This window comes from Acanthochromis polyacanthus, chromosome 6 (genome assembly GCF_021347895.1).
Source record: "Acanthochromis polyacanthus isolate Apoly-LR-REF ecotype Palm Island chromosome 6, KAUST_Apoly_ChrSc, whole genome shotgun sequence".
Classification (NCBI taxonomy): Eukaryota; Metazoa; Chordata; class Actinopteri; family Pomacentridae; genus Acanthochromis; species Acanthochromis polyacanthus.
In genome coordinates, this window is record NC_067118.1 from 36272243 (window position 1) to 36512745 (window position 240503).

A 240503-nucleotide genomic window follows, 5' to 3' on the forward strand; every position below is an offset into this window, starting at 1 on the left:
TCTCTGCAGCAAAGCCTCGCAACACAGGCGAGCTAATCTCCCAGGCTCCCCAATGAAAGCACTGATCAGCATGTGGAGGGCAAAGCCAAAAAATTAAAAAAAAAAGGGGGGGGGGGGGGGAGGATCGCGTAAAGGTACGGGCGACTTAGTGAAATAATGCGTCTGAGAGGATGACTTTTGCCACCATTTTGAAAAATCTAATCAACTGTGCGGGTGTCCAGCCAAAAACAATAATAATATAAATCCCTCCACAGGCCAGCTGTGGCCGGTGAGCGGCTCAGGTACACTCAGCCTCTTTAACTCGTCTAACAATTAAATGCACACTTCAGGTGTTTTGTTTTTCAGAATAGTAAAAAACAGCAGCGTGTTAAAATGCTTATGCAGATGTTACCGTCCCTCCTTTTTTTTCTGATCATACTTCAACATTCCTCTGACACACACAGAGGAAACGAGAACCGATAATTATCTGAGCAGCAAATGATGGGTTTGAATATTACTTACTTTGGAGGTGTTTTTGCGCAAATCTAGCAAAACAAAACTCCCTTCTGAGCGAAATGTTCTGCCTCTAAATCTAGCATTTGCGATATTCTAAAAGACAGCGTCGCCCAGTCTGAGTTTTCTGTCTTCAATATAATTAAATCACTTTTTAAAAGCTTGACGCATTTTATCCCAGCAGCCTTTTATCCTCGGGAAAAACGTTTTTAAAGCCAAATGGAATTTTAAACTTTATATGCATGCACTTGGAACTATAATTCACATTATCTTGGCGTTTTGCAACAAGCCATAATAGATACCAATATAATAATCAATGCAGCTATTGAACATGTCTGTGGAGTCGCTGTGCGCTGCGGCAGCCTATTGGTTCGCCACCTCATTGATTTCTTCAACAGAGTGAATACGTGCAGCCTAAACGTGCAACACTGTTTGGTCTGTTGTTTGGGATCCTGAATGGACCATAAAAGAGACAAGAACAAAGAGGAGGAAGTAGCTGGTGCTATAAAAGTTTCCCCTTCGTGGCCATATGTGACATCCGCGTCGCACAGATTTGGGGCAAAGAAAAGCGCAAAAGTTGCAGCCTGTAAAGTCCCAATATCGCCGCCCTGGGACTGTTTTCTTCTTCCTGTCTTTGATATTAAATAACGAATCAGTTAAGAGGAACAGCAAACATATGTTTCAGGAGAGGAGTCCTAAATTCTAATAAATAAATAAATAAAATTAATTTCTATCCTTCAGAATATTATAACGTCACGCAGAGGTGATTATGTTGCTAAAAGCTACATTTTGGAATTATTAAAACTTCAACTGCTGCATTAAATTTGAATTATATTATAAATGAAAGCCGAAATGTGATAGACTTGGTGTTTGGTGCGGTTACTTTCTTCATTTGTCAAGCTCACGATGTCAGAAACAGCATGTGCATCAGATTTGTGAAAGCTTTTTGTTTCATTACAACAATTCCTGTTGTCGTCAGCACGCAGTCGCTAGATGAGAATTTACTCCTCATAAGAAAGTACTTGAAATTATTACATTTTTTAACGGTGTTTTGAAAAATTAAAATACAATCTAATTACCTGGGTTTAAAAACACGGGATTTCGCCCCCTTTTTTTGTTGTTGCTGTTCACACGCACAAGAGAAACACGGCGCTCCATAAAGTTTAGGTGGTAAATAAAGGCTGAAGAGTGAAGGCAATGTGTGGACTGGAGAGACAGGAATGCAGCGGAGGTTTGTGTCAGTGTGCAGAATTAGAAAGGTCATTCTTTCCCCCGTGTTTTAGTGTTTTATTGCGGCCCGTGAGGCAAATCACATGCACGGCTTTTGATGCACGCAAGGGGAGAAGGAGCCGTTTGGTTTCCACGACTTGGAAAAGGACATTATGGCCACCCATGAGTGGAAAAACCAGGAAGATCTGAGAAGAGAATAATACATTATTTATAAAAGGCTGGCGAGAAGAAAGGAAATTAATAATTACGATTAATAATTTATTAATGGATGGTATATGCTCTTAATTTGTAGTAATCCATCGTGATGCGCAGTGAGAGTGCAACCTAACCTGTCACCATTATTATTATTATTATTATTATTATTATTATTATTATACTATGCAGTGTTGGGTTTAAATTTACGTCTCAGCTCTCATCCTGAAGGCCCAAACTTTCACAGCCTGCTCCCCTGTAACACAACAAGGGCCCATCCACGAACCCACAGCTTCTCTTCTGCTCGCTTGCATTCAATATCCAACAACACAACATTACTCAGTATTAGTTATATGGGGACCTTTAAAAAATATCTACATTATCAGCCATGATTAAAAACACAGCGAGGGGAGGCAAAGTCTGGTCAGCCCCTGATGCTTTTTCCTCTCCCCCGCTTTCTAACCTTACTAATAAGGAGTAATTCACATACTAACAATGTAAAGCCCTCTATAAGCACTTTACCATCGCTGGCAAGCCCAATTAATGTCCGGAAGTGTTCGACTTTATGCTCGTTAAGCACTCAGGAAGCTGTTGCCCAATGAGCGCATGTTGATCCACACATCATAAATTATGACCATTAGTAGGCAAAATTTTTTGCCCTGTCGGGATTTGTAAGTGAGGTTCTAAATGTGGTGATGCGGACAGATTCATGACTTCATGGAGTTTTATGCGAATCTATCTCTGGTTTTAAAAACACTGCAGGGCAAAACAATAGACTGTGGTTTTCCCCTCTTATTTTAAACCAAGATTTACCTAACAGCCCAAATGGCATATATTAAATGTTTTCTCTCTCTCTCTCTCTCTGCAGGCACAGTGTTGGGCAGCAGCGGACACGATCCATTGCAACAGCAATGTTTCATAAGGGAAAAGCAAACAACGTGCCTAACAGTAGGTTATAAGACTTTAAAGGCTTCCACAACGAGGCTTTGCCAATAATTGTATTTTACAAGATTGAAACGCGGGACTGCTGAGCTGCAGCAGGAGACAGACACATCAAACCCCCCTTTTGATTACATAAAACAAGATTTTTTTTTGTCTCTGCACAGACAATAATAAAACACACACAGGGGGGAGATTTCACCGAGAAGAGCTGTGATAAAAAACAAACGCTTTCAACTTCTAAATGCGCAGAAAGAAAGTACTACACACACACACACACACACACACACACACACACACACACACACACAGTCAGTGTTATTTAAGATGTCTTTGGATACTCCTACAATAGAAACTCTGTATATACTTTGTCTTACAGTGCTGGGCCAATTTCGTGTCCTGTCATTTATATTTTATTTTGTACATTCTTGGGTCCTTTTTGGTTTGGAGCCAAACTCGAGTTTCAATCTCCTCTCTGTGTTGCTGGGAACAGTTTGGAACTGATTTCAAAAGTGTTTTGGAGGGTCAAATGTTGAAAGGGAGAAAAAAAAAAGCTAATTGTGTTTGATGAAGCTGTGCAGCATTCCTGTAAAATCCCCTCATGATGTCTAATGCCTGATGTTATTGCTGCTGGTTTGGATGAAAATGTGCAAATAAAATGACGTCCAAACTTCCCCTAAATGTCGTCAGTGATTATGTCACAGAGCAATATATTACACACACACACATACAGAAGAATCACTGCATTTCAAAAGCGACAAAAGAGAAAGCTCTCTCGTTCCCTAAACGACAAAATCAGATACTCAGGAACACTCCTCGGTGTCAGCTCGGGCAGTGTATCAGCTGGGTCAGCTGACATCCGCAGTGAACCGCCGCCGAAAACCAGCAGCCATAAACAACAAGCCTCAACACCCACCCACTTCCACATGCAGCCCTGCTGGTCGCTAGGGGGCACTGCCGGCAGCTACCACAGTGTATATACTGCCTGTGTGTGTTTGCTGTGTCTGTGTGTGTTGAATATACGTGTGTGTGTGTGTGGCACATGCGTGAGTGAAATCGCTCATAGATGTTATTCAGGCTATTGGCACAAACACGTGACAACAAGTGTGGAAACAGGACACAATTAGAGCGCATCAGCTGCCTCTCAATGCAATCCGTCACCGGCCGGTCAGAAAGGGCCTGTGAGTGATGAGAAAGTTTACTATCACAAGGCAATTCATTACGCCAGATTGGCACAGCTACCTCTCATATGCTCGGCTAATGTGGGCCAAAGCGCTCAGTGCACACGCAGGTGCTCCAGAGAGGAAAGAATGACAAAGCGCTCCGGGCATCAGCACAAGCTTCCCAGGCTACAGGTCAGGTCACAACTACACAGAATCCTTCAACTTCTCCTCACCACACACACTCAACGCCGTGCATCACTCGTCACATCAGCTCAGCGGAGCACAACCAACACAGAAAGAGTGATAAAGAAGTGTCTTACCCCGGCAGATTGTCCACACTTTGTGGCGTCCAACGCAGCAGCCTGAGGGGGGGTGGAGGGGGTCACCGATGGCGAGAGGGAAATATCAACACAGCGCACATCTCCCGTGCTGCCTCGTCCTCTCTTTCCGTCGACAAGCAGCTCGTGGTGTCTGTTTGCCGGAGAAAGTCTTTTCTTGCAGGCTTGCTCGCTCTTTTTGCCTTCCCAGTCGCGGTTTTATTGCCTCCGGTGGGGGGAATAAACGCAGGCAGCGGCTGGTAGAGGCGGCGACTGTCCCGAAGATCCCTCTGTCAGGAAGTCGGAGATCGAGTGAATATCACAGAGGCAAAAATGAGCCTGCAGCATTTTCTCTTTTTTTCACATTAGAGTAAAGAAAAATAAAGACGTTTCTACGCCCCAGCAGAGTCTGCTGCTGATACAAGGGAAGGACCAGAGAATAGACAACAGCATAAAGTTCATGTTCATAGAGCGTGTGCCACGTGGCTCGCTGCAGCCAATCGCAGGGAGGATTCAGTCGTAAACTTTTATTACTCAGCTGTAAATTTCTCCCTTTAACAACCAGGAATGTTTGCACCCATCTTTTCCTTTCTTTTTTTCCGATTGCACTAAACTAAAAAAAACGGCCACACGACATTAAACGCAACGCTCAAATTCCCAATATGTCACAAAATCAGACATGCGTCAAAATATGACAGTTCCCCTGGTGGACAAGCACTGTGCCATGATGTACCCAAAAAGCCAAGGAGGAAAAAAGGGAAATAAGAGTGTGTGTGAGTCAGAAAGAGAGGGAGGGGAGACAGACAGAGAAAAGTGGAGGGAGAGACGTCTAATTAAGCTTCAATTAGGCTCAACTACACTTCCATATTAGGCCTTGTGTCTCACACGACAGTTAGCAGATGTCAAGCTTGGCAGCTCCACACATCCAGCATCAACTACAGGCTCCAGGTGCAATAATAACAATGAAAAAGACAGAATTTAACTAACTGCGAACCAATTTTAGTTTGTCCAGGTAAGGTGGCCTGCAGGGAGGGCACACACACATGAGCTACAAACCATATGACAAGCAGCATGCATACACTGTAAATTTGCTGCAAACTTCCAAAGACAGCTTTGAGTAACACAGACAAACAAAAAGGGGAAAATGACGCATTTGGAAAATACGTGCGTAAATTTTTCCATTTTACAAACAAGGAGAACATGAGGCGCTCACTGGGTTTATAAGACGATTTCTTCAGCTTCATAAAATACACCGTTTTGATATACACGTGTGACAAAACACGAGCAAGAGGCTTCAAGAAGGAGAGAACAACTGAGGACAAATCATTTAATCTGAGCCCAATGCGCAGGGTTTCGTCCCGTAAATCCCACCGGAGGAAAAGCTCTCGTCTTTCTTTAAAAGGAACCTGCCACATGCAGCCCGAGTGACCAATAAAATTACACTTCCACACACAAATAATCAAAGAAATTTGTGCTACATACTTGGATAAGCGGTGCATCCTATCCTCCACAGCGAGCCGCGGCGCACAGAGACAAAAGACGCAGGCCCATCTGAGCCGAGTCTTTACACCGCCAATAAAGTTTACAGCAGGTACACTAAACTTTATTGGTAATGTCAACCCTCTGGTAAAAGCACTCACACACACACATATAGGGACAATCCCGGGGTGCAGAATAGCCGTGACTTGGGGACACATCCGGAATTTTCTAAGGACTACACGCACTCGAATTGGGAAATAAACACCCAGAATGAAAAGGCTGCACTCTGAGGCAACATTGTTCATCCAGGAAAAAAATAAGACTCTCTTTGGGTGTGGAGAGTCATAAAATGCAGACATGCAAGTCTTGATCCTGTTTGCCTTTGTGGTGTGAGCTGAGATTCAGAAAAAAATACAAAAACAGCAGTGTGCAAATTAAAAAAAAAAATCAGATCAACCCTCGTTTTCAAAATCACTCCAAAAGCACATAAAAGGGATTTCGCTTTTATTCGTTGGGATGTACTATGTTAAACAATGTGTATTTTTATTGAATTTTTATATTTCTTGTATTTAAAATCATTTTACTGAACCAATTTAAATCCAACAATTAAAAAAACAATTAAATGAAGAACACAATGCAAGTTCGTTCGTTTTCCCCTATTAATAAAGAACTGGACTGTATGACCTTCATTTTGCAAGGCCTTCATTTTCCAGTGCCTTTCAAATAAATAAATGCAAAAAAAAATGTTGAAACAAAATTAAAATCTAGAAACTAAGCTATAGTTTGGGTGGCATAACATTCTCCCAGCAGTCTCCAAGGTGAAGTATTTGCATCTCATATATACATCGAATGGATCACTTGAGTTTATTAAAACAGTTATAACTGAACGGATAAAAAGCAGACAGAGCTTTGAATTATTTAGCTGCCCGACGCTGAAATGGCTACATAGAGACACTGCTGCTGCTATACTGTGTTATTACTACACATGCTGGAGGTAGATCCAATATTACAATAATTAAAGTTGTAAAATTAATCTAAATGAAACGTCTTTTTGGGGGCAAATGTCTGTGAAACTGACAACGAGGATTTTTAATATTATTTTGGAAAGGAGGAATCAGATTTCTAGAGACTAATACAATCGAATGAGAGCTAGTATTTTACCAACATGGATGCAGTTCTTGTGACATTGCAATATCTGTGCTACTTCAATGTTACTCGGATTTAACGCAGCAGCACCTGGGCTGAAGGAGTGGAGACAGAAGGTGTTAGCTGCACTTGGCCTCCTGTTCGCTTTGATTTCAACGCTCTGATGAGGTTCGCCCGGACACTAACTTTCACACAACACCTTGCATTGTGTGGACAGGATAAAGCCTCCCCCAAGCTTTGCCATTACTTACTCAGATTATTAACACAACGCGCGAGATGTTTGTTCATCTCATCTCAAGCAGCCATCACTCATCCCGAGATTCATTAAGAAAAGCTTCGAGTTCCTCCCTGAAGAGAGGAAGTTTCTTATTAAGAGGATGAATCAAACACGACTCAGGCTTTGGAGAGGACGCATGCTGTGAATGGGATTCGCAGCTTTTCCTTAAAAGGTAAAGGAGATACATCTGCAAACGCGTGCCTGGCGGTTTTTCGTCTAATCGAATAAGTTGGAAAAGTTTGAATTGGGTTAACTTTTTTTAGTCTGGAGATTATTCAGTATGCCTGCGCCATCTCCTCCCCTCCTGATGCAGCCAGTAAATGTATCGAGCGCATATGGGACGAAAATCAAAGCCTCATCAAAACGCCAACATTGTTGCATATTAAGCCATTTCCTCGCTGAATTGTTTTGATTATTTGCAGCAAATGACTTCTGGAAGTGCTGCGGGACGAGAACTGGGGGGTCATTTTGAGCTCTGAGTGTTACATCTGAAAATACAACTTGTTAAATAGAGAAGAAGAAAAAAAACTACAGTGGCGAAAGCGCAGCAGCAGAATGTGTTCGAGGCTCCATATTTCCACTTCACTTTTGCCTTGTTTTTTTATGTGTGTGAGGGGAGGGGTAATGTGTCCAATAACCGAGGCTGTAATATCAATAAAAAAGCAGAAATGATTGTGAGCCATCTTGTTTATTTGTGATTTTACATCAACAATGGCGGGGACACACAATTCCGTCTTTCACAGGAGAAACACCAGGAAACGAGCATATTGTTAACATCAATATATAACAAGACGTACATAAAGATTATATTCAGTGCAAAACAACTACGCTATATCACCAGCACATTAAAATAAAAACTCCCTTACTTTAAAATTGTTGTAATTGTAGCAGGTATTATCATACACAGTAAATGTGCGTTATAGGCAGTTTTAGTTGTTGGGGAAATAGCTTGCGATCAAGTCAGAGCGATGCCACAAGTGTGGAATATAAATTCTGCAAAGGCAAAGCTCTGAGTTTAGGTAGTGCCGTGGTACAATCTCAAAATTGTTTGCTTGGCTTTGAGCAAATTGTCTTCCCAAGACTCACAAATTGTCTTCAACAAGTGTATATTGTATACTGGGTAAATGCTACATACATAACTTAATAATATAAGGTCGATATAGAACACTTTTAAAATTAAAACCATATGAAATCTCTATATTCAGAAATCTCTATTGCAATTTCCCCAGGTTTAGGTAGCATCAAAGGATTTCAAACGATTGCATTTCCCTGGTAATCCTAGAAAAAGATGTCTGAGGAGCTAATGGCTATCTTTGTCTAGGCCATTCACATGAAAACGAGTAAAACAGTAACAGTAACAATTAGAATAATAAAACTTGTGGTTTATACATGGGCTGTGAGCCAATGTAACTGCTGCGATGATGTCTGAACACTCACTACTAAGTTACAGGCCTACATTTCGTTTACAATTTCGGAAAGGCTACTCTGAAATGATGTTCTTTTTTTAAAATGTAGGCTATAATCTATTTACAACACAGGTCGGCGTTGGTCGTGTTTTTGATCGTATTTGGCTACGCTTCTGATACAGTTATTATTAAAAGCAAATTGGAACAAAATAGCTAAGCCATTTTCCATCTAACATGCGTTTTAATTTACCCTCTTTTTATTTTTGCAGGGGTGGAGAGTTCTATGAAAGAAAGAAAAAAAACCGCTACAAGCGTGTGTAGCCTTCTACAGAAATCCAAATGCGCATCATGTTAGGATAAATCGAGAAGAAGGTGGATTTTTTTGTCTATTTATGACAGCAATATTGGTGGGATTCCTGTTCCCTCTTGGACAAAATGGAAGGGTGGTCATAAAGTTGACGCTCTCTGCCTTCTTGTGACTCTTCCTCTGTTTATGGGACCTCTCTTTTTTCAGCCATATAACCATAAAAAGGACCATAAAATCACTCCTTGGTCTCCTCTTTCTCTTCCGCTTCTTTCTCCTCTCCCTCTTCCACTTCACCGTCCTCGTTGCCCTCTTCCTCGGCCTCGGCTTCAGCCTCTCCTCTCTGACCCGGAAACTTGTCTTTGTTGTTCTCTTTTTTCCACTTCATCCTTCTGTTCTGAAACCAGATCTTCACCTGCCGCTCGGTGAGGCTCAGGGCGTGGGACACCTCGATCCTCCTCTTGCGCGTCAGGTAAGGGTTGAAGAGAAACTCCTTCTCGAGTTCAAGAGTTTGGTAGCGACTGTAGGTTTGTCTCCCATTCCGTCTGCCTGGGGCTTGAATGAAATAAAGCCAGAGGTTAGCTGGACTGACCAAGTTCTCCAGTAATAAAGAAATATTCATTCTGTTCCCACTCCCTTTACGCATTCAAAGTCACATTCACTCCAAAAGAACGGGGAATCCCTTTTATAAAGTGGCAACATCTGCACACATTCCAACCACACACACACACATCAATTTTTTGAATCATTTCTTTAAAAAAATAAACTTCTAATTAATTAGTGACAGTCATGTGTGTGACATTTACAAATCTGTCTGCAGGGCTGATCTGAGCTGTGGGATGCAACTTTGTTTTATTCCCCAAAGAGTTGGCTAAGTGAGAGGTCGTGTTTATATTTTTGAGATCAATCATTAATCCAAACAGAACGTGTTCTGAACTTATATTGATGCAAAATTCCTGCAGAGTAATTTTAGTTTAGATCTGAAGCACAGCAACTGAGAAGTGTGGCTTCAGTGTCTAGCAGCAGGGCCTGTACAAGCCTGGTTGTGATTTTCAGTCACACACTCACACACAGAAGAGGAAAATAAGCAGAGAGAGGGGGGAAAATGACAAGAAAAGGAGGAGAGATCAAGCTGAACTGCATCAACAGATGGGGACAGCATAATGATATATATCCCTCTGTGCAGATAAAAATGAAGCTTACACCTGTGTAGAGTTCATGTAGCCTGATAGCCTGGACACAATCACGCCATGAATGGAAGAGCTGATGTCCAAAGCCCTTATGATTATGTCTGTATAAGTGTGAGCCACACTGGGCCTGTGGGTCAAATTACCCACTAAACCTGGATTGTGAATAATCGGAGGATAATGTTGTGTTTCCCAGGCTAACCCTCCCTGTCACTCTGCATGCTGCTGCTGATGTTACTGCTGCTGTGTGTGGCGCCATCATACTTGAAAACTGTGACTTATTCATCACTCCCCCAAGTTTGTGAAATATTTTACGTGAACTATAATTGACTTCAAAGAGCTGGTGTCATGAGCCAGCAACTCGGCGTTTTGAAGGTACTTTTGAAAGACACCACTCAGCCCTGTATGGACATGTGCAGCAGAGTTAACATCAGCCTGCACTTCAGCTCGTATGTGCCCAATCATGTCCTCTCACTTATTTTGTTTTATACTTTTTAAACACATGCATATCGAGCACGCATGCACGGACGCACGCACACACACACACACACGATGTCGACGCACACACACACAGACGCGCGCCACACAGCAACACAGAAAGAATATAGGAAATAATTGTATGATTCTGACCGTGGGGTCTCATCCAGGGAAACATAAGACTGGGCGAGGAGTTTTGATTTAAGTGGCCTTGTCCTTCTCCGGGGTTAGAGCTGCTCGACGATTTACAGTCTGGGTATTGCGCTAGGCTTGCGTCTTGCTGGGTACCATAAAGCGTTTGCCTCGGAAGGGCTTCATATCCATAAAATTTCGTTGCGTCTCCGTGGCAAGCCAAAGCGCACGGGTTTTGCTGGTATCCGGGGTTGGAGATCCCCGTGGTCCCGTGGTGGAAAAAGTCCTGCACATGATGGGACGGGTGCTGAAAGCCCGGTGCGGCTGCTCCGGGTCCGTAAACCAGCGTGTGGCTGCGGGCAACGCTTTGTGGAAACCTGCAGTCGTAGTAAGTTGGCTCCAGTGATTCGCTGCCTTTGTATTTAGAAAAAAGAGGGTTAACAAAATAGGAGCTCATGTTTGGTTAGCATCAAGCAGTCGGGCTCTCTCTCGCAGCGGAATATCTCCTTTAGGATGATGGCAGCCTTTTGTTTAGGGTCCCAACTCGCACAGCGCACACAGGCAGACAAACCGGAACTAGGAGAAACGCTGCCCCTTTGGACAATCTACGGCAGCTCACTCTCTCTGAGCCGTTCCTCTCATCGGGTTTCTCTCGCAGTCGTGGGTGTTTTTTTTCTTCCTCGTCGCCCCCCAGGTTCTTTTTCTTTTTTTTTTGAAGCAGTCTCAAACCCGGCTCATGGCATGTGTGCTTTTGGATGTGCTAAGGTTAAAAAGCTGGCTTGCTCGACCGGCACAGTCACACAGACGCTGCTCTTTTCTTTCCTTTTCCTTTTTTTTTTGAATGCTTCCCACCCAACCACCCCCACCCTCCTCCTCCGACACCCCCACCCACCCCTTCATCTTTCCATGACCGGTCAGACGTGGGCCCTGTACGTATATATCCACCTTGAGAGGAAGCTTCACTAATCATACCCAACAATCTAAAGGGGCTGTAAATATGATCAATGTTATGTTTATCGGCCCCTAAAAAGACTTAGGTGATCAAAGGAGTTGTGGAATGATAAAAAATAGAAATGTATAGAGACTGTAGCATGGTGCGTTTTCACTGTGGATTTATAGTTGAGTTTTTTCACGAAGGTTATGAGGTGTTTAAAAAGCAGGGAGGATTTTTGTTCTCTCTTTATAAAGCTGTTGCCCTGTCAGTATAACCCCAAAGGTTATACGCGTTTCTGGAGAACAGTTGACCTTTCATTGGCTCTAGTAGGTCAGCGTTGCATTTGGGAGTTCCTGAAGACCAAAGTCTTGTAAAACAAGAGGGGAGTGGGGGAAAAACACAAAACTAACTGAAGCCATGACATGCCCTCCCAAACAAGAACGAGTTTAAGGCGAAAAACATCCTCCTCTTTGTAATCGAGTAAAAAACAAAATAAAAGAAAGCTCAACGCCACACGCTTGCGCCAGGCGCTATAAAACACCGACACACACAAATATAAACACGACCTATGAATACTAGGTGCCACTTACTGACCCCGTAAAACCGACGAGGATAAGCAGTAAATCTCCCCACGTGGAGGACTTCATAAAATTTAACATTTGATGTTTAGCTGCAATCAACGCGCGCACAATTCCCAGCTCAATACTTGTACGGGCTCTCTCTCTCTCTCTCCAAATATGCCAGTGTGGTTTTTGTGGGGTTACTGACGTTTTATACACATCATCGTAAAATATGAAAGGCGCACTGGGCGAATTTATAGACCTTTCACACTCTATAAATATGCATATTGCCAATCACTTATGGAGACTTTGAACTCCTGCTGGAGCAAACCGAAGGATACAAATAAGATGGTGGCTCTATTTATTAATCCAACCAATTATTATGATCATTGCTGCTATTATTATGAGTATTATTATCGTTGTTGTTAGTATAATTATCATATTTTTCATTCTTTGTTTCTCGTCCTGCCCATGTTGCCATTTATTGTGTTGCTATTTATTGTTATATTACTGACTGTAGTATTTGTTTACATTGTTTACAAACTGTTAACAAATAAAATCTTCACTAAAAATATGGTTTCTGGCTCTTTATTAATTATGGATTGTGTTGCTTTTTTGTTTTTCATCAATTACAGTATTTAAATGTTTTTTCTTTTAATTTAAAATCGTAAAATTGAAGCAAAGCAAAAGAAAAAAATATGCACACACATTTCACAGAATTATGCATTGTCCCATCCGCATGTAAATGGGATAATACATCATGCATCCAGTGTAAATGCAATTATTGTCTTTTTTGGTTGAAACTAAAACCTGTCTGGGATAAATTATTCCTTTTCTAAACGGGTAGACAATGTGCAGTATTTAAAATGAGCATCCCCTATAATGTATAAAAATACAATTAAGCCATAAATTCGCAGATAATTAAAGCGTTTTTTAAACAAAAAAACGTGACAAAATTAGACAGCAACATAATTAGGATTCTGGAAAACAAAAACATGACATAATACATCTTGTTTACGCGCACACGCTGCGCGCACACAACAAGAAGCAGCTCGCTGCATTCCGAAGAGCTGCTCTGTGGCCTATTACACAAAACGCGGTGGCTGACCGTATCTGTCATTTTGTCATCGATAGGTTACTCTTCGTTCTCCAGCCAAGCCACAGAGCAGTTAAAAAAAGCCCCTGGACGCAGAGACCGTGCTCAAAACGTGGACCAACAGCGTCATCTAGCGTTGAGATGAGTCCCTAAGCATGAATGAATCCACCAATCAGAAAAATACTGCGAGGTGGACAGACCAGGGTGTCCCCATTTGTCCAAAGCTTCTATGCGCGTATCCTGTCCTTTACATTTAAATAAAGCTGAGTTAAAGCAGCTATTCATCACCAAAATCCATAACCACGTGAGCTCGGTCTACTTTGTTTTACTGCGTGTTTGAAATAGTCGCTGTGCATCCTCGTTCCCTGTCATGGCTACTTTTATAGAAGCGATAAGAGCGTTCTGCAGCACTCACATTTATGCATAATAACTATTGACTTTTTCCTGTCTAATTGTAGGCTAATAGACCACTCATGTGATGAAGTGCAGGGGGGCTGCGGCAGGCCCATCAGGCAAAAGTAACCCCCCGACCAGTGCGCATGACTCTCCTTTGAACGAGTCCACCACCACCGTCCATTAAAACCATAAAGTAATTTAGCCCAGACGTCTAGCCAGTTAGTCGAGTTTGCTTTGTTCGTCTGCATTTGAGACAAACAGCCGAGCTCCAACAGGGGCTGTAAAACTGGCATTTTTTGTCCGTGCTGAGCGGAAATGCACTGGATTGGGGCTTTGAAATTACAGCATCCTGTCCGTATTGTTAGCCACCACAAAAAGGCAATTTAGGGCCTATCCCAGGAAACAAATGCGAGACATGGGAGATTGTCTTCTCGCTTGAAAACTCAGCTGTTCAAAATTTGTCCCCAGATTTAGTGACCGACTTGGCTAAAGTATGCAATTAAAAAAGTGCAAGATGAATGAGGAAGTTTTGAAGTATTAATATTGAAAAAGAGGCAGATTCTTCGAAATAGTGCGTAAAGTTTCGGGGCATGAACATATATAGGTCATCATTCATTCATTTTTGCTCTTATTAGAATGTTTTGTGAACATTTTAAATAAGCTATGTTGTTGTAGCTCCACAGAATTTTATCAGAAACAGCAGAAGGAATTCTAGTTTTTGAAGAAATGTGTTTTTATCTAAATAACCAACACGCGTCTGTCTGTGTTTATTCCATGTCTGTATTTCTTCTAAAATGCTTCAAAGGAAATTGAGATGACAGATTTAATTAAGACGCATGTTTGAAGCAATCCAAAGCAAAACTGAACCAAAGCTGTCCTGCTACAGCCTGAAATACGCTTTCCAACCTCCATCTTTCGTCATTATTTGCAGTGGAAAAGCGCATTTGGGCCTTAGCTGTACTTGGAGGAACGCTAAGCGGCCAAAACAGTCAGAACTGCAGGAGATTATATACCAAAAAAACAAAAACATCCATCTGTTTGCAACATGTAGCTTAGCCAATAGTGATTTGATGATTCAATCTCCCTGTGGTTTCTTTAAAGCCAGAGAAAAACTTTCCCCGATTATGAATAATATTCTGTTTTTGGGCCTCTCTGTGCAGCCATGTTGCTTCTTAACGCGCTTAATCGCAAACATGTTACCCCCAAAGTCACAATGAACACAGAATACAAGCACTTGTGATTATGGTTATATTTGCAGAGGTCTATATCTACACTCTACAATTAAACTCGTAGGCTACAGTCAAAAAAACAGAAACAAAAAAGGGCGCACAAATACAGCAACGACTATCACAAAAATACAAGACAGACGATCGCAGATGTTTCTGTACAAAATACTACACCTGCACGACAACGTACAAAGGAAATAAAACATGAAAGAAAACATTCACATCATAAATTATGGGTTTGTGAAATTCAAAAGAATTCAAGTATTCTCTTTCTTCGGACAGTTTCACGTATCCAAACTGCGTTTCTTTAATTTTCTCTTACAAAAAAACAAAAACAGAAAAGTATTTAGAAGTGAAAGCAGAATGGAATTATCTCCTTAGAAGTTTTTCTTTTTTCAACGCTGGACACATGAATGTGCTCTAGAAAATTATAATCAGCATCAGTCTCGAAGGTAAAGGTTAATACAAAAAAATCCAACAAAAAAGTGACAAATATGACGAGGAGAAGGGGGCTCTTCGTGAGTTTTGGTACATCTGTGCTGTCCATGTGACTAGTGGTTATTATGGTTTGTATTTTCTCAACTGCAGTCCACATTATTGTTCTTTGCTGTCGGTCTTTTCTTTGTTCATTTTCTTCATCTTCATTCGCCGATTCTGAAACCAGATTTTGACCTGCCTCTCGGTCAGATTCAGCACCCGAGCGACCTCGTATCGGCGGTCTCTTGTAAGGTACATATTGAACAAAAACTCCTTTTCCAGTTCGAGAGTCTGGTACTTTGTGTAAGGACACCGCTTCTTCCTCGTGGAGCGGGCGTGTATCCAATTTGCCACCGGGTTATCTGCAAATAATAATAAAAAAAAAAACAAGAAACCATTCTAATAATGAAGTCTGAATAACAAGAGGAAACGCTGTGGCATTTTCAGAACAGAAACAATGACAAATGACTCCCACATTAAGGTTTAACCCTTCAAATAAATATGCCTCTGGATTTACTGCAAGCCTCATAAGAATGTGCCACATCTAAACACAATCATACAGATGTTTGGAGTTCAACATTAAAGCTTAACTGACAGAAAACATTTTAAATAAGGATTCTCTAGACTTACACTTATCCAAGCCTCGACAGATTTGTTTCCTTGTCCCCTTAACTTGTGAGTAACACCGTCGTAAAATACTCAATGCGCTTATTCACTTTATTGGCCCATAAAATGGCCCGTGGTTCAAGCCTTTACAGGTCCGTGGTAAAAGTCGTCGAGTATGTCCCTACATTCCTCAAGTTGGCTGGAGGAGTCATGTGAATTTGTTTTGGACCCAGAGAGGGAAGCAAATTGACATGTGCAGGTTATATGCATATAATCTACTCAGTTATAATGTGGCCGAATTATGCATTTTACTACTTGGGGTCAAACTGAGCCAAAATGTGACTTTTTCATCACAGGATGGGCCTACATAAAAATATTAGACCTTAAAGTTACCTTACGTGGTTGAATGTGCCGTGTTTAATTAGCACGGGGTCAGATTAGTGACAAAAATGCACCATGTGGCATTTTACTGATGAATACTGACTCATATGCTGCTTTAAGTTGCTCACTTTCCAGGCAACACCTTGCGTGTTTTAACATGATGAAACATCCTTCCAAATTCAACGTCTTTCTGTCGGTTTGAGTCCATGTTTACAACCCCCGTCTGGTTTTATAGCCCCAATATTAGCCTAGCAGCATTTGTCTTTTATAGTTCCTAAAGCGTTCCACCTAGCAGAGGCGACTGGGAGCTGAGCTGAAAAAGGCATGGATGAAATCGCGTATAATCCCACTTTACGCACGGCGTTAAAATGCCTCTAAACGAAAGCAGTTTTACACAGACTTCACTTCCCACCCGCAAAAAAAAGGACCGTAGGGGAGCTTGAACTTACTCGGATCTAGCTCCGGCTTGTCGTCTTTATGCTTCCCTGAAGCCAGGAGATCCGACTCGGGAGAGGGGATATTCTGCTGCGTCTTGTCCCGCATGTCAGTGGATGAGCAGTACAGATAATCCGTGTAGGTCCGTCCGCTGGAGCCGAGGCACTCGCCGGCTCTGTGCTCCTGAAAGGCGTCGGGCTTCAGCCCATAGTGCCTGCTGTTCCCCGGATAGCCATGGAAAGGCACGGCGCCTGATATCGGCTCCAGCCATGACCGCATATACCTCGAGTCTGTGCCTAAGTGAGGTTGGTGACTGTATGGATGGTAAACCACTGATGACTGAGAGTGTACAGGGGCCCAGGAGGTGGAGAAGACGGGTGCCTTGGGTGCGAAGCTGCAGGAAGGATAGTCAGCACACTCCGGTACTAGGGACGTCGGACGAGGGCCGGCTGGGTGCGAACCGGGCGCCGAAAACCGAGTTGCAGCAAGGACATCCTCGTTTTCATGGTTAATCAAGGAGTCCACATAATAATTACTTATGGGACCCGTGGTCGACATGACGAAGCCTCCCCGACTCTTTTACATGCATCCGATTATTATATGGAGTGTATGTGTACTTTTTTATCTAGCCATAGAAACAATCAAGGCAGGTAATTATTTCTCAACGCTTCCCTGGCTGCTATTGGCTGCCTCCGCGACACGTGATTATATTTACCCCCACAAAATTGTACAGTGGATCAATGCGCCACTTATCCCGGGATACCAAAGCACATAAATCGGATTAACAAATGTGCTCTTTTACTCTTTTTTCTCGGACGTTTAGAGGTAACTTTAACAACAGCGTTTCTTGGTAAAGAAATTTTGCATCTCTGACGCGAGCAGTGGAGCTTTTCTCTGGTCGCACTACAGACCTGCGCACATTACGTCTGAAACCAAGGCACTATTTGATGGTGTAATCAATCTCTGTCAAGCAAAATCTACCGTAGACCCCATGCTATTGCGACGGATAGTATTACAGCATTCAAGTGTTTATTGAATAGTTGGCTCGTTTTATCTCTATCAAACCTGCAGCACATTTGATAAAGTGGGGCGTTTATAACTTCCTCAGGAATGCTGTTGATTTCTTAACAGAGAGACAGAAACCTTCTCGGTGCATTTATAGAGGCTACACAGTTGGCAGAGAGAAAATCTTAATAAGGGATGCAGGACGCGGCGATAATAAAGTTCGCACTGTTTTAACGAGGGCAAACCAAACATTTCCTAAATGGGATCTGCAGAGATAGGAGAGGAGGGGATTCAGATTCTTGACAAGCAGCCCACTACAGCGGGCTATATTCGGCTGGTGACCGTTCATGCTTTTATGCCCATCAATAAATTTTAACGAGGACCATTTGATTGTTCATAAACGTGTCGTTAATAAGACTGCATCCGAGTTCCTAGCTCGACATAAAAAAAAAAACCTTCACCATCGGGCTACATGTGAAACAATTCAAGGCAAAGGGACAGCAAAAGGGGGAAGCATGCAGAAGTAAAAGGGTTCGTTAAAGGGCAAACTCGATGAAAGCTTTAATAACCAGGATGATGTTACTGTTGTCTCCAGTCATGAGTTTGCTGTTTTGCCCTGCAATATACTTGAGCTGCTCGACAGTTAGTGAGCTGTGAAACAACTCTGAACTCTTCAGCAAGAGATGCAGCGACACAGCAAATAACACAATGCTACATACGGTGAAAAGAAGTAACCAAAGAAGCCACCAGCGTCACGCGGAACGCAATTAGGCATCCATACTGAACGAGCAATGCATTCGTGCACACTGGTTGAGGTGGAAAACAAAAGCTGATGAATTATTAAAGCCTACAACCTGCAGACGTTTTGAATCTGCATAATTTTTTTTGAGCTGGAGTGTTTATTTTTGGTGGACTTCATGCTATTTTGTGTGCGTATTTACGGTTCTGTGCGTAATTCCTGGTTAGAGGTTTAAAATGCTATTATTCAGTACTTTTATTCTGGGCTGGTAGCTTGCAAAAGAAGTTGGATTGTGAAAAAAGTTGAGTTATTGCCACCTTTAAGAGCAGAAATCTAAGTAAGGACGTGTTGAGCTGACAGTTGTTACGCGCAAAACTGAAATTGTAGCAGTGTAGCCGAACTAACCACATTTTATTGGGCTAGAAATGAGCTCTAAGTGGGCTAAAACTGAAAACCATAAATTCCAAAATAAGAAACGACGGTTTAAGCAAAGACAACAAAGGAAATATTACAGAAATAAGTCTCAATTTTGCACTGATGGGTACAAATGAGTGTAGTGCATGTGTAGGAAAATAACTAACGAGCCTTTGCCATCGCCAAATCACAATGATTAAAGTGGCACTATTTATCCGAGAATAAATTCAACTTTGGTCAAAATAAATTCTCAGACATGGACATTAGCTGACGTAATTCTCTATATCTGGGCTTGGTTGAGTAAAACTAAATGTAATCAGTATGCATTAGGTGGTGCCATGCTTGTCCTGGCTGCTGAGTTCAGATTCAACCATGAAATTTAAAAGGCCAGACGTCAGACCTTAACCCGGATAACGCCAAACGGTGTCCTGGTGTGTGCTGATGAATGCGCGAATCTGAGCCGAGTTAAATATTTCCCCACATGTTTACAGAGATAAATCAATTTACTGGATTTACCGTTATTCTAAATCAGCTCTCTTTAAAGTTGTTGTTTTCTGCAGGTGGAGGGTTTTACTGTCTGTTTATTCCACTGCCGCAAATAAAGCTCAAACAAAACGGTGCTCACCGGCCATTTATTACCATAACATATGGTCACATAACCCTATTATATATCCGGTATCGGTGTCAACAATAATCCAGTCAGATCATTTATACTGTTTTGGCTGTACGCGTGTGCAACTCTGTCCACATGTGCATGTCTGTGCGCGACAGACTGTGTGTGTGTGTGTGTCATTAATGAGAAGTAAATAAATTATTTTTACAATATCTTAGTCACTTGCTTATCTGCTTTAATGTGCTATAATAAAAAGATCACATCGCAAAAATAATCCTTTGTTATCGTTTCTTATTTTTGCAGTCTCTGTCATTTTTATCTATTCTTCTCTGACACAGTTCCAAACAGACTATTTGAGATGATATTGCCGAGAGGATCCTACTTTGTTACATGGTAAAACACATTTCACATAATGTATTTTAGTCCTTCTTTAATACTTCACCTAAAAACACGATCTGCGATGGCAAACAGAGTAAAAAAATGTGTTTGTGTTCGACCATAGATGCACGGATATCCCCAATCTACTAAAAATAATGCTGGAAATCAGTAAAGAAACACATTCAGGAGTTTAGACGGAGACAATTTATACCCAGCTACTGGTGTGACTTGTTTTTACATGCCTCTGTGTTTCTGCATGAAAAAGTGCATTTTAGCTCTGTTATCCAAAAATCACACATTTGTCTTCGAGGTTTATGCAACATATGACAACCCCAAACCACTGCGAAGGACTGAGCCTATGTTGTGCTCAAACTTAGCTGCAGCTCAGGGTTGTGGTGGATCGGCCTGAACCTCAGAAGCAAAAAAAAAGTAATTAATCAGTGGTGTTGATAACAGTAGCGCCAAACACTGATGCTATCTAGTTCAGTATGACGCAAACGACAGGCTAACAGCAGCACGGTGATGCGTGCTGATGTGGACAATGTGGGTTTTGTACTTGTGTGTAGCCAGCGCCAGTCAGACTGCAATTGAACAGGAAAGAGCAAAAACCTAACAGCGAGACAAATTTCAGCTGGAGCCTGATTTTTACCACCCAAGTGCACTGAGGCTTCATATTAATTTGACTTTACATGCGAACACAATGTGTTTTCACACTGGGAAAGGTGCTTCTCTTCTGCGTAAAAATGCAAATAAACAGACTGTTCAACAAAGGAGCTCTAGTTAAGAGCATGAATTCACACTCAAGTAACTAAAAGACTCCAGAATGGCAGAATGCTGAGTATACATGTATGAATGGCAGACTAGGAGACTGATAGACAGACTGCATGTGAATCCTTATCATCATAATATCAGAGCTCGGCGTGCTGGTTTAGATCAAATTATATTGTGCAGGGTTAAAAAAAATAACAATCCTCATTGACAAGAGTTGCTTGTGCTTACTTCAATCAGCATAACTAATATGTGCCATTGCTGGGGGGCTGAACAATAAACGAACGACGTGCGCAATGCCTTGTAACATGACTCTCTTCTTTTAGCACTGTGTGGTCACAAATTGCAGGCTTCTGCGTAATGCGAAATGACTGATGGAGATACGCTGTTTATTCTATTTATAAGGGTGACTGTCTAATTATAATCTTAGAGAAACAACAAATGATAACAGCAAATTTGCAAGTCATATTCCAAATTTCTCTCTCTTTCACACACACACACACACACACACACACACACGCACAGTTTAATTTCTCCAGACGAGCGGTTTAAAATATGCAACATTCTGAATCTCAGTACATGTGGACATTTCTCTGTATACATCACGAGTTTTCTTTAAAAGCCACATGTGCTGAACAGAAAGCACCGCAGATAAACAGCATGAACAGCTCAAAGTCCAAAAATGATCCGCATTGCTCATCCTGAATCAAAGAGTTCTCTGACCAATGATAAGCTGCATATTCCAGTGTCCTACAATCGAAAAATCAAACCAATCCGGCCTCTTAGTTCAGATTCTATTGAATTCAGTTTCCATCTCGCGTCAAATGCTCTTTTAATACAATCACTTCCTAAAATAGTAGTTTTCTGCATTAATTCTGTGAATTATTGCTGATCAATATCGATATTCTCATGGTGAGTAGAGGCCATGCCGCAATGATACGTTGCATTCCGGCAGTATAGGAAAGTCAAACGGTGAAGTAATTTGTGAGACAATAATAAATTAGTAATAATAATCAGGATCGCTTGAATTTAAAAGAAAAATAGTTTTAAATATGGCTTAATGTAAATATTAAAGCTTAGATTGAAAATCCAAATAATGACGGACAGCAGTCACTCCAAATTATGAATCGTCATTTAAAAAAAAACTCCAACAGAAGCCACATTTTGAGTTTCTTTCTGCAAACGTTTTACAAAATAAGGGAAAAAGTCTTCACATTTTCCATAAAAAGAAAGTTAATGTTCCTCGTCTTCTGTATTTATTCCTTAAGCTCTTAAAAAAAATCAACTCCGAGGTGATAATTTCTCCTGTATCTCACAAGAAAAACCTAATGTGAACCAAATAAAAAGACGAGGGGGAAAGGGAAAGCCGTTAGCTAGCATATTTGGTTCATGTCTGATCATGCCAGTGGCAGTAACACTTCTAGAGCTGTCCAAGGAAGTGGCTGTCTATAGCTTCAGTTTCCTGTGTGCCACTACAAAGTGAAATAAATGACTTTATGTGTATATGGTCTTAGGGTGATCTGTGCACTCTCGGGCTGTTTCCAGCGCTGTAAAGTCTTTGTCAGTGATGCATTCCAAGGGAGACACTCATCTCACTTTGAGTGACTGAATGAAAGTTGACTTTGGATTCCAGACTGTCTCTTCCAGTGGTACTGCTGCCAAAAGGAGGGGGCTGAGAAAACAAGGGGAGATAGTGACCAGCACAAACACTGGACTCCCCTGCAGAAAAGACGCTGAGTACAGCACAAAAATTAACTATTCCATAGATAATAGTTTTTCTGACATAAGACAATTCTTTAGCAAAAGAATTCTATTTGCCCCAATCAATCTTGCTTTATTTGAATATGTTTAAAGTAATAGCAAAGAAATTATTGACTGCGTAAGGAAAAAGATAAATAAAGTTATGGCCTAAACCTGTGATGGTGCATGCAAGAATGGTTTCTAATAACAATAAATGTGCTAGAAATAAATGCTCGTGAAAAGAAATTATTAAATACAAGAGGTATAAGACAAACATATAAAGCTAAAAGTAATTCGGTTGAAATCTACTGCAGATAAAAGCATTCTAATGTGCAAACTTTATTCGAAATGACAAAATGATTCCATCTTCTTGTCATTGATTTGCCGAGGAGAAAAACAAATCCGCTTCAAACTTTGCAATAAAACCACATGAAGAAAAGCTAAAGTGTGACATAAACGAGATAAATTCTTTAAGGCTCAAATAAATCGTGTTTGAGTGATTTTAAATTGGATTTTCAAAACTAAAACAGACCTCAATAACAAAATGTGGCTTCTAACGGAGTGATTTCTGTCACTGTCAGTGCAAGTTTTATTTTTTTGTTGAGGTTCTGGAAACACTCATCTTCAAAGTCAGAGTTATTTCAGATCGTGTAGCCAGTGGTGTGGGTTTTATTATCAGGCGTATTCCCATTGTAAAACTTTGCAGCAATTTGGAGATTGCACGGCATTTTGGAATAAAAGCTTTGCAGCAGTGGTGCATTAGCAGTCATTAGAAAAGATTGCTCAGATCAAATAATGGGAATGTCAATATGCATCCGTTTCCTGCCCCAGACCCAGATTCATGAGTCAGATGAATTCGCGAGACAAATAAGTGACATCTCTCTATCAAAGTCATGCGTATATCCAAGTCATCTCTCCATCTACCAATCCCATGATAACACAGCTGAAGGCACGAACTGAAACCCAAGCCCGGCAGGCCAGCCGATGACAGATGCAACAGCAAGGCAGCCTAAACTTTACCCCATGTTGTTTACAAACCCTATCTCCATGAGAGCCTCAGAAGGTTTTACAGCCCACCACAAATAACACAAAGAAAGAAACGTCTCTGTTCCAAGGTATTGCCAAGTCATGTCATTTACAATGCCATTTGCGGGACCTGGTGACTATTAGGGGGTAAATTAGGCGGAAATTGTGCCCTTGATGAAGACGAACTGACGTAATCAGCGGGTTTCTTGTTGCCGAGCCAGGGAAGCCAACCCCAACAACATGAAACTACCCCTAAAACCACCGCTTCAGCCTTCGCGCAAAAGGGCGATTAAAATCCATGAAAAGGAAAATGGCATGCAAAAGCCCAGTGGAGGATTACCACTACCCAGCTCAAAAGGAGGAAAAGGCGAGTACCAACACAAGAAACATACTGCCTGGCTCTGTAGGCCTGCAATCAAGCTACTTTGTTTAACCACTGCCTGTGCATCCTCACATTAGACACGCATGCCTTGACGTGTTTACTCAAAAATACCATGTCAGTCTAATTTTAGTAGCAATTTAAACCGCAGCATGACAGAATTTATTCAGCTGTTCAGCAAAGTTGCCTTAAAAAAATCTCAGTTTCACAGTAAATATGCAGAATGCAAAAATAACCAGCGATCAAGTTTAAATTCAAGTGAGAAATCGTAGGAATCAGCTGCAGAAGCACACTGATTAAAACACAACAACTTCATATAAACTATATCGACAGAAGCAGGCGTGTACCACGCGTGCCACATGAGCTGTCAAACACGCTGCCCTGACATCTGTGGCATGCTTTCCGGAATAGGAAATCAAAAATAATAAATATTGCGGTCCTACCTTCCTCTTGCATCCTGCAGACGCTCCCAGGTGCGCTTTGTTATCCACGTGTTGCCTTGTTGTTATTGTTCCTGCGGCCGCCGCGTTCCTCCTTTATCCTCCATCTTTCTTATCTCCTGCTCCCATGAAGCTCCATTATCCCGGGTGGAGGCAGGCTGCTCCTTCCAGCCCAGCGCGCCTCGCCTGGATCCTGCACATTGCAGTCTCTGCTGTGTGGATTAGCCCTCCTCCACACACACCTTTAAACGCATCTTTACTGCTGCAGCACATTATATTTGCAGATCATAAAATCCACCCCCAACGCTTTCCAGGGCGAACCTGACATTAGAATTTTATGACCTTGACTTACTGTGGTCACCTGGATAATATTTAAATCAACGTTATGGTCTCTCACTTCTATTAAAACTGCCATGATCTCCTTCTCTCATCCGCAGTCTCTCTCCCTCCCTCTCATTTTCACCACTATGTCAGGGGAAGGACAAAGTTGGTAATACCTTTCCATTTCCTCCCTCCTTTTTTATTGTTTTGGAATCGTTTGCCATGACATAGCTTAATATCATCTGTGCATGCACATTACACTGCACGAAAAAAAAAATGCCACAGCAACAGACACCAGGGAAGAAGCAAGTGGCAAAACATTCATTAGAGCTCAGCAAAGTGAAATTGCTCACATGCCACTTGTTATTTATAGACTACTTGAGAATTGCCTCCTCCTTTCCTTTGGTTCATGTCATATTATAACTCTAATTACATGGTAACACCTCACTGTTCTAGTGCTGCTGCAAGTGTTCACCCACAAGTCAAGTTTGGTCTGCAAGTTGCATCGTTTCTATAAGGAAGGCACGTTGTGTGTAGCTATGTGTGTCTGCTTGTGTACATATGGAGAGAAAATGTATAAATGATTGCTTTCATTACAAAAATGACACATGCACGCGTGTATCTCTCATGTCTATGCCTATGCATGTGGTAGTGTGTGCATGTATGCGTGCAAATGTATGTGTGAGTGTGCATGTGTGCGGAGAAATAAAAATCTCTTCAGGAGTAGTTGTAAACTGCACCGTGCTCCCTTTCTCGATTCTCCCTGCTCAGCTTCTTGAGCTTCATGCGTCTGTTTTGGAACCAGATCTTGACCTGTCTGTCGGTCAGGTTAATACTCCGGCTGATCTCCAGGCGGCGCTCCCGAGACAGATACATGTTGAACAAGAACTCCTTCTCCAGCTCCAGCGTCTGGTGCTTTGTGTAGGGGCACCGCTTCTTCCGTCCACTTTTGGCTTTTAACCAGTTCCCCGTTGTCTTTTCTGCGGATAAATCACCTACCGGAGAGAGATTTTAAAAAATAAAATAAAAAACAACACACACACAATAAGGAACTGCGGCCAAATCATCACGGCCATTTTTGCGCAGAGATCGTTTGCAGCATTACAACCTGCTTCCTACAGACTGGATGCTGCACCCAGAGAACAAATGCACATTCAACACCGTCCAAATGGGTTAAAGAATTAGTAGTTTCTAAGTTCAGCTTTACCTGCGTGTGGACTCTTCCTCCTTCTCTTGAACAAAATGAACAAACGCCGAGCATCGCATCTTTTTTTTTTTGCACCAACTCCTACTGCTGGCAAATTGCTTTTGTGCGATGTAGAACTATAATTGGATCAAATCAAAGTAGGGTGTGTAAGCACTTCTTTTGTCTATGCTGGACCTCAGACTCCCATAAAATTTTATTACCTTTGCACACCGGTGCCAAATGAATTTTTTGGAGGTTCATCTCAAAATAAGAGGGAAGTCTCTGCAGCATAATAACAGAGTTAGAAAAAAAGGAGACAAAGAAGGAAGACATCTCCACAGTAGCAGTAGGAGGGGGGAAAAATCACACTGCTGCACATTGAGTTAATTTCTTGATTAGTTTGCACACTCTGGGGAATAACACACACACACACACACACACACACACACACACACACACACACACACACACACACACACAGAGAGGTTACAGTATACAATAATTACCCTAATGTGAATACTCAGTGTGTGGCCCACATTTAATCATTACCAAAACATTTAATTCAGTAATATGAGATTAACAGGACACACACACACACACAAACGCGCACACACATGTAAACACAGGGTGTACACACACACACACACTGACCACACGCATCCTTTAATTAAATTAAAAATAAAATAAAAGAAGCCCATTGGTTATAATGTATGAAGCTGTTCGCTAAATCCATAAATAACATAATGAAATTCATTTTAAATAAAAGCTAAAGAAAAATACGCATAAACATTAACTGCATAGCTTCAATCAGTTTCTAAGGGGATCATATTAATACTAATAATTCTTGTGTTTATTATATGATCAACTGATGGTCATTTTTCCAGATAAATTCAGTTTTAGCATTTAATTCAACCGTGCATATTCGTGGTTTCGCTAAACGGCTGGGGGGGAAAAAGGCCAAATTCATTCGCATCAGCCAGCCACTGTCAATGAAAACAAATGTGGTCAAAAGTGGGTTTTCGCTTGAAATAATCACGCAGTAAAAAGTCAAGTGGTTATCCTGAATTGCGTCGACGCAGAAAAGTGTAAATTTATTGGAGAGCTTTCTCAGACTTAATATTGAGAAATGTCTCCTGGCGGCTGTAATAATGCGGGGCGCTGTGACCAGAGGTTTTCAACTAGAGCAGCAGCGGAGAATTTAATGTTGGCTCCACACCAGAATTTTGAAGCATAAAACGGTGCTGTTAAAAATGGTTAGGTCTCACGATGGAAATGACCCCAGGAAGAGAGAGAGAAAGCGAGCGAGAGAGAGAGAGAGAGTGTGTGTGTGTGTGTATAAACGTGTGTGAGAGAGCGTGTTTATTTCAATGATAACTGCCCATCTCACATTCTCACATTAATGGAAAGGTGTTAAATGCCACGGGCACCATAACCCCCGCTGGGCCAGGCTGTCAAATGCCCATACAGCCCATATGACTGCTATCAAACACAAGCCTGCATTACACCACTGTGACAAACGCAACGTGCGCAGGCTCGGCTTATGAATAATGCACGTGTGGGCTAATTTTCCTGAAACTGTCAAACAAATGGTGTGTGTGTGTGTGTGTGTGTGTGTGTGTGTGTGTGTGTGTGTGTGTGTGTACTGTATTTCTGCGCAGCATTATGTGTGCATGTGTGTTGAGGAGGGGGGTGAGGGGCGTATAATCTACCTTTTAATTCCCCGTCCGAGTTATCTGAACAGCTGTCACTCTTGGCCTTCTCTTCCCTCCTGCTCTGACTCTCATCTGCTTTTGAAACCTCCCTCGTTGTCTCCTGCGTCGATTTACTGCAACTTATTGTCGATTCTGCCGCTGCTTCAACAGATGTCGCCAAGTGGGTCAGAGAGAAGCCGGAGGGGAATTGCTGGTCGTCGTGCTGCGGCCTCTCTCCGTTGTACACCTGGAAACAGCCGCTGGATGAGGCGGCAGTTTGCTCAGACCGGCTGCTATTGTCCCCAAGCCGGATGTAAGTGGCTGACTCTGTTGTCTGCTTCCCCTTATTGCTGTCATCCTGATAGAGGCAACAAAACGCCTCCTCTTTGACGCTGCCCGCTGGAAACGAGCAGGGTTGTAAACACTGGGCAACAGGTTGTTCGTCCCTACTGGTTTTGGAGCCTGGGGTCCACGGAGCCAGCTGTGTTGACAGGTAGGACGCATCTTGGAAGCCGCTGAGCGGCAGAGCGCCCGGAGGAAGCTCGTCTCTTTTGGAGAGTGGAGACGGTCCAACCTTGCCATTGTTTCTCATCACTGAATATCCGTATTCTGCGGCTGAGTGGATGTACATTCCGGGGTTGCTGGAATAACCCTCACCCCTGAAGGAAGATGATCCTCCCATTAAGGAATCCATGAGGAAGTTACCGGGAGCTATGTTGTTCGGACATGACATTTTTTTCATGTGGCAACTCAGGAATGGTGTGTTCCACTGCTCTGAACTACGGGATTTCTCCAGGAGAACAAGGACAGTAGGATGCTGACATCTTTTGGAGGGGGGTGCAAAAATATCAGGAACATAATTATGGATGCTCGGAGACATGTCATGTGAGTTTCAGACCAATAGCGGCGTGGAAGTGGCCTTGATGCTCCAGACTGACGTGACGTCAGCGCGGTCAAGTTGGGAAACCTGGAGGCTTTTTGGTGGAGCAAGAGCGCCACCCAGCGACCGTCCACTGGTCACAGCAGCAGGCCACACCAGGAAGAACAAAGGACGGCTGCTGCTGCGGCAGGGATTTTTTTTTTTTTGGAGGGGCACTTACTACACGGTTTTCGAACATTTTAATTCCATTTCAGTTCAAAACTTTAAAATACTTGAGAGAAAATAAACTCAGTCGCCGTTGGACTCGTTTTACTCGCTGTGGAGATGAAGCCATCGAGGATTTGTCAATCGAGTGCATTTTGTGTCAGTTCATTTTATGTGTTTTCATCGGTTTGCTTTGTTGTTGCCACAGATTTCGCAGGTAAGCTGTGTGTAGGTGTGTTATTTCTTCAAGAAAACCACTGCAGAAAAGCCAGGACATGCTCATATCAGTGGTAAACTGAGGAAAAAATAGTCTCACTGATGTTGTGAAGTAGCCAAGGAAGTGCATGTTCGTTTTTGCATTTGATCTGTTAAACTTAGAGCTATAGGATATAATGCATTTGCAGAATTACAGTCACTTAAAGTTGATTTTAAATTTGCACCCTCAAATTTCGCATTTGCACTTATCTTTATATTACTGCCACTGCAAGATAACTGCACCAAAATTCAATTCGTTAAATAAAAACAAGTTTGCCACGTTATTTGACCAGTCAGATACTTCAACTAACTCATGAAACAACACTTGGCTATTTGACTGTCTCTTTTGATGAAATGTTTTAGAAAATGTAAACTAGTCGGTGGAATTTGTGCGCAAATGATGGCCTAAAATGATGATTATTATTGCGGTGTAAAATAAAAATAAAACCAGCACAATGGCTTTTCTTTTCTGTTTTTCATGCTAGCACAGAACATCTTACAGCCTAATAAATAATTCATACCTGAGCTATCGTTACACACACTCCTGCATTTATTTCCTGGTATTTCCTGTTGCTTTGCATGTGGTTTCAGTGTGCTATGTATTCAACATTAACAGTCTTACTGGCGTTTTTGCATTTTTGGTGTTAGCATTTTAAATGTCAGACTAAATGTGAGCCAGTGGTGTTTAAAAATAAGGCTCTCCCTTCCAAATGAATGTGAGTTTTGCACGTATTTCTACAGAAAGTTTGTAAAACGTTGACTGGCCTCATAATTTGTTCTCCATTCCAAATTATTTAAATGTTGAAAGATAATGGAAAGAGATTTACAAAATTATGTCAGAAGCAACAACGTAAACAAACACTGTTCTGCAGCTGAAAGCAGTCAGTGAAAAATGACTGCAAAATACTGACACCAGTGAGGATTAAAAACGTAATGAAGAAATTCGTAGCACACGAATTAAAATCTAAATTATAAAGTAGGAGAATCCCATTGTTGTAATTCCATTTCTACCACACAAAGTCAAATGTTGCTCATAAAGTGGATGTTTAAGTGAACTGTGCTCGGCAATACGGAGAAGTTAGTGTCGAACCCGTATTATTTATTTACTAGTCTTTGTGTTCGCTTGCCTTCGTTCGGCTATCAGTGAAGTGTTAGGCCTGGGATTTCTGTGTTGCGCTCTTGAACGTTCATTCAATCCAAATAAAATTGTAGTTCCGCGAAATAATACACACAGTGAGTACCCTGCTGCTGAAACTTCATAAGGTACTGATTCTCAATTCTTATTTACTTTTAAATCCACATTTGGCCCTGAGTCAGCCGTGTAACATATAATTAAATATAAACTAAGTCAAACACTGCAGAGTTTTCTTACAGAAAAAATATCGAATCCTAAAATATATATATATATATTTAATGCGTGCAAAATTTTTCGTTTCTGTAATTTCATAGTTTAAAGGAGCCACACAATTTTGAGTGAGGAGTGGATATCATTTAGTATTCCACAAAAGCATGTCGCATCAGTGCTTAAAACAATTGGAGCCTTGGGCAATTATAAAATACAAATACGGACTGTGATGGCGTGCGTAAATCCGATTTTAAATGTGTGTGTGTTTTTTTTAGAAAGCCTGAATACAGCAGTGCTTCTGCCCAGTGCATGCCAGCCTGTCTGTCTGCCTGCCTGGTTGTCTGTCTATCTGTGCAGTTCAGAATCATTTTCAAAGGCAAGGCCAACATTTTACATCAATGCTTGTTTACTGAAATGTCCCTGGGTGCATTTCGAGACGAACAGTGATGTTTCAGGAAGAGACAGACTTTGTTTGTCAGTGACACACTCAGCGTAAATGAAATAAATACCAGAACTAATTTGATCTGTGTTTTTCCTTCTGAAATCCCCAACATTCCTCTTAACTGAATAGAAAATGAGGATCCTCCTAGCTGCAGACTGTGGATGTTAGAGGAACAAACAGAAAACATGTTGCATTAATGCAACTCATTGGAAGATTTTTATTCCACGTGGAGCTAAATGTTCCAGATATTGGGTATTTTCAGACTCGATCATTCCTTTATGCACATGCTGCTTCATGTAGGGATGTATTAACCACACCTAATGCGGCTATCCCCTTTTTCACACACTCACATCCCAGAAAATTACAAAGAATACTTTATGACACACTCACACCTAGCCTGCAGGCTACCACCAAGTCAGCCTACAGCACACAACAAGAGTCATGCCCATAAAAGAAAATTAAACACGCACAACCCTGAAAGGAACACAAGGTAATCGCATCTAATAAATGCTAAAAAATTGACAAAAGATGCTGAGAACATTCCGGCCTGTTTTTTCCCCACCAGACAGACTTGGCACGTAATGATGTCTTATACCTGAAATGGTGAAGTGGAACAGAAGCTTTGTTGGAAAGCCACACATCTGACAGAATAACTTTCAGAATGCAGAATGTGTATTGAATGTCGCAGATAGGACAGAGGTGTGCAGACATACCAGTAATACTGTAATGTCTCACATCTAACGGCGTGAAAATGCGCGTTTTGACACCACAGGTTTGACTTAGAAAGATAAAATCTGCAAGAGTCACTGCTGCACACGACGACAGAAAAGTCTGGAGTGGTCGCCTGCATTCACACAGGAGTGAGAGCCGCAAAACAGAAAAACAACTTCGCTCCACAGTCCAAAGGGCAGGTCATTAAAGCACGTATAACACAGTCATCAGTTGCAGTTATACTGTAGGCAATATATGGAGCATCAACAAAAAGGCTATTCAGAAATGGAAGAATACTGTGTGCTTCAATAACAAAATGCTGATTGTTCAGGTCTATGCCTAACACGGAAACACGAGTTTAAGATATTCCAAGCTGTCCCTGCAGATTTCGTGCTGTGCTTCGGACGCCTGGAAAATGCGCAAAAAAGATGCTAACTTTTAAAATGAGGCTTGATTAACATTGTCTCTTTAGCGTGTGCTGTATTTTTGTGGGCATTAAACCTTCAAGAATTCCCTCACTGCTGGCTACACACACACACACACACCAACAGTTGACTGTGACTATATTTTACTACGGTCTTTACACTTGTCTAAACTACAACCAGCGCCGAACACTAAATTATCGTCCAATTGATTCCAAACCTGGAGGCTGTGCTCATAACGCGCACAGGTATGAGGTGTGGGGCGCCGCCGGACAGGCTGCATGGTAGCAGGTCTCCTGATTGGAGCCACTGCTGCGACACAACCAATTTGCTCCTGGCAGCCACTTTGAAATATCTTTCCAGTTGGATGTGAGCAGGGCTTCTGCTTTGTGTCCTATTTCATGCCGCTTGTCCACTCCGTGCGCAATTTACGGTGCCAGAATCATGTAAGTCTTTAATTAAAAAAACCAAAGTGATAACCGCCATCAAAGTGCAGCAGCATTCCATTGTTAGCACTGACCACCGCGCCGAATACGCACACTCGCTGGCATGGAGAAAACTTTCTATAAATTTTGGTGAGACTCGATAATAAATAAAAAATGACAACATCCACACCCGCCTTGCAGGAAAAAAATAGAAATGTAAATTAAAAGCGTTTTGAGAGTTAGCTGGTTGCAGCAAAACCAGCAGCTCGTTTTACAGCGACGAACTGTTTTACGGCCCCATAGAACCGGTTAGGTGCTGAGATATGAGTAGAAGATTTGTGGTATAAAACCACTCAACAGCCTATAACGCCTTGATTAGTATTTGTTTAAAAAATCAGTAATATCTCCACATTTGTTTCAAAATTAAAGATAAACGCAATAATGATTTATAAATTGTAACTGATTAATGGTTGCCTTTACTGCGCAACAAAATAGCAGGACATGCTGCAAAACAGAAATTTAAAAAAATAATGACAGCAAGTAAACCTTCGGGTTTTTTTTCAACATTTACCCAACAATTTTTTTAATTCTATGTTTTCTTTTAAGCTGTTGGTTTTATTGCAAAGAAACATGTTTTATAGTGTTATTTTCGTCTCATTTTTTATTTTAGTTTGGTTTATAATCTTATAACTGTCTAGTCAAACACACAATCTATTTGTTCACAGCTGAAATGTGACCCAAAATAAAAGAAAACCAACTGATAGTTGTACAGCACCAAGAGATTCTTTAAAAAAATATATATTGATAATTATGTAGCTGAACTAATTAATGCCCCTGGTGCATTTTAATGGCACCAGGCTATATCTTCTCCCTACCGGTTTCCCCTCATCTACATAAAACACACCGCCATTTTCCTTCCCAACAACACCCAAGTCCAACAAGCCAGACTGACTGAGACCATGGCAGGAACTGCATTCCAGCAGAGTGGACCGTCCTTCTGCCACACCAAGCGCACCAGCAAGGAGGATTTGTCATATACGACTAATAATAATACTACTGTGTTGTCACCGAGGCATCCATGTCAGGAATCGGGTTTTTAAGATCCTGTAGAGGAAACAAAACAGAGCAGAGGCCGGGAGACTCTTGGCCACCGTGTGGCTGATGGACAACATTTGCAGGAGGCTCTGCAGCGCTCTCTGTTAGTGACGTTGGGTGTTGGAGAAGCCTACAAATTACCCACGTCACCGTCCCAGGGCCAAGGTTGGTGGGTGTGGCGAGAGAGGGGCTCCTATAGCCTTGATCTCGGCGAGTGTGCATCGTCTTTCTTTTGTCAGAACGGCCCCCTGTCCTTTCTTCCTGATAACACACTAACATACGCAGATTAAGTCAGATTTCAGCTCATGCGGACAGTGACGTTTTCCCGGAGAAATGCGTGAAAAAGCTCCGATTACATGGATGCAGCCAGAGGGAATTCCCCCCTTCTTTTCTTTTCTTTTCTTTTCTGACATTTTACCATTTGAAGCTCTGATCTAAATCTTAACCATTATCCACCCCTCTCCAGCCTAACCAAAATTACGCCAAGCTGATCTCAAAGCTTTACATGTGAATGCAACAGCAGTGCAGTCTAAAGCAAAAAAAAAAAAAGAAGAAAACACAATCTGGCTCTTTGTAAAGTCAAGAATCAAAGAGTGGACTGGACTTCCACACCCACGCAGGTACAAACAGTCATGTTTACACTTCCACAGCCACCCATTACGACAAGCATCCTTCACAGCAACAGCCACACGCCAACACGTTTTCTTTTCTTCGAGAATACAAATCCGGGCCTACAGTTTATACCAACATGTTTTAAAACGTCTCATGCGTGAAAACGTATACATTTTACAAGGACAATAAAGTGTATTTACTGGGCGTGCTAAAGCTGGCAAAGTTACCTGCTGTAGTTTAATGCGAGGGGTCAAAGTTGGTCTCTGTACACATTCCATTTTCTGTTCCCACTCATTCTCATTGGCCCATTCCGCCGCTGCACACATTTCCGGGCTAAAGGGGCTCCTTGATTCCACTTTATTGCAGCGGGTTAAAGGTGAAGGCCTTGACATTATTGAAGTTCAAAGACTACATTTAATTATAAATTGTACTTAATGCACACGTGCAATCATCATGCACATATGTTGAGTGCACGGGAACACGTAGGAAATGCACATGCGCTCGCGTAAAAGCACACACACACACACACACACACACACACACACACACATATATGGGGGGGGGGGGGGGGAGGAAATGGCAATTATGATTTCCTTTCCCCTAGCTATCTGTTACAATTCCTAACACATGGCCCAATTAGTCAACAATTATTTATTCATAACTCATGTGTTGAAATAGGCTGGTTTGGGGTCAGTTTAAAAGGATTATGCTCTAATCTGTCAGGATTCAATTCTATAGACACACTATATATATATATATATATATATATATATATATATACATACATACACACGTATTTTTTATACAAATTTATATATAAAAATAATAGTTTAATTTCAATTTCTAATATATAAATATAAATACACAGATAAAGATAGATATTTCCTGTATATATTTTTGGTTTGCATTTATGCATACCACTGTCCAACTACATACAATGATGCTTATATATATGTATAGTCACACACACACACACACACACACACACACACTCTCTTTGGATATACTGGTGGTTTTCCAGCTTACTAGGAGAATGCTGGACCTGGAGGACATGACGGTTGCGCGCACCAGAGAGATGAGAGGTTGGGGGTCGCTTTGACGTTGCAGACTACACAGACCGAGTTCATGTCGAAACCTCTTGGCAAGATTTCTCTCCCTTCGGACATCCAGTCTTGCTTGTTTACTATTTACTGCGGAAGTGAACGCCATTTCCCCCCGAACAGACGGTGCAATTAAGAGAAAAAAATAGCCATTTAGTGCCTCTGTCTTTATGGCAGTGTCTAGACTACAAGAGTGGCGATTCCATTTAGTGGGCACTAAAAGAGGTTATCATTCCACTCTCTTTCTCCACATTTCTAAGATCTGGGCTCTATCTTCGTTTAAAACGTGCGTAAAAATTCAAACGTGATCTTTGGGAGTTGTGCAACCTTAAAATAGACGAGAAAAACAAAATAATGTGACAAGTGTAGGCCCGCAATAATGACTACTCTTTAGTTTTACAATCGCCGCCAAATTTACCATGGCAAATGTGTGTATGCTCATGTAGTGGCCTACTAACGTTATCTATGTAGGCCAACAGTTATAAGCTATACACACGTTTATGGGCAGCACCAAAAAGGCTACATGACTCAAACGAGCAAAGGGAAACAAGCAACAGTGCGCCTGTGAGAATAAATGCATGGTCAGAAATGGGAATTGTGATCATGGAAGCACAAAAAGCACAAAGTCGTTGAGTTTTGCCTATACGTTTCTGTTTATTTCATAGGTATTATGTTAATGATACACAGGCCGACAATCTGTTTCCCCACTCTGGAATTCCAAAGCACCAATGTTTGAAGCAAATAATTTAACGAGCTTTGGCGTTAAAGCTGCTAAAGTTGTATGGGCAGTGTACTGAAAAAAATAGCAGCAGGGGACAGGGGAAAGGAAATTCAACATACGCCTATTTACAGTCACGAATGCACATTGCATAGGCTAGCTCTGTACAGGAGGGTGGGGGTGGGGTGGGGGGGTAATACTTTCACAGATTGGACGTCACAGTTCTCAATGGAGAAAAAGAAAAATGCAGCCTGGAGATTTTCTGCAAGGTGTTCGTACTCTGGTCGAGAAATAATTAGATAATGATATGCTATATACAAAGACCAGCGGGGGGATAAGAGCTAAAAGTTGTCTGCGCAATAAGGATTCAAACTGTTTGTTACATTTGATATTTTAACAAATATGTCTATATGAACAGTAGAGTAAACACAATGGGCGAATCGTGATAAATAGAGGGACATATTCAAGAACAGCATATAAATGATTATTCTAACCATGTAGGCCTTTTTTGAGGACCAGCTAGAAATTCATCGCCGCCCGTAAAGGAGCAATAAGAAAATGGCGACTTTCTCCCATGCAGGCCTATTTCTTCCACTGTCCACTTTAACATTGCACTGTTGGTGATTCTGGGCTCCTTCAGAAAAAGACGCTGATGCCCACGATTACAATTCAATGAGATAAGAGGAGGCCTTTCAATGCCACCCGTCCAATGACTGACACTTTCGGCTCCTGCTCACAATAGTGGGTTTCCAGAGAAATACTGGAGGCGATCTCTGCTCAGCTTCTTCTCTTTCATTCTTCTATTCTGAAACCAAATTTTAACCTGGCGGTCGGTGAGGTTTAGCATTCGGGAAAGCTGAAGCCTTTTCTCTTTGTTGATGTAAACGTTAAAGAAGAATTCCCGCTCCAGCTCACGGATCTGAAACTTGGAATATGGACACCTCTTCTTCCTTGTTCGAGGAGCGCCTGAAGAAAGAATAAATACAATATAAAAATAAATGGAAATATCAGTGACGCCAAACGAAATGCCAATAATATAAACAGATATTTTAAATAAAAAAAGAGAGAGAACGGGAGTGCTGAGATGGCGAGAGGATTGCCTTTAAGAATTCAGTTTCAGTGGCATTAGTAATGATAACATTTCAGTCAACATTCATCAAGCGAAGTAGCTGAGGCTATCAGATAAACCAGTCATAAAGAGTGTTAAATATCCGAATCGCTTGGAGCAAATAATATCAACTTACAGCCTCTAAGTACGTGTTTATCTGTTATAAATATACAACAACAAAAGTATTTCACCGCATTATGTGCGACACATTCCTCTGGAGCTAAACTAACTATTTACACAATCTTCTGGCAGTGAGCTGTAATGCATTGCCCTTGTCTGCAATGGCCTACGAGCACCTCTGTGGCCCTATAACTTCTTATCAAACAGGTGACGGGGGAAATAGATTGTTTTATTGTGTTTTTTGTGTGGAACTGGGGCAAACACTGGTCTCAGTTAGCTTGTATCTGCAGCCTAGCTGAGCTGATACAGTGTACATGAAGCTGAACGACAATAATGACCTCTGTCCCTTTCAAATCAAGCACATTAGTATTGTTTTTCCACTTCATACTGGTTACTGCTGGCAATGTCAAAATAAGGCATGCGAGTGTTTACTAGGCATGCATGAAATAGGAATAAAACAAAGAACTCAAGCTTTTATTCAGCGGATTCTGGGGAAATAATTTAATTTGCAGAGCCATGCAGGAAGAGACAAAACAATCGATTGTGTGATACTGATTCATTTGGTGACTGCGAGTAAATGGAGCCAGCGGTTCTTTCCCATCTATAGATACACATTCCTAGATAGGTCTATGGATAGGTGGATAGATAGATGGAAAAGAACGCGTTTAACCGTAAAGTGTGTAATACTCTTTGCAGCATGTCTTTTGCGGGAGAAGCCAGTGCTAAAAGAAAATTCACAAGACGCCAAAAGCAATGTTCTGCCCAATTGGTTTTTACTCCCGACAGCCCAACGAGAAAATCCCTTAAAATGCCCAACGCAAGTTCATGATCAAAGTTAACATTTGTCACAATAGCTCTCTCTTAAAAATTTCACAGACTCTCACCATAGAGGCGTCTGTGTATAACATCCCCCTTTTTTCAAAGCGCTTTCCCATCGTAAAAATTCTTCTCGTTGCAAGAAAGAGCTTTGTAGGGTTATAATAAAATCCTTTGAATGCTTATAAAACTCCACATAAAATCTGACCGACAAAACACCGGGCTAGTCCCCTTAACCTTCCCCCATTTTACAGCTTCGGTATACCTACTCGAGTGGCTGCTCTTGCTGGCGTTGCCGTCCTTGGTTGTTGCGGAGGAAGAAGTGCATGAGCCTGAATTTGTATGTTCCTCCTCATCTTCTGGGTCTTTTTCCTGCTCCGACGCTCCGGGTACAGAGGCTGTGGGCTGCTGCTGTTGCTGCTGCTGCTGCTGGGAGTCGCTTTCCAGCTTCCCTCCCTCGCCCTTTTGTAAACAATTGTCTGACTGATTGTCCGTGCTGCTGCAGTACGCGGTCTCAAAAAAGCGGTCGAAGCCTTGCGGGAGGACGTTGTTTTTCCCCACGCCGGAGTAAAAACCTGTGGAGGGGTGATTGGAGCCCGGGTGGGTGTGATGGTGATGGTGGTGGCTGTACACGCTCTCGTTCTTCATAAGCATTTCTGTCATGGTGGATGGTGGAAGACAGTCCCTATGCACCAGATCCTCTCCCGAGTAGCACGATGCATAATTGCTTCTGTGGTGCCATTTACTGGCAGGCTCCAAGCCGTATGAAACTTCCCGTACCGGCTGCACTTGAGACAGATTTGTGGAATAAGGGTAGCTGATTTGCCGGGACGGGGCCTGTGGAAGGAACGAGGAGACGGCAGAAAACTCGGGCACGTAGTAGGTGCAGCTGGGGAGGTAGATGTTGGACGCGCAGCCCGTCCTGTCCCCAAACTCGGATGTCCGGTCTTTGCGCGTCTGAGAGCAGAAGTTGCCCAGATTCACCGAGTTAAACATCTTTCTCTCTCTCGTACTCCGTACTATAGATAGATGTTTTGGATACGAGCTGCAGCAGAAGGGAAAAATTTGGGAAGGCGAGATGACGCGCAATCCGTCTAAGTCGCCCCGGAGACACGTGATCGAAAGTAGATATTGTCATATATCAATTTGGAAGAGTTGGATGTGTAGGAGTGGTTGGCTTTAGGTAAGATCGAGGAGGTTCAAACGAATAATTTTCAAACACCACAGGCGCACTAAGAAAACCAGTAACACGCTCTCGTTTGCTGCCTTATGACAATTACAGAGATATGCTGTGTGTGTTTATGTTTATGGGCTGCTGCTAGGCTAGCTAAACAGCTACAGCTCCTTAAAAAGGCACAGCACAAACTGCAGAGTGCACTCACTCACATGCATTTTATAGTTTTATGGCGTTTCACAGGTAAGATTATTACTGTTATTTCTACTATTATTATAAATATTAATACTACTGTTAATACTGCGGTGGCTGGGCTGTTTCTCTCAAATTCAACTGTACTGCTACTAATGTTCACGTTTTAATAACAAAAAAGACAAATTATCATCAATGATGGTGAACACATGCTGCACAATAGAAAGTAGGTTACTATAAGGCAGCAATCGCAGAGAATGGAGACCAAATAAGACACGAGCCCGTTAAAATGCAATCCCATGAGCTCAGTCATCGCTTCACTATCCACAAAAAGTTGAACAAACAGAAAAAGAGACACAGTGTTCTCCCACAAATCGCTCACATGCTAAAGGTAAATTTCACACAGTGATTTGTGAAAGTGAAGGAGACGATTTGAGAAAGATTTTAGATTTCTATCCTCCTTTCTTTTTTGATTTTGAACAGTTGTTACACAAGTGTACTGCACGCATGATTAATAAACAGTGGTGTGAATGATGCGGGGTGATCTGTTTAAAAATCATGCAACATATTAACTCGTCATCCTTTTTTTCCATTTTTTCCTCTTTCTGTGCGTCTCTCACTAAATGAAAAACACTGCTGGTGAACGACTATAATTATGCTGTAAGGTGAAGCTGAACCCACTGTTAGGCAACGCAGAAAACGCAGCACGCATGTTGACTGAGCAAACTTGAGTAATCGAGCCACTCTCATTATTTCCTATGACTTTGGATCATGACAGAATCCGTGGAAGGACAGCTATGCAGCCCACGGTTCTGTTCCTGGAGTTCCTGCAGGAACACAATAACCACTGAAGCCCCTGGATCATGCATCCCTCTTTGGAGGGAAAATAAGCCTTAATTACACAAACACAAATTCAAAAACACATAATTAGCCCCCCTCAAATTCTTTGATTGCGTTTTATTCCTGTTTTGGGTTTGCAAGTGGCAACACCACCCAGGATATTTACCCTGAAAATATTAAGACTGACTTGCAGGGGTAAAGTGTGTCCTGTGGCTTTGCTGTAAATAAATTGTATTTTTCTGTAAGATTAAAAGCAGAGCCTCAATTAGTCGTCTTAGCAACGGTCTGCTGAGGGGACATGCAGACTGGGCCTATTGACCAAGCACTATGAATGTATCTGACATTTCCCCCTAAAATTAAATAAGTCCCAGCTGATGTTCCAAGCTGCTGTGATCATTTTATTTTCTACCACAATGTAGACATTTATCTGTGGGTGACAGACACAGACATGTTCCCCGGACTTTTAAAAATTGCAATAAAATGAGTGGTTTGCAGAAAAGATGCGCCTGCGTGTGATTTCCTGCGTCATTGTAAACTTTTAATTGTACTGCTGAGGCCCATATCCGAATCTTTATAGACTAACTGATACTATCACAAGGTGAAATTAATATGATAGCCCATTGTTTATGATTATAGTCTGCTTCCTAAACGTTGCAATAGACTCTCGAATTATTACCCAGTATTCTGAGAACGCAATCGTTCTCTTACACTCACTTGCGGGACACCTGTGTTGTTTAAAAATAATGGAAAACAAAAGTTAGTGTCTTTTGGTGATTCCCAACAGCAACTTCAGCAACAAAAACCAGAAGCAACATCATCAGACAGAGGCATTGGAAATGAGAGTCCATTGCAGGCCTATTTGTGAAAACGTGGCAATGGCATTAGCTTGTTTACTGCCCTTACAGACAAAAGGTTGTCTCACATGATGCATCCTGCATCCAAGTACAAAGAAAGCAGACAGCTGTCCAGACACAGCACTTGAATTTGACCACTAAAATCCTCTCTACGTCCACCATAAAACTCCGAATGGCTGTAGTAGCGCTAAATCCCTTTGTTCTATAGAAAACCATAAACGTTGAGAATGAGAGGAATTTGGATTTCAGCAACTAGATATTCTGAAACTTTAAAACCGACCTGAGCGACGGATTGTTACGCCGAACGCCCCAAACGCATTTTCTAAAATTTCACTTTGAGACACATTTGCAGACACATGAGCCACTCTTAATTAAATGAAAGTTTTAAGTTATGTGTTTTTGCTTGCACTTAAAGACATAATTTCACTGAAAATAATCAAAATAAGAGAGATTATGACATACCGCAAGAGGAGGCAATAAAGAGGTTTTTTGTGTCTTGCAGTGCGCAGCTGCCGATGTAATTTTTTGTAGATTAACAGTCGCAGCTATGGAAATATTTGTGTAAACATGCTGGCCTGTAGCCTGTATGGACACATGTTCGACACATGCTGCTGTACTACTGTTGTGCAGTTGCATAACAACAATAATAATTCGCACATCAACATGCCAGTGCCTATTTTAACAGTTTGAAATATTCAGTACACTATGTAATTTAGAGACAAAACGCAAGACTTGTATTGGAAGTTTTTTTTTAAAAAAAACTGAAAACCGGCCATGAATTGGTCTTGCCTGTTATAAAGTGTCTGAATTATGGATACATATGGATACTCTCGTGCCAACATTACTCTAAGTAATTAACTCTGGGGGGGGAAAAATAATAAAAAAAATTGGCAAGAAATAAAAACTACAAACTTTTCTTTCAGCAGGCAATAACAGACCCAAGGCAGACAGCCCAATAATGTCAATTCATTTCCTCTTCATAATCTTTTCAATGATGCGTATTAGCGCGGCATTAATAAATAATGTGAGTGTATGAATAAGCGATGCACTAATAAAATTCAAAAGGTAGGCCTGCTGATCAAGACAACAGAAAAAAGAAAACACTTCACTGCGCCCAAGAAGAACTGAGGCGTTTAAACCAATGGGAAATTGGACTCTTGGCTGCGTTTAAGCCGGAGTATTTGTTATTATGTGGCAAAATATGACCCGTCAACGTCCATCACTTGGCAATAACCGCTTTCTGAGTGTTTTAAAACTCTGGCTTTTCTCGCCTTCGTTGTGTCCAGACCATCAGTCAAAGAATACGGTTTACAGTGTGTTTGTTTGCCTGGACGAGCGACTCACAACCGAAATTCCGCTAGCAGTAGGACCCAGGAAAGTTTGATTAGGCTGCACCAAATGAGCAGGCAAAGCGTATGCACATTTTCCAGCGAAATTGTCTGCATTGGAGCTATCTGCCTGCTTCTAGTTCTGTATTATAGGGACGCATAGAAGGACACCAAGGACGGTATGTCCAGGGTCAAATATTCTAAGCAACAGTCAGTGTCGTTCTGACTGCTTCGCCATTCCTCGCATAAACATCACTGCTAAAGCACAAACTTTACGACTGTGTCTGAGGAATTTAAGCTGTGTATTGCTACCAAGCACCGTAATTACAATGGTTAACCTAAATGTCACCCTCTTGTAAAGGAAAAACTCTCAAAACTGGCGCACCTAAATATTACAGTGTTTTTGCCCGTTTGTCGATAAATCCCCTGTCAAATGATGCAGCAATCGCCACAGACACAAACACAACAACACACACTCACTCTCTCCCTCACACACACACACACACAATGGGCGTAGTTCACAAAGACACTGCTGCACAGTTAGCTGAAGTAAGGGCTAAATGTGGGAAGCCTGTGTAATCATATTACTGTCCCCTCATGGCCTAGATAAGTTTAATTGGATGTAAGTCGGGCAGTTAAACTTGGCTGTATGAGCTGCGAACAGTTTCAAGCAACACTAAAGAGCCTTGTTTAGTTTTTTTACTGAGATCTCAGTGAATGCACCTAGCGTTAAGCGTTTGTGGTGGCAACAATAGCTCACAAGATAAGGATGTGTGTTGCTGTTACATTTAGAGCAATCTCCAGAGTGTATTTCACTTTCAACCGCCAGGACATAAAGCTTTCACAACAATGTGTTAACTTTTTTTTATTAGAAGTATTAAATGATTTCACATCATAAGAAATCGGCCAGTATACCGACTTCTGGCTTCAGCCGCTGTGTGTTATTTAGGTGTCCTGCAAATACCTAAAAACCCTTCTAGCAGAGCAACAGTAAACACTGATATAAATATGTATATCTATTTTTGATCAAAATTCTGCATAAGTTAAATAAGTAAAGAACATTTCTGGGAGGAACACACTCCAAGCTACGGTGCGTCACATGTCCATGTTTAAAAAGTCGCATTAGGCACGGCCTTCATTAGATAACCATTACTTGAGGAAATATTCTTTTAAAATGCATTTCTTTATCTAAATCTGTGGAAGAATAGACTTAGTGTATGAAAACAAGCCAGCATTGACTAACTGTGGCAAACAGGCCGCTTTGGTTTTTGGAAATTAAGCACGAGTAAGAACAAAATGACGCACGGACTGTGAACCATTAGGCATTTGTTTGTTTTGAAATTAACTTGGAGGCAAAATATTAAATTAGTTTTATCATATTTCAACATAACTTGAGCATGTGCCCTAATATCGAACATTGTTCAGCATGTTATTTATTGGTTCATTTTTTTATTACATATCTGATTTAATCATGCTTGTTATGCGCTTGATTATTTCCATGCAGAGAAACAATCAGGTGACATTCTTAAGCGCTGTAATGTGCTGAACAATTATGTAAAGTGAGACAAAGCCGCACTGGTTAGCTGTTTAGGCATCAGGGGTCAATATGTATTATTTTTGTTTGTGCTGGCCTGGCAAAGGAGCGGTTCAGTGTGTGGGCCCAAAATAGAAGCAGACTCAGATATCGTTGAATTGCCTGCTTAAACACTTAGTGCTAATGTTTGCTTTGCCGTCTCTGCTCCAGCTTTTCTTCAGAGCACACACCTTTAAACACAGAGAAATTGCACACACGAATATTGATGTCCAAGCTATGCTGCATTTGCGCTGCGCAGATTCTGACCAAACCTGAGCAGGTGACACAGAATTTCCCTTCACGTATCAAACAGCTTTAAGCAGGTAGCACCGGTTGTGCAACTCTATGCCGCATATGACCTTCACTAGGTGTGTTACAAGTCGGTTTGGAAAAAGACACTCCTTCTCCAAAATATTAATCATTTGTGTATTTGGAAGACAGATCGGTGGATTTACTCCAAACACTGCAATTACACGGCAAATATTAAATATTACTGTGCAAATATATTACCCCTATGCCGTCACCTGATTTCCAAAAGACAGCATGGAAAGCAGCAGTTATGCGAAATGGAATAAAATAACAAATAAAAGCAGCTGCTGATTTGCTATCGCGACCTCATTCAGTTCTGAAATGTTTTTTTATTATTATTTTCTTCTCACCAGAGACAACTGGTCGAAGAGGAATTCGGCTGCTTTGAGGCTGCAATGAAACCTTCATACGACGCATTAAGGCTTGTTGTCCGTCCAGTGCAATTGAAAAACAAATTGATAAGAAGGCACGTTTCAGAAAAATGGAGCTCACGGAGAACCCATTTGAAATCATGTCAAAATCAATATATAACAGTTCTGAAAGAACTAAAACGATATGGATCTTTCACGTGAAGCATCCTACCTAATCTCTCTCTATCGCATTAACACTGTCCTTTAAAACACCCACATTCACTGGACTCCCACTACGGACACTCACGCACGTCTACACACTCTCCCCACGCACACACACTTTAGTAGGGATAACACTGCTTTCTATTTCTCTAGCCAGCTTTGTACCATAAACGGCAGAGGGGTGGCGGGGGACGCAGACCACATGCCACACAAGTTCTCTGCGAAGGGCACTGTGAAGCTCACTGACCTTTGGGGCGCGGAGACAGGCCGCCATAAACAGATTTAGCCAGTCTCAAAGTCAAAAGTGCTCAAGAGCAGTGAAAGACCTATTGTAAAAACCTGCTATGCGAAATATCCCGAGGTGGTCGGCAAGCTACCTTGTGAATTCTTTTTCAAAATCCCTCCTTTAATCCAGCATAAATTGAATTTGACTAAATTAGAATGCGGCAGGAAAAATAAGGGCAAACTAGTATTAGCGGGGATCATTTTTAGCTCCGGAGGAGAAGGGATGGCAGGTAAAGGCGTCGTGTTTTGTGGCTTGTTGGGGGTGAAAAACGCTTCCAGCACAACAAAAGGAGAGGCACAACAAAAGATAGAAATGCCTGAATAAAGAGGGTGCACACAAAAGTCATACATTACTTCAACTGATAAGTCTGGTTTGAAGTTCAAGTTAAAATTATACGTTCAGCTGGTCGTTGGGCGCAGTTCAAAGACCAGACTGCTGTTATTAAGCCGAAATGATACCAATAGATTCACCTCACCAGCCGACAAATACAAACCTGTTTCTGCTACCATTTAATCATGGCAACGGACACAACTTGCTGTACTTAAAATTGCTTTGATGCTCAAAATTCGCTCACTTAAAATGCATCTGAGTCAACAAATTTTGGAAATTCTCGCCGTGAAATGCAACTGACACGTCTGACTGGAGATATCATGAATCCTGTTTGGGTTTTTTAGTCTATTTTCTCACCACATTGTTTCACGCAGTTTACAAGCTCACAAGCACAGCTACCACTGGAGACAAAGTTTCCACAATTCTTGGTGTTTAATTCCGTTGCTGCATCATGGAAAGAGTTTCCTGAATCCTGCAGACAACGTTTCGAACACAGCTGACCTTGAAGATTTGTTTACGGATAACAGCAGAGGTAATGCAGCAAAGTAAAGGACCGCCGGGGTGCATTTTGCATACGTTATTATCCTCTAACCAATTTAACAAGGCAACACACAAACATAAGTTTATCTCCTTTCATGGTCAACAGCGCGTTTGATGGCCTGAAAAGATTGGAGCTGTTATGAATGATGTCCTGTCCATGATCAAATACAATAAACGCAATTTAAGATCTCCTATCATTTCATAGTGTAAGTTATTGTTATACTGCAACAAATATTTGGCACCCTTAACTGGTTACACTTTGCATCAGACTGATTCTATTTTGATGCGCCGTGAATGCTGTCCTCGGTGCGTAAAAGGGAACACATGAAAACATCACGCTTGCGTTTCTTTTAATATGCTGAGAAAATTATTCGGATTCTGATGCTATTATGTCATCATAAATCCATGCTAAAATTTTGGAAATCCGTGCCATGAAAATATTTTTTCAAAGCATGTTTTAATCAGATGCGTAAACGTGTTTGGAGAGCATTTTTCCAGAAACATAAAGCCGGCGTGTGTCACTCATTTATTTGCCATTTGTGTTGACGCAAACTGCATCTCGCAATCAATTTGAGAAGAACACACTGTGAGTAAACAAAGGCAATTTTGGAAACTAGCAATTACAGTTAAATTGTTTGTGACATCAGTAATTGGAGGCATTGTGCCCGATTGGGTGCAGGGCGTCCAGACGGCCCTCCATACTCACCGAGATCCTTACAATTAATATTTTCTATTCACACCTGTACACTCAGTACCAGCACAAAGCAAAAATAATTTAACGTCGCGGTGATGGATACACAAGTATGCTATTTGTTGTGTTTTCAGATATTGTCAGCCAAACCGAGAAAGGCTCTGACGTAAACATCCACAAACCAGAGGCTTCTGCAGAAACAGCAATGCAATTTAACGACTATAAAACAGAACAGTGTTCTGCAGCAAAGCTTTTATCAACCCCAGGCATATCTTGCCAGAAATACACTGAACTTTCTATCTCAAATGCTAAATCCTCAAACAAACACACAGCAAGAGGACTGGATTAATTAATATAGCCAGCGTCATCTTACATGCGTGTATGCATGTGCTGTGATCATGCCTAAGTCAGGAATGTCATTCAGTGGGTCGGTTGCAGGGATGGCTGTTCACAGTTCACTGAAAAGGCAACATCTGATCTCAACATTGAGACAGCACAGCGGCTTCCAGCGAACATGCTTCACCCAAGTGAGACTGGAAGCCGCTGAAGAGAAACGCACCAACGCTTGGTTAATTAGCTGATAGGAACATACTGCACAGCCCTGTATTGCTTTACACTTCACTGCCAGTAGGGAGAGCCTTGTGGATTTCATAAATGCTATATTCTAAAAGCTGCTGTGTAGTTTGTAACTCTGAATGACATGTGAGGAAGAGTGTTTATCTTGATATGCGTGCGTGTATTCATATAAACCGTGTTTTGATGTGTGAATGTCGCGCGTTTGGAGCTCTAATGCGAACCAGAGCAGAGGATGCACAGGGAACAGGCAGTCCAAAGGGTTCGCCTATATGGAGCACTGGGGTGTAACCCTATTACTGCTTTACAGAGCTATTGCGTGTTTAGCTGCGCCGTTATAGGCTTGTAGCATAACAGTGACATTGATTAGGTCGAACTTCAAGAGAAGCCACGGAGGCTGCATGGGTGGAACAAGCGAAAGGGGATCTTAACTTAAGACTAATGCTGTAGTGGTGAACTCTATAGAATAGTATTCAATCCAAGATGGGGCTGAGACTACGCACCTGGCCGCCATTTTGCACGGTGAGCTATCACAGCTACCTATTGCCTTTACCTTTGTATCTGTGGCGGCCATAATAAAACGAGGCCAGCCTGTGTGGGCTCCTTTTGCTTAGATTTCACAGCATGTACAATTATGTGCCAACAAAACACCCTCTCAAATGCTTCCAAATGCCTCATTAATGTTCAGATCTTTATTTCACTGTGGTGGACACATGTATTTCTAAAAAAAAAAGTGTTACAGGTCACGGCTGTTAAAGTAATCCCAGCAGTCAGCACTCACAAAGCCTTGTTTTGAAGACGCAACCCCTAATAACAGACTGAGGTAACACCAATAAACGTTTCAATATTCTGTTTATTGAAGACCTTACGCATATACATTCATATCATTATTACTTTTACAAGACAACGTAGCAGTCCTTATAAGCGCAAAGAAAGGAATGCAGTGGGGGGCGACATAAAAGAACGATAAACAACTACTACACTGAAAGAGGGCTTCTTTAAATGTCATGAATGGTAAAATAAAATAAAACAAAAATACATAGCATTTCTCATACCCATTCTTGGCAGTATATAGTTTTGGCCTACATCCCCAACTCTTCCAACCACAAATAGGATTATGGAATGCGATATTGTACAAGACGATCAATAAGAGAAAAGCACTATTACATAGCGATAAGGGCTCCTCAAACAGGATGCAAATACTAACATATGTAATTTCATTTTACAAAGTTATACACGAGTACAAGGTAGGGAAAGGGACAACACTGAGCACATTGCAAGGAGCAAGTACATTAAGTAGGCCTAATAGGCCCTCCGTCCTTCCGCCCTGATAATATTATTAATAATAATAATAATACATTCTTTCTAGACGTCTGTGTCAAACCGTTTTAGGCTGCTGACTTTTGATTTGTTCAAAAAAGAAAAAAAAGTATAAAAAGTCACCTACAGAAAAAGTGGCCCGCAGAACATGACTTATAGCTATTTCACATCAATAACATGCTGCAAACATTTCACTGCTAGCTTACTCATTATACATGACAGATAATGCACTGCATTTCCCCGAATTAAGGGGGCAGATATGTAGGCCTATACTTAAAATCTCTAAATTTCTACATGTTTATTTTTATCATGAGCACCAAGTTTCAGAAATGCTCTTTCAGGCCTAAAAAACTGACTGTCGCAACTGTGGCGGCTTCCTTCTTTAGTTGAGTAATACTTACAGACATAATACTGTAGCTATACTGTTGAGTCTTTCCATTAGAGATCCTTGTGATCTTTGTTTATTGTGGATTACACGATTCTTTTTTTTACCCCACTGTATGTGAAATTTTTAATAGCAGCTCAAAGCCGTTTTCAAACGGTGATCTCACTCAACGAAGAATGAAACCCACGCAGGAATCACTGGTTGTTGATAAGACAAGTTGAAAGGTAATAAAAGTAACACAAAATACCTTCAGAAACTTGTTTGCACATGGACCGAGTCATGGCAGTTAATTTTTCAATGCGCAGTCATAAAGATATCATATAGATTAGATTGCGGTTTGAGTCCTCCCTCTCCTCATGCTGACTCCAGACTTCCACGTTTCCTGCCCGTGACCGTGAACGTGCTCACAAACTTGGCGAAAACTATAAAAACGAGATAAAAATGATTCTCCTTTAACGCAACAAATAATGGATGTGGAAGTTAAAGCAACTGAGAGGAAGATTGATCTTATTGTTCTTTCAGTTCAGAACTTCCGAGAAAATGTTGCACAGATGCGCACCAGGCTTCTCTATCTGCTTTTTATTTTTTTAAAACCCTATTTAATCCCGCCTTATTTTTTCTGACTAAAGACAAATAACAAAAAGCCCGCTGTCACTATGCGTCACCCCCAAAAAAGATATTTTCTGGCAGACACATTTCGTGTGATCTACACATTCGGCGTACAATCTTTTGACAGATCAGAAAAATCAACCTACACAGAAAACACATTCTCACAGCTTTTTGTGCGATTATGCCAAACATGAAGGCTCGCTGACATACAGAGTGCACCTTTGGATGACAGAAAGTGGCTTGTTTTGGGCTTTTGCAGCCCGCACCTTTTGAGAAAAAAAATATCAGAAAATGGTGTAATAATCGCCTGCAATGTAAAAGATGGATATACGAGTGCATGCATTGAAAGAAGACCTAAGGGTGCGTAGAAGGCTTGGCTTTTACTGCCTATTGATTCACCTTCTGCCGCATCTCTAAAAGTAGGCCAAAGCTTGCTCCCTCAGCATGAGTCTCTTCTTCTTCATCCTGCGGTTCTGGAACCAGATCTTGACTTGTTGGTCGCTGAGGTTCAGGCGATCGGAGAGCTCCCTCCGCCGCTGCCTGGTGATGAACTCATTCAGCATGAATTCACCTTCTAGCTCAGCCAGCTGAAGTTTGGAATAAGGTTTGCGCTTCTTTCTGGTCCGAGTGTGCATCGGGTACCACGGGGCACCTGGAAGAGAGGGAGGAGGAGGAGGGGGGCACACGACGGATCAGACACCACAGTTGCAAAATCACGGTCACCTCCAAGGTTATGGTGAACCCACAGGGGCATCAGTGGTCCTTGGCAAGTTGGGGTAATTACATTACAAGACAAAGTTCAGTTAACATTCATTTAAACTACATACTGGGGAGTAATTCTAGCTAGATAAATATATTTTAAAAAACACTATAACAAAGAATCTCGCTTATCTCAAGATGAATGCGGGAGCAGAAATTTAGACATGATTTCAGTAAACCAGAAAACCTTCATGTATGTTGGAAAACACATTTAATGTTGGGTTTCTACTTTAGACTGAGACAACTGACGCCACTGGAAGCTGTCACTTCCTCCACAAACAGCCAGACTGGATTTATTTTGCTGTCTGACTGGACATGTCTGATCTCTAATCCAGTATCTGGACAATCGAGACTACTGCTGCACTCCAACTCTGGGCAAATTTTGACCAAACGTGTTATTCTTTTTTAATTTTTCAGCCACCTTTATGGAGACCACTGCTATACCGCGGTTTGTGTCACATGAAGTTTTATTGTTGCAGTTAAAGCTGCATTAACGTGATAATTAAGCCGTGCTTGCAAATACCCCTACTTATTTGCGAGTTTCAGAGCATATTAAATGACTCTTGAGTCCACAGCGACAGATATTAATTCTGTTTACGAGTCATTAAAAAGAAAACTCTCTGTTCGATGCAGTCAACCAAAGCGACTCACCTCTTTAAATCACTGCACTAATTTGTGTGCACAGAGTGCAACAATAGAGCAGAATCAACCGCTTATGTGTGAGAATAGCAGAAGCTAGAAATGCGCTGACACAATTTATTGTTTATTCAAAAGCTGTGGGCAGTAAGGTTTGCTGAGGTTATCTGTAACTGTACACTGCCACATGGAGCATGGAGTATTTTAGGGCAACCCCTAGCGGCGTTTCTACACCACGCAAGTCTCCTGCAGGCTAAAGGCTGCAAGTTGTGCATCAACATAACGAGCTCTAATGACGGTTTAATACCGCAAATGCACGCTGCATGCAGCTTTCTCAATGTGAATGTGCGTTTCTATTAACTGTGATTTTAAAATAAAAACAACAGCACCCACCTCCGCCTGCAGCTATGTTGCTTGAATGGCTTCCCGGTGACACCAGGGTCTGTGTGTCGCTGGATGAAGGCTTGCTGTTCTCGTTGAGCAGAGAGGAGCTGGAGTCGGACTCCATTGACTGACAGGATGGCGGGTCTTGCGTTAGCTGCTCGGTCCCATAATCATATTTGGAAAAGGTGCCACTGCTACCAATTCCACTGTGCATCCCGTGGTCAGATGTTAGGGATGATGTGTCTCTCGCCCTATCCTCTCGTTTGAGGCTGCTGCCACCTGAACAGGTCTCCCTGTTCCCGTTGCCGTTGTTGTAATAACATTTACCGTCTTCTGGTCTGGTAATTTCACACGACCGATTGAAGGAAGGGTTAATAGACACGGGGCTGCTAAAGTAGGATTGAGAATATCCATTGCACGGCTCCGAAGGATTCCACGGGAGGGAGCAAACATTGTCCCTTCTCGGGTAGGAGAGAGACGGTAGCCCCGCCAGTTGTCCCCCTGAGGCTCTAAAATTCGGAAAGTAAAATGTGTCTCCAGTGTGGATGTTTACCAAAGGTCCCACAAACCCTGGATTAAGGAGATTATGCTCGCCCATTTCCGCGGGCCCGACCAACAGCTTCTAGTTTATTGCAATCTGACATTTAACATAGTTAAACCTGGAGGGGCGCCTGATTGGTCCTCCTCTAACCACGTGTCCAGGCTAACTTCTGCTACACATGGTACCACCCACTTGGTCCATCTCAGACAAAACAAAACATTAACTTCTGTATTACAGAGGTTTATATGCTTTTTAAAAATACCATAAACCTTTTATTAAAAATGTAGAATCTTGTTTTTCTCCACTTGAGCCACGCTGAGTCGAAAAGGAGCCCCGGCTGCTTCTCCTTTTACACTCGTGGAACTGTCCATGGCCTCGTTTAATATCTTTATAAGCTGGCAAAAGTTTTTTTAAACGCTATTTCTTATGAAAACTATTTTTCTTGAAGCAGAAGGTGCACATGACACCTTGTTTTCTAGCAAATTATGGTTGAATTCCGTGTCATATAAAGCTGTGATGTTCCAGTTTTACAAGCTTGTTTTAAGAAAAGACTGATGCTCATTGCCGCACTCTACTCATATTTACAGTAACGGGGTCAGCAGGCTGAAGCCACTGGCTCTGTAAAAGAGGACGATATTCTACAAGGTTACTTTAAGAGGGTATATTTCACATAATATTCTCTAGTACACCTCACATGAACAACTTTAACAGATACCTCCAATAAACGTTCGCAGCCAAACTCTGGTGGGATTGTTATACCTCTCACAATTCTTTTATATGAATTTTACAAGATATCAGAGGGCACTTAACTGATTCAATCAGCCGAGAGTCTCCCTCTCTGCTTTATATCCCGCTAATTAGTTGATTTGTAGATGCAGCTCAGAAAAGACTGAGCAAATAAGTAACAGGGCATGATATCATGTGTTCTGACAAAAACCTCTGTTTTCAGACAAAATAAAAAACCTAAACTTTTTTAACATGCCAGATACAGATAGTTCGTTCCGCACGAAAACTTCACCACAGCATTCAGGTTCCACAAACAGCTGCTCCAATTATTTCTAGTGTTGCGTTTGGGCGTCAAGAAATCCTCTAACACATTCTGATCACTGACTTTCATTTCTCTACTGAAGACGCATTCAATTTACAAAAAACAGTCACCTTGAAACTTATACAATTGCCTTTTTAATATTCTATATAAATCAATCTAGTAACTTTTTTGCATTCACTTGAAATTCACATTTCACCACCACCGCACTAAAGAAGACCAAATCAATTTGTGGATGTCAAAAGTTTTCAAATACAAAAATGGAGATTATTCCAGGTCTAATATATGGTAGTTCAAAACGTCTAGCATCAATGACAAATAGTTGAACTAATAAAAGACACAGATTTAGAAAAAGAAAGAAAAAAAATCCCAAATATGACTAAGCAGGCACACACACACACACACACACACTGCCGTCAATCCACTCAAGTTCAGACGCACAGTCACGGTGAGTTGAACTTGATGTTGAACTCAAATACTCAATCAAAATATATATATTTTTTAAGTATAAGAAAGTACAATCAATAAATGCAAAATATATAACAGCATTATAAGGTGCGGCAGCCTGCAGTGCAGCTTACGGTCCTACTTCATAAAAATAATGACAGCATATTTGAAAATGCGCCGAGTTTACCAAACAACCTATCATCTTTCTTAGCACCAGTAAAAATAATTTCTAATAGTCAAATAAGTATCCAAACAGCTTTCAGCTGATAGCAGTATTATAAATTAAGGATTAAGAGAAATCTGCAGGGCTATAGAAGCTTGCACATGCGTGCTGAACGGCGCTAGTTGCTTGCTACAAATTGCCAATGAAGTGTTATGTGAGAACATTAGCATTCATTTAAACACTGGTTTGGGAACGATTTGCAAGTCAGCCGATATTTGATAGCTGTATCCGTCACTTGTGACCATGTATCCTGTCTATCCCAAAGGCACCAGGCCTTACTCTGGCTCTAAATAGAAAGAAAAATATCAAATGTTTAAACTGGAGAAGCTCTGAGGTATCCGTTGGGGTTTCAGTCTGTCCCTTGCACTCAATGCCTCTCATATCACTGCACATTCTTGCATCTAGTTAGTGAGTCTCGCAATGCAGCACAACATCAATCCAATATAATGTCTTAGGCCTCGGTCTTATGTGGAGCATTTGGGTGTGTTGCTATAATTTCACAGCGTCTGGTGTTATTGCAGCAACAGTTACCAATAGCAAAACATTGCAGTCTGATATTCACAACAAAATGGTCCGGTCGGCCATCCACAGGGAGTAATGTGCAGGCTGAAGTCGCCACTTTACCTCCGAGAAAGAGGCCTTGTGTTGCGCCTCCTTTCCTCGACTCTCCACGCCTCCGATCCGTTGCTCACACAAATCCGGATTTCACATTCAAACAACTGCTCGTCGGTTCAGCGCATCTTTAGCTCAGCGATGATGTCATATCTGAGCGTGATCAAATAGCCCACTGCTTTAGCAAAACGCAAATCTGCTGGTAAAGAAGAAGTTGATATACCGAGCAGATAGCACTGTCAAGGTCACTGTCTAGTACACCGTCTGCTCGATATTGAAATTAGCCTCTTGGAATCCACTGGTCCTGTCCAGACAGGGCAATAGCCTAAACAAAGGGCTTTTCTTCCCTTTTCTCGCTTTGATTCTCTGTAGGCAGGTTGCCACAGTTATAGCCTTGTGCAACCCCTTTAAAGCTTCCTTCAAGGGGAACCAACCACCAAGGGAAACCTAAAGAACCCACAAAGGTGGTAACGATTTAGTTGAAGGGTTTGGCTGATCTTTCTCATTTGTTTACAACAACAGACAATATTTATCTGCAACGCAAGTAACAACATCCACTCTGGAGGCGCTCAGAATAAAATATATATTCACTAACTTAACAGTTCATATCAATCTGGGAAATACAATAATTTAATGTTTGTTTTTGTATTTCAAAGTAAGCATAAAAAATCTAACAAAAACTAAATTCAAATAAGTGTTACACAAAAATATAAATTAAAGACGCAAATCAGCATTTATGGAAGGCGTCATTGTTTGGATACAATTATTTGAACTTGACCGTCACTTTGTATGAAGCTGTCGCTCAATAAACTGACATGATCCGTTTGTACAACAAGAAATTATCACATTTGACTGAATAATTAAAAATATATTTTTTTAAATCTTGCTGCACAACTTTCCTGTTTGTGCGTGCGTATATATATGTGTGTGTGTGTGTGTGTGTGTGTGTGTGTGTGTGTGTGTGTGTGTGTGTGTGTGTGTGTGTGTGTGTGTAGCATAACAGCAATCAACAAATTCGACTGCAACTGCTCCTCTACAAGACTGCTCACGATCAGTAAATGATGAATTGTCATCGCAGACTTGGCTCATGCCGCCAGTCAGATGGAATTCAGCTTTGAAACGATTCAGCAGAGCGCTACTGTACAAACAGCACAACTTCTAAATGTGTTCAATGCTTTCTCATAGACATACGTGAAGAGACGTCAACAAATAAATAAGTAGAAGCACTGATAGTCCAAAGAGTGACCGTCTTTGTTGTGTTACTGCCTACATTGCTGACATGTGATTTCCAGATGACCGGACACACTCCGACAGTGCAGCTAATAAATCACAAAACTATGCGCTGACTGCATTCATATAGAATTTAATGTAAACAATATTTCATTAACAAAAAAACAAAAACATAAACAAGGCAGTTCGGTTAATGCGTAGCTTTTGCGGTAATTTCTATATTTTCTGCAGCACCATTGACAGGCCTTCAACTTTTACTGTTATCAAAACTTTTCCATCAAAATGATGAAAAGTGTCAGCTCCATATTTCTGAAATATTAATAAAACCCATTAAAAAAATAAAAAGATCCACATGTAAGGTAAAATCAGAACAGTGCAAAAAAGGAGAAACAAGCCAGTGAGCTAAAATAAGCATAAATTAGAGACAGTTGCAGCACTTCCTGATATTTTCCTCTGGTCACCACCAGAGGTTATCAGCCCCCTTTCTCATGTCTCTGGCACACAGCGGCCTGCAGCCTCCACACACAACCCAAAGCGAGGCAACTTTTCCTGCATTTTTGAGATAAAATCAGTAGCTGAACAGTTTGTGAAGCATCTAGAGTCTTTTAGTTTGTTTCTTCTAATTTGAAAGCATCCTGTATTTTTTAAAGTGAGTTCATACTCTGTATTCTCCAGTATTCGTCATTTGAAATGTTAAACCGGACCGAACACTCTGTAATTATTCTATGGCAACTTATTACTAAAGTGAGGAAACTAATTACCTTTAGCAAACAGTGAATTGCAGTGCAGAATTTCTTCTACATTTGCGCATGGGATTATTTGCAGTTTGCGCATTTGGACATTTCTGTATTTGTCCACTCAAATATTTACTTTGAATTAAATAAAGGAGGAAAAAAGGGGGAAAAAAGAGTATGTGTATGTATGCGTTATGTTCTATTAATTTCAAAAGCAAAACGGCTCATTCAAAATTAACTTTCGATTAAACAAACGTGCAAAGTCTGCATTTTGGTGTAGATTAGTCAGATTATGTGTCTCGGACATTAAATCCACTGCTGCACAAGTTTGGCAAAATTATAACTTCTCTTAAAATAACAGAAAATATCAGGAGTTAAAATGCATGAAGAGAAAAATACAGAATTTTCTCCAAATGTTATAGCAGCGGCGCGCCCTTTACTTTGAACAAAGCTATATACCTTTTTCTTTTTTTTAAATGCACAACATCCATCCTGTTTCTCCAAGTTAGTTTTATCTGTCAAAATGCAAAGCGATTTTTTTAGAGCTAAAAAGCCATAAAACAAAGCGCACGCAGGCCTACCGCCGTAGTAGGAAGAAGACGCCATACCTTTAATCGTTATATTGTGGGCGACATCGTGCTATTATTTCCTCTCGCTGTGGAGACAGTGTGGCTGCTAGCTGCGGATTACTGGTGTTGGTGTGAGACGTCAAAAGTCCTACCTGTCCTTCGTGGTCAATAACACACACCTCATGATGAAACTATTGGTGGTTCCACAGGCTTGGGCCAGTACAAGTGCTTTAAGAGGAACTTCTGGAAAACACAAAAGAACAGAGCCCAAATGTTAATGCAAAGCTCTGAGAGGTGGTCAAGAAACGCAGGTCAGAGGATATCGCTACACTTCCCCTTTTTATGTATTTATGGCATGCCATTAAGCCTGGCTGTCTAGACAGGGAAATAACACCTTGTTTGCCTACAAACAAACCGCAAGCATTGGTGTCCAGCCCCCTATTTATTATTCACAATCTGCTGTGATGTCAAGGTCAAAGTGACTGCATAGTCATGGTCAAGGGTAAATTAGGAGACCCAGAACTTTCCACAAGGATTGAAAATGCAGGAACCAGACAAACAAAAACTTGAACTCTGACGGCTTGGGATTCTAGGCAACAACCCCAAAAGGTCTGCAGAAGGTGGAAAGAATGACACAACCCAGCCAATGAGTGGCGTATAGAGGAATTAAAGCAAGAACACAACGCGCACACAGGAACTGTAGGTTCAGCCACTAATGTTTCGGAAATAGCTACATCACTCTTGGCCAGTGTGGAGGTTTCATGCTTTCATTAGAACTAAAGAAAAGCACATGAGCAGTTTTGGCCTATAATTTATTAATTTTTAAATCCTCACAACTAATCTGCGTCAATGTTAATTCAAAATAAAAGCGAAAATTACACACGTGGAACGTGAAATAACTGCAACTTTAATTTCTCTCAGAATAGTCGTGTCTAAACGATTATTTCCACGCAGTATTTTGCTCCACTCATTTTCCTAAGTAGCCCAACATTGAGGCCTTTACATTTTACGACCAAAAAAAAAAAAAAACACCCTCCCGCATCTGTGCATACCTAAAGCTATACAAAACATATCCCTAATGTTTGTGAAATTCGTAAACAAAACTGTAGAGACCAGATGCGTAACGCCGCTTTGGACAGAATTCCGCATTAAGCGTGTGAGAGCATGTGTATCCTTACTATTAATATGAAGTTAGATGAGTGCAACATTGAGTGTTTATGCCAGCTGACCGCATTAAATACATCCTCAAATTTATTGCACAACTCACCTGTGCTCTTTGCATACTGAAATAGTTGCAGCAGTAAGCCAAATCCAAATTTGCGCAAGACTATGCAAGTGTTGTGTGTTGCAAAATCCTTTTACGGAAGCAGATACGTTGCCAATTTAATGCGTTCATGTAGCGTTATCAGAGAAGTAAAACGCAGCATGGATAAATGATTTAAATACACAGAGTGTCTGCTTGATGCACTCTTTAAGGCTGCGGTTTATTATGTTGCCATTAAAAGACCAACAACAACTAATTTGTACCTGCGGATTATGAAAAGGATTAAAAATAATATGGCGAGGTAACCCAGTAAATGTTTCTGTGAGAGTGGTGGCATAAATCCCTTGATTTGCCTTTGGGCTTGTTTTCAGTTAGTTTATGTATTAACTGACTTTCTGCCAAGAAACAGATAACAAATCTTTGGCATAAACGTTGAAAATTAAAATGGCGATGAAAGCTGGTGGAACAGACGAGAATTTCTCCACCCCGCCGACTGAGTTTCTCAAAACTTATCAATCTCGAATATCAGATCGTGCAAATTTTAATATATTAGTATTGGCTTTAAATGTGAATTAGTCTAAATATGATAATCATGGTTTTTGTTCTAAGTGAAAGTTTGCAAGAGGCATGCAGCTGCTCACTATTCATGCGTAATCGCCGTTTGTTGCCAACAAGATGACGCCAGTTTGCCTAATAATTCTTAATCAAACACTTCGCAGCATCAAATCTTCCCTCTTCCATCCGCTGCTGATGTTTTAGAGGCAAGACGACAGCGATGAGAGCTTTTTGCTGCTTAGGAACACCAGCGATGAAAAGAAATGCTGCAAGCAGGACGGTTGATTGATTGAATATTTGAGCATTTTCTTAATCATCATTTATTTATGAAACACGTTACCAGGACGCAATTCAACACCACAATACAGTTCACATACTGCACCAAAGTAGAAATTACAGGCTTCGTACAAGGCGTGTGATCAGCTCCAATGCTACACTAACAAAGACAAAAACAAAATAAAACGATTGTGCATTTATGTGTAATACTCACTGACTTTAATGGTTTACAATCATTCCAGTTGCATGACAGAATCCTTCACTGATAAAGGAAAACATACAGGTTTTGGGATATTCCAGTTTACAGTTCCGCCATACTAGATAATATGAATTAAATAATAAAGGCATTGCACTATACAGATTAACAACATAGCAGCCTTTGTTTTAGCCCAGGCTTAAGAGAACATGTCCCACAGAGGAACACAGCTTTTGAAATTCAGATGGAATCTTTTATTCCCCTTTTTAAATCAGTCTTTCTCCTGAAAGTCTCCTCTGTGAGTTTCCTGTTTAAGATGATTAAGTCTCAAGTTCAACGTGTCATCACGCCACGACTATTCTTGTCCATATGGCGATTATCTTTCTAAAAATGCCACCAAACGAACAGTCTCCTCCGTTTGATCTCCCCCGTTGCAAGTCTTAGAAATGTCAGTCTTTTTGAGATTTGGCTTGAAAAAGAAAATAAACGAAACAGGAAAACACGCAATACTTGTCTTTGAAATACAGATATCGTTTTAAATATTATATATTTATATATGTACATTCCTATAAAACAAACGTTTAGTGAATTTTCAATATTTTCACAGTTTTTTTAGAGCATTATCTCTAAATTGAAAACTGGGGGCTTGGTGCCATGGTCGTTGGAGTTGGCGATGGAGCTTAAATTAAAAACAAAAAAGAAAGAAAAAGAAAGAAACACTCAGCCAAAAATTGTCTTCAGCCAAGATTTTCTATGCAAGAGGTAAATATATGGCATGATGTTTTGGAAGGTATAAGTTGCAGTTTCAAGGAGGTCGCTTATCAAGTGGTGTGCATGTGATTGTTCTTGGATTTACTGACAAATTTCTTCTCTTTGACTCGTCGGTTTTGGAACCAGATGGTCACTTGACGCTCTGAGAGGTTGGTGGCGGCCGAGATGCGCCTTCTCTTGTCTTTGGTGATGAACTTGCTCGCTGCGTACTCTTTCTCCAGCTCCTTCAGCTGCAGCTTGGTGTAGGGGACGCGCTTTTTACGCCCACGACGATAACTGCTGACTTCAGGCTGCAGGGGCACCACATCTGCAGGAAAAATAGGAAATCAAGGAAAATATGAGTCTATGCGCAAACAATGCTTTACCTCACAAAACCAGCAGAGTCTATTTTTGAAGCAAACAGAGATGTCTAGTTTGAAATATTGACTTTACTGCACTGAAAAGAGAGACATATATTTAAGTAATATAATTATGCTTCTCTTCGCTCTGTGTGTGTCTGCGCGTGTGCGTGTTTGCGTGCGCGCGAGGAGGAGGGGGGAGGAGGGGAAGGTGGAGGCTACATAACAGATATTTAGTTGAAGTCAAGATCTCAGGTGTGCTGCACCTGACATGTGGGGGCGTCTGAGCGGGTTCACTAAATGCCACAACATGCATCCTTTGTTTCTGTCGATGAACTACCAAGTTACAGCCACACCGACTGCGCATTGTTTCTAGTGGTCAGTAGCCATTGTTTTCTCTTGGGCTGCATGTCAATACTTAATCTGCTATTTGATTATCTACAAGCCACTGTAACAAACACAGTTAAGGGTATCTTAGATAAATCTCTCGTTAAGGCGGGTAATTAAACTGCGGGGTAAGGCTGGGTTAAGTATGAACCACATTATGTCTCCATGTGCGTGCAATCCGCCAGTCTGTGAGAAAACACAAATCTATTTTTGACAACTAAACTGCAGCTGAAAGTTAAAGTTTTTAATAATAAATACGTTTTATGCACACTTCAAATAGAAGTTCAGAATTTAGAAAAAAACGTCAAATATCACTAGAATTAAGGCCTATTTTCCCACGTGTGGATTCCAAATCTTTATTTCTTTTATATTTAAAAGTTGCAGTGGTACCTTTTTTGTGCAAAGTTCTGGGATTACACCTTTTAGCCCAAAGTAGAGATGAGTTTAAGGCAGCCAAAATGAAACATGCCTGGACAAGTATGGCAATACCTTCAAACAAATAATGGCAAGCTGCGAGACAAGAAGCTTTTTAATTTTAGTTAGAGGTTTCTCCACATAGTTATGCTTATGGAATCTTAATTTAGGCCAGTTGATATTCAAACCACTTTATTCTTACATATTAAATATCCTGTTATAAGTAAACTGAGGGTTATTGAATGGAGTGTACCGTTTTTGCATTTTGCTGGTATTTTTAAGTGAAGCAGCTGTGCCTGTGTGAGAGGGCGTCAGTTTGTGTCTCAGACATGGACAGCGCGCACTTGTGTGTTTGGGCACGTGTGCGCGCCTATTTGACTACGTGCCCGTGCTTGCGTGGCTTGCTCTTGTGTATTTGCAATATAAAAAAGGAAGAGGGGAGGGATACCCATTGCAAATTAAAATAGCTACAGATTTCACAAAGATAATAAAGCATTGCGGCAAAAGAAGCAGTCCAGTAAACACTCTGTAAACTGCATACTGCTCGGGCTCCTGTGTCCATAATCAGATGTGATGCATGCTGTGTGACAGTAAGCAAAGTAAAAAAGGCGAGCCTGAATTATCACGTGAACTAAATTTGTGCTGGTGAACCATTTATGTGACATGATGCAAGTCTGCATGTAATGCTAATGTTAAAAATAAATACTGATGTGTGCAGAAGGCACACTGCAGGGCGCTGAGATTTATTGGCCCAATCCAAACACAGTAGGCTAGCTAAGTCACTATATTGTCATACAGGGGGCAAAGGTATTAGGTGGTGCTCATTTCTATTCTACGTGACAGAAACTGAGTTATATTCATGCAATCATATGACTGTGCAAAGCAAATGCTCAGAACATATATTAGTTTTTAAAGGGCCATGCAGCTGAAATAAGCTGCTTCAAGTCACGAATGTGACTTCTCTTTTTATGCACACCCTGCAGAAAATTAATGATGATGTGTTTAATGTCAAACTTAAGTATAGTTCTGCACAAGAGATCAGTAAAGTGCACGATAACTGACATTTGGATTGACAGTTGTGTTTATTCTACACATCTCTTCCCTGGTCCCTCTTAGGGAGCTGATGAAGGGACTTTTAGCACAATAAAATTAATAAAAAAATAAGCAATAACATATCTGCTGCTTAAGCATATCTGACTGCATTTAAATAAGCATCTTAAAGTGATGACACAGGCACTAAAAGCCTGCGCTGCTGGACTGATCTATGAACCAAAGTCTACTTAAAACGCCTCCAAAAATCATTAGAATTTGTACATACCTGGGAAAGGTGACTTCCAAAGATGAGATGACTGCGTTTGCTCTTTGGAGCAATACACCTGCCCATCCCAGCCATTGGAGAGAGCCCAGTGCTGGTAGCCCTCCATGGGGATCAAGGCGTCGTGCCGCGGTTCCGGGTGGGCACTGATACTGGGCACTACCGACACGTCCAGATATCCAGGAACAGCCTGATATGAGCTGGCGAAACTCGGGTAGAAAGCAAACTCTTTCGCCCTGGTAGACAGTTCTTCCGTGGGCAGCGCTGTGCTGGGCTCGGCATATTTCTCTGCGGGATGGTACGAGCAAGGCTTCTGCTGCAAGTTCACGTTGTGCGAATGAGATAATCTACAGCCATAATATGGGTTTCCAAAGGGATAGCCGTAACTCAAAGACGCGCTGGATGAAGTCTGAGGAGCGGGACACTGTCGGCCGGTGTCTGGAGAGGAAATATCCGAGTAGACGGAGCCCTGGTGGGTCGCTATGGTGCCAGAATGTCGTCCCAGCGCGGGGTGCGACATCAGGTCCCTGCAGTGGGTCGCAGGGCAATTACCGCTCAGTCCCTCCATTGTTTGGCTTTTATTCTGGTTGTTTTCATTCGGGCTTTTTTCATAAACGTACATCAAGGTGTCCGCCCAGCGTGGATGCAGAACCAGCGAAGTCGTCATATCACGGGCTGCCGATGCTTTTTAAAAGTCGACTACTCCAAGACGGACACCTCATTTCCAACTACATTTTACACCACGCGCATGCGCACACGAGGCCCCTGTGTGTCCACTTCATTAAGAATCTGGCACGTGATACGCTAACAAGTCCTACGAGATTGGGCTTGCGAGCAGGGGCAGAGCAGCCCTTTAAAGACCCACTGCCTCACATGCCACCGTTTTTTCCCGCAGAACACCGGCTCATATCATTGGCTTAAATCATCGAGACCCGCACCCTTAAAGGGGAGTTGGGATACTTGCAAGATTAGGGCAAACGAAAACAACCTGTGAAATTTAGCCGACTTTCGGACTGCCAGAGAATATACCAGCATATGATACATGTCACAGTTGGTAGGGTAAATAATAATAATAATAAAATAAGTACACATTTCTAATAATATTTTTGCAACGAATTTTCAGCTTGTGTCTTTACGCACTGATGCACAAAGTTTGGAAGCGACGTGATCCGACCGAGGTGTAAATGTAAATGTACAACAATCAGAAATAACATTTAATCTGGAATCACTGCAGTGTAAGCAATTTATTGTGTATCATGTAAGAATATTTTTAAGAAATATGGAGCTGTGCAAATAAATCTGCACCTGTAAACAGTCCAACCTTATCTGGACTGTTTGAAGTCCGCTTTTCCTTTAGATCCGTATCTTCCACTGGGTCACTGTGAACATGCTGACAGGTTCTGTGACCAAACCATGCTGTGGAGGAGCCTCTTGCTTTCCCAGTAGTTCAGATGTTAACTAATAATTTTGCCTTTCAAGGGTGGAAATTGTGGAACAAATTATAACTTTTTAGCACGACATGCTCAAGAGGCCTTTTAATTATCAAGTTAAAAGAAAAAAAACTAAAATCTGACAACAGCTTATGAGTGTGTGCGTGTGTGCATGTGTGTGGTTTAGGATTAGCAAAGTATGTGAATAAATGTCGTAGCACCTCAGCAGTAGCAGGCACAGGACGAGATGAAAGCTATTCCAGGTAAGACACCGTCATTCCAAATTCCATTTCAGCACACGGCAGCTTTAATTGGAGAACAAGCACCCACAATGAATGATAGCTTCCCCTTAACTTTAAATATAACTATTCCCGAATTATCTTTGGGCGAAGCGATATTTTCCTTTTGAATAATCAGGGTTACTCCCCAAATCTATTTAAGAAATATAATTTCCCACTACAAGAATCCTATTGTTTCTGTTTCTCTCATGTTCTGAGGCCTCTAGGCTAAGCAAAAAGGCTCGCTTTTAGCTGGACTGTCTAGAGGCTACAGATCTCATTTAATTGGACCCCGTGGTAGAAATGCGGAACTATTTCCCCCCTAGAAGTTTTCCTCTGCTATTGGACACACGTCCTCATTCAGATTCGAGCGACTGACTAAAGCTCCATTCAGAAACAAAAATGTATTTTTAGTTCGTCTTATCTTTGAGCTTTGCAGTCACAACAGTTGTGGAAATCCCCTAGCCTCTCTCTACCTCTCTCTCCTCTGCAGCCTTTAAAAACAACTTCTAGTATTTAAAACGTAACCGTATTTTCAAGTTTTAAAATATTAACGACGAGTTAGGCTCGGAATGTATTCACAAAGAAGGCTTATTTTGTGATGCCGATGCAGTGAGTCACTTATAAGGCACGCTACAAGCTGCCCATACGAAGGGCGCATAGTTTATCAGTATCTGTGCACTGCTGAGTTGCTTTAGGAATAATCAGGCCACGGTTGTGTATTTGCAAACAGCACTAAGGAAGCTGGTCCCCCATCGGTCCTCGGACAGAGGCTATAGTTCTTTTGTCTCAAGGAAATTACAACTGCGAAGGGCTCATCCAAGCAGCAGCTGCACGGAAGTCCAAGGTCAAGGTAAAAAAACGCAGACAAACAGGGTCGTAATCAGAGTCTAGACAGACAAGAATGAACTTCACACTAGAGTATGCATGCAAACTAGCTGTTATTTAGAGACCCTCACTCTAAAATATTTGCTGTGTGTGAGGAGGGGAGCAGAACTAGTAGTTGCTTGAGTTTTTATCTCACAGATCAGGAGTTTGATAGCTTTTGTGCTGCAGGAAAACCTACGGCAAATTCCAAACTAGCATTTTACCTGAGGAGATGACGTCTTTTTTTAATGTATGAATGAACGTAACTAAGTTTAGTGCAATTTGTTTTGTAGCTGCCCAACTTGCACACTATCTATAAAAACATGCATGTTCTGGAGATGCACGGATGATGCAGCGTTGGTCAAATAGGAGATAAAGTGCCACAGAGGTAACAGTTTAAAGTGCTGAACAGGCAAACAAATACAGAAGATTTGAATAAGTGACATTTTCTGCTGCAATAACCACAGCCCAAATCATAAGCTACACCGTTCAGTGGTTTACTCCAAATCTCAGCCTGAAAATACGATTTAATATTCTCATTATCATTGTTTCTGGAAAAGAAATGGGAATCGAGAAACAAAGTAAAATATTAAATATAGTGGAAACTGAAGACTTAATAAATTAAGTATCCCCATTTCCATTTTGCTTTTGAACGCACTAATACAATGATTACATAGCTATGGCGGGGAAAGTCATATAATTAGCTAAATATTAAATATGTAAGCGTCTGGCGCGTTTCTACAACAGGAAATTATATACCAAGTGTGCCAGCGACGATGTTTAACCAGGATGTAGCATCCGCCCTGCAAACAATGAATGATATTAAAATGTAAAACATATTAAACTTTAATACTTAGCTTTTAGAATTAATTATCTTTCATTAACAGTGGACTGGATGGAGACACACAGTTGGATTCTTAAATACATTTTTTACTTTTACGCACGTTAAAAGTTTCACATTGCGGGGAGATTTTTAGATTGAATAACATCTAAACTACACCATAGTGACACTTGGATATAAATAACTTAGCAACCAATAATACGGACATTATTTTCTTGTCCCATCCTAAACTTTGACTTCATGCGGCAGGGATGTTTTTTTGCTCACGCTGCGTATTTACCCGTTTATGTACATTAGCAAATCTCAGATTAAATTAATGGAACAGACCACAATGGAATTATTTAGCTGGGTTTGGATTTTTACTTAGCTACTGGAGTATATTCCATTTCCTAAAAGTCCACCAGCAATACATGAACGAAAGGAAAAACTGCATCAATAACATATAACCACATTAGAAATTAAAATGAAACACTGCGCGGTAAAATGCTAAAACTGTACCTACGTGGCTTTAGTAAAACAACACAAATTGTCATCACACTTCAAGATTTTACTTAAATATAAAAACCAGCTAATGTGTCAGTTTTAAGTATTTCAAATCAGTACTTAGAAGTACTCTGCGTGCTTTCCTGCACAAAGTTTGTGGGAGATCTTCACTGCACAAAAAAGCGTCTATTTTTACGCATATTTGGAAACGTAGCACATATTCAAAGCTAAGTTCAGTAATTTCCCTCCACTATGCTTTCACTTATTCCAGGACCTGTTAATAGAAATAACCATCAAAAGGCCTATCTTGACAAGCAGCCATGATGTGTTGCTGTAAATATTTTGACAAGCAGACATCATGTTCCTAAGACAGGCCCCTGTCAGACGGGGGAGAGCGTCTGTCTCATGCAGAGGTTTGTGGGGGAGGGGAAAGCATGCATCCCCACACGACTGCTGCCTACCTGGAGCTTCCGCACTCAACAACTGACTGCATATGCACATGACTGAGCCGATGAACGTTAAGCAAGCAGAATTTGCCTTTACAGCATGTGCAGCCAGCGCCATTTCGATTCTGCAGCACAACGCTCAATGCAACACCGTGGCAGCTTATTGTACTCTATAAGCTTTAGTTCCAAATATGTCATGCAAATAATGACAGCAACCAAAGCCGCCAAAGGAAACAGGTGAAATTTTCACATTGGTCACTTTTTTCGTCTTGATCTTGTGGAAAAGCCTCATTTCTGCAGTGCAGCCGCCCATAGTACTAACTTTGTGACTGAAATCTTTGAGTATTTTTTTATAGGTATCATTACTGCAATATATTGTCAAACATTATCTCACCGGTATTGGAAGAGATGCAAATCCGCGGGTATTAAAAATAAGTCTTTGAGGAGACGATGTAGCGATCCAAGAATGTGTTGACAGCTTGCAGGTAGAGTCTGCGCCATGCATCCTGAAATCAGGTTGCGTTTATGTTTACGAGTTTCCAGCCAGCTTCAGGCTTTGCAGAGATTGAACCATTTCATAATCAAAGTAAACCGACCGGTAATTCTGCACTGAACACTGGACTTTGAATGCCAGTCAAAATGAGCGAACGGATTCGCGTCCTGTAGCACAGGTCACAGTCCTGCTGCTGCCTTTTCACACATTTTACTAAACCAGACTTACTTTGGACGCGTCAAGTGTATGAACTAATTAAATGGACTAATATCCGACTGTGGTGCAAACATAAATATCACAGTAAATCAAGACTGATGGAAGCTGTGCGTCATGAGCTCTTGGTCGGGAGCGTTGCACACACTTTGCATGATAGCTTGTGGTAATGTAACATTTACATCTGCAAAATAGTGAATTTTCTAGTTCTGATGGTAATTTATATCATTTATTTTGTCAATGTGCTTATCCATTGACCCGCGTATGTATATATGTGTGTGTGAGGGAGTTTCTGTGTGTGTGCGTGTATAAAAGAAGGTGGGCTGTTGTTCAACAGGCAGGGGAGCAGAGCAGCCCACTGTCATGAAAACATTCCTACAAAAACGAAAATGGCATCTCATTTTGGTATTTTCTCATGCAGGCTGGGTTTAATTTAGGCTGCGATCAGAAATGTTCAGAACCGTCAAAGCCAAGACCAGTGAACTTCTATGCCAACGGCCAGGGCTCAAGAAGGCATGTGATTTTTGTCAAGAAAAAAAAAATCCAAAGCGTGGTTTAAAATATATAACTAGGGCAGTGATAAACAGTACGGACTGGCAACGCACTAAGTGGGAGAGGGATAATTAAACACAATCGTCCATATGCGTAAATAGATCACTGTGAGCATTTTTGTTTTCCGTTTCAACTCGCGCCAAGCTCCACAAACCCCCAGTGATCGCATTTCCTATATCTTGCCTGCATATGCATGAGCAGATCTCAAAATGCAGGTCCGACACTAACACACAACATTTGTGACGACTAGTGAACACACACTGCAGGGGGAAAGCCTCGCGGGTTTCAAAACGTAAATCCACTGCAAAACTGTAATCTGGTTTCAGGAGCTGGAAGCCATGTTAGCCAAGCAAACCGAAATTAGCTTAAGTATTCGTGAAACGACTTACAGTGAAAAGAGGACACAAAAGTGTCGAGTTTAGGCCATATGAGGTGTGGGGGGAAACAACCCCCCTTAGACGGACTTTACCCACCAACACCTTCTTATATGATTCCTATAGACTCTTCTTAATCTTGGAGAAGTTAGCATATGAGCAGCACTGCACATCTAAGCAGAGGCTGAAAAGAAACAGAATTGGGCGTTTAGAATCTGATATCTCTTCGTGTTGGTCGATGGCTTCTTTTGGATTACAATCACTAACAGGTTTGGGCATATTTTTTATCATTTACATTACTTATAGTATTATATCTGCTGTTGAGCAGAAGAGCATGGCAAGCACCATACATCTTAGGCATAATTTACTCTGGATTTGACTCGTTCAACATCTAGGGCAGGTAGAGAGGATGTCTGTGGCTAAACGGCAGAGCAAAGCAGGCCAGGCGGAGGCGCGCCCAGAGGACACAGGACAGGCTGGCAGAGCACCACAGCAGCCAGGCACAGTGGATTTACAAAATACATCACAGGCTTTGCAGCATTTATATTTAGGACACTTATCATTCTGCTGTTATACCAGCGATTCATCGGTCCACCCTGGCTGCAAAGGATTTTCTAAAATCAAATTTAATAATCTGATGTTTTGCGCGTCGTTTACGCAACACAAAAAATATTTTTAAAATTGTAGAAAAAGTCTTGAACTGCAATTAAATGGTCAGGAACACAACACCAGTTTACTGACGAGAATTTTAACCACAAACATTTGTAGAATTTGGAGCAATTTAGATGCCTGGCTACATAAGCATAACCACATAAAAAGATACAAACATCTGTGAGACTGATTTCTTAAGTTGAACAGGACAGTTTCTATACAATAGAGAGCAACTTTAGACACGAGATTCTTGCAGCTTATTAAGAACAAAGTTGGCAACTGCGGCGAATGAGATCATCACGTATTACCCACGGTCCCCAAATAAGCTCTGCTAATATAGACCAAATGTTTTTAATACAACGTTTTGACAGTATTTTATTATATATTTGTTTGGCTTATGATGCCAGGATATCACGAAATGTCCTTACAAATGTAGGCGCAACCTGTCTATCTTCTATCTTTATGTGTGCTGATGCTATCAGCCAAATGTCATTTAAAATGTGCTCAAATCTTTGGTTTACAGCTGTTTAAAATGGGCGCTGCGACCGTACATTCTGACTTGTCCTGCTGCAGTGCAGAGGATAAACGGGTGAGAATGCAGACAGAATAAATCCACACTTTGACGCGTCTCGTCGGAAGTCCAAGTTCAAGTTAAGAGAGGCGGTCGCTCCATCCGCCCAGACGGCAAAACAAAAGACACACACGTTCATCATTAATCATCTCTCAAAGAGTAAAGCCCTCATCGGCATATCTCTGGTTCACTGAAAGGGGTCCAAGCAAGTCGATAGTGTGTTTTAATCTCTTTGAAGATTACATTTGTTGTCAAAAACAGATCTTTGTGGAACTGTTTAGGTTTCCCTCAATCAACATATGTTGGAAAATATAAAGTTTTCAACGGTTTAATGTGTATGTTCCAGCTGATTATCACGCTGGTCAAACCGAACCACTTCAATAATGTGATGCTTTTTTAAGGTTATCATATTTTCAAACGGCAGCTTTAAGAAAACTGTGTCTGGCCTTTCAGCACCAGAGGAAAGAGCATCAAAATAATCTTCAAAGGTATCTTCATAAATATTGAGGCTTGCGTTATAGGCCAGTTTCTACACTACTTGGATTCGTGCTAATGTGCAGTACAGCCTGTAACACCATGCAGCCTGCACAGTGTTCAGATGGAAAATGTGTCACAATGCTGACAGAGGTCCGAGGACACACGCTATGAATGTTTGTGAGCTTAGGACGCCTCTGCATCGTCTGCTGACAAAATGTGCAGGCAATTGTGTTAAATAAAAACTGCTTCTAAAGGCAAACAAAAGGTCAGTGTATAAAAAAAGAGCATAAAATCACTGTTTTCTGAACAGTGGATCAGAGCATCGCAGACTGTATATTTCTTTAGAACAATATAAATACATTTTACACGACTAAGATGCGCATTTTCCTCAAAACCACACGACTTGTTGCATTAATTCAAGCTTTTCAGCTGTAATCTGCCATGCAGCTTTGTTATTATTACTACTATTATTGTTAACCTACTTTCTGTGTCATCGCAAAACTTTTAGAATGAACTACATTACTTTACTACACTGACATCGCTTTATGTGGATTATATTCTGCTGCGCAAAATGTCAACAATGATCCCAACTATTATCCGCATAGGCAAATGGTTTATTTACACAGCCCACCGTGTGAAGCCCACTTTGCTTTAAGACACCAAATAAAAAATCCGGGAAATTTACTGGAAGCGATTTTAAGGACAACAACTTCCTCATGCAGCGTGCAGCAGGTCAACAGCGACTGTGTGGAAGGTCTAAAATCAAACGGGTAGTCGGTTTGGAGGAGCTGCGGACTGGAAAATTATGTCAGCACCTGCTTGTTGTTGGTTAAGTCGTTGTGATGCAGGAAACGTTAAAGTGAAATGGTGCACAGGAAGCCACACTGAATCACACGAACAAGGCAAAAAAAAAAAAAAAAAAAAAGTAAAATGCACCTCATGTGGCAGGGCTGTTAATCCGAATTGTTTCTAAATAACGTATGTAGGAAACGTCCACGGCAGTCTGCTGCAGCACCGGGACCAGGCTTCATACAATCATGTTCATGACAGAAATCCGTCAAGCATTCGGAAAAAAATAACCACATTGGGATTAAAATATTAGACATTGTTATTGACCTTTTATGGTAAATGAAACACTATCTAATCCAGCAGATGCATGCGGCTGTGGGTATATGCTGCAATCTTGACTGAGGCAAAACGTGACGATTTTTAAAGATGGGATGTAAATAAATATATTTTAACTCAAGTCAGACTTTTAAAAACGTTTTGAAGTTCAGAAGTTGACGTTAACCACTGATTATGTGAATTCAGAGGGTTTAATTTTGACTTCAATAAGCACAAATCGGACATGAACATCAGTTTTTACGTGAGCTTAATATCTTCACGGATATAAAGGCTCATTTTAACTACTTTTCCTTGGGCTGAGCTATACTGTGGATCGGAGGCTTCATAGATTTAGATAATTCCAAAAAGACGAGTACTTTCATGCAATTTCGACGAGCTGCAGTGAAGCAACGCTGCTGAAAATGAGCACAGAGGCATTTGTGTGCATTACTGCACCTATCTGCTATCAATCATATGTGCCACTCATTGGCGCATACCTTGCAGCCTCTGCGTCATACCCTTGAGGTAAAATGAAGTCATTAAACTGTACATTTTTCCCCAATGTTGTCACGTGCTGTTCTCGTCAGTCATTACAATTCAACCACAACAAAGAGCAAATATTAATGATGATTAAAAAACGCATTTACGAGGGAGTTGGAGAGCGAGAAAAGCACAAAGAGTAAATCCAAAACTAGCAGGCATTTGGACAGTCTTTTCAGAGCTCAGAGACTATTTCTGATTAAAAAAATGCAAATGTAGGGAACGGCATTTCTTGCATAAAAACTTAAAAGTAGAATGACTTGTTATATAAAATAAACTGACTTCCTCCAGGTCTAAGCTGGATTCCCTCTGTCATGCGTACTGGGCAACAAATAAACATGGCTATCCTAGAGAATGAAGGGCTTAAGGCGTGAACTAATATCTCTGATTTAATTTAAAACTTCCTCCAGGTCACTAGCTTGATGTATTGTAACAGAAAAGAGGGTTGAAGGTGAAGCAGGCCAAACTAAAGTTGAATTACATCACTGATTTTGTGCTGTTGCCTGCTGTCTAGGCGACTCTGCACACTTCATCACAGCTCCTGCGGCTCTCCATGACTTTCCAGCAATCCCTGCATGGCCTAAACGGGCTGAGACGGACTGATGGGTTAACGACGCAAATTGATCCGCAGACCAAAAATCTGCGGCTCACTGGTTCCGGTGTATGGCATCGCATTATAAAGATGAGCAAGGGGAAGTTCAAGTTCAAAGTCCTGAGCTCAGACAGAGCTGGGTGTGCTCAGGAGAGGACACCCCTCACCTCTATCACCTAGCTCGTAAACCACAACAGTAGCCGTCTGCATAAGCAGGTTCAAATCAGATCCTACCGAAAAATAGATACATAAAACCTTTTATCTGAGCCGCAAGACAAAGGGAAGGAAACTGCGAGTCAGCCGATCGATCTTCCCACAGAGGACTAATGCTGAAAGTCCTGCCCATAACGCGATTTCTGTTAATATGTTAAAGAACTTGGCTGTGGATAAATAATGTTCTTTATCAACACTGTGCTACGTTCAATATTTAACCGAATGTTTTTTCTGTTTTAAAACTGAACGACAGCAGAAATCCTGTCTGCACTGTGTAATCATCATGAATCGGATCCAAATAAAACAAAAAAATATATATCGATTATCACACCTGATTCTATTTCAGATTTGATTTTCTTATAAATATTAGTCTAATCTATCGTCTTTGGCATCGTTTATCAGCAGAAACGGGTGTGAAACTGTCTCAACTGCAAGGTATCCGGCTAATTTTTTTTTTTTCGTTTCTAATATTCCTATTATGGACGCATTAAAATACGCGCACGATTAATGAAAGACAAATTGAGTAATAAGAATATATAAATAACTTACAGAAATCACATATAATTTAAAAATAATTTAACTCATATCCTCATTAGATTTAACTTCTAACTTCGTATCCAGGTCCCGCTTCCTTCCTATTTTGTTGTTTAAATTGATGATTTTAACAATCTGCATCTTTTTTTCGATGTGAATTTTTCCATAAATGACACGTAAACACAAACCAAATGCAGCCCGAGAAATTTACGCACTTTAATAAACATATTCGGAGGAGTAATTGGGTGAAGGAAAAACCACATTCTCACACTATTTCTTCCTGCGTGGGATTTTTATGGAGAAGCCAACAAACTCCAAAGAACTTCGGACGCCGAACTGTGCTACTGGATCACCAGAAAAGTGCGCCGGCCCTTCAGAGCTTTAATTAATTTTCGATTTAATTGGATAATTAACGAGTGAAGAGGCTGTAAAATAATCCGCATCGCTAAGACATTAAATGCGTGAAAGGGTTTTACATGTTGTTATATGGCAATTATTTGGAGACTAAGATACAGGGAACAAATTAACGCGCTACATCAGACCTTCAGACTAATTTTAACCTGTTGACTAATAATGTAGAGAAGAACGCAGTACAACTAATATATGCCACACTTAATATGGAAGGGAGAGAGGGAATGTGAAGAAAAATGAAATCGACTTTTAATCTTTTGGCCACATACAGTTCAAAAATATTTAACATATGAGATACTAATATTAATGTTTCATTCCCCAGCTACCTAACAATAGGCTGTAAGGTACAATGTTGCAGGAAAAGTGTATTTAATAACAAATGAAAGAAGGTTTTGATGCTTTCAACCTATTTTTAAAGTATCACAAATGTTCCAGATGACTGCAAATGTTTTATTCAGGAAGTTCTTTGTTGTAAAAATACACCTATAGAAAGGAAAAAACTGCAAAATGTTCAGATAGATGTATTAATACACATCAAACTCATCTAATATTTTAGTATCTAAGGTAATTTCCATCAAAGAATATGCAGAATTTATTGCAAATGATGTAAAATTTATCTTCGGGACTTTAATAAAGGTTTCAGATTTTCAACACTGAACATATAGACACTGTACAGAAGCTTAAGCCGGGAAGCAGATAAAATGTTCTAATAAATCATCTAATTTTTCACAGTGCATCCTGGTGGTCCACCAAACATCCCTGCATAACTCCGATGTGTAAATGCTTCTCTTAAGCCTGCTTTGACTGGTGTGGAATCCTGGAAAGATCCCAGCGCCGAAAAAATTTGTTCATGACCTTGCACAAGGTCAGAGTAAACACAAAAAGACCATTGAGTTTGGTTGAATTTGGCCAAGAATCTGCAGAAGTCATTTCCAAGTGCCAGCAGAGATGTACAGTATTGGAAGCAATTTAATGTTTATCCATCCAAGCTTTCCACATAATCTGCCAGCTGCATTCCGAAAAACTGCAGATTGAACTGACTGAAAGGCGCTGGCTTTAAAAGCTAAAGACATTGATCGGGTGGTCGGCTTTAAGCTGGAGCCACATGTGACCTGCAGGCTGTGAGCATCACTGTTTTGAATCAATCACTGCTGTTGTACCGCACATTTGTTTTCAATACAGTTCTTCAAGCAGTCACAATCATTCTATACCTAAAACTGTAGACTGAAAACAGGATTTAGTAGAAGTTGATAATTTCGTAGCATAAAGAATCCCTTTGTGGCAGCCCTGATCTAGTGTCCTGTGTCTATTTTTGCAGTTTTAAAACACTTCTCACCAAACTGAAGATGCTATTTATGGACAAGACTGACAGTACTACAAAACTACTCCTTTTCTTTAATGGAAGTCATCATAATTTAATAATGCAGTAGCATAATAATAGCAGAATAACATTTTCAGTGTGAACATTAAGCAGATGTATGTAAAAATAAAATGCAAATTTAATTGAATTATGATATGATGAAATGCAAAATTCTATTGCTACACAACTGATTATCCTGTTTTGCTTTCAGTCTCTGAAACTCCAGCATTTGGTGCACGTATTATTTCACATCTACCATCAATGTAGGATAACAACAAAAAAACAATCTGACTGAAGATTCAATAGAGTCCTGTGCAGATTTTAATGTTTTGTTTTTGTTTTAGATAGGACGAAAATACTGTGTTTTGTTGCAGATCTAACATCTTTATTTTGTTGATGTATGAAAGATAGAAATCTGATACGGCCCAAGAAAACAATTGGAAGCTTTCTACAATATGTTAAAATGTTTCAGCTTTTTCAGATACAGTGCACCGTTGTGAAATGTCTCTGAAAAACTGTAATGTCTACATGTCTGCAGCTTAAATATCTAAACAATTAGTGCCTTAATTAGTTAGGATTTATTTTACAAATGATGGAATAACAACAATTAGCAAGTATAAAAAAAAGTAAAATATATTGTTTCCTATTTTTTCTGTTGCTGAAAATTTATAACTGGATAATATATAAGTACATGATTGTGATTGTAGATAAGGTATTTGAAAGAACACCTGCATTGTTTATGAAAATAAACTTTGATATTTTACCCAAAGACCTGTGTTTCATTGAACTACAATGCTATATCCACTATTTCTCTTACTGAAATACAGAAATAATAATCTGATATTTGCCTTTTGCCTATAGGCATGGTGGAATGACCAAAAAAAGGACATCAAATTAGACTTCATTAGTTGATAATTAAATCTTCGGGATAGCTGCACAAACATTACAGACAGCACATTTTGAGCACTATATTTACAGAGACATCACAAGAGATTCCCACAGATTCTCACAGTCACAGGACTACCTTCTCACACATGCACACTGACTTGACTGAGCAGTTTGAGGAACACTGATGGGCACTCTGGGTGGACCGTTTATGTACATTTCAGCACATCCTGTCAATGGGGCAAGGAAAGTTGTTATTTGCTCGTTCTCATACTGCATGAGTGTATAATAAAAGAGTCCCCAGGCGTTCCAAACCTCTGGTGGCATGAAAGGGAAAGTCCCGACGAATACTTTCAATAAGATAAGATCACATTTTTGGAGATATTCAGTACCATTTCCTGTCAAGCTGTCCTTGTGACAAGTTCATACATCTTAGAACGAAGCCATGTGTCCTCAAAAGCACTTCTCTGCTTTGGCTTTCTTCTTCATCTCTTTTTTCTGCATTTAGAAAAGCAGTGAAACTACAACATGCTGTATATTTACGTCCTGTAGCCCACAGCATTCACAGTTTAAGTTATACTGACACAGTTATCATGTACACAGTGTACACAACCTGCACATTTTCTGTAAATATGTATAAGCTTGAGGCATTCTGTAGACCAAATAAATGCAATTACGTATGTCATCTTGTTTGTATCACTTTAATGTGAGAATGACTAATAAAGGAAATGCATTCCAGTGAAGAATTCAGTTTATTTTTCATTCTTATCTATGTATACTGACATTTTGGTGCTTACAGTTAAACTAGAATCTATCTCTGCTTACCAAATGTGTCTCATACTGCTCTTTTTCTCTACAAGATTTAAGCACGACCTACTTTTCATTCTTACAATATTACTTCGTGTGTTTTACTGTTCTGTCAAATGCCTACCTCCTGCACTATTCTGACACATTATTTTTCTTTTCTATATCCACCATTTACTTATCTATTATTATTCTAATTAATGTGTATGACGGTAAATCAATATTTGGCTTAAAAAAAAAATCATGTGCAGTGTCAAAGTCTACTTCACTAAACAATTCACATCAAACTCTGAAGTACTTTAAGTCCAGCTGAGTCAGCCTCGCCGACAACAACTTCCAAGCGGCTACAGCAGGTTTTACATACATTTTATGGCTTGAAGACAAATAAATCCTGACCGGTTTTTCTCCCCCTCCTCACCTTACCTCGCAGCCATTACTTCTAGGCTTTTGTTTCGTGCTCCGTAAGACGCAGAAGTGAAAACGAGCTTGGAAGCCTGCCCTCTCTGTCACTGATGTCCTGGGGTGTGAGTTTGAACAGCGGTTTTACGAAAAGTAAAGTTTAAGATACTTCTGCTTAAGCTGTAAATTAGGTAATAAAGTATATTGTCCATGTAGGATTTTAGCTTTGTACCTACACAGAAAACTGAGAATGTTGTACATATATCGAACTATCCAAAACTGAATCAATCTTGGAAGTCGGTCTCCAATCAACTAACAGAAAAGAAACTTTCCATCCAGACTAAAGCAAATTCACAATTAATTTTCAACTACAGGAAAGAAATACCCAAAAGAATAAGAAAGAACATCAACAAAGGGATAGAAACTCAAAAAATACTGTTTTTAAGTGACCGTTTTCTTTATATTTAGTTACACTAAGAGCAATGGAGCCTGTATTTCTAATCAGCACAGAGAAAAACATAAATCAGATTTACTAGCAATATCTGTATTCTTTAAAAGACCGGCATTGGATAGAAAAATAACTGCATTTACTACCATATATACCACATAGGGTTTCCTTAAAGTTCTGAATATGTTTTAAAGATGATGTGGTTACCTGCTGGGTGTGGAGTGCAGCTATATGTAGGAGATCTTGGGGCTGTTCAAACACATGGCGTCCCAGCTGCCCGTTACTCAGCCGTGACTTCAACAGCAGCAGCTAAAAAACAGAATTAAAGTAAAGTTTAAGGAGAATGCATTTGTTTCCAGACACAATTGTTGACAGTGAAGCAAAAATATGAGGACAGAGCAAACAATGTAAACAAGGTAAAATAAAATACAAGGTACTGGGTTGGTTTGACAAAACAGATGCCACTGGAAGTAATGTAAAGCAGGGAGGAATACATAAAACAGCAGCACAATAAATACACATACAAATAAATAAAGGATGTGTGTACCAACAAGTAAACTGATATAATAGGATATTCTGTAAATCACCTAGTACACTCTACATAGAACATGGTTATCGACCCAAAGTTTGCTTATATTATTTACATGGCAGCAAATGTTGAACATCATGATCTTTGAAACTCATTTTATGTAGTGGACTACAGCACTGACTGTGCTGTGCTCATGCATTTCAATTGTGCCTCAACAGTAGGTGGTAACCATGAAGGCTAACATCATTACGGTTTAGCTCGGCAGCAGAGCGAGTGTCCCTGTCACAGAAAATGACTGACCCAACATTTAACTAGAAAACTTTCATTTTTAAAAGCTTTGCTACGTTTGGTCACCAACACTTTTGTGACTCCTCCAAAATGTATGAATTGCTGCGATTTGGATTATCGTGTCACTCCTGGTTTCTGCTGTGTTGTTGGAGCTGTATTAACAGCCTTTGCAAACTGGAACACTTTTACTGCGAGACAGCTGAATGGAGTGTCGTCTTGGCAACCGACTGCTGCTCATTTTTTTTGTCACACTGGCGACGTGGGTCAATGGAAGGCAATGTCAGGCGTTTGGTCAGTCTGCTGCTTCAGGATGAGGCTACTAACTATGCTGATCTTTTACTTTCCCTCGAGCAGGTCAATATGAGTGATTTCTAGAGAAATGGCTCCACATGTATGGTATATACACCGTACCATTTGAGATGGATATTCACGGTGCCCAGAGAACATCCCAGATTGACATAAAATCATGGAGTGACGTTCATAGTGGACCTCACACGATAGATCCTAATGACCTTGAAGATCATGAGATGTGCCATCGACCACGACAATGAGATTTAATTTGAATTTACAGTGAATTTTCTGCAGTTCCGAAGAATAGATTCACACTTAACCCCTTGATGCCCGAATATATGTACAATTAAATAAAATAATTTTTTTGTGTGTTTTTGCTTTCCAGTCGATGCTAAAGTAAGTGGAGATTGTTAATTTATCTATTACACATAGATATATAATAACAGACATATAATAATTAGGTCCTACGAGAAACTAGTGCTTGCAAAAGGTTCTGAGGTACGTATTGAATATGCACAAACCAGCATTGGGGGAATGGATACGCTATCTCGACTGCAGTCTGAATGAAAGCGGTATGCTTCAAATTTGCCACAATGGGCGTCAAGGGGTTAAAGCCCCACAAAGAAAGAGTAGCTGGTAGGCTTGCCAATTCAGTGTTTTCCTAACTATCACCTTTATTTCCAATTTTGAAGTCTCATCTGTGTGCCAGTTGCATCCTGGATATCATACAAATTTGTCACCGAAGTATTATATACTATTTTTCTGTTTAATTCCAACATCAGTCCCATAACAATAAAAAAAAATCGTTTTTTTAATCACATTTGTAGACATACTTCCATTTATGGCACATTGGAACTGCCTTCCTGCCTCCAAAGCCACTGTATATGCAACTGTGGTAAATGTGTGGAATGATTCACCCTCACGACCTCAAAGCACAGCGTTGCTATTCAGTGACAAGAAGGCTAGTTGTAGATATTTTGTGCATCTATTGAAAATATATTCAGCTACAAAGTTGGTCTACATAGCCATGCAGCGAAGAATCTGACAGAAGAAAACATGTAAAGATGAGGCAAAGAATAATTACATAGTTATCTTAACCTTTACAGTGTAGGATACAGAGTCCAAAAGGCCAAAATTTAGAGTAGAATTGAAATGTTTACTTGACTAATCTATCAATCGTTTAACAAAATCAATCAGTGACTATTTTGATATGCTTAAAAATGTTGAATTTCTCAAATGTTCAATACAACACATTTTATAAGAAACAGGATTCAAGATTAAAGAGTTATTTGTCACATGCTTATACGGTATATGCAGTGAAATACAAAGGTACAGTTAGAAAAGTTAGAATTAGATTTGATATTAGACAAAAATACAGAGAAAAATGGTGAATTAATCAATTGTTTGCCATTTTTACTTTCAGAAATAAATTAGTTTTGGTAATGAGTATCCTCATAAATCCTACACAGTAAGGACAATATATGTATTTTTAGGAACTAATCTGAGATGCTCAGAATTTTGTCTTCATGCATTTGACACAGACAAGGTGGAAGTCAAAATGTCAACAAGTCCTTACAACAGCCTCACCAAAAGCTCATTTTCACAACTATGCTGCCTGAAATGATCAAAGCAAACAGCCTTTTGTATCTAATTCTACAGGAAAGGCACAGGCCCTACTGTTGAAGTAATACTTTGTAATGGTATTAGGAGACCAATAAAAGTGTCAGAGTCCTGTAAACAGGCAATCAGAGAATGAGCCATGGTCTGTTGCTCTCACAGGCATCCATCACTAAGTAATGAATGTGAAGTCTGAAAAAAACTGCAGCTGATGTGATGAGATTGGTCTACATTGTTTGGTATTACTGAACAGCAACGCTAAAATGTATTTATTTTGTGGAGTAAATGTGCCCACAAATCCAGTGATTCTGAAAGAGACAAATGTACAAAGTCCTGTCATGAAATTCAGAAAAGAAATCATAATTTTGGAATTTCAGTTTGGATATGAAATGACAAGGAAAACATCACATTAATGAAAGCACAGTTATACTTCTTGGGAACCTTCAATTAAAAAGAATCACCACATGCGTTTCAAAATCTTCCAGAACCACCATGTTTTACAAGGAATTTTTTGGACATTTATGCCTGTGTTTGGTACTGAAGTGGGAGGTGACAAGAGGAATGTCATGAAATGATTAAACCAGGGATGCTACAATATCAATATGTAGTATTAAACCACGAAGATGAGCCCAGCAATGATTATAATAAGAATTCTGTGTAGATGGGGATATTTCATCATCACTGTCATTAGTCGAAACAATTACACAAGTTTTCTTTACAGTAACAGAGACAGCAGGGTCTGTCTTTTGCTCAGTCCATCATTCTGGTCCAGGCTAAAGTATCTCAACCATTATTGAATACATTTGCATGAACATTTTTTTATGAAATTCACTACTCAGTGTTCACCTTTGCATTTTATGTGAAATATCTTGACACCCACTGGATGGATCGCAACAGAATTTGTAACAAATATTTATGTTCAGATGGATAAATTCTTATCACTCTGATTACTGTTGGTCCCTCTGTAGTCCCTCTGTAGTTCTATTTTGTTTTAAATAGAATATCTCATGTGCCATCTTCTATTGAAATTTATGGTGCCCTGCAAACAAACTGTAATAATCGAGATTCTCATGTTGGTAAACCAAAGTATTTTGTGTACTACTGTTAGAAAAATGTGGTTAGTTAGACTGATAAGAATCTGAAGTTGCGCAAACAGCTGCTGAGTCAGACTGCCTGATATCACGCAGTCATGAAATCATCACATGATGAGCAGGACTGAGCAGGAATCGAGAGCATTCGTGACAAAGTGTCCAACTGTGGTATAACTTGCATAAAAATCCGTACTTCAGAATCTAATATTCAGACAACCCTGTACCTCTGTGTGAGGCTTGTCTCCTTGCTGCATGAATTAAATTCACTGTGCTTTGACTTTGGTGACTCTGTGTGTCTTTCAGAAAATTTCTCTGACAATTACCAAATACAAGCAATAGGATTCCCATCAACCTCAACTGTAGTTTGCATTCAGTGCTAATCCTCACACATGAAGCTAAGACAGTTAGCGTTAAAGTCTGCCTTGTTCTTGTGACAGTGTTAGCATGCTCCTGTGGGCACTTTGCCCAAACAGCATCACAGAAACACTACTATGGCTGTAGACTGAGCCTTTTCAATGAACACGTCGACATGTGACCATTTTATTGGGCACAAGAGATTCTAACAATTAGGTGCTTTACTATTATTTGGCAGCAGTTCCATTTTTATTTATATGAAGGATTTCTGTGCTTCCTGCTCCTCTGATTCAGTGTCCAGAGCGGCGTACTTCCTTTGCCTCCCTGAGTTTGCACAGACAGGGCTGGTCTCAGTTACTGCAGACACAGCACCCCTTGCAGAAATTGTAGACCCTGCACAATATCTATAATTCTACATAAAGAGGTAACATAGCAACATCCTCAAAATTACATGTCTCAGAATTTTTTAAAAAAATCAAAACTACTGTAATGTAGAAAAGCAGTGCATTTAAGCAATACTTCAACTCTCTTACAGTATGCTTCCTTGGGTCATCACTCTTCACTGACTGAAAAGGGCATTGCAACAATAAAGGATGCGCAAATAGTGCACTGTGTATGCTTTTCTTTTATTCTGCTGTGTTAATTTCTGCAATCTCTTGCTTTTCAAATGTTAACTACTCAGATCTGTTGATTTTTTCTGAAATTAGCCCAAATTATCTGGCAAACTATTTCTGTAAGGCTATAATTGTCACAATATCTTCAATGTTATGATGGTGGTAACAAACAACTAACACACCCACAGGGGAGGATCTGAGTGAATGTAAATGCACATATACATCAAGGAATCTACAACTACGTAGAGTCTAGACTATGAACAAGTTTTATATACATGCAGATGAAAGATAAAGGGAACATACATGTAGTACAGCTGTATAGTAATGAGTATGTTTTAGTCAGGAGTCTAGCAGCACAAGAAAACTGTTTTCACAAGGAAACACTTTTCAAGAAAATGTAGGTTCTTAATGAACCTTGATGGAAGACCGCTGGAAAAAAAAATCACTGACATAACATTAAAACACAGCTTGTGATTTTGAGAGGAAAAAAAATATGTTCTTCTCGTCACTGTTTTTGACGTGTGATGCAAAACTTAAACCGTCTAATGCTGCTTTTATACAGAACTTGTGCGTTTCATGGAGCTTGCCATATAAGACATGAATAGTAAACCGAATGCTTGGGGTGCAAGAGGTAACATGTACGTCACTGGAACGCTACTTTTAGGGAACAGCAACATGGACTTGACTGTTGGTGTCTTGCAGCCACAAAGGGTAACTATTTAGTAAGCAAACGAGTTGGTAGCATAATGTAGTGAATGCAAATGTATAAGAAAGAAAGACATTTGGGAAAATGAACATTTTTCTTATCCATTATTAAGTAATGAAGAATGAACTTCAATGTCTTGGGCCGTTTCTGAAAATGTCAGCAAGTGTGTCAAAACTTGTGAACTTGGCAGCGTCTGAAAATTTCCACTTACGAGGTCTTGAATACTTTCGGAGGGTGGTCTTCATATAGACATATGGTTGCGTTTACCATTTACACAATGAACATGGTAAACACTACCCCATTTGAAGGCCCATTAAGACAGCACTTAATCTCACAACTGACGTAAGAGAACATTTTGGGAACCAGAGATTCAAAACTGTGGTTACGGCATCTTTTTTGGCTGTGGGATAAAGCACAAATAAGTTCTTTCTTGCGTTATTGAGTTTTGAAAATTAATAAATGTTATTAGCTGACCACAGCCTAGGAATAAGTTTAAGAAATGTATTTCATGGTGCTGTACAACTATGTAAAACTGAAAATCAAATACATTATTTGTTAGTTTTCTGGCATCTTGTTTATGAAAAAAAGGTTTGATATAATTGCTCAGGAGCTGTTTGCCAAAACCAGGTTTCAGCAGAGGTCTAACAATGGCATATAGAAAGGAAGAATCCCATTCTCACTGTATTTGTATGCATTTAGATTTTCTGGAACACTATGGCAGAGACATATTTAAATAAATCTGTCATGTTTGCAGCTCTGTAAGGGTGAATTTAGGCAAAAAAAATGATTTGAGCTGTATTTTAATGACAGCATGCTTGAGCAGTAAGCTTAGGCACATGAACATTTGTTAACCATCACCAAGCAAAATACAAATGAAGCTGACTGGAAGTGCAGCTGTTTTCCTATAAACCAAACAACTGATCCATTGATTGCGCTACAAGAAATTACAAGTGATAATCAAAGTGACTACACTTAATCCGTGACAAATGTAAAATATGTTCACTTTGGATTAAAGCAGTCAACCAACAAAAGATCAACTAACATTACCATCTCTAGAAGCATGCCACTTGCATGGCTTACAGTCTAGACGGGACTGTCCCAAGATCACATATGAGCAATACTCTGTGTAAAAGTCAGTCTTAAATGCATAGATCCAGATAAAATTATACAGTTGAATGCTTTCGATTGTATAGGGGATGGCTTTAATTTTTCGACTAGATGCATTTAATAAGCTTCACAGAGTCAATTTAGTTAAATATTTTGACATTTTAGGAAAAAGTGACGTGTGTCAAGTCGAAAACTGCATCCCATGGCAAATTCTTAAAACATATTTGGACAAACATTTGAACCTTTTAGGAAGAGACCAAATAAAGAAAGGTTGCAGACTCAGACAAATTACACATAAAACTGACATTCTATAGTTATTAACATATGCTATCACATTAAACCCAGCTAAGTCGCATGGGAGAGCAAAGTACATTATCACATGTTCAAAACCATAAAATTTGAATCATGGATTCATTTTCGGGTGCCTTTGATTAGAACCTCCTTATGGGGGTGACAGGTGTATCGTCTCTTATCAAAAACGTGAAGGTAAGTTAAACATGGACGCCTGAGAGACTGGGAAAGAATTGAAGAAAATCTTTAAAGTATTTGGAAAAAAATCATTTCACTGTAAGGAAAATTATCCACAAATGACTGCCCATTTATCTAGGACTTGCTGCTCCAGCAGATTCAGCCCATGAAGAGAGCAACTGGAGTAAAAACGTCTCCAAGAACCCCAAAATTTAATCACCCCATCTGCAGGTAATTCTTCTAACCGCTGGTGTCAAAGTGCACCTCTGTAATCAGAAAAAGATGGCACAAATTGGACCTGCATGGGAGGCATGCCAGGAAATAACCTTTGCTGTCCAAAAAGAACATTAGTGCCAAACAGTTTGCCAATGAAAATATAGGCAAACACCAGGCCTTCTGGAATAATGTGCTCTGGAAAGACACATCAAAAATAGAGCTGTTTGGCCACAGTAACAGTAGACGTGTTTGGTGCAGACCAAAAACAGCTTTTCAGGAGAAGAACCTCATACCAACTGTGAAGCATGGTGGTGGAAATGTTATGGTTTGAGGTTGCTTTGCTGCCTCAGGGACTGGGCACCGGGCTCAAAGCAAGGAAAATTTCTGTGCCTGAAATGTGTCCGGGTGTCAGGAGAAAAAATGCAGAGACGGGGAGCTCACAGAATGACGAAAACGAACATGTTTATCATGGAAACTTTGAAAAAAAAAAGACACAAATTAAAGATATTAAATATGTATTAAAGGCCTGCAAACTTCAGAGTACAGAAAAAAAATTGACAAAACTCAAATCTAAATTGGGCTGCACAGTGGAGTAGTGGTTAGCACTTTCACCTTGCAGCAAGAAGATCCCCGGTTCAAATCCCGGCCTGGGATCTTTCTGCATGGAGTTTACATGTTCTCCCTGTGCATGCGTGGGTTTTCTCCGGGCACTCCGGCTTCCTCCCACAGTCCAAAAATATGCTGAGGTTAATTCATTACTCTAAATTTCCCGTAGGTGTGAATGCGAGTGTGATTGATTGTCTGTATATGTAGCCCTGTGACAGACTGGCGACCTGTCCAGGGTGTCCCCTGCCTTCGCCCGAGTCAGCTGGGAGAGGCTCCAGCACCCCCCGCGACACTAGTGAGGATAAAGCGGTGTATAGAGAATGGATGGATGGGCAAATCTAAATTTAGACAGGAAGGTAAGGTGATATTCTTCCTCAAAAGACAAATGCATGTATGGTATTTTAAGGCTGAATGTGACACTTATGCTAACTTCAAAGGTCCGACTAATGAAAAGAGCACAGAAATTATAATCTGGTAACAGCAGTCATAGTCCTAGCGAAACATTCAAAGCCATAAAGAATATACACTATGCCTATGTTTCAACCTTTCCTTGCATTCAGCATATGTGTTGTAATGGACCTACTGTTGTCAAACGATAGTCATATTAGACTAAAATATCACAATGACAATAAAAAAAACAAAAAAAACTATCCACTGAAGTGGTATGTCAAAGTGGAACAGTAGTTGACAAATTCAATGGAAAACCCAAACCCTTTCTCCCTACACTGAGGGGATCTGGTTTCTTGGTTATGCTGTGTAGGGAATTTTTCTGGCATGGATTAAGTCGAATTGTCCCTTTAGAGGGAAGAGTGTGTTTCTTATACAATCTCTTAATTAATAAAAAGAGGTTCTTAGCAACCACAAGGAACCCATGATAGAACATCTCCATCCTGATGGGAGCCGCCTCTTCCACTGCCCCCAACTATCGGGCACGAATGGTTGGATGAGTATGAAAACTATGTGAAAGTTACTCCAATCTCAACCCAGCTGGACACCAATAGGAGATTCTGGGCCGACACATTAGACAGTTGTCTAGACCACCATCTTCAAAGCAGCAAGTGACGGAATATATTTTGGAAAAAAAAATAGCTGTATCCCCCGAGTAAAGTTCCAGAGACTTGAAGAATCAATGCTAAGGCAGCACACAGTGGTCCAACACCTCAACGAGACATTCCATTTTGGTTTTTCCTTAAATTTGTCACCCATCAGTACATGCTCTTGCAACACTAGTTAAAAAATTGATGGAAAATTTTCCGTACATATATACACTGTAAAAAGAATACCGTGAAATGTATTTAAAATACATTTCGAAATGTATTTAAAATACATTTTAGTGTCTACATGCAAGGAAACTATTCCATCAATAGATAATTATAATGATCTATTTTCTAACTTAAAACAGCCCAAATTCTGTGACAGTGCTGGAGAACTTTAAACTCTGGACAGCTTTTACTCACTGTTTCAATTAACTCTGCATCAGATCAAAGAATAGCATGTGAGGTTAGCCACCTGTCCAAAAGCTGAATTTGAACTACAAGTGAACCTTTCAATAGAAAAATGATCCTCTGGACACTGGGAAATCCACCAAGGAATGTCTCAAAAAAAGAAATGAAGGGTTATGGAATGGCCTTGTTCAGAAAAAAAAAGGACAAACTTATCCCATTGAATGTTGTGGGAGGTTTTGAAATGGGCAGTACATGCAAGGAAACCCTCAAATATTTGGCAGCTGGCAGAATTTTGCATGGAAGGATGGTTAAAAAAAAAAAACAGCTTTCAAAGACTGGTAGACAGTTATGCAAAGCTCATACAAGAGGTTATTTCTGCTAAAGGTGACAATACATGCTTCTGAGGCCAGACGTGCTTACTTTTTTCCACAGAAAATTATTATGTTTATTGATATTTTTGTCAGTTATATTGTTTCTTTCTTGAAATGTTGTTTAAAAAAACACCATTATCTGTAAGCAACGTTTCAAAGAGAACCAAATATTTGCTTTTCCAAAAATTTTTGCTTTACCAAATATATGTCAAGGAGCTAAAAATTAAATTGTAGATGGGAAATTAACATTTGTCTGTCCAGTTAACATATAGCTGGACCAACTGGGCTTGTGACTTGAGCATAAAGATGTTGGTTACTTATTTATGCTATGTTTGTTAAGTGGCTAATGTTTCCGGCTACATTATGCACAGCATTCAAAGAAACATGTATGGATATTGATTTTATTGGTTCATAATCGCTAAGTCAGAAAAAAAATCCAAAATGTCAAACTATCTCACTATTTAATTATTGAGTCTCTGTGTGTATGTCTGCTCCTTATTTTCTCCAGTTTATTCAGTTTGTTTCATACTTGGCTCGTGTATCGCTGGGGAACCCAGGAAGTGCAATTGTGAAGTTATTTGGATGTTTTCAGTGACACTGTCAACAGACTTTCATCATCCTGGGGTTTTGACATCACATTCAAAAAAGTTTACAAACTGCAGCTCATTCTAAACCCAAAACACATGCAAAGGTATTACTGCCTCACGTGATGTTGTTTTGGTGGTGATTAAAAGCAGTGTTTGATTATTTAGCAAGGGCTGATTCTGCTAGCGGGCTGCACAGTGGCCTTGCAGCAAGAAGATCCCCGGTTCAAATCCCGGCCTGAGCCTGGGATCTTTCTGCATGGAGTTTGCATGTTCTCCCTGTGCATGCGTGGTTTTTCTCCGGGTACTCCGGCTTCCTCCCACAGTCCAAAAATATGCTGAGGTGAACTGATTACTCTAAATTGTCCGTAGGTGTGAATGCGAGAGTGATTGTTCGTCTGTGTATGTAGCCCTGCGACAGACTGGCGACCTGTCCAGGGTGTCCCCTGCCTTCGCCTGAGTCAGCTGGGATAGACTCCAGCACCCCCCGCGACCCTAATGAGGATAAAGCGGTGTATAGAGGATGGATGGATGATTCTGTTAGCATTAGCTCTGTTCCTCATGCTCACAGCACAGAGTGTACCCTCATAAGCATCCTCTTCTCAAAAGGTAGCATTACTTGTGGATGTGTGCATCCGTGTGTGTGTGTGTGTGTGCTCAGCCACAACAACACAATAATAAAAACCGCAGAATAACAAAAAAATTAGCCCGTACATATATTGATATCAATGCAAATTATGTCATATCTGGATTGCAGTTTAATTACAGCTAAATTGTGACAACCTGAATCTGTTATCTATTTGCTAACACACACATTTCCCGCTGCAATACATGACTTCAATCACTCACTCAATCTGCCAGTCACAATCAGCCCATTCCGAATAATCATGTTCAAAACAGGTACTCCACTAGTTCATTTACTTACGAACATAATTACACACTTGTGCATTGTATTGTGAAGTTTAAGCTGTTTCTCTGACATTTTAGCTGTGGTCAGAATTGGGGTATCAGACAGTGCTATTTCTAGTCCAGGGGTGATATCACAAAAAGCAGTTTATCTTATGTACACATATTTACCTAAATTAACCTTTGAGATCATTGTCATTTCAATGAACATAGCTATATAGCAGCATGCCAATATACTGTATTATATAATATCACAGCTACACCACAAACAGCCCGATTAGATATGCCAGTTTGACACTTAAACAGCTTTTATGAAAGTGATTTCCCAAATCAACACGTGTAATTGTTCCATTTTTGTCATAATTTCATATATTACACTGCAGAATTAGCTACAGGACAGCTGCTATTAAACAATATTTTAATTTACAACCAATTTTTTGTAACATTTAACACAAATCATTTTAATAATTTCTTGAAAGTCTTCAGTAATTAAAAAAATTCATCCACAAAGAATTCAATCAAAAGCAATTTGGTCTCACTGTGAAGCAAACTGTAAAGTACATGTGCAGTGACGAGCAAATTAACTCAACTCGTTAAGCAACTGACTGTGATAATCACTTTGAGCAATCTTTCAAAAGAAGCATACCAAAATTATCTGAGCCGGAAGTTAAATCTGAATACTTTCTACAGACTTCTGTGGCGATAAACTCTGTATCTTTGGGTTTTGAATGGGTCTGTCTGACAAAAAAAAACAAATCCAAAGACATCACATGAGCTTTGGGAATTGGGGTTGGACATTGTTTGCAATTTTCTTACAATTTCTACCAAATAATAACTAAACGAGAAATCAACAACATAATAATCATGCCTATCAAAACACGTCACATTAATCAACAGCAAATATCACTGGAGTCCTAGTGCAGATCAAGTCATTCTGGGGTGCAAACCGACAGCTAGAAGTTCCACTTAAGAGCCAGTCTTTCTTGAGATCCTCAAACACAACAGTAGTGCCATTACATCAAAAGCTCGTATCCATCTAAGCAAGACTAAATTATATAGAAGCCAGTCAAGCTCTGACAGGTTTTCCCAACAAAGAAACCACACACCAGCCAAACACACACACAAAGCAAGAAGGCTATAAATGTGCATAAGAGCACTAACCTCAGCTGCAGCGAAAAGCATCAATCAACAGGATTGATTTCCATGGTTATATTGGTTTACAATACAGACATACAGAGATAAAGACGGAGACAAATAGATGCAGATACATGGACTGATTAAACTTCCCATTTTAAGCTTAACATGCTCAACACGCATTGCAACGCTTTTAAATTTCCATTTTGAATTTGTTAAAATACCAGGTTTTCTTAGTTTGACAAGTGTAAAGCAATTGTAGAAGCAGACAGTCATGAAAACTGCATAGTAACAACTCAATAGCTGCTTCTAATACAGATACGATCTAAAATATACACTGTGGCAAAATATATATAAAAATACAAAACTGAAATGCATACACATACAGCTGATGAAACATATTCTGAAGCACTGGCAGGTGAAATTATTGGCTGACAGGCAGTTAAAAGCTAAGTTAGTGAGGAAAACATACTTTTATAAAATATATATGCAAACATTTTTCAGCATGGTGCATTGACTGTCAGATGCTTTGCACTAGTCTTGCAGAGTGAAATGTGTACTGAAAAGCTGCATATCTTCACTTTAACTGCAGAGATTAATGATAAAGGATGAATTTGTACCTGGAGAAGTCTCTTAACAACATTAGTGTTTGGCTGACATAACACGGAATATGTGTTTTAATGCATGTTCCTGTTTAAAATGAGGTGCAACAAAAATGATTATACAAAGTTTAGACTCTGAATTTTGGCTACATTATGAGTATTTATAGTTATTTCATGAGCCATAGCTTTTTAGTTTTTTTTTCATCGCATCGTAACTCAAAAATAAAGGTCTTCTTTACTAGACCTTTTACAATCAATAAAGTGGTTTTTTAATCTTGTTTAACAGTCACTTACTGTCAGTTTTTGTATAAAGAACTCAGGCTATAAATTTAGGAATCAAATTTACTCCAACCTCTTGTTTTAACTTTAGGTGGGAGATTGTCTGTTTATTTATGATTGGAAACTGCAAAAGCTGTGAATCAAAATCACTTTCTGTGGTGCATCGTTCTCCACTGCGACTGCTGTACCTCTAGAGAGTTAACCACTAACGGTCATTTGACAAGGTCTTTAATTCTCTTCATCTAAGCAGTTTTTCCTAGACTCAAGTGGGTTTTCCATGTCTGCATGAGCACACACCCATGTCTGGAGCCTTAATATGTCCCTGTGAATAATTACACAAGTACATGCATATACCATTGTCATAAAATCCTTGCAAAAGGAAAAAAGTATTATTTTTAATCGGACCTCAAAAGCCTTTGCTTTGTAGCAAAGAAAGGTGGAGTACAGCATGGCTTTGTGGACTTATTTGGTCATGTGGGTGGAGTTCAAATTGCAAAGCTGAAAAGGATCTAGCTTTTCTTGTCCACTTCTGATCAAATGGAGAAAATATGCCTCTGCAAAACATGGCTCCACTAAGACCTGTCCTGCTCTCTCCTACGATTTTTCCATATTAATTATTCAGAAATGTTTCGTTCCCTTTTTTGACACCTGAGAAGGAGTTCAGTCTTACATTCCATGATGTCAAAGATGGATACTACGTAATTAGACTTCATATGTTTCCAGTTACACATGCTGATTTCACCCTTTTTCACAACCGCCTTCTAACTCCATGACTCCACCACCACTACTAACCACTGCAGAGCAACATGGAAGCCATTAGGTGGCCTCTGAATGAAAAGAAATGTCACTCTTTATTTTCTGACTACAGACTGAATGTCAATGCCGAAATATTGCAAAGTGTCACAGCGCTTTCAAGTTTCCACAAAAATTGTGAGTACATTTAAAATCAGTCATTAACCTCTGCGGGAAGAGTAGATTTTGTGGATCCCATGAGCATGTATGTAATTTAGAGGCACTATTTGAAAATTTATTAGCTGTTCAGTCACTTCTGATGGATTTAAGCGATATGCAACCTCAAGCAAATATTTATCTCTCAGTAGCTATTAGTGCTTTGTGTGTATTGGAGATTCTGCTTGTCTTAATCATTTTTCCTCATGTCAGGCTTTGCTTAGGTACTGACATCTGGGCATTTATAGTGCTGGCAAGTAATGGCTGCTGGCTGAGGTTTAGCATACTTCAAGCCATACCTTAGAGGGCTAAGCAGGGGTTTGTTCAAATGGATAGATATTCCAGCTCTAATTTGAGCTAAATCCTGACGCAAGGTAACAGTATCCCAGTTTGGAGTGAGCTGTAAGAAGCAACAGCAATATACTCATTGTGAAGAGATCATTTGTTGTAACAGAAGCTGTACAACTGAATACAACATATTTCAAATTAACACCATCTATTTAAGCTCATACTGACATTTCATCAGAGAGTTGGTGATTATTGGTGACAATCCAGACAAGACCTTAACTTTATGTAGTTTACTTTATGCTGCCAGTTGCTCGTAGAATGAATAAGTCACAAACAGCCACTTTACTCTTTTCTTCAACATGTCGTCAATCACTAGGCCATCTCCACAAGTGTATATTATAACGATGAACGTCTTCATGGCAAGACATAACATTTGACTGTAAATGTGTCTTGGCCAACACACAAATAAATTAGATTGCCAGTCAAAGACCACATGCAAGTAATTATGAACTCTTTTTTGTGTTTTTTAACAAGAAACTGAGGGAGGCAGGGAGAGATAAAGACGTAGACACGACGAGGAGGAGGGATTTAATTCTTTGGTGTAGTTTTACTTACCACTTAATGCAATGTCCTGAACATGCACTCATAGACAAAAGAAAACCAAGTTAAGATACAATGATGCTCCCTGTAGCCCTTCACAAACTATTTAGCAGCAATCCACAACTAACCAACATTCATTATTTTATACACACACCAACAGTCTTCCAAATCTTACTAGACCTCAATGAGAACACTTTATTCTTCTGGTTAATCGCTGGCAGTGAGACTGCTGTGGTCATGAAATGCAGCCAAACATGTCAGAGATGCACCAGAAGGAATAAAAGCAGAACACACTCGCTCCATTTTACACATTTACTTCTGTCGCATTTTGATTTCCATGTACAACAAATAACCAGTCAAACATCAGTGACGATACTAACTCAGTTTTGAGCCTTTGGTTGCTTATTAAGTTGTCCTTGGTTCTAAGAAACAAAAGACTTAAGGGTCAGCAATAAATCAATGTAGACCTTGTTTCCCGTGGGCTATTCAGCCACTTGGGGTGTAAAACGCTCAAAGGCAATGAGCACTTGAAAGTCTGGAGCTGCGGACAGATTCTGCCCAGCAATTATCCTGTCTGTGTGCCTCCTAAACACTACATACCAGATATGTTTGGGCCTCTTCAGCTTCAGTCCCAGTTATGGAGACACAGATGCTAATGACACCATGTCTTTTTGAGCTGCAGAGACAGAGGGCCTCTGGCCATCACTTTTAAAACACATGCCACACAGCCTGCACCACCCACACCACACAGACCTGTTACTGATGACCTCTCCTCTTCACTCACTCAGGGTGGCTGCCATTGGCAACAAAGCAGTAAATACAACGTGTCAAGGTAACATAACTTACTCATAACTGCTCATCAGTTTCTGCACTTGTCTTGTTAGTGAGGATGAATATCCTATAAAGATGTGTTCATACTCTTGACATCCCTTGGAAGAGTTGTACTATCTAAGGCCCCATCCAAACGAAGACAAAACGAGGTCTAAACGCATGAGTTTCTTGCCGAATCTGCGTATCATCCACACGAACACGGCGTTTTGGGGGTCTGTGAATGATCATTTTTGAAACCAGGTTCCAGAGTGGAAAGATTTTGAAACGCCATATAGGCAGCTCCATGTTTACTGGCTCGCCGCTACTTTTCAAATACGCTTGCGTCATAGTTTCGTATCTTGATTGACACGCATGCGCCACACATGGCAACGAAGCTAGTGACCCTACTATCCCTGTTGCAGCAAAATCTCCTGCTCAATCACCACCGAGTTAAACAATTATCGAGGACACATTACGGCACTTTATTTACTTCCCGGCTTGGTCTCTGTTTACAACTTTTGCCGCAAGTGCGCATGCCCACTGTTTTTTCTTCTGTTTGCGCGTGTTTCCGTCATATCGTTACAGCGCCCCTAGAGGTCTGGCATGTGTTTTACAGCGTTTCCATGCGTATCGAGTACATTCATGTAGACGTATACATTTTCTGAGACGCCTTCGTCTTTATGGCGATCGTTTTTGAAACTGTTAAGTGTTTTCTCTTCGTGTGGATGGGGCCTAAAACTGTTTCTTTTTTGGGATGCTGCCCAGTAAGGAGCAGACTGACAAGCACCTGTCACATGGATTGATGTGTCCAGCTGGTGAGCAAGAGGTGGGCTAAAAGACAGTAGTAGGGGCAGCACACATCAAGCCTCATGGCCAAGATGAGAGGGGTGTGGCTGAGGCCTGAGCAGAAGGTTTGAAGGTGATAGAAAGATGAGGTAAGATGGAGGGGTGGAAGGGAGGGAGGACTGGCTCACTGAAGGAGAAGGTGACAGGAAGAGATTCTACCTTAGATACCTTCAAGGTGACTCAGTATGACAGAACATTCCCAAGAGTTTACTACTGCAAAGAGGGATAGACAGAGAGGGAGAGACAGAGAATCTCAAGGTGCAAGAGCTCTTTGCAGATGTCCAAATACGCAGTAAATCACTCTGAGGACCTGAGGGCACTCAAATGCTTTTTGACTGAATCTGTCTCCCAGCCCAGCGGCTCCAGAATGACTAAAACATTAACAGGAGTCTTCAGGGTAGCGGCAGTAGCCCACCCATCCCCCACTAGCAACCGCACAATCCCAGGACTGTGCAAACATAAGGTCAAAACCAAAATGGCCTCCATTCAGATGTTGTCCAAATGCATGTTTTGCTTGAAACCAGGAGAATGCTCAACTGGAAGATAGATTTGTATGCAAACTATGTATTTAGCAGTGTGTCCCCCTTCCCATGAGTCATAAAGTTGCCCCTGGCATTTGAGTAGAGGGGTCTGTGTGTCGAGTTACAGGTGTTCTTTTTAACACGGCTGCTCAAAAAAAAAAAAAAAAAAAAAGAGAGAGACGGTTTATGACTTTTCTGCTATGGAGGGCCAAGGAAACAGCAGTGACACTGGGCTTAAGAAACAAGTTTAAACATATGATGTAATCACTGTTATAGCACAACAATAACCAAAGGTCTACACATTGTTCTATGCTACCATTCCTCTGCAATCAACATCTTTTCTGCAAATACGCACTGAACAAACTTACAAAACCGTTCATCACAGCAACAGTAAAAGCCCGAAGAGGGAGGAAACAAATTACTTGCAAATGAAAACAAATAGCAAAATTAATTTTATTCTGTTCTATTATAAACACAAAGATGCATTACAATAAATACAAACAATAATAAAAGTGATAGCTTATGAATCATTAGTGGCTTAGGAACACTACTTAATTTTCCTTTTGTTTTTTTTTTGGTTAAAAAACAAAACCATTCAGTTAATGTCCAGTAAGAAGTTTAGTGCTGCACCATTATTCAAAAGTGCAGTAACATTAATGTATCTATTCTTATTGCTCATAAATAGACCGAGTAGGAAAATGAGTAGTAGTGAAATGAATGAAATTCTTTCTGCAGTTTTATTAGTACAAAATTACAGCTCTACATTTTGAATTCAATGAACTATAGCTGGCAAGCTTACTTTGGAGAGTGAATAAATGTTCTTGTTATGTACGCTGTTTAAACTTTTTGAATGCTTTAACATGAATATGTTATAGTCTGAACATTGCTTTTTTATTGTGCTATAGATAATATCATCTTCACTCCATTCATCATTTTGTCTCCTCTGACCTCCAAATGGAAAATGACTGACATGATTTAATGCTAATGAAGGGAACATTAATTGGGAATATAAACCAGTGAGTGCTTATAATTACATCAGAGCTTCACAGAATTACATCCACAATTCAAAATGATTCAAATACATTTAGTAGTTATATTATGAACAATTATTCATCTGACATTATACAGATATGCTTAATTTGCAACTTGCTTTAAATATGGTCGGGCAAAGGAACAGAAACAGCAGCACTGCCACAAAAAGGGAGAAGTGTGGATCTGCAAAGGCAGAACTGCCTGTGGCTCTCTGCTGCCTTGATGTGTGTGCTCGTCTGCCCCCTGGCAGATGCAGCTGTCACTGCAGTAACACTTCATCAGGAAGGAAAACCACTCCCTATACCAGAACACCCCAGAAAATGTACTGTGCTTTACACATTCACCCTCCCATTTATGCCATACCACAGCTAACCCTAAGTAGATAAGAAATCCAAAAGTTTCATCACTTCTTCAAAATGTTTAAACACACTACTCAAAAGAAGAATATTCTGAATACAAACATATGATACATAATGGCAGTCAGAGCTTTGCAAAGGGGCAAAGTCTTAAGTGAAGACCAGCTGTTGGCAGCTTACATTGCTAAAGCTGCACGTTAAGACAAGCTGAAACACAGATTAATCTAAGTGACCCAAATTATACACTCAAAACACTAAATTAACCAACTCATTGTCAAGTCATCCAGCAGAGAACAGGTACACAGAATGAACAGTATAGACGGCATGAACAGAGAATTATATTCAGTCTTTGCTCGGAATCAATGAGCATTAATTGCACATGGGGGAAAATATGCCCACGACTACAGCCTTAAAGCAGCAACACCAATAGACATCAGTAGGTCACATTTCACGTGTCAAACGACAGACAAAGGTGAGGCAAAGTAGCTGCACGGTAAGGAACATATGATGGAGGACAACACTGCTCACAAACTTAATGCCTGGTTGTTTACAAATATTAATCAACACTCATAGCCTGGAGAAGCTTAGACACAGTTGAACAGTGCATCTTCGTGACATTCAATTTTACATAAAGTCTGCATGTTCACTGGTACACTAGCTGTAATGCAGTAAGGTTAGATGTGTTGTTAAACTACTCTCTGTCACAAACAGATGCTGTGTGACTGAACTGCAGAATAGCCCACCTAAACTGACACTATGAAATGGGTACTGCATTACAGTACCTGAGTCTAACTAAAGGTGGCAGCACAGCCCCTGACACTGGAATTGGATAACTGATCACCACCAGAGAGCATCATTAATGTCTGAACTTGAACCACCAGAACCACAGAGATCCTCTTGGTGGATGACCAGCAACTTTGGCGAATGAAGTCATTCATGAAAAATAACTTCATAAACTTAACAGAACTATGTGGTAAATCAGTAGTCTAATCTATGCATGTCACCATCTTGGGTTAGAAATACAGCATTGACATGTTCTCTCTTTAAGAAGTGCTTTGATAAATAGACACAGGGCATCAAATACTAGAGGGGCCAGTGCAGATGAACATGCATCACTGTATTCATTTCAGTGCTTAAAGTCTGCTCAGCGCACAATGACATCACTCAACCAGGACCACTGGAGCAGAACCAGAGCCTGTACGGCTATTCAAATTAATTAACAAATGACCTTAGATTAAAAGGGGGAGTCACTGATTAGACAATGAAGGCATGTATCAATTCAATATGCTAGGATTCTCTCATGTGTCTCTGTATCACTTCTCTGTGCTACAAGCCAACATTCTTTTACACTAACGCTTACAAGACACACAGCATAATTTATAAAACAGCCAAAGGGTTTTGCATAATTTACTTTTGTCTCAAACATTTCACTGAAGACCTGACTTGTATTAAAATGCCTTTGGTCATAAAAGCATCACTGGTTGCTTTTCCATTTCAGGAGGAAAATTCCCCAATAAAGTAGCAACCAGGAATCCTGTCACAGTGCTGTCCGATAAAGTGTGAAATAAGCTACAGCCAAGATGGTATTTTCTTTTATTTCAAGAACAGACTATATCTGAACCATCTCGGAGAGACAGGTCAATCTCAAGGTTTGCTAATATAGTCCAATGGACAGGGGATAAATCCCCGCCAGGCAACAAAAAGCAGATCAATAAAGAAAGCATGTAAACAAACCACGGTGTAAATGAAGCTGAGATGGATGGAGAGTGGGGCAGTGCGGGTGACCACAGTGCTTCAAATAAAGCACACTGCCAGGGACTGAAAGAGGAATAAAGGGCAGAAAGCCAGGGGGACCATCAGGGTGAGAGTGCAAATGAGGAGAGGAAGATGCACAGCCATGTAGAAGGGAAGGCAACAGAGAAAAAGCTAGAGAGCACGTGAGGTGATGGGGGAAGCGAGAAATTGAGGGAGAGAGAAAAAACGGTAGTGTAGAAGTGATTTATGGTAGTTGTATAATTTTCTACAATGCTGCCCCCCTTCGCTACAGCTCTCCTTACCTCCTCCATATCCCACCCTCCCAGTAGGGTGTGCTCCTCCTCACTGTCACACCGAGGAACAGTCCCTGGCCACAGCAGCCAGTGATTAAGATTCTGCAGTGATGCCACTGCAGCACTTCGCAAATGGAAGACTGGACATAATTTCCCTAAAATGCTGTTTTTTATCACCTATTTCCCCTTCATCAGCTTGCCGCACACGATTGATAGCTGATGGCACCTCTGACAACTTAACGTTTTTATGGCTAGATTTATGGGCTATCTGCTCCTCTCCTTTTACAGCTCAAACTCTGTAAAAATGCTTATTTCTCAGATAAGGAGAGGGAGGGTGTGTGTCTATGTGTATGGAATGGTATCACACCCAGCTAAATGTATGTATGAGAGAGAAGGGCCCAACTCACTGCATTGCAGTCAAGATCCGTGCTGGGCTTCCAGGACTTTATGGCTACTCTGAGACTGAAATTACCTCTGCATAGCATCATGGATTAAATAATATGTCTCACTTCTTAGATACTACAACAACTCTCCTCACCTCCTTAGAGCAAACAATTGCTGTCATCCTCTTTCTAGGAAATAATAAACACGAACACTAAAAGACAATACCATCTATGCAAACAATATGTGTATTCATAAAGAGACTCGTCTCTCTCCCAAATATAGGTCTATAATCGCTTCATTTATTGTTTTTTTAACAGGAGGCAAAACTGACACATAATGCTGTAAAACACCAACAATAAAACACGTTCGCAATCTACCACAAGAATCTCTAAAACACGTTCATCCATTTTTCTTTATAGAAAAGCTCATGTCCCGTTGGCATGTATTTGTATGCCAACTGATTATGTGAAAAAAACGTACCAATACAGTACGAGTGCAATTTATTAGTTTCGAGTTAAGACAATACCAGCTAATTGTAGTGAAGGTAATTTCAGTCAGCTTCAATGGCTGCCAACACATGAATATCTGCATACAAACTGCCTTGTTGAGCATTTGTGTGCATGTGTGTACACATGTGTGGGGCAAATAGGAGGTCTTAAGTGTATTAGGAGGCTGCTGGCCTTATTGGGCTGCGGTGCAAGTGTGACCACTGCAGGTTCTCCACCCTCCCGGTCAGATTTACAGCCAGTAAGGGCTCCCAGTTAGCCTTCTCCTCTCCTCACTGATGAGCCTGGCAGATCCCAGACGGACGCCCCAGGGGACTGGACTGTGACAACGAATGGGGGAGGGAAGCAACGAGAGAGAGATGTGAAGAAAAGGGAGGAGAGCCCGAGAGGGAGAGAGAACCAGTTTGATGAGATCAGTGATTCATAGACACCCAGGAGGACACACCCTGGAATGGGGTAATACCACACATGTTTTAACTGGGCTGGCCCATAATTCATTAGGGTTACCAAGGCTACATGGAGCACCTTAGGAGATAGGCCCCAGAAATCATCTCTGCATCTTGTTAGATGCAGCCCATAGTGGGGACATTAATATTCACAGTTGCAATGTGCTCGCCCTGACAGAAGAAGACCAATCTGTGGAGAAGAGAAAATACACATTTGACGTCTGCATATTCCCACATCAAGTCACATGTTGCTCTGCATTTTTTACCCTGCTTCCTTCTTTGTACTGTGTCTGCATCGAAAGGTGTCAGTGAAAATTTTTTGACATGAAATATGGAACTGGAAAAATACTATTTTAACGTGCTTAAATATAGCAGTCTTCCCATTCAATAAATCCAGCATCAGGCTAACCTTACCCAGAATTTCAAAAAAAATCTTTTAATGCTGCTAGTACCATTGAGCTTTATACTTAATTACAGGAGATAAATATGCTAATCGATGTGTACTAGGAGCTGCAAGCTGGCCCTCGCTGGCAATTCTGGCAAGAGAATTATACACTATCATTATTGTAAATTAAGATCTTACAATAAAACTGCATCGCATCACAGATCTCAAGACAAGTTAACTCCAGACAAATCCATCCACAGATAAATAGTGAATCTGGAAATATTGCATTGAAACAATGAGCTCAGTTTTAATTTAATAGATTACACAAATGATTTATACACTATCATGTGTCTAAGATTGTTCTTCTTTCACTGTAAATTTCTCTGCCGTACTCCTGCTTTTCTTACAAAAGAAATCTTGATCTTGGCAAAATTACTTGATTGGATATTCATTAAATATATGTACATACATGTATTCAAGTTAATGCATGCATTAAGTTGGGAAGCTTAATTACAGCAAGCAAAAATTACCTGTTCTTCACCTAAATTCTGAATGTGAGACTATGGCACTGTACTGTCACAACAACCATTGGAGACATTTTCCCATGAGGCACAGAACAGTTTCCAGTCCTCACTGGAGAGCTTAAATGTTCTAATTATTGCCTGTAACTGCTGTTGCTTTCTCTGTCAGGAGTTTTATAGGGGTTCAATGAACAGGTATGGTTTGCTTGTGGCTTTAGAGGGCGGACACAGCTCACATTGTTTCAATTAAAATCAGTGCATTTCTGGAACCAAGTGAGTCAGAGTCCTCATTTCTAGAAGATGATTATATTGAACGAGACCATTACACCCTTACGCAGCAGCTGGGAGGTCCTGTTTGACTGCAATACATTGTGGCTTATCACTTTATTTCCAAGCACAGCCCTGGTCTGTTGGCATACTGTGATCTTCTGGACATGTAAAGTACTGAGACAAGCACAGAACTACCAGATAGCACTACAACCTCAGAGGAGTCAAAACTCTTCATCATCTAAATACAATTTAATAGAAGGCTATTAATCATATAATGTAAAACATGGTTTCTTCTAAAAGGCCACAAAGTGGTTTATCTATTGAAAAATGGTCTCTTTCTGATTAAGCAATCACATTGCAAGCACAGGCTGTCCAGTTTTCATAAATCACTTCAAACATGCATGGCATTTGATTAGAACCCATTAGCAATGAGCAACAGCATGTGTGTATGAAGTGCATGTGGAGAGGCATGTGCCTCATCTCACATTTTCCATAGTCTGCTCTTTAGGATGTTCCTCATTAGTGTGAATATTAATGCAACCAGAAAGGGAGGAAGAGGGAAAGAAAAATGTAAAAGGAATTTGGAAGAGCTTTTTAAAGGGGCCATTTCATCAGAATCGTTATTTTTTTGCGGTTCTCTGAAGGCTCGTAACCGGCGGTCTATGAAGAGAGACATGCCGCAGTGGGGCTTAATTTAAAACCAGAAAGGTCACTGCACCAGGAAAGGTCCTCGGCTCAGCCAAAAATATAAAATGAGAAGGAGAAAAAGAAAGCAGTGGGGGAGGAGGAGTGGGCCAAGAAAGCAAGCAAAATGAAAGGAGATCAGAGGATGCCGATTGGGAGGGTGGGGGACCCAGGCAGGAGGAAACACATTCAAGTAATTTAGAAAGACAGTGTTATGGAAGGGAGTACAAAAATGGAAAAATACTGAGGAAAGAGGAAAACAGAGGAGGGTAATGAACTGAGCTGCATTTGAACTGGAACAGGTTTTTGTTTACTTTAATGGTGTTTTTGCAAGCAATTTGTTATAATGGTCTACAATTTGAGGAAAAAACACTGCATCCACACACAGTGAAGGATTGCCAATCTGTCCAACAATCTGTGTTGGCAGAAACACAACCCTCCCCAAGCCTTTACTGAATTAGGCTTCCTATGCTTGGGACTTGACCAGAGTGCTAATGGTCAGATGGGAAATTAGCTTTGCCATATGCAACTCAGCACAAAATAGGTACAACTTTAAAAACTCTATTTCTCTCCAGATCAGCCTGTCTACAAGAGATGACACTTTATTTGGCGGAGAAATGCTCGTCATATATTGGACTCGGCCTTGTTAGCCATAATAAACCACTCAAGCCACCCTCCCCCAACTCTACAGTGCATTCCACAAACTAACTTCCTCGTCTTCAATCACTTGTTTATCTATCAGCTCACTTTAATTGTCCACTGGGTTTTTCTGACTGCACCACATTACATAAAAGCACACAGGAGCCTCATGGCGGCAGCAGCACGACAGCCTCTGATGTAAAGCCCCACGGTTTGCACAGATAAGACGAGTTCAATTTTAATGTTGCTAGCACACCGAGACGCACCAGGCTCACTTGTAAAACAGAATGCCCCCTTCGCTTGTAAAGGCAGCAGCCCAAGAGGAGGAAAGAATGGGGGTTGGGCCCACTGAGGTGGGGCTGAATTAAAAGGAGGAGAGGTATTCCACTTGTCCAACTCCAGCAATCCATCCAATGGATCAATTTTTCTCTCAAATTCCCAATCCATTCCCCATCTCTTTTAAAAACTAATACCCAATTCCAATCACTGCTGCCATAAAGCATATCTTGTAAAAGGTCATAGTGTGACCTCTGAGTTCTCTAAATTGGATGCTGGTTGGCCCACTTTCCCTTGAAATACCGCACAGCTTGATATAAAAGTGCCCTGTACACAATCACATCACCAGTGGGGCCGGCATCCAGCCCATCAGTAGGTGTTCATTTTGATGTGAAGTGTCACAGCACAGAGATTTTAACAAGATATTGGTTGTCTTTGTTGAGGGAAACAGAAACCAGAACCCAAACATAAACTAGAGCATTGGGGCCCAAGAATTATTGTGGGATAGGTGTATCTGTGCGTGCATGTGTGCTTGCCATAGGCAGCATACCGGTATATAGTGAAGCATCTCTCTGCAGCCAGCCAAGGGAACTGATCAGATGGACGATCAAACACTAATCATTCCCTCACGGCCCATACCGAGTAAAGCTGTCATTAATTTTGCGGAATTACATCAAATCTGAGACATTCTTTATGTGGCCCACGGCCTGTAGACAGTTATACGACAGGGACTGCTGCGCTAAGCAGATGGGGCAGCTTGGCCGTGCATACTAAATACCACCGTCCCCCATTTCTCTATCTCCGCCCTCCCAACACTCTGCCCTCCTTCCAGGCACTCTGCTTCTGCTCCTTCTTTCTTTGTTTTCTACCCTTCTAATGCCTTTCCTTGACTATATGGTCATTCAGGTCCACTGATTACATCACTCACCCCACAGTAATGGACATTATTTCCCTCAAAAACCTCATATTGTCTGCAGAAAAAAATGGCACCGACTTGTATACTCAGAGTTTTATTCCTACATAAGACAACATTATGCATTGATTTAGTGTGATGAGAAATAAATTGTTTACCGACATAAATCTTTAATGTTTGTCTCTTGGATGCTGACAACTCTAACAGTTTACTTGCCTGCACAACAGAAGGTCATAATCCCATTTGAGGTTTCCTTGGCAACTGATTACTGCTGAAGGCAAGTTGCAATTTATGACTAGTGACACATACCTGCCATTCCCTTTGAATGAGACATGTGGTAAGCTATATTCAGACAAACCACCTCAGGTAATAAAACTGCAGTAGCACTCAGGGGCTATACCATTTTCTTATGTTGAGAGGAATTCCAAGCCAAGCTGCTAGAAATCAGCAGATGACAGGGATTAAATTTGTGTGGAGTAGTTCTACAACCGATAAATAAACAGCATGCTCAAGCTCTTGTGCCAGAGCAGTTGATCGCGCTTTTTTTTCTACCTAATGCTTCAAAGCGTAAATATTAGTCCGGCTCTTCCTCAAGAATAAAACGATAAATTCCGTTGGTGTGCGAATGTGCATGTGTGTGCAAGTTTTCAGGGTAGAGGTGGGATGTTATGACAGACAGAGGAGCCATAACAGCAGGCAGCTAGGTCAAGATCAAGCTGTTTCATGGACAATCCACTTTAAGTCCAGGTTCTATTAATGTGAAGCCTCACATTCCTACTGCACAACTACCTTCTAACTTCACACAACTGTGAAACTTGAAGGATAACCAAGAACTGCTGTAATGCTTTTCATTTTTTAAACAACAGCACCCACAAATGACTCCTCTATAAATGCTATGTAATATTTTTCTGTATACTTTTTTATATATTTCTAGGAGAAAAAAAACAAAGCCGAAGCAAGACTCCAATTTTGAATCTTGCTAATGATATATATTTGCAACAAATTTAAATGACGAAATAAAACGTTTTGTTTTTTACTCTTGTTTCCTAACATCCTAGCCTAAAACACAGATGTAAACAATGGCTACTGAATAAGCTAGTCATTGCAGTACAACCTATTTAATTATCCCACTGCGAGAGAGCCACTACTTTCATCACCACTTTGCTCACACAGGCTCAGCACACTATTAATCCACTTAAACACAATTTATAGGGTCTCAACATCGACTGTCCGTCGGCATAAAATTACATGAAGCATCCTTATAGTGTCGTCAACAGACTAAATTAGCCAAACTGGACTTACTAATTGAGGAGGAGTAAAGTACTGTGTGACTGGCTCGACTCATCAATGGGCAGAGATAAATTGCAGGCGATGGGGCAAAATGATAACATCAATAACTATTATAATAAAAGATGAGCCTTATTTAAGCTGAGGCATAACCTTAAATCTAAATGCTACCTTTAAGTTTCCAGTTTTGTCATTTGAGGTCTTGCCTTTCTGGGGCTGCAGGCAGATTGCTGTTTGTGCTGATGTACTGCAGTGGAGGTTTTTCACCTCCCTTCATTGTAATTTTTATTCTGATTTAAATACATTCATATTTCCATTTTTTATGACAAAGCACAATTTAATATGTATTTTGCTAAACTATTGATAATTGGGCATTTTGGCCAATTATTAGAAAAAAATGCATTTTACTGTAATCTCACTTAAAGTCATTATTGGACCCACATCCTGAGTTACTGCCATCTACCTACATAGCCAGTCACGTGCACGGCATTTTTGTTGTTATATCTGCAAAGTATAAATTCATGTCGGTTCAAATAAAGCAATGTTGAGTGGATGCTGGCCATAAGTCTAGTAATTCTTCAGTTTCAAATCCTTTTAAGCTTTATTAAAAAGTATGTTCCTTTTATCTTATATAGGGGGAAAAAAAGTTGACTGAGATTAGTTCATAAGACTGTGGGATAGTCTCAGGAAGCTAACCAGCATGCACTGTGTTCTGGAGGATTTAAGGATATGGTGTGCCTGTGATAACCTGAATGCAAAGCACTGGAGTTTCAAAATGGTACACTGCCATCTGCTGGCCAGCACCCTAGCATCATCTTAGTCTCGAATTTGTCCTCCACATTACATGGCACTGTGATCTGTGAAGTCTCTCTTGTAAAAATTGCCAAAATGGAGCACTTCCTAAAAGTAGGATTACTGGGTTATTTGGGAAATCTTTCTGACTAAAACCCATTCAAATCAGCAAAATGGACGGAGATCAAAAGCTTTACCTCAGCAAAGTTACATAAACAATAAAGTAAACTGGAAGAGCCTGAAAATTCAAACACTTCAAAATTAAATAGCATATTACTATCATGTAAACTGACAACCATTCACAGTGTGCAATCAGCTTTTCATAGGAAATAGCAAATAATGCACGTCTGTTATAACAAATACGATGCAAGCAGTTATGAGATTTGCTGCAACCCACATAATAACTGCAAATGAAAACATCATTTCCATTTTTCCACCGTTACACGTTGTCTTCCTCATCATAAACAAGAAACGCTCCTGTCTATTGGCGAACCAGGCGGACGACCAGTAGGTTTTTGTTCTGACAGGCAATCGATGCGAAAAACAACGGCGACCGATGAGCAGCATCATATTACCATCGGTGGACCTCAGCTGGTCAGCTTTGAGCCTGGGGATTGTAGTTTAAAGTGTGCTATTTCAGCGCAGTTTCAGCTACACGGTGAACAACAGCTCCCATAATGCCGCGGTGGAAGTGAGGCTGTCGTGGTTGTGTTTTGCTTTGGGTTTTTTTTTTTTTTTTGTTATTGTTTCGGGTTATTGGAGCAACTGAGCCCGAGGAGGAAAGCACGGCTGTCTCGGTCGAGTTTTTTCGTTGTTTTTCTTGCGGACTGTGAATCAAGTGAGTCGCATACAGACGGTTGGTTTAAAGAGGGGTGAGGGCTGTAAAGGTAAGCGAGACATCGGAGACGACCCGAGATAATGTGCGCAGATGTCTTCTGTAGTTAACAAAGCATTCACCGTGTCATCTGATTTGAACACGCATCACTTTAACTTACTGAACAATGATTATTAACGCGTACAGCCTCGAGTCTACATGCAGTGGCAGCAACTGCATGTTTGTCTTCTTAAACTTAGATCGACGTGAATGACACACAGTTTTCTCGACATGTGCTGCTGCTGGGCCTCAAGCCTCGTGTCGTGTAATATGAACCTTCGGAGAGCTACTGTATATTTTCGTCACTTCTACGTTTTTTTTTCGTCAGCATCTGCAAATTGTTCTGTAATATTTACACGACAATCATTATTCCCTCAGTTGTCAATTTAGGATGCCTTATTAAAATAGAAAACTCTAAACCTCTGCAATTAAGTTGGATTATGACTGTACCAGAGGAGATAAATATAAAGTATGGGAAAGTCACAGTTAATCCATAATTACAGCACATGTTCACTGTTTGCTATGTGATTTATTCCTCTTACTCTTAGCGGAGTTTCTCCCTGACATTCTCTTGTGCATCTTATATCATATAAGTGCTGATAATTATTTCTTTTCCCTGGGTGCTTCTTTGACAGGAGGAATTTCTGCCACAACATCCTGCATTTAACATAGTTTGGCACATATGACTTATACTAAAGCTAAAACCCACACAATGCTAAACGAATAAATATTTTGTAAGAAAGCAACAAGGTTAACAGCAGGCAGGGATTCCTAAATTCATGGCAAGTATCTGCTAGTGGAATTTGAGCTTCACACATGCTGGAGGCCCCAGACAGTTTGCACTGCACGCTTACACGTGACTATCTACAATAGCAAATGATTTCAAAGACGATTGAAATAGCCCTGGTGACAGGCATGTAATATGTCATGTTGCTCAAAGCCCACGCTGTCACTGAGGTTTAGTCCTGGTGTCCTCTCCTCAAGTATGCACTCAGTCAGGGTATCTTCTTACACTGAATAAATATTTACACACTTCTGGCTTGTTCTTGTTTGTTCACTAGCAGTCACCCCTTACCTGTTTCCCAATTAGCTCATCTAAATATGTATGTTTCTATCTTTAACTTGTGGTAAATGATCTATTAAAAAAAACAATTATCCATGCAAGTTTGCTGTTTTTTCTTGTAGGTGCAAAGTAGCCTGGCTTTGTTTTGTGTTGCCATGGACAAGGCTTGGCAGGTGGAGTTTAGAAATGTGGGCTGCAGTTACTTCCCTCAGAGCAGAGTTGACTGCCACTATACACTGAGCTCACAGCACAACTGGGCCAGCAGTGACTGGATCGGGCTCTTTAAGGTATTGCTACCCTGACAGCTGTCACCAAAAAAATAAATAAATAAAGAGAATATGCATCTAGAAGCATATTGACAGTCTATGTGTTTTCTTCCTCAGGTGGGATGGTCATCAGTGAAGGACTACCACACCTTTGTTTGGGCACTGGTCCCAGCTGACTATCAAGAAGGCACAGATGTCAACTGCTGTGTGCATTTCCAGGGTACTCATGCCAATACTTTCTAACAGCATTTATTTCCATAGTTACACAGAGTCAGTACAGTGCCTTGATCAGCATATAAAACCTTCAGGAGGAAATTGATGTTTCTGTCAAATGAACTGTGCAGTTGTATACAAAAGACCAGCGCCTCATGTACTGACTGGAGGAAATGTTTGTTATCTGCATCTTCCACAGACGTAAAAGAAAAAATGTCCTATGCAGAAGACAATTATCCCGCTTAGCTTGGTCTCTAACACAGACAGTCTCTGTCATGCCTTGAATTAATTTCTTTAGTAAACAGGAGGTTGAGTAATGAGGATGACAAAGACAATGGCTCCAAGCCTGCTCTGCTGACTGCTGCTGCTCACTGGAGAATACACTGTTCACTTTGTCCTGCATGTCACGGGCAGCTGATAAGCCTGATTCAGTGCAAGGGGCATGTGTGCAGGAGGTGTGGCATTGACCCCCGTAAAGTGATTTATCACTAACTTAAGCATACTGTCAATGTCATTCTTCATGGGAGGAAGAACATTGGAAGGGAAGTCTAAAGAAACTACTGATGGTTCCTTATCACCAGCGATGCAGTGATTTAAAAAGAAGGTTGCCTCTGCACAACCTGAGCCGGTGCTCAGAGTTGAAATACAGCTCATAAACTTTGCCATATGTCATTCTTCCTGTCTTTACTGTGCATTTGTGGTGAAACAGAAATTCCAAGTAAATCACTCTAAACATGAAGCTAGGGTCTGTGTGAGATAACGATAACATTAGGTTAGCTTACTTTATGGGCTGGATGAAGTCAGATGGTGGCTGGCTGGTCTCTGGTCACAGCACAGGAGGCAGGATGTTTAACCCCATCGGTCCCTGTATGCTTTTTATATAAGCAGATAAAAATGAAACAGAATCAAGACGTGAACATATAATTAAATTAGCAAGTAAACAGGTGGGCAGATACAAAATTATTCCAACAGTACAATTTTATCTAAAAAATGTTATCTTAGTAGCAGTAACAATGCTAGTAAAAGTTACACTTGTGAGACACAGAAAACATACAATGGCGTTGTAACCAGGATATTGACGTTTGCATACTAGCTACAAAAAAACCCAGTTTTGTTTCATGTCTGTGATTTTTTTTTAATTGAGTGAAATGAGTAGCCCCTGACTTGTTTGGCGTGTCTTTGTACAAACAGCAGAAGCGCCTGAAGCTACTTCAGTATGCTCCATGTATTTAACATGTGTATAAAGACAGCAGCTAATGAAATGTTTGTATTTAATGAGCAGTCACTTAGCCTAAGCTGGCGCTGACAATAACATTTGCTTCTATTAATTTTATATGTTAAACATGTTCAACAGACAGCAAACAAATGTATCCTGAAGGCTTTATTCCTTTAAGTATGACAGAAAAGGCGCCAAACCGTATTGGGAGTCATGTTCGAACTTCAGCAGCACCTGTAAAATGTTAGCAAGCTAGCTAGTTAAGTCTGGTACAGCATTGCTAGACGACGCGCCGCTAGTTCAGGTATTTTGTGGTCGTTAACAGAAAAATACGAAAACAGGAACTCACTTCAGACAAGGTGACCTTCTCGACAACGCGTCAGGGTGGTGGAAGATTATTTCAGGTCAGTGCAAAGCAAAGCAAACCCACGATTTATCCCAAAGTAGCGTGTGTTAACTCCACAGATGTAACTCCAACCATAGTAAATATTAAAATGGCGGGCGACGCCATTTAATTCCTTGCTCACCTGCGCAGATTGACCGTTGTGCTGCCTCTAGTGGCCGGAAGCTACATTGCAACACTTTTCACCAAACAACGTTACTGCAAGAGAACAATAAGCATTTTATCAACAGACTTTTTGGCTTGTCACGGTAGGGAAGCCACAGCTGGAATTAATAACAGCTCAATTTTATCAAACGCACCGCATGTATATTTCCTGACGGAGGTATCGCAATCAAAACAACGCGGGAAGTTTCGAGTGGTAGTAAAGTAGCGTTGGATTATGGGAGTTGTTGTTCTCTATTTACTATAAGGCAGTGTTTGACGTACCGAAGGCAGGCAGAGATTGTGTTCACAGACGACCTGGTGATGTGCTAAAGATGTGTTTGTGTTACGTTTAGCAACATATATTCACGTTTTGTTGGTTTATTCTCATAAAATAGTGGTAGTCATGCTAGCTAATGTAGTCCACCTACACAGTTACTGTAGCTAACCTTATGTGACAAAACACAATACTGTAATTTAACAAGTAGTCACCAGCTAGCAAAATAGTCGTGAGAAATTCTAACGATAAAAAAAAGGAAAAAAACAGAATAACTGAGTGGGTAGCTAGCTAGATTGCTGTGGATATGACCCACTGACAGGCGACCAAAAATAAAACGCACAGCTGTATTAATAAAATTAGGGTTTTAATATTGTTGTAAACATTTGGGACAGTGTAAGAACATATTCAAAAATACATAAATATAATTGTCATAGTCGTTTTAAATGTTACATATTATTATTTTTGGGTCCCAGTAAGGCATGACATGACAGTCAACCAGAAAGCACATAAGCAGGACCTGCCCTAAGTTTAATGTATCCATCATTAATATAATATTCTTGTAGCTTTTGTAATGTGGCAAAGCAAAATGTCTGGTCTGAAAAAGGTCTATGAAGTGAGTTTTCCCCCTAAATGTTGCTTTATTTATCACAGGAATTGAGTAAAATATAATTCAAAATAACTATTTCAGACTGATGCTTTGTAAATACCAGAACATTAATATTTATAGTAACCTGAAAGGTTCTTCCAAATTAAAAGGCAGTTCAGATAGTCTATCTAAAGTACTACATGACAAATTTTTTTCTCTGCTAATTAATCTTAGGGTGACATTATCTTTGTTTTACTTATTTTAGCCTCCTACCTGCCCAAGCCCAGCTCCCAGGAGTATGAGTTTGTATATATTGACGCTAAAGGGGAAGTGTGCTCCCGCAGCTCCAAATTCACTTTTTGTGCACCAAAGCCCCTTGAGGATCTGGTGACCCTTGAGGAAGAGACCCATGGAGAGGAGGAAGGCACAGACATGCTGCTGGTAGTACCCAGAGCTGAGCTGCTGCAGGTGAGCAGAGTAAATTAACTTGATGAAATATTACGCGTAGCATGTCTTCAGTTTTGCAAAATTAATGAATGCTGATAAAACTCATATGCTGGAAAATCAATACCGCTGTTTATTGCTGCCACACAGTGCACAATTACTATTATTCATTCACTGCTTGCTTCCTCCGGTCTCTCGTCAGAGTCGACTCCAGGAATGTCTGCGAGAGCGCGCTGAGCTGTTGCACGTGCAGGAGGTGGCAAATAAGCAAAGGGAGAAAGAGAAGGACGACTACAAGAGGGCGAGGGAGGCCTGGGACAGACGACGCAGAGAGTTGGAAAATGATATTGCCAGGCTGCAGGATGAGCTGCAGCAGAGTCTGGAGAAGATTGAGAAAATGGAGAGGAAGCAGAAGGTGGTGTATGGCGCTTAAGCAAATGATAGGCAAAATTTACCTTGTGCTATTTCCATACTTTACTCCGCACCTGTGCCTTTATTCTTAGATGACAGGTTTCTACTTAAACAATATCCTTCGATATAAAATTTTAAGTAACAGAAATTCAGGAAATTGTCTCAGTTATTATATTAAAATAGCTCTCAATAAAAATCCTAATAAAAATTCAAAATGCCTCTGCTCTGATAGGAGGAGCAGGCTTTAGGAGAATCACTAGCCCTGGAGAAAACTGTCTTATTGGATGCAAGGGAGGCCAGTGAAGTGCGGATCAAAGAGCTGGAGGATGACATCCAAACCCTGACACAGAGAGCAATGGAAAGAGAGACAGAATTGGAAAGGTTTGATGCTTTTATTCTCCCTTTTTCTTCTTTTAGTTATATGTATGTTCACGTGATTGTCCGTAACCAAATCTGTGAATGCAGGATGAAGGAACGAGCCAAGAGAGCCGGAGCTCTGAGAAAAGAAGAGGAGAATGAGAGAAAGAGCCTGCAGGTAATAACAATTCAAAACATGTCATGTAACATAATAAAACTTGTGTCTTGGTTGTTCTTGCCTTCCGTTTCTCTATTTCACTTATCCCATCTGGACCATTTAATCGCTTTGCATAGACCAAACTGGAACAGACTGAAGGTGAGCTCAAAAGCCTGTCCAAGGAGTTCCAGGGCCTGAGGAACTCCCTCGCCCAGAGAGATACCAGTGTCCTGCAGCTTCAGAATACCATCACCACCCTCACCCAGAAGCTCACCACTGCCCACAGGAAAGAGGTCAGACACTCCTTTGAAAGTCAGAGGGGAGTGGTTCCAAAGTACCATTGGAGATGAATCAGTTGATTCGACATGCACACTATAAACAAACATATGATGTACTAGTAAGCATCTCTTGTTTACCAAAGAATGCTTCAGAGAATACTGAGATACAAGAGTTAAAGATGAATTTTACTTACAAGAATACTAAGGAAACATTTATTATTTTGATATCAGAATTTTGAATTTGCCCTTTCTTCAATATGTTAAAAGTATTTGCACCCAACACCAGCATTATATGGGGAAAACATGTAATCTCAGTTATTTAGTGGAGTTTTTCTATATTATTCTTTATTTTGTGATTTTAGCTGATGTATGAGTATATTTCTTAATAAGTATGCTTTCAAGTGTAGTTTTAAATGAGCGTTTTGTGATGGCACACATTAAAACATTGCTATAATTGACTTAAAACATAACTTTGGCATTCTAAAGCCAGTACTTGTTATTTTCAGGCTTGGTAGATCACATCTAGTAACAGATACAGTGGCGGAAAAAAGTTTTCAGACACCCCATACATTCGCATGTACATTGCATTAAGAATCACTCTTAGGTGAACTCTTTAAGGGCAATTTCTTTTAGTACAGTCACAGCCACAATACCAAGCATATCCTTTAAAAAAGGCTTTATAAACCTAAAATTGATTGGCTCCATAAAAATAAGAAATTTTGAGTATTGGGTCATTTTGGTAAAGTTTAGTTTTGTTAATTTTTCTTGTAAACAATAAAGAAAACAAGTATGATTTTTATTTGTTTGTATCTAACTAATGCAGCCAAACCTTTTGAAACACAAAAAAGATTTTTCCACAAATATTTCATGATAATATTTGAGATGGTGTATTTAACCAACAAATGCTCTCTTGTTACTTTCTGGCCAGACGGAGAGCGAGGCGTCACTGAAGGAGATGCGAAGCCTGCGGGAGCGTCTGCACATGAGTGAGCGTGCAGCAGAGGGCTTAAAGATAGATCTAAGTGCCATGGTAGCCCAGAGGGATCACGGCCAGGCCGAACTGCATCAGGCCCGGCTGCAGGCTGCTCAGCTCACCCTTCAGCTGGCAGATTCCAGTCTGGCCCTGAGAGAGGGAAGAGCCCACTGGGCCCAGGAGCGGCAGAATATGCAGCGCAATGCTGAGGTACTGCACTGCTGTAGAACACAGAATCTGGATCATTTAGGAACTTTGGCATATTTCTACTGTGGTAGTGTTACATTTTTAAATATCCATTTCCACATGTTGCTGTTCAGATACCTGAGTGATGTTGTTAAATGTCATGAGTTTTAAAGACAGCCTCGAATGTCTCCTCAGATATTGTGCATTGCAGCTGTGATGTCAGTTTGAGATTTTACAGTTGGTTCAGCAACCTCACTGCCTGAAGTCAATATGTTATATGCAAAGTAAATATATGAAGTGTGTATTTCACCCTGACAGAAGGACCACGAGCGTTTGGAGAAACTCAATGCAGAGATGCAAAGGATGGAAGAGAGGCTGCAGGAGGAAAGGATGGAGAGAGTGAAGCTGGAGGTTGAGCTTGGAAGAGAAAAAGACTGCAACCGGGTGAGAAAAACGACATTATTTTATGTTTATGTGGCAGATGCTGTTATGTAAAGTCACAATAAGCGTGCTAAAATCTGATAGGGACAAGGAGCAATGTGATAATTACCCCGTTTACTCCCCAATTTGTCACAGGAGTCACACCATTTATGAAGTGGTTCTTATATTCTGTATCCTGCTGTTTTATGATATCTGGCTTGTAGGTTCAGCTGAGTGAAACCCGCAGGGAGCTCCAGGAGCTGAAAGCCAGCCTGAGGGTCGCCCAGAAAGAGAAGGAGCAGCTACTAGCAGAGAAACAGGTTAGAGACGGTGTTTGGTTATCTGCAGCCAAAAAACTTGCATCCTTGCTAACAGAAGGTTGTTCAAAACGAGGAACACTATAATGTTTTGTGAATATTTGTATTCATTCAACGCTGTAGAGAGTGACTTTGAGCCTGATTAATTTCAGTTGCTAAAGTCTCAAGGTTTAGCTTTAGAAGTAGTACAAGTTTAGTTACAATTTCCACTACTGTCAAGCTTGAGTGCACCCATTAAAAAAGTTTTGTTTTTTAAACCTTGGTATTAATAATAAATTCATATCCTAAAGCTTGCTAATATAACAGGAAGTATAGTGGCGTTGTGAATGCCCCAGGTGTTGGGAATCTTCTCTCTGCGTTGTCTTCTTGTTATTGTGCAATATAAATTGTTTATAGTGCAATATAAATTGGTGGATTTCAGTGCTGTTGCTGTTAAAGTGCTTGCAGAGTTTTTGTTGGCGAATCACCGTCACATTTGCCAGCTACAGGCAGAGCAGATTCAGAGTCAGTGTTTTTAAAATCAGTGTCCAGCTTAATTTTAACACGGGCCATATGGGAGCCTAGCAGCTGGTCCGCCATGCAAAATACCATGATAAATCCAACAATGATTATGTATATTATGTTTATGGCATAGTGATAATAATATTTATATAATAACGCATTTGTATATTTCCCTTGTAACCGTTTTATGTGGCTTTGGCTTGAAGAAGTTGCACATCATGAGGGCCGTAAGGGTGGCGGCTGCTGAAGCCGTGATCAGAGTCCCGCCCTGGTGCGTGATATGATGCCTGCATTTTCCACTACAGGAGTTGATGGAGTACATCTGTCAGCTGGAGCAGAAGATGGGAACAGTGGCCGGTGCCAAGTGGAACGCTGCCCCGATTGCATCTACAGGTGAATTGAGCCACACATCAATCTGCTGTATGCCCTGCAGATGTGAACAATAAAAATTGTAACTATCATCCAAGAGCAACACTAAATATTGTTGAGAACGGCCTGTGCAGTGGGTGACAAGAGCAATACTCGGAGGAAAAGCGACCATTTTTTCTTTGCCCATGTTTCTGTCTGGCAGGGCGCCCTGATAGCGTGTTATCTGACTCCGAGGATGAGAACCCAGAGGCTCTGCAGATCCTCCATCCACCAAGACCTCTGGGACACTACAGCCTATGTGAGCAGGGCCAGCCGGACTCCTTGCTGCTTTCCACCCCTCCTCCATCCCCCAGGGAGGTGGACAGGAGTGCGGTGGTCATCAACCAGCCAGCCCCGCTCTCTTTGCCACACCAGGCCGGCGCTGACACTCTGGCTCACAGCTCTGATTCGGTGAGACGCGCTATCTGAGCCATTCAGCCTCACCGTGTAATTATATGTGATGCTGAAAATGAGCTATGTCTTCATGCTGATAGCCATGCACACCAGTTAAACATGGGCACTGGATCGTTTGATATAGACATTATCTCCTGCAAGCAATTAGGCCGCTAGTCTGCAAGTTATTAGACTGTAATAGCTGCTGGACAGATATGTGTTAACTGTGTGTGTGTGTGTGTGCTTCACACTCTGGTATTAAGGAGGAGGAATCTGATCCACTTCAGTGTGGAAGGAACAGCTCTGGAGAGGAAACAGCACTTTTGTTGCCTGAGCACATGGACACTGCTCTCAGGTACAACCTCCCACTCACACCGCTAACACAAATAACTTCCATAGACGTGTGCACACATCCCAGAAGTGTTAAATAAACACACACAAGGAGGAAAAACAGAGCCATTACTCTCCTATTAGTCTTAAGTGTCAATGCTCCATAAAAGGTCCCACATATAATTGTTAATGTATGTATTTGCCGTGAATTATACTAGAATAATAAGTAAGTAAAAGTCACTTTGAGAAGTGGTTCCTTTCACCATTGTTGGGAAGTAATTATGAAGCCCATTTAAGTAAATGTTTTAATTTAATGTTACTTTACGCCCAAGTTCTGCAATATTTTAGAGGAAATATTACCAACCCTGTTGCCTTGTCGCCTCTTATCAAAAAGCAGCGTCTCTGCTGGAGCCTCTTGCCACATTTTAATTGTCAATTAGTTGTTACCAGATAAAGATATAAACAGAGTGAAACATATATTAAGTGTCCAATATACAAAAAAGCAATTATTAGAGAGACATCTAAAGCACGCAGACAGAATTGTATAGAACAAAGTTTTTTTCTTCCATTAATAGTGTCACAACCCCTCAGATTTATCTTATGACCATTTAGAGGCGACCTGACTCAAAGGTTGGGAATCACTGAGCTAAACTGCCCAACTTTACAGCAGTTAGAAGTCGCTCCACCTCGACCAGCTGCAACAGTAAAATGCTATTTATGCATTGATATATCAGTATTAACAATCTCGTAATTTATTAGTCATATTCTAAGATATTCTCTGCAGAAGCATCATTTGCCTATAACGCATACAGTACAGTATTCAAGAATTTTCAGTGCTGTTATCATACTTGTACCAGAGTGCATTTACACCATTATACTAGTACTTTTACTTTTATAAAAGATCCAAGTTCTTCGTCATCGCTGCCTTTCCCACTGATGTTGCATGAAAACAAGAAAGTATTTAATGTCACAGATGATATAACAGTTTCATAAACTGCGGGTGTTATAGCCTCTAAAATGCAGATATAACTACTTGCCAGCACTCAAAAATATATTGAAGGATATTCCCCTCAATAAAGGCTGAGGCATTACCAAACAAGTGGCGCTGAGAAGCTCACAGCAAACGGAGCACAGGTGAAGATATAACATTCAGAAATGGAGATTTGCATTACTGAATGCATATGAAATTGAATATTTCTCCGAGGCCAAAGAAGCAAGCAGATATCATCCTGTCATGCCGGCTGGTTTTAAACTCCAGCAACGTTGTCATATTTTATGCGCCCATGACTTGATTTGTGTGCACAGTCTTTCTCTGCAAAGTAATTAGAGAACAAAGCCTCCATATAAATGCAGTGAAGTAAAAAGTATCACAGTCCTACTGAAATGCAAAGAAGTCGAGGCATAAAGTATCTCAACATTGAAGTAGTGTATATTTGCGTGAATGTACTCAACTACTTTCCTTCTGTGGCCTCACACAGAAACCGTTTCACACGTGCACAGTGATTTCAAAGCTCGCTAATACACACAGACATATGCAGCCAATTATTTATGGTGACGGGGCGACTATGGCTCCGAGATGGAAGTTTTGAATATGTGGTCGTAAAAGAAGTTGAGTCAGGGTGAAGCGGGGGAGACTGTTTGAGACAGAGTTGGGGCATGGGAGGAGCGAGATGGGAGGACAAGGGGACAGACAAGTTGACAGCAAGCTGTAGCAATGATTTACCTGAGGGGTGTACCGCAGTCACGGGCCAATTTTCAGCATCATTAAGGCTCTCGCTCTCCCACTCACCCACTCCTTCACTTTAACCTCCTCTTCCAACCACACTGTGTGTTTCTTTCGCTTTTTAACACACACACTATCTCTCTCTCTGCCTTGTGTCTTCCTACAGTGATCTGGCCGACACCTCGCTATGGTAACCGGCGGTCATCTAGCCGCGGCCACAACAAGTGACAGAAAAAGGAGGACTTGGTCGGCGTTTTTCCACTTTACTTCCAGTAACAAGCACACATACAGCTCACTCACTACACAGACAGAAATGTTAATATGCAATTACGTCGTATCTGAGGTGAACCTTAGCTTTCCCCCTTCTAGACTGTTGTGTTAGCGCCCCGACTGTTTCGCCAGTGGTTGCAGGTCAACGCCGTGTTTATGACAGACATAAGACGGGTGCACGGTTGGAAGCGGCGGGCTTTTAGGCACGGGCTCCGGCGTTTGAGAGTTTGCAGGCTGTAGCAGAATGATTTCTGTTGAATCATTGCTATGTCGAGAGCTTTACGATGGATGTTATGTCGTTTTTATGGCATTTGTGATTAGGAGTCATGACAGGCACTGTAATTATGATGTTTTGTGCAGGCCCGGCTCCACTGGAAATCATGGCAAAACTGACTTCCAGCATTAAATTCTCCACAGCAGCTTTGAACACTTTTCATGGCGGCATAAAGTAATGATACGGCATCATGCTAAATTATATCGCAGTAGTGTAGGTCTATGACATCATATTTCTCCTCCATTTGCTCAGAACTAAGATTTGATGAGCGCTTTCTTGTACGCATTAGCAGTCGATTGTTGTCATGCAGACGCCGTTAAGGTGATTGAGTGATGCAGATGCTCTCTGAGATGGACAAGATTTTGAAATAGGAAGCTTATCGAACAGATTGTGCTTAACGCCACGCGCAACTTTCTGTTTCAGTAACTTCATATCACTTATTATAGAGTTAATGCTCGTAAGCTTTTCACTGTAGATCAGCTGCGGTTTTTATTTGTCAATGAACCCGGATTTTACATTTAATAATGATTGAAATTTACTCGCTGTTCGTTTGAAGATTTAGAATCTGTCTTTATTAAAGTTTATATTGTACAGAAAACTTCATTCACACTCATGCAGTTCTAAATTTGTGCCTCAAATAATGAAGTAAGAGTCAAAGAAAATCATCTTTATAGACGCTGACATCTCCATCGTGATGTTGGTACTTTCCCCTTAGCCCTATGGCGATAGACTGCCAGAATAGAAATTGCTGCCTACCTTTTAATCAATACTATATGCATTTTTCATGATTTTCTATTTATAATTAACATGCTGCAATTGAGCTATTTTCAGGTTTCATTTCAATTCTGTTTTCACACGACTCTTTGTACGATGTGTAACAAAAGTTTCCATGCTTGGCTCAGAAAAATTCAATAGAAACCTTGATGCTTGATTTTATCTGCTGTATTTGCACCCTATTTTTACTATAGAAGAGTTTTTAGAGTAAAAGTTGATATATGGATACTTCTGTCAGTTGTGTTCTCTCATCGTTATCCTAATCATTACCACGGTGTGTCGTGTTTACTCATATTTTATCTACTTGTCATGTTTTTGCTTTCAAATACTCACATGGACTCGACTAAGGTTTGATATTTGAGTTACATCGTGGCAAGTTATCGGTGCTAATGAAAGGGAACGATACCAGCATATTATGTTAGAGGTAGATGTAAGAAATATGCACAGGAATGGATTTGAATGTTTAAAAAGCTTCAGTGGGAACGGGATTATTAAAGTAGCCGTGAAAGGAGTAGATGTCTATCCCGCCTCTCGTTTACCTTGTGCCGCTCGGTATGCTGGTGTTACACTACATATACTCTCCATATATAGAAGGTTTTCAAGGAGCCTGGTGTTCTTCCCCAGAAGATAGCACACTAAATGTATTCTCCATAGTCCTTGTTTGTAGTTGTAATCTGACTTTATGTCTTAAGGAAGTTATTTTTTGTTTTTGCTGTTCCACTGAGAGCTCCCCGTACGCGTGCTCCTCGTCACGACGCCGTCTCTCACTGCAATAAAGCTCCAGTGCTTACAGTTTGTTTTGAAGTTTTGTGTGTGAAGGTTATCCCACATGTACGCCTTTCGTGTATTTTCTTACCTGTCATGTAACGGGTTTGGGCGGGGTTCTGCATAATAAAAAGGTTTATGTATCCATTATTGGATCTAATGTGTCTTTTTCTGGCCAAAGATTATAGCAATATTTTGGTCCTCACATGACATTTCACTGGTAATTAACTACGCCATTTCTTTTCACACGGCCATATAGGCCTATTTTCCCTTTTGGCTCATTGCCTGTTCCGTATACGTTTTCTCATTCTGGATTTTCTCTCCACTCACCTTTGACTCTCCCTCGTTCCCCCCTGAGGGCTGACCTCCTCCTCATCTCCATCCCTCTGCCTCCCCTCTCCTCCAGCGGTCTCCTGCTCTCTCTTTTAAGCTCTCCTGCTGCCCCTCTACCACACTCCCTCCATCTTAAGTCTGGGGTGACGATAGCTAATTATAAAATCAATGATGCCGGGCTGCCTAGTTTACAGCCCCCTCTAAAACCTTAACTGGGAAATCACTGTGGGATTGATGACTCCCTCACTCTTTATCTCTTTTAATTAGAAATGTAAAAGATATGAAGACCCAGAGGCCAGAACACATCTCCTAGTTTTTATGACCCCGACGCCTGCCTTCCCAGAGCTCGCTCCCCTTCCCCAAATGCCTCCCCCCCCCCTGCCTCCACCACCATTTCTACCTGGCCTTGTTTATTTCCTCAGCCTCCCTCCTGGCACACCCTCCATTCTCACTCTTGTCACAGATACCTTTACCCGTTTCTTCATCACTTTCTCCATTACCCTCTCTGTGAGATGGGCCCGTCTGCCTCTCTGCTCGCACAGGGGAAGGTGTTAAATTTATGGTCTTTGCACTTGAAAACGTTTCTCACCTTCCCCTCACCTCTCCTCTCTCCCCTTGACTGGCTTCCCAACCCTCTATGGATTCACGCTGTGTGTAACAAATGACGAACACGTCCTTTTTAGTCTGTTCTGACCCGAGCAGGATGCACACTGTAACTGATGTGGTATTTCACATTCTGACCCTGCTCCCAGCTTTGTGCACCCAGCATATGACATCCACACCTCTCTGGTTTGTATATAGCTTCAGGTGCACATAGAGAGACCCTCCATTTTTTTTTTTATCATGCATGCACCTCCACTCTGCCTTTATCACACCCTGAGCCTGGGCCTCTCCTCCCTAACTACTGCCAGGAGCATTTGGGTTCACTGAGCTTTATCTTCGTGATCATTCTGAGTGGAGCTGCAGCCTCTGCCGGTCCATTATCTCCCCTGTGTGTTGACCGAGGCTCCGCTGCAGTTTCAGAGCAAACTGACATGCAGCAGGGTTTAAATATTCAAATGAATTTCTTTGGTATGCCGCTCTCATGACCTACTTTTATGGATTCTTTACTATTTTTGTGAATAATTGATGTCCTGTGGCTGTAAGAATATTACTAGGGAGACTTTTTACCCTTTAAAAATTCATTGTACAGTTGTACCTTTAGGTGTCACATTTCCATCCCCCTTTTCTTTTTCTTTTTTCATTTCCAGGGAACGTGCCTTCGGATCTCAAGTAATTACTTAATCAAGCATCACTAATGTGTGAGGATGAGTATGTAGAAATCCAACCCCGGCTCCTTTAAATTCCCCCCCCCAAGCACACCCATACCCTCCCATGGGTTTCCATGGCAACACCTTCCAAGGGTTCAGTATATGAGGCAATTTGATTGTTCCTTGTAAAATAGTGTATAATGTATGGGCCTTATTTTAATTCCAGTCTGGCGTTATTGATCTGTCTTTAATGATAGTTAATTAAAGCAATCATATAATTGATAGAATCTCATCTCTGTTTATCACCCTCCTCTGATTCTCTCTCTCTTTGGCTCTCTATTAATAAAAATCAAGGAGAGGCATTAGTATCCCACACTGGTACGCTGAGAAAAGAGATGTTTACTGTCAGTAGCCCTTTATTGAGAGGATTCCTGTTCCTGTTCAGTCAGGAGGATTTGATCATGTCAGTGACAGTGATGTAGTTGAGATAGGCGTCGTAACCTTGGTGACCTGAGACAAATACATAACTCTTGATTTTTTGGTGATCTTTACGAGGCCAATCTGAAAAGGACATCTCAGGCCTTTCCTAATTTAATCATTTACTCGTTTCGAACGAAGTTTGCAAGACCGTGTTGAGGCTTTTTGATATATTCCGACAAACATGTTGACTTCTGGGTGAGTTTAAAGCCCCGGCATCCTGCCATATTTCACAGGCCATTAATAAGTTTTGGATCCAAGGGACGTTCTTCTACAAGATCAAATATCACATAAATCCACTCTAATCTGAGACCATGTTGGGCCACTTATTCACTGAAAGCATCACTTTCATTTCCCCTGGCAGACCGCTGAGGGTGTAGCTCATATCTAGAGCTGCAACTGATGATTTGTTTCATTATCATCCAATTTGCAGCGTTTTCTGGCTAATCTTTTAGCCTATGAAACATAAAAAGACGTGGAAAATGTTCTTACAGCAACTTTACACAGGCAAAGGTGACACCCTCATATGTCCCGTTTCATTTATAACAGATGGTTCATGATGTTAGTCCAAAAAAGCTTCTTATTTTATCCCTATATACTAAGCATTTTGTATCTTTTTTCATTTGTTGTGTCCTGCTGTGGCATCCTTGTCAGCTGCACTTCTGTTGTAGACCTTTCTAAAACACACCAAATAAATCACAAGTGATGTACTTACTTTTTAAATTTAACATCACTCCGAGACAAAACCACAAGAAAGAGTAATTCTGTGATAATTTTTTATGCTACCAGCTGCACTCCTCTAACCGCAAAGTGAACAAATCTTCGGAGGAGACCTTTATCTGATGTCCTTGTTCAGCAGGAGGCTGTGATTTATTTGCCTCTGCACCCACAGCTCTCCATGACCCAACAGACCCTGCCCTCATCCTCCATGCAGAGAACACTGCTGCATGCAGCACATCCTGCAGTCATGGTGCAAGAGCTCCCTCTACTGCAGCCTGGTGGTAAGAAACGTTATATAAAAGTATTCAGTAAGAGTGCGTTCTTAACCTTAGTGTTATCTTTGGGTCTAAAATGACCCGGCCACGATGTTTAATAGCACAGAAAATCCCCTAAACGACCTCTTTTCAGTTTTCCTGAAGTGAAATTCTTATTATTGTTGTAGGTTATGCATTTGTGGGTGAGAGCAATGATTCAAAAGATGTGAAGACTAGTTTTGTAGTTATCCATTCCATTGTACAGTGTGCAGAACACTGTTGTTTCCCTTCACAAGATGCATTTCAAGCTACATTCTACACATTTCTGGTACTTTCTTAGGTTATACAAGCTAAACAAGTAATGTTTACACCTATGCAGTACTTTTAGCAACAATAATAGTGATAATAAACCTCTACTTTAGTAAAGAAAATAACTATAACATGGGTGATGTAATAAAAACGAGTGGTGTCCACTGATGAAAAACAGTCTTCCTGCCCTCTGAAGAAGGAAAAACCCACATGTTCACAAAGTGTGATGCATGACAGGTTTTTCCTTCATGTAAAATAGATTTTTGGTTGAAAATTCAATGAAGTTGCTCTATTTTAGAGGCTCAGCGGATGTAGGATTCAGGATGTTAAGACAACTCGAAGGTCAGTCCTGTGGAATATAAGACAGCGTGAATTAGAAGATGCAATAAAAAGTGAAACAATCTCACAAAAGTAGTTTATTGTGCCTCTTATTGTTTATATGGCTTTTCTTTGTATGACAAGAGTTGACATAGACAGAGGGTAGACAACACCTTGGCCATGTTGAAAGGAACAAAAACATAAGAAAACATAATCTCAATGTTGTGCCTGCATCGCCGTCACCACATCATGACGGCCCAGCAGAGAGAGAAAGGATGAGGTCATCACACAAGAGTTTCTGTGTGACAGCACCATGCCGAGGACATCCACCCAATGACTGAAAAACCTGGTAAAGCACTCGCACACACACGCACGCACCACACATGCACACACACACACACACACACACACGCTTAACAAAAATGAGATCTGCCCATATTCAGAAGATGGGACCGCTCGGTGCTACAGAAAGAATGTTCATATTGCTTTAAAGAGAGACAGAAAAAACCTCTGTAGATCAGCCGTGTTTTCCCAGCTGATCGCCCGCTGTGACATTTTGGCAATAAAGAAATGATACATGAGAACACATAATCCTCTGCTCTTCTTCTTCCAAAAAAAAAAAAAAGAAGCGAGAATATACACAAGAAGACAAGATGATATAATGGCTTTTGGGATGAGAAGGCAGTTTGCCACATGGATGCCAGCGTGAGTTCAGGCAGGGAGGGTGGGTGAAGAAGATGACGATGAAGATGATGATGAAAGTCCGCCCCGCCCCTCTGGAGAGTCAGACTGGCATCCAGGCTGTTTCTCAGACTTGTCACCTTCTATGTACGCACAGAGGGGAGGGTTGAGAATCCACATGTAGTCAAGAATACACACAAATATTGCCTGTTTCTAGCGTGCCTGAAAAGCAGCTAGGGTTTGGTCCTTACTGAAAAGCCCTGAGTCTGATTCCAAAATGTCTTCCATAAGGATTCCTGCTTACGGCTTGCATATGCCTTTGAACGCTGATGCATACGATGCTACTGTGTGTGGATGTTTCTGTATGTGTCGAGTGTGTGTGTGTGTGTGTGTGTTCGTCTACTGACATCATCTGGGAGTGCTTTCAATATATGTTGACGTTGCCATCGGTTTCGTCACGCTAACGGAGATATACGCTCACCGACAGCAGCTCTGCTCTTAGCGGGGGGAGATGTGCCTTCTGTTGATAGAGGATCACAAAAGTGCTACATATATGGTCAAGTCTAAATCTCTGTCCTGGTCGGCACATCTGCTACCGATGAGCGTAGAGTCAAAGGAGTGTGTGTGTGTGTGTTTGCTTTTATGTGTGTACGCTGTGGGTGAGATAGAGGGTGTGTTTTTTTAGTGCAAGTGTGAGTGAGCACTCTTGCTGTGAGGATTGCTGGATTTGTAGCTGGAGTCCCTGCCAGTAGTCAAAACTCACACTCCAAAGATGACTTTTCCTAACTTTGGCACCAAGATGCTTACTTCCTGCAATTGACAGCATATGTTGGCTGCAACGACAGCAAAATAGAATAATGCCAATTCCCTGATAACAGAAACTGATTAAGTCACTGCAACAAAACAATAGTCCTCTGCGTTGATTATCATTGACATCCACAGTGAGCCAAAGTGCTCAAAGAAGCCCGAGCTAAGCATATGTAGCTGATAAGGAAGACCCAGCCAGTTCGGATTACCCTTCTTTCCTTCTGAATATCTTCTCAGGAAAGCTCTTCAAAGAAAAAAATGACAAAACTTGTCTAAAGGATTCATATATAAAACCAGAATAACAAATAAAAGACAAAATATAATGGTATACAGATATGTATGGACTTATTCATAAACTGAAAAAGAAAAAAAAAACCTGAAAACAATATTCAAAAGCAATAACCACAAACACAAAAGATTAACATACTCAATTTGGTTTTGCCCTGTACTCTTGTTTTCTTTTGAGAAATGTGCTTGTTGTAATCCGTTGGAATCAACTGCTCAGTTTCTGATGTCTGGTTGGCCGTTCCCCTGTTTACACATAAACAACAACAGTGGGGAAAAAACAAAGTAACATTTAGCTTTCTCAAAGAGGTTATGTTCTTTTTGTCACGTTAACTTCCCATGTGGCTACGCCAGGAGTTCATATGGTTTACTGTCATCTCTCCTTGACTTTATGTTTCTGCAGCTCGCTCGTCGTCGACCGTGTGGCCTGAGATAGAAGTGTCTGTACACTTAAGGCTCTGCTGTGTTCTGCTGAGGAGAACACAATGATGTGCAGCAAGGAGAGAGAGGAGAGGGGAGGAAAGGCCAGCATTTTCTTGAGGTGGAAGAGTGAATGAGGTTGTGTTGTGTGTCTGTATGTACCGGGCTTTGCAAAAGTTCTGTTACGCTCGGTTTCACGATCTTTAGAGACGTTTACATGTCAGAGTGACAAATTCCATTAAACAAACTGAAAGTTCTACCTTATAGGCAGGTGTCATTAATACAAGTTTGTTCTCCGGTGAAGTTGTATCAAGATGGAAGTCAAAAGAGTTGAGAAAGAATGGTGAAGATCTTTCAGGTTTTCACCATTCTTGAGCCTCTCTGCGACTCTGTGGATGGTCATCCGGCTGATGTTCAGCATGAAGGAGAGCAGATATCTCAACTCTTTTAACTTCCATCTTGATACAACTTCAAGGGAGAACAAATTTATATTAATGACACCTGCCTATAAGGTAGAACTTTCAGTTTGTTTAATGGAATTTTTCACTCCGACATGTAAACGTCTCTAAAGATCATGAAACCGAGTGTAACAGAACTTTTTCAAAGACCGGTATATAGGTGTGTGTAGAATCTGTATGTGCTTACGTGTGTCTATGTCTGAAATGCACTGTTCACTGCGCCCTCCCAACAAGGCCTTTCCTCGACCCATCTATGTTATCCAAAACCCCCCAGGGCTCCCCGTCACTGTCCGAGCCCCTGTCCCGCTCCTCGTCTCCCACGTCGTCGTCGTCGTCTTCGTCCTCCTCTTCCGGCGACGGCTCGCTGCCGTTCTCCGTGGCCCAGCTGTCGTCCTCGTCCTCGGCCTCCTGCTTCAGGACCAGGGCCGGTGGCGGCGGAGGAGGAGGCGGCGGCGGCGGAGGCGGCGGGCTATCGTTGGACTCTGTTTGGTCGTCGAAGGCCTCTGGGTTCTCGAGCATCTCCCTGATCAAAGGAGGCATTGGCCCTGGGATCTCCATCTTCAGAGTGATAGCTCTCTCTGCACCTGGAATCAGACAGCACAGTGTTAGTAGAGGGGATTTTTTTGTACTATAGTTGACATTTTTGCCGTTTTCAGGCCTAAAATCAACATGGCCACCTATAACCAAACACCACATGCATTTTTAGAGAAAGATTATTCTCAATAATACATATAAAATTGAAAGTTACTTATGAAGATATTGTATTAAACCTGCTGACGTGTGATAAATCCACACTCTACTCACACACTACTTTACATTAAATAACTAAGAAAGCCTTGGAGTCTTTCCAGTCTTGAGGTGTTTTTGTAATCGGTAACTTTACAAACACAGATACAGTTTGTTATTTTCCATATAAAATTTGACATATTCTCACAAAAGAAATATCTGTCATCATTATTTGAACATAATGAAAACAACACAATAAAAACCATTTCAGAATAAGCTCATTTTATTATTGTTTAGCTAATTAGAAGGTGGTTGTTATTAAATTTGGATGGTTATTTAGTTGACATTTTAGTGACATCCAGTCGTTTTTATTAATAAGTGATTTTTTCCAAAACAAATAATTATGGAATTTGTAAAGACATGATGCACATTGAAGATGAACATTAAAAACATTTTTTTAAATGTATGCAAGATGTATGCCATGAACTTCAAAAGTCCTTCAGTTATATATTGACCCAGATAATTATTTCTCAAACATGTTGCTTCAATAGAAATAAAGCACAGAAAGACATGTCTTACTCTTGCTACTTGTGCTTTGCAAATTGATGAGAGGGACGGTTACAAAATGTGAATTCATTCTAGCAAACTGCTCTCTGCATACTGACCCTTCGTACTGATGCCCCTGAGGTCGGTGATCTTCATCAGCATGCGTGGGAACATGTGGGGTTTGTTGGGGCGGCGGCGACGGGCGTAGATCTTCAGAGCCTCAAGGAGAGGCTCCTGCAGCTTATCCACTTTCTGAGGCTCTTCTAGATCCATGCGGTCTGATAAGGAATGCAGAGAAAACATATAAATCCCTGTTTTAACCACAAATACAAATCATCTGTTAATAGATATACAGTACATAAAGTGCTTAATTACTGTTTGAACTCATGCTTACATACAAATACTCAGATACTTTGTGTTATTAATCCTGTCAAAGCAGCCACACAGCTACTGAAAACCAGATCCACCGCAGCCACTTCCTCTTTACAACTGATTGAATCACTGCATATGAGAACGCTGCAGTACCTCCACAGATGAGGCAGATGGCGCTGAGGAGCCCGGTTTCTGTGTCGTCCATCTCCAGGGGTAGGAGCTGGCCAGCAAAGGCAAACACCAGATCTGTGAGCGGCCCGAAGCCCGCGTTGTGCATCTGAGTCCGGTTCAGAGTCAGGCCATCTGAGAAGGTCATAGTGTCCTGTTCTGGAGTGTAGCGTGTGCAGATTCTCAGCATCTAAGAAAAAAAGGATAAACTTTGTGAACACTGAGGAAAATAAGATGTAAAGGTGAAAACATCTGCAGTAGCTAAACAGATATCAGCTCGAGTTATCTTGCCGTTTGTGATTATTCTCTTTCTGAGCAACCTTTTAATGCACTACCGCTTCTGACCACCAGATGTCAGAATACCCTTATCTCAGCAGAAACGTTATTGCTTTTTTTCACTGATTTACAAGTGAGAGAAGAAGACAGAGGGCTAAGATGAAAACAATGGCTCCTCACCAGTATGTCCAGGCAGGCTGACTTCAGTAGAGTGATTTGGTCAGCGATAGTGAGGGTGGTGAAACCTGGCAGCCGCTTGGCAAATTCCACAATCTTGATGATGCATTTGGTGGAGAGCTCGCTGAACTTGTCCCAGAGCCCCAGATCCAGCTGGACACGGTGGTCTGAGCTGGAGTTCTGAACACACACACAAAAAAAACACCCCCACAGTTCAGCATGTTGCAACAGAGGAGGTGTGCAAACCCTGTTTGCATGAAGGGCGAGTGTGTACGAGCCTCGCAACGCATTTACATTTTACATCAATCAAGGCAAAAAAAATCCATTTACATGTTGCATCAATCATTCAGAGGCCACACAGATGGCTTAATGGGGAACTGAATTAGTTAAGCCACCACTATGTTGGGAAAGCTACGGTGAATTTACATCTTTGCATGCAATTGGGAAGCCCTCGGTGACGCAGTAGCTCAGAGAATGTCGCCACACACAGCAAGAGTGAACCGCAGCGTAGGATGTGAGTTTATGTGCGGGACTTACGGTGGTGTATTTGCCCAGTTGGCAAAGTGAAGGGAAGGTTTCTTGGTGAGCTTTGCTGACTTTATTGACCAATTCTTCGAGCTCTCCACTTAGCTCATAGCTCTCCGGAAGCACCACCTCCTCCTTCACGTCCTTCTTCTTCTTGTTTCTGTCATTGCGTACCGCTGCACGAAGAAAAGAAAAAACAAACATTCACCGCTACTCTGCACGAAATCCTCAACACCATCGACAGAAAGTTCATTTTCGCTCTCTCTGATGACTTTTTTTTGACTCATGTTTGGTGTCTTTCACCACTGCCAAGGACATTTTGCGTACAAGTGGAAACCAGAACTCAGTAGCAGCAGAAGCTGCTCTTAACAGTATTAACATATTTCCTTTAGCGCGGCACGGACACTGGCTATCTCCTTCTTATCACCCGCTCTCTTCCTCGTCGATCTCTCTATCCACTTGACCGGTGCACATGAGCCCGTCCACTCTCTGCCTCCTCTCCCTCCTCCTCCCATACTTTCCTTCCTCTCAGGATATCCAGTAATAGCAGAGGCACAATGTGATCCCGGTCTTAACACACATCCCACACAAACATTACACCCACATACATGTCCCACGGGCTCCGTGAAGGGCAAGAAACTGCCACTAACACACGGCCGTCCACGCACAAGGTCGAAATAAAGAAGGCGCAAAACCCGGTTCTTTTCCACGTCTGCAAACAAGTGTGAACACGATGGCCAGCGCCTTTGTCAAAACTCAAAATCTTGTTTTCTTCTGTGTTTATGAATGAAAGCAGTGTCTGTGCCGGCCAGAAGGGTGAGGTTTTTGTGGTGAAACAGGAAGTCAGATTCATTTTGTGAAGCGATTAGTCATATGATTGGTACAGTGCCTAGCCTCGCCCTGATCACCACCCCTGGCAGGCTCATCATCTGCTCCAGTCTCTCTGCTGCATAGTTTCCCGGAGTTTCTGGCTGAACATTAGGAGACGAATAAGAGAATCTGCAGCCTTATGCGGGAGTCTGTGGACACGTGGTCTTGGGTGTGGAAGAGAGCGAGTGTTCCGGTTTAAGCAGTGGGTTTCTTGGTTCAAGAGGGCTCACCTTCCTTGGACATGCCGACCTCGAAGCACTTCTGCAGCCTGCAGTACTGGCAGCGGTTGCGTGTGACCTTGTTAATCTGACAGTTCTTGTCTCGGTGGCAGGTGTACACCATGTTCTTCTGGATACTGCGACGGAAGAAACCCTGGAGCATCAGGAAGCAAGAGACAAAAGGGGAGAGGGCAAGAGAGAGAGTGTGTAATATAGTTATCAAATAAAGGATGTGACATTTAACCGTTTCTGTTCCCCATCTGCCCGTCGTTCATCCCCTTCTTCTGAATTGAATCCGAAATAGAAAATCAAATCTTCTGTTTCACCTGGGCTTTTCTTTTTCTGTCTTTAAAACAATATCACTAGGCCATGCCACAGATCCTCCACAAGGCTCTCTCCCTCTTCATAGGTAGGTTATTAATCATTCTTGCTCTTGCATTTTTACGGATCTATGTAACAAATCCAGACAAAGCCAAGCTCAAATGGCCCTGGCAGGTTCTTCTCACCTTGCAGCCCTCGCAGGAGCTGACCCCGTAGTGATACCCTGAGGACTTGTCCTGGCACACAAAGCAGGGCTTGTAGACACGCGGTGGGGGAGGTGGAGACGGAGAACTGGGTACCATCTCCTCTGAGCTGGTGCTTTGGGTCTCCACCGCTGTAGACAAGAAGAACACAGAAAGAAAAAGACAAGAGTGCATGAGCACATGATTTGTCACCCGTCAATGTTCTGCAGCTACTGTTCAGTCTAAAAATGCTACATGTCCACTTGTCTAAAGTTTGAATAGTTGACGGTGTTTAACTGCGTTCAGACATGATGTGACAGCTGACAGCAGCTCCTCTCACTTTTCCTTTTCATTCGTGAGGCCAAAAAAAGAGATTCTGAGCAGCAGTTACGTTCACTTGGTAAACATTTTGCCTGAAGCTGGATTGAGATGGATTATCGCATTTTTTAGCTTGTTTCTCTGTGGGACAACATTGATAAGATAAGAGGTAGAAAAAGAAATAGGGTATGAACTAAAGGTAAAGCTTTCTGTTTCCTGGCACCAACTATGACCACAAAGGGCAGGACTCAGGGCCTCAACTGGGAATATTATTGGTAAAGTAAAACAAGAGAAGAATGACTGTGTGACGGCAAAGACAAAACAGTTTTCTACAGCAGTAAGCAATAATGCCGCTGACTGACAGCTTCCCTGATAAGGATAGGTAACAGAGTGAGCTACTGAAGCCAGCAGTCAGAGCTGGCTCTTCCTCATTCCACAGACTGACAACAGCTCATGTAGGCATCCTGCATGCACAGAGTCAACACACAGGAAACGCACAGGCATGCAAAGCAGCTCCCCTTCTACCTTTCAGACTCGGACAAAGCTGTGACGTCACTGCCTTCTCGTGTCACATACTTGCCACGGTACATTACACTTCATTATTTTCAGAAAGTGGACCCCATATGGGCTCCTTTGGATGTTCAAGTGTGCGGCGTATGGATTCCATACTTCCCTTGAGAAACATAAGCCGCTGCACACATATAGGACCAGACCCTCATCACACATGCTAGCCTGCACAAACTCACGGACGCACATGTGCCCCCCGGCCCCTCGCACACACTCACAAACACTTTCACCCTTGGTCACCCTCTAACTTCAACCCCCAACTCGGCATCCCACCACCCCTTGACACACAAACCCTATTTTTCTCTTGTTTCCTGGCCCTAAATTCCTCAGTGCAGCCCTGCCAGGTTTTAACAGAGGTCTAGGCTCATAAGGCGGCCTATAAAGGCGGTCCCATGGCTGGACTGGAGGCCCCAGCCCGGCTGGCCTGCACTTTATTGGGACTCAGTCACCTTGGGCAGCTATTCACACCACCAGCTGTAGCTCCCAGCCCGTAAAAAAAGGCCAATCATAAAATAAAAAACAGGGAGGCTCTAAAATTCTAACTTTTACTGCCCCCATCTCCCCCTAGCACCTTCAATGGAAAGCACAGAGGGCTTGCCTAAACTTAACCTCCCATCCCCCTCCTCCCCTCTCTCACACCCAAGGCTGAGGCAAAAACCACCAGCTTGGCTTTTTACTAGAGAGGTGAGACTTCAAAAAGAAGAAAAAGGGGGCGTAAAAAGAGGAATTTCATAAAAAACAGAGGAAGGAGCGGGAGGGGGGCTTAGGGGCAGTTGGACACAGTTTCTCCTGAGGGCAAGTCTTGTTCAAGACCAAGTTGACCATTACCACCACTTCTGTTACAGCTGCTGAGACGGGCCTGCTGCTGCCTCATTAATGATAGTAACAGAAATATGTCAGACATTTTTCATTTGCGGCCTGCTGCTCAGACATCTGTTTTTCATATGTATTTTTATATTTGACTCTTCAGAATCTACATTCAAATTCCTCCTTTGAAAGCCTCGCTTTGCTGGAGGCAAAGATGTTTTCCATTAGTTTTAGAGCAAATCCCAAAGCCAAATGTGAAAATCAATCTAAAACCTTAAGTTTACGCCCCCTGAATGTTTCTACAGCAGATCTCATGTCTCCTTGGCCAGAATGCAACAAAGCAGCAGGGTCAGTGGGAGAGCAGAAACCCTCTGAACGTGCCATGAACCACTGCGTTTATGCAATAATAACAGCAGCAAATGAGGCTCCAGTCTGAGCGCTGACAACCCTTTAGAAAAGGACAAACCATATGCGGCGTCAAGTAACGACCACTGACTGACACCGTCTAATGGATAAAGAAAGCGAGTCAAGGGAGAGAAAGTCTGTCCTGGAGAAAACTCGGACAGCGGCGATAGAGAAAATACATCAGGCTCTGTCAACACACTGAAGCTGGTTCCTGCCAGAGAACATGACTCCTGAACCCGCCTCACAGACTTCGCTTCATTCAGCTCCACTCCATCCAAATCCCCTGCACCACTTACCCCAGGGCGCCACAGTGAGAGGGCCCATTCAGCCAGCCACCCTGAGCCCCTTTTCCCAGTCTCTTCAACTCAGCTCATCACTGTTTAGAAAACAAAGCCCTGTGAAATGAGAGGCCCTCCTTATCAGCGCTCCGAGGCCCGGGGCACCATTTGCATGACAATCCGCCGGCCGAGGCCTGTGAGCCGATGATGGACAGATGAGATGAGAGGAATGGGATAGGTGGGTGGCTGCTGTTGTTGAGGGGGAGGAGAAGAGGATAAGAGAGGCAAGAAGAAGGGGTAGTTACGTTATCAGTAGCCACTGTCCGCTTCCTGCTAAGTATCAGTTTACTCCCTAATCCCTTGTTTCAATACTCTCTGTGCACAAGTGGCCCAGCTGCAGTGACCAGACCTAATCCTCCGGTCACATACACACACATACTATTCACTGGCTACAAACTACACACGCACACACACACAACCAGCTGCCTCACCAGCATTACACTAAAATGCTTCAGCCTGAGTAGGATGTGCGGTACATCATTCTCCACAACCTCATTAGACATGAAATGTAACTGCACACGACAGAAATAGCCGTTTAGCTGAAGGTGACTTCAACTAGGTCAATTACATTAAATTCTAGGTCAAGTCAACCGGGCCAGTCGACGTCCCTTTAGGATCAACAGATACAATAGAAGAGGGGGGGAAAAAAAAAAAAAAAGAGTATAGGAGGAGATAATGGAGAAAAACAGGGGACTTTCTTGTAACACCGAAGCTGCCTGCGATTCACTCAACTGGAACGGGGAGTGTTTCTAATGTATGTGAGCAAAGGCATGACTATGCGGCTCCTGATTTGTGTTGCAACACACTGCTTTTAACTGAGCAGCATATGACATTCTGGCAATGTAACAAGTATTCTTTCACAATAGCCCTGCAGATTGTGTCTACGTGACTTGTTGGTGTGATTGAATCTTCAGTGGGGCCAGAAGTCTAGTCTTGGCATGTGAGAGCAAATCCATGGGCCGTTTCTGTCTTAGGACAGCGTAAATGTATGAGCAGCTGGCACAGAGACGGTCGTAGGTGTTTAGTTCTGTGTTTATGTCATTTGTGCAGTGCTGCGCTGTGCTCTATCTGCAGCGTGTATTTCACTTGCAAATGCAGGACTGTTTGTAACAGTGCGCCAGTAAACTCCAGTGTTTTCTGTTAAAATATCCTCCTGTGTTTTTGTGTGTGTGTGCAGCTCATTGTGTTCATGGTTTTTTTTCTTCTGTTTGTGTTAAACTGCAAGCACGGACATGCGGAGCCTTTGTCTCCATCTCTACCTTCATTAAACAGCCGACAAAGCTTGCGTGTTCTCTTCAAATACGCCGAGCAGTAAAAGAGTGTGAGACTCAGAGGCGGTGTGGGAGACAGGGGCACACAGTAGGGCTCACTGTGAAAAGAGGGGTGGGTACTGGGCAGACAGTCGTGGCAGAAGGACAGCAGATTGAGAGAGGATGGTGAACAGTGGGCTCGGAGAATTGCTGGCACACTAGGTGGGGCCTTCGAGGGTGCCTTTGGCCCTCTGCACCATGGCAGAGGCTACTGCGCCACAGGGTACTGAGTGACCAAAAGGTTTCTGTGAAGAAGTAGGATTCATGAAAAGAGGAAAAGAAAGTACCACACCCATGTCAGTGGTGCCAGTGTGCTTCACTCTCCTTCTCTCTGTTTCTCTGCCCACGTCTTCCTGCCATCATTTTGAGGCTTCTGCTGCAAGGTCCCACACAACAGGCCTGTTTCCTTCCTCTTTTCAGTACCAGTCCTTCCGGAGGATCTCCGTCATTGCTTTTGTAGCCACCTCTCTGTGTCCCTGCCGCTACACCTTCTTACACGTTCTCTCATCTCCCAAAGGCCAAATAATGCTGCTGCTCTGTTCAGGCTCCGTTGCACACTGTTGAGTCACCTGCGAGCTTTCAAGTGGGAGGTCCATCGAATCTCTATTGTGTGAGTTGCACAAGCGCTCACAATGGTATCTGCCTTCAACTGAGGAAGAAATAAAGAAAGAAATGGAGAAGTTAAAAACACTGCGAGGAAGGTGGGAGGAATTCCTGAGTGTGTTGACAAGGAGGGGGATGCTTTCATTAAAGGTGATGAGCAGCAGCGACGCCTTTCAACAGCTGTCAGAAAGCTCATTACCTGGGCTCCCACCGACTGACGGACACGCAGGCCTGTAAAGAGGCCCCGCTAAGCTGGCTTTTGAAACAAGGCCTATGAGAAAACAGGGTTGCCGACCAGGAGATGGCTCAGGTTTAAGCAGTGAAAACGCACAAAGTTGGCCAGACATTAAGACACACACACACACACACACACACACTCCTCCAGGAATTTACACCTTTCTGTCAGAACCAGCTGAATGTCACGAAACAGAGAGAGACACGAACACAGAAGCGAATGTTCATAATGCACACATACGATCATCTGACACATTTGTGGAGTAAAAACATTCTGGATTTTACTCATAGCTGCTGTTAACATTAATAACAAAACTCTGGAGAATGACACTGTGTGATATCGCACGCAATCTGCTGCCAAAACGCACACACGCACTTTTATCTGTAGTCCTCCCCCCACACACACACAAAAAAGTATACAAGTAGAGCAGAGCAGGAAAGGCAGCAGGTGGGATAAGCATGTATCCTCAGGGCACATTTTAAAAAGTGGAATTACCCTTGCAGTCTGGTGGTGCTCTCAGAACACCCTTTCTTCTTTACAGCACCTCATAAAGGGCCTTTTGATATTTTCTTGATGGAGTCAGCCAAGCCAACATTTGGCAGCAGGCACCCCCCCTCCCCTTTTTCCTGCACCACACAACCTTGTCAAGAAACACACAAGTTGGCTTCAAACAGACAAACTTGTCCACCGAGCGGCCTGTCCCCCGTGAACCCAGCAAATCAAGTTTCCTTCAAATGTCCTTGAGCAAAACCTGAGGAAGGAGGCACTAAAATGAGAGGAAAACTTGAAGGAAATGTAATTTCAATAAAAGGATTTCAGTTATTGGCCTTTTATGACTCGTGCAGGAAAAAGCAGACAGTCAAGTGCAGATCTGTGGAAAAAATGCGCCCCTCATCCCTGCGGTGAGCTCCAGCTGACTCTTCATCTGCCCACCAGAAGACGGCGAGGAACACAGCTCACCTCCAGTGACTGGAGCGTGAACCCAGACCTGGCAATCCGGCACAGGCCTGGGCCATTGATCATGTCAGGAAGACAGTACAACTCGCGGGCAGGTGAGGAAGCAGACAGAGAGTGGAGGCAGGCAGACAGGCGAGGTGAGGAGAGAAGAGAAGGGAGAGCAGTCATCGAGGGAAACCCTGAGTCTTTGATCCTCGGGTTGTTTCTCGTCCTCCCAGACTTCCTCTCACCATCTGTAGCCCTGGCTCTCACCTGTCTGTCTCTGGCAAGGCCACTAGCGCTCGTTCAATTGCTATTGCTTCCTCCCCACAACAATAGAAACCTACAAAAGTAGAAGTAGCCCAGCCGTGGCTGCAGCCCCGCTCTGTCAGAGGAAGTGAAGGGAAAGGAGGATAACGTAAACAACAACAGTAGTATTCACTCCAGCACACTGGGGAAGCACCGCAGACCAAAGCGTGCAAACGCAAACCTCTTATTGGAAGGAACAAGCACACCCACGAGTAGTAGCACAAAGTTGATTCCTATTCAACATGCAAATGCCCATGCCAAAGCGTTGGCACCAACTACACAAAGTTTCCTCTTGTTGTTTCTCTATGCCTTACAAATACTGCAGCTCAGCCACTGATGGAAAAACATGTAGTTAAAGCTGAAGTCTTTTCTGAGTCCAGATATGCATTTACAGCTATGTTTTCCTCCCTCTGGTTACTTGGACAGACTTTACTGGCATTAATCAGAGGGGCAAAAGCCAAAAGAGAGGCTGAGAATAAGATAGACTGATCAGCAGTGGCAGTACGCTAAGGAAATGACTGTGGCTTTCTGATGTCTCAGTGATTTGCAATCCATGTGTACATGGTGATTTTTGAAATAATGGCAGTCCCCTTAAGCTGGCAAAAACACTCTGAGAAACTTCTGCTTTGAGTAGTTCTGTGTAACAGTGATGCATATCAGAGTTTTTCACTTTTGCTTGGCAACCAACCGCCAACAGGTTGCCCAACTGTGTCTGGGCGGAGACAGTCAGAGCACTGACGAGATACTCAGATTGGAGCCATGCTGTGATTCATTTCCGTCGTTGACTGCCACGAAAGGTGTCACAAAAGGAAGTTTGACGCAAGATTTATAAATGAGGCAACAATGTCACATTTTGACATTTTGACTAGAGCCATTCAGGTGAACATGAATACGTCAAAGAGAAAATAAGCAATGCCCATTCAGTCTGTTCCTGTAATAGCAGTGTGCCCTGAATTCATGGAACATTCCTGAACAACGCATAAATCCTCCACAGCAGACCCCAACACATATGCTGGATTGTTTCCGGTCTAACCGTCTATCTGATTGGTTGGTTTTCTCCACATATTTTCTAGTGAATGAGGGACGTTCCTACAGCAAAGCAGAAACGGATAAATCCAGGGCTAATGACAGGATGGCTACAGCCAGCTCTCACTCAGTCACACTTAATGCTACGGTGAAGACGTGGACATATTATCTGCTGGTTTGTAGCCACTGAGGAGCATGTGCTTTTTTCTGTGTCCGTGCATGCCCGGTTGGGAGTGTTTGTCACGTGTGTCAGTGAGAATGCACTTCTTGTATCAGATTCAGAGCAAAACATTTACTGCTGAGGCCCACTGAAACTGTGAGTTTCTTTAGTAACCTGGTATTTGTTGTTTTCCTGCAGTAATACGATTTCCATGGAAGCGAGATTATGAAGAAACATATTTAAATAGATACAGTTTTGCAGGAGAAACCTCAGTTCACAGCCATGTTTAGACTTTGCCGGGTTTTTAGCTGAGATCTTAGATGCGCATTTCAAAGAGGCAGCAGAGGGAATGTGTTGCTGTGAAGGCAACGCAGTGGGATGAAAGGAAATATCATTACTAAAACTGTGCATCCTCCAAAATAAATAAAGTCAAAATCTGACTAAAACAGAAACAGAAACTAAAATAAATAAGCTAGCTTCCACAGCTGTACAGCCGACTATTAGGACACTGGTGCACAGAAAAAGGAAAAATTGTCACCTGAAAGCCTTTAAAAATACCACAGCAGGCTGGAAAGAAATCTGATTACTGACCAGCTGTGTGTGAAATTCTTAAGACATGAACATATTCTTCAGTTTTTGCTGCTAACTTCTCTCAATAACCCAGTTTCATGTGAACTTGTAAACATAAACACGCACTGATAGGGATCTGTGAAGTTCTCCGATGACATTCATCTTCTCCCCGTAAAAAGTCCCAAAGTGTCGGCTGAGCGCACAATTACAGGCAAGTCCGCTTACACACACCTGTTCCTACTCAGAAATGAAAAAATATGCACAACAGAGACGCACACGCTGAAATGGGCATGTAGGCACACAGGCAAATGGGCTAATGCAAGTATACACAAATGAACTCATGCGCCATTTTCCAAAACTTGGTCATGGCAGTTGCACATACGCACATGGGCAGAATTTGACTAATGTCCGAGGGAAAACAATGCCAACGGGCCTCCCTCCCCCTTCGTCTTCTCCCCCCTCTTCTACGGTGAATTCCTCTTCCATCACTCTCCACCCCTGAGCCCAGATAATAGCTGTACTACACCAGCCGCTCACCACTCCCTGCCAAACACTGTCGGCTGCGTAAACACGGCCCATTCACACACGCATAAGGGGGAGGACACGTCGGGATCGTCTGGGTTTCTGGTCCCGGCTTGGCTGTCCGAGGCCTTTGCTTCTCATAACAGTGAGGCCCTAGCAACACTCGAGCCAAGCTGTCAGTCAATAACACGCTGGTAAGAGAACTGCTCCCTTCCCATTAGGCTCACACATGGCTCCGCGGCTGACGTGCACATGCTCCTATGTATGGTATAAACAAACATACATGTGCAGGGGTATATAACATGCTCACCAGTGAAACAAACTCTCTCAGGTGCGTGCATTAGTACGGCACACACGCACGCACGCACACACACACACACACAGTTTGCCAATTGCCCACACCTTTGTGCAAGGGAAAATGTGTCTGGCAGGCAAAGAGCTGTTCTCAGTAAACAGCTACAATAGCAGCAGCCAGACACGGGTGTTAGGGTGGGCAGCCACAATACCTCTGTGGCCAGCAAACTATTGTGAAAGAACTTTCAAAACTCCACATTTTTATGCTCAGCTAGAGCTCAAACACCGGCGCAAAACTGTTGGCTCGGTTGCCTCATAGCAGCCACTTCTATCACGCTGTACTCCACAAATTGTTAGCTGAATAGGATTCCTCACAGTGTGTCAGAGCCTTGTGAAATACTGATAGAAAAATTCACTAACACGGACAAGAGAACACAAACAGCCAGTCTGAGGGGACAGATTCGGCCTCCGCACGGTGGTTGATGAGTTTTATTTACAGTGGTGTGACTGACGCTGCTCGGGGTCTATAAACTGCTATTAGAGCAGAGCTGGATTCCAACACAGGCCTGAGGAATCCAGCCTGGCACATTGTCCATCTCTGGATTTGACACAGCAGTCTAGGTGTTCAGCGCCAGCCAAAGAAGACACGAAAACACAACATACATCGGCCGAATAGGAGTTCGCACACTGACTCCACACACGCAAGCACAAGCTGACACTCTTGTATTTATGCATGAGCAAAACCATGCATGGAAGCTGACTTGTGGAAAAAAAACTTGAAGCAACTGCAAGGGCTGAATCTGTTTATTTATAGGCAGCAGTGACTAACTATTAATGGGTTCAGCTTTTAGTGCAGGCCTGAGACAGATCTGTGAACAAGGTGGTGTGATACTGCAACACAAGAAGACCTTATACTGAAAATGGCTTCATGCTATAAAAATGCTTTCCATGTTGTAACGTAATACTACACAGGAAATATGATATTAAAAAATATATATGGCTAGAATGAACTTTGACTAATATGTGTAACAATTATATTTAATGTTACAGATCCATATTCATATCTGTAAGTGCACAGTGAAGATATGAATAAAACAAAAAGCTGTCAGAGCTAGTATTATATACGCCACAGTAACACTTGAACCCTCTCTATTTAACATTTATAAACCCTTTGAAATATGTAATAAATAGCTTATAATGCACTATAATGTGGTTACAGATGCAGATATGACATTTGTATTTGTTTATAAGTGACTTAATGGCTCTCGACACTTTAATTTATTTTTTGGAATTACAGAACAAAAATACATCACTCTGCAACAGTGCATGCTACGGTTTACTTCCATTGGATTTTTCTACTTCAAACAGCTCATTTACTTGCACTCACATAATTGTTTTCAGAGGAAAGTGAAGGTTTTCTCCTCGGTCATATCAATTGAAACTCCATGACCTTGAACCAGCTTACGCTTTTAACTTCACCACATTGTTTTGACTATATCTTGAAGGATCAACAAGATTTATGCGTGTATGACAGCGGTGACAGTTTCTCATTAAAAGTGCAACCACGGTGCTCCAAGTCTCCTTCATTGTCTCTCACGCACACATACACTACGTCCTAACCAAGATACCACTATCTATTCCCAGTCCTGCCCCCTCAGGCATTCTAATCTTTTAATTGAATCTTTTGTAATTATAATGAAATAACTGCGGACTTCTATCAGGGAGAAAATGATCAGGCCAGAATGTGCCAGCGGTCACAGGAAGCTCTTATTTCTCTGCCACTGCTGCTGAGATCTATACCCCCATTTCAATTAGCTCCCCAATTCACATTTGAGCAGCACATTAAGGGAAAACAAAGAGGCGCGTGTGCCTATGGATGTGTGTGTGTGGCTGCACACATAGTGATAAATTGCTCGAGCAATCTGGCATGCCGGGCTGCTGTATGTATCGCTTGCGAAGCATCATAATTAATATCCAAACAGAGTTCAAAAAAAGATTGTGGTACTGAGTGTATTTTAGTGAGAAAAACACACTTTCCCTTCTTCTGACCCCGGAGAGCTGCAACACGTAATTGCCTCATTCTTCTAAGCAAATGAACATTGACAGAGAGGGGATTGGTCTGCATGGGCTCTCTCAAATGGCTTGCCTGGCAGTTGACTAATTCAGTTCTCATTGACGTATGACTAAATCAGTGTCCATTATCCTTATGTGTGGGGCAGCTCAGATGTAGTACCAGCTCTGTGGCATAAGGCACTTAAGAGCATTACACAAGCCGAGCTGGTTGAAAGGGTCTCCTTTTAAGCGAGCTGACAAGGCCACCACACATGCAGTAGATCTGACATTGGCCAGGCCGTAGCCTCTGACTAACCTCTGACATTGAGGTCTCCAACTGGTGAACAAAAAAACAGGAAAACTGACCACACACTTTTAAGTCCTCCGATTGTCCCTGGCTAACGGCCAACAGCACTGACACTTATCACCGCGTGAGATTTACTGCCAAGACAATAGGACATACTCATTTGGTGCAAGATTTAGGGCATCAAACACTCTCTATTGCATTTTCTGCAGGTTGTCAAAGAAATGGGAACAATATCTAATAATAAAGACCCATGTTTTTTTTTAAATGAACTTCAAAGTGCATCTATGCCAACCAGTCTAACTCTTTATTTCTAAAAAGGAAAAAGCAGTTTGACCACAGTAATTCATTGTTAAGCATTGTGTCAGGATCAGGTGACTCTCTCTACAAACACAGTTTGCATGTTGGTGTGCAGAGTGCATGCTTGTGTGAGTGTGACATTAGGAGGCAGACAGGTCCCTCTGTTGTGCAGCTGGGCTGGCTTAATGAGATATCAGACTCAAACATCAATTCATCAGCTTCATTGATGAGGACAATGAGGGGCAACTGCTTCAGTAAAGAGAGGCATTATGGCTCCTTGTGCAGGGATAGGGTGGCCTTGTTTACAAAGGTTATTGGGCACAGAGGGCTTGAAACAGTACACCACAGCAGCCTGCACTTTGCTCTGCTCTGCTAGACTCAGCTCTCTTACCCTCAGGGCAGCCTCTCCGGACATTTAATTTCTTTGATTTTTGTGGACCCAAAAAGAAAAATGTACCTCTGGAATCCAGGGGCTTAATTCTTAAATGTGTGCATGTGTGTGAATGGGTTAAAAGGAGAGGCCATAGAGGGCCTGATTGATTAAATAAACAAATCTCATCTTGTTATCATCAGGGCTCCCCTCGCTAAGCAGAGCAGGCTGGGCTGGCTGGAGTCCCCTCTGGCCTCAGCCTGCACTGACAGGGCATCTGTCTTCATTAAAGCCCAGCCAGTGTGCATGACGGCCACTGAAATGCTGGTGTCTTCACGATTAATGAAGACAGATGACCCTCCCCACCATCCACCCCCCGCCCCAAGAGGCAGTAAAAAGGAACAAAAAGCAGGAGGATGAACAAACAGACAAATACGAAAAATGTCCCAGCCACCTTCGAGCAGCTCCCAGCAAACAAGAACAGAGTTGAGCTGTTTATCTCATTCCTCCATCTCCTCTTATATTCTTGATTGTTTTTCCACTGTCATATCTGGCTTGGCTCCCTCCACACTTCTCCCACCAAACCATGCTCACACGCCCCCACTCCTTTTCCACTCTCACACACTCTCTCATGGCAGTAGCAGCCCCCTGGAAGTGTATGGAAATGGACCCCAGTTGTTGTTCGAGTCAAAGCCTTGTCTGATGTCAGAGGCAGAAGAGAAAAAATGAGGTGGACAGAGAAAAAGAGAGAAGAGATAGCCAGGCAGGATATCCCTCAGCTTTCTTAAAACTTTGTACGCATTCTTATTTATTCATCCGTTTATCCGCTAAATAATTCATCTACTCATTAATTCATGGCTGTTTGGCTCGAGAGGAATATCATTATCCATCTAGTATCCAGGAGCATAAACAAACCTCTGACCTGTGAAGATTGCAGGAGGCTGCACAAAACTTTAAACATCTGTGATATTAAGACGGGCCACATTTGTCATTAACCTCTCACGAGAAAAACAGCAAACTTCTGGTGTCAAAGCAACCCAATGAATGGACGATAAACTAAACAGAGTGTATCCAACACGTCAGAGTGTTTCTCTTCCTGTCACTCACCAAACCTTTTCCTCTTTCTAGAGTGCAGCACCTGGCAAGGTCAAACCTCAGGTGGTTCACATTGTCACTGAAACTTGACTCCATGGGCTCAGACTCATAAGTCAAACGTGGAAACGCACAGACAGGCAGACAGAAACACAGCAAAACACAGACAGTGCAAATGATATCATGGCAGGAGAGAGGAGGAGAGGAGAGGAGAGGAGAGGAGAGGAGAGGAGACTGTCTGTCCCAGTCTTTTCCTGTGCTGCCCCTGACAGCAGCCCCCTTGGCCGAGCCCTGAGGGGTAAACAAGCCAGCAACCAGAAAGAGAGGGAGTTCAGAGACAGAGAGAGAGAGAGAGAGAGAGGAGGGAGACATGATTGTGTCATACAAGAAATCCAAACAGGATGCCACTTACACTGAACACTGGCACTGCCCGTCCAGGCGAAGGGGTCCAGCCCAGCAAAGAAGGGGCTCGCCTTGCGCAGCATGCATGCACCGCGACTGGTGACATCATAGAGCTGGCGGGGGCCCATTCCCAGAGCCTCCATACAGTCGAACATGGTACCCCCCCACCCTCAGCAGAAATCACTACAAGCCCTCAGTCCTGCCTGCGTCCTGCCCTGCTTCCACCGCTCACGTCACTCTCTGAGGCAGTGACAACAACACACAGCAGCAACAGCTATCTGGATCTGCCACCCTCCCCTGCACTTATCTCTCGCTGTCACTCTCTCTGCTGTCCTTTCCTGCCGATGCCGGAGTTTCCCTCTTCTTCCCTCCCAGCTGGAATGCAGATCTGGTTCCTGCCTGGCTGAGCTGAGCTGAGCTGAGCTGAGCTGAGCGTGACTCTGACTCTCCACTCTCCCCCTGCCCTTGGGTGAGCTGCTCCCTGTCTGCTGTAACAGACCTAAATAACAGCCTCTCACAGCACTCGCTGAGCCCCAGACACGGCGGAGCGAACCAACTGCCTCGGCATGACGCTCTGAGAGGGGGTGGAGTGAAACGGAGAGAATGCCAGAGAGGGAGGGATATAGAAAGAGAGAGAGAGGAACCCGGGAGGGGGAGGGTGCCGTCCAGCAGAGCCTGCGCTGGAGGAAGAGCTGATCTGGATAGAGGACAAAACTTTTATTCCCATTCTTCCGTTTGATCCGCACTGTTTTTGTGTTTCATATTTCAGCACCAAAAGCAAACGAACACAGCCGTGCCTCGTTCCCCATCCACAGTCTCCCATTCAGGTCTGTCTTTTCATTGCACCTCCCCCAGTTCCCTGCAGTAAATATGAGCCCCCTTCCCCTCCCTTCCCTGAGCCCCCGTCTCTAATCATAACCATATTAAAGTCCAGCCACTGGCCCGGCTGTGTATGTGTGTGTCAGAAAGAGAGCCAGAGACCGGGAGAGAAAGAACATTGTGCTGTGGTTGAACCCAGAAACCAGATGCCAGGGTAAATCCCTCCCCTCCTCTCTGTCCGTTTGAGGGAACAGAGGATGGGCAGTTCTTTTCTGTCTCTCCCTCTGGAAGTGCTTTAACAGTGATGAATGAGGGCTGCCTTGCTCAATCCCCGCAGTGCATTTACACAGACAAATACCCCCAATATACAAACACACCATGTGCTTTACACACTTCTCACAGGTTCACTTGACCTTGTTTTTGATTTATATATCCGACGAAACCTCCGCAAAGAAACACAGAGATGCCGCGCAAGTTGTCGCTCTCGTGTAGCTTCAAGTTTAGCAGTGGTTTCATTAAATTCTGCCGGCTTCTTTAACGCCGGCTGCTCTGTGTATCGATAAAAAACAATTAAATTTAAAAGATAGCAGGGCCCTCACAGTGACAGTAAGTAAATCAAAGGAAATCAATAGGTGGTCTGCGGTCAATGAAAAAGCCTGTCACTGGTCCTAACTGTTGCTCAGCAGACGGATAGACTCTGGCTGGGCTAAAGCAAACAGCCCGATACAATGGGAGATATATGATAATAGAATGGCTTTAGTCTATGAGCCCTGCACATTCATCTCCCCCCTGTCAAACCAATACAAGTGGTACAGCCCAGCAGGCAAAAAAGACACCATTTCCTGTCAATCTGTGCTGCTGGCTACACTCTCCATAAACACACAGTGCCCTCCCCTCCCTCCTCCTCTGTCTAACACTTCACTCTTTTTCCTGTCTCATGAAAGAAACCATGCTTTCACGTTTGGGGCTATTTTGAAGGATTTTCATTACAATGTTTATTGACCTAAAAGCTATCCCTCTAGTTGAGACTTCTTGTTTATTTTCTTAAGCTGGCACAAACACACACATGCAGAGGCAAACACACATGTGGGATGAAAAGTCACACGCTCAATCTCACACACACACACACACATCTAATAGCTCTTTTGTGGCATCAACTGCTAAACAACATCAGTAGTTTTTATGCTTCTTCATACAGCTGTCAAGTCATAAAAAGAAAGCTTTATGGCAGCAAGAGTAGAACGCTGAGGCTGGATAACAAACTGTTATCTATTAGAGATACCGCTGCTAACAACAGTTTGTTGTTAAAAATTTATTCTTTTTCCTTTTTCTGCGTCTCCACCCATTTACACAATTCCAAAAAAAAAAAAAAAAAAAAAAAGAGAAGTACTCCTGGTCTGGATGCATTTCAGATTAAATCATCTCTGCCCAGAGTCGCATTTTTATGATCCATGAGCATTCTTCTCACACTCGTCTGTCGTCTCCTTCCTGTCTTTTTTTTTCTTCCTCACTACTAGTTTCATACGCATCCTGGAAACTAAAAACTGGCTAATCCCCCGGTGCTCAAATGTTCTATGTAACACTAGCGTTGTTTGCCAGGGCTGCGCTCCGGACTGGTGAGCTGAACACAATCAATTCATAATATCGTGCGCTCACATTTAAAGCGCTTTTGTTTTTGGAGATTTATGAGCCCTATCCGATTCCCCTGGTTTTGACATTTCTTTTTTACAGTGTTTGAGACTATAACTCAGACCACTAACCCCAGGTTCTCCGCTTATTGGCAAACGCTGCTGCGAGGCTGCGAGTCTTCCAAGGCTTCAGTGGGTTTGCAGTTTAGATATCCAATCTACACATACTCCATACTGCTGCTGACCCAGGCTGGTCCCTGCCTCCCCCCACCACCATCCCTCCCCTCTCTCCCCTCCCTCCTCCCCTTCCTTCCCCGGCCAGAGAGGTTGAACTCCAGAAGAAACCCCCACTGGGCCACTAACTTTCCCCCCAAACTTATCCTGCCCTCCCTCCTTCTCTGCCTCACTCTCTGGCTCACGAGTCTCTCCATTGCTCTACTTAATTCTTTTTCCCCCCTCTGTTTCTGCAAATACTCTCCCCATTTCATCAAGTTCCCTATGGCCATTTTTTCCCGACTGCGTGATTTGTTTTAGTTGACAAAGTTCTCGGCTTTTGTTTCTGGTTTTGGAAAGGTTTCATTTTCAGTGGCTGCCAACTCACTGGTCATTTTGTGTCGACTCCTGCTTTCAATCTTGTTTGATTCCAGTGATTAGAACAGATTCGAAGACATATTAAAAATGTCGTCATTTTTCCTTTTTGATGTGATTTTGTGATTATGACGCTTCGTGTTTCCATCCAGGGATGCTCAGTCAGCTGGACCCAGTTTGGTCATAGCCCCACGTGGACGAGAGCCCAAGAAAATTCCAGCTTTTACTACCGTCTGACACCCTGATGCCGATTACAGATAAGACATACACAACACATTGTTGCCACTTCCTCTGTATACAGTCATTCAGGTTCCACCACGCAGCGGTGTGTGAGGTAATAAAGACGAGGCTTTGCGCTGAACGCAGCCTGGTGATTCTGAAAGGAATGTAGAGCTTTTCCATTTCTGATGTGAGCATGTGTGCAGTGTGTGGACATGCTGAAACAGATTGCTGATGATAGAGACACTGAACACCAGTCCAGGATGGCCTCCCACTACAGCCAGATTCAGGTTACGCAGAACACACACACTCAAAAACACACTCACATCCCCTACAGCTTTTTGTTTGTTTGTTTAAACAAAGCAACTCAGTCGCAGAGCTAACAAGTAGGATCCCCAATATATTTTCAGTCCTTTTGCTCAAGAATAAAAGCAATTTCTCGTTTATGTAATGATGTGTTTTGTTCAGCAGTGAGAACAGAGCACAGTCCTTGCGTTCCTCTCATTACATCCATCAACTGCTCCATCAGCAGCAGGTTTTACACATGTTCAGCTCTGACAAGACATGTAATCTTATCCACTCATCTACCTCTCTCTCACAGTATATCTCTGGAAGATACCTGATGTGTCACTGAGGAGCGATGTGGGCAAACTGTGGCATGACTTCACAGCAGAGGCAATGTTCACCTTCGCTCATATGCCGGTCCCACCGAAACGTCTGACAGAGCTACTTTTCACAGCGCTATCACTTTTGGCCATCATTCAGCAAAGCCTTTTTCGCTCTCTGTCTCTTTTCTCTCCCCTCTATCTGCAGTGTCATGACATTTTGCTACCCGTGTTTTGTGGAGGGAAAAAAAAAAAGGCAGATCTTTTAGTTGTTTGGCCAAAAATACGAACCCCCGTCCTGCTCTCATAGGCCCGCCCTGGGCCTGTGTGCCCTCCCTCGCTATTGGAGGGCTCAACCCTCTTTTCTCGCCATTGCACACCGTTCGTTTCGCACGTGCCCACAAAGGACCGTCAGAAACCAGACCCCTCCCATTTTTAATAGTAGCCTCTTTATCTTAATCTGTCATCATATCAGAGCTGTAGTGCGCCCTGCGGCCTCTCTCTTACCATCAACTTGGGCTGACTTTTCGCGAGGAATGTAGACACACACGACCGTGCACTATCACCTAATACACACAAAGTTGCAGCAGGTTTCCAGCACTTAGGGCATATTGGCTTCCACTTGCAGAGAGGGATAATGAGAGGAAATCCAAGGTGAGGGCTGAGGAGAAAAATAAAGAGAGGAGAGAGTGAAAAGAGCAAAAGAACTCAAGAGCGCGTAAGCCAACAGGGTTTAGGTGGATATCATCAGAGGAGCAGATATTCAACTCACTATCATTTTCACAGAAAACTCCTCGACTGAGTGCACAGATTGTCAGGGAAAATGAAGCGGGACTTTGTCCATTTTCCCTACTCCTCTATTGAACTACGGCCAGCGCTGGTTGAAAAATAGAAAGGGCAATGTGAGGGGAACTGATATCCAAAAAGGAGAAGAGTGCCTTGGAGAGCTGTCATCTTGAGGCTAGGGGTCGCCTAGGGAGATGAAAGCAGGGATGTCAGACGATGCGGAGCTGTTTATTAAAGCAGAGGAGGCTCCAGTCTCACTGATAGATGAAGGACGCAGCCAAACAGCACCACACAGGCTGTCATCACACACAAGCACACACAAATGGTCCGGTTCTAGCATTGCTAATTTGCTATGTAGATCACAGTCACTGGAGCGGAGATGCCAGCGAGCAGATGGCTCTATAACAGGGTTTTTTTCCCCCTGATTTAGTGATGGCACTCATTGCATTCAACATTAGGGTAACACTAAACACTGCAAACATTGTTTTAATGTAATAACGGGATGATCCAACAATTGATGAAGCACAATCTTCCATGATTTAGAAACTGTTGCTGAACTGAGATTAAATTTGGCTACTGGATATAGTTTAGAAGATCCATCCAGGGGGTTTCTTTTACATCACTGTCAGCAATGATTTGAGACTGGGCTCCAACAATATGACAATCTTAATCTTATTCAGAGAGAAATACAATGAGAAAGTAGCGACAAAGCCTGAGATCAGTATCATCTTACTTTAACAATAGTCAAATCAGAATTGATGAGCATCAAAATGTTCCTCGTGCATCATTATCAAACTACAAATGTCTTCTTTGCAATGAAACTGCATACATCAATATGCTGTTGTCTAATTTATAATGAATAAATGAACATGTTCTTTCATATTTTTTTTCTTTTTTCTGAAACTCTTCAAAAACTTTATCTGTAAGGTTTCCCCCCTACTCCTGGCCCATTGCTCTGGTCCCTCCAATAAATCTTCAAGAAATCACTAAATGCCACCACCAGGATTGCCAGAGGTCAGAGAAGGATTGACTCGCTCTCAAGAGCAAACAGAAAAGCGAACACTCAGGTGTCAGGGCTTCCGCAGTTTCAAAAGAGAGGTGACTTCACAGTTTGTAAAGAGCACACAAGAAGGGCTAAAAAATATATAGATAAGAGGTTTGCTTTCTGTGTATGTAGGGGAACTTGCGTCTGCATACATACAGTAGATCACTTTCTCCTTCGTCTCCCTCCCTTCTCTCAAATATATAGTATACCCACATAAGCAAACATATGTGCACCCAGACAAATCCAAACTGACACCATCAACAACGTACCTACCTACCTCCATCCAGGCTGGGCTGAAACCCAGCACTTCAACCTTATGAAAATAAATAAAGCAGCACAATGTGCTGTTTGTGCTCTGCTTCGCCTCCAGTGGAGAAGGCTTCACTCTGCTAGTCGACATCCTTCCCTGCTGTCCCTCTCCTCCATTTAATGATTCGCCTTTTACATTCCCTCTCATACCACATTTCCCACCAAAATGGCTCCTTTACGCAACTCCCCGAGCTCCCTAAGCCAACATGACCTCCTTATGCGTGTGTGTGTGTGTTTAAGAATGCAATGAGTGTTTTTAATTATGTCACTCTGCATGGGGATATTTTTTTTTCTGCCGGAACATTTTGGTCCCTTTTTACAGTCTGCCTGACTAAATGTTTTGTGTGAGTTGTATGAGTGTTTGTGTCTAAGTGCGCCCACAGAGACAGATGCATATATGCTAGGCAGCCAGTATGCTAATGTTGGGGGAGTGTGTGTATAAATGTGTGTGTGTGTGTGGTGTACAAATGTCCAACACACTTTATACATGAACAGTTGTTCATCTTGTCTCCACCAGAGGCCCCACTGAGCAGACTCGGGCAGCTTTAACACAGGTTTCAACACGTTATTCATTCCATTCTATTAATACAATGCTTTTAATCTTATCCCAGTGTGATACAGCTCAAACACTCACAGCTGAGGCTCTCATGAGTTTTCTGTATATATATCACTCGGCATAACCCTACAAATTATGGTATGAATGGAAAGTCCGAGCCTAGCAAAGGACTTTAGATTTGGGGCCAGACCATGTGGGCTGAAGGAAATGACCTACTAGCTTTTCAAAACATCCCTGTGGCTGGCTTTGGGGCCAGAGCTCTGGCCCTGATTGGCGAAAGCTTAGAGAGGTGTTTCAGGGCTCAGTGACGATGTTATCACATAGTAAGTGGCCTTAATGGGCTTCCAACTGTTTGTTTGAAGGGCTCCCCTAATGACAGGGATCAACTGATAACAGCCTCTGCTATACACTGCACAGAGAGCTATCGGACCCTTTCACGGATGAGCAGATGCCGTTGTGCATTTACTCAGATGCGTGTAGCGAGGATGGGAGTCCTGCAGCATGACCATGTGGTCACATGACTTGAAAACTACGGTGAAGCGCTGAGGTTTTCTGGCTGCACTTCCTCCAAGTTTGTATTAAGGAGGAAGAAAAGCCTACTATTCCTACATGTGCAAACACAGTCGAACCACCTCACCCTCCTCACTGCTGTCTCTTCCCACCTCTGTGCAAAACAGGTATTTCCAAAGACACTCTGGTGCCAAAACAGAGTGCCGCCATGGGAGGTGAGCCGACAGGTCGGCACAGCACGCACACCCAATAAAAGTAGGTGTCACCCGGACTACCTTTGTAACAACAATTACACACACAGCTCTGAACATGGGCAAGAATGCAAACGCAAAGAAAGAAATATCCATAGTGCTACTCCCTTTATGTGGAAGGTATTTTCTCAGTCTGGCCTACAGACAGGCCTGACAACAATGAGCAGGACTGTTAAGCCAAGTCCTGGAGAAGGAGTAGAAGGAGAAGAAAAACAGGGCCTGGGGAATGTCCAAACCAAGGCCTTTTGTCTTCCCCACGAACATTTAAGAGAGCGGGGAATGAGACTGCTGTCAGCAAAATGACTTGTAACATTCCTTGTCAAGGGATACACCAATAGGATGTTTTAAAAGCTGATAAAAAAACACAGTTTTCCACTGAGCAGCCAAAATTTAGACTGACACTAAGATGTATCTTCGTACAAGAAAAGCAGCGCTACAGAGGTTTACAGTTTTAGAAACTTTAAAATTAGTCTATTCATTTATCCGCCAACAGATATGAAATGAATCACGATTTAGACAAAAGCATCAAAAGTAATTTGGTTCAAGCTTCTCCAATATAAGGAAACATGGCTTTTCACAGTCTTTTTTTTAATCATTGCAAAATGAACTTTTGCACTTCTGGACAAACAAAACAAGCACTGCATTTTCAATAATCAGTATCGGAGAAAATTATTTACACTGTATGAATCAATAGCTGCAGACCTTGATACAACCGCCTTCAAACAATTAACTGGGTGCAAAAATTTAGCTACTTTCATCACAGATAATTTCAATCAAAATCAATACATTAAATAACATCGAACCAACACGGATATGTAACTTTTCAGCTAATATCAGTTCATTTAGAGGTATTAAACGTGAACGTCAACCACCACACATAAAGCCAAGTTGAAGCTAATTGTCACGGTGATCCCGACTTAATCTTTGACCTCGGCCTTGTTTGAGCTCTGACAGCGAGCTTAAACCTTATAACAGTATTTAACCCTTGTGAACGATACTACTGCCAGCGCCGATGTGTCACTACGAGCGGTCATGTATGAGGCCTCGGTGCATGTGGTTGCCTGTGTCTGTTTGTGCTTTGATACTTGTTTTCGTTTTAACTCATGCCAGCATAAAAACCAAAAAGAATCCATCTGTCAGTGCGGTGGGATTTCAGTCTGCGTCAGGGGTATGTTTCTAGTTTTTAGATGAAAGAAGTGCTCTGTTAGTGTGTGTGTGTGTGTGTTTGTGAGAAAGGGAGAGAGAGAGAGAGGGATGAGTGTCTCTGATGGTGTGTTTGCCTGTGTGTTTTTCTTGCAGGGTGTGTTCTTGGATTCCACCACACCAAGACATTACCCCCAGGTGCTCTCTCTCGCTCTCTCTCTCTCTCTCTCTCTCTCTGTCTCTCGCTCTGGTTCTGTGAAAATACCTTGAGGATTAGGTGGGCAGCGGCAACGAGAAGGAAGAGGAGGGGGGTGAGGTAGTGATTGACGGCTGAAAAGCTGGAGAGGTGCTCAGGCATGCTGTGGTGGTGGTTTGGGGGGAGAGAAGGGGACACAGGCGGGGAAGGGGGGTTGACTCTCAAGCCTTGCACTCAGCTGTTGCCACCCACACCCATTATTACCCCTCCACCACCTACCACCCGCCACCACCTGCCACCCGATCAGATTTCAAATAACTCTTGCTTACCTTTACTTCATAACCTCAACAAAAGTCTTTCTCTATCTGCCTTTCTCTAGCATTGACGTTGTCACCGGCGAATTAATCAGCAGTGGTTTTACACAAGGATACTCCCTGACCTAGAATCCTGTTGTCGATTAGTGGTTTTGAGGCAAGCAGGTGTTTCGAACAATGAGCAACGTATATGGCGGCGGTGTGTGTCTGATCTGGCTAGTTTTTGCTTGACAGAAAAACACTCAGGATTGCCAACAATCTCCTCTTTGTGCTCTGTCCTCCATACATCATCCCAACTCAGTGCTTCAGAATACAACAGTGCCCCCTGTGGTCAGTTTTAAAACTACATGTTTGACACCGTTGTGATTTGAATCCTGCTTCCTTCTTGCCTTTCCTACTACAAATAAGTGTCTGAAACGCCAGACACTGAGTAGTGTCACTTTTCATTTATTTTCTTGATACTCAGTGCTCATCACCTCATCTGAAAGAACGTCGTTTTGTCTCTAATTGCGGACTTGTGGGTTGCCTGCCTCACAAAAGCACTGTGAGAGGTCCACATAAACACACACACACACACGAACCAGTGAAGCCAGAGCCAGAGTTTGTGGTCACAACCACACCATCTACAAGCACCGAGCATATAAGGAAACCACAGGCCCAGAGTAATCATCGCATTGATGAAAGTAGACTTTTTCCTCATGGTTTCTTTGGGGGATTTTTTCTTTCTACCGCTCATCCTATATCACAAACAGACCCTAAAGTTTTCCATTTCCACAAAATTACACATAATGAAGTGTAATTTAAGTAGCTGTATTTTCCTCTTTCCAGCACACGTCCAAATTGTTTAATGTGACTTGACTAAAATGAAGGTAATGGCCATATATGTAGTTAGAGCTGAGGGGGAAAATTACACAAGAGAGGGAAGACACGTCAAATACACACTAATGAAGATGACTTACAGAGAGCGGCCATCTCTTTTGGCAGGTCGGCACCAAATCTCCCAAACAGGCTGCTGTTGGCCAACAGGTCAAAGGGGGAGTGGCTTCTCATGGAGTTGAATGGGAAGGGGTAGACAGCAGGTGGGAAGCCGGTCATGTGACCCACCTGCTGTTCCCTGTTGGTAGCCATGGTAACAGAGCACCCAGGGGTCCGCAGCAGGCCTCTGGGTGAAGATGCCGGCTCTTGCAACACCTGGAAATCCTCTGCAAAGTTGAAATCCAGGTCCTTTCGACAAGTCTTAGGATGTGTTGAATGTATAAGCAGCAGTGGGGCCTCTGGTTTACTGAAGGACAGCCGGACTCCAATTCAGATGAGTAATCCAGTCCCTTTTCTGTGAGAGAGAGGACAAAAACATTTGTTATTTCTTACTAATAAATTCACCACACAAAACAAAGTGTTTCTGATCAGCACGAACATCATGATACAATCAGTGCTTTAGGCCGAGATCCGTTCCGGATTCGACAAACACAATTCACCTCACATCAACTCTGAGTCCTTTTGCACTCTGGGACAGAGAATAGTTTATCCACCGTTTTAATGTAAGAAGGATGTGTAAACTTCATACCAACAGGTATGAGAGAATGGGAGGAAAAGAGGAAGTAACAAAGGAATGGGACGGCGAAAACCATAACAGATAAAGACGTGAGAGAAAAAAGAATGAGTGAGCTGTGAGAGGAAAAGCCAGAAAAACTGGGACTGGGCGAGGGGAAAAGAAAATAAGAAAGAAGTTTGGAAAAAGTTATAACAGGGAAGAGCGGGAGGGAGAGAGGGAGGGAGGAGAAAAAAAAGAGAGAGGGAGAGAGAGAGAGCTCTTGTTCCTGCAGTTTTGAAGAGCTTCCAGACTTCTACAGTGATTCCAGGCTATGCCATATGATTTAAATCACCAGAACTCTACTATAAAGAGCTCCTCTGTTCCTGCTGCCAGCCTAGCACAGCAGCCTGCCTCTTTGCCTCTTTCCCCCAGGACCAGAGGCCCAGACACGGGGTCCAGAGCACGAAGAAGGGAGAGAGGAGGGGGTCGATGGGTAGGGAAAATGAGATCCACTGATTTCTAACTGCTGCTGTCACTTCCAACTATCTTCTCTTGAGGTCAGGCTCCCATCCCACAGAGTCATTTTGGCTCTAACCTCCTGCAGCCCGCTCATCACTTTGACTCCACACAGTAGGCATAGACAAGTCAGGCACAAGTGTGGACAAAGCTGCAGTTATGCCCCACTGTTGACTCTTAATAGAAGAAGGGAAAAAACTTTTTTGCAAAAAAATAAAAAGATTAGGCCTCCCATTTTCTTTTTCATGTTTTCTTTTTGCCTTTTGCTTCCTTAGTGTGATTTCATGAGTGGGTGGTGTGATCAGCTTGTTTTTTAAATGTGGCTTTGAAAAAGAGCAGAGCCAAGGAATTTGGAACTGCTGTGGCTTGTGAATCTGGGAGAAAAGACAGGGAAAAAATCTTGGTAATGAATTCGGTATAAACAAAGAAATGAGGGGGGGAGAAAAAGATCTAAGGCTGAACCGGTGAACTGCTGAACTGAGCGAAAAAGCGCAGAGGAACAGTGACAGGGTCTGGGCACTTGGGGGCACTAGGAGGTGGCGCCATGCCCAGGAAAAAGACGGAGCGCTTTCCAAGATGCACACATATGCACCACACACTCTGAAACACATACACATGCAATCAAGCACTCAAAAACTCCACACGTCACATGTGTGAGAACACACACACACACACACACACACACACACACACACACACACACACACACACACACACACACACACACACACACACACACACACACACACACACACACACACACACACACACACACACACCTCTCACCCCATGCCTTTTTCCAGGGCCCTGGCTCCCTCCCTGCCTCTCTTTCTGGCTCTTTCTCTTTCAACAGAGCCAGTTAATTACACCCTACTGCTGCAGGCAGCTTCAAACCACCACTAATTTAGAGTTCCATTACAGTAAACTGTTCCACATGTGCATCCAGGGCCCAGGCAGGCTCGGGTGGCCACGTTTCAGGAAGGAGCAGCCGCCGATAGGCACCCACCCCCATCCTGCCAACACAGCCATGCTGCCATCTTTCTTCTTCTTCTCTTTCTTGCTGCATTTCTCGCTTCATATCTTTACCTTTTCCAGTCATTTCCTTAGCAAAACCTCCTTGTATTTGTTCCCCCCGTCATTTCTGACCCTCCCCAAGTTTCCTCTCCATAATCACGTCCTTATACCCAACCCTCTCCCCCCACACCGCCTACCTCCACCCGCACCCCGTCTTTATCCTTCTACTGCTTATACAACTTGTACCATGACCCTGTGCAGCGGTTCCACTGTGTGGCTAACGCACAAAAACATCACTAAAGATTTCACAGTGGGCCTAATGGGAGAAGAGGTACAGACTGGAAAAACAAAACTGCCAGCGACACACAGGCTCATAATGTGCATGTGTGTGTGTGTGTGTGTGTGTGTTATGAGTATGTACTTGGCTAGCGTTTGGCCCGTTTGGATATCTGCTTCATGAACTCAAACTAGGCCTCATAAAGGTAGTACAACTCGTCTGGAAGTGCTGGGAGGGAAAAGGACGAAGAGAAAAAGGTAACTGTGTGAGAAAGAGAGCAATGATTACAGAGAATGCAACTGTACGCACATGACTATTGTATTCTTAAAAGGGGAAATAAAAGCATATTGACCCAAATATTTGGCATAAAATGAGTTTCAGTCTGAGTGTGGGATTTGCCCACAGTATAGTGCAGTTTCGCTGTCCTTTCAAGTATAGATTGTGAAACAAGAAAAGAAACTAAGCGACAGAAAGAAAGAAAGACACAAAGAAAAGAAGGACTAAAACACAGAGACACAGCCTTTTAAAATAGAACCCAGTAACTTTACGCTCCCCAAACACAATAATGAATTAATAAAAGAGTTGGCGCCAGTGTTTTTTAATGAGTCACATCAGCCCAGCAGCTTTTTACAGAGCCATTTATGTTTTATGTTGGGTCCTGTGGTAGGCTCACTTCGCCAGCCGTCTGGGGCTATAAGGGGATAAGGGGAATTTGGAGTGACCTCATCCCCTGTTAGCCAGGGCCAAATGGGCATGGAGGGCCTCCCCACTTCCCCTGAGCCTGGGGGGCACACAGGAGGCAGCAGGCGGCCAGGCAGGCAAGGCGCACCAGGGCCAGCGATGGGTGGGTTCACGGCTGCTGCTGGGACTTTCCATCATTGCCTAAGAGGTGCACTGTAGCAGTTTAAATTTACTTTGGTTGTTTCTGTAAATAGTCGAGTGTCAGACCTCACAGTAGCTCATCATGTTAAAGCAGACTCATTGGTTACACTCGAGGTAATCCATTGCTTTTATCAGGACAGGACAGCATGTAGCAAATGAAATGAACTCAATCAAGCTGGCAATTTGGAGACAGCGGTACAAGATGAGGCACGCTCCGAGACATCGGGATTCTCTTGTTTGCTGAGGAGTTTGGATTTCAACAAAAGGAAAAAAAAGATGGAGCCGAACGACAAATCAAGCAACAGTAAAAAAGACAGAGAGAGAGAGAGAGAGAGTGAGAGAGCTGTTCCCACAGATTGAATGTCTGTCAGACAAAGGGTATCAAATCCTCTGTGAGCAAAACAACAATTGTGCCTTAACCGTTGTGACAGAGTGAGGCCCCTCAGGCAATAAGAACTGCAGTCAAACATAACAAATAAATCACGGCATCTCAGGAAGCTCTGCACCACAAAACTGAGAAAAGCAGTTGTTTCTTTTTAGTCAGCAGAAGAAACCACAGGTGATTATTCGGCGCATATGAGCAGGATTCAGGGTGCCACAGCTTTCCTGGTTTTTACTGGTGGACGTTTCTTATTCCAGTCAAAGACAACACAGAAGGTACTGACTTGTAATTTCATATTTGTGTGAGCATTTGTCTTTGAAGTCAAATTTTCACAGCACACTAACTCATTTGACTACTATTTGTTTCATTTTTCTGAGAGCAAAATGGGTTCACAAGTTTTTGAACTTCCTCAACTCCCCACAAGGCCAGAAAATACAAATTTCTGCAAAGAATAAAAACATGTCAAACAGCCTGCGCAGAGCAGCAACTCAAAACTTTCACTGTAAGGAGTGATTGCAAATTCACAGGCTCAAGATAAATGAACTGTGCCATGTATGCTGGCGGGGAAAGCATCCTCTTGCTCTTTTTCCACCTCTGACTTGCCCACTCCTGTTCATTTTTTGACAGAAAATTGCACATGTCTTCCAGGCACTGTCTTCCAGTTGTCAACATTGCAAAATGATTTATGTTCAGTAACTTTGAAAAGGAAATGACACGAAGCGGAGAGGAATATGTTTCAGTTTTGGTTTGTGGATGAAATCATACCACCACAACAGTTAAACAATGATTTTATTGCCAATGTGTCCTAACTGAATTGACAGACTGGCTTCCTCCAACTGCTCGGCACAAAAAGTAAACATTTAGTGTCATTATTGCTGCTTAATATGCCCACACAGAGCCATCAGAAACTGTTTATGCACTCGGATAAATGAAAATGCTCTTAGTGAAACATGATCATAAGAGCATTATCTGATCCTGTCGCTGGCGTCAGCGGCATTTTGACTGTAAAAACAATATCCTCAACACTATTATCTGATGCAAAGCTGACAGCCTCCAGTCTTTCAACAAGTGGCTGGCTAATGGCTCTGAAAGAGACACCGAGTGACAGACGGTCCAGTGTTTCCAAACAGACCTGCATTCCTTCACCTAAAACTTGTTTGACATCTGCCTGCGCCTCATCGCACAAACACATATTTGGCTCCAGCAACAATGCAAAGAAGCACCTCTGTGTAATCATTTGTCACTTAAAGAAGTATTGTCTTTCAGGACTGCCGCTGGGGAGTGTCATTATGCAATGCCTTTCTTTCTACCTATAAATCGTTAAACATTAATACCTTTTCTTTTCTTCCCTGTAGCTTTTCTGTTTAAGTCTAATGTCACATAACAAGCTGTGCTGACTTGCAATGGCGGAGAGAGAGAGTTATGGAAAGAGTGAGAGCTCAGAGTGAGACATAAAACACTTTGTGACATGATGAAGTCATCCTGACAGCTTGCTGTTTCCATGATGTGGTAGAGCTCTTTGGAGTACTCAACATAGAGACTTCAGTACTTGGTCAAGCAAAACAAGAAAACACACCACGATGGGAAAAGAAAAAAGACAGACAGATTGTAAGAAACTTTGAAAAAACAGAGAAAGAGCCAGAGAGAGGCCCGGAATAAAGCAAAAGAAGAAAGTTCAAGTTGGCAGCAGTGTGAAAAGTACAGTTGTTGCTGCTAATACGTCTCATGCTGTTATTACTAAACCGTTGAGGATCCACACAGGCAACTATGACGGTGTCTCCCGTCCTCAACTCTGAGAGAAAACAATCCCTTCTCTGTATAAAGTAAAGCATAATGGATGGGTTTCAGAACCGCCGCCTATAGCCGCAGGAGTCAAAGCTACACTCAGACACAAGCAGGCCCAAACACACACACAAGCGAGCACAGCGGCGCAAAGCAACACACTTTCTCACAAGCTTCACTTTGTGGCAAAAGATCCTTTAATGAGGGCTTGGAAGAAGGCTGAAAATGTAAATCCTCACAATCAGAATGGCACACCTGCAAAAATAGACACAGGAAATGGTGCGCAGATAGTTTCCTTGGTAATTATAGTGTGGTAGCGCAGAGCCCCTCGATTCCCCTAAAACCACCTGTCTAACCCCTCCCCACCACTTGGACTTAATTGCTATAGAAATTCCAGACAAAGACAGGTATCAACAACTCCCTGATTTACCGCTCAGAGTCATGTCACAAAGAAGGACTGTTAACAGATTTTGCAATGCAGGAGTTCTCATTGTCAACTGTGGTTTCACTGATTCCCACTAAACCTAGGATTTATCCACACCTACACACAGCTTTGGCATGTTAAAACTCTGATGGATGGATCCAGATAAATGCATTAGTAATTATGTGGATATACACTGTTGTAATTATAATCTACATTTCTCTTGTTGTTGCTACGTCGTCCATGTGATCCACGCCAAACATGTCTACATTTAAGTTAAAAACAAATAAAAAGCTAGCATGGTTTCAATAGGATAACAGAGATTAACTAGTCTATACTTTTGTTCTTAAGTGGTTATTTATGTAAGCATAAAGTACATTTTCCCAGCAAGGAATGTTTATTTGTACTGATAGATGACATAGCATACGAACATTTATTAAAGAACTTTAAGGCAAGTCCTGATGCCTGATGTGTAAATAATAATAACCAAATAAGCGAATGTTTTAAGAGACAGCAAAGAATGAGCGCTTTCCACTCATAATCCATGGATTGAGTAATGGCACATACTCATCTGGCGCATGTAACAGCAAGCACAGATAATAACTGATTCCAAACTGTCAAGCAATATGCTGTGACTGTGCACCATGAAGGTAAAGCTGCTCTGTATGGACAGCTTGTCCTCGTGTAAAACCCATGGGTGGCTCATTGGAGGAGGAGAGCGGCGTGACATTTCTCTGCCTCAGAGATGAGCTCTGATTCTTCCACTCCAGATGTTATGGCTCTGTGTCAAACTGATAGACCAGATGACGGCGCAGGGCGGCATTGATATCACTGGTTTTCAAGCAGGCATCCCTTGCTGGGCCCTATGGCTGCTTTTTCAATTCACTTCAATCACTATCCTTCACACTTGTGTCAGGTCCACCAGGGGAAATAAGCGGCAGACAGCAGGTGCAAACCCAAAGCAGTCAAGCTGAAGTGCTTTACCTACTGACCAGTCACTACTGGGCCAATAAACCAAAACACTGTGAGGAAAAGCTACGCTCCGATACCAGGGCCTGATCTTTATCCGATATCCAAATCACACAGCGCCAAGTGCACTGTGTTACATGCTTGTAACAAGCGGAACCTGTTAACCTAGCACATATGCCAGCATCAATAAATAATCTTCAGTGACAGCCTTCCAGCTACGTGAGCACAACGAATAAACTTCAGAGTAAACTAGGAGCAGAGTTGCAGATACACCTCAGTCCACAGGAATCAGCCTTTGCTGTTTAAAACATGTAAAACAATGCTTCTTTTTTCCAAGTGTTCATATGTTGGCTATAAAAAAAAAACAGGTCAAGGACTGGTGACTCCTCTGGTGAATACACATTCATACACATCAAACACATGTGAGCATGTACACACACACACACACACACACACACACACACACACACATGCTAATAATAAAGAGCTCCACAGGCACTGGGTAACACTTGAAACACTCACTAATAAGCACATATGTGCACACAGGCACATGCAGGCACACACGGTCAAGAATGTTTTCACATAAACTCTGTGTCACTCGCACATTTATAAAGCACAAAGAAGCAAACATACTTAAACACTGCATGCAAACAAACACGTGTGTTAAGACGTTTTAGTGTTTACACATGAAAATCTGGTCGGATTTCGGAACACAATGATTGATTGTCTCAGAGCCACACAAGTGTCTTGCACACTGAGTCTCTGTCTTTAATTAAAACTGTTGAGCCATTCCCAAAAAAGTGCAGACTTTGTTTCTTCCTCTCTGGTAAGAGAGAGTGAATTAGGAAAGAAGGAAAACACACACTGACTAAAGTCCTTAATGCTAAGCACAAACTACTCACCAGCTCTCACTTTGATGATGCAGACAGACAGATGAAGTACTTGACAAAATGGTCTGATGAACAGAGCTAGCCAATGAAAAGAAGACGATGTGTGTACGTTCAACAGAGTCCTTCTAACAGCAAAGACAGAGTAGCAGTGAGCTTCTCTCTCTCTCACTCCCCCTCCTGCACTCTCCTCCTCCTCCCTCTCAGTCGCTACCTCTTAAAATCACTCTTTCACTCCCCAAATACAGGCACACACTCACTCTCTCACTCACTAAGAAATAATTATACTCTGATTCATAAAGCCTTCCTTTGTCACGTGACCCCAACACTTCAAATATACAGCACATTTTTTCACAAGCCACAAAATGCCTGGAGGGAAGAAAAAGGCCCAGAGAGCTTAAGTTTCTGTTTTTAATTCTCTCTCCCTTCTTTGTCTCTTGTGTGAATTATTTTTTTCTCTCCTTCGACTTCTTGGCTGTAGCGTCAGTTTATCTACAAACTGTTTGTGCATGTCGAAACGTAGAGCGATGTCGTGATCTTAGATCATTCATGTTTCATCAATAAGTTAAGTAGGTCAAGTTTAATAGGAGAGGATGTTTTAACTATCCTGAACAACACAGATCATCCACTTTGTATTGTTTTCATTTAACACAGACACTGTTTTAACAGCAAGCCAACAGCTTTATGCTTCCAAGAACTTCTAGGTTCACTGAGTCATTCGTCCCCAGTGTGATCAATTTATGGACTGATCGTAACGAACTTTTGCCCTGCCTGTCTGCTCAGTACTGGCACATATTGTGGGTGCTCTCTTTGTGTGACTCATATTTGTGTTGGGCACTGTGTTCGATGTTTCTGTGACGATCTTCCCAGAGCTGTGGTAATAAATCACAACTAGTATTAGCATTGCTAATGCTACTACAACTGACAGCACTTAATAAAAATGGCGAGTATCAGAGCATTTTTTTTAAACTTTACGAAAGTATTTCACACAAGAAAATTGATATATCTAAAACGTTTTGCATTTACTGAGGATAAAATGAAATCAAAACCAGAATTTGGCATTCACAGCTAACATTTTTTGGGATACGCAACATCTGTCAACATGCTGCCAAACATTATGCAGTAGAGAATTTGTTCTTGAAAGGGACGATTTAAAAAAAAAGAACAAAAAGAAGAAGAAGCAGGTATCTGTATCTAAATCACTTCAACTTCTAAATCGAAACTAGCAGTGGCACATGAGCAGGAGGGAAGTCCCGAGTGAGATGGCAGAGCTGTGCAGCAGCAGATGCAGCGACAGATCTGGGTGTGCCCCTGAACGTGCCCCTCTCTCCATATGAGATCATATGTTTCAGATCTGTGTTTATGTGTTTGTGGTTCTGGGTGTGTGCCCTGTTTTTCTGAATGTAATGTTTCTCAAGTTGTTTTGGTTATGAGGAGCACCTCAAACCTCAAAACTGGGAGGAGAAGGCACACCTCAACTGGCACCTCAGCAGGCACTTTTACCTCTTCAGATCAACGAAGCTTTCAGCAGGGGGAAAAAAAAACATGTACAGTGCATACAGTCAGTGTAAATACATGCATGCTTCTTAGCCACTTAAACAAGCAACATCTCGTCTAAACCAAACAAATGCGGCAAGAATCTTCAGCATAACCAACTTATACATGCACTACTTATTCTGAAACTTCATCTGAAATGATGCCCTTCGGGCTTATTGGCCATGCATCACTTCACATTCGCTCAAATCTCACAGTCTGAAGCAGAATTGACAAACAATGCAGCATGTGGATTTTGCCTTCCGAGCTACCTGTGCATTTACGGCGGGCTGCCTATTTTGTTAGTAAACCTCAGTGACTGGCCTAATACAGAGATAGATCTTATCCTCAAATACACTGACCCCAATATGTCTCCAGGATAAAGTCAAGCTATCTTAATAAGAGAAAAAAATCTCGGCCTTGCTCTCGTTATTCGTGTGTGCTTCTGATCTGTACTGCCACATATGTTCCGCAGTAGCCCACTGAACTGTTCCTTTTGGCATTTTTGATGTGGATTTGCCAGTACATAATCAGGGTGAATGAATGGATCAGTATTGAGAGGCGCTGTTGCCTTTTTGCAGAAACCCTATATTCAGGAAGCACAGATCTAAGCCATACTGCAAAAGACCCTTCAGCCGATCCTTATCTCGTTTACATTTGATTTATGTGTTGCTTATGAGGCCACTAAGGCTAATAGAAATCCCTTAACTGTTTACATAGCGGTACCAAATCAGCAGTTGTGTAATATAAAACAAGAAGGTAAACACAGCCATAGGAAGCTTCAAAAACTAACTCCGACAGTAAGAGTGATGAGAACAGTAAAGTGTGAATTTCAAATCAGTGTGAAGCCATCAGGCTGACTGAAACCATGCATTTGTGTCAGAATGTGCAGTCAACTGTATGAAGATAGTCGAGTGTGTGTCAGCGCACGGGGGCATGCTGTGGCCCTTATTAAATTATGACAGTGAGCTTGAGCAGAGGGTGCGTTTGAGCGTTGTGCGTGCACGTCTGCAGTTGTGACACGTGTGTGTGTGTGTGTGTGTGTGCTCGTGTCTGTGTGCATGGATGAGTGTGCGTAGGCAGTAGCAGTGAGAAGGTCAGAGGTTACTAGTGTTTGTGTTTCAGTGTCAGTGAAGTGTGCTCCAGGCAGAGATTTATGATCATTGTGTCTGGGAGGCTGCAGAGTGGGGGATAATGAAGACAGATCAGGGTGCTATCTCTCTCTCTGGGCACCACTGGAAACATGGCCTATGGCCCCCGCCATTCTCGTATCATTAACTTCAGCATGTGACATCATAACGCACTGCCCTGACATCAATCCTAACACAGTGTGCTCTCACAAAAAGTCAAACACACAGAGGCAATTCCTCACAGGAAGTCATCCGGCAAACACAGGCATTGTTCAGTGCATAGCTTTGCAGCTTCTTTGGGTGTGTTTATGAAGATATGAAATATTCATGGAAACATGGTACTCAGTCGTGTGTTTCCACTTTAGATTTGACATATTTGCATTCACAGAGCGACGTAGTTGAGGCCTGGGGCTCGCTGGCAGAGGAAAAGGAGCAAAGGCAGCAAAGGGAAGAGGAAAGGGGGGATGATGGAGGGAGCAAAGGAGGGAGGAAGTGAGGTTAGAGGGGTTAAAGGGAGATGGAGAGCGGGGGGAGGAAAGAGGGGTTGCGAGGCAAAGAGGGACCGGTGGTGGTACGGGGAATGTGAGAGAAAGAGGTGTGAAATAGAAAGAGGGAGGGAAAGAAAACTGCAGGGTGAGATGGAGAGGATGGGGGGGGTAGATGAGTCGATGGGATTGGCGGAGGGGAGGTGAGAAGGGGTGCAGGGAGCCGGTGCCGCTGGCGGCAGGTTTCAATCAGTAACAAGATGCCTATAATGAGATCACTATTTCCCCACATTCAGATTGATGTCATATGAAGTTTGGTGCCGCTCTGAGACAGGCAGGGGACGCAGGGCGAACGCACTTAAGAGTCATTTGCACACACACACACACACACACACACACACACACACACACACACACACACACACACACACACACACACACACACACACACACACACACACACACACACACACACACACACACACACACACACACACAAATGTACATTTGCTTGCACTTTCTTGGTTAGAGACTTATACACACATCCTGTGAAATGAAGGACCTCATTCATCCCGCCTGGCAAAGTGTGCTCATTTAGAGTCCAACTGCCTTGAAGTAAAAACATACACAGAGGAATACTATTCACAGGAAAATGAGTTACTCATGGCAAAGGAGAAATGTATGTGTTAAGGACCAAAAGGCATATACCACTATGTGCTCCTCTAACAAAAACAAATGAACACAAAGCTTGGAACAGAGAGTAGAGGGAGCCAAAAGCCCGTTTTACTGCCGAAGAAACTGAGGGGAGAAGAGAAGGGGGAGAAAGAGAAAACAAAAAGTGTGTGTGCGCTTTTTTGTGCATATTTTAGGGTGCATTCAGAGGTTGTCGACACAGCTGCCAGCGTGTGTGCCAGCACAAGAGCACTCTGCCTATTCCCCAACATGTGTGTCCAATGAAAGGTGAACGGCTCTCCTGTCTATACTTTCCTCAAAAATCAGCCATGATGTCACCATGAACCCATCTTGAACCCACCTCTGTCAAAAAGCATTACTCTAGCCCTCCCTCTCTCTGCCTCATTTTCTGTTCCACCTCTCCCTCCTTCACGCTCTGTTCCTGCCTCTCAAATTCTTCACTGAGCTCCCATTCTTTTTCTTTCCTCTTTTTCATATTTCCATATTCTTCAACATTTCCCCTCCTCCATCCACGTCTCCTCGTTTTTTCCCCCCCTCACTCGGTGAAAAACACAAACTTTTTTTTTCTTCTGGCAAGCGTGGCCTAATTGAATCACCAAAACGCACAGCCGTTTGCCAAAAATGCCAGGATGTTCTGATTATCGTAAACTTTGTTTAAGCTGTGGTTTTATGGGGAAAAAAAATGCTCAGCGTGCAGGAGGGAAAGGCCAGAAAAATAAAGGCAGGAAAAAAATGAGCGATAGGGGAGAATGCAAATGAAAGAGGGGGAGAGGGAAAGAGAGAACAGTGGGGAAGAGAGGGGTGGTGGGGGCAGCGAGAAGGCAGCCAGAGAGCCACATATGGAAGTGATTCTGTAATTACTGCAAATCTGTGAGCTCAAAAGGAAAGGTCTTCTTTTCCATGCCTCCTTCCCTGCACATAAAACTGCCCTTGTGAGAAAGCCGGGCACTAAATACTGCACGGGGAAAGTCAAAAAAGAAAGACATCATGTGCTTTAGCAGTTTGGGCATGTGGGGTTGGAGCACAAACATATACATTGTTCAGTGTGTTGAGTTCAAATGCAGATCTACTTTGCTATTTTTTAATGTAAGAGTGAAAAAAGAAAAAAGAAAAACCTCTGCTGATCATGAGGCTAATCCCACTCTGTCCACTACTGGAAAATTTTCTGCATTCTTTGCTCATTTTCTTTGCCTTCCTGAGCCTCATCAGGACAAACTGAGAGCTGGAATAAACTCCCTCATCAGACACACACCTTAGCTGGCATCACTCACATAAGGCACACATTCAAACTTAGGTGTGTGTGGGAGGGGGCCGCTGTGTGACAGACAGACAGACAGACAGTCAAACAGACAGACAGTGATGAAGACTGTCTTTTAAGCCCTAGGCCAAGCTCTGCAGGTGTGTATGTTGGCAGCAACTTCTGTTCTGCTCAGTCCCCAAACTGTCTGAGCAGCCTGTAATTATCTCATGCCCTGCCATAACGTGTTCTCATGATCAGTGCGTGAGTCTCACACACATAGCCTACAGTAAACACACGCCCGGAGTTGACGCAGTTTCAGCTCCGTTCGGGCTATTCTTAGACACATCCAATTAATCACGACAGGAGATGATTTATGCAAAGTGCACAGTCCTACCTTCTCCGCCTCGAGAACTTTGAGCTCCTCGCTCTTCAAGACGCAAAGCGCGTTCCCCTCTCTCAGAAGTTTGGGATCATGGGGAGTGGATGATGGCACGCAACCCGCAGTTTGCCGTGGAGAAGACCCAAACAAAGTCACGGAAGGGCTTCACGGGAGTCCACTTTGGCGTTCGCTCTGCTCCGGAGATCATTTCAGTCATTTGTCAGATTAGGTTTGTTGCCAATCGGTCACCGTGTCGCGGCAGCTCAGGGGCGTTGATGGGAGCGATCGTGTAGCCGCGGATTTCTGACGCTGTGACTCCCTCTAGTGGTGCATAGGAGGAGCGCAGCAGCCACATGGACACCGCAACAAAACAAGCCACTCCTCGAGAATAAATAGTCTTTCCTTGTTAAATGTGAGGAAAAGAAAGACAAAGTTAATCTACTAATAAAATGAGTAATAACACTAATAAAATTTCTGAAGTTTGTTTTTGATCAATTGTCAACATAGATAGATAGATAGATAGATAGATAGATAGATAGATAGATAGATAGATAGATAGATAGATAGATAGATAGATAGATAGATAGATAGATAGATAGATAGATAGATAGATAGATAGATAGATAGATAGATAGATAGATAGATAGATAGATAGATAGATAGATAGATAGATATTTTTTAATCCCAAGGGAAATTCAAGTGTTCAGCAGCTTACATACAACAACATAAATAACAAAAAGACAGGACAGGCAGGTTAGTAACATTCACATTAAAGGTTGCTATATACTCTGAAAAACTTGCTGTACAATACTATAAAAACACTTCTGATTTTAGAATCTATACAAATACTAAATGGAATTAAAAATCAGTATATAATTATTCCACATTTCATGGCACGGTGATTTAAAGTGGTTTAAAGTGAATATGAGTATCCATGCTTGTTCTTCTCACTGTCTTATTGGCTCCTTTTGTAAATAAATGTATGCTTTTTATCTATTTGTCTTATTCATATTTTGCACCGCAAGAGCTGTCTTTTAATTTTGTTGTACATTGTGTGTGTCATGACAATAAAAAAGCATTCTATTCTATTCTATAATATTACTGTGATATTGTCATAGTCATCATGGTTATGTTCCAATCATGATCAGCTTTTCAGTGGACTACTTAGATTACATTAAGCTTTACTGTCAGTGTCTTGCACAGAGTACTAGAACTAAAATAACAAAATGCAGTTTGACATTCACGCGGAAGTGCAAAGCAGCAGTAAAATGCATTACTTACAGTAAGCTATATACACTATGCTATGGTATCTAATTACTATATAGATCCAGTTTACTGGACAAAAATGATGGGAATAATCATGAGTTTTCATAATAATGCCTTAAAGCAATTTTTGTCATTGTCGTGTAACAATTAGGGTCGACTGACTTGCAACATTTCTTTTTTTCGTAAATATAGTTTTATCCCTCTTTTAAAATGTTCAGCTTGTCACTTGTTCATCGCCAAAACACCTGGCTTATAAAACTGATTCAGATTTTTAAAATGTTGGTACGAATTTAAAAACACCAGCTGATTAATACTAGAATTAACTACACTCAACAAAAATTTAAACGCAACACTTTTGTTTTTGCTCCCAATTTTTATGAGATAAACTCAAAAATCTGAAACTTGTTCCACATACACAATATCACCATTTCTCTCAAATATTGTTCACAAATCTGTCTAAATCTGTGATAGTGAGCACTTCTCCTTTGCTGAGACGATCCATCCCACCTCACAGGTGTGCCATATCAAGATGCTGATTAGACACCATGATTAGTGCACAGGTGTGCTAAGGCCACTCTGAAATGTGCAGTTTTATCACACAGCACAATGCCACAGATGTGGCAAGATTTGAGGGAGCGTGCTATTGGCATGCTGACAGCAGGAATGTCAACCAGAGCTGTTGCTGGTGTATTGAATGTTCATTTCTCTACCATAAGCCGTCTCCAAAGGCGTTTCAGAGAATTTGGCAGTACATCCAACCAGCCTCACAACCGCAGACCACGTGTAACCACACCAGCCCAGGACCTCCACATCCAGCATGTTCACCTCCAAGATGGTCTGAGACCAGCCACTCAGACAGCTGCTGAAACAATCGGTTTGTATAACCAAAGAATTTCTGCACAAACTGTCAGAAACCGTCTCAGGGAAGCTCATCTGCATGCTCGTCATCCTCATCGGGGTCTCCACCTGACTCCAGCTCGTCGAAGTAACCGACTTGAGTGGGCAAATGCTCACATTCCATGGCGTCTGGCGTTCTCTTCACGGATGAATCCCGGTTTACGCTGTTCAGGGCAGATGACAGACAGGGTGTGTGGCGTCGTGTGGGTGGGCAGTTTTCTGATGTCAATGTTGTGGATGGAGTGGCCCATGGTGGCGGTGGGTTTATGGTATGGGCAGATGTCTGTTATGGACGAAGAACATGTGCATTTTTTTGATGGCATTTTGAATGCACAGAGATAATGTGACGAGATCCTGAGGCCCATTGTTGTGCCATACATCCAAGAACATCACCTCATGTTACAGCAGGATAATGCACGGCCCCATGTTGCAAAGATCTGCACACAATTCTTGGAAGCTGAAAACATCACAGTTCTTGCATGGCCAGCATACTCACCGGACATGTCACCCATTGAGCATGTTTGGGATGCTCTGGATCGGCGTGTACGACAGACAGCATGTACCAGTTCCCGCCAATATCCAGCAACTTCGCACAGTCACTGAAGAGGAGTGGATACCGCCATCCCCCCAATTAAACAAAACTGTTCTTTTATTGTGAGCAGTCTAAGGCACACCTGTGTACTAATCATGGTGTCTAATCAGCATCTTGATATGGCACACCTGTGAGGTGGGATGGATCGTCTCAGCAAAGGAGAAGTGCTCACTATCACAGATTTAGACAGATTTGTGAACAATATTTGAGAGAAATTGTGATATTGTGTATGTGGAAAAAGTTTTAGATCTTTGAGTTCATCTCATAAAAAATGGGAGCAAAAACAAAAGTGTTGCGTTTATATTTTTGTTCATTTTTTCTAATTATCCTAAACATTTAGCATTCATACATTTTTGTTATGGTGAAGACTTCAAAGTGTTTTGGACATTATTTGTACAACTTAAACATGTTTTGGACACATGATTACAAAATTCAAAGTAGATTTTCAAAAAGCAGAACTGTTTGTCAGCAAAAAAAAAATGCAACCTTCAGGGGGGACATGCATTTGTGGTTATGTCCATGCACAGTGTAGTTTCAGTTTTGTTTTTTCATAGCTAGCTAGCTAGCTAGATAGATCACTATAAAGCTATCCATTGCAAGGGTCAGTATCTAATTGAGGGACTTTTGAAGTCCATGGGATATATCTTGCATGCATTTATTTTAAACGTTTTTTTTTTAAAATTTATGTTCATTATGATCGTGTCTTCACAAATCCCATAATTATGTTATAAAAACAATCACTTATTCATAAAAAAGTCAACTAAATAACCATCCTAATTTAATAACAACCACCTTCTAATTAGCTAAACAACAATAAAATGAGCTTATGCAGAAATTGTATTGATTGTGTTCTTTTTATGAGTTGAGTTAATCATGACAGATATTTCTTTTTAGGCAATATATCAAATTTTATATGGAAAATAACAAATTGTATCTGTGTCTGAGAAATCACTTTCAACTAAGTTCCCCGTTACAAAAACACCTCTCAAGGAAGTGAGTTAAATCCAGATCACATGACCTGCTCCACATGATGTCATTTCCTCCTTAGAAAAGACCGAAATACTCCAAGGCTTTCTGAGTTATTTAATATAAAGCAGTGTGAGAGTCAATTTGTCGCATGTCTACAGGTTTACTACAATATCTTTAGAAATAACTTTCAATTTTAATTTTATTAAATTGTATATCTAATATTTTAGAAGAATCTTTCTGTAAAAATACCATGTGGTGTTTGGTTATAGGCGGCCATGTTGATTTTAGGCCTGAAAACAGCAAAAATGTCAACTATGATACAAAAAGTCAGACAATTATATACTGACCCACAAGAGATTTCCTGGGTAACAAGCTCACTATATCGGTTTAGGACATGGTAAAATAAGGGATAAAATCCACAATTATTTTTTAAATACAACTCAATTCAAGTTAAAAATGCAAAGTTCAGATAGATAGATAGATAGATAGATCAATGTTATGTGTTCCCACAGGGGGGCGCTTTCCTCAAGCTGTGGATAGAGTCCTCTATGTTCTACAGTGAACAGTCTATTGCTGACAAAATGTTGCAACTTCTTGATGACAAATTTCAAATTTAGTACAAGTTCTTTTAAATATTGTGACACTTGATATCACCCCATACGTGCGTGCAATTTCATATATGTATATATATATTTTAAAATAACCACTCATGCACCGCTTTCTCTCTCTCAGGACTCGCAATTCAAACAGAGTGATTGCATGCAGCTCCTCCAGCAGCGTGCCGTTGGCGTGCCACAGGTCCAGTTGCGCATCTACATTTTCCTGTGGCACATGGGCCGTAAACTTGGCACTTGCACGATGTTTGGCATGTCACAGTGTTTACCATCCGTTTGCAGCACGGCTTGTCAAGTAGTCACGGTGAGCCACGCCTATTGTCCATGTGCTTCATCCTCCAATCTCTCCATCCCTCTGCACCACACGCTCCGTATTTTGCATAAAATGTGTATCAGTAGGGCAGCGCTCTCCCCGGCACATGCAGAGCGCACATGTAGCGTGGCTTTACTGAACACATACCACGGTCGAATAAGCGCATCAAACTCCCCTCAGCTCCAGATCCCCGCCAATGAAAATGCACAAAAGCGTGAAGGAGAGAGAGGGAGAGAGCGGACTGCGCGAGATACAAAGAGTGAGCCAAATCTCACACAAACAGACACAACACAAGTTGGGGCGAACGGAAAGGCGGTCACATTTCCTACTCACCTGCAAACGTGATTGATGTGGGTGTTTATATCAGTGGGTGTGTATGTCATGCCTGACAGTGTGTTCGCGGATATGCTGACTCCACTTTCTTGGAATTCATGAGAATCGCTTAATCTTCGCTCGTGCAACATCACGCGCGCTCGAGCTGAAGTCCAGCACCCAGAGCGCAGAAGGTATCCAGGTATCCTTGAGGAGACGAGTCTGTCTAACTCACCTCTGTCAGAGAAGAAGTGACACCTGCGCAACTACTCTACAGTTACAGTCTACCGGGCACAACTTTACGCGCTTTGGACACCTTTTCCATCCCATCACTGCTTCCCATTTCCATTTGGCGCTCTATGGAGCAGGTGCTTTGCGCAAAACAATTTCTTCTGGTCTGTCTTAAAAAGACTTTTGCTCCAGCATAGTGACATTCACAGACACCTGTCGTCAAGTTTCTTCAAAGTCTTCAACATCAACAAGAGAAATGGATAACAGCCCAGGCGGCGGTAAGAATAACTTTATGTTGATTATGACATAAGATTCAGAACTAATGAACGGGTCCTTTCATTCATGCTGCCAGCAATTAATCAATGGAGCAAATCAATTGAACTCTGTATGACTTTAATTCATTGTTTAGACATTATCAAGCTGTCATTTATTTTATTATATTAAAATTTTAACTTTTAATTATCGCAAAGCAGATTATTCTCCATTATTTTGAATGACTTTTAACGACTCTTTTAGTATTTCTGTCTATGTAAATAAATGGAAATTATGTCTGCATCATCATGTGTGTCTACAAGTGCCGAAATATCACTTTTCGCACTCAAGTTGTGGGCTGTGCACTCGTTTTCAGCCGTTTCTGACTGCATTGCTGTTACTCTTTATTCATCTGAGGTTGTTCCTGTGTTGCGTAAAACGCAACTTTTACGCAAAAGCTGTCCAGAAGTTGCTGTGCTGCGTTCATGTGCCAAAAGCGCTGCGTGTGCACCGCAGCTCCAGTGACAGTGAAGGGCTCACGGTTGTAGTGAGGCTGGCCACTTCCTGTTTCTGTCCATGAAAACAAACTCACGTGGAGCTACAGTACACAGGCTGTCAGTGTAATCATAATCTGTCAGCGCCCGGAGTTTAACTGCATACAAACACTCTGTCATGTCACGGGGGAGGATACAAAGTTGTGTGTAAAAAGGCGTGTTGGTGGCTATAATCAAGGCCATCTCTGAAGTGCCTGCACTATCAGAGTCGATAACTGCGAGACTTCTATCCGTTAAGTGGCATTAGACAGCGTTTTTTTTTTCGAGGTCAGCCAAAGGTGCACATGTTTCCTGTTTTCCTCTCCTAATTGACAGTGAATCATTTACAACGGAGACGGTCACGTTCCGGCACAGGTGATGGGCGCACTCAGCAGTTCAGAAAACACACTGAACCCACTCACCGTGTCATGGACTGTTTTACAGAACAAGAGGGCATGTGAAATGAATCACAGCAGATAACAGCTGTAGTATTAGTCAGTCCATAAAGATGAAGACTGAGAAACTTGGCTGTTTTTGAAGGTGTCTTATTGATGTCAGGAGGATAGTAAGTGCTTGTGCAGGTGGTGTTAGAAGGTGGAAGTTTTTAAGTGTATTATTTTAAAGGTATTTATTAAATGAATAGAAACAGATAGATAAATATAGATATATGTGTTTTTTTCCTCATCAGTCCAAATTTCAGTGAATTTACCGACTGAGCTTTAACATTCCACTAACGTCACTGGTATGCATGTGACTTTATTTCCTTTTCGAGTTTATTGTAGTGATCCAAGTCAAGCTCATAAACATCATACCCATATGCCCCTATTTCCCTCCACATAACACTAGGTTGTGGGTTATAACGTGGGCCAGGGGAGTTCACATATTAAGCCAAAATGCATAATATGCAGATATCTACTGTATGACCAGCATGTCAGTAAACGTACGGTAGGTCAGATCAAGGTCACCTTTAACAGTCTTTGTGGACCTAATTTTTTAGAAATAAACCAAAACTATCTGAAAACATGACATGCAAATGGTTGAAAATGCATTACACAATATTAGCCAGAATTGATATTTATATGAACTTGATCTCATGTCAAAGATCAGCTGTACTGTGGTGCTAGAGCCAAGCGTGACACAAATATTCCTCTTTGTCACCAACATTTGCCTTGCAGAAACAGCCTATATCTGCACTGCTACAGTAGGTCGCATTCAGTTGGCAGATCATAATCAAATGATAAACAACAGACAAACAAAGCTGCCTGACCAATTTGGCATTCCCTGCTGTCCACTGCATAACTTCATGCTCTGTAGCTGCTCTCACTAAAACTTCCTGACACTCCCCTGGTGGAGGTTTTCTGCATTATTCTCAGGATGTTTAAAACTACAGCCACCACAAAAATATTCAAACTGACAATTTTCGCCTATAATAAAACCGAAACTAAAAAAGTTATCCATAACGAGAGATCTGCTGGGTAATAAGCTCATGGTAAAATAAAGGATGAAAGCCACAATTATTTGTGTAAATACAACCAACTTCATGTGAAAACTGTTAAGTTCACACGATAGATAGATAGATAGATAGATAGATAGATAGATAGATAGATAGATAGATAGATAGATAGATAGATAGATAGAAAGCTATCTATTACAAGGGTCAATATCTAATTGAGGAACTTTAAAGTCAATGGCATATATCTTGCATATATTTTTATTAAAAGTAAAAAAACTAATGATTTTTATGTTCACAATGATCATGTCTTTACAAATTTCATAATTATTTAGTATGGACACAACCACTTATTAATAAAAATGATTGGATATCACTAAAATAAACTAAATAACCATCTGAATTTAATAACAACCACCTTCTGATCAGCTAAACAATAACAGAATGGATAGATAGATAGATAGATAGATAGATAGATAGATAGATAGATAGATAGATAGATAGATAGATAGATAGATAGATAGATAGATAGATAGATAGATAGGCAATGGAAAATGTATCATAAGAGTAGTCTTGCCTTACTTTTTTTTTGGAGAACAAGCAGGACACACCTAATAATAATGCTGACATTACTCACATAATGAATGGAAGCAGATTAGAGGGACAAATGACTTGTGTTACAGTTTAACTAGTTATTCCCTGTCAGTATTATTATTATTACTATCATTATTTTAAACGTTAAACTACAGTCCTAAAAATTGGCTCCTGAGCTTTGATGCACCACAATTAAGGCATTGAGTGTTAATGAGGTTTTACAATGAGAACAATTTATCCAAACCTCAAGGCTCCGGTCACACACTGACACATAGACTTCACCCCACTGGTTCTGAACTAGATGCAGCGGCTGGCTGACAGTGGGGGCACTGTTACTGTTACTGCTGCTGCTGCTGCTGCTGCTGCTGGTGGTGCACAGTCAGACCACCCCTCCGCATAACATGCTGCTCTATTTAATTTGGCTCTTTAATTGTAAGCCCCTGGCGGGCTGTAGGAGCTCTGGCTGCTGGCTGGAGAGCAGCTTCATGTCTTCCCAGCGAAAGCTCCATCAAAAAGCCTCCTCACGTGGCTTCCCTTGCAGAGCCGCGTGCACCGCGTGAGATAGCCGGGCCCTCCTCTCCTCCCTCCCGCCGCTCCGCTGCTCTCACGGAAGCTTCTGTGTTGATGCCGCCCGCGGTGATGGTGAGGGAGAGCTTGGTCAGTGGGTCAGCGATTCCATGCATTAACTTTCTCTCTCTCTAGTCACGTTTCCCCGCCTCATGCATCCGCAGCTTGCATTGAAAGGTTGTTTTTTTCCTCTCTCTCTCTAACTTGAATCACAGAGCTCGCAGTGTGTTAGAGGCTGACTCGATTTTTTTTGACTGTGCAACATCTGTCCCTGAATCATCGGTTCAGGGCACACATCCGCTTAGGGTGGCGTTTCAGCTGGAACGTGACTCTGCTGTTAACGTCTCCCCCCTTAAAGAAAAAAGAAAAAAAAAACCCACATTGAAACAGCAAGATCGGTAAATGGTAAAATCGCATCAATCCTAAAACGGATGTTTGTTTTTTTGCACAGCTACAAATCATATTCGGGTGTTTATGAAATATGCTGTGATAATCTGATGCAGCTCGCGTTAATTGCATGAGCCAGAGCTGCTGTGTGATGCGGCACCAGTTTGGAGAGATGCTGGAGGCACATAGACACAATTCCATCGAGTTCCTGCGATATTGACCTACTTACAGAGGGGCCTGAGGTAATGAAGTCTACTGCGAGCACCCGAGCAGCACGTTGGGAATGTTCAGTAGCTCCACATAATTTTCTGTTACAGCACAACAATGTTCTCAAGATAGCAGCAGCCCTATTTCTAATCTTTCAGCCCAAACATCTACAGTGTGCACCTGCTCTCCATGCCCCGCATTATAAGGTGAACAAGTGAAAGTGAGAGATAGAGGACAAGACAGAAACAGACTGGAGAGGCTGTCAGTGAAGGGCTCACGTTTCTCTGCCTGCCTCCTGTCTCAGGCAGATTAGTGCTTGCACGGGTAGGCTAAACTTAAGATGGGCAGTGAGGACTGATTGACTCCTCAATTAAAACTGTCTTTAGTGACCTAAATTGTGACTTGTGCATGCTGGACACACGGCAATCCTCTTTGCATGCGTGGGAAATCCCATAGAATACACGAGAAAAAAATAAGTTTGGTGTAGCTGTAATATCCTGCGTGTTCCAATGTTTGTGTAAAATGTTGTGGTGGTGTGATGCTAAGTTCTACCACAGGCGATTCTGAATGAGTGACAGATGTGTCAGTGTGGGTCTTTTTGGCTGAGGATGCAAAAGTTTTGAGAAAGTGCAAGGTGATGAACTAGTTTAGTAGTGCTGTGATTGGATGGATGAGGCAGCTCTCATGTGTGCGTGTATATATAGAAGTGTTATGACGTTGCCCACAATGAAGGTCAGAAAGAGCAAAAAGTTGCAATCCAAATATTTCAGCAGTAAGCCAGATAGAATAAAGAAGTACTTGACAATGTTTTCAAGGCTACCAATAATACCAGCAGCAATAAATCAGTAGAAATGCTGCCTATCACATGGCAGACTGATTGTTTGTTCCACTGGCACTTTGAACCCTGGATATATTTTCTGCAATGCACTTCCTGCAAAAGCTCCTCAAAAGCAGTGTGGATTACTAATTGACAGTGTTTACAGCACAGTGACTCTGAGGGTCATTCATAAACACTACTGTAGCCTACATGTGAGTCTTCAGGTGGACATGCAATGTGTTTGGGTGGAGTGGGGGTTGGGCATCCACTGTCTGCATGTAAGCTCAGGAAGAGGTGAGGCAGGCCTGCTGGATCTGTCTATGGCTCTGGCATGAGTCAACAAATCCACCAACACGTGCTGCTGGAGGGATTATCAAAACATTTGAGCTAAACAAATACCTTGTGCAGCAAAGGGCTACACAGCAGCACTGGGAAAGGTTTGCTGCACTTAGGCACGATTCCCACAAACTAGGCTGGGCTGGTCAAACCAGTGTGTCATGGCATGGATTTTGGATACTGGAGATTGCACGTGCAAGTCAATCATGAATCAAGCTTTGGACTTGACACATTTGTTTAGATTACTTTTAAGGATTGCACTTTGCATATAATTTGTCATTCTAAATGTCTCTCTGCCGGACTCGGCCGAGCAAGTTGACGCTTTTCTATTGCAAAAACGTGACTCGCATTCTTTAACTGCTGGTGGCGCATGAGCATGAGCGGCGCTGCAGACTCGGTGCCACCTCACGCTCGGGGAGCTTCCCAGTCGGCGAATGTTTATAAACACAGATCTGACTTCAGATTGTTGTATATTTCAACACGAGACTGCGGATTTGGTTCGGCCAGTAACCGTGTCAGGAGTCCATGCATGTGAGGCGGCGGTCAGGTGTCGTGCTGTTAGCTGGCGCTGGGCACGGTGCCAAGGGAGCGAGGCTATTATTGGAGCGGAGGAGGCAGCAGACCCCGCAGACACGTGAGGTCGTGTCTCAGCTCATCCACAACGCCTGACTAGGAGTGAGAGTGAGAGAGCGAGAGAGAGTGAGAGAGAGAGAGGCAAAACTTGAGAAACAACCGCAGCTGAACGACAAAACTCATTCCACATATTAAGCCCGTGAATACTGCATTAGCATGACGCAGGAATTATTTAGATTTTTTTTCTGAACGCAGCGCTTCGTTGGTGCTTCTAGTGGAAGCCTGCCTGCTTTGTTGCTGTGCTACCAGCAGTATTTTTAGCGCCCACTTTATCCGCTTGAGCGCACCATTACGCCTATTACACTCAGTCAGGATGAGGCAACGACGCTGCAAATTCTCAGAGCTGCTCTCTGCTGCCCAGAGGTTGTGCAACATTACATCACATCATGGCATCCAACGCTGGTGAGCAGCTCAACGGTTTCTAAGGAAATGTGGATGACCAACTTTAAATTTGCCATGCACATATTCCATGCAGCCAGCTCACATTAGGGTGTAAGTAGAGCATATAAATAAGTCACCTCCCGTCAACATGTGAATGAAACTGTATGCTTTACTTTGGGGCCTCATGTTAAATTTTAAACGCCTGACCATTCTGAGCTCAGAGATCTGATGTCCCTCCATTCTTTCCCAGCAGGTGGAGGAGTCATCCTGTATGCAGGTTCCTCTGGCAGTTCCAGCCCAAGCCCTGGAAGCCCCTCCAGTGGTTACCAGACACAGTCACCCTCCTCACACTCCCAGCCCTCATCTCCAGAGGAGGTTACCTTCACAGAGATTGGGGCACTGAAACAGCGAGCAGCTGGATGCAACACTCCTTCCTCCAAACTGGTGTTCCAGTTCCCAGAGGTCTACAATGGGCCCTCAGCAGCAGCTACTCCGCAGCATTCCTATGCGCACCCCATCGCAGGAAAGAGGCCATGCGGGTTCGCTGGGACTTTCACCAGTTAGTTTTTTTCTCATTGTTAATATGCAGAAATATTTACTCTTCCTGCTACTTTTTAGAAGCTCATCTAACTGTGTGTTGTTCCTTCTTCAGAAACAGGTGGAATGGTCCTGCTTTGCAAAGTCTGTGGGGACATCGCATCTGGTTTCCACTATGGGGTGCATGCATGTGAGGGTTGCAAGGTACGACAGCGATCAGTGAAAATATGTTTAATGTCTCAATAACGTGTTTATTCCGGTGCAACAGTTTCTTATGACATATATTTGTTTGTGCCAGGGGTTTTTCCGCCGCAGCATCCAGCAGAACATCAACTACAAGATGTGTGTGAAGAACGAGAACTGTCTGATCATGCGTATGAACCGCAACCGGTGCCAGCACTGCCGCTTCAAGAAATGCCTCTCTGTTGGCATGTCAAGAGATGGTGAGACATCCTGACATATTTTTTAATGAAAGCGGCCCTCGTGCAGCTCTGCCAGAATGCCACAGTGCTCTGATTAGCCAAAGCAGCAGGGGAAATGGGCAGCCTGAGAGCGGCCCGGTACTGATATGTAGGTCTGCTTGAAAAATGTGATGCGGGAAGTCTTTTCAGGTCATCATGCCAGTAGCTCAGTCACTCAGTCTATCAGAAGACCTGCACCTGCCTTGCCCTTCTTCTCTACCAATGATTACCATCTGGCTTCGCATCACTCTCTTAAGTTTCCCAGTGTCTTTCTGCTGCCCTTTGCAGCATCCTCCCATAATGCTGTTACCTCTGTGCTCTTGCTCAGTACAGCCCCTCCCCCTCCATGTACCCACCATGTTCCCTCAGCTCTCTTACATCTCCCCCTCAGACAGTGATTTATGAGAAGAGGAGCCTTGAAGTCCCCAAAGCTATCTATCATCTGGAAAACTGCAGCAAACACAAGAATTATTTTAGGAAATTGGAACAGGGTCAACTTGATTACCTTGTGTATGCCCACAGAACATCTCCCTGCAATTAATAAGGGACAGTGCAACAATTAAGCAAGGGATGCAGAAAACATTGCTGTGGCAGAATTTACCAGGCATGATGCTCCTGTCACCCACTTTTAGCTGTGATAGCTAAGCATTGATTGATCACCCATCATCACGGATTAAGAAAACAGTTGGGCTGACCTAGAAAAACAATACCGAATTGGGCCTATAGTGTACTCATACATCATGACCTACTTGGTGTAGTTTGCCTCTCCTCTTCCTCTCAGTATGGTTTCTGCTTATCTCCACCCTCCAGTACTCTGCATTGCCTAATCTAGTAAAGAGGTTAGTGTTATTTCTGCATGTGCTTGACACTTCTGGTGCACAGAGAAAATTGGGTTCCAAAATGCACCTTGGTAAGAGAACAGTCAGGCCGACCCTCTTAGAGGAGATTTTTGAGGCGTTAAGGACCACAACCTAAAAACCCCTTTTTGCTTTGTTTCAACCATTACGAAAACAGGAAAACCGCATGCAACTGCCTGCAGCCCGCAATAAATAGTACACCCTGATTTCACAGCAGGCAGCTGTGTGACTTTGGCTCTGCAGTACAGGCAAATATTTAAGTCAGTTGGCATGGTGGCACACTTTTCTTCCTCTAACCAGAGCATCATTTTTAGAGCAACAGCTCATTAGTCCGCATTTGCTTCTTTTTTAACCATGATGAAAAGGATTAATTTCATGCCGCATTATTGTCCGAATCCTCATCAAGGGACCCTGCAGGCAAAGAAAAGATTACTGTATATTTGGTGAACACATGAATACCTACTGTGCATATTACAGGGCGAAGTGAATCACCTCACTTGAACCTGTGCATTGCCATTATGCTTTTAAGCATATTTCTTAAGCTTAACATATAAAACCTTGCTTAAAAATATTATTACAGCATTATATTGACTGCTATACTGCAGTAGCGATAAGGTATTCTATACTTGCAAAGTCTTTGAAACCGTGCCAGTTCAACTTTCCTACCTTGTCTAACTCTTCCTGAAGCATCATTTCAGACATCACATTGACTTTCATAAATCTACAGATAGATAGATAGATAGATAGATAGATAGATAGATAGATAGATAGATAGATAGATAGATAGATAGATAGATAGATAGTTTATTAATCCAGATCGAAATTCAAAATGAACACCATTTGCCTAACCAACCATTTTCCCTAATTTTAAATTAAATCTTCACCTTAAAAATTAATGCTTTACATTAAGGCAGGCTGGTTCACACAGTGTGACTGCATAAAGTGATTTTTGTGACACACAGTAAAAGCAGTACAAGTACACACGCACTCTCGCTTTGCATGTCTCACAATCTCTCACGTCAGTTCTTTTCATGTTCTCACTACTGTCTCTTCAACTCATTTATGGACTTCAAGCCCACCTCTCTCATCCTTTCCGCTCTCACTATCTCAGTACCAGTGACATCACGCTCACGTTGCCCCACTGCCCTACTTACAAAAGGAGGGAGGGAGCAGTAGAGGAAGGAGACAGGGGTGGATAGAGGAGAGGATGAGGCAGATGGCAGCAGGGGGTCTATAAATAGTCTCTCCAGCTGATGGGTACTGTGAGAAGGGGGATGGGGATGTGGGTGAGGAGAGGGAAGTTTTCATCACCTAACTTCCATGATTCTCCTTGAAATCGCTCAACACTCTTTTCTGGTGCTTTTGATACCAGAAAATATAAGGAGGTGGAATAGGGTTACAGTCTAACCATGCATTGTGAATTTCTCTTTGGAGATTAATAAAGTATCTAATCTATCTATCTTGTCAATGAAAATTACAGTCCTGTATTTCCTAAATAGCACCACTGTTTCAGTAGAATAAACCTTCATCTTTATCTTCATTTGTCTTAATTGTTATTAGAGTGCTTTCGTCTATATGATTTGCATCTTGTATGTTTGTAGTTTTGCATATGTGAGAACACTCTACCAAAACAAACAAACAAACAAAAAAAACTGCACATAATATGCCCAGTGTAAATGTCAATGCTGTAACAAGAATGGGAAGCTCATCTTTTCCCTACTGCCTGTGTCTTCTCCAGCTGTGCGTTTTGGCCGCATCCCTAAAAGAGAGAAGCAGCGACTTCTAGATGAAATGCAGAGCTACATGAACAGCCTAAATGAGTCGGCTGCCATGGACATGGAGTCACCTTCAGTGAGGGAAAATCCCACCAGCACAGATGAAACCAACTCGAAAGAGGCCATTGGGGCCATTTCCAGAGCCTACCGCAACATCTTCACCAGCAACAGCAGCAACCAGGAGAAAGCACCCAAGAGGGCTAACATCCCCACCAACAACGACACATCGCCCTTTTCTCAGGATGGCAGTTTTGCTCCAGTCTCATCTCACCCCACCTCTGCCCAGAGTTATCAGTCTTGCCCTGTTGCCCCTGCCACTCTGTGCCCAGCTGCCTCTAATGAAAACCAACCTTCCTTTCAAAATGTGGACAACAATCGATATTCCTACTTAGTGTCAACAAATCAGAATCACAACCAGTCCAATGCTACACCTCAACGGGGCATCTCTGCCAATCCTAACGGTTTTCGCAATGCAGGAAGTGCCCACAATCAGCCCTCTTGCCCATGGAAATTAGCTTCAGGAGCTAAAGTGCTGGTAAGTGCAGAAGCTTATCAAGTTAAATCAAGACTTGTGTGTTATATCTTATTTGAGTGAAACTTAATGATTCGTTCTGTTTCTTATCTTTCTCAAAGGCCTGTCCTCTCAATGCATGTCCTGTATCAGGGGCAGAGCGCTCAAGTCAGGAGATATGGGAGTCTTTCTCTCAGTGTTTTACTCCTGCAGTCAAGGAAGTGGTAGAGTTTGCCAAGGGCATCCCAGGATTTCAAGAGCTTAGCCAGCAGGATCAGGTCATGCTGCTAAAATCAGGCACCTTCCAGGTAATGACACACTTCAGTAATTATTTATTTGTTTTTACTTCATGCATCCAAGTATATAATTGATTTAAGTATTTGTCTTTTTGCCATTTCTTCTTTATTTAGGTTCTGATGGTGAGGTTCTGCAGCTTGTTCAACGCTAAGGAGCGTACGGTGACCTTCCTGAATGGCCAAACTTACCCCCTGTCCACGCTGCGGGCCTTGGGCATGGGCTCTCTGCTGGATGCAATGTTTGAATTCAGTGAGAAGTTGGGCTCTCTGGGGCTAGAGCCTGATGAAATGGCCCTCTTCATGGCTGTGGTGCTGGTCTCTGCAGGTGAGAGAGTGACAGTTACAAATGCTACAGGGCAGTGATATGTAAATAAGCTAATGATGTACTGTGTCAACTACTCACACTGACATTCTTTTTGCTCCTCAGACCGTTCTGGCATCTCAGACATGTGGGCTGTAGAGCAGCTACAGGAGGGTCTGATCCGCGCCCTACGATCGCTGATCACTCGCCGTCGCCCAGATGACACCGCCCTCTTCCCTAAACTCCTCCTGCGCCTGCCAGACCTCCGCACCCTCAACAATCTGCACTCCGACAAACTGTTGGCCTTTCGCATCGACCCTTGAGCAGGCCGCTCATTCACAGAACACGCAGATGCAAACTGTTTTACACAAAACACACACACATATGGGCAGGACTTTCTTCAACATTGAGGAACAAGGAATTGTGCAATCTGAGGAGTGTTTCTGAAAAGGACAAATGAGGGCAGTGACCATATTTTTGACTCACTATTGGTCTTCATGCAATGTTTTCAGTAAAAAAAAAAAAACACATACACATACAAACTCATGTACACACATAACCCTCAACACCTCTTAAGAGACATTGTTCCTGTAAAAAAAAAAAAAAAAAATTAAAAATCATTGTGTAGAGTTACTATTACCATTTTGGACAAATCATTTGTGCACTTTGTCATAATATCCAGTGTACTTAAGAATAAAAGCCAGTTCACTTCTGTTTATTCCGGTAGTTGTACAGTATCAACAGACCATCACCCAGCAGCAACTGAAAGATGCATATTGTAGATTGAAACGGTTATTACTTAGGGACCATTGGTGACAAATGACTATGTGTCAGTTGGTTTTAAAAAGAAAGGGAACCTGTATATAATACATAGTGAAACCTGAAATAATAAGGCCATTGTGTGTCACTATTTCACAAACATACCATCTGCATTAGTACTGGAATGAGACCACTATTTGTATGTGTCACTTTGTACACAACAGGATGCATTCAGTCTCTTACTAATTTCTGACTTATCTTCCAGAAAACATGTGGCACATTGGGTTTAAATATACCACCTTCATAAGTCAATGGCATTATTATTATTTCACAAAAACATGTCTGTGTCACTGTATCGTATTACATCTGGATTGATGGAGAGAGAGAGAGCTCCATGCACATTGGTTTTTGTAGTTCCTTTGTTTGTTTTTTTGTTGCTGTAAATATTATGTTACTCAAATGTCTATGTATTGATTACTAAACTGATATGATGGTTTGGACATATGAGTTTGGTGTAAAGAAGATTGTATTGACCTTCTTGTATTGAGTGGGGGGGGTCTTGCCAAGGGGGCTTTGCACAGGAGAATGTGTAGTAGGGATTCTCAGACGGCTTAGACACACTTCCTGTTATTTGAAGATGTAACCGACCAGCATAATCCCTGAAATCACCAGCACTCACTCCATATGCACCCTTCCTCTGCCCCCAATGTTTGTCATACAAACACAAGAGATATTTTTGAGTGAGAGATCTAATTTGATTGGTCCTCTTACTGTTAGCTTGTTTGATTATGGCTGATTGAGCGTTGTACATTTTGTAAAATTTTCTTCCTAAATAGAGATTATACAATGATATAAAGTTCAAATTATGTATTATTCTGCTTCTGTGTCATTTTTTGCATATTCATATATTATGCAGTAAAGACAATATACACTGTCGTTATGTAATTCACTTTGCCTGCAGTTAGGATGTGCACATAAGCTCCTTCATGGCTAACAGACTGAGTTAGCATCCATCTTTAGCGCCTAAGACCTTCAGTAAAAAGCAAACTGGCTTCTATTTTTGGTTACTTGAGAGTGAAGAGACCTTCAATAAGCTATAAGAACCAAAAACAGAAATCCAGTTGCTTTTAACTCAAGCTTTTAGGACCACAATGACTGAGAACGTACTCAGACGTCCACCAAGTCCTTCACACAATGTGTAGTATAAATTATAAAGTACGTGTTTCAGTACACAATTACAAGAACACATACTTATAAAAAAGATAATTAATAGCTACGCAAATGAATACCAACCTTACACCTGGTCTGTCAATTTGCAACATGTGATGTCTGAAACTCCCCATTAAAACATCATAAAGTACAACAAGGTCGCCATCTTGCGGTGAAATAACGGAAGCCGGATCCCGGAAGCGGATAGGTTGTTTGCTAGTACACACTTGCTATGTCTTCCATCATTACTTAGTCGTTTCATGCCATCACTTTTCCCGTCGTATTATTAATATGGGACCGCTGTCAAACGTGACGGTAAGATACATCATTTAGTGTTATACAGTAGTGGAAAATAAGGGGGAGGCGAGAGGTTTGGTTTTTTTTTTACGATTCCCATCCTACTAGCAGGATAGCTTATAAGCTAGCGTTAGCAAAATAAGAGTAGCATGTCCGCTGTGAATTACCGACTTGTTTAATCGAACTAAACTGTCTTTAATCAATGTTTCAGTCATTGCCACAGGCAGAACTGACGGCATACTGCTATATTTAGGTGGCACCGTTGTTGTTGAGTTATCATGTTTATTGAGTTCTTCAATTATTGGCAATTATCTCGATAAACTACTAACTCCTGGATATCACGTAAACGCTCATCTGTCTGAATAATAGCCACATGTCCTCTTTCTGTCTCCACAGTTGCAAAGAAACAGAAAGAAAAGAGCTGGGAACGCACCAAGACTTCAGTTTTGACTTCCAGCGGGTGTAGTTTTGGCATCATGTTAGTGACAGCCTATCTTGCCATAATTTCCCTGCTTGCCCTGTGTGTTGGCCTGGAGCTCACAGCACGCCGCCTCACTCCGCCTCAGTCCACTCCCACAGCTGTAGCCAACCCTGCTTTCCGTCGCTTCCAGAACATATTCCTCCGGGCCTACCTGTTGGCTTTGTGGGCAGACTGGCTCCAGGGTCCTTACCTCTACAAACTTTACAGACACTACAGCTTCCTGGAATCCCAAATAGCCATCTTATATGTGTGCGGCCTGGCTGCCTGTGTTCTGTTTGCTCCTTTTTCAGGCTGGCTCCCGCAAGTGTTAGGCCGCAGACAGACATGTCTTCTCTTCTGCCTGTCTTACTCTGCTTGTTGTCTCACCAAGCTCTCCAGAGACTACTTTGTTTTGATTGTGGGACGTATCTTGGGGGGTCTGTCCACATCGCTGCTCGCCACCACGTTTGAATCCTGGTACGTGCACCGACATGTAGATGTCCACGATTTTCCCAAGGAGTGGATCCCCAGCACCTTCACCAAAGCTGCTACCTGGAACCATGGCCTTGCTGTGGGAGCAGGGCTGATGGCTAACTTGCTGGCTGAGTGGCTTCACCTGGGGCCAGTGGCTCCATTTCTGCTGGCTGTCCCCTGCCTGGCCTGCTGTGGCTGGGTGGTGCTAACAGACTGGGGCAAGGAGGAGGCTGAAGGAGGTCCAGAAAGGGACAAACAGACTCTGCTCCTTGGTACTCCAAATGGAGGTGTGGCCCCTTTATCTGCAAAAGTTAGATTCTCACGCAGCTGCCATGAAGGCCTACGCTGCTTGTTATCCGACAAGAGAGTAATGCTCTTGGGTGGAGTTCAGGCCCTTTTTGAAAGTGTTCTTTACATTTTTGTTTTCCTGTGGACTCCAGTACTCGACCCTCATGGACCTCCTTTAGGAATAGTCTTCTCTTGCCTGATGGCTGCCAGCATGGTTGGCTCCTTGCTATACCGCCTCGCCACCTCCACTCGCTACCATCTACAACCCGGCCATGTGCTCTGCGTTGCGGTACTGATGGCCTTCTTCTCATTTTTCATGTTAACCTTTTCCACTGCCCCAGGACAGCCAAGACCTCACGAGTCCTTCCTGGCCTTCCTGCTGCTGGAACTGGCCAGCGGCCTCTACTTCCCTGCAGTCAGCTTTCTGCAGGGCAGAGTGATCCCAGAGGAGAAGCGGGCCGGCGTGCTGGCCTGGTTCCGGTTGCCTCTGCACCTGCTGGCCTGCCTCGGGCTGCTGGCGCTCCACGGGGAGGTATCAGGAACAGGTGGAGGGGAGGGTGGTGGCGGCACCAGACACATGTTTGGAGGCTGTGCCTTAATGATGCTGGCAGCTCTGATGGCTGTCGTCAGTCTTTTCACCCTTGGCAGAAACGACACAGACCTGAAACTGGAGGGAAGCAGAGGAGAGGGGGAAATGTACTGAGGAGATGGGATACATGTGTGTTTCTGCTCGTCTGGTTTAAATTGTCTTATCTCAGTTTTGCCTGACTGAAGATGGGAACCTTGTGTTTGACTGTGGAGGTCTACATTTTGCCAAATGCGTCAGTAAGGAAAGTCAACAAGATGTTTTGGGGGATTAAAATTGCAGATTTTTTTTTTGTTTTGCTTTTGTGTCCACCATGTTACTTATTTGTTGTTGTTTTTTTAGTGAAAGACATTTCTAAGTCATGTTTGTACTGCCATGGCCATACCTTAATTTGTAATTGCTGGAAACTTGGTCAGCTGTGTCCAGACGTCCTCTATCATTCCAACAATTATTGCAGATTACATGGTATTGCCTCAGTGTGTCAACCTAAAGGGAGATGCCATGTTATGTTCAATCAATCAACTGTATTAATAGAACACTTTACAACAACATAAAAGAAGACCAAAGTGCTTTCCATCAGCATGACAAAAGAAAACAATGCAATTTGGTTAACAGGATGTAATTATTTTCAGAATTCTTATAAGAATCACTAATGTTGAAGCTCTGTCAAATGTTTAAACCAGACTCAAATGCACTTGAATTTACATTTACATGAATTCATATCCAAAGAAGTAAGGTCATGGCATGTAGATCTGAATCTGAATGTCACTTCTTAAAATGCTTTTTTCATGATAGGCTACTTTGATTATTTTGTGTAAGATATGTACATTAACCAGGGTCTGTGTGTGTTTTATTGAAAAGGGCAATCTACAGTAGATCATGTTTCCTTGGAATGCTTTTTTCTGCTTCATGTGCAAGATACTTTGTCTATATTTTCTTAACATGTCTCTGTTCTTAACACTTTTAAATAAAAGTGCACATGTTGTCCATAGTGGGTATTTACTAGTTCTTTCTGGTATAGGGATGGTAATTTTATTTTGCACTGTCTATGTTGTTTAATCCAAGCATTAAAGTCTCATTCTACAGTTAGTTTAAAATATAATGTGGATTTGAATGAAAATGAGTTTGAAAGTTATTCAGGATCATTTAAATGCAAGAGGTATACTTGAATGAATAGAAAACATCTTGACAATCGTTAAACCCCTGCTTAAAATCTAGAAATTTCACACATTTTTGCCCCTATATCCTCCCCTCCTCTCCTGGTTTTGCTGCAGACCAAATTTCCAGATTTCTCTCGACTTCTGTCCCTATAACGCATCATGCAGACATCCGTGCTCCCCGTTTTCCCCGATGCTGTGGTACAGTCCCAGCTTTTCTCTATGGTACAGCTTCACCTGGATGCTGCTAGAACATCCCTCCGTGGGTGAGGGAGGGGAGGGAGGAGATGTGAGCTGCGTTGTTTTGGGATTACATCACAGCATCGTCAGAGGGAGTCTGAGCGAGCAAGAAGAGCAGCATCAGTCCGAGGAGCTGCCTCACAGCTGTCAGTCCTCAGCCACACTACAAGAACTGCGTTATCAAAAGGAAGGAGACACCAGAAACCAGCTGACTGGTTGGATCCAGACCGAGACGACCCACTGCCGGACGACACACAGGCATCATGACGCAGGGCAAGGTAAGAGCTGCTGTAAAGTTAGGCCAAACACTGCTAATTAAGAATGTTAAAATGCAGTATTTGGGATTTATATGTGGGGCCTACATCCTTACATAACAGCATTACATCTGCGTGCCTACCCAATCATAGTCAAATGCTCAACAGAAGTATCTGGCTGTGAATGCCGCCACATTTAGTCGTGTTTATGAATTGCGACGCGCACTTGTGCAGTGGATTTGACTGGCTGTAATTTTGCGGCGAAACATTTTTAAAATCCCGCAGTATTCTTAAATATATCGAAGCCTTTAGGTGTTATTTTCATTCTGTTGTAGTTTCTCTTGTAGCTTGATATATTTCCTGAGCTGAAAAAGCAGGATATTGTTACCTGAGTTGATGCGTCACCGCTTGTTTTACGCGTTGCGTCACCATGACAACCGGTTTTATCACTGTAGCTCTGGTAAAACGAGATACGGCGACATACTTTAAGCCAACCAGTTTGCACCTCTCACATTTTCAAAGCTTTGAAGACGAAAATACTGAAATATATAAAAATAGTTTTCAGCGATACCTTCTGCTATTTGTTTATCATACTTTAGGGAAACTGACGCTGTGTGGCACCACTGTCCATATTGTATATTATCCATATTTGTATTATTCACTTCTGTTTGTTGTCACTGCTGATACACTTCTGGTTGGATGCAATCTGCATTTTTTTTTGTTTTTTGTTTTGCCTTGTATGACCATATAGTTGAATCTAAATTTAAAGTTTCAGTTCAAGTGAAAACACTGTCAGGTGAAGTGAAAGTGTCAGAGATGGTTAAGTGTGTGCATTTTGTGAGAATGTGAATTTTAGATTTGCACTGTATGCTGGTCTGAAAAGTCTGAAAGTAGGCTTAATGTTTTGAAGTGTAAAAATCTGGAAATCTGGAAATTTAAAGTTCAGGTTAAATGTGGAGGATTGTTTAAAATACTGATTTGCTCTTGCTTCAAATAAGAAATGATGTGATGAAGTAAAGATAACAAGCTGTTAATTTTTTTAATCTAATTTATTTCAAGCTGTCACTTGCAAACAAGGCCTCTAATGGCTCCTCCAGTGGACAGGCCTTGGCGCCACCAGCTCCTCCCACCTATGAGGAAGCCACTGCGGGTATGACCACTTTGTTCTTCCAAATTTAATCATAGTGATAGTCTGTTATTCTTAACAAATATTTTTGACGGTGTTTGTTGTGTATTGTGATGGTGTTGTCACCAGTAGGTCTTAACTGAGTGTGTCCTTCAGGTGTCAGTGCTCCGTGTTACAATGACGTTGAGATGCTCACAGAGTTCACCTGGGATGATCGCAACATCAGGAGGGTTTTCATCCGTAAGGTATCGAAAAGCTTTATCAGCAAGACAGTGATTGTAAATTACATTTTGATTTAAATATATTTTACCTCAACTGAAGACTGAAGATTGATAAACTTTAAAGGCCTCATTTTTCACTGTTTTCCACTTTAACTCGCCTTCTTTTAGGTTTATGCCATCTTGATGATCCAGCTTTTGGTCACTCTTGCTATTGTGGCTCTTTTCACATTCTGGTGAGAAATGTTTCTTCAACTTCCTCTTAAGCTGAACAATTTATTTCCTAAAAATAGTACAGGAGTGTGTATTTATTCAAGAATGTGTCTTTTAGTGACCCTGTGAAGGACTACATTCAAAGCAACCCTGGGTGGTACTGGGCCTCTTAGTAAGTATAGTTGGAAACATTTTTTTGGTTGACATCTCTTCTGTCTGAACATATATCTAACTCTTATTTCTGTTACAGTGTTGTATTCTTCGTCACTTATCTGACCCTGTCCTGCTGCTCTGCACCAAGGTAAGCTAGAAGTTTTCAAATTGAACTGCAACACATAAAAAATAATAAATCACCTCAAATATTGAAACTCCCAGCTTTCTTCTCCTGCAGGAGACAGTTTCCATGGAATCTGATTCTGCTTGCTGTCTTTGTAAGTACAAAGCTGACATGTGCCATGTTTTTAATAAATATTACACGCTTTGTGCATCGACTCCGTGTCTTTACAAGAAAAGCAGTGTTTAAAAAAAATAGATCAAGATTTAGAACTGCAAAAAGTACATTTATAGATAAACATTTTTTGCTGATGTGGACCTTTTACTCTGCAAATTATACCAGCTAAAAGTTTAAAGAGTCTAAAAACTAAGTTGTGACTATTTTATGAAAGCTAATGTTTTCCAGTCCAATATATCTGAACAAAATGCTAACATTTTTTCTTTACTGTCTCATGTACTGTTGCAGACGCTCTCCCTCTCCTACATGACAGGGATGTTGTCCAGGTACTGTTTTTATTTTGCTTACTGTTGCATGTAACTGTAAAGGTAACCTTTCTTAGATTGTCTTCTTAACCAGAACAGCTTTTGCATTCAAACAATAAGCCAACAGTGTGTTTTCTTTACAGTATGTGTGATGTTAGATTGACCTCACTTATATTACATATAAGAGAATAGAACAGTCCAGTCTGGTGATCAATTGCCCTTGTGTCCAGATGAAGTTTCCTCTTGAAACCCTGTAGACTTGTTTGTTCGTGCGGAGACCTTTCCAGCTGAAGTGCCAGTGAAACAATACAAGTTTATACAATTATGCTTCCTTTTTAAATAGCTTCTATAACACAAAGTCAGTGGTGATGTGTCTGGGCATCACAGCGGCAGTCTGTCTCCTGGTCACAGTCTTCAGCTTCCAAACTAAGGTGAGAAAAGTGTTTCCCCTCCTGTGCTTTTTATTCCATACATGTAGGATTTACAGTTAATATTATTTAAACATATCACCCTTTCAAGTACCCTTTTTGATTTAATGATGTTTGACTTCATGTGCTTCCTCCAGTTTGATGTGACTTCATGCCAAGGTGTGCTCTTTGTCTTCTGCATGGTGATGTTCATCTCTGGACTGGTGCTGGCTATCGTCCTCCCTTTTCAATACGTGAGTACGATCGACGAAAACAAGTAATAGCATCATTTGTGTTACAGGTTAAAGCAGAATGTGTAGGACTTCAAAGCTTTCGAGATTTAAAACAAAGATAGTAGTGGTCAGAAAGTTGAAACACGTCTACTTATTCAAGGATTTTCCTTAATGTTTACAATTGTCTACACAATCAAACAATACTGAAGACATCAAAATGGCAAAAACACATGGAATTATATATTTAAAAATGTGTAAAAGTCTAAACAAAGAACTTTTAAACAAATTGCTTCACGATGTCACATTGAATCCTCTGCAGCACAGGTTTAGGTTCTAATTTATGAAGCTGTCAGCTTGATGCCCTGACGCTTTCTCCCTTGATAATCCACATCAAACAAGATCTAAATAACCACTTGCTAAACTTGAATTGTTCACTTGAACTCACACATAACAAAAGTACTTTGTACAAATGATTCTCCTTTTTCAAATTTTCTAAACTAAGGGGAAAACCAGAGGTAAAACAACTGGGCGTCATGTCATAAAGTAATGATGAACTATCATTTCTCTTTACTTTCCAAGTTATCCCATTATATTTGATTACTACAGCAGCAGAATAAAGCTATTTGCTGTTTGTCAGTTCTATCTTGCCATATCACAACTGATCCCATTAAGAGACCAAGATATTTTCCCAAATTCTTTCAAACAAGGCATACCTATTAATTGAGAACCATTTCACGCGATGATCTGATGAAGCTGGTTAAGATGCTTTCAACAATTTGCAAAGCTGTCATCAGGATTCAGCACCTTATTGCTTACTACATAATTGCATGAGACATTTTCTTCAAAAAGGGCTGGACAGTGACTTGGTGGTTAGCACTGTTGCCTTGCAGCTAGAAAGTCCCCGGCCTGGGATCTTTCTGCCCAGAGTTTGCATGTTCTCCCTGTGCATGCATGGGTTTTCTCCGGGTACTCTGGCTTCTTCCACAGTCCAAGCTGAGGTTAAATGGTGACTCTAAATTGTCCGTAGGTGTGAATGTGAATGTGCTCTCTCTGTGTAGCCCTGTGATGTACTGGCAACCTGTCCAGGGTGTCCCCTGCCTTCACCCGAAGTCAGCTGGGATAGACTCCAGCCCCCCCACGACCCCAATGACAACAAAGTGGTGTATAGATAATGGATGGATAGATTTTATCCAAAAACTCCTGAATGTATAGGAGTACATCATATAAATGGAATTTGTAGTCTAACAAATATGTCACATGAGACTAACAGACAAAACTAAACTTTAGTTCATCTGTATTCCAGTTGATTTGCCATTGGAGGCGTTGGTGGTGATCTGCAGACTGGAATCCCATTTAACCAAGTTATTTTTTCATATTAGGTACCTTGGTTGGATGCCACATATGCTGCTTTGGGAGCTATACTGTTTACCATGGTAAGAACAGATTCCAAAGTACCTGATTATTGCTGTAAAGTAAAATAAAAGATGTCTCACTTGCTGTTTTATTATCTGTTGCAGTTTTTGGCATTTGACACCCAGCTCCTTATGGGAAACAAGCGGTACACTATGAGTCCAGAAGAATACGTCTTTGCCACTCTCAACATCTACTTGGATATCATCTATATCTTCTCCTTCTTTCTTCAAATCTTTGGAACAGAACGAGACTAAACCCCCCATTCAGACCGGCAGATGAGGGCTGACTTTATGCAGACATGAAAACAATCTTTTAAAACGTTGGTGATTGCGTGACAGTGTTTCCAATTATAGCAGCTTTTTTTTTTTGCCTGATACTGAATGAGGTGTTGAATACTGAATCTCATGTACTGCTATACATGCACATCGACATGTATCAATATTCACACCCAACATGTCTGTAATCCTTCCCTCCTCTCCAGCATGTTCGTAAACCCGTGACCCAAACTGTGGGTGAGATTACTAGCTTTACCAGCCAGAAACACTCCTTGACCTGTGATCTTTTGTCATTTAATGTAGATAAAACATACTGTGAATGTCCATGTGAAGCTGTATGGATGTCTCATATCCATGCTTGCATCAGTATCACAAATCTCATGCAAACAATAGATGTTAAGACTCTTTAGGAGGTATTTGATCTACAGTACATCCTGCATGATTCTTAAAAAAAAGTCCTGGTTATGTCCTTCCATCTTTGGATTGTTGCTGTGGCTGTTCATTTAGTGACTGAAAGCACAAGTATAACTTTAAAGTAGCTTAAAAGAATTACATATTTTCCTGTGTTTTCAGTCATGTCCATTGTTGTCTTAATACTGTGAATTACACAAAACTCATTCAACATGTTTAACCGTTTGGAGGCAGGTGACATGTTTTTCTGGGTATTGAATGACAATCTAAAGATGTTATCTATTTAATTTGGAATCTCTGCCTTCATTTATTAACTTATTAAATACTGTACAGTCAGTATGATGATTTATGATCACTTGAACTACGAAGCTTTCAAATATTGTATTCACATTATTGCAGTGTTTATTGTGAGTATGTAATTTGTCAGCCATATAAACCTGTAATCTTTGTGATTGTTTAGACTGATTTTTTTTTTTCATGACGGTATTTAGTTTGAGCATTCATCGATTGTTGGCATTATAATTTTTGGTCCTATTAATGTTTAAACTTGGTTTGAACTGGTTACAAATGTTGGATATAAACATAACAGTGCCATAACTGCATGGACTTTCTGTAACTTTTGATAAGGCCTGCATTTGTGGAGGGACTTGAATGCTGTATTTCATGACATCCGAAGTTTATTTTTTATGATAGAATGATATATTTCAGAAAGTGTGTGATATAAAGTAGAGAATATGATGTTTGAAATGATTTTTTTAAAATTCTGAAGTGGCCTTGGATTACCATTGTTTGGTTATACTAATGCGGTATATCATTTTAAGATCACCCTGTGTTCCATTGTAGAATTGGTGTTGCTGTATTAAAGGGTGAATGTGAATGAATGTGGTCACTGGTTCTCCCTGATTTAATAAATTTGCTTTAACACCTGTACATTAGCGTGAAATTTCCATAATAAGATGTTCAGGAGAAAATTGTCAAATTTCAGCACATTTCTCAAATTCACATTAGCCAGAAGTCCCCTGTAAGTTTGTCACAGTGTGCATATAGAAAAAATGACATTACAGCAAATTTGCAGCTGTATTGCCAAAGGTTAACTACAACCCTACCAGAAACCATTATTGCCAGAAATGCTATCTTGTGACAAACTTGTTACCAGAAGGTTACAAGATGTTTCACATTAGTGGAAAACTGTGGTGACAAACCACGTGTAAAAATGTTTGTTAGTGAATGCAATATTGGCTAATCCCCCACATGCATTTGTCACCTGATCAAATTAAATAGTGAAATTAACATCCTACATTATTATTAATTATGGAAATGCTCTAGATGAATTTAAAGTTAAAATTAAGACTTCATTTAAGTAAACAGAAAATCTATTGAATCCAGTATTCTTTATGGAACAGCATATTAGAAATACTAACATATTTAGTATTTCTACTATTCAATTTTTTTTGTTATTACAATAACAACAACAACAATAAAGTTAGTAACAATAAAAATAATTTCCATGAATCTCTAATTTTTATAGGGTACCGCGTAAAAGGGCTGTGATTGTAATCAAAGTCAATGCCGGCGGATGTGACGCGTTATTAAATACTTTCCCCCGTCTGCAATCAACCAGTAAATGGTGGAGACACTGGGATTTACAGCATCCAGTCATCCAATCAGAATGCGCGATACAAGAACGTCTGGTTCAGCCATGTTGTGGTTTTGAATGAGGAAGAAGCGGGAGATATTATTCTTCAACTAGTTTATTCTCAATTTATAGCAACGTTGAGAATTTACAAATGAGTTAGGGTGTAACTCAAAATGATAGCCGTTTTTCCGAACGCATTTGTTGCGACTTATCGCATTCCTGTTGGAATTTAAACACACTTTCATAAATTAGCCGTGTAGCTAACAACGTTAGCTAGGACGGTATTTAGCGTAATGTGCTAACCAAACAGCTAGCTAATTCTAAGCTAACTAGCTAACGGTTAGTGGTAATCTTGGAAAATTAAATTGATGTTTGCGAGGAGTTTTCGCCTTTGAAGCAGCCTCCGCTAACCTACATCACTCGAATGAAGCACGTTAGCTTAATTTGGTTTGACTATATTGACAGGCAGACTGAAAGCAGCTTTAGCGATTTATCTTTAAACCAGCGGCGTTTTTACTAAAACTTTTGAATCATGTTGAATAAAATCTACGAATGGATAGAAACGAGCTTTGCCAATCTTCGCAATGGTGTACCAGCTGCGGAGCACTCGCATGCACACGGGACTGCGGATGGTCAACTGAGGAGGAAAAGATCATTTGAATGGTACGAGCTGTGATGGTATTATTCCCTCTTGTAACCACATGCTACTGTGTTTAAAGATACATGGAATTAAACCGTCTTTCGTCATTTAATGAGCCAACGTAGCACCCGTTCCTGTGGGATTGACGTTAACTGAATCCTTGGTCATGTAGTGTTTATTTTCACTTTGACGAAATTGATGTCGTGTCTTTTTTTCCCTTAAGTTTGGAAGATGGCCATGAAATCGACCAAGATGGCTTAATGATAAAGAAATCACGAATGGGTAATTACAAAAGGACTCTCTTTATATTGTGTGAGTATGTGTGTGAATATAGTTACATTATTTAAACCCCTGTCTGTTGGATGTTTTCTGTAGGGGATCTTATTGACACTGTCAAGAGTGCAGCTGAAGGGGTTAAGAGTCACAGTTCCAGTGTGGCTACATGGATGAGGAACAATGTCAGCCCTACTTTGAGAAATATACTGCCTACCTCCCCTGGTCCACCACCTGGAGAGCCTCAGCCACAGCCCTCAACTTCAGCAGCAGTCTGGACCGGGAGGCCGGTAAGAAATTGTTTGTTTGAGGCTTCATTTGTAAACACTGTCCAAACACCTTTGACTTTAGTTTAAATTTGCTCTATGTGTCTTCGGTTTAAGGTTGTTGACCGGAATTCTTTGGGTGAGACGTTTGCTGCCCCCTCAACAACTTTGAAGTGGAAAACATCCAAAACAGGTAAGATTATTGCTTTAAAGCATTGCCAAAGCTTTTGCATTAACTCTCAGGTCCACGGGTTATTTTTCAGAAACCTTTGCAGAACTCGGCTTGATAGGAGCCTTGAAATACAGAAGTTGCTTAAGCCATATATTGAAATTGTGTTGCTGGTCCTCTTTTCAAATAATTTAATTAACAAAAACATGCATAAACAATAATGTTTCTTATCATTTATGAAACTATTACAGTCAGTTGTAGATGCTGGAAGTAAGAGATTAATTAATAATTCCATGTGGACTAATCAATTTCATATTTATGGTCCCTTATCTTGCACCCAGCCTACTATAACTGAACAAAGTGACACTTACGAACCACAAATTAGTCAGCATAGTAATCGCTGATTACAGTCATGTATCCATGTTTTGTTATGTTTTATGATTATAATGTAATTCTACACCACTCCACTGCATTGAAATTGAGTGCAGATGAAGATTCTGGACAGACTTCAGGCTTTATAGATTTTGAATTTTTTTTCAGTCCTTCCTTTATAGATTTGTTTTCACAACACTTGAATGGCAATGTTTTCCTGTTGAATGCATGCTTGTGAGATGTTATTGCTTCCCAAGTTGGTAATTTGGCTCTGAAAACTATTTGTGTTTACGGTAGTAGTGTTTTATCAGTTGAAGTAACTTTGTTAAATTGCATTATCAGGTGGAACAAGGGATGTCAAAGTACCAGAAACTTGAAAATTTTTGTGCTTTTTTGTTATTCTGTGATTTTAATGCCAGTTTTGATACCATAGCAAAAACAAACAAACAATGCAAGTATGTTTTTCAGCATCAAGTCTTTCATTTATGAAATCTTGGGGAGTTTTAAAATAAAAAAAATAAGACAACATTGTTATTTTAAACCACTTTAAAAAAACACATTTCTACTACAATACCTAGTTGCCTGATATATGAAAACAAATGCAAATAATTCCTAGGTGTAGTACATATATTAAAAACTACAGAACATAATGCTACCACATTTCAAGTTGTGAACATTGTGATGATAATTTAAACTAACAATTTGAACTTGAATTTCTCTTGGGATTAATAAAGTATCTATCTATCTATCTATCTATTGGAGCTCCCACTTTTAACTCTGTACAGATCTGTATGTCTGTCTTTTAGATGCTTAGAGAAGTCTGTGGTGTTTCCTCCTTTAAATGCTCTGTAACATTGTTTGCATTCTGGCGTTTGGTCATTTATAACTGGCCCCCAATTAGCGACTCAGACTAATCGGTCATCGTCACTGCCCTCAGGTACGGCTTTATTTGCACAGCTGCCACAATCCTCTGTTACAAGATTCAGTGATGCTGTGAGTTAAGCTTGTAAACCAGCTGTGTTGTCATCACATTACCATGACAGACTGCTATTTGACGAATAGCATTGCTTGAGTGCTTTTCTCATTTTAATGAAAGGAATGAATGAACTACACAGGATGTTGAATATTTCCATGTTGCTGCATGTCTGCCTGAAGGATGTGTTTGAGGGCTAAAGTTGCTTCGATCTGTGTAGGGGTTGATCTCTTGTAGAGAAGGTAATTCATGTACGGTTTTCTTTTTCTGCAATTCTAGAGTGGTTGCGTAATGAGAAGTCTGTTGTCGGATCAAAAGTCTGTAGGCGACAAGTGTGCATGAGTCCTACACATCGTGAGGTGCCAAAAACAAATGGACACTCGGTCAACTTGCCGCCCTCCGTCACCCCCAAACTTCACCCGTCTCCACGGCTAGGCAGGCCTCTAAACCTCCGACCATATGGAACTCCCAGGTATTCCTTCTGTCTTGTTTTTGCCTCCAGAAAACGGTCTGTGTCATTAGATGATTTTCTTTTTGCAGGTTTATCATAATGAGGTGTAAACTATTGTCAGCTGATGCTTTTTAATGACCAATCTGTGTCTGTAGTTTGTTCGGAGGAGTGGCCACAACAACCAGCTCCAGCACCAGCATGTATGAAAAGACCTTTCCCATTAAAGTGGTGCAGAGCCCAACCCACAGCACCTCATCAGCCCGCTTACCCAGGACCAGGCCCCGGTGCACAGCACAAGAGGTCAGACAACAGGAAATCGAGGCGTCATGCGATACCCTGATGATTTCCTTTCATCACTTGTTTCATTCATACAATGGTTCTGTGTTTCTCAGTCGGTCCGTGAGGAGGAGAAGGAAGTCTACAGGCAGCTTCTGACCATGGTCTCTGGTGGTCAGTCTTTCCTTCACAATGGCAGCTCACACACTATTGTGAGGTCACACAGAGATTTGTAAGTATAAACTAATCCAAGATAGTTTAACATGTTCAAGTTTTAATGAAATATGTAGTAGGGAACGAGAGGGCAATGCATAAGAACTGTCATAATTAAAGCATAGGTTAGTAGGGGGCCCCAGAAGCATAGAAGCTAGTTATTGTGTTAATTTATCATTCCGCATAGCCTGCAATGACATATTTAACAAGTTTTTACATGCATGAAGTCAACAGAATTTCAAGAAGTGCTGATATTTTCTGCCCATACAATATCAATAATACATAAACCACGGTCCAGCTGGTCACACAGCACAATTCAATTTACAGAACATCTAATTTGTGCCCCTCTTTACTACTATCAACCACTTTTGGGAACTTTTAGCATATGATGTCTGTGATCTCTGTGCTCTCCTGTGACTGTTTAACTAGCACCAGCTTCCTGACCACCAGCCGCAGACTGCTGCAGTTCTCTTCCCCAGCTGGGTCAGCAGCAGAAGGAGCTTCAGAGGGTCCAAGCAGCCCCTCCAGCCCCAGAGGGGTATCCAGCCAGTGCTCCAGCAACCTTCCCAGCCCACTGGGGACCTCCAGCAAGCCAGGGATCCAGACATGGTCTTTGGACACGGACCTCAGCTCAAGCAGAGCAGCCACTCTCACATCAGTTCCTTCTCCATCAGCTCTGCAGGATAACTCCTCTCAGGACACACAGTCATCAGGTCATATATCTGCATGTACACTTAATGGAATAGTACATTAGTAAATGTCTTCTGTGGTTGTAACCTCTTTGTCTTTTCTTGCAGCTCATGATGGTGACTCTGTAATTATTGTAAATGAACAAAAGGGCAAAAAGCAAGACAACTCCAGGTTAGTGTTTGATATCTGTCAGGTTTGCGTCTTTGTTCTTCACAGTGTTTTATAATAAGTGCTTTTTAATTCAGTTTATTATCATTCAAAACATAATTTGGTTAATGTTACAAGCAGAGACAGAAATCTAAACATTTCACGTTGTTACATGATTTAGTGATTTAAAAGTGTAGTTACAGTAGGACAATATATCTAAAAAATATTGTCACGATATAATGCTTCGTTTCAGTCCATTATACCATTTTTAATGGCTATCACTTTCATTAATGAAGACCAAGAGGGAACTAGGCTTTCTTTAAATTTAGCCACCTTGCTTTGAATTCAATCACTGTCTATCCACGATATTCAACCACTGTTTATCAGAGTACACAGGGACTCATTTTAAATGCTAAAACAACAATGAGAAGTAGACATAAAGTAATACATTCAAAGATAAGGAAAAGGGAATGTAGAGTCACAGCAGAGGTACTTTGACGCTCGCTGTAACTACACAATCACAGCAGTAGCTGCTTAGGTGAGCTAAAAATATAAAAGTAAAATGAGATGAGAATGTCACTGAGAAAAACTTGACAAGGTTTTTTGTTTTGTTTTGTTTTTGCTGATTAAACTACACTAAAACAAACAAAAAAATCAAATGGCTAAAGTTTGACTGAAACTAAAACAACTTTTCATCAAAAGACTAAAACTAATTTGGGATTAATTTAACACTGTTAATAATGGGAGTGATTGACCAGGACTGCAGTAGCCTGTGTGAGAGCCAGGGAGGGAGCGAGAGCTTTTGGAGCAGTTTTAAGCATTTAATTGCAATTATCAGACACCCTGTTGAACACATTTCTTATTACTGTTGATTAGGATTCTGTCACATATTGCTAAGTTTTGGTTTTTCCCCTCATCCTCGCTACTCTAGTATCCTAGCTCTCAGGACCTGTTGTTCTTTGGTGAAAGTAGCATTTTGGAAGCTTCTGTCGTGACAGGTTTACCGGACGGCAGCACAATGAGGGGACCCAGTTGATCATTGCATTCTGTTTTATCTGCATACTGAACAGCATGTTCTCTGTCTTTACAGTGTGCCATGTTTCCAAGCTGAGTTATGGATCAAAGAATTGTAAGTTCACTTTAAAGCATTTAGTTGATCTACTTTTCTCTTATATTATGTTTGAATAGAGAAAAGAAAAAATGTTTGTTTTTGTCACTGCAGGACTAGTTTGTATGACTCCCGGGCAAGAAAAAGACGAAGACAGATAGAGGAGCAGGAGGCGCTGGCTGCCCAGCTGCTGCGACAGGTGAGGGTGATTTTTAATCATGTTTATTATTTCTCTTATTATTTTTAGTTAATGTGTCGCACAATTTCTGGTTCTCAGCGCCTGTCTGAAGAGGGGCAACGTAGCCGAGATGTGGAGGTCAATGTTCGAGTTCCTTTGGAGAAAGAGGTTCCTTTGAGTCTTGTGATCGAAGAACCGAAACCTTCAGAAGAGAAGCCAGAATTCCCTGAACTCACAGAGGTATGATCATTGGACCTTCAGATTCTTGCAGCGTTTCCTGTGTGTTTATTTAGACAACCCACTGCAGTGTACTCACATAGAAGATTGTTTGCATTCCTTTTAAAAAGTAAAAATTCAATTGAAAGTAAAGGATCACTAAATGTTTGCCTAACGTGGTTTGATGGGCATTTGTTGATTTCATTGTGCCTCAGAGTCCCTTCATTAAGTTTTTAGATCAGACAGATAAAACATCCAAATTCAGAATGATGCAGAGTTACAAGTGCTGGCTAGATGTCTGTGTAGGTTCTCATTCATCCAGGTCATGGTTATCCACGACCAATACCAAAACTCATCTGACTACTCAACGATGGTCGTTGTGAATATCGGTGGGGGTCGTTGAAATGCGTCACTGAGCCCTTGTGTGCTAATTGTGGTCATTAGCATGAGTCTGCTGAGTAGTTCTTTTGGGGAGTTTTGAAAGGACCTGATTGTAAATTGGCGAAAGATGATGTTGCACATCATGGTGTCCTGAACACACCTCACAGAGGTTTAAAAGCTGAGGCAACATCAAACACCACCAGAACTGAAGAAGCCTCTTGGATTAGAGGTGAAACGTCTTCAAGGAACTTTCTTAAAGTCCAGTGGATTGTTTAAACTGCTTTGGATAAATGCTGGCTAGGGCTGCAGCTATTGATTAATTGACTTATCGTCTGTTTGTCTCATGCACGTTACAGCATCAAAAGTGAAAGTGAGCGTGCTGTGCAACAGCATTAACCGTCCTGGTGGAACACGGACAGACATCTGAGTTGTGTTGTGCAGATATACAGCGCAGGTGTCCGTCCGTGTTTCGCCTGGACGGTTATTTCTAGCTGCAGCCCTAGTGCTGGATATATCTTTTGTTTCTGCATGTTGTCTGACTGAGTTTTTGTTGTTTTTTTTTTTTAGTCAAATCCATGTTGAGTTTAAGGATGAAGTTATCATTTCATGTTTTTTCACATGTATGCTGTCATGCTCTTTCTGTTCAGGAAATGGAGACGGAGGTAAACAGGGTGCTGAGAGGCGGCAGTCCTCATGAAGTATTAAGTGAAGGATTTGGTCTCAGTCTCACACGTAAAGATCTGCAAACCCTCAGCAACCTCAACTGGCTCAATGATGAGGTCAGTACATGTTACACACAGATCTGTGAGAACAAATTGTCAGCAGGCATTAATATCGTACCACATGGACGTTCTTTTGATCATCCAAACATATTAAAAAAAGTGATTTTATTTTTATGTAACAACTATCAGACAGCTCTTCTGTTTTGCTGCTTTTCCAGTTAACTCAGAGTCTTTAAATCTCATTTCCCAGGTGATCAACTTTTACATGAACCTGCTGGTGGAGCGCAGCCAGGACCCCGACCTGCCATCAGTCAATACGTTCAACACCTTTTTCTATCCCAAGCTGCACAGCAGCGGCTACTCTGCTGTCCGCCGCTGGACCAAAAAGATGGACATATTTTCTAAAGACATCCTGTTGGTTCCTGTCCACTTGGGGGTGCACTGGTGCCTCTCTGTAAGTCCTAATGAGCAGAATAGTGAACCTTGAAGTGGCTGACTTGGAGTCATGTTGCATTTTTTTTAAAACATTGTTGTGCTCTTTTAATCAGGTGGTGGATTTCCGCAAAAAAGCCATCATGTACTTTGATTCTATGGGAGGAAACAATGATGAAGCATGCAAAACATTGTTGTAAGTTTGTCAGCTATATTTGTTTGTTCAATGGGAGAGATATATATTTGTTAGGCTAAATGTAACTCCTGCATGCTGATCTTTATTAGTCATCAAAGTATATAGAAAAAAACATGTTTTTGTTTCCTCAGTGAATACCTGCAACAGGAAAGTAAGGACAAGAAGGGCAAAGAACTGGATACCTCAGGCTGGACGCTGCACAGCAAAAAGCGCAATGTAAGTTGTCTGATTTCTGTGTTTCATTCTGAGTGGTCAAACTAAATGCATTCAGCATGAATTTCCATTAAAAGCCGACATTCGAGGTGGGAGGTAACGGCGCCTCCTTCCCTGCTCAGCTTGACCGTATTGTGTCAGGTTGTTGTGCATCATGGTTACCACTAGATGAATTGTAATCATGATACAGTGTGTTCAGTTACACCAGCAGGTAGTTCAGGGTTTCCACAGAGCATTAAAATCAGTAACAGTCATTGAATGGATTTTGCGAAAATGAAGGCCTTAAATGGCATTAAAAATCATTACGTTTGATTCTCAGCGGCATTAAAAACTCTGCCATTTTCAAGAACAACATTAGTCTATAATAATAATACATAGTTATAGGCTGTGATTTGTCAGATATGTGCATCTGCGTAAACATGCTGAACCGTTGCGATAATTGTACCGGCTGGTAGGATACAATCACCAAAAACTGCATGTTTGGAAAATGGCTAGCAGGCTGGACCAGGTGGAGGAGAGCTGAGAAAAGGGAAATGCAAATTCCAGCAAAAATGGCTAGAAAACGTATAATTCAGAGAATGACTGCAGCCTGTGGGTGGTCAGGGGTGGTTTCTGTATTCAGAAATAGTGAAATGTAAGGACCGTTTTCATATAAAAATCATCTGTTACAAAAAACAAACCCGTGTAATTTGTTGAGTTCACGGTCATGGCGTTAAAATTTTTACTGTAGAGCATTAAAATGGCATTAAAAATCATTTCCTTTGACTGGCTGATTTCTGCAGAAACCCCGTAGTTGTAATTCCATAACAAAGTTTTGTCTCAAGTCCTCATTAAGTTCCTGATAACTAACATTAATTTTCAAAGTAGTGATGGACAAAAACTCAGGCCCAAAAGTAGAGCTTTCAAAGTCTTGTTCTCGGTGTAGTATTGGGTAGGGTGACCATATTCTGTTTCTCTGAAAAGAGGACACACTTCCAGCTCGCGCGTGAAAAATTTTCAATCCCCCCCCCCATTTTTAGGGGTTTTCCATGGGTCAGGGGGCTTTCTGTGCTTCAAACTCAGTTAAACAGATATTCTGAATTCCCCAGAAAAGAACACTATACCTGGATATACAGAAAAATAGCCCAAAACACTCACAAACAGTTGCTTTATAAATAATATATTTATTAATTTAAAGCAATTCTCCTAAACAATATAATCAGTCACATACAAATATGGCATGCTCTAGTCTTTAATAGTTATTGACTCAAGTTGTGTAGGAACACATGTATTCAGATGTTTAACAAAATAAGAAATAATCATCTCTCTTAAGTCTGACACTTACACCTTATTTAGGAAAAGTGAGGTAGAGTACCAGTCTTCAAAATAACCTTCCAATTATCAATTATGTAAAAATAGAAATAATGCCTCAAAATATTAAACAAAAAGAAAAAAAGAGAGGTAGCCTATTCTTCAATGTTCAGTTAGCCCATTCTTCAAAATAATGTGTCTAATGGCAAATGAAAAAAATATAGAAATAATGCCTCAAGTGAACAGTCCTTTTTTTCCTTCTTTTTCCTTTTCTTATTAGCTACAGAGAAGTCCCAGCTTTTCAGACTGTACATTCTGCCTCCCATTTGACACGACCCGGACGAAAACAGGGGTACTTTTTTCGCATTTCATCAGTGAAATGACATTTGCGTTTCGGTATTTTCTTTCGGTTCGAGTGTTCTCTCGCAGTGTGCCTACCTGCCTGTCAGCCTGGCCTGCGAGGAGTGAGTGAGTGTGGAGCGCCTCTGTACTGCTTTGTGAATGATTAATACGTCATTCCGGGGTTCGGCTCAAATTCCGCCTCTCAGAGCGTGTTTTCAAAAGAACCATTCAACGTGAATGGTAACCGGCTCATTAATATTTATGTCCGTCGGATTACCAGCCAATCACGAAGCGCGTTCATCAGCCGGCTCATTAATATTTATGTACGGCTCATTAATATTTATGATAAGGGAAAGTGCCGTATCCGTAGGCCACGGGCTACGGGTACAGGTCCGTATCTGTAGACACTACCATGATGATAAATACACTGGTCTGTGACGCGCTCAAGCTAGGCAAGATCAAAAACCCGGACATTTGAAGGACTTTATAAACCCCGGCCAGACAGCCTCTCAAAAGAGGACATGTCCGGGCAAAAGAGGACGTATGGTCACCCTAGTATTGGGGCTCTGTTGTTTAGTGTTACTTGTGCTGCTGCAACACTTTTTTCTTTTTTTACACTTTCACATGAGCCAAAAAAAACTAGGTCAGACCAGTGATGTGCCTGAAATCTCAACAACATACTGCGGTGTAAAATCTGTTGACAAGACGATGCTTTTGGAATGTGAAGAACAAAATGTCTCCTGATCCTTCATGCTTGTACTGAAGCCTCACACTGCTGCTACAGAAGATGCTGCTAGGTGGACGGAGGAGCTCTGGACAGGAGTGTAACAGACTTTGTGTCAGTTGTGTTCATATAACAACAGGAAGCTGAAGTCATGATTGTGGTTAACATTCATTGAATTTGGCAGCTCCACTACTGCGTTCTCCCTTGTAATTGAATGTATCGCGTTTTTTTTTTTCTTCACCATTTCAGTCTGCATCTTCCTGCCTGCACCTACACTTTGATTTTGAGTCGGACTTCTCTATTTCCTCAGTTTTGTTTTTTTAAATAATCAACTACACACAGCTTTACATTTGGAAGGCACAATAACGGAATAGTTTGCATCAGGCGGGGAAAGACTGATAGAGAAGTAAAAGTACTGCTGGTGCTGGTTAGAGTCGCAGTAAAACAGTTTAAAGATCATCACACAATCACCCCTGCTTGTAAAGTTAACTAACACACTCTCATATTTGAACATTTAGGTTGCAGTCTGAACCGCTGGTGAATCGTTAATGATGTGCTGATTAATCAAGGGTTTACGTTGAGCCTTTAAACTTTTGTTCACATGTGCATTCCTCCTTTGCTCTCAGGAAATCCCACAGCAGATGAATGGTAGCGACTGTGGAATGTTCACATGCAAATATGCAGATTACATTACCAAAGACAAGCCAATCACATTTACACAGGTAATCCCAAAACATTCCCATCCACATAGCGGTCCTGAAGATGGCTTTAGAAACGCCTAACCTCTCTCCTCTTATTGACAGAAACACATGCCCTACTTCAGAAGGAGGATGGTTTGGGAGATTGTGAACCATAAGCTGTTGTGATGTCGGGGCGGCAGCTGTGAACTTGTACATTTGGCTCACAAGTCGTGACGACGGTCGAGCTACATTCACCAAGAGGATCCGCTGACGGTCGTCCGTGTTCTGGGAAAGACTTGCACACCAGCTCCGATCAGACGGATCAGAAACCACCAGGAGCACCAATCACTGCCTCCCTGTCTTCTCCGGTTCTTTCTTTGTTGGTGCCCTCATGGAGCATCAGAACAGCAGCTGGAACACTGCGCCTTTTGTATTTCCCCAGCCGGAACAGTTTTTTTTGAAATAACACTTGTACCGGCTTACAAATCATACTCTGAGATGCAATGTTTGTTGTACGTTTTTGTCGTTTACGCGAGCATCTTATGCTGCATTGTCGTACAGTTTGATGTCAGCAGAAGTGTTTGATACATTGGTAACGTGGCTTTACCACTGAAATACGATTACCCACAAGTGTGACATTTTGAGACTAAAACCTGTCTGTGGATGGGCATTTCTACTTTATTGTCTTAAGGTTGTTTTTTTTGTTTGTTCATGCAAAAAGGTCTGCAACCAGCCAGTAAACCTGATTAATCTGTACTAAGCTATTTTGTCTACAATATGACAGAACTGGGAGAAAAGTCCATCCCTATTCCCCCAACGGACTAGGGTCCAACTTATTGAGTTTATTTTAGTGTGAGGTTTCTGGAACCAGAAAATATTCCGTTATGAATTTGAACCCCCCAAAAATGATGATCAGAATAGTGGCTGGTTATTTTTCTGTTGAACCCCCGATGCAGTCCTCTGCAGCCTGATTGCACAACATGAACATTACACTCAAAACTGATTTATTTACATTTCATAAATATTATTAAAATGCACAAAGAATACAAGCGTGGCATTGCCTCAGAGTATGATTTCTGATGAAAATGGAATGTTTTACCTTGCCGCTGGCTTAAAGCGTAACAACAGTTGCACCCTAAAACAGCAGGGTAATGAAGAGTTGCCATTTCCTTATCTGTTAGTCTTGATAAGATTGTTAAAAAAAAGAAATGGTTAAAGTCTATTTTATGTATTTCAGAGTCTCTTTTTGTTCGACAGCAACTTTTGGGCATATTCAGTATATTTTGAACTTTGTACATAAGTAAAACATATACAGCCTACAGTGTAATATACTTTTCTTTTTTTAAACAAAACGTATTTCTTATCTATTTTATCTAGATCCAAGTCTGAGTTAGAAAGAAACTGTCATGTATTGTGACAGTTGTTTGTGTTTTACCTCAAAATCAGTTTGATATAAAATGGCCACGTTGGATAATTTGATAAACCCATAAAGAACCTGTGCGTCTCCGTGCGTCATCTCCTGTACGAGATAGAACATGCGAATGGTTTTCTTGTGTAATAAAAAGCACTTAAACCACAGTGGAAAAAAAAAAACATTTATTAAAAAATGGCAAGTTCAAAATCAGACCAAGTTTTATAGCTGTGGGGATTTTTTTTTTCTCTATGAAGGAAACAGAAGACCTGCATCATGGCACAAACGTTTGATGCACAAAAACGGAAGACTTCATGGACGTGGTTTGACATGAGATTGAATGACCTTCAGCTGAAACATTTCCAAACACTTCCAATCCATAATTAGCAGCAAAATGTATTTAAACTGAATAAACCACTGCTCAGTTTTTCACCAGTATTTTTGGATTAAAACAATGGAACAGTAGTGATTTAACCCTCCTGTTGTCCTTGTTTCCTTGTCTGAAAAAAATCACAAAATTCAGCAAAAAAAAAATCCCCAATTTTCTGAAAATATGGAAACCTTCAGGAAGAAAATTCCAATAATTCCTTAAAAGTTTCCTGTACAAGTTTAAAAAAAAAAAAAAAAGTCCCCCAAATGTGGCAAGAAAATTCTTGTAAATATTTTCAGAAAATGAGTAAAAATCTTCAAAAAATCCTAAAAATATCTAAAATGATTACATATACATCAGTAAAACTCCTCATATTTTGTTTAAGAACACTCACCAAAAAAATCAACCAAAATCCAGCAAAATTCGCTGGAATTTGGTCGATTTTTTTGTGAATGTTCTTCAGAAACATTTTAAACATTTCTTTTTTTCCACCAAAAAATGTTCGAAGATTTTCCACATTTTCAAACTTTAAAGCGAGTCAATTCTGACCCGCAGGACAACACGAGGGTTAAAGTTCAGACATTGCTTTGCTTCCATGTTCAGAGTAGCTTCATAAAAACATCTGCAGTACATGAAATCATTTCCAGTCAGAGGCCAAGCCCAACAAAAAAAACACTTCACAATCCCTTCCAGTGAAATCTAAGGCATTTCTGTGAAGTTTCATTTTCTACTAGAAATGAAAGTTTCATGGAAGAAAAGCAGGCCAGCAAACAGGACGAGGTGGGACACGAAGCCAAACCATGAAAAGTGAAACTGGATGGAAGAGAGAATCCCACCTAAAACAACCGGATGATGTCGATGGGAAATAAAAGTTGAGCAGCAAAGCCTGCCTTTATACACACAAACCAGACCTGCCATCATCATTTTTAGATTTTTTTTTAGAGTTCAAACATTTCCCAAGATAATATTAACAACCACATTTTGGTATGAAATAGTTCCCTTTTAACGTAGCAATTTCACCATCAAGTAATGAACCAAAGATGCATGTGTCAGAAAACAAACAAACAAAAAAAACAATCGATTTAAAATGAAAGATAAAAGCCACAAGAGCCAGAATGTATATCTGTGAGGTGATCCTTTGCCGTAACGTGAGGTGTCTTGTCTATCTGTAGTATTGCATTTGTAAGGATAATAAATTAATTGCATAGATCTTCAGACCTTGGGCGTGTTTTCCGAACATTGGACGGAAGAGTTAAAGGATGTGGACACAGTACCAGCTGTGAACAGCCATGAGACCTACTGTAGTTGGTTATTGCCTGTGAACCTTGTACACAAACTGAATCTACGTCGCTCTGGCAGGATGAGGTAAGTCGAGGTTTTTTCTTGAAAACATAAATTTCTCTCACGCTGATCCCAACTGTTTCGGGTACAGCTCTGTAACAATGCAACTGAACCGAGCATACATATTTCACCCACGAACAGGAGTTTACAAAGTGCCAACATTTGTGACACAGACGGAACTGAAATGTCTTTTAAAAAATATTAAAGCCTCTTTGACATCAACACTGAAACCAGAACAAGAAAAAAAAGTATGCAAACAAACAACACAAATAATCACTATTTCAAAAAAAAAAAAAAAACTTCTATTTCTCACTATTTGAAGCACACGACACACTATCAAAAATAAAATCAAAGCTTCTTTGAAAAATAGGATCAATCTTAAAAGTATTAAAATGGAATTTAAAAAAAAGAAACCTTTAAATAACAAATTTTAAAAAAAGAACATGAAGGTGAAAATCAGAAATGCAGAAGAAGATGCAAACACACAGCAATGGCCAGTATTAAAGCTTCTCTATGCCGGCCAGAACAATCCACCGAAATAGTGTTTCACCAGTTGATTTCCATGTCTACGAACTTCATACTTAAATAACTAATTTTTTTGCTTGGGGGACTTGGTGGAGAGTCAGCTTCCCCTTTTATAAAAGGGATACGAGAAACACCGGACAACACAGCGACGCATACATCGCTATGTCCAGAGCATTTGGTATCATGTGAAATAACTGAAGCTTCTCTTCATGGATAAAAAACAAAACCAAGAGAAAGCCTGAATAAATTTAAATCTCTTATTTACAGGCAGCTGTGTGTGAGATGTGATCCCTGTTAAGCAACTTTGGATTTCTTCATCTCAAAGTGAACCGACTTTCTGACAGTAAGATCTGGAATGCTTTAAATCCGTTTATGTTTTAAAGAGATCTGCCACTGATGACCGTCATCTGAAAATGTTCCTTGTCGAGTAATCTCCTGATTGTCTGAAGCTTTGTCGAGATTGCTGGAACTATAAATTATCTGAGAGTCAAGTGCCAATAAAAAGAAATGAGAGCACTGCAGGTAAGATTTCACACCTGATAAACTTGCCGCCCCCTCAAGAGAAGCTAATCCAAGTCAGCACCGTATCACTTTACAATATGAGTCATCAGCTTTTTGGAGGACTTCAGCTTTTTTTCTGTATTCAGATATTTGCACCAATCAATCAAAGTAGGACATGTGAAGGTAGATACACACCGAAGCAAGGAATTATGTACAAAAAGGCAGGTTCAAAGCCCGAAAGAATCAGACAAAAACAAAAAAAACAAAGAAGTAAAATCAGCATATCTTACAAAAAAAAAAAGGTCAAAACAAAACAGGACTTGAAATAAAACATGGTGTTGAAATGTTCTTTTCCTGGTTTCATTCTAGCTCCCCGGAGTAGTATTAGAAAAGAATATGAAAACCTTTTAAATGTGTAGTGTGTGAGACTTTTTTCTTGACTGTTATCAAAATAGACGCTCCTTGTTCTGCTCCTCCATTTCCCACTGCCTGCTCCCCTCCAGCTTCGCTTGTTTGGAGTAAAAGAGTTCTTTTTAAAATATGAGTTTATAGAAAATATCTTTTTTTGTTTCTTTTTGAGTGTGTCCTTTCTGCTGAACAGCTCCCGTTCCTCCCGAGCGCCTGGTGCCTTACGTGCAGAGTCGCTGTGCCGAGTTTCAGCACTTGGGCCCTTTGAGAGTCACTCCGGCTCCAGAGGAAGATCTGACAGGAGGTGACAAGAGCAGCCAATTAGACACAAGAGATACAGCACAGCCTCTTTTTGCAGTCACATCACAGCAAGAAGAAAAAAGAGTTTGGACTAAGATGTATCCACACAAAAAAAAGAGAGGAAAATAAAGAGACATGAGCAACGATCAGAACCCACCGCTTCACTTGTTATGCTGGTAGGAGTAGGTTGTGTGTTCTGTGGGTGTCTCTATGGCAACAGGTTGTTGGACGGCACTTTCCTGAGAGAAAGAAGCACGAAGAGTTATAGTCTGGCACAGCATTTTAGTGTTAAGCACCAAAACAGAGGTCATTACCTCAACCGAGATGTTGGTGGCAGGCACTTGGGTGTACTGGGGCATGTAGGTCCCCTGCATAGATGTGTTTGCAGGCATGTACTGCAGGAGAATGGAAATGATAAGTTAGCAAGACACGGCAGCTACAGAGGCGATAACACTGTCAACTAAACTGGCTTTGTGAAACAAAATTACAAAGGCAAGCTGCCACCCAAAATGCGGATGCCATGCAACCTTACGCTTTTGATTTACACATTCTGTCCAAATCAAAGTGCATTTCATCACCTAATAATTTGTTTAAAATTTGTTTCCTCTGTTTGCTCAAAAAAGTGAATCATTTTTGGTTTTCTGCTTTCAGGAATAGACATGTCGTTTATCGCAACAAAAAAGGCGTTCTGTGTATTAAAATACACCCAAACTCAGTCAAATGTGAATGCGCAACGTGAATTTCATGAACGAGCGCCAACAGGAAAGCAGATTTGGATGTGGAATAAGAATTTTCAAGAGGAAGGAATGAACTCCACTACTGACTTGATGTGTGCCGCGTCACATTGAACATTTGAACTTTGGAACACTATAAAATTACTATTCCACAGAATTTTTCATTTCAAATTTGTTGAGTAAAATATTTTATATTCATAATAAATCCTATTAAGCATCATTTCTTCAGACCATGTAGTCACTCCGATATGGACGTCTCAAATAACGTCCATTTTTGGAACACCCTGTATATTATCTCCACCCTGAGGACTTTGCATATCAGGATCTCCACCAGCACAAAATTGAGACCATTTCTTCTCTCGTTTCTATGGTATAGTTTCGTGAAAATCTATCCCAGACTGGCCAGCTTGGTAGACATGACATTCAGAGTATACACTAACCTTTAATGTTACTAACCTGTCTGTCTGTCATCTATATTAATCATGTTTGCTAATTTCAAAGCCCCCCCCCCCCTTGGGCTTTTCAATCCTGCTCGCGAAATAATTCTGTCAATATTAGAATTGATGCAATTACAGTAAAGACCACATTCATTTGGCCTTCCCCTGCAGTACCCGTAGCCTAGCCATGCTAGACCCAGGTCTGAAGACGCAAGGGTCTAGGAACTCTCGACAGGGAGGGAGGCGGGCTAAAAGGTTGTCTTTCAAATCACTCTGCAGCAATTGGGTAGGTATACAACCAATCACCGAAACAAATAGGCTGACGTAGTTCCAAGAGCGCAGGAAATCAGAAGATGCGGTAGTTCGGTGAAGCCTTATTTATACAGTCAATGGGTGAAGCTCAAGTATATTACAGACATGTTAACAGAAAGATTATTCAGAGTCGGTGCTAATGGAGCTCAACCACTGTTGTCGTTTTTGTTGTCGACCCTGGCAGAGAATCAAATTTGTTGCTGTGGGTTGTCTAGCGCGGCTAGGCTAGTTGTTTCTGGTTGTTTCTGTCAGAATCGTCGCGCCTCTGTCGTCACTTAGTTACGCCCGCCTTCTGACTCTACACTTCATGGTGATTCGTGGGCCAGTTTTAGGAGCATCCAACCTCGAGGCTTACCGAGGGTAACTAGACCCACCCTGGCAGAGAATTAAATTCGTTGCCGTGGGTTGTCTAGCGTGGCTAGGCTACAGTACCCGACATTTCTGTTGACACCACTAGATGGCGCGCTCCAGACACAAATGATCTTTGTTGGTTTATTTTCTCTTCTTCAACTTTGCAGCATCATTGAGCCCTGACGTAACAATGAGTGGATCAAAGAAAAGAAAAGTCGACAGTGAGTGTTTCAGAAGGAGTGGACTACTAAATATTTTTTCGCCGAAGTCCGTTCAAAGGCTGTATGTCTTATTTGCAATGAAACCGTTGCGGTTTTTAAAGAATACAATGTCAGCCGGCACTTTTCCACGAAGCATGCTAACTATGCTAGCAACCAGTCAGCGCCAGAACGGACAACTACAGCTCAGAGGGTGGCAGCCAGTTTACAGACTCAGCAAAATACGTTTTTTCTGCAAACTACGATTCAAGAGTCAAGCACATGTGATGAAATATAAGGAATCACTAGACGACCTACACAGAGAATTCTGCCGTCGGTTCTCTGATTTTGAAAAAATTGACAAGACACTTCAGCTGGTATCATGTCCCTTGTCACAAGCATAGACTGTATATAAAGATGGACGTAGCATCTGGCTCCAAAAATGAAGCCCACCCGGAAGTGTCAAAAACTTGCAATATCACGCCGTCCGCTAGGGTTGGCTCCAAAAAGCTTTTGCTCCATAGACCCCAATTCATCACCGGAAAAAATAAAATTTGATAGACTGATTTTCTACATCCATCCATTCTCTATACACCGCTTTATCCTCACTAGGGTCGCGGGGGGTGCTGGAGCCTATCCTAGCTGACTCAGGCGAAGGCAGGGGACACCCTGGGCAGGTCGCCAGTCTGTCACAGGGCTGATTTTCTACAGCTCAGGATTTTTTTTCCCGTTAGTTTTCATGGTCAAAATGAGAGATCAGGTGGCCGATCTTAAAATAAATCAATACTGAATTTTAAATAAATCGTTAAAGTTGGCGGAGCCAGGGGGCGTGGAAATACTTGATAGACAGTCTTGTCTGGAATGATTGACAGATCCTTTAGGGCTTTCAGCAATCTGGCTTCAGTCTGGCCCACCCATAGACTGGTCCTGCCCCTAGTTGCTCTCTGGTCCAGCCTGTTTGATGACGCTTTTTACGTCACTGGCTCCAAAAAATCCAAAATGGCGACCAGGAAGTAGCAAAATCCGGGCTTCATTTTCTCGGCGTTGAAACCAACGGGTGACGTCATGGTTAGTTCACGCCTGGTCACAAGACCCAGAAGCAGCACCTCAGGAGTTGCAGTTGGAACTGATCGATCTTCAAAGTGACTCGGTCTTAAAGGAGAAGTTCAGCTCCCTTAAACTGAATGACTTTTATGCTTCACTAAGTGAAGCCAAGTTTCCAAACATTGGGAAGATGGCACAGAGGATGCTGGTGTTGTTGGGATCTACCTACATGTGTGAGCAGACGTTTAGCGTGATGAACATCAACAAAGTACACCACAGATCCCAGTTAACTGAATTACCACAACCAAACTGAAACCAGACTCTAAAGCACTGGCTAAAAGGGTGACCAACAACACTGTTCCCACTGAAACTGAATGTGAGTATTCTTTACTTTGTCAGTATTGTCGTTAACATGTAATTCATATTAGTTTGCACAATCTCCAACCATCTGATGCTGGTCGGGCGGTCTGTCGATTTTCAAAAGTCAATGTGGCCCCTGAGCCACCCCTGGGTTATACAGATTTTAGATTTATATATAATGTATATATATGCGTGTTTGTGTCATTTATATATTGGTTTTGCTCATTTTTTCTATATTTGAGTTTTACAGATTTTATATTTATATATATGTCACAAATATATTATTTCCTATTTATATATTGTTTTTGCTAATTTTTTTTCTGTTTGGGTTTCACAGGGCTAGACATTGTTAATGTGCTAAATGACTATTCTAGCTGGAAACGGCTGATTTTTAATGGAATATCTCCATAGGGGCACAGAGGAACATTTCCAGCAACCATCACTCCGTTGTTCTAATGCTACATTGTGTTAGCTAATGGTGTTGAAAGGCTAATTAATGATTAGACAGCCTTGTGCAGTTATGTTAGTACATGAGTTTTCCTGGAAAACATGAAATTGCCTGGTTGACCCCAAACTTTTGAATGGTAGTGTATGTTTGAATGCCATGCCTTGTTGAAGAATGTTTTAATGCTATCTCAAGGCCCTTCACATAACATGGTGAAGACCATCTATCATCTATCTATCTATCTATCTATGACAGTCCTTTGCATGAAATCAGCTATGCTTCGTTTTCTTCGCGCAATTTTAGCAGGCAAATGTCAGTGATGACTAAATGATCTACATTCTACTCACTGTGCCGCTGCTGCCCATAGAAAGGTGGCTGAGCTGCTGCGTCAGGGGCCCCATCATGGAGGTCGGCTGGATGGACATGGTGTGGTCCATTCCGGGTGTCAGCACTGCTCCCTGTGCAAAACATTCAATGGTTCTTAGCATCAGGACAAAGGCACTGTTGGTAGGAAACAGACTCAGGGAGAACATTGACGGGCGCTCTGACAGAGTGTGAAGGCAGCAGAATATTAAGAGGTTTCGACTGAGGAGGGGAATAAAGACCAGCAGCAGCTTTAAGATTCAAGATACTCACTGTGGGCGGCATTATGTATGACTGGTGATGGATCCAGGATGGGTTATGTACCTGTGGGGAGACATGTCAAGTAGTGAAAACATGCACAGATCAAAATACAGAAGCAAACAGAGTGAATTTAGCTTTTTCCAAATGAAAGTTTTATGAAAATGCGTCCATACCTGATAGGTGGACACAGGTGAATGCATATATGGGGAGAGGGAGGCTGGCCCGATCATCCGATTGGGGGCAATGCTGTAGGGAGAGGAGTAGAACCTGCAGAAAGAGAGACACAAAAATATTAAAAAACGCAGTTAAACCTCACTCCCCCTGGCTGTATAAGAGAGTAGTGGTACTGACCCGTTCTGTAAGGCTGTGGTGGGGTCATAAGTGAGGGTCATTCCTCCCTAGAGGAAAAAGACAAAAACAGTCATTATGAGGATGAAAACAGTCTAAACAGAGCTGGAAAAGAGTTTAAAAACATCATAAACTCACAGTGTCCCCATCTCTTGTCCAGGGCCGACCGTTCTGCAGATATTTTCCTTGGCTCTGACGCTTCTTCTGGCCTCCATCAGCAAATTTACACAGCAAGGGTTCTGATGGCACTGCACCAGGGTCAATAGAAGGAAATGTCAGAAAAGATCATATTCAGTCACTCTTCAGATTACACCATTTCTTTGGACTACAAATTTGTTAGAAGGAAGTTGCTTTGTCTATAAAAAAAATACATCAACTCAAAGACAAAACTGAAAACTCACCTGGAACTCCAGGTGGAGTCTTGATGTATTTTCCATTGAAATGTTGAATGATGGCCTCACATTTCTCTGTCGACTCCATCCTGAAGGAAAAAGTCATGTTCAATGCTCATTAGACAAACGAGCACTGCTTTCAAGTATCATTTCTGGAGATTTTCTACCACTTATGGCCACCAGAGGGCTCACTCAGCCTGATAAATACTGAATACAGAGTCGATGTGGAACTTCAGTGCTGATGTTTGAAATTGAATCTGAAGTTTTCAGTGTTTAACTTGACACATGAGCCTGCATCGTCACAACTCAATTACCTGGCAAAGCCCACTCCTCGGCTGGTCCCATTGGCGTCACGGAGGATGCGTGTGGAAATGGCCTGGCTGAAGGGCTTCAGCATGTTCTCCAGCTCCTGCTCGTCCATGGACAGCGGCAGGTTGGAGATGTACAAGTTGGTGGGGTCCTGCTCCTGTTGCTGACCAGAGAGAAGCCAGGGGAGAGTTCATGAGTGAGGATATATAACCGAATGAGCACCGTGACAGGATCTCAGGAGGCCTCCAGAAATCAACAGCCATCAAAATCAGCTGGCAACAGTGTGAGGAAATTTACATTTAACAGGAAGCATGTGAGATGTCTGGAGGAGGACATTAAACACAAAGAGAGAAAGGGTGATTTAATTTTGGCCTTGTGTGAGAAACCGAGCTGCATAGATGAGACGGTAGAGAAAATATTCTTGCTGGAACTGTCACTTTAACCCTCGTGTTGTCCTATGGGTCAAAACTGACCCGGTTTAAAGTTTGAAAATGTGGGGAAAAAAAATATTTTCACAGTGAAACTTCTGATGTTCACATTTTCAACATTTTTGGGAAATCTTTGAACATTTTTTTTGTGGAAAAAAAGGAATGCTAAAAATGTTTCTTAAGAACATTAACAAAAAAATCAACCAAAATCCAGCGGATTTTGCTGGATTTTGGTTGATTTTTTTTGGTGAATGTTCTTAAAGAAAATATTAAAAGTTTTACTGATACATATGTAATCACTGTAGAAATTTTTAGAATTTTTTTTGAAGATTTTTACTATTTTTTTGGAAAATACTTACTAGAATTTTGTTGCTAAATTTGGTGGAAATATTAAAGGGAAACCTTTAAGGAATTATTGGAATTTTCTTCCTGAAGGTTTTGCAAATTTTTCATACATTTGGGGATTTTTTTTGCTGAATTTTTGGATTTTTTTCAGACAAGGAAACAACATTTTTTGATGCCCATAAATGAGGACAACAGGAGGGTTAGGTCCGTTTTAGTTGTCAAAACACAAATCTCATCTGTACAACACTCAGCACCCTCCATCTCTGTCACTTCTACTTTTATTCATCGCCTTTTTTTCTTCCTTAAACTCATCTCCTGTCACTCAAGCGTTATTACCAAAAGAGTAAAAAATAGGCCATTGTGCGACCAGCCTTTTGGGAGGATTCGGGTAATGTGATATCAAAGCATAATTACATTTCATATGGCTCTCCATCCCTGGATGATCTAAAACGATTATGCGCTCTCTCTTGATGGAGAGAGAGAGAGAGCACAGCATTGACATTTTGGACAAAGACCTTCGGAAACTATCTAAAGAACATCTGAAGCATTGTGCTATCATCCCCCCCACCAGGCAAATAATATCATCCCGCTTCCTAGATCACAGTAATAATATGTCGCTTGCATTCAAGCCGTTACATTCCTGCGGTAATCCTGACCTTGAATGCAGACACAGAGGCTGTCGGCTTTTATAAAACCAGAAAAATCATGCAGCTTTCCAAAATCTGAATGTGAAATGATTAGAAAATAGACTGAAAAAGATTAGTACAGTGAATTGGTTTTATTTTATGCTTTATAGCAATCTTCCCCCCCCCCCCCTTTTTTTTTGCACCCTGCTCAAACAAATTGAATTTGAACAACGGTATCCTGTAAGATAACCAATCTGCAGCCCCCTCTAACCACTATGCATATTCATTGTCTCGGAGTGCAGATGTGATTAAAAACCTGTAAGTGCAGTGTGAGTTAATTTCCATCCTATGAATAATGCATGTGTAATCGCTGTGACCTGTGATGAAGGTGATTTCTCCTTCACCTTCCTCCTCCCTCACACCAAACTAGCGAAGGAGTTCGAACCCGCGAGGGGAGAAGACCTACTGTGGATTTGGACTGCGGGTGAGTCAGAGAGAGGAATCTGACGCAAACGCGAGCCTCGTTGCAACCTCAGATTGAAGGGGGTGAACGAAATCGAGTTATTTCGCGAGCAAGAAGCCGTATGAATGTCAGTGATCCAGCTTAACGGGAGATCAGCTTTCCCAGGGTGTTGGTGGTGTGTGTGTCATAATCCGGTTGAGGCAAGGCTGAAGTGCATGTGTGTGTGCGTGCGTGTGCATGCGTGCTGGTTGTGCGTTGACGGGGCGGGTGGCTGGGCACGGTGCCCTGCTGACTGGGGAGCTGCTCAGACACTGAGTCAGATGCCACTGGGGAGAACAGACAGGTCCTTTGTGCGTGGAGCTCAGAGAGCAGACCCTGGGACATGCTCCCCAAACACCGCCACCGCTATGAACACACATGTACCTGTGTGCATCTGTGGACTCCTGTTTGTGCATTCTACGGCGCATTACAGGTTTTTTCCTCAGCGGCTTTGGTACATTTCTCGAATCATCCTCGACATTTGCAAAACAGCAAGTGCATTTCTCAAAACAATTTGTACAAGTAGCAAAACATCATGCAAAAGCCAGCACCTTGCTCCAAATCCTTAGTTTATCTCTCAGAAGTAAATGTCTGTGTCAATGAACATGTCAGTGCCATCAGAATGACAATTCCTTGTGTCACTGTGTGTGGATAGGAAAGTCAAATTGCTTAGTCATGTTGTCATTATAACAGTGTTCTCTGGAGGGATGTTCTGATGGAAACTATGGTTAATATTTTGATGACAATTACTGTAAATTGTAAGTTACACCTTAGTGTATGTGTGAGATCGATTGGAAGAGACTGGACAAGATTCACATTTACGCTTTTACTGTTTGTGTTGTAATTTGTTGGCAGACCACGTCATTGTGATACAGAAAGGAAAAGAGCGCTCCACAAAGAAAAAACAAAAAAACTAAAGTAGAAATGTGAACATAGGACAACATCCTTAGGGAAAACTGTACATGTAGATCTGTAGGAATTACAGTGCAGTCTTCCTACACCTCCTGATGTTCCTGTCTGTTGAGCCACAAATTCTCGTCCACATCATAAATGTCTTCTCTTGTGTCTTTGAGTGATTTCATAAAACCCAAACCCTTCACACATTTCTCTTTGAGAAAGCAAAGACTCACCTGGGAGTAATTTACCAATTCAGGACAGATTTTGAAAAAAAATCTAATGGAAATGTATAGAAATATCCTTGACACATTATGACAACTTGCTCAACCATTTTGCATGTAAAGACTAATGCGATGAACTCATGCCTGATACATTTTGATCAACATGAGATAAGCGGTTGATAATTGAAGAAACAGCAGAGAATTGTACAGAATCATTTGCATGGATGAATCAAAGCATTTTCAGCTTGTTCAAAGGAATTAGAAACTTCTTCTTTGATGGGCATGAGTGACAAAATGATGTGAGGATTGAACAAGTAATTTTGAGAATTTCAATTCTGATCTGAGCAATGTACCAAAGCGACTGAGAAAAACTGTAATACCCGTAAAGACACTGATTTACACTCATACAGTGTGCCGCACAGCAAGCACACACGCATGAACAGACCAGCAAACTGAGTGCTTAATTGACTTGCATTCATAAAGCCAGGCTCATATGACAACAGACTGAGAAAACATGGGGATAAGGTGAGATAGAGGAAGAGCTGGAGACAGTGAGGGAGTAGCAGATACAGCCTCTCTGCTGCAAGGTTAATGACTCACCATTTAATTTGACAAGAATTAATGAAGTCATTATTCAACTTTTTGCTGCAACACTGTTGAAATCTACGCTAAATTAAGCCTAGAGCAACGCTGTAACAAATAAACCAGCAAAATATCTCAAGTTTGGTTCTTACCTTGGCCATCTGAGCCTGAACTCCACCAGCCTTCAGCGCTGTCACTGCCTTCTGAGCCGAGGATGGACTATCAAAGTCAACAAACCCATAGCCTGCAGGGAGCAAAACACACACTGAGACATACACGCTATGACAACGAGACGCACGCATACTGCAGGCGCAAAATTTGAACTCATGAAGCATGAATCTGCCAAAACAGACTTCTGGGCTTGGGCTGTGGTTCCCCAAGGAGGATAGAGGAGAAGTCAAACAACACTGTTTATATCATGTCAAACAACACGCACCTGTGCTTGAATAGGTGCAGTGTGAAGCTTAACACGCTGTACGCATTTGGCAACTGAAAGCAAATACCTTACAAGTGTAATCAAGCTTCAGCAGAGATGAGAAACTAGTGCCAAACTTGAAATGTTGTTTCTGTTCCATCACTTTGCTGCTGATACGCAGTGAAAACATCAAGTGACAAGATAAGACTGTAGTGAATGCTTTATCTACTGAGCACCGGCTCTCTGAACTGAACTGGCACAATACAACAGAATATAATCCATGATTTTCCCCATTTATATCTGTCAATCAGGTAGTAAAAATTCAAAAGTTTTGTCATTTAAAAATAGCAATAATTTCACATTTTCAAATTTATTCATTCATGATTGTGGCTGCATTTTTTTTGGACAATAAACGAAATATAAAATCCAATCATAAAAGCGCCATGGCATCTGATAAGAATACACTACACATGCTTTCTCAAAGGAAATCCAAGGAAAACTTTGGATTTGATGGGTTTCTCTGTATACTTTTGTAAGGTTTTCACCATGTTATGTGAAAAGCCTTGAGATAGTATTGTGCTATGAACATTTGTTATCTAAATTAAATTGGACTGATGTATATATACAGGCCCTTTTGATTCGGTATGGAGGTGTACCGCGGTACGAAATTTTTTAAGACTATTAAAAATGACCAATGTACAGAATTGTTTTAATTGTGAGACTTCATAGTGCCCACAGTTGCGGTGGACTTTCTCTGGCTCATACAGTCGCGGAGTATTGCGGAACAAAAAACAAGTAAGAGTTTCCAGGGAACCACAGGATGTGACGGACCGTTATTCTCCTGCCGGCGCTTCGTGGCTAATGCTCTTCGTATCTATGCTAGCAAGAACGAGAAGTAGCTAGAGCTGGAAGACGCTCCGACGTCATTAAAATCACCTGTTTGGGATCACTTCGGTTTCTCAGTGAAGTACGAAAAAGTAGAAAAACAAGTGGACAAGACGACAGCCGTATGCTGACACTGTGAAGCGGTCCTCAACAATATCCAGCAACACGTCAAACTTAGACACACATTTCAAAAAGCACCATCCAAGCGTAACTATTCCCGCATTTCATAGCAGCAGGTCTACGGCCATACTCTGTTGTTGAGAACCGAGGTTTTAAACTTATGATGAAGGTAAGCTTACGTTAACTTTACATTATTGCTGTGCTCTTTGCTATAGATAAATGACTATACTGTGTATTTTTTAACATATATACAATACATACATACACATATATATTTTTATAATCCAAAAAATTAAACTGATGTATTTTTGCAGTAGTGGGTCTTACAGGGCTAGATTGTATTTCTGATTCATTTAATGTTGTCTTCATTGAAAAAACTGCTCTTCTTTCAAAAATAAGGACATTTCTAAGGTACCCCAAACTTTTGAACTGCACTGTACGTAGATGGACAGTTAAAATAGTGTTTACGCGAGTATGTTTCCTATTACTTATGATGCTCTGGTATGTTCTTTAATGTCACATCTCCCAGGCTGCAGAACCTCCTTATTCCTATACAAGCCTTACTATCTTCCAGTGACCCTGGACATTTTAGTGTTACCAACCCAAACCTGAGTACTGCCTGTGTATAACGTTGGCTGTCATACAACAAGCATTTTCCGATTCAAGATCTTTTAAAAATTCAACATAAACACAACACCTTGTCACTTTTACATATATAAACTAATCTTTCAGTCCCAGCCTGCTCAACACTTACTTATGCCTTCATGCCTTACCTTTGCATTTGTTGGTCGTCTTGTCCAGGATGGCCTTGGTGGACACAATTTTCCCATACCTGCAAAAATAAAAGGTGGGGTTTACACTCAAGGACTGCCCTTGCACCGTAAATAATTATTTGTTTACATTCAGTATTAGATGGTGAGGCAGTGCACTTCATTTCTAAACTTAATACATATGTGGTGCGTGACGACTGAATTATAATTCACCTGACACTAAATACAATTATACCATTTGATAATAAATTACATGTACAGCGAGATCGTTAAAAGGGGGGTGGGGGGAGGATATATGAAATGAAATTAGAGTTATGTCCTTTGTTTTTCTGCATGCTAGAGAGAACTATAGATTTCCCATATCTTTTTCATTCCAGTGCTCACACAGAATGTCAATAGGGATCATACCTCAAGGGGAAACATGATGTGACAATTTGGCAAAAACATACGTCTCTGCTGCATTTTCAGTTTGCTTCACAATGGAGCTATCAGTATGAAAAGTCCTGCATGATCTACCCAGCTGCAGAGACTGCAGATGCATGGGATAATGCATGACTTGGGCAAATGCTTCTGTGCAGCAGTATCTATCAGTTCCCATCTCTCCAGGCATGTGCATGCAGTGTAATCTGATATGCCTCTCCTTGGCTGTCCTGTCCAATGCTGGCTCGCAGCCACACTCATTCTACTAACCAGCTTCTCTCTAGGCAGCCTTCTGCCCTCCACTGGGTCTTAGTGCCCTCTGCAGTGAGCTCCAGTCTACATCCAGCGACACTGCATCACTGCCTCATTTTATCTGGGCTGGAGAAGTCACTTTCAAAATGCAGTCTGCTAATAGGGGCTGAGGAATGAGCTGCTAATTGTCATCTGTTCCCAGATTTGAGATGAAAAGGTTTCACTTTCACTTTTGATAAAGTCAGTAAATTATTTCTGTTTCTTTAAAAAAAAACAGCTTAAGGTTATCTGTGAGAATAGTGCACAATTAATTTTACTAAAATATTCAAGAATTATTTTGATTTGGACACTACAACAGTACATTCTATTACTGTATACAGTGGTACATTATCAATTCAGGAAATATACATGTAAATGCTAAAGTTTTGACTACACACTAATCTATCTCTCGACCGATTGATACTAAACTACAACTACTGACTTCATTTCACATTATGGAGTGCACTCCATCTTGCTTTTTAATTACGTCAGTCTCCTGAGAGATTTAAGAACCAATTTTAAACATATTTTTAATCAATGGCTTGACTTTTCCTTCAGATAAAGGCTGTAAATTATTTCTGTTTCTTTAAAAAAAGCAGCTTAAGGTTAGCTGTGACACTATTACACAATTAATTTCACTGAAATATCCAGTCATTCTTTTGATTTGGACACTGCAACAGTACACTGAACTACTACATACAATACAGTACATATTTCCTGAATGCAGTATATACAGGAAACATACATATAAATACTGAAGGATTGACTACATGCTTATCTCAATACAGAGTGATGCAAGGAACCTAAATAATTGATACTAAAACACTATTATCTACTTAAGTTCAGATAATGGACTGTACTCCTTCTTGCTGTTTAATTATGTCAGTCTACTGAAGGCTACAAGAACCAATTTAAAACATATTTTTTAATCAAAGCCTGCCTACAGCATTTAATATCTTGTTCAGCTTCAGTCTTTAGTTTGTCTCTATATCCCACTTAAAAGCATTTTAGGTTGTGTTAATTCTATTTTACAACCCTAATCCTAACCCGTGGCTAAAACTAACAGACACATTCATTTATGCCATCCAAATTTTCTGCAACCCCCACCCAGTGTTGGTTAACTGCATGTCTTTTGTATAATGCATATGACATCCTATATAACATTACTATTTCATGGTGTGTTTCTGATTCTAAGCCATAAGATGCTACCAACTGGTCTCAGTGTATATTCCAGCATTGTCTTCCTACATTTGCATGCACTACCGCTGCAGACAGACAGCAAATTACCGGCAGCCTAGCACTTCACATGACGACTGGTATTAAAGTTGTGCTCTATGCTTGCTGCACACTCGCAGCGGAGTCACTGAATTGTGCTCAGAGGTCTCGGTCTTCATGATGCAGAGTGAAAAGAGGGGCTAGAGACTCAGCCATGTGTGAGGAAGTCCAGCCCAACGTCCATCCATGGCCAGCCACCAGAGACACACCAGGGCAAGAACCGGAGCGGCAGCAAGGCACCCAGAGAGACAACTGCAGGGGCCGGAGATGGAGAACAACCCCCATGCCCTCCTCTCATCCCTCACTCAGTACATCTCAGAGCTTGCATACAGCAACTCTTAGCGTGCGGGAGGAGAGCCATGTCCTGACAGTACACGCAGTTTTTACTGTCTAAACTTGAGTTTGAAGTCACGGCTGTCCTCCTGTGGCTTTGCATCTCCATCTGCAAGCTTATTTCCTATTTGCTATTATTGGACACGATATCCCCTTTCAGTCCGGTTCAAGTGAAAATCACATCGGGCTTAATGTGCCGCTGCTAAAAGGCAAATTTCATGGAGGGATTTTATCAGCTCTGTAAAAGCAGAAATATGAGAACTACCCCCACAGAACACCACCTGACACACAAACCCTGAACTCCATTCACTCCTCCCCCCTCCGATTCCCTCCATCCTCCCCCCCTACTCCCCCATGCCATTGCCCTTGTTTGTCTTTCCCTTTCCCCTGGGCTCGCCGTTTCCTGTAGGGTTGGGCAGCCTCATGTGAGCCATATCTTCCAGACAGCTGTAAAATAGCAGGCCTCACCCTCCCTCCCTCTCTCTCCCTCCCTTATTCAATCTCTCGAGCCCCATTTTTCCCTCCTTTTCTCTCCCTCCTCTCCCCGGCTCTTCTGGTTCCCATCGCCAGGCTCCAGAATTCAATAAAGTAAAAGAAGATCATTCATCTCAGCCCTACATGTTTTGATGTCTTCCACTGAGAAGGCCTAACAAACATATCAGACGGATTGGATGATGCTGGCGTTTGATGTCTGGCTACATGCTACCCACAACCCAGTTTTCAAAGGCGCACACTCGCGCTGATGAGCATCACTGTGCGGTGTTTATACGTGACTTTAAATTTCGATGGAGCCTCACTGTCGTCACACCGGATTATGTAAAAAGACAGAGGAACAATAATTCATACAGGTTGAATGTTTAAGCAAGAAAGATGAGGAATTGGCGTGAGAGAGGAAGACTAAACATTCTGTGCTTAGCCGTGCCAAACTGAAAGCTGTTCGTTTGCAGCCCCAGTGATTGCTGTTTTTTCCATAAAGTCATTACAGGATGAGTCTCAAAAACTCGCAAATGAAAATCTGGCCATCTTTTACGCTACAGGAATACCTTAAAAGATGTGCTTAATCACATGTGTGCAAGAAATCCCTCAACTGTATTCACCCATGTAACCAGAATTTCAGCCAGCAGGTCATCAACCATCACCCTGTTCTATCGTAATCTTCTTTGCCTCCTCTAACTGGACTCCTGCTGGCAGCGGATTGAGATTTATTGGGTGCGCGAGCAGACGTTGACGCAATTGGTTTTTTGGGTGACTTACGGCTGACAGAGTTTGACCAGATCCTGGTCTGTGGTTCCTGGATGGAGGCCACGGATGTAAAGGTTGGTTTTGCTCAGCTGCTCTCCCCCACTGCTGCTGCTGCTGCTGCCATTGCTGATGGTGGTGGTGGTGTTGCTGTTGTTGTTGCTGTTGGGGCTTGGTGGAGCCATCTGATGGTTGGAAGGGGACACATATGTCTGCTGCGGAACAAACGCACAGGCACGGTCAGATATGAAACGGTGTAGTCTTACCCAAGGCAAATACTCTTGAAGGCACATGAAATTGGATATGTACGCTGATGTGGGAGCAAACTGGATATGACACAGCAATCCAATCAGAGAGTTAGAGCCAGGACACCAGCAGCCAGGTAATGCTTAATCTGACTTGAAAGGTCAGGTGGGATGAGGTGAGATTGATGATATAACAAAAAACAGATATGAAGTATATCATTTTTCTTGTGTAAAAGATAAATAAGTGATACAATGCAGATATGAATACAATGCAATTCCTACTATACATCCAAAGAGAAATATCAGAAAGAACAATATGTGAGAGTATAGCGCGCACAGTGAGCAGAATGTACAAAAACATGCACATATTCATTAAATGTCATCCTACAGAAAATATTTTTGCATATGATTGCGTTATGTAGATACTGCACTACTGGCCCTCAATGTGTCCTTCAGCAGTGCACAGAATCCTACAAATCACAGACTACAAGGTTGCACAGATGCTTTAAACATTTATAGTCAAATGTATTAACAGCATCAGTCTCTACAAGCAACAAGAAGCAATTTAAGTCTCCAATGTACAGTGCGCTGCTTGGTCAGAAGATCAATGAATAGTGGTTTTATGAGTCAATGTTCACTATCAGTCTGCACAAAAAGGGTTGGCAGCATTTTGGAAAATAAAATAAAATCCAGAGAGAGAGTGAATTGAAATAGCTTACACTGAGGATAAATGCCTTGATAGACTCTTTAACTGAGGCAACATTAATACAGGTCTTGATTCATAGGGGAATATATATGTATATATATATTTCCTTGTTTGCAAGAAATTTAAAATGGCTTCGTGGCAATACTGACCATACCCTATCTAGTATAATGTTGTCGTCTGTAAACATATTATACATCCATTTGTGAAGGCTGATACTCGTCGTGGCTTTAAATCCATGTCTGTACTGTATATCTGATGCACACAGTATACTGTAACTGTTGCTTTGACTATAAATATTGAAACGTACTCTACCCCATTATATATTTAAATGTGACGTTCTAACAGACGGACCTTTGAACAGAATAGCACTTCAGAGAATTGCCAACACATACAATTAAAGCATACACAGGTACCATGCGTTGCCTATATTGTGAAGTAAGTGATTGAAGAAATGCAAAAACCTATTGTGAAATAATAAACCTGGATGGAATAAATGTGGCTGTGTTCCACATTACTGCACAGGAGGATTGTATATTGTGGGCTGAAGATGGAGCGATTTCATAATTCTAGTTCCTGGTGAGGTCTGTGGCTTATCCAAAGTAAACACAACATTATTTCTGCAAAAGACAGTTTCAAGTTGGCCTTTGAATAATTGAATTTTTCAGTGTCTTGAGCAGGACAAAGAAAATTCCATTCAGCTCTATTGTCTTGGGGGAAATCTCCAAACCTTAATTAGCTGCATGGCTGGATGCCACTTTCTATAGACGTTAATGAAGTGAACTGCTAAGAGAACATATACTTAATATAAGTATTAATGACACACATCTTTGCCATAATTTTCCTGAACGTTTGACCTTGGTCCTGCTTCCCTCTCAGTGCTGGAGGAGGAGGAGGAACTGTTTGATTTGTTGGGTTCAGCAGGTCAGGTCACTGGGAACAATGGAACTACTTTTAGTGGAGAGCAATTCCACAAAATTAGGTCTTAATCTGTCACCAAGTAACACCAGAGCACCTAATGTAGTATAATGTTAATGAGGAAAGTAAATGCATTATTAACTGGCTACTTCTGAATACATTTACCAACTTACATTGCCAAGCACAGCCACATCAGACAGGTTATAATGGTAAAAAAAACAAATGTCTGTTACAGTGAATTCAACAGCAGAGATGCAAATACTACAGGGCTAAGAACAGTCTTCATCTGTCCAGGTTGTGATCTGACAATTGATGTATGGTTTCTTTTTTTTAGATGATCTTTCCGACACTCGTATCATACTCCTAAAAAGACTCATCGTGAGTCTGCAGATCAATCCGCTCACCTCTAATGCTTTGCTGGACACCACAAGGTCACCACTGGGCCATTAGCTTATTAACATAGAGGGATAAAGACAGCTGGAATCAAGCTAATTACGACCCGTCTATTTCTGTTTGATGTGGACCAACTAACACTTTACAAATGGTAGAAGATTTAAGAGCACGCTTTAAACTGGGGTTAGAAAGGTCATAAATCTGACTTGAAAGTTTAACCACCCCCTGTGGTTAAAATCACGTCAACATATGAAGATGGGCATTTTTTATATGCTGGAAGACATGAAATGAAAGGAACAGGCTGTCAGCACCATGGTTGAGCACTTCCACTTTGACACTGCAGTTTACTGATGAGTCTGAAAAATACAGATTCAGACTTCTAGGGTTTCACATGCAACAAACCAGCAGAATCAGTCCTGTCAGGGTGCACGGTGGGACTTTCCATATCATTACTCTTATTCAGACTTGGCTTCCAGCTCAAACATGTTCATCTGAACTACTTAACAAAAACAATTTGAAACTGTGTAGAACAGAGTAGTTGTACAGCTGTAAACAGCAGAGGGGTGGGTGGAGACAGTGGCGGAGACTCAAGATCTTCAGGAGGCAGTGGTGTAGAATTATGCAGATTTTAAATCATAAATATGAGATTTTAGGGATTTAATAAATGATCAGAATTGTGAGATTCAAAGCTGGGCTCAAAAACACTCAACACCTGGATAGGAACAAAAAAAATAAATAAATGAACCAGTCATTTGCACTCCAACAAACCACAACCAGTGAACTCCAACTACATGCATTTTAAGTGTTTATTATTGTTTTGAGATAGATTTATATTATCATCACCAATGTGTTCCTACACTATGGAAGATAAGTGTAAAATCAACAGGTAATTGTTTTGCTAGTTGGACATCCTCTTGTCATGCAAGGTAGTGGTTAGTTTTTCCACAAAGTATTGTTGCATTAAATGTAAATATTACATGCTATTCACAAGTGGCAACCACTGTGGCTGAGAAGTGCAGTTACCACGGTGCCAAAAACTGCAGTTCCTCAAAGGGACACTTGTCGAGTCAGTCCCCAAAGACCCCTCTGTTAAAATGTCCAACTTTACAGTAGAATTAAACCAGTTTACAGCCTGATACAAAAACATTTCTGGTCTCTATGGAAAATTTCATCATTCATGACAACTGTACAGAAATTGAATTCCTGCATATCTTACTTGTTTAAATTGTGTTAATACTCAAATCTTTGCATAATTAGGAGTGTAGCTACTTTGAATGGCAGGTGAGTATCAAGACAGTACAGTGAAGTGGCCCAAAGAGGTTGCAGATCTTCACTTGCGCTTCACTCATTCTTGAACTACAGGGAAGTGAAGGCAGTCAGGTACTGCAAAAATCGCAACAGTTGGAAATACAATGCAGAGCTTCAAACCACTGTCCAGGAAACCTATATATGATGTCTTTAGATACAGGTTAATCACCGTTTCATATCTCAGTTTGATTAAGGATACTGTCACCATTTAAAACAGTGCTGAACATAAAGCTAATTTTACAGCTTTGGAATCCATAAAATCTATAGACTTTCGACAAGTGAGTTTTTACATGTGAAGTCTTACTTAGTGTAGGGTTATGGTTGGTGTATTTATAATAACAAGAAAGGCTGTGCATTTGTGTGTTCCCTCTGCACAAACAAGATGAATTTCCAACCTTTATCTATAGCTAAGCTTGAGAGAATCTAAACAGTGCACTATATAAATAAAATTGAATTGAATTGAATTGAATAGCTGAAGTAAATTGACATTATTATTGGTGCGTGCAAAGCACGAGTGACAGTGATCATATGTGAAATATAAAAACAAGTCGTCCCTAGTAGAAATCCATTTTCCCTTCTCACTAAAAGTGTATTCTGAATCAATGTCTTCCATTACTGATACATTGTATAATGTGTAACACAGCGACATCCTCCCTGCTACTGCCATGAATAGCAACACCAGTGACTCTTTCACAAGCTTTTCTGCATCCTCACCAACCAGCTGCCTTATGTTCCCCAAACTGACGTGAAATCAGCCCTCACAACTTGAAGGCTGTCTTTTCAGTCAAGCCGAGAAGATCACAGTGACTCACAGAGCCCATTCATCACAGTCAGCTTCTCTAATCTCCCTCTCTTCTTTAGCATCAATAGTACGCTGTTTGTTTTTCCACAATCACAGCCTCTTCCTGCACTTTCCCTTGACTCCACTGTAGGCGGCCTGTGCTGACTATCAGGAGGGATGCACCTGCAGCGGCTCGGGGAGATAGGATCTGACGGGAGACCGAGCCTGGGCCCGAGCTGGTTAGTGAGGCCTGTCTAATTGGGATCTGAGCTTGTTAGCGGAAAGTGCTAATCCCTCTCATGTGCTCTCCAGTCAGAAGGTAGTGTCTCATTAAGACCGCTCTGCTGGGCTCCTTCTGAGAAAAGGATGGCAGTGTGGAAGCTCCACGCTCCCCATCTGCCTTCACCGCCAGCTCCAGGTGTTTTGCCACCCATGTAAGGTAATGTCCAATGCAATGGTGCAAAAAGAAAATGTGCATGCAGGAGAACTCAAATGCAGTTAAATAGAGAATGTCAAAAAATGTGAGAAAAGTCTTAACCCTCATGTTGTCATCAAAGTTTGAAAATGTGGAAAAAAAAAAAATCTTCACAGTGAAACATCTGATGTCCACATTTTCAACATTTTTGGGAAATCTTTGAACATTTTTTGGTGGAAAAAAAGGAAATGTTAAAAATGTTTCGTAAGAACATTCACCAAAAAAATCAACGAAAATCCAGTGAAACAGATTTATTTGTGAATGTTCTTAAAGTAAATATTAGAAGTTTTATTGATATATATGTAATCACTTTGGATATTTTTAGGATTTTTTTTGAAGATTTTTGCTCATTTTTAAAAAAAAATGTTTACAAGAATATTCTTTCCAATTTGGGGGATTTTTTTTAATATAAAACTTTTAAGGGAAACTTTTAAGGAATAATTAGAATTTTCTTCCTGAAGGTTTTGCAAATTTCCGGAAATTTTCAGAATTTTTTTCGCTGAGTTTTTGGAATTTTTTCTGACAAGTAAACAATATTTTTGGTGCCTGTAAATGAGGACAACAGGAGGGTTAAATGTACATGGCTGGGAATCATGAATTGCATGTTCTCTGAATTAATTTGTGCTCAAAATCTGACCTCTTGGCAAGATTTCCTTCCTACTTGTTACACTTCAGCCCACAGTGCTTTCCTCACATCACGATCTGTTTACAGCTACATCCACAACAGTGTCATCTCTGAGCATTCTTTACATTCCTCTATAACGCACAAATGTTTGTGTTTCTCTTCTTGACGTGGACGAGGGGATGTGGGGGGCCATGTGTCGGGTTCAGGATTAGCGTTCAGTAAATTGAACCACATTCCAGTTCTGTGGGAATCGACTCTGCAAAATGCAGGAAATGCACGTCACACAATAATTTACAACTGACGCACAAACTTTATTTTTACGTTAATAACTAACTCATCCAATATGAGCAACGGATGCTGTTGTTCCGGCTGGAAATGTACGCAGCCCTCACATATCCATTACTATCAGCTATAGCAGTAGAGAGATAAATCAGCTCCTTGTGTTCCTGCTGTAGTTATGCAAGAAGGATAACTACATGGAGTGGTCTACAGCATGGTGCAGAGAGCGAAAGTGTGCTCCGGGCTGCAGCTAAAGACCGATGAGGTGATTACAGTTGGAGGGAGCATGGGTGATGCCTGCAGGGAGTGCAGGTGACTCAAGGACTTTTTCAGCCGAGAGAGAACAATGAGTGCTGCATGAGGAAGGATGTATGGCTGAAACTCTGCAGGAGTTGCAGATAGAAGAGCCAGATTGATGCTTGAATGCTACATCGCTCTGGCAACACATAATTTCAGCATGTTAGGACAGACTTGCAGAATATGATATCACAGTATTACACATATGCTTCCAATCACCATAAAGTAGCATTTCATTGGTACACAAGTAAACTCAAAGTCATAAACAAAGCAGTTAATCTTCATGCCATGCAACAGTTGTGTGTTTTTTTAAATGTATCGTAGAGAGAGTCCTACCTGCTTGCTTAAAGAAACCTTGAAAGGTGCAGTGGAAAAGATCATAGTATTACAGGTACAATCTCTTTATATTGAATTTCTGCAGCTGTGGGCAAAAAGAAGGCAAGAAAAACCGCAGAAGGTGGGAAGAACCGAATAAGAAAAACGTCCCGTGACTCAAAGGTGAGATCTCCTCGCTGTTCTGCCTCCTGAGTCAATCCAGCTTCATCTCAATGCCTAAAAAGTCTGCTCTCGACAGAAATCAAGGTATGTGAAACACACAAGGGGAATGAAAAAAGAGGGAGTTAATCTAAAGCAGAGGAAAAGCAGAAAAGGGGCGGGGGGGGGTGTCTCTTAATCCCTTTTCTTTTCTCCGCCCTTTTGCCTCGTAGTAAATGACACAGACCAGAGGTTACCTCTTGACGCTTGAATTTACAGGTCTCCCCTCTGTGTGACTTAGGCGTGTCGACAATGTGAAATGTGTGGTTTTTTTTTTAAATGTGCATGTCTTCTTTCAAGAAAAAAACTTTGCAGAGCCCCCTCTTGAAGTGAGCACATTGTCTGAATCCAGGATTCCAGGAATTCCAGGTCATTAATCTGAGCAATCTGAATTCCTTGCAGTCGTGAGGCAGGGGGTCGGGAATGACGCAGGGAAGGAGGGATGTTTGAGCCAGATGTCAACATTATTATGCATTTTAGACCCCAGTCAAACCCACTGATTGACAAATTCTGGGGTTGAAAAGTAAAAAGTGCCTTTTATTTATACCTGAACATTATGTGCCAGGAGGTGAACCTACACAGCCTGCACTGAAGAAAAGTGGTTGAAAACGGATAACGATGTCACTCCATGAATTATTAATTCCTGTAATCAATATGGGACCTTGTAGAGCTCCATAGGAAGTGCAGCTTTGTGTCAGCTGCATGTATGAGCTCTGTAACTTTCCTCTTCCATACAGTGCTATGCAAACCCTCTCTGTAATCATTAGTAAGCCTGGAGGGGTGGGGCATATCTGTACGCGTAAAAGAGGAGAAAAAAAACTTTGCTAACTTGTAGTTGATTCATTGAAAACCAAATTCTCCAAACCCCCACTGATTCCTTTTAAAAGTTGATCATTTGGCGCTTTTGCTGGCTTATTTGGAGCATTACGCGCTTCTCCGGTGAAATATGTGAGCTGCTCTGACTCGGTGGAGGAAGAGAGAGAGAGCAGCGACCGTGTCGGAACAAACGAAAGCAAACTGTAATCGACTGGCAACAATGTAACGGGCCTAGATTTAGTTGAGAGCCCAGAAAAAAGCCCACAAACTCGAATTAAAAACGTTGCTGGCCGTTAAAAGCGTCGCCTGTGATCCACTTTCAAGGACACTGCAGCTTAAAACGGGCTCCGAACCGGGCAGCTCGAAAAGCGACACGGCGGGGATATAAAGGAAGAGTCGATTTTTAAAAAGAGAAAAGACAAGGTGGAAAGTGTGTGTGTGTCTACCTTCTTGCTGTGTTTGCCGGTGTAGCCGTTGTACGGGCTGATTCCTGTCCTTGGCGGCACGGAGAGCAGCATTTTTTCTTCCGGAGGAGCGGAGAGCCGAGCAGCCAGCTGACGTCAGCCTCGGAGACTGAGCGGGGAGCAGCGGTGGAGGCTGGAAGTCTCTCTGTGCGCCGCCTGGACGATCACTGCTCACATCTCACCGCATCTCTCTCACCGTGACATGTCCACAGCCACGCAACACATTCCCAATTTACCTCTGGAGTTGGAACAGCTGACATATGGGGTAGAGGTGCCAGTCATCCAGATGCATCCAGATGTAGCCGGCTGACTTTAGTGGCATTTAAAATACAGATTTCAATCTTTGTAGCATAACTGTCAAACTAAATGAGCATCAATGGTCCTGAGTGATTCACTGTGACCTGATGTAACTTTTACTGTACTGAAAATACACTGTGGAGAAGTTTAGTTGTTTTTTCCATCCTGAAATCCTCCATGAAGCAGTAGCAGACCTTCCTGTTGTCTTCATTTACGGGCACCAAAAAATATTGTTTTTGTCTGAAAAAAATCAAAAAATTCAGCAAAAAAAATCCCCAAATTTAAAAAAAAAAAAGCAAAACATTCAGGAAGAAATTTCCAATAATTCCTCAAAAGTTTCCCTTAAAAGTTTAATTTTAAAGCAATCCCCTAAATTTGGTAAGAAAAATCTTGTAAATATTTTCAAAAAATTAGTAAAAATACCTAAAATGAGTAAAACTTCTAATATTTTGTATTCACAAAAAATCAACCAAAATCCAATGAATTTGGCTGGATTTTGGTTGAAAATGTGGAAGTTTTCATTGTGAAAATATCTTTTGTCTCCACATTTTCAAACTTTAAAACGGGTCAGTTTGACCCATAGGACGACATGAGGGTTAAAAGTTTCCCTTAAAAGTTTTATTTAAAAAACATCCCCCAAATCTGACAAGAAAATTCTTGTAAATATTTTTAAAAAATGAGTAAAAATCTTCCAAAAAAAATCTAAAAATATCTAAAGTGATTACATGTATATCAATGAAACTTCTAATATTTTCTTTAAGAACATTAAAAAAATCTATTTTTTGTGAATGTTCTTAAAGAAGCATTTTTTGAACATTTCTTTTTTTCCACCAAAAATGTTCAAAAATTTCCCAAAAAATGTTGAAAATGTAGACGTTTTCACTGTGAAAATATTTTTTTCGCACCTTTTCAAACTTTAAAACAGGTCAGTTTGGCCCGCAGGACGACACAAGAGTTATTGCAAGTGCACAAGTATTTATTGGTCCAACTCTCAGCCTCTCTACAACAGAGTGGATGTTATAAAGCAGCCAAGTACACGCTATGTTGGGAAGATTAAGAGTGGAGTCCCAGAAAAAAAAAAATCACAATACAATATGTTCAACATTTACCTGTTTAGTGCCGCACATATTCAGTGGATAGAGTTATCCTCACTGCAAGGTCTGATTGGAGTGACGTTTAGAATGTAGAAGCCAATCTTTGCAACATTTCAGCCGGTATTTTCTAGCAGCTAATGTCAAACTAAATGAGCATCAAGAAGAAGAAGAAGGAGGAGGAGGAGGAGGAAAAGACCTTTAATTCTATTTCCTGAGTGACTCACTGTGACCTGATGTAACTTTTAATGGACTAAAAATAGATTTTGAAGAACTTTAAAATTTGTTTTCCATCCTGAAATCCTCCATGAAGCAGCCGGCAAGTACATTCATAACATCTGATGCAGTAAAAGCAGAAAACATGTTGCAAATTTCCCCAAATTATCTTATCCTAAAACATATCCGCAACGTTCTGTTCATTTTTTGTTTTAATTCCAGTATATCGTAGATGTAGGAGGTAGCACACTTTGTAAATATCTGTAAATAATAAGGATTTGAAAAGACTACTGTGTATTAAATCATCCAAACCTAATTGATTGTCCCAAACTGGATGAATCAAAGTGCCTTCTTTTCTCAGTTTTGATCATCATTACAATTTCAAAGACCGACTGTTTTTTAAAGACTGAACAATGATATATCCATTCTTTTTACTATAGTTGGTCTAATATACAGCCTCTCTACAACAGAATTGATATTATAAAGCAGCAAAGTACACACTATGTTGGGTAGATTAAGAGTGTCATCAGAAAAAAAATCACAAGGCAGAATGTCCACCATTTACATGTTTCGTGCCACACATCTGCAATGGATCTGCACTGCACGATCTAACTGAAGAGAGCTTTAAAAATACAGATTTCATCTTTGTATCTTTTTAGCCAATGCTTTCTAGCAGCTAGTGTCAAACTAAATGAGCATCAAGTCACGACTCATCAGACAAAGAGGTGGAATATTCCTTTACTAGTATTTCCTGAGTGGGAAGTGACTCACTGTGACCTGCTATGGCTTTTACTGCACTAAAAATAGATATTCTAGAACTTTAAAATTGTTTTCCATCCTGAAACTCCACATGAAGCTGCCTACATGTGAATTCATAAAGTCTGGTATAGTAGATGTTAAAAACATATCTGCAGCCTTTGGTTTATTTTTGTTTTAAGACCAGAATAGCCTAGATGTAGAACGTAGCGCAGTGTTAATGAGTAAATACTGGAGTGAAGATTTCAGTCAACTATCATGTATTGCATCATTCAGGCTTGATTGATTGTTCTGTAAAGTTTCAGTTTAAAGTCTCACCATTAAAATATAAAGCACTTTCTGTTTTATGTACACTGAACAAAACTAGATCTGTTTTTTTTAACCCTTTGATGCACAACATGGGTCAAAAGTGACACATATTCAGTGGAAAATGGGTATCTCTTGGCCCATGTTGTGCATCAAATGGTTAAACAAAAGGAAACAAGCATTTGCTTTTCCAATCCATGGCATCTCTACAACAGAATGGATGTTAGGAAACAACCAAAAAGTTAACTACATTGGAAACAACTATAGGCAGATCAAGAGTGGGCTCACAGCCAGTGAGTCCTCCATTTGAATCATGTTGCAACACATCTGTGACGCATAGAGTTAATTAGATTAGTTAGAGTTAAGTAGTCAGTGGTGCTTGTGGAATGTTGTTTAAATCTTCCTGAAGGATTTGGTGAAGTTGGTGGACATTGTCTGTAGCAGCCCACTCTCATCCTTTTCTTGCCATCTGTGGCAGCATGTCATTTGAATTAAATTCCATTTTAAGGTGACCTTTAATAGTCGCTTGTCAAAGGAGTGTCTGTGTACTAATCAGGCTCTCTGATCATTGCCTTTTAATTAAATGAATGAGAGTTAGCCACCAACTGAGTAGTTTAAAAATGTTTGGTGCACAACTGGCTAAATTTACTCTTATTTAACTTGTCCGTTAAGTCAGAAAAAAATTAGCCGTTGCATGCTGTGTTGAAATGTTTTTTTGCTTGGTGTAGTTCTACATCCACCTTCATTTATTTATTCAAGTTCAGCCTACAAAATGTGATTAAAATCCCTCTGGTGTGATGTGTGTCTCCTCAAAAGCAGAAGTTAGTCCACTTGATACAGACAGAGACAGGAAGCCTGATTATAAAAATATGTTGTGTTGCACTAAATGAATGACTTATATGTAGTTAGCAGCTTTATGGAGCATGCTGGCCATTATCTCTGTGCTAGGTTACTGTATTTAGATGAAGAATAAACTAGAAGTTTTACCAAACTTGGACTGCCCGGTGACAAAGATGACCCCTGTGACCTTGAAAATGAGGTCACGGTCACCAAATGCGAACTTGACCTGTGTGTTATTATGGTACACCTGTGTACTAAATATGGTGAGGCTACATCAATATTTTATGGAGTTATCGCACGGAAACCAAATTGTTACAGACAAACAAGCAAGCAAGCAAGCAAGCAACCAAGACCATGCAGCTCAAAACAATACCTTCCAGAAAACGATGTTTGCCGGGCAGTGATAAAAGAAAATATTATTGAAACATGGTTAAACTGCAACTCTTTTATATCCTTAATATCTAGCTGTGGCCACAGAGTGTCCCTCAGCTCAGAGTTGGGCTAATATCTGTCAGTGCAATCAGAAAGTCATTTCCTTGCCGTAGTAACTTCTATGATAATAGGAAGCCAATAGTGAAAGTAAGTAGTGTTGATGTAAGTTGGTTGTCAGTTAAAACATTGAAGTCGTACATTCCTGAAAATGTACCTGCTTTTTGTTAATGTCATTGTGTTTTACTTGCCCGTGATACGAATGGAGCTGGAAAATTTCCATGATTCTGGATCTGATCCAAACTCAAAAATAACTCAACAATAACTGTCTAAGTCACTTCTGGTATACATCCCTGTGTGATTTTTATCAGTTATCCTGTTTTTCACAGCTCTTAACTCACCATATGAATAAGAAAATGTTTATATCAACAGGAGTTGCCTGGCAACTAAATCCCCTTCCTCTTTTGCTGTGTCTTGTGTACCCTGACTGATTAGCCCTCAAGTGTGCAGAAAACATATGCAATTGTTCACTCAGCCATATAGTTTGTTCTTTCCAGTCATGGCGTTTGCATAATACATCCTCAACTACAGAATCCAAAGGACAGAGTCCATATACTTATGTTGATCTACATGCACAAGGGATTTCATCCAGATTTCATCATGACCGTCTAGTCAGACAGACGGGAGAGGCTCAGCTGAATTCATAATCTCTCTGCCTCTCTGTCGCTGCCTCCCAGACGCATGCATGCACAGGATGTCAAAACTTGATGCATCGGTTGCATTTGCATAAAAATAACATCTTCGACGTAGTCATCATTCTCTCCAACCAGATATTGACGCTTTTTCGACCGTACCATTTTCAGACCACAATTAGGTCGCCCTGCGTGGTTCACTCCCCCTCTTTAAATCTATGCAATGTTTTGATATGTGTGTGCAAGTGCTCAGCCAGATGGGCTGCGAGTTCCACTGAGCTCAAGGACAGTTTGGGGAGTGACTCAGAGAGAGCAGAGTGCCCGAGCCAGCCAACACACACTGTGAGTTCACCAGTACCGGGAATAAAGGGGCCTGCTGGAAGCTGGGGGCTTGGGGGTAGAGTTTCCTTTGCTGACAGAAAAAAAATGATTACATTTAATAGAATTTTGATGATCAAGCAGTTTAATCTGGACCAGGTTAGTGTTGAAGTATGCTTCCTGGTGAAACAACCTTAATACTTCATAAAATAACATCTGCATCATCTACAAACCTCCTGTGAAAATGTCATTTTGAACTGTGGCTCTCGCTGGTGGGCTTTACGGGGGGAGGGTTGCAGGAGGGGGAGAAGTGAGTGATGAGGGGTTTGGAGAACACAGGCTGCTGGTGCATGCTCTACATTCCTCAGGTGTTGTCAGCATAGCTTGCTCAGTAATTACCTCTCTGTGAAAACATGCACAAAGCCACACTTTACTAGAAAACCAAAGGGCAGCAACCAGGAAAAGCTGTTTCGGGAAGACGTCAGAGACAGATAGGAGTGCATGTATATGTACTTGTAGGCATGATAGAAGCTGGAATGATCATTTTTAAATGCATAAATACTGTAAAGTGAAAATGGCATGCATGCTGAATGGCTACAGATGCAGATTGTGGATTGAGTCAGCAGCTTCACTTCAGCGGCAATCCATCTTCCCTCAAGGCTATGGTCAGATTGGGTAATGATAGTAGCCAAGCAGAGCCTGGCATGTAAATATATTGGTGAAATGCAGATGTAAAGCTGCAAAGACGGCAGTGAGCCTTCACACAGAGTTTTTTACTAACTTTTACTAACTTTGCATACAGGGAGTTGGTTTCTGTCATCCTCCCTCTGCATGCTGGATTTCATCATTTCTTTTTCTAGTGAGATGTCATCACTTTCATCACTGACACTACAGTACCCTGTCAAAGAAAAAAGCAGGTTCTCCCTGTCTGGGAACACTCCTCTCCCCCCTCTCTTCTGCTCTCCCTCCTCTACCCCCATTCCGTCTCCTTGGCTGGCTTGCTAAGAGCTGAGGGATTGTGTGCAGATGTGCCTGGAGAGAGGCCAGCCTCCTCTGCCCTGGGAGAACATGTGGTCTGGGAGTGTTTACGCTGGCACTCTTTCAAGCTGTCTCCCACACAGCATGCTGGTGTCTGTCTCTCCTGGGTAACAATGCTCAACCCTCCTCCCACAAAGTCGGCATTCTCAGGTTAAGGTGACACCGGCAGTCATGTTGGTTCACTGTGTTGACAACCAGGAGGGACGGTCTGTAAACAGAAAGTGAGACAAATTTGCAGAAGTTTTCCAGTGAACTTGAAAAGGGGCATTATTGAAATGCAGGGCTGCAAAAAAGAAAAAGAGAACTTAAATTACTGCTATGCTATTTCTCCCCTAGCTTTGTGTTTGTATTCTGTTTCTTGGAGTGAAATGTGCTCGGATTAAACAGATATCCAGACACTTCAGGCGTGTTTTTCACAGATTCTCCACATTCTTCACATTCTCCCCTGTGATTCAGGCTCTGGGTAAACATCTGTAAGCTGAAAACCCCTAAAAAGAATGCTTATTCTTAACACTAGAGGCAACAAAATTGCTGTCAGTTTGTGCAGCGGGAAATACACACCTGTTGTTTTAGTACCTGACCGAAAAACCAGCAGAAAAGGGGACACACACACACACACACACACACTGTGTCATACCATACACTGGCAGAAACAGTAACTTATTAATATTTCAAACACAAATTGGCTACAGAAGAGGCAAATATCCTCTCGTGTTTTCTTTGTAACCAAATGCCTCTTTGATCAGAGGTTTCACAGAAGGTGTATTATGTAAAATGTACCAAATATTGCATCAAATTGCTGGATTCCTGTTAGTTTGTTAGTAAAATGAGATACAGCCCATTTGCCTCTCTATATTGTAAGGATTCAGTGCCCCCTGCAGGTTTAAATTGTCTACAAGAGTGTAAAATCATCCATCCATCCTCTATACACCGCTTTACCCTCACTAGGGTCACGGGGGGGGGGTGCTGGAGTCTATCCCAGCTGACTCGGGCGAAGGCAGGGGACACCCTGGACGGGTCACCAGTCTGTCACAGGACTACATATTTAGACAGACAATCACACTCACACCTACGGGCAATTTAGAACAATCAATTAACCTCAGCATATTTTTGGACTGTGGGAGGAAGCCGGAGTACCCGGAGAAAACCCACGCATGCACAGGGAGAACATGCAAACTCCATGCAGAAAGATCCCAGGCCCACCCTGGGATTCGAACTGGGGATCTTCTTGCTACCAGGCGGAAGTGCTAACCCCTGCGCCAATGTGCAGCCCGTAAAATCATCTACTTACAACTAAAAACATAAATTTCACAAAGATTATGTGCTGTTTATACAAAGCTATTATTATATGCTATTTTGGTTGCACCGTGGAGGATGTATTAATAAGACAATTCTTACTTTTTTAATTAAGAAAATGAGCCTAAATCAGTTTAAACATATTAAGTCACCTATATATTATTCTAAGTGCTTTGTTTCATGCTTAATTCACTTTAAATGTCACTTACAAATCTAAAAAAAATCTCTTGAGATTGCTGGAGGTATCTGAAGCCTTTTCTTTTAAAATAGACAGGAGCAGTAGTGTCGGTGGGGCCTTTTACTGAACAAAACTGATGTAATTTTAATTTTTTTTGTTAATTCAAGCAATTACAAGCATTTTTAAGGAAAAGCATATTTATCTTGCTGCTCCAGCTCGTCAGAAAACACGCAGCAGTGTTCACTTTATAAGAATTATAGTCAATTCTCATGTTGATGTACCACTAGGGGGCAAGATTTAGTGAGGAATGCAGAAGTTGGAGATCATCACTGCCCATTGCTCTGTATCATCTCATGTTTTTAGATTTTGGTATGTAAACTAGATGCAAATAGTGGGTTAATTTGCATTTTTACAGCCGCAATTATGGTGCAAACATTCAAGAATGTAGTATAAAAGTATTTTTTTTTT

General features: G+C 41.5%; 13 protein-coding genes and 1 long non-coding RNA gene across 21 annotated transcripts; 5 read left to right on the forward strand and 9 right to left on the reverse strand.

Annotated features, from left to right (window-relative positions):
• Window positions 1-7907: 7907 nt before the first annotated feature.
• On the reverse strand, window positions 7908-11558 carry hoxc8a (homeobox C8a). The gene is made up of 2 exons (XM_022211355.2): window positions 10763-11558; window positions 7908-9500 (listed from the first exon to the last, which is right to left on the reverse strand). Exons 1-2 carry the CDS (start codon window positions 11196-11198, stop codon window positions 9184-9186), a joined length of 753 nt encoding a protein of 250 aa, XP_022067047.1. The 5' UTR covers window positions 11199-11558; the 3' UTR covers window positions 7908-9183.
• Window positions 11559-15399: 3841 nt separating this feature from the next.
• hoxc9a (homeobox C9a) lies at window positions 15400-17410 on the reverse strand. The gene is made up of 2 exons (XM_022211343.2): window positions 16867-17410; window positions 15400-15792 (listed from the first exon to the last, which is right to left on the reverse strand). The coding sequence occupies exons 1-2, from the start codon at window positions 17408-17410 to the stop codon at window positions 15548-15550; spliced, it is 789 nt and encodes a 262-aa protein (XP_022067035.1). The 3' UTR covers window positions 15400-15547.
• A 7982-nt stretch (window positions 17411-25392) lies between these two features.
• hoxc10a (homeobox C10a) lies at window positions 25393-28285 on the reverse strand. Its single transcript, XM_022211350.1, has 2 exons — window positions 27601-28285; window positions 25393-25670 (listed from the first exon to the last, which is right to left on the reverse strand). The coding sequence occupies exons 1-2, from the start codon at window positions 28283-28285 to the stop codon at window positions 25393-25395; spliced, it is 963 nt and encodes a 320-aa protein (XP_022067042.1).
• An 8209-nt stretch (window positions 28286-36494) lies between these two features.
• Window positions 36495-38943, reverse strand: hoxc11a (homeobox C11a). Its single transcript, XM_022211348.1, has 2 exons — window positions 38075-38943; window positions 36495-36727 (listed from the first exon to the last, which is right to left on the reverse strand). Exons 1-2 carry the CDS (start codon window positions 38799-38801, stop codon window positions 36495-36497), a joined length of 960 nt encoding a protein of 319 aa, XP_022067040.1. The 5' UTR covers window positions 38802-38943.
• Window positions 38944-49794: 10851 nt separating this feature from the next.
• hoxc12a (homeobox C12a) lies at window positions 49795-51758 on the reverse strand. Its single transcript, XM_022211331.1, has 2 exons — window positions 51170-51758; window positions 49795-50033 (listed from the first exon to the last, which is right to left on the reverse strand). The coding sequence occupies exons 1-2, from the start codon at window positions 51756-51758 to the stop codon at window positions 49795-49797; spliced, it is 828 nt and encodes a 275-aa protein (XP_022067023.1).
• A 7915-nt stretch (window positions 51759-59673) lies between these two features.
• Window positions 59674-62744, reverse strand: hoxc13a (homeobox C13a). The gene is made up of 2 exons (XM_022211354.1): window positions 62081-62744; window positions 59674-59930 (listed from the first exon to the last, which is right to left on the reverse strand). The coding sequence occupies exons 1-2, from the start codon at window positions 62742-62744 to the stop codon at window positions 59674-59676; spliced, it is 921 nt and encodes a 306-aa protein (XP_022067046.1).
• Window positions 62745-105520: 42776 nt separating this feature from the next.
• On the forward strand, window positions 105521-118976 carry calcoco1a (calcium binding and coiled-coil domain 1a). Of its 2 annotated transcripts, none has more exons than XM_022203229.2 (15): window positions 105521-105690; window positions 106863-107027; window positions 107124-107226; window positions 110111-110313; window positions 110492-110704; window positions 110933-111081; window positions 111166-111235; window positions 111352-111507; window positions 112421-112675; window positions 112970-113095; window positions 113296-113391; window positions 114195-114282; window positions 114461-114708; window positions 114954-115045; window positions 116910-118976. In XM_022203229.2, exons 2-15 carry the CDS (start codon window positions 106896-106898, stop codon window positions 116935-116937), a joined length of 1959 nt encoding a protein of 652 aa, XP_022058921.1. In that variant the 5' UTR covers window positions 105521-105690; window positions 106863-106895; the 3' UTR covers window positions 116938-118976. The 2 variants fall into 2 exon arrangements, with proteins under 2 accessions (XP_022058921.1, XP_022058922.1); XM_022203230.2 differs by having other exon boundaries at window positions 105522-105641.
• Window positions 118977-122572: 3596 nt separating this feature from the next.
• Window positions 122573-165826, reverse strand: rarga (retinoic acid receptor gamma a). Of its 3 annotated transcripts, none has more exons than XM_022203226.2 (9): window positions 165545-165826; window positions 152368-152738; window positions 129523-129671; window positions 129029-129170; window positions 127941-128104; window positions 127407-127583; window positions 126936-127140; window positions 126530-126688; window positions 122573-125722 (listed from the first exon to the last, which is right to left on the reverse strand). In XM_022203226.2, the coding sequence occupies exons 2-9, from the start codon at window positions 152534-152536 to the stop codon at window positions 125352-125354; spliced, it is 1536 nt and encodes a 511-aa protein (XP_022058918.1). In that variant the 5' UTR covers window positions 152537-152738; window positions 165545-165826; the 3' UTR covers window positions 122573-125351. The 3 variants fall into 3 exon arrangements, with proteins under 3 accessions (XP_022058918.1, XP_051805813.1, XP_022058919.1); XM_051949853.1 differs by lacking the exon at window positions 165545-165826 and adding an exon at window positions 160085-160206; XM_022203227.2 differs by lacking the exons at window positions 152368-152738; window positions 165545-165826 and adding an exon at window positions 142450-143005.
• Window positions 165827-169974: 4148 nt separating this feature from the next.
• On the forward strand, window positions 169975-183250 carry nr1d4a (nuclear receptor subfamily 1, group D, member 4a). Of its 2 annotated transcripts, none has more exons than XM_051949524.1 (8): window positions 169975-171001; window positions 177134-177439; window positions 177533-177621; window positions 177716-177860; window positions 180474-181045; window positions 181144-181329; window positions 181432-181642; window positions 181745-183250. In XM_051949524.1, exons 1-8 carry the CDS (start codon window positions 170980-170982, stop codon window positions 181939-181941), a joined length of 1728 nt encoding a protein of 575 aa, XP_051805484.1. In that variant the 5' UTR covers window positions 169975-170979; the 3' UTR covers window positions 181942-183250. The 2 variants fall into 2 exon arrangements, with proteins under 2 accessions (XP_051805484.1, XP_022058917.2); XM_022203225.2 differs by having other exon boundaries at window positions 169976-171001; window positions 177131-177439.
• LOC110957291 (uncharacterized) lies at window positions 173263-181837 on the reverse strand. The gene is made up of 3 exons (XR_002596082.2): window positions 181721-181837; window positions 181507-181636; window positions 173263-174470 (listed from the first exon to the last, which is right to left on the reverse strand). It is a non-coding gene; the product is annotated as an uncharacterized LOC110957291 (long non-coding RNA).
• A 416-nt stretch (window positions 183251-183666) lies between the features above and the next one.
• On the forward strand, window positions 183667-186682 carry mfsd5 (major facilitator superfamily domain containing 5). Its single transcript, XM_022203224.2, has 2 exons — window positions 183667-183901; window positions 184280-186682. The coding sequence occupies exon 2, from the start codon at window positions 184360-184362 to the stop codon at window positions 185806-185808; it is 1449 nt and encodes a 482-aa protein (XP_022058916.1). The 5' UTR covers window positions 183667-183901; window positions 184280-184359; the 3' UTR covers window positions 185809-186682.
• A 450-nt stretch (window positions 186683-187132) lies between these two features.
• LOC110957288 (protein lifeguard 2-like) lies at window positions 187133-193271 on the forward strand. Its single transcript, XM_022203223.2, has 12 exons — window positions 187133-187366; window positions 188402-188492; window positions 188625-188713; window positions 188858-188922; window positions 189018-189071; window positions 189150-189200; window positions 189291-189330; window positions 189639-189676; window positions 189999-190086; window positions 190221-190316; window positions 191675-191728; window positions 191813-193271. The coding sequence occupies exons 1-12, from the start codon at window positions 187352-187354 to the stop codon at window positions 191960-191962; spliced, it is 831 nt and encodes a 276-aa protein (XP_022058915.1). The 5' UTR covers window positions 187133-187351; the 3' UTR covers window positions 191963-193271.
• A 782-nt stretch (window positions 193272-194053) lies between these two features.
• Window positions 194054-206608, forward strand: senp1 (SUMO specific peptidase 1). Its single transcript, XM_022203222.2, has 18 exons — window positions 194054-194693; window positions 194894-194952; window positions 195046-195233; window positions 195327-195402; window positions 197003-197195; window positions 197330-197474; window positions 197567-197682; window positions 198093-198376; window positions 198461-198524; window positions 199591-199629; window positions 199723-199807; window positions 199886-200026; window positions 201031-201162; window positions 201356-201559; window positions 201654-201733; window positions 201865-201949; window positions 204929-205024; window positions 205106-206608. The coding sequence occupies exons 1-18, from the start codon at window positions 194563-194565 to the stop codon at window positions 205166-205168; spliced, it is 2181 nt and encodes a 726-aa protein (XP_022058914.2). The 5' UTR covers window positions 194054-194562; the 3' UTR covers window positions 205169-206608.
• On the reverse strand, window positions 206562-232768 carry rbms2b (RNA binding motif, single stranded interacting protein 2b). 4 transcript variants are annotated; one of them, XM_051949644.1, is made up of 14 exons: window positions 232561-232763; window positions 224756-224952; window positions 221186-221244; window positions 219145-219236; window positions 215397-215554; window positions 215092-215171; window positions 214829-214938; window positions 214694-214740; window positions 214516-214609; window positions 214355-214405; window positions 214066-214176; window positions 210153-210233; window positions 209996-210077; window positions 206562-209832 (listed from the first exon to the last, which is right to left on the reverse strand). In XM_051949644.1, the coding sequence occupies exons 1-13, from the start codon at window positions 232630-232632 to the stop codon at window positions 210000-210002; spliced, it is 1230 nt and encodes a 409-aa protein (XP_051805604.1). In that variant the 5' UTR covers window positions 232633-232763; the 3' UTR covers window positions 206562-209832; window positions 209996-209999. The 4 variants fall into 4 exon arrangements, with proteins under 4 accessions (XP_051805604.1, XP_022058913.1, XP_051805603.1 ...); XM_022203221.2 differs by having other exon boundaries at window positions 224756-224955; window positions 232561-232760; XM_051949643.1 differs by having other exon boundaries at window positions 209996-210233; window positions 232561-232768.
• Window positions 232769-240503: the final 7735 nt, after the last annotated feature.

Bases quoted from the DNA above. Each gene is read 5' to 3' on its own strand.
- senp1 (XM_022203222.2), top strand. From the start codon at position 194,563: ATGTTGAATAAAATCTACGAATGGATAGAAACGAGCTTTGCCAATCTT. The intron at 197,196-197,329 runs GTATTCCTTCTG...CTGTGTCTGTAG, and splicing joins CGACCATATGGAACTCCCAG to TTTGTTCGGAGGAGTGGCCA. The intron at 200,027-201,030 runs GTATGATCATTG...CTTTCTGTTCAG, and splicing joins AATTCCCTGAACTCACAGAG to GAAATGGAGACGGAGGTAAA.
- nr1d4a (XM_022203225.2), top strand. From the start codon at position 170,980: ATGGATAACAGCCCAGGCGGCG. The intron at 177,622-177,715 runs GTACGACAGCGA...TGTTTGTGCCAG, and splicing joins ATGCATGTGAGGGTTGCAAG to GGGTTTTTCCGCCGCAGCAT. The intron at 177,861-180,473 runs GTGAGACATCCT...TGTCTTCTCCAG, and splicing joins TGTTGGCATGTCAAGAGATG to CTGTGCGTTTTGGCCGCATC.
- hoxc11a (XM_022211348.1), bottom strand. From the start codon at position 38,801: ATGTTTAACTCGGTGAATCTGGGCAACTTCTGCTCTCAGACGCGCAAA. The intron at 36,728-38,074 runs GTAGGTATACCG...TTCTTTCTTCAG, and splicing joins CAGCAAGAGCAGCCACTCGA to GCGCTCCTCGAACAAGGAAG.
- hoxc13a (XM_022211354.1), bottom strand. From the start codon at position 62,744: ATGACGACTTCGCTGGTTCTGCATCCACGCTGGGCGGACACCTTGATG. The intron at 59,931-62,080 runs GTATGTACAAAT...TTTTTCCTGCAG, and splicing joins TTGGAAGTCACCTTTCCCAG to ATGTGGTGCCCCTGCAGCCT.
- hoxc10a (XM_022211350.1), bottom strand. From the start codon at position 28,285: ATGTCATGTCCGAACAACATAGCTCCCGGTAACTTCCTCATGGATTCC. The intron at 25,671-27,600 runs GTTCAGATAACT...TCTCTCCGGTAG, and splicing joins GAAGGCCAAGAGTGACAGCT to GTGATTTATCCGCAGAAAAG.
- hoxc9a (XM_022211343.2), bottom strand. From the start codon at position 17,410: ATGTCGACCACGGGTCCCATAAGTAATTATTATGTGGACTCCTTGATT. The intron at 15,793-16,866 runs GTAAGTTCAAGC...TATTATTTGCAG, and splicing joins CAAGCCGGAGCTAGATCCGA to ATAACCCGGTGGCAAATTGG.
- rarga (XM_022203226.2), bottom strand. From the start codon at position 152,536: ATGGCTACCAACAGGGAACAGCAGGTGGGTCACATGACCGGCTTCCCA. The intron at 129,171-129,522 runs GTGAGAAGAACC...CTGATGCTCCAG, and splicing joins GCTCCTGCGAGGGCTGCAAG to GGTTTCTTCCGTCGCAGTAT. The intron at 128,105-129,028 runs GTGAGCCCTCTT...TTCTTCGTGCAG, and splicing joins GGTCGGCATGTCCAAGGAAG to CGGTACGCAATGACAGAAAC.
- calcoco1a (XM_022203229.2), top strand. From the start codon at position 106,896: ATGGACAAGGCTTGGCAGGTGGAGTTTAGAAATGTGGGCTGCAGTTAC. The intron at 110,705-110,932 runs GTGGTGTATGGC...CTGCTCTGATAG, and splicing joins AAATGGAGAGGAAGCAGAAG to GAGGAGCAGGCTTTAGGAGA. The intron at 113,392-114,194 runs GTTAGAGACGGT...TTTCCACTACAG, and splicing joins AGCTACTAGCAGAGAAACAG to GAGTTGATGGAGTACATCTG.
- rbms2b (XM_051949642.1), bottom strand. From the start codon at position 232,632: ATGCTGCTCTCCGTGCCGCCAAGGACAGGAATCAGCCCGTACAACGGC. The intron at 224,956-232,560 runs GTAGACACACAC...TTTGTTCCGCAG, and splicing joins CCGGCAAACACAGCAAGAAG to CAGACATATGTGTCCCCTTC. The intron at 214,741-214,828 runs GTGAGTTTATGA...TTTTTCCTCTAG, and splicing joins GGACAAGAGATGGGGACACT to GGAGGAATGACCCTCACTTA.
- mfsd5 (XM_022203224.2), top strand. From the start codon at position 184,360: ATGTTAGTGACAGCCTATCTTGCCATAATTTCCCTGCTTGCCCTGTGT.
- hoxc12a (XM_022211331.1), bottom strand. From the start codon at position 51,758: ATGGGCGAGCATAATCTCCTTAATCCAGGGTTTGTGGGACCTTTGGTA. The intron at 50,034-51,169 runs GTGGGTGCTGTT...CCTCTCTTCCAG, and splicing joins CAACATAGCTGCAGGCGGAG to GTGCCCCGTGGTACCCGATG.
- hoxc8a (XM_022211355.2), bottom strand. From the start codon at position 11,198: ATGAGCTCCTATTTTGTTAACCCTCTTTTTTCTAAATACAAAGGCAGC. The intron at 9,501-10,762 runs GTCAGAATCATA...ATTTCATTCAAG, and splicing joins TCCCTGGATGAGACCCCACG to CCCCAGGCAGACGGAATGGG.
- LOC110957288 (XM_022203223.2), top strand. The intron at 190,317-191,674 runs GTGAGTACGATC...TTTTCATATTAG, and splicing joins TCGTCCTCCCTTTTCAATAC to GTACCTTGGTTGGATGCCAC. The intron at 191,729-191,812 runs GTAAGAACAGAT...TATCTGTTGCAG, and splicing joins GAGCTATACTGTTTACCATG to TTTTTGGCATTTGACACCCA.